The sequence below is a fragment of the Agelaius phoeniceus genome, chromosome 16 (genome assembly GCF_051311805.1).
Source record: "Agelaius phoeniceus isolate bAgePho1 chromosome 16, bAgePho1.hap1, whole genome shotgun sequence".
NCBI lineage: Eukaryota > Metazoa > Chordata > Aves > Passeriformes > Icteridae > Agelaius > Agelaius phoeniceus.
This window is the reverse complement of record NC_135280.1, coordinates 8,993,867-9,282,224: the sequence shown is the minus strand read 5'-3', so window position 1 is coordinate 9,282,224 and position 288,358 is coordinate 8,993,867. Positions and strand designations below refer to the sequence as shown.

The 288,358-nt window shown below is 40.1% G+C and overlaps 10 protein-coding genes across 17 annotated transcripts; 7 read left to right on the top strand and 3 right to left on the bottom strand.

The window, feature by feature from the left end:
* Window positions 1–23,483: 23,483 nt before the first annotated feature.
* Window positions 23,484–122,936, bottom strand: SNX29 (sorting nexin 29). 4 transcript variants are annotated; one of them, XM_077186746.1, is made up of 22 exons: window positions 122,179–122,596; window positions 117,155–117,219; window positions 116,218–116,270; window positions 115,675–115,799; window positions 114,380–114,560; window positions 112,546–112,616; window positions 111,448–111,696; window positions 109,087–109,456; window positions 108,242–108,360; window positions 104,996–105,077; window positions 104,407–104,489; window positions 97,311–97,374; window positions 96,187–96,315; window positions 89,151–89,233; window positions 86,107–86,213; window positions 80,371–80,487; window positions 79,503–79,558; window positions 78,483–78,564; window positions 66,955–67,095; window positions 52,108–52,247; window positions 26,214–26,248; window positions 25,536–25,669 (listed from the first exon to the last, which is right to left on the bottom strand). In XM_077186746.1, exons 1-21 carry the CDS (start codon window positions 122,252–122,254, stop codon window positions 26,230–26,232), a joined length of 2,412 nt encoding a protein of 803 aa, XP_077042861.1. In that variant the 5' UTR covers window positions 122,255–122,596; the 3' UTR covers window positions 25,536–25,669; window positions 26,214–26,229. The 4 variants fall into 4 exon arrangements, with proteins under 4 accessions (XP_054499776.2, XP_077042858.1, XP_077042861.1 ...); XM_054643801.2 differs by lacking the exons at window positions 26,214–26,248; window positions 122,179–122,596 and adding an exon at window positions 122,641–122,936 and having other exon boundaries at window positions 23,484–25,669; XM_077186743.1 differs by lacking the exon at window positions 26,214–26,248 and having other exon boundaries at window positions 23,484–25,669; window positions 122,179–122,592.
* An 862-nt stretch (window positions 122,937–123,798) lies between these two features.
* On the bottom strand, window positions 123,799–125,694 carry TNFRSF17 (TNF receptor superfamily member 17). The gene is made up of 3 exons (XM_077186747.1): window positions 125,406–125,694; window positions 125,132–125,263; window positions 123,799–124,371 (listed from the first exon to the last, which is right to left on the bottom strand). Exons 1-3 carry the CDS (start codon window positions 125,518–125,520, stop codon window positions 124,115–124,117), a joined length of 504 nt encoding a protein of 167 aa, XP_077042862.1. The 5' UTR covers window positions 125,521–125,694; the 3' UTR covers window positions 123,799–124,114.
* Window positions 125,695–138,441: 12,747 nt separating this feature from the next.
* GSPT1 (G1 to S phase transition 1) lies at window positions 138,442–161,598 on the top strand. The gene is made up of 15 exons (XM_054643323.2): window positions 138,442–138,897; window positions 149,075–149,122; window positions 149,492–149,533; window positions 150,265–150,492; window positions 151,516–151,549; window positions 152,021–152,098; window positions 153,305–153,485; window positions 153,857–154,011; window positions 155,003–155,143; window positions 155,877–155,970; window positions 156,389–156,469; window positions 157,045–157,218; window positions 157,651–157,740; window positions 158,079–158,247; window positions 158,954–161,598. The coding sequence occupies exons 1-15, from the start codon at window positions 138,597–138,599 to the stop codon at window positions 159,004–159,006; spliced, it is 1,869 nt and encodes a 622-aa protein (XP_054499298.1). The 5' UTR covers window positions 138,442–138,596; the 3' UTR covers window positions 159,007–161,598.
* Window positions 161,599–166,387: 4,789 nt separating this feature from the next.
* Window positions 166,388–171,268, top strand: RSL1D1 (ribosomal L1 domain containing 1). Its single transcript, XM_054643719.2, has 9 exons — window positions 166,388–166,543; window positions 166,648–166,787; window positions 167,575–167,713; window positions 168,298–168,446; window positions 168,585–168,686; window positions 169,282–169,375; window positions 169,460–169,588; window positions 170,305–170,511; window positions 170,748–171,268. Exons 1-9 carry the CDS (start codon window positions 166,508–166,510, stop codon window positions 171,090–171,092), a joined length of 1,341 nt encoding a protein of 446 aa, XP_054499694.2. The 5' UTR covers window positions 166,388–166,507; the 3' UTR covers window positions 171,093–171,268.
* A 1,750-nt stretch (window positions 171,269–173,018) lies between these two features.
* On the top strand, window positions 173,019–177,817 carry LOC129127372 (transmembrane protein 238-like). The gene is made up of 2 exons (XM_077186944.1): window positions 173,019–173,602; window positions 176,163–177,817. The coding sequence occupies exons 1-2, from the start codon at window positions 173,025–173,027 to the stop codon at window positions 176,170–176,172; spliced, it is 588 nt and encodes a 195-aa protein (XP_077043059.1). The 5' UTR covers window positions 173,019–173,024; the 3' UTR covers window positions 176,173–177,817.
* Window positions 177,818–179,936: 2,119 nt separating this feature from the next.
* On the top strand, window positions 179,937–191,193 carry RRN3 (RNA polymerase I transcription factor RRN3). Its single transcript, XM_054643771.2, has 18 exons — window positions 179,937–180,094; window positions 180,222–180,325; window positions 180,817–180,873; window positions 181,699–181,788; window positions 181,880–182,009; window positions 182,455–182,514; window positions 182,981–183,044; window positions 183,521–183,590; window positions 184,076–184,174; window positions 184,775–184,870; window positions 185,314–185,449; window positions 186,164–186,294; window positions 187,016–187,146; window positions 187,927–188,111; window positions 188,398–188,506; window positions 188,924–189,076; window positions 189,290–189,377; window positions 189,767–191,193. Exons 2-18 carry the CDS (start codon window positions 180,233–180,235, stop codon window positions 189,923–189,925), a joined length of 1,851 nt encoding a protein of 616 aa, XP_054499746.2. The 5' UTR covers window positions 179,937–180,094; window positions 180,222–180,232; the 3' UTR covers window positions 189,926–191,193.
* Window positions 191,194–192,699: 1,506 nt separating this feature from the next.
* Window positions 192,700–199,100, top strand: NTAN1 (N-terminal asparagine amidase). 3 transcript variants are annotated; one of them, XM_054643515.2, is made up of 10 exons: window positions 192,700–192,915; window positions 193,957–194,059; window positions 194,147–194,212; window positions 194,760–194,868; window positions 195,814–195,887; window positions 197,083–197,136; window positions 197,591–197,644; window positions 198,163–198,260; window positions 198,480–198,593; window positions 198,786–199,100. In XM_054643515.2, the coding sequence occupies exons 1-10, from the start codon at window positions 192,835–192,837 to the stop codon at window positions 198,963–198,965; spliced, it is 933 nt and encodes a 310-aa protein (XP_054499490.2). In that variant the 5' UTR covers window positions 192,700–192,834; the 3' UTR covers window positions 198,966–199,100. The 3 variants fall into 3 exon arrangements, with proteins under 3 accessions (XP_054499490.2, XP_077042811.1, XP_077042812.1); XM_077186697.1 differs by lacking the exon at window positions 193,957–194,059 and having other exon boundaries at window positions 192,779–192,915; XM_077186696.1 differs by lacking the exons at window positions 194,760–194,868; window positions 195,814–195,887 and having other exon boundaries at window positions 192,706–192,915.
* Window positions 199,101–199,343: 243 nt separating this feature from the next.
* On the bottom strand, window positions 199,344–224,589 carry PDXDC1 (pyridoxal dependent decarboxylase domain containing 1). 2 transcript variants are annotated; one of them, XM_077186695.1, is made up of 23 exons: window positions 224,437–224,589; window positions 218,536–218,609; window positions 217,959–218,024; window positions 216,695–216,778; window positions 215,620–215,766; window positions 214,894–215,083; window positions 214,264–214,332; window positions 213,690–213,768; window positions 213,090–213,174; window positions 212,202–212,250; window positions 212,004–212,105; window positions 211,716–211,841; window positions 210,965–211,015; window positions 210,016–210,079; window positions 209,099–209,187; window positions 208,347–208,452; window positions 207,166–207,337; window positions 206,398–206,516; window positions 205,446–205,567; window positions 203,435–203,527; window positions 203,255–203,351; window positions 202,063–202,167; window positions 199,344–201,284 (listed from the first exon to the last, which is right to left on the bottom strand). In XM_077186695.1, the coding sequence occupies exons 2-23, from the start codon at window positions 218,607–218,609 to the stop codon at window positions 201,025–201,027; spliced, it is 2,349 nt and encodes a 782-aa protein (XP_077042810.1). In that variant the 5' UTR covers window positions 224,437–224,589; the 3' UTR covers window positions 199,344–201,024. The 2 variants fall into 2 exon arrangements, with proteins under 2 accessions (XP_077042810.1, XP_054499447.2); XM_054643472.2 differs by having other exon boundaries at window positions 224,328–224,554.
* Window positions 224,590–225,975: 1,386 nt separating this feature from the next.
* MPV17L (MPV17 mitochondrial inner membrane protein like) lies at window positions 225,976–233,575 on the top strand. Its single transcript, XM_054643787.2, has 4 exons — window positions 225,976–226,321; window positions 227,716–227,786; window positions 229,012–229,041; window positions 229,440–233,575. Exons 1-4 carry the CDS (start codon window positions 226,021–226,023, stop codon window positions 229,617–229,619), a joined length of 582 nt encoding a protein of 193 aa, XP_054499762.1. The 5' UTR covers window positions 225,976–226,020; the 3' UTR covers window positions 229,620–233,575.
* A 5,886-nt stretch (window positions 233,576–239,461) lies between these two features.
* Window positions 239,462–286,394, top strand: BMERB1 (bMERB domain containing 1). Of its 2 annotated transcripts, XM_077186752.1 has the most exons (7): window positions 239,462–239,710; window positions 253,379–253,534; window positions 262,277–262,400; window positions 277,497–277,570; window positions 280,356–280,470; window positions 281,535–281,617; window positions 282,983–286,394. In XM_077186752.1, the coding sequence occupies exons 1-7, from the start codon at window positions 239,605–239,607 to the stop codon at window positions 283,093–283,095; spliced, it is 771 nt and encodes a 256-aa protein (XP_077042867.1). In that variant the 5' UTR covers window positions 239,462–239,604; the 3' UTR covers window positions 283,096–286,394. The 2 variants fall into 2 exon arrangements, with proteins under 2 accessions (XP_077042867.1, XP_054499761.1); XM_054643786.2 differs by lacking the exon at window positions 253,379–253,534 and having other exon boundaries at window positions 239,475–239,710.
* The last annotated feature ends 1,964 nt before the right edge of the window (window positions 286,395–288,358 follow it).

Here is a 288,358-nt window from a genome sequence, read left to right as displayed (position 1 = left end):
AAGAAAACATTAAGTTTCTTGAGGATAAGAGTCTTAAAAAAAAACCCAGTAATACCCAAGTAAGTCTTATATAATCTTTCAAAACATTCAAAGAATATGGAAATAATGTTAAGAACTCTTCAAGAGTCTCCCAGACCCTACAGCATCCTGAGAACAGGAACTGTGAGACAGTCCATCTTGTAGTGTTAAACATATCAAGACTTCGTTATTACTAATGGCTCTGTGAAATGGATGGAAACACTTCACAGTGTAACTGCCACACAGATGAATAAGCAAATCCAATTTGATATATTAGCAGACGAAAGGGCAGAGCAAGACAATTCACTGTTTTCATAAGGAAAGCTTATGACAAAAGCAGGTGTATTTGTATTCATCCCTAGTATGCAATCCCCAAAATCATCACTCAGATGAAAACAACTTTCAGTGAAGATCTATAATGATAAATAGCTTTTTCATACAGCAAAACCATAAAGCCCTTTTCCACTTTTCTTAAATGTCTTAATGCTAATTATGACATAGATATAATATTTGCATTCCTTTTGGGGCTGTATATTTACTGCTTATAGGCAAACCTGAAATAAAAGATTGGAGAAGTCACTAAGCTTAGTCTAAATTTGAATACAGTAAATGTTATAAAAAGCAAGGCAGTTGGAAAGGCAAAGGAATGTGAGGTAATAGATTTACATTCTACAATACATTCATATGGACAAGAAGGGGATTAAATGAAAATCTAGGAAATCTGGATATTTTATTTCCTTTCCCTTTTGCCTTCTACCTTCCCAGAAGCCAGAGTTTGCATCACATATTCTCCCTTTAGAATTTTTGTTTGCCATTTCCAGTTTATTAGTTAGTTTGCTATTTACTGTTGAAAAACAAGAAAACAGAGCTAATGGCAAGCCCGCTACCCTGTACAGCTCATACTTTAGAAAACCTAATATTTGGAAGTGTGTACACATGGTTTGCAAAAACCCTACAAAGACCAGAGCTTCTTTTAAAAGAAATAATATGTGAATATTTCTGTTCTGCAGCTTTATTATTAAATCATATATCTAAACAAAGTGTCCATTACCAATGGTGTCAGATTTAAATCACTAGCATTAGTTATTCCAGAACTGCTTGGAAGTATTGCCAGTGTAAGGAGAGATCAAAATGACCAAGTAACCACAGCAAGAATGAAAAATCTAAGAAATGTGGTGTCCAGACATACTTGTGAAAACCACCCACATTGACTCCAAATACATTGAAGATAAGCTCTACCAAAGGATGATAATGTAGAGGCTTATTCAGTAAGAATCACCTCAATAAATGTAAAAGCTGAAGAAACTGGAAAACTCACCAAATATCATCACAATTCCTGTTCTCCATGGCCTACTTACACAGTTTTTTCTGATATTAAAGACAAGGGACAGCAGGTCTGCTTCTGTTCATGCCCTATCATTTTAGAATTCATACCAAGTGACTTTAGAACTGATTTCACAAGTCACTCTGAAAGTAGGAAATTGTGCAAACCTTGGGTTAAGGCAATGATCTCAAATAGCGATGTTGACATGGGAAACATCCATCAAGAGGCTATTATGCCATGCCTGAGTGTTTTATAGCACTTCTTCTTTCCTAATGTAGCCAGAAGATCAGGTTGGGTGCTCTTATGTGGAAAAGAAAATGATGCTTCATTTTCAAACACTAAAGAAATCTCCCCAATCTCCCAGAGAAACAGGAAAGTAGATTTGCTATGTATAGAAAGTATGGAAATAAGAGGTGGAGCTGTGTCTTCTAGAGGAGTCATCCCAGCATCTCTACTTTAGTGGTACAGAAGGAAAGCCAGAGGGGAACATTACCCTTTTCATGATCTTCATAGGAAAGGCACAAACTTTCTTTTCACACAGGAGAACAAAACTGGCATCCAGTCCTGGATTGTTGCGAAGGAGGAGAGAAGACACAGCACTTCAAAGGCAGCAGTGATGTACCCAATAATTGCCTATGACAAACATGCACAGAGCCCAGTGATTAATGCTTGAATCCCTGAACTCCTCTACAGTTCACCTTCAAGAAACACACCCTGATCTACCTTCCTTCTTCCATTTAACCTTTACATCCTCTGCTTTCAGCAAGTTCATTCATTACCCGAGAGCTTGGCAGAGACTCCTGGTTCAGCTAAAGAAAGCCCCACACACATACATTCAACACCAGCTCAGAGACTGTTTTTTCCAAGCCCTCGCAGCTCTGTGCGAGTCAGGAATGCAAACACCTACACTTCACAAGAGGCACAGCTATAATGATCCAAAACACTCCCAACCAATGTGTACAAATACATCAATACTCCAGGAGAAAACATGGCCTGTGACTGCCTCTGCTCCTTGAATCGTAATGAATTATCCTCCCACCTCTAAAAGCAGCAGAGACCAATACTGGACTCACTTTATTTTTTTTTTTAATGCAATATTTAGGGGTTTGTGAGGGTTATCATACTATCTAATTTTTCTACATGTTTACCACAATTTTTTCTTAACTAAATCAGCCATTGTTATTTTAGTGGTTTGCAGTGTGCCATACACTAATTAGCACAAGAATCAAGGATTATTTTTTGTTTCTTTGTAGTTTTTTTAATCACCAGTAATAACAAACACCATGAACATGAACCACATGGGATTTTCTTGCTCCACAGTCATTATGCTGCAGATCAAGCTGTGAAAGACTTTCTAGACCACTTTGCTGCAGATGCTGGGGAGTTTTGCTCCATGTTTTAAGAAGTAATTTCTGTTCCATGTTTTGAGAACTAACAAAGTAACTCCTCGTGGTCCAGATATTATTTTTCATTTACTTCACACCTGTCCTTTTTTCAAATGCAGAAGTTGTCCAAACCTCTTCACAATGAAAGAAGGACAGGGTCAGGTTTCTCCTATAGAAATGTACAGACTAAACATGCACTCAGCTGTATCTGATGCACATTTCACTTGCTCCGTAAAGAGAACAACAGGGGCTGCTTCCAGGGCTGCATAAAAAATGCTGTCCTTATGTAGTTATATAATTTCCCTTCATCAGATAGCTATTCCTTGCATATGACTGGCAAGCCAGAGACTTGGTTTATTTGTAGCCTCTTCCGCTCAGAATTTCCAAGAAGTGACAGTATCATCAGTCCACTGAGTCACAGACACTGCAAATACAGCAGCCTTTGCATGACAGCTTGTCATTCCTTTAAGAAATTCCACTTTGTCAACATCTTCCATAACATATTACAATATGTGAGGTAAACCTTGAATAAAAATGCACGATCACAGTTTAGTAATAACAATATTCTCTATTTTTGAATTCTTAATGACAACAGGGTTTAGTGTTTAGACTGAAGGATTAGGAAATGGTATTCATAAATTCTTTTCCTTGCTCTGCCAATGACTTTCTCTTTCTCGACAGTGTTAATGGGCTTATTTTGTAATGCTGATCCATAACATATTAGTGCAACTGAAACATAATGGCCAGACTTGCTGCAGTCCCATCTGTCATTCCAGGAAAGTTACTCATATCTGTGTCTCCTTCTGTAGTCTATCAAAAGCTGAGGACAATTGTATTTACCAATTTGACGGGGTGCTATACAATTAACTGAAACCACATACAATACATAATCTGTGAGCAGTTAGATATAATTGGCTAAAGAATTATGAAGAGCTGCTACTTAAACTTGTATTAAAATTACAACTGAATTAAGTCCTGTCCCATTACACAAATCAAGTTCTTCTGGGGCCTGGAAACTTCAGATACATTGTTGTAAACTTCATTTTAGATTAATTTGTCTGGTGAGTGCTGCTGAAGTAAAGTACCAAGGGAAAAACTTATATACTCAAAGACAAAAGATCATCGAGTCTATAACATGGACTGAACAGAGAAAGGACAAAGGTTTCAAGCTTAATTTTGAAGAGATAAAAGTTTTCTGGTCTCCAAGCTTTTTGAGGTTTTTCATCTATAGCACAAATACCTGTTTAGGAATGACTTGTGATTTTAAGTTTCAAAAACCAATTATGAAGTTAATTAAATTATTTTTGCTATATATTTTGTAAAAATAAGTGAACCGTTTGCTAAATGAGCTAATGACATTAATGGTGAGAGCAGAGGACTCACACCCCTTGGGACAAAGGGTAACTATTGGCCTTCCTGAGGAGGGAGAAAAGGCAGGTTTCCTCCAGAAGCTCCTGCCTTACCAACTCTCACATTAAAAGCCTCCGGATTTCTCTTTTATGAGTAACTATATTACTTCCCTCAGTGACAAGTGTTGCAAATTGAGTAAATAGTAGCAAGAAAAAAAATCATTTAAATTTTGACACCTCCTCCTCTATTAATTCACGAGTTCCTTCCTCGTTTAGCTTGCCAAGGAAGAACAAAAGAAGCGAGGCAGCCATAAGGGAAATAGCGTAAAGGGCTGAGCAGTGAAGAGCCGGGTGGCATTTCGCATTTCACAGACAGACATTAAACATCTGCTGCCTTTCTGCTCAGCCGGCAGCCACCTCGGCCAGCCGCGGCACGCCGGGGACACGGCAGCTCCGGCCTTCCCACAGCGCCTTCTCCCCGCAGAGCTCCGGAACCTTGGCGGGTCACCCGCGGGCAACACAAACGTTAGACCTAAAAGCTCTGTTTTAAAATATTATTCCTATTAAAGTCCTCCATGCCAGGGGAGGGCAGAGGAGGCGGGCAGGGCAGGCAGGGCAGGGTCGGGTCGGGTCGGGTCGGGTCGGATCTGGTCCTCAGGGCAGGGCAGGGCAGGGCAGAGTCCTCAGACGGTTCTAGAAACTGCCCGGCCGATTGCCCCCGGGGTTCGCACCCAGCCGGCCGCCACCGGGGCTGGGAACACCTTCGTGAGGGAAACCCGGGCATCCCGGGACAAACCCGGGCACCTCGGGACAAGGCCGGGCCACCTGTGAGAGAAACCCGGGCACGGCACCCAGCCGGTTTGAGGGAAAGGCGAGCACACTCCCACGACGCCTGTGAGGCGCAGCGAGGAGGGAGCCTGGGGATCTGCTCCAAACTGTGTTTTCTGGAGGTGCTGGCACAGCAGACGCCGCAGTTCCCAGCCCCTGCGGAGGCCGCCGGCTCGCCCAGCTCGCGCTGTGGTGGCTGAGGCGGGGGCTGGCCCGGGACAGCCGCTGCCCTTCACTGTCAACTGCGGCACGGTAAGCCGAGGAAACCATCCAGGTTTTAATTTACAGGAGGTTGCTGGAGGAGGGCACCCCGCGGGAAGAGAGTATGGGAAAACTTTAGATTGATGAATAGGTAAAAGTTTCAGCAGCAGCCCTGATAGGCAGCCAGCAGCGACTGCTGGGAGCTGAGGTGACCTTTCGGAGGAGAAAACCCCTCCGCAGCCAAGAAGGGGGCAGATGCTTTGTGCAGGGAGGAAAGCTTGTGGCAAAGCCTGAAACTTGGATTTCAGCTGGCAAAGAGAGCGGCTGAAGGGCAGATGAGGCTGCTCCAGGCTCCTGAGGGAGGGCTGGGCTCCCTGCGGAGCGGCGCTGGAAGCGCTCATCCGTCTGTGCTCTGTCACTTCACTGCAGCCAAACGCCACCTGTGCCACCGCCTCCGAGCTCATCGAGTGCCTGATAACGGGACTGAGCACACCGTGTGCCCTCCCCGGCCACTGGATTGACTCGTGTCCCTTTTGTTCTGTTCAGGTTTCAGCCCTGTCTCCGTGAGGTGAGGTGGCTGACAGGTATCCAAGAGGAGGTGAAATTTAGGAGGATGACACAAAATGTGTCAGGGAAACTTGCCTTACTCCTTATCAGCCTTTCTTCCTGTGCCACGGAGATAACGCACACACCTGCTGCTCAGAGAGGAGGCCACTCAGGGGCTGTAATATTACCCAGGTAACTGCTCCATAACTGCAGTTAAAAGACTCTTTTCAGGTACCAATATCCTTGCTCCAAAATATCTGTCAAAGAAGATGACAGGAAAAAAAATGTTGCAATCAATAACACTTGAAATTTCTCAACTTGCTGTAATACTGCCTGGCTGCAAATTGGAGGGGAAGAAAAAAAACCCAGACACTTTGCTTTTTTTACTGTTAGACCAGGCAATTTACAAAGTTCATCCTTTAATGCTGACCCCTGAACACTGCAGATATCCAGGACAGTAACATAATTTGAAGATTCATTTTTTGTTTATGAACTCTCAATTTGCTTTTCACAAGTGAAACCGATAATGGATTGGAACAAAACCCAAGGGTATCTGATATGAAAGGATATGATGTGTTGCAGTTGTTTGGCATTCCAGATTGATCTGCAGAAAGAGAAGATGTACATGACATTAAAAAACAAGCAAATATATACATTTTGATAATGTTTTGCCAGTACCTCATCCCACCAGCCTGTTACAACTGGGAAAGTACAATACTCTGTGCTGGCTCTCAACATTGTCTTACATGTACTATGCACAGATTTAACACTGTCAAACTCTTATCAGTGCTTATTTACATGTGGATGTGAAGATGGTTTCAGGAAAACCACCAACCACTCATAAAAATGCAACATTTGGGTGCCAGGTATGGCCACTGGCTCAGGCTATCTACAATGCTGCAGGGCTGTTTTGTCTATTGCATCACACCTATTTGTCTAAATTATGTGACATTTCTGAAACTTTATGTTATCTGGGAATTCTCAGAAGATATTCTAATTCTCAGAATTTGCCCCTTGAAAAGTTGTACTGGCTTCATGAACCTTGACTGCTTGTTAGCAGCAGAATTCATATCCTGGGGTTTTTGTTGCTGTTTCCTAGACAACCACTCCAGGTTCCCCCAGAGCTCTTGCTTTTGTGTTCCCTGATTAAGATGTACATGCTGCCTTTGGCTGATCTTATTTGTGTGAACAGTATTAATTTTCGTAGGTGCAATATTGATTAACATTTTATTTTCTCAAACAATATTAATTCCAGTGTTTTATAAAGGATGATAGGATTACATGAATTTTAACTTTGCTAAATTATAGCTTAAGCTCCCTAATGTGGAAGTTACTCCATTTCTTTTTTTTTTGCTCAAGGCAATTTGTGGTTTACACAACAGACTGATTGAATTCTACAGTGTAGTTTTTTTCAGTTTTTATGCAGACCAGCCATAATTATTACATGCTTCTCTTGCCCTGTGCATTCCTAGTGCTTGCTTTTCAGACTCTCAACCATGGCATTTTCTGAGTTTGTCACTCAAGTTGTAACTCAAATATAAATGGCAGGGATGTAGCTTCTCTACTTTGGCTACTCCTGCTACTCCCAGACCCTTGCAGGAGTTTTTTTGACAGTACAAAAGCCATCAAATCTGGCATCTTGTCTTGGCTCAGTGTCTGGTAGGTGATTAGATTTCAGCTATGACCAACTTTCACTCCACACAGTGTGGGGTGAGGGAAGGAGGGGCAGCACTGCACTAACATGGGTCTGGGTGAACTTGACTCATGAGCCCCTCTCTTCCTGCCTGAAAACAGATCTGTTCCTCCACCAGCCAGATAAGCCCATACTGAAATGACTCAACAATTTTCAAGAGGAACAAACCACAAAAGTGTTATCTCAAAGTTCAGGCTGAGTTTATGTGCCGTGCTCTTTAGGAAAAGTAAAAACCAAGAAAGTGCTTAATGGGCCACAAAATCAGAACCCCAAGGGGAGCTAAGATCTGGCCAGCAAATGTAGTGTCTCCACATCTTTGCCTACCAAAATTTCATTCCTTTGTCTCTCCAAGCCTTTACTATATTAAAATATTAATCTACAGATTATGTTGCTTTACTAAAAATGAATTATAGATGGAGGCTTTATTGGCATGAAGCTAGAGTTCTTAATACAGCTACAAAATCTTGCATACTGGGCAATGTATATCTGATTTGTATTTGATAACACATTAAAAATGCTTTAAGCCATGTTATTTCTAATATTTATCTATTTTGTATTTTTACAATATGGACTTCTATTTTTGTGAAAAGTTTAAATATTACAGAATTTGCAAAATGGTTGAATGCATTTGTTTTACCTGCTGAAAACTTATCTCTAAATGTTTAATATGAAAATGAAAATGCAAGAATCTCAAGCAGAAACATTAGATGTGCTTTTCACCAAATCCTGAAAAGATAAATAATGAGATTTACTTTTATAAATCTCCACCAAGAACTGGTCCTGTGTTATTGTGTTAATAAGGTGACCTGGGGAATACAAAAAATAGATGAAAGGTAGGTGGCACTTCCTGATTTTGTCTCTATGTAGTTCTTGAGGGAAAGCATCCACTTCTCATGCTGAATGAAAGTCTATTTGCTTCACACAGTGAGCAATTGCTTATGAATGCTTTTGAGTATTACTCACTATCTGAATAATATCTGAATTCACTGCCTGAATAAGGTATTTTGAAGGGGTTTAATGTGTCTTAAATTAGAAAAATTACTTCTTTAAGAATAGTGGGAAACAACAAAGTCCTGAAGTTTTACTGCTTGATTAATTCTGGAGCATAAGTCCTTTTGTAAATACTGGCCTAAATACACAAGAGGTTTTCTGTTGGTATGCTGCTTTAATCTACTTTACAATACCCTTTATTGATGCCTTGTTTTCTCACATGGCTCTTTTTGAGGAGCCTTATAGACAATCAGTCAGCTTTATATGTTTCAGAATTGCTCCTGATGCCTTTCTTTCACACTAAAAAGCCTCTGTAGTACATTATACCACTTTACAAATGGGAATTTCACACTATGTTCTTTATGTACATACATAAATCGCTTTCATTTGTTTATGCCAGTGGCTTCCATGCTGGAATTGTATGACTGCTGAATAAACAACTTTTCTCCCTGAATTACTTTTTTTTCATGCCATTCATGTCTGCTGCCAGACAGTAGAGAGTGTATGTACCCACTCAAAGTGAGGTGTGCTTATCCTCAGAGCATGAGCCTATTCTTAAAAACTCCTTGGAAATAGCTTGGAATTCCTTTACACCAGTGACCTAATGAAGGAGAAATATGTTTGCACAAATTTCAGCAGTGGAAGTCAATGCCTTTTTCTCAGGCACAACTTTTTACAAAAAAGAATAGTGAAAGTTGCTTTTTTTCATTTCCATCCTTCTACTAATTGACTGTAATGAGACCTCTGATCTGCAAACAGGGGAACATCACCTAAGCAAAAACTGTGGCTCTTCCCCACTTAACCATTTCCAGTTAAATGTTCCTGCATTGTTCAAGCTTACTCTCACTTCTGTTTCAGAATACATTAGGTCAAAACTAGACTCCTTACCATCCATAAAAATTTGCTGTTTCTGTGACAGTAAGAAGGAAAATTGGCATGTAAGTCCATAATGAACATCCTCCAAGGGATGGAGCTGGAATTACCTTATTTCACAAACTTTGAGCTCTATGTCATCTTTTCCATGACTTCCCCCATCCTTTCCCTCCTTCCAAAACCGTGGCTGCCCAACTGCCTGTGTGCAGCTGTAGCCCATGGCAGTGTCTCTCCTACTCACTGTACAGGTGTAAGTCCATTTTCAAGTTCTTGCACTACCACAAAGAGAGCACCATGCAAACATCTGTCTGCTACCAGCCTTCTTTCCCAATAGAGTACCAACCACCTTTTCTGGTTCCTTGCAGAACAGGTATCCTTGAGATGACTTGCCAGCTGCCAGCCAGCAGCACCGTGTGCCCTGCTCAGCCAGCCAGCAGCCCAGACAAATTGCTTTCCAAGCTGTGAAACACCAGGCTGACACAAAGGAAAAATGTGAGTACAGTACATACAAACCTGACAGCAGAGCAAGAAAAGCATCAGGCAATAGCCAGTTCCAAAATGATCAGTTGGCACCTATGTTTGCCAGACATAGAGAAACACACATGGAAATAGGAAAATAAACTTTGACTCTGGGAAACATTTTGAACATCAGAATAAACCAATTGCACAGCTGCTTTTTTTTTTTTCCCTTTAATTAGATGTCCTTGTAAAACTCTAACCTACAGGCAAAAGGAAGATAACAAATAGGAAACAAGGAGAACTTGGAGCTCAAGAGTCACAGCAGCCAGAGTCACCTTCAGACAAAGCAACTCTGGCTGGTTTCCTTTACCTGTGGGGAGGAGCTGTAGGCTCAGCCCATGGATTGAGTTTCCTGGGTATTTGTCATCAGAATGTGGCATATCTGGAGAAACCAAGTACTGGGAATCCTTCCCATGTCTCTCAGTGGAAGGTACAGTTAATCTGTGGTGGCATTGATTTCAAAACCCCGTGTACTCCATTACAGCCTCAACTAACCCACCTTAATGGGAAAATGATCACGGTTTATCCCTTCCTTGTAGCTAATAGAACATAGTAACTTGAACTGTTCATAGGATTATCCTTTGTTATAATGTCAAACTCAGAACCATTTACTACATCAAAATCTAAAAAAAGATGTACAGCCACAAAGAAGCAATTCTCTGTTCTCCAGTGCACTGGCAAACTTTGTAATTTGGATTTACTAAAACTGCATACGCACACAGATGCACAAATTGTTTCAGTTTAGCAATTTCAGATATTCAGTTCTTTGATATGCATATAGAAAATACATTTATATGTGAAGGAATCTTCTTATCAGTTGAGTATTACACTGACTGTGGGTCAACACTGGATTCGGGTGGCATTTGGTCTGTGCATGCTACCTGCTCTGGGCTTTCCTTTCTTTCCTGCTTTATACTTCACTAAAAATAAACAACACTAACATTCACTGAGGAATGTTTTCATATATCTGCACAAAGGAGTCATCTAAATCTCATACAAAGTAAAAGGAAAGCCTCACAGCCTTCACAGCATCCCTGACCTTTCCCTCACACCTGCTCTCCTCTTCCTACGCATCCATGGATGCAGAGGCAGAAGATTTACAAGGCAGGAAAACAAAGGGAGGCATACGAGTCCTTCATCCTGGGTCACATCCCTGCTCTAACAAGGAACCATTTAACCTCAGCCTGAACCTGATTTCCATGGGCCATGGGAACAGTTACATAACAATGAACAGTCGAAACACAAATAGACAAAGACTTTACAAATCAAAGCAAAGGTAAATTGTCAAGTGTTATTTTTTAAAAATTACTGTTCTCAGTAGCTTATCTTGAACTAAATACTATAAAACTACAAGTTTAGCATTACCATTTGTCCATTAGTTCTGATACTGAGGAGATAACTTCTTTAGTATCCTTTTCCTCTAAATAATTTAAAAAGAATGAGTCTTGAGGAAAAGCTTCAGCCTTAAGAATATATCCCTGTAGTATGGCTTTATACTTTGTAAAACTATCAGTATGTGCCCCTTGCACAGCCAGAGAATTCTCAGGTTTGACAGCTCTCTGCAGGACACTGTTGCTATTTCATTTTCTTAATGCTGCAATTAAAACCTTTTCAAACTATTCCTGATAGCATAGTCAAATATACTGCAAAGGTTTTTTTACCTCTCTGAGTGAAAAACATCAGTATGATAATTGTAGGATGCTATACATTGAAGACAACTTTAAAATCTAAACATGTCAGATGTACTCCCTCCTCTTGTCCTTATACAAATGCTTAAAATTCCCTCACATTCCAGCTCAGTTATATCTAAATGGAACATTGCATTCTGTTTAGCAATATGTAAAATAAGATGATAACTCATAATGCAAAATCCAATCCCAACTTAATGTGGTGGTAATAGAAAACTGCTTTTATTCCCTTCATCACATAAACATGCTATGTGCCTTCACAGTGTTACATGTGATGCAATTTTGCAGCTACAGATGAATCCAAATTCAATAGAAAATGTAAATCAGAAAGAAAACTTTTATGGTCTATTTAGTAATAAAGACTGACCCTGGTTCTTGATGAGGTTTTTTATAGAGCTCCTCCCTGCAGAAGATATCCAATGGCAGGAGAAATGTGAAATTCAGAGCCAATAAAGAGCACAGAGAAGTTGAATAATCCCTCTGTAACTGTGTTGGACCTTACGCAGCTCGAGGACTTTTTTTCCCTATAAATTGACTCTCTTACTCATCTTATTCTATTTCAGTAAATCAAGGGATGACTCATAGAAAATCAGAATCCAGGCACAACAAAGATACCATATAACAAGTCATTTAGTTTATACTAAGAATGTTGGCAAATGTATATGTATAGATGCTGACTGCTCTCCTGAGAAGTCACTGAAGCTTTTACTGCTGGATAATCTCATTTTACCCTAATCAATTGCACTGTGACATTAGATTTTAAAATAGGCAGGTTTTCTTATAGTAAATAATGCTGTACAGCTGACTCAAGAATAATTATTAAGGCTAAAATTGTAATTAAAGATACATGCCGACTGCCTAATTTACTTGTACTTCTTAAGAACTATTTATTACTCATTTAAAGAATGTTTTCAGACAGATTAAATTAAAAACACCATTTCTTTCTATGCCAGGCATGTTCAGAAAAAAATAACTGCATTTTAGTTTTGAATCCAGCATTTGAATAAGCTGGGAGAAGCACTAAATTAAAAAATAAAAGTTGACAGGGCTCAGCTGTCACCTGGCTGACATCTCCTGTCCACATCATGACCACAAAGCTGAAATTGGTTTGGATTTCTCCTGCTATTTTTTTGTCTGGTCCTGCTCAGATGTAACACTGTTATTTCTGAGCAATAATCAAAAAACTGTATTACATGAGAATCTGGAGACATGGTGCAATATATGGCAGAAGATAAGACTGCTTTGGCTTGTGCTCTTCATCATGTTACATATTAGTAAGATCTAACAGAATTTAGATGAGCTTCATAGCACACAGTAAGTGACAATTTCTCCACGTGCCATTGCACTCCAACGTGGCTGATGGGTTTACATAAATGGCAAAGCCTCTCTCATGGTGTCAGGGCCTGCAGCAGGGATCTTTGTGAAAGACAGCAGACAGGGTAACCTTCTGTTTTAAGCTGAATGTTTCATGTTCTTTCTCTGTTCTGTCATATCAAAGTACAGTCCTAAACCCCTTGCAGCCCAAGAACTCCACATTAAAGACTAAAAGCCTGTAGCCCTTGGATGTTGCAACAAGTGGATCAAACATTCAAAACCAGTCTCTGGACTTTGCAATGCATGAGTTCATTCTAGTTTGTCTTCCACTTTTCTATTCTATTCTGCTTAGGAAGCTCTTAAATTGGTTTTATAAATGCACTATCTGAGTACATTTCTGAATCATGTTCTATTTTTGTCCTGTTGCCTCAAAATAACTGATCCATGCTGTAGCTTTTTGTTTGGGGCCTTGGTTTATCTTAGAAAGAGTTGTTTGTGCTTTGAGGTTCTATACTTCCATCAGAAACCACAGAGATTTTGGACACTACAGTTTCGGTCTCCAAGAATTATCAGTCTCTGCTCTCCCCAGGATTACAGGAAGGAGTGTTTAGGATCATACTCTGCTTCTGAGCTTGTGCCCTGAGCATTGGTACGATGCCTGACTTTTAGACTTGCCTTCTTAAAGTGCATGTAAATTATTCTCATTCCTCTTATTTTTGATAAGAGAAGGAATAAATGTCTTACATCTGTCACTAAAACACTCTGTGGTGGTTTTTGTCCACCTTAGGGACAACTTCACACACTAGCAAATACTTATATGGGCAGAGACCCCCTCCTTTTGAAAATGGGATAAAACCAACTTAAGCCTGAATGCAGGTGAAAGGTTTCACAGAGTCCTTCCCTTGAGCAGCAGTCAGAGAGCTGCTTCCACTTTACTGACCATATTATTGCAAGTGTTAGCATGTCCAACATCACTGCCCTCTCTCCTGGTGGCCCACTCCTTATACACAGACTGAAAGTGGGTCAAGGACACAATGAAGATTTACAATTCTAATCAATGTTTGAGTCAAAAATCCAGAGCACTACTGAATATAGATGTCATTTGACACAGTAAATTACAGTCAATGTATAAACAAACAAATAAAATGCCCAAGTGTGTAACTGAATTTCCTGCTTTAGCACAGATAGGCCATGAGCAGAGTGAATTTCTAATTAAGAGAGAATTGCTATGGTAACCAGAGGTGGTCACAGATAATTGGGTGTGAAACCCCATGAGGCTTCATGACAGAGGTGCCTGCATATATTATCCAGCACACTTTCTGTTTCTTAAATAAATAGAACTACATTGTCAGGTCAAACAATATTTTTTGTATTTTAAATGCCTTCTTTTTGAGCAACCAAAGTGCAACTCGTAAGGGGTCTCTGGTCTTTAAATGCTATCAGAACAGTCCATGTGCAAAGAGAAACTGGAGTGAGGATTCTCAGCCTTATCTTACTCTCAGTGGGGGGTTAAGAAGGAGGTGTTTGACTTTGTGTTTGCTATGGGACAGAGAAGGGACATGGCTGCCTGTATTGGCAGGGCAATCAGGGACAGAGGAACACTGCTCCTCACAATGGGACTATGCACACTGGCCAGCCCTATGATTGTCTTGATACTGCATTGTCTTAGTTACAACAATTATGATTTAAAGTTGATATTTTGGTATCACAATTCATGGGAAAGCAAAGGGATAATCACAGAAATTGAATTATCCTGTGCAACCCAGACCAGTCTGATCAGACCAGAGGGGATGCTTAAAACTCACATCGCATCAGCACAGTAACACCTGCATCAGCAACCAATTGTGATTAAACAAATTTACTTAAATTTACCAACTTAAGCACTTTCTTTCAGATAGTTTTGAGTGTTATCTTAGTTAATTAGATATTCATTATCTATGTAATAAATTGTATATTATCTGTGTAATTAGCCTTGATGAAGATTAAAGGAAAATCTCATTATTTCAAATTGTTGTTCTGGCACAAGAATTCTAAGACTTGTATTTAAATCTGTTCTTGAACATGTGGATATGAATGAAAGGTCAGCTCTTTGCTTTGCAAATCCCCATTTCTCTGTACCAGCTCTACTTAAAGGGCACAGAGCTACTTCAGTGCATCCAGTATCCCTCTGGTCTGGAGGAACTGTGTGAATTCTCAGGACAGGATGAATTCAGAAATGGGTAGGATAAATAGATCAACTCCTGCAGATTTCCACTACTGCTGCAACTCAGAGAAGTTTTGAACCTCACTTCTTTTGAGACCTTCAGCATCTTTTAATTTCCTATATATTGATGGTGGTTCTCAAGGTGCATTGGTGCATTGCATTTGACAGTTTCTCTGTAACCAAGGACTCAATTAACAAGACGTAACACATTTTCATGTCCCTGTTATCAGCAAAAACAAGATCATACCTGTTCTGCATCTTTAAATGAGGTAGTGGGTTATTAGTCTCTCTGCATATCTGAAAAGGTTGCTCAGCCACTCTGGAGGTGCAATCTGTAAACACAGTAGGGCATTAAAGCCATCAGGAATTATCTGACAGAAAAATTATCAAAGGTAGTCAGAGCTCTTAGGCTGCACTGATAGTGCCAATCTAGCTGTGTTCTGCTGTTTCTGCATGTCCAGATTCCCCATTAATTACACCTCAGCAGGAGTTCTGCATACAGCAGTGTGGTCAAAGACATTTTCAATCCCTAAGGAGAAGCAGACTATCATAGTGTGCCCTCTGTCACACCGGGAGGAGAGCCCTGCCCATGCTGATTAAGTACAGCAGTTGACAGCAGATGTTATTTGTTAATTACTGACATATCCAAAGGGTCCTATGGCTTGACAGCCTTGGAAACAGATCCATTACCCACTTTGTGTTATCTCATTGTGGAACATATGGTGGCAGTTTGATGTAGTACAATTTTAAACATTTTTTTAATGTATTCCTACCTTGAATTCCTCACTCACTTTTCCAGTTGCTTCTTGATGGGTCAGAACATGTGCTTTCTTTTATTTTCCTTTTCTCTAGTATCCAATTACCTTGTCTTTTCAACTGCTCAGAGGTACTGATGTATCTCATCTGCCAATTCACTTTTTTTTCACCTTTGAAAAATATCAACCAGATGGTTTCCAAAAATGACAATTATATCTAATGCATTGTTTGAAATTAAAGTACCACTGCAAAAATGGCTCTCATGTTTTTAACTGCTTGAAGCCACTCTGGGTGCACTAAGAACTGTGTGTTCCATCACTGCATTAGACAAAAGCCCACTGAGAATTTGAGCTGCTTCAAGATAAAACTGAGTGAGGAGCTAAATTGTATGCTACAAAGTATTAGTGTGTATCTAAAGCTCAGATCTGAAAAGCAGATCCATCAAACTGCTCAGCAGCTCAAATATAAAGGACATAATTTTTTTATTTAGTCTTACAGTTAAGAAATACACTTGCTTGTGTACTCCAGTGGAAACAAGGTGTATTTCCAATGACAGACATCTGAGGTGTTAGTTGCTTTGATTTGTAGCTAGAATTTTACTTAACTATATTAAATTATATTTGATTTTCTACTTCTCTATAAACCTATCTTCTCTCTTTGGAAGGCACCTGAACATTTTCTTGGGAACAGCATGGCCAGCAGGACCAGGGCAGTGACTGTCCCCCTGTCCCAGCACTGCTGAGGCCACACCTCGAGTCCTGGGTCCAGTTCTGGGCCACTCATGACAAGAACTGGACATGGAGGTGCTGGGTCATGTCCAGAGAAAGGAACAGAGCTGGGGAGGAGCTGGAGTGCCAGGGGCAGCTGGGGGAGCTCAGCCTGCAGAAAAGGAGGCTCAGGAGGGACCTTCTCACTCTCCCCAGCTACCTGGGAGGAGGGTGCAGCCAGGGGGGGACTGGCCTCCCCAGGAACAGAAGGAGAGAAATGGCCTCAAGTTGTCCCAAGGAAGATTTAGACTGGATATCAGGAATAATTGCTTCACCAAAAGGGTTGTCAAGTCCTGGCATGGCTGCCCAGGGAAGGGGCAGAGTCACCATCCCTGGAGGGATTTCAAAGCTGTGTGCAGGCAGTGCCATGAGAAGGCTGCCCTAGAACAGAGGCTGGACAGAGTCAAAGAATAAAGTAGGGATTAATTAGGAGGCCTCAATGATACACCTTGGGCAGCACAAGAGCCCAGCCAGAGCTGCACCCAAGGTGAACCCAAAATGGTCACAAAATGGAGGGCCAGTCACGAGGTCTCTCACTTTTATAAGTTCTGCACCGTTTGCATATTGGAATTAATTGTTCAGTTCCAGCTTTAGCCCATGAATTCCCATCCTTGTTTTTCTCTCTTCAGTCCATGTTGTTTATGCTCTTGGGCCTGAAATTTGGATTGGTTGTCCTTGGTCCCAAGCTAGAGAAGGAATTGTTTTGTCTGCCTACTCTGTGAAGAGAGCTCACCAACATTTAATATGAAGCTCAGAACTCCACACTAAAGCAGCACTAAAGAATCTGGAAAATATAATAGCTAAAACTTTAAGGCATCACATATGGCACTTAAGGACATGGGGTAATGAAGGACTTGGCAGTGCTGGGGGGAACAGTTTGATTTGATGATCTTAGAGGTGTTTTTCAACCTGAATGATTCAATGATTCTGTATAAAATTGGGAATGTTAATAAATATAATTTCCAGCTAGCAACTGAAATATAGAAACTGTCAATGTAATTGGCACATGTCGAAGTGTCTTCCTTCATGGATGACTTAGCACTTGAAAAAATAAGAAATAAAATTAAGAAAAAGCAAAATACTTACAAAAATTAGGCATTTGAAAGTAGTATTAACCTGATTAAATCTTTTCTTGCTATATTCACTTAAACCTGTAAATATTTTTCAGAGATTGAAGCTATGTAATAGCAATATGAAATCTATTTTATAATAGCAATAATTCCCAAAGCAAGGGATTGTTTCTGACAGCTCAGCCAGATGTTAGTTGGAATTATTAAAAACAGGCTTTTTTCATGCAAAGTTCCACAGAATCACAGAATATCTGGAGTTGGAAGGAACCCATAGGGATCATGGAGTCTGAAGTGAATGGCCTGTACAGAGATCAAGACCACAAAATGTGTAGAACTCACACTGAGTAAAACAAACCCTTGATGTACCTCAGCTGACTCTGAACACACAGCACCAGGAATAAAATTAATCATGAAAGTATTATTAATAGGAAGATTGACTAGTTAAACTCAGAGCTGAGCCCTATGCAAGGGTGAATTTGTCAGCCATGAATTCGAGAAAATTGAGGAAGGACAGATCTTAGTGATGCAACAGAGAATACAAAAATATCACAAACTCAACACAGGCAGGTGTAAAAAGTGAATCTCCAAGCATACAAAAAGCTTCCCACAGAAAGACCAAGCCTGAGGTGCCACACTCAGTATTTTTAACAAAGTGCAAGTGCAGAGGCTCACCCAGAGCACAACAGTTTGCTCAGCACCGAGCTCTGAAGGTAGGACATCTGTTAATGAGGGCCCACGTGACTCAACCAATTAAAAGCTGCATATGAGTAAGGCTAGAAGGTGACATTAAAAATAAAGACATTTAGCAGTGACAGTGTAGGCATAAGGTATATGCACTTGCTGAGCATCTTTAAAATACCGGGAAATTAGGAAATGTTGGAAATGGCATGGATATTGTTGAATTGGAAATAAAGAAAAGTAAGTTATCACCATGGTTCTTAAAAATCTCCCATAATAAAACCTTGCTGTCCCAGTGCAGGTCAAAAAATGGCAAGAGTAATTCAGAAAATAGGCATCACACACACACAGACACAATCTGCATGATGATTTTCTAGAACAAAATCAAGCACGACTTGCAATATATCAAAATGTCAGCTATCTATTTTAATTTTGGGAATACAGTAAGTTCACTCACAATACTTAAAAGGTCATTCAGAAAGACTGAAGTGCAGTAGCAAAAATCTTACTCTAAACATTATCTTAAAAATATCTTTGCTCTTTCTTCTGACAGATTGTTTGTATGAAGAATTTTCCTTATATCCTTAAAATTTTTAGGGAAATAAAATATAAATAAAAGCAGTAAACCCTCCAGAGGTCCTTTCCTGAAAAGAAAAACTTTAAACTCTGTAGGCCCACGTAGAAATGCCAAGCTGTTACAATTTTCCAAAGACAGCCTGAAGCTTTGCCTGGATGCACAGAAGGATCAGTAGTCCCTCCCAGTGACCTTGTTCTTCCCAGGATTTTAGAGGTGGCAACCAAGCAGCAGCATCCCAGCCCCTGGACAAGGCAGTGGAACCCAGCACATAAAGGGTTACAGCCTCAACCCTGTGCTTTCCAGCCTTCTCCAGCCCAGGCCTTGGAATCTGCTTCTCTCTCCACTACTGATCAGATTTTACCCTTCCCAGGCAGTTGCAAGGCTCAGACTGGGCAGGAAATGAAACTCAAGGGGCCAAGGAACTCCCCCTGGACCAGACACTTCTGCAGGGCTGAACTCCACCCTGCTGGATCTCCAGTCCATACAGCCCCATCAACAGCCTGGGGCTGTTTGTGCTCTAGTGCCTCAAGCAGACAGAAAAGGAGAAAAAAAAACAAACCTTCGCCTGAAACTATTAATTTAAAGTTGATAGCATAATTTTGCTTTATTATCTTAAGTAACTGAGATATGAAAAGCAAAAACAAAATCCTAAGGACTGCCAAGACTAATTAAAAGTTCTGTCATCTAACTTCCATAGTGAAACCTAACCTGCTACAGGTTTTAAAAGATGGAGATAAACATCACTGTGAATTTTACAATAAGTGTCTGTATTTTTAACATGAAGAGTTCAACTAATTAGATCACTCTAGAATGGCAGTGGCTTGAAGAATTGTAATTTAATTAACCAGCAGGCTATTCTGTGGGTATGAGGAATCTAGCAACACTTGATTTTTGTTAAACTACGGTTTTGTCTGCTGGAAATTGATTAAATGCATTTAATGCTTCCTTTCTAAAGGAAGCATTGTATGCATTTAATCTTCCCTTTTCACATGATATGGAAGCATCCAGTTATGAAGTGGATATGAAAGTGCCAGTTATGACACAGTGATGAACTGGATATGAATTGCCAACTGTGTCATGGTGCAATAAAAGGAAATAAAACATTCAGGACTCTGAATGGACTCTGAATGTAAAAATGCCAAACCCCACAAATGTGGTGGCATTGCCTGGCATCGTTTGCCTTCCTGTTTGAGTGATTTATCTAATGTGATCATAAACTGAAATGTTTGAGATGATTTTCAATAAATACCACTTCTCATGTGAAGAAATAAGATTTGAACAAAGTCTGTTATGTACATACATCATTCTAGAAACATATTGAGTAAATGAACATAAAGAAGCAATTTCAAAACAGCTGAATTGGACAAATAGGATGTAGAAACACTACTTCAAAGAAAAGATGTTATTTTTTATTTTCTTCTTGGTAAAGTAGCATATATTTACCTGGTTACAATAAAATTGCCACAGGATATTAAAAAAAAAAAAACCAAGAAAGTATTTAGAAAATTTTATATATATACACATTTGCTTAAAAATACTATATGTAAACATTAGCATAGCAAGTTAAAATAATATTACAGTCTATTAATACTTATGTGAATATTGTACATATATATGCTTAATTAATAATATCTTTTCTACAGTTTAATAGTAACAACAAAAAAAAATACCTCCCCTAGGTCAAGAAGGAAATTCAGCTTCTTCAGTTGCCAACAGGTTTGGTCCCAGCTCCAAGACACTGAGTTCTTCATCTCAGTGTTAACTAAGAAGGTAAAGCACAGCCTTTCAGAACTGTATTTTCAACCACACTTACATTTTTATAATGTTTAGTGTCTTAAATGATTAACACTCAAAAAACCCACTTCTCACAGTTTAACTACTGTCGTGGCATGGAGATGGTTTCTGAAATCTTGTTAAAAGAACTCTTTCCCCTACAGGGAAGTGCAATAAATTCTGTTTTGATGTGATAAAAAACAGGTGGTTTTTTTTAAGTCTGGTTATTTGCAGCAATTTGTAAATTTGGAAAAGTCATTCCTTTCTAAACATTTCAGTGCTGTTGTCTAGAATAAATTCATGCCATTATGAATGAAAAACTAAGCCATCAATATTGATTAGAACTATGCTCTCATAATTTTTGTAGAAGAAATTTATAAATAATCTAAGTTCTCTATAACTGCATCATAAAAATACAGTTAGTGTAGAGTGAGAAATAAATTGAAATGTACAGTGTCACACCACTGTAGAACAAGTGGTTTATCTTCCATTCAAAATGTGAAACACAAGCAGGTGCATCAATATTTTAAAATACATTTTGCATTTCATATAGATATTTTCCTATAGTAAAGTGTTTCTTTGAATACAGAATGCTGTGAAACTACCAAACTTTCAAAATAATAATCAAGTTAATATTCCATGTGATGCAGGGTGCTGACTGAAATACCCTAACCTACAGAAAATGAAGGAGGGAAATCCTTTACTTTCTTGAATTGTTTAATCACTTTTCCAGAAGTGACTCAAGATCCAATTCAGAAGCATTTCTGTTGTTTCCAAGGAGAAAAATGTGTGTGGAACAGGTTTCTTTTCATATATCCTAGAGTTCCAGCTGGAAGAGCCTAAGGCTGGTTCCAAGAGTTGCAAGGGTGAATAGCAGCAGTTTTTGGTCTTTTTGGTCCAAAAGTGGTTTTTTTCCTTTTGAACAGCTGTTCCACAGGTTTCTCACTGTCATTTCAAGCAGGTAACTGTATTTCTCTCCACAGGTATAGATTATCTGTTCCCAGAATTCCAAGACATTGGATGAAAAATATTTTGGGGTGGGGGGTTTGAACCTTTGAAATGGCATGAAACTTCTAGCAGAACTGAGATCCCTGCATTCTTTGAAGGAAAAATAATGACATCAATATCAGGAAGCACCAATTACTGATTCTGGTAACAAAATACCAGGTTCTTAATCTTTAATGTGTCCTGGCAGAAGCATCTTTGGTTCACTGGGGATTCACCAAGTCTCATTTATTATTAGCTTGCTGCTCTGAGTCAGTCAACCCCATTGTTAGAGGGTTTGTATTAATTAATTTGACAGCTACCATGTAGATATTGTTCTGTACAATAAAACATGACTGTTCCAAAGAAACACCCCACCTTAGCAATAGGTCACAATTTTGAGCCAGTAATCTTTAATACCACTCTGTTCTTTCTCTACATGCTTGTATTAATTCAATCACAATGGTTTATGACTTGCAGTAGATTCTGTAAGGTAGCATAATTTGATTACAACTATCACATCAACAATATATTCCATTAAAAAGACTGGCTTTGAAATTATTATCTTCCTAAGAATATGTGACTTAATGGACATATCAATTTAAACCTTTATAGCTACGTCAATATCCTGCCTCATATGAACCTTGCAGATTTATTACTATTATTATTATTATTGAGAACTTTGATTTAATTTGCAAAAGCCAAGTTGACACATTGCCTTCTGTATAATGAATGAGAGAATCTCTAAATAAATGAGATTCTGAAAAACCACAGTCAGTCTGTGAATACTGATGGAGACATCTGCAAAAGCTGGAAGAGCTCTGCCTGCTCTGTGTTTCTTAGGGAAGGGTTCATGGTGGAGGGGACTGGACAGCAGCAGTGCAGTAGAAGTTGTGCCACTTTTTTACAGTTTATTTTGAACAGTCACTAAAGGATGCAGAGGAGAAGCCCTGATCTAAAGACAAAGCAGGAATGAAATCCTAACAAGACCACAAATTGCTCTAGGCTGGCTCTACCAGCCAGGAACAGCTCCAGGAACTGTCCTGAGTCCTCATCCTGGGATTACAGCACTGGCCACTGGTGCCAGCAGGAAGGGTCAGTAATGAATTAATTAATAATTCATGAGTAATGAAGCCAGCAGCTCATTGTGAGCTGCCCACTGAGCACAGACAGGGGTTGAAGAGCTGTGAGTCAGCCAAAGGAAGTTTAGAGCTGTACAAAAATTGTAACTGGATGGAATTGGGTGAAGAGAATAAGCTGATAAAATCATTCCACTGGCAGAATCATTGTTACAGGGATTTCAGATGAATAATGTACTTGGGGGTCTTAATACCAACTGGTCAACTTTCTTCAAGAGGCTTTGCTGGTTCTGGTGAATGAACAGAAGTGGGATTTGTAACAGATATACAGGACTCTAAGCCAGAGCCTTTCACAATGTCTTGAGGTGGTAAAAATTTGGGCATTCCTGGCAGTAGGCACCTCCTGGCACTCATGCAGTACCTCTGTAGTCTTCTACATAAGCAGGGGTATAAAGTGGGAATGCCTTGTGAAGAAAGGCTTTCATTTGATTATTTGCTGGGATTTTAGCAGAGCTTTTGAAAGGATTAATAATGCACCCATGATGGTATCTTGTATCACCAAGTGAACATTGTTTGCAGACTGTCATCTTAGCAGCTGATACATAATTCAGCTAAAGTTAACAAAGAGCAATTTGTACATGGTAAACAAGTTTAGTATCTTTATGTGATCTACATACATACTTTAAAAATTACAAGAAGAAAGATAATCAGGAATGAAATAATTTTAAGAGCCAAATGCAGATACAAAAAAGTCTTTTTAAACAACTAAAAAGAAATTCAGTCTGCAGTAAATGAAATTCCTTACCATTTGCAGTTTGCTGAATAAGTACTTGAATCTGTGAATTATTTCTTGAAAATGAATACAGCTTCATGTAACAGATACATCACAAAGGTTTCCACACAGTGTTTTCTTTCAAATTTACTTGCAATTCAGTGTTAGTATATGTGCCATATTTCTACTAACCAAGTCTCCACTTTCTGAAAAATGAGTTAAAATTGTTTCAAAGTGGGACCATCATTACAGCTTCTCTTTCCAACAAAGACAAGTTAAATCATCAGCAGTACATCAGGCTGAAGAGTTTGGAGAAGATACTTAACTGCCAATCTACTCACTTTCCTTTCTTCTTAAGTGAGTGAGTGTCCCACTATAAGTAACACAAAACACCAACAGTAATTAATTTGTTAATGAACACACAGCAGTGAGCTCCCAGGCCGGCCTTTGGGCTTTTCTCTTTGTCTGTGTGGTACCTGACATCTCTTACTGACTGGGGAATATTGGTTCATTTCTGTGATATGGTTTTACTTAGTGGTATTTCACCTACTGAAATCTCTGACCTGGAGGGTGGATCCCACTCCTCTCTGCTGCCTTTTTCTGTTGAGAGCAGTCTGGAAGTTCCACATTTCAGTGTGGGGAACCCAGCACGTGGGGCCCCTGCTCAGGCAGCGCTGCTGCCGCTCCCTGTGGGTACCAAAGCCTCTCTCACCTGAGAGGTGCCACTGGAAACAACTGAGCACTGACTTCCCTGAACTGCACTCACTGCTCACAGCACTGCAGAACACAAGTTCCAGTTTGCTGGAACTTTATAAAGCACCAAGGTACAAAATCTGTTATTAATCATCAGCTTGGTTTTTTTCCTGGAGAATAATATAAGATGTGAAAATTTAATATAATGAATGGATAGTAAAATGACAAGATACATCAATTTAAGTAATGTTATCCAAAAAAACTTCTGAGAGGAAAAATGTTCTTACATAAAGGAAAACTAGAACACAATTAATAGAAAATTTGAACATACACTGCTTAAACTTAATGAAGAGAAGAAGATAGCTAAAACATAATTAACTGCCTATGGCAGTGCAGCTAATGGGTGCTGAACTGGATTCCAGTTAATCCATGTCAGGACTTCCATCACTTGTAACAATTCTTGTCAATTTTTTAGTTACTCTTACAGTAGTAGCATTACAAATTACTTTTCCATAAGAGGTGATGGGTAACAGGCACTTTCATTACAGGCAATTTTTAAGTATCACCATGTGAAAGGGCATTACAAAATCAGATTAAGAATTCCACCCTACCCTGTTAATGATGGACTGTTCTGTAACATAAGCAACAAATTAATAACAAAATATAATCCAAGACTTAAAAGCACTGTTTTGTACCACACTAATGTTGTGTATCCTTGTGGTGGTTTGTAGAAATGAATAATATTGCACCTGCCTTACAGCAAGACTGAAATTTCACTAAAAATAATTACATTCTCTGATTTTAAAGAATTACTTCCCTCAGATGAATGCTATTGAGACAATCTATCTAGAAATGTACAAAAGCTATTTTTCCACCTGTAATGTTTTTCTCATCATCTACATGGTGAAGTTTTTAAAAAACCTTTGTGTGTCAGAGGTCGACAATAAAAAAAACCAAAACAACCCAGTCTTTCTATTTACAAAAGGTAATAAATTAGTGAGGTTCTTTTAAGTACATCCTTCTGACATATTAAGTAGTGATAATCATGAAGGTTCTTCTAAGGAGAAAAAAAAATTGTCTTGACATGAAGCCCACGTCTCTCTGGAACAGAAAACTGTACATGGAAAAGGGACAACATAATACAAACAAGGAATTCATTGTGACAGAAGGACTTCAGAGGAACAAAGGAGAATTTGTGCAGTGCAGCTTTACAAAACAAAGGAAACGCCGAGCAGTTTGCTGAGCTCTCGTGAAGAGCCCTCGTATTCTTGGAGAAAGTGATTGCTGCCTTCCAAAGTAGTTAATCAGGATATGACCCTTGGTAATGAATGTCTCTTTTCAGGATTTAAGTTGATGCAGCTGTAGTCTCTTCAGGAGCTTAAATTATAAATATAGGCTAGGAAGGAATGACAGAACAACTGCCAGGACGTGCTGCCCGTGGTGCCAAGGGCAGGCAGGGTCAGAGGTCCCCGCTCTGAGGCTCCAGGCTCCGGGGCTCCCGGGGGTGGCCGCGGGACAGTTTGGGGAAGCGCGTGCTCACTCTGGAGCGATTGCTTTTGCTCACTGCTTCTCCAGAGGCTGGGATATCACTAGGGAGACAAAAAACAAACACAGAACAGCTCATTCATGTTCTATGGAAATTGTTGTGGAGTTACTTCCAACATGAAAAAAGCAGATGTTATGAGAGCCTGGCACATGACTGCAAAGTACAGCACACATCTTCAACACCACGGAATTGCATTCCTTCTACTGCTGTCTCAAGTGTGAATTACAGAATGGGCTCTTTCAGAAATGAGAACTAGTAGAACTTTCAATACTTTATGGAAGATTGCAAGTTACAGGATAAAAGCGGATCTCTATGAGTTGCAGATCAGAAATGGTAGGAAAGCATTTTGAAGTGATAAAAGTACAAGCAAAATAGACGAGCTTGGATGATGCTCAATTAACGATCCTCTAATCATGGATGGATGTATCATTACATGATGAAGTACATTGGTAATACATCCCTGAATTCTTCAGTCTCTCCTGACCCACAACAGACTACAGTCTTACATGAATGAGCCTTTTGCAAAAGACTCTGAGAAGAAGTACATTAAGTTCAAAAACAAGCAGTAACAGAAAATTCCAGCTTACCTAGGTGATATTCAGGCTATAGACTCCTCGGAAAACTACAGTATAAAGGGATAGCATTGTACTTTTGCCATTCTTTTACAGGACTCCACATGGTTTTTAATTAAACTACTTACACACAGATCAAGAAATAAAACTAAGTTTTGCATTTAGCAACTCAGCTAAGCAATAAAATTACACAGCATACAAAGCCAAGCTTATTTTCCTAAGTGAAAAACCCCAACTTTATAATATCTATCTTCAGACTGTGATAAGTCCAGAAAGAAGAAATTGCTCCTCTGCACTTCCAGCCATATTAAACAAACACAGACATGTTTTAAAACAATCCCCAAAGTTCTCTGTGCATTTTCTTTGCTGCAGAGTGACCTTTCTCACACACAGGTCAATCCCTCCTGCCAGAGCCACAGCACACTCAGGCCCCACTGAGGCATTTGGAGCACCCACATGGGAGAGATGTCAGCAAAGCAAAAGCCTTTAACCAGTCCTGGGATTGTTCACTTGCAGGCAGCAGAGCACTTCTGCAAGGAAGGGCAGCTGTCCTGGCCGGCCTTTGGCTTCAGAACCACAGTGCACACACAGCTGCCCCCGCAAAGGGAGGAGAAAAAAAACAGTATGGAAAAATTATGTTCAGTTCAGATGCTAAGCAACAGAAAATGAAGTTTTGTGGGTTTTTTTAATGGTATTTAACTGATCTAAATTTCTAAGCAGAAAACTCTGAAATAGCTTTAGTTAAAATAATAAAGGATTTTCCTAAAGCAAGATTCACCATGTCCTATTATAGTATTTAGTTTTCCAAGGTAACTAAGAAGTTCTTTGTGTGAAAAAATGCATAAAATACCTGTGGCATACCTCCTCCTCTTCTTCAATAACCAGATTAATATGTTAGATCTTTAATTCCTTATTTTCCTTGTCACTAAAATAAAGTCTAAAAATTAATTTAGTGTATGTTATTAATTCTTGGTAGCCAAGGATAATTGGACTTCCAACTGTGGCCCCACAATTTCTTACTCTGAAACTCAGCAATGCTATCTAAGTTGCTGTAGAGAATTCTGATCATGTGAATCCAATTTCAGCTGTGCTCATTACCATGGATTTCTTTTAGTAACATGAATATTATTACTCATAATTTTTATACTATTTATAAAATTGAGCAATGCAGTGTTGATACTGTAATTCTTGTAAAAGAGAGCATGTGACATTGACTTCAGAGGGTTGTGATTTTGTTTTAAGATATGTATTTTTCAGAACATGTAAACGTAAAATAATGTAAATATCAAACATACAATGGAATGAAATGAAATGCTCAGCGCCTCACTGGGCTTTGCTGAATCTCAAGTAGGTTAATTCACCAGCACAGTGGCCATGGCTGGCAGAGCTTTGGCTCTCTGAGGCACACGGGGAGCCCTGGCAGGTACAAGGGGAGTTACCTTGCAGAAGAGAGCACGAGTGGAGTGCAATTACTGTCATTTGGTGATTCTTTATGGAAAGCACATTTTAATGCACAAGCTCCTCCTGCTGGCATGTCCCCAAAACGACATCAGTGCCAGCCCAATGGAGCAAAGCTATTCAGAGGGAAAAGGGCAAAAGGGGCAGAAGGAGTTTCCCTAAAATGAAGGGAGATGAAATAATTTCAGTCTGGCAGGGCTGAGGTAATCAGGTCATTTAGGGTAATTACATGAACACCACTGTCTGTGAGCAAAGGACAGAAATTGCAAGTAATTCTGCTAATTTAAATGATGCTACTCCACAACATGATATATCTAATAACTAAATTAGAGATTAATTTATCTTAAATGTCTTAGCTAATTTTTATAATGGCAATCTAAGACACATCATTATCTAATGTAGGTTTACAGAAATCAATGTATAGCTGAGGAATTACAGCTTCATGCATCCAGCATGAAAAGAAAACTGGAGCTGAAATTGAATTGATCAACTTCCATGGAAACAGATGTTCTACAGGGAAAAAGTTCAAAGTATTAAAAGAGACATAAATTTAAGAGCCTTTCAGCCCCCTTTTCATCCTCCCTTTTTCCAAACCTGACAGAGAATCACCCATCTCACTTGCCTGCTTCAGCTCTGGCTTTCTTGCCAAAATGACCAACCCAAAACACAAGGTAAGCAAGGAGGAGGGAAAGAATCATCTCCCCTCTGTTCTGTCTTCTGTTCTGAGATTCAATCATTTAGTTCTGGCCTAGGGGTAGGACAATACCTACACAGTCTCTGGCACTAACCAAGACACTTTCTAAATGTATTGACAGTTCAAGTGGTCAAATATTCCACAAACTCTTGGGCAGAAGCATAAAGACCTTACAATGATTCTGTCTGTCTTTCTGGCAAATGCACATGAAGATGGAATTGAGACAAATCTTTTTGCCACCCAGTGTTTGGGATGAAGAAGGAAGAAGAAGCCATTACCTACAAGGTTTGCAGATCCTCTCGTTTGTCACACTCAGTAAAAATAGTTCCTAGGTTAGTTTAGGGGTGCTGAGTTAGCCTCTAGTTGATTGTTTTACTCAGATCAAAACAGAAATTCAAAATACCTAAATCTAAACCAGGGAGTAGCTGTGCTGCAGTAACTGTCCCAGCCCTGCTCCCCCAGGTCCCTGAGGTAAGTTCACAATTTATCTCAGCCTACACCTGTCCCAGCTACACCTGTTTGGCTTTAATGAAACATCCTGCTCTTCATTCTGTCCCTTCTGAGCCACAGAAGCCTGAGCAGGGTCCAGGCAGAGAGGCTTGCCAGGCACTGCCTGTTCAGCAGTGGAATGTCCACATATTAAAGGCTCAAGTTCTTTTCTACATTCTCACCTTGGCCCATTCTGAAGAAAAAAGCAACCTGCTGAGGCAATCAATTCCTCCTTCCCACAGGGTCATTGTTTAGCTTTTAAGCATTCCTGATTGATCTGCCCAGCGTTTGTTTGGCAAACGATTCAGTTTCATTGATTTTGTCTTGGTGTCAAGTTCTGCCGGAGGTGCATCTATAGAAAATAGCTTAAAATAACCAGTCCTTTTCATCAGCTGCTGGTTTATTCATACCTTTGATTTATTGCTCTCCCTGTAACCAAATGCAAACTGTATTTTCTGGGGTTTCTTTACATACTCAGTACATGGAACTGCAGTGTTCTCTTGGCTGATGTTGTGAGCGTTTACATGAAGAAATTTATTTCCCATCTCAATGCCTATTCTTCAGGATAAAATTAGAGAGAGAAGTTTCTGATAAAAATAGTATAACATATCTGCAATTGGAGAGACTTTAGTATCAGCCAGAGATCAGAGAACAGAATAAGCACATCTTGGGAGTGGAGCAAAGCTCAGGATCAGGCATTTCATGTATCTATCTATAGATCTATCTCACACGTAAATGCCTCTCTGGAGACATTCATAATTCTAGTTTTACTTCAGTTATGTTAAATACCTCATGAAGAAAGGCATTCACTGCCAGGTAAATCTGGTGACTTTTGCCAGCTTCTTGTGTTATTAATTCTTTGTTAGTCATTATAATAATCTAATTCTGGTGTTAACCTCAACACTTAATGTGGTGCTCAGGCAGGCAGCTCCTCAAAAAGGTCCTGCTCAGCAACACCCATTTCAGGAGATCCTTATTAGACAATTGAGAACTAATTCTGGCTTGACAGTGCAACCTATCTAGGCACCTTCTGCCAATTAAAATCAGATAAGACACATGTTTAGTGGCATTATTAACTAAGATTCTGAATTCATCAAATCATTTCACATACTGTATTAACTCCTGCTTTGCAGTCAACTGGGTAAAATCCTAGTTTCAGTTGGTGAAGTGTAAAAATAATTGGAGACACATTTTCTGCCACCGCTCCCAATTTTGTAGAAATTAAATATAATTATTAATGAGAAACTGTGATCTCCATTTATTAATATAAATGTCTGATTTGGATGTTTAAAGAGTCAGTTATTAACAGAAGAGATAGAAAGACAATCCCTCTATAGCATACTTCAACACTGAAAATCCTGAAGACACTATTAGAGCAAAGTTGTCAGGTTACAAACTGAATAATCATTTCCCATCAAGATTAGATCTGAAATGAAATTTCAAGAAATGAAAAGCATTAATTCTAATACTCTGTCCAACCATTTGGTTAATGTACAGCTCCTTTACTTCCACATACACACTTCTATACTCATGACATATTTGATCTCTTCTTGCAGTGAAATAATGACACATAATTGTGTTTCTATTTGTTACAATTCAAATTACCCTTACTTGAACATTCACATGCTACAAAATTCAGTTTCCATAACAGCATGAAGAATTTTTTCATCAACATCTGCACTGTTATTTGAATTTTCCTGTAAACCATGACACTGTACATGACTCTCACAACACAACATTTTTCCCCACTAACTTCATTTTGAAGTTGGCATACTGAGATGGTTACTGGATGTAATAGTTCTATAACTGAATAACATCTGTGTTCTACACTCTTTCACTCAGGAAAGGCTCAGAACCCTGCAAAGGTGACCTTTCATCACTTTCCATCTAAGCAATACTTAATACTCTCGTTCCTGGGCTTTCCACTGCACAGTGGGAATGGTGACTGCCCAGGCTTTGTGATGCTCCAAACAGAGTAAGGGAATGCATGGACACTGTGCTCTGACAAACAACCCCTGCCCAGCTAACCAGGAATTCACAGACCACTACACACATATTTCCATTCATTTATAACTTACAGATTTGGTTTTTGTATTCCTGTGCTTAGCTGAAAGGCAGAAGTTTGGCTGTTCCATCCATTTCCATCTGGAAACCACCAACATTCAGCTCTACTCGTTCTCCTCCTGCCTGTCAGGGCTGCTCTGTGTGAGCAGCACATCCACCACCCCCATTCTGAAATCCTCAGAAGGGGATTTCATGATCAAGTGGTTCAGAAGCAGAACATGATCCAGGGTTGTGTATGTAATAACAAAAGGTGAGATTTGCTTTCAGAACAGTGTCCACTTCCTGGATTTGGGTTTTCCTGCTAATAATTATCTTTAAGGAAAGCACAGACAGCTAGAATACATTTTTATTGAAAATATTGAGGAAACTGAAGACAAAAGACATGCATTAGGATTCACAATGCATCATATACAGGAAAATAAACTAAAACTTCTGTTTGGCAAGTAGCAATTTCCACATGCTGAGGCAGCAGTGCATTACCAGGCAGGCACTTCCTCCCCTCTAGTCACAAACTGTTTGCACACAATGGTTTGACATGGAGGGCAGACAAATTTAATTACCAAATTAGCTTTTAAACAGCATATAATCAATACAATTGGCATTGGGCATAAGAACAAAGTTTACAGCAAATTCCTTCTCAGACACCAGGACACCAGTAAAAGGAGTTAAGTATTAACACCCCTGAGCTCTCCACATCTAGTTTACACAGCACACAAAATGCAAATAATTAATCATGTTCCACGCCAAGCACTGGGGATGAAAAAAAAAGATTTATCATCTCCTCCAGTTTGCTTAATTTTGCCAGTATCACAGAGAGGAAAAATCTGAAAGCTTAAAATATTTCTTCTTATCTGTTCATCCCTATCATTTACCTGATCCTGAGCTCACTAAAGTACTGACACTAATGGCAGTAAAAAACTTGGTGCATATTCCTGCCTTACTTTACCACATCAGACCTTCAGCCTTCACCCCCTAATTTCAGCACCTGGCAAGAGCAGCAGTTCCAGGCTCCTGTTTTTCCACGGGTTCAGGAGCAAACAGCTCCTGGTGCTTGAGCTCTACCTGGGCCATGGCCCTGCTGGAGCCCGCTGGCTGCTGTGTCCCTGCTCAGGGGCCCTGTCCCTCCACTGTCCCCAACTCTTCTTGGATTCAAATTCAGCCAGGCAGGAATATCTGCTCCAAAGCACTGTCAGGTGCAGCTTTCAGTGAGTTTCAACAGTCTCCAAAAGAATAATGTGCTCTTTGCTTGGGTTTTGCCAGTAAACTGCCCATCATAAAAACCTGCACAATTACCATCACTCTTTTATTTTTAAGGACAAGCCCCTTCTTTTAAAATTACCATGGAAGCAAATGGAATGATAGAGAAAAGTTGTGATCAAAACATGTTGTTTTGATCTTCCAAGGAAGTGCTTCAGTTTTAATTGCTCCATCAAGTTAAGAGGTATCAGCTGCTTCTCTGAAGTATCTTCATTTCTCATGAAGATTACACATGATATTAACATGTGCAAAGGCAGGAGAGAGCTGTTGTGACCATTCTCAGAGACAGATCCAGATTTGAATCAATGTCACAATAACAGCTATGAATATAAAAAAAAATGAACAAACTTAGAAACTGCTCCAGGAATCATAATCATAACTTTTCTGGAAAATATGGTGACAACAGTAACATGAAGAACACTGTTCTACAGCAACCACTCTTTCTGGGTTTTATTTTTTAAATACTAAGGGCATGTTATTGCATTCCAGCCATAAGCTTGATACTAATAGTGATCCATGCCCTAAAAACCTCAAAAATATAGGCCATAATCTCAGCCCCTGGGAGCTTTTAAATTATTCTTCATTTTAGCCTATTATTTAGTATTCCTAAGATAAAAAAAGAAATTCCCACTGACTTGGATAAGCCCATAGAAAAAAGTACATCTGCACCTGGCAACATAATCACAGGGTTGAGACTTGGTATAGTGGAATTAGATCTGAGCTCTCTAAATAAACAAAAGTAATCAAGATGGGGAAATATGTAAATAAATGAGTACCATCAACAGAATAACAAGGGAAATGCTGACTTTGTTCTTGGTAATGAAGACAGGAACTAATGTTTACATTTAATCCAAGACAGAAAAGGAAGCTCATGGAAGAATGACACTGACTAGTGAATGACTGCAGGAGCCAGCCTGGGATGCAACAATCCTGATGGATTAGAAAGAAACTAAACAAGCATCAGCCTGGCCAGCAAAAAGGTGACCACAGTCATCAGCAACCAAAATCACATTTTCTGTTCCATCATATTTTAATTATTTTCTCTGTAAAATGAAAATGTCTGTGATAAATGCAGCTCATCCTTTTTTTCATTATGACTCCAAATTAGGTTAACAGGCAGCAAAATTTGCTACTGACTCCAGTGGGAGTTCAATGCACAGTGCATTGCTGGCCAGGAGCTCCTGAAATTTGGGGTCAGCTCTCCAGGTATCATTAGGTTCAGAGCCTTTAAAATGTGTATCATCTTGGTCCTTCTGTAATGCAGAACTTTGCCAGAGTTCAAAATAAAAATAAATCAGATTTGCAATAATATTTGCCAGAATATTAGAGAAGAATCAATTTAGGACAGCAGTGAGCAGCCATGGCTGTGTCACTGCTGGCAGCCACTGCAGTGGAGCTCCAGGGCTGCAGTGACATTGCTGCAGCTGGGAGCTGCTGAACCTCCTCAGTTCCAGCTCCTGGAGAAGTCTGGAAGTGGCTGCTGCTGCCCAAAGAATCTGCTTCTGGAGGCCAGCTGAGTTTTGTCCCAGATGGAAGCTATCAAAGGATCACAGGCACTTCCCTCATTGCCCATGAAATCCCCCTCTTGTTTCTTTGAGTCTGGTGACTTTTGGCCACATGAAGGTTTTGCTGTTGGAAGAACAGCCAGCTTTGACAGAGGACATCTTATGGCTCCAGGTACATCTTGAACTAAGCAGTGACTCCCTTTCCCTGCTTTGGCAGCTCAGTGAAGCCCCTGTGTCCCTGGGCAGTGTCACAGGTGCTCGTGCCCAGTACCAGGCTGTGAGATGGAGCAGGATTTTATCTCTGCTGGGGAAGCTCTGCTCTGCCAGCAGGGAACAGGAGGGGAGGTTTGTGCCTGCAGCTCCCTGTGCTGGCCTGAACAGCAGAGAGGCTCTTGGTGCCCTGCTCAGGTGAACCCCAGTGCAGTGACAGCTCCACAGGCAGACAGGAACCTGCTCACCTTATCCCTGCCCTGTGCTCAGCAATGCTGGGCACTGGATTTTCTTGGAGTCTTTAGGATTTAGGTGCATTTTGACTCAGCTGCAGCACTAACAGTAAAAATATGATAAAATACTCAGTCTGCAAACCAGTGCCATTTTCTTTCCCTTTGGTCATACCTGACTATTCTCAATAGCTGATGCTTTAGGATTTATCTCTTTTATTATGCAGGAGCCTTCTACTGAAAGATTTCTAACAGTCAGACACTTAAAGCTGTTCAGTGTATATATATATGATTTACCAGATTTACTGTATTATAACTAATAAATTAAATCTCTTATAAAGAATTAACTTATGAGTCCTTAAGGATAAGAATAAAATTTGAGAACCAAGATTTCAGAAGTCAGATAGACACAGAACAGTAAGAAATGCACTCTGCTGTTTGCAAGGCCCATATTTCTAACTTTCAGACCCAAAGATTAGCAGGTCACTTTTTAACACATGAGTTTTACTAAACTCTTAAATGCAATTGTGTTACACTTCTGAAATCTTCAACTAAAAATAAACCTTCATACTGCTGTTGGTAATCAAATGTGAAGCACTGTGTAATTAATATGTGAAGATTTGAAGAAAAATTACTTTGGTCTGCTCCTGGAGATGGTGACCCCCCCATCCCAGTACAAATCCTTCCTGGAATTTCTGTTTAAAATCAGGTTCTTTGAGCAAGAGGAAGCTGAAGAAGCCTGTTTAGTGACCCAGCAGATCTGCATTAGGACATGAGCAGCTCCATCCCCCAGAGCAGCAGAGCCTGATGTCAGGCTGAGGCTGTAAACACACCAGGTTCTCCCTGTGCTGTCCCAGGGCTGGGCAGGGCAGGGCAGGGTGGAAGCCCAGGCAGGAAGGATTCCTGAGCCATCCCTGGACCAGCACTGGCTCAGGATGCTGCCACTCTTGTTCTGCACAGACCTCAAGAGTTCAGGTCATTTGGCATTTCTGAACTGACACTTGGCCTCATTTGTACCTACAGAGCATGTATTTGGAGACCTCTGAAGCAGTCTAAAGTAAAAAAAAAAGTCCAAATCACTTTCTTTACCCATTGGTTAATGGTGTGAAGGGCTATGGCAGGGAAGAAGGCTGCATACCATGAATTTTTTGTTATTAATAGACAAGTATCTCTAATTACATCAAGTTATTCTAGGACATTTCAGCTAACTGCTCATGGATTCTGCTTCCACCACACAAGTATATTAAAAATATACCACAAAAATAGGATCTGTAACACAACACAATTGAATGGATTATGTTTACAGCTGGCAGATAAGCAAAACCAGGGAACAAAGCGTCTGTAGGATGTTTTGAATTTCAGTGATAGCCTGTAGCTAATTCCTGCTGTTTTCACAGGAAAAACTGATGGCTGCTGCAATATTTTTCAATACAAGTTCAAATAAGGAAAAGAAATAACCCACCTCCTTTTGAAAAACTGTGCAGTTGGGCATAAACAAGCTTGTTATGGTCTGGATTAAAGCCAAGTACATGCAAAGTACAAAGATACCTCCCTTATGAAGATTATTTGTTTTACTATTTGAAGGGATGCATCCATTTATCCATTACTGTCAGTGGTGCACAGAAAGGAGCATGAATAAGCACTGGAAGACTGCAATATAAGATGTATAAACAGATTGCTCTAAACCACAGTTTCATGAGTATTCCTTACTGCTTCATATGCTAAGAGAAAGGAATAAAGTTTATTTTCCATCCTCTGCATAGTCTCTTTCACTCCTCAAAATCTCTTCCACTGTGGAAAATTAATTAAATTAATTAAACTTAATCTTTGGTTTCATTCCCAGTGAAATAAGCATTACAGAATAATTTTTCTTGCAATACTCCAAATCTAACAGTTACATGAAGAGGAAAAAAAGTCATGTTGTTTCATTAGCAAATTATTTTTTAAAAAATCATTCTACTAATTCTGCCATTCAAGCAATTATGTAAAATTTACATATGGGAATACATTTGCACACACTCGTTCTGATTTAAAGAACAGTCTATTTTCAATAATTATTCCCCTTTTTTCCCCTGCATAACAGTTTTCTCAAGGGCAATTGCTGTGAGATATTGACATTTCAGGGGATCTGGAGCAAACATCATAAACTCATGTCTGAGAGCTCAGCTGGCAACACCTCTGACAATGCATTACAGAAATCCACCATGCCAGAACTGTTTGCAAATGCCATCCTGGGCCAAAAGTGTTTGCAGATGTCACAGAAAACCACCCAGCATGGAAAAGGCCCTTGGCTGAATGCAGAGCAGCTCCTGGTGCCCCAAGGGCTGATGTGCAGGGGACCAACACCAGCAGTGCCCTGGGACAGTCACCAGGCAGGGACTTTCAGGGCCATTCATTTGTTTTCTGCCCAGAAACCTTGGAAATGCCATTTTCCATTTCACAGAGTGTCAGAAAGGCAGTTTGGTGACACAGCAAAGGCTGTTCAGGGCTCTGTGGCCTGACCACAAGGAAACAGAGCCAAGCTGGCAGGTCACAGCACTCAGACCCTGCTTCCCAAACAACAAATCCCCAAACCTGCTCGCCCTGCAGGGGCTGTCTTGGTGCATCCAATGCACAAGTGCTGGTCTGGGAGTTCTTCTACTCTCCCACATTTTAGAAACTCATACAAGAAAAGTGATTTTTCAATGGTCTGTGTTGTTGGCAAGTATCTCTATCAAGCTTCCCCTGTTAATAGAATTCAAGCTGAAAATGTCAAATTAAAGTCTTTCTCTTGAACATACACTCTGAATTTCCACAACTGATTTGTACCAGGAGTCATCTGTTATAAACTGTGTCTATCACTTTCATGACTCCATGTAAGATTTTACTAAGTAGGGAATTAAACTCACAAATCTCCAGACTGGGGTTTGTGCAGGTCACATCCCCCAGCTACACTGCCATAGTTTAAGCAATATATTTTGCCATGCACACTGGTTGAAGAGAGTAAGAAGCCCTTAAGTCCCTTTCAACACATCAGAGAAAACCAGGAGTAGAAATAACCTCACTTTTTGTGAGAATAGCATGGCTTCAAAAACATCTAAGTGCCACAGTTTCATGCTATGCAACTTCTAAATATATTATAAATACAATAGATATGATAAATACAGTATTATTTTCTTTGGTTTCTTTCAGTTCCATTAATCAGTTTCTATTCATTCTGTGAACATATATTTAAGGAAATAATTCCCTCTTCAGCAGTATGTTTCAAATTCTAATTTCAAAAAACAGCACTAGAATAGCAGTGGGCTATGAGAACTTATCAGTAAGGGAAGCTCAGCATCCCATGTGCCCCGAGCCCTCCTGCCATCCCACCTACCTGCACCCTGCTTTCAGCTGCATGAAGAATGAACTTGAGGAATTTCTCCTCCTTCCAGCACTGTGCCATTGCCACAAAGAGCTCAGCTGGGGGATCCAGGCTGGCTGGTGCAGGGGTCAGCACATCCTCCCAGGGAGTCCCCAGGGCCTTGTCCTGAGGAGCAGGAGAGGCAGCTCGGGGTTCTGGATCCCAGATCCATCTGCACTTGCACACAGATTGCTCTGGCTGCCCAGATGGCTCCTTACAAAACAACATGTTCACATCAACAGTGTTCAAAACACTTTCTGCTGGAAACTTGTTTTCTGTCAGGGACCTGCAGATGGTTCCCTTCCCCTACCTGTAAGTTCTCCAAAATACATCTCCTGAACTGGCTGTTATGCAATCTTCATATGCTGAGATTTGACTGTGAATATCTAAAGCTGGCAACTTTCTTAAAATAAGCTCCAGAAAGAGAAACTTAACAAGCAATTATAGATCAGCTAGTTTAAATGCAGCTGTAGAATAAATATTACAAACTGTTTTGCAGGATTTAGTAGGTCAAAAAGTAAGCTTTAAAAAATCACAAATTGATTACAGGGAACTCATGTAGATTTGGGTAAGGCCAGGAAATTGGCTCAAGAAGGGCAAATATTGTGAAAAGAACATTACACAGCTCCATCAGAGGTGTCTGTGGGGTGTGCACGTGACACAGGCACCTGAGCCAGTCCTGAACAACTGTGCAGTAAATGGCTCCTACCCTCCACATGTTCCATTATGCAGTCATACAGAGGCAATTTAGTGCATTCTCACCTGCTCAGCAGCTTAAAAAAATATACTGAGAAAAAATTTATCTTCACACCAAATTAAAATATTTACTTAGATTTTTTTTTTTGGTCAGTCTGGTGCTCTTTGATGCTACATCAAAATGTGCATTATGATGCAACCGAATTCTATATGTTTGTGGGCTTTTCATATTGCAAATTCAGTGCCTATTTTAAAACATTGTATTAATTTTGGGGGCTTTGACTGAAAAGGGACAAAAAGACACAGTTTTGGTAGCTCAAAGTATGAGAGGTCCCATATGCTGGAAGGTAGGCACTGTCATACAGCAAGGACAGCAAGAACACAGGGGCATCTGCACTTGCTTACACTCCCAGCATTTTAGCACATTCTCAGCTATTGATTGACCAAGCTGCAAACTCCTCTGTGCTCTCCTGCTCTGAAAAAGTCAATTCCAGCAGAATAATGGAGAAAATTGTTACAGACAAAGAGGATAACTGGGAAATAAACTGTCCAGACATGTCTAGCCCCATTTACAAGAAAAATAAGGCTAACACATAGAAAATAAAACTCTTTTTCATTAAATTAGGTGTATCATTGAAGCAATTTTTAAAAAAGAACTCTATTCAGACAATCATGCCAGAAACTGGTTTACATAGTAAAAGGAAATAACTAGACAATTGCAAAGATAGTAAAAGCTTACTTTCACTAGCTAGCTTCCTTTAAAAATTATGTATACTTGTTAATGAACAAAACAGAATCTGAATCTTTAATAACTACTATTACTGGAAGGGAAGAAGAAACAAAATGGCCTGTTACATTTCTTAGCTATTCAAGTAGAAATATGTTCTATGTGCTCACCAGGAAAGTTTTATCAATCTTGTAGAGATGTCAAACTCTTTCAAACATGAAAATTTTGATGTCAATGTTGTACAGTTGTCAGTAATCAGGTGCAGACTAGGAGGGTAATGGAGAGCAGGTTTACAGACATTGGTTTGTGTTTCACTGTTTTCATGGTTATGCTTTGTAACTCTTGACTCATTATTTTGCATGAGAACTAAAACATGCATTTGTTTTATCCAAGATTTAGTTACAACACTGTGGCATTGCTTTTGGAGACAAACACAGCACCAAGAGCTCTTTAGCCCAGCACAGAGCAGCAGAACAGACAATCTGGGGAGTGGGGCTGCCACTGAGGCTCTGGGCAGGCCTGGCAGAGCTGGTCTGGCACAGCCTGAGCAGCAGCCACAGCTAAAAGGCAAAAGCACAAAGCCCAAGGTGCCAAAGTGCTCCCAGCCAAGCACAGCCCTGCCCAGGAGGGGCCCTGTCCCCTGGGGATTGGCTCCCAAGGCACAAGGACCTCCTGCCTACATCTTCCCACAGAGCTCAAGCACAGCAACCTGACACACCAATATCACAAATATCACATGGACCTCCTGCCTACATCCTCCCACAGAGCTCAAGCACAGTAACCTGACACACCAATATCACAAATATCACATGGACCTCCTGCCTACATCCTCCCAGAGTTCATGCCTTAGCCCTGGAGAATGAGCACAGTAACCTGACACAGACAGTATCACAAATACCTGCATTGTAAGCATCACTAAAATTGCTACCTGGATTTGATTTTGTGAGTATCTGTGTGTGCCTGACACACTGCCCCACACATGCACATTTCATAATTTCATATATCCTTTAACACTATCCTGATACCAATGAACAGTTGCAGCAGAGTTTTAGAACTGTAGAAAGAAATTGTTTCCTACTGAGGAAATCCAGATTCTAGGGTTTCAGGATGAGTAGAGTACATATACTGCTGGAATGGAGAGGATCAACATATAAATTAACTCAGAATCTACTAAATGTTTGCATAAGCAAAAATTTATTTTAAAGTATGCAGACAATGAAGTTGAAGATAGAAGATCCTGTGCATTTTCCAAGTTTCCAGTACTTAAAAAAATCATCCTGAATTATGCTGAAGGCACTTCACAAGAATATATTCAGGCTATGAAACTGAGAATGGAAGCTTGCAGAGCTGAGGATTAAAGGATGAGAGGCAGTTTTGTCCCAGCACACAGAGAACAGCACTGAATGCCCACCAGGCTGGTCAGATAACCCAAGCAGAGGGATCTCCCCCGCCAGGCACTGACACTGCTCTGTACATGGGCAGCACTGAATGCAGAGTGCTCATTGCACCAGACCTGCCCAGCCCAACAGCCTGCATGGAGCTGCACCTTCAGACACTGTAAGAATATTCTAAAGTACCAGAATCACCCATGTATATTTTTTTCAAGGTTTGTTTTCAGAAGGCAAAATACCTTCCTACAGTAGTGTTTAAATAAAAATTCTGTGCCTGTGGTGAACACCTTTGGTTGCTAGCTCAGCTACCATTGCTATTTCAAAAAAATGAAAAAAATCCTAATACCCTTCTAATGAAATGGCTTCTTCTACGTGTGCATAAAATGCAGTAAAATAAATCCTGTGTAAGTGCTCTTTTTCTACATTCTTTTCCGCCATTTTCCCTTTTCCACCTCATTTTAACATACATTCTCTTCAATCAGTCCAAACTGTCTCACTCAGTCTCTTGCTCCTATTACATTTTACAGCACTCCTCTACTCTTATACAATTTATTCTTGTATTCCCTCCTTTCTCCAGTTTTCTTTCTATAATAGCTCAGACTGCCAGCCACAAGACTGTTACCTACTAAAACCCAGCTATGATTTGCTCCTGGTTATGCCCAATTATTCTCTCAACAAACTCCTGAGCTAAGTTGTTTCTATGTTGGTGAGTCAAATCTCTGTTGTCCAGAAATCATCATTCCCACAGCTCCCCATGGAAACCAATTCCCTCCTTCATTAAGAACATCAAGTCATCCATTTCAAATCAATTCACCTGCTCATGTTTCAGTTTGCCCTTGTTTCACATTCCCTTTATTACAATATAGGCCTCAAGCCCCTGTTGACTCACTCTGGTTTTCAGCCACCCAGACCTCAATCACAGTGTGACACTGCCCAAGCTCAGTAAATCCTGAGCAAATCCTACTCAGTATTTGACAAATCTTTATTCTATTGCTCTACCTTCCCAAATATATTTTGTGAAAAATTCCAGTATTTTCAGTACACTCCCCCAGGCTGAAAACCTCATTTGAAAGTTCCTACTGATCAAGTCACTCCACTTAAAAGAATGAACAACTGCACTGTTGCAGTCTGGACTTCTCCTGTTTTATGCACTGCTGTTAAATTAATTTAAACTAACATCTTGACACTGTGCTGTGCCCTTTAACATGTTATGATAATGACATTTTCTTGGGTTAAATTCTATTCCTGTATGTCATTAATTCAATATATTAACCACTGCTAAAAATCAGAAGGGAATAAAGTGAGAATATTGGTAGAAACCACAGTGCTTACAAGAAAGGTGCAGCAATTCTATATTTGAATGTCAGGTGCAGCTGTCATAAGGCTCATCTGACAAGAGCATCTTTATTCTTTTACTCACGACAACCACACCACACTAAAAGAAAAGGTCTAAAGCTGGCTGTCAACATAACTGAAAGCAAAAAAAAAGTAAACTGTTCCATACTTTATCCCACAGTAAAGTGCTTTCATGCTATCAAAAATGAGGACAGGACTTTGAAGTCCTGCACACTTAACTATATTAGCATTTCCAGCATTCCACTTTTCATAGCCCAGATGCAAAAATTTGTTCCAGATCCAAAAATGGCATAAGGAGATTTAAAAAATATTGGATCCATTGTTTATGAGTTAGGTAGGGACAAAATAGAAGCAGGATTTTTCTGTGTGTTTCAAATTAGAAACAGTTTCTGATTTAGCTCACCAAATCCACCTTGGCAACTCCCTGCCAGACACGAGTGTGCAGTAAATATGCTGACAGGAATGGTGGGCCCAACCTCCAAAGTGAAACTTTCTTTCCTGGCTCCAGAGCCCATTTTTGCTACCAATTTCAGAAACACCTGCTCAGTGCAGAAATGCTTGAATGTATAAAGAATTCACTTTTTAACAAGGGAGTACATGTGACTTGTAACCAAGGAAACAGGATCACTGCTGTAATGACACAAAACTTAACTGGCTCTGTGTTCTTTTATCAGAAAAATCTTACTATCTTCTTGCACTGCTCCAAGTTCACAAACCCCAGAGTTTGGAAACCCTGTCTTTTGCTAAGGACTTGCTGAGTTTGTTGACAAGCAGCAAAGGAGCAAGGAAGAAGGATGTGCTGCTGAGAATCACAACTCATCCCTCAGAATGATCCTTCATTACAAAGCCTGTTGTTAACTCAGAGCAAAAAGGATAGAAAGTGATGATAGAATTCATGGGGCTCAATGAAAAAAAAATAAATAAAAAACATTCTAAAACATCCTGATCCAGCCAGTTCCTTGCAAAAGACAGATGGGAATTGAACGTCACAAAATGCACAGCACAGTTAAAAGCTCCTTTTGTACAGCACTGAAGTTTGCTCTTACATTGACCATGGCTGTTTTCAACATATTCTCTGTTTGTTCCAGAGCTTTATAAATTGTGTGATTATAAAGGAAACCAATATTCACCAGTTAGCAACACACAAAGTGCTTTAGAACTGTTGCTGTTGATCTACTTTCTATTTTTGTCCCATTTTTTCAACTAATGCAATGGAGAGCATTTCCTGCATATTCCCACACATCCAAAAGAAATATCATAGCATAGCCTCTCTGTCATTTGTTTCAGTAATTATAAACATAATTCTTATTTTTCTTAGGCAGCATTAAACAAAAGTTTATTCCAAGGTGATTGCAAAGATCACAAGCCCTCAAATGTTTCCAATGGTGACTGGAGAGTATTCAATCCTTGTACAGTATGCACTAAATTATTCTTCTCATAAGCACCATAAAGGTCACTCAGAATATAAAGAAGCATGATAAAAATCTAATTGATGGAAATATGCTCATAAACTCCTATTTGTGAGGCCTGTTGAACAATTCCTAGCAATTAACTCAGCAAAGCAAGTCTCACTGTCTTTATTAAGATGGTAATTGGTGTAAGTCACACTATTTCAAAGTGAAGTGATTTTTTTTTTATGCTAAGGCTCAACACTGGGGCAATAAATACAATACATAAACCCCTTCAGCATTATGGAGCTGCTGAAGGGCACCCCAGCTTTACTGAGCATCACACCAAGACAGAAGTGACAAACACCTTTCCTTTGAGGTGTCTCAGTCCTGGAACACTGCAACACTGAGGTGTTTCATTAGGGTGAGCTTAGGGGGATGTGTTTCTGCAATACTCTCACTATTACCCAGCCCTGCAGGACTAAGTCCTTGCAATTGTACTTCTGAATACTCAAACACTTCTGACTCAGTGGTGCAAGACTGAGAAAATGCAAGTGAGAGCAAGAAATGGGGAGCAAAAGGAAGAAAACTTCAAGAGACATAAACAGATTCTTTCACCTGAATAAAACTTATTTGCATTGGGCACTGCTGGCAAATTTAATAAGACCACCTGCTAGAAAAGAAACAACCTATAGAAATGCAGCTGAGAGAAATAAAGAACTAAGAAAACCAAACAGATTTTCTAGTCCTTTTTACTTTAACAATTAAGAAGAAAATCAGCAACGACAAAATAGTTTTAAAGATATCAAAACATATATTCTGACTCCAAATTTTGACTTTGTTTAGTTTTTATCTGACATGTAAAGGATTACAATGTTTTGATACAAAAGGCATATCTTGTTGGTTATTCTACATGCCCCATGCAAATCATTAGGGACTATGCAAAATATTCTTCCCGATCAAAAAATGTCATTTAAATTCCAGGGAGCAGTTACTTGACTGCTAACTTCTGTAAAACTACTAACAGCAAAACCAAGTTGAAGTCAGCAAATATCTTAAGTGCTGATGGGTATTTGGAATATATTTCTATCTGCAGGAACTGTCTGAAGACTGTGACTACTATTAATGGTATTGACATGATAACTGCCTTTCCCTAGCTGAGGTGAGAGATTTTAGAACCTGTTCCAACCATTTAAAAAGTCAAACCACTGGTAAGAACAAAATCAGAGGATGTAGGACAGCTCTTAGCCCTGTTCAAAGCAGCAGCAGAGTTGCAGTAAATGCTCCCTGACACACCTGAATAATCAATGGGAATGTGTGCCAGGTTTTTCATGTGTTATACAAAGCTTTAATTATTTCACAAATCACCTGCCAAAGCCCAGACAGATCCATTGTAAAATGAAAACCTACAATCATATCATCTTCATGTCTTTGAATAAAACCAGCTGTATAAAGCCAAATGATTCTAGTAAGCCTGAAGTACCAGTGTTTATCCACAGGTACTTACAGTATTCAATCCCTCTTGCCTTAAACATCAGGCATCCCATGTCTCTTTATTCCTGCATTTTCTTGCCCACTTTATCACTCTTTCTATTCCTCCTGATGTATTTTTTTCTTTCCTCTTTTCACTCTCAACTACCCAGAGCAGGGAAAGGAAAAAATCTAAGACATTTGAGGAATGCCATGTAATACACATCTTCAATATGTGCAAAACCACAGAACACATCATAACAAGCAATTCTTACAGAAGGGAAAGAGATGAAAGTTTGAATTTTCATATACTTTGACCAAACAATTTTTGCCCTACTTCTTCACATTTCACTTAGATCAAAACATGCATGATGCTTTTTTTAAGTCTGATGTCAAGCATCATAGGTTATGAAAGACTAAAACCAAAACTGTCAGTTACAGAGTGAGGAATGCAGAACCCAAGAATAACAGTGAGACAACTCTATGTTTGTTAAAAACAATCCACTCAAATTCAAGTATTTTAATTCTACCACCAACGAAAATCCCACAAAAGAATATCACATTTTTGCACTGAAACTTCTGCATTATCTGAACATGATCGTCAAACTTTAGATATCTAAGATATTTTTACTTCAACAATCAGCAGTGCTTGGCAACACCGTTCAACTGAAAGATAAATATTGTGTAATGTCTCTACATTAGATCAATCAATTAACATAGCAATAAATTAGTTTCATTAGCATGTTTCAGGCATTAGAAGGTGCTTTACTAATTAAAAGTCCCATATTTAAGCAAATGCTATTTCCAGTTTGTTCATGTGCATTTTATTGCAGAGTGCCTATTCCATCAGAGAGGTTATTCCTGTCACACAGCACAGCTGGGGTGTGCTGAGGGGGCACTGGAGCCAGGCAGTGCCCAGCTGGTGGCACAGGCTGTCCCCAGGGCAGCCACCCAGCACCAACCTGGCCCAGCACTGCAGGAGGCTTCAGCTGAGGGCTGCCACTCACTCCAGTAAAGGCACAATGTGCACCCTGATGGTTCATGAGGTTGGAAGAGACCTCTAAGATCACTGAGTCCAACCTGTGCCCTCACACCTCAACCAGACGACAGCACCAAGTGCCATGGCCAGTCTGTCTTTAAACACACCCAGAGATGGTGATTCTACCACCTCCCTGGGAAGAGCATTCCAGTGCTCTTTCAGCAAAAAAATTTTCCTAATATCCAACCTGTACCTTCCCTGATGTAGCTTGAGACTGTGTCCTCTGGTTCTGTTTAAGAAGTGTCATGCCATCACCAACTCAGTTTTTGAGAAATCAACCAATTCAAAATGGTATTTAAAACTTCCTTGCTTTGCTTCAATATTGTTTTACAGAATTTCAGGGACTGCTTATTTGCTTTTCATCTTACTGTTTATCTGAAGATGCAATAATAGCACAACAGTCACACCTCTATCTCCATATGCAAATACATTCATGTCTGTGTATTCAAAAATCTTATTTTAACTAATATTCATCTTTCTGTGAAAAGGTTTAGGTTCATTCTTTACACTAAAAGTGGGCCACATCTGCTGTACATGACCTATCCCTTGTGGGGATGAAGTTATTGAATGAAATATAATTGTTACACTAATCTGTAGTTAACTTTGAGTCTGAGCAAATGTTTTTATCCCTCTAAAATATCTCAAACCTAACTTTAAAAGGGTCACTTGTCAATTTCTTTAAAATGAACCCAGAAATACAACATTTACAGGAGCCTCACAGTAACTTTCCTAGAAGATTTATTTCATTTCTACTTGGCAGCAACATTTTAATACTTGCAATGGTATTGTAGAGAAGTTAATGTTCTTTTTATCTCTCATAATACCTCTAATATATACATTTAAATGTTCTCAATGACACACTGACAGGTGCAACTGAAACAGAGATGAGAAAACTGCCAAATCCAAACCAAACCAAAATTCTTCAATTCTTTCAGAACAAACATCTATTCCTCTACAGTATTTTAACTTCATAGTGTGCAAGACCAATATAGCACATACTTGCCTTTAAACACTGTTCAGTGCTAAATAAATCTGAGAGGAGTATTCCCAGGATGACATTCTTGTTTGAGTTGCTGATTGGCTGGCACTGAAATTTGCCTATCAGTCTCTCTCCATCACATTTCTCATAACTTTACCTTCTAAGAGAGTGGAAACATTTTACAAAATGAGAAAGAGGTAGAAATAGTATTTTTTTCACTACCATTTAACTTGGTGACTCAAAGACAACTGACACAAAACACCTAAGAACACAACTTCTGCTATCAAATATGCTCCTAGTAATGTCACCCAGGGGAAATGGAGACAACATATTTTTTTGAAAATTACAATCCTCTAATCATCACAAAGAACTGATGACTCCTTTGGTGTTCAAATACATCCTGCAGACAACAGAATCTGCTGATGATTTACTGAGCAGATTCCCTGCTTTTGTTAAAGCATCTGTTTGAGCAGCTCCCACAAGGGAATAAATGTCCAGCTTTGCAGCTCAGCAGAACATAAAATTGTTATTTAGAAACCACTGTAGCATGTACCTGTGGCCTACAATATGAGATAAAGTATTTAGCACAGCAATCCAGGAAAACTTTCACAAAATTGTGTTTATACCATTCTTGCATGCATTTTTATCTAAACATTTGCAGTGGCAACGCAAAAGAACCAGCAAAGTGGGATTATTCCCACTGAAGAGCTCTGCACAGCTACCAAGTGGGCTCTGTGTTTAGGAGCTTCCCATGTTCAGACTTTGCTTTGCTCACAGGTAACAAACATTATGAGAGCAGCTGTAATTTAGCCAACACTTCTTTGTGCAAGGTGGATGTAAAACACAACTCAGGCTTACATTCCTGATGTACAGAAGGTTTGAGGTTGGAGGGCACCCATGGCGATCACTGAGCCAATCCCCACAGGGCTGCCCAGGGCTGGGTCCTGCCAAATCCAAGCATGGAGAGTCAGCGGCCTCTGGGCAAACTGCTGGAGGCTTCCATCTCCCTCACAGTGGGGAAAAAAGGGGTTTTATTACTTTCCCTGCATTTCAGTTTGTGCCCATTATGAGGACCTTGGAAAGAAAATCTCTTCTACAAAATTAGGACAATTGATACAGAAACCAGAGAGATAGAAAATTGGACCATCACAGAACTTCAGAATTCTTTTTCCCAACTTTTTAAAGCTTTTAGCTTCTTCCAGACTTGAAATCATACAATCTATATAAAGATTTATATTGAAAGACTCAGTTATATGGTCCAAAGAAATGTGATTCTTGTTGCCAAAGATTCCTCCTGGTTTTATATATATTTACTGAGAGCTAAGTGTGTGTGATAATTTTTCTTATTGATAAAAATGTGATTAAAACAACTGCACTTGTTATAACCAGCTTTGTTTATCCATAGTGAACCAATAAGTGCAAATAAATGTTCATTTAGTAAGTATTAGCAGGAAGGCCTTCACCAGCCAGCAGATGTAGCAATCCAATTCAGCAGTGCCAATTCTTGATTTAGGTACTGCTCTACATGGACTGAAAATTTATCTTTTGATGTCAATTTTATTACTGCAAAGAATTTTTTATTCAGCATGTAAGACAAATTAGCAGAGTCAGAAACTATTTTTTACATTAAGACATGAAAGTGGATTCTAAGGGAAACTCTTTGACCAATCCTGTGACTGAGCTAACACAGAATCAAAACTGAAAAAGATACAAAATGAGATTACAAGTGGTAGAGAAAGACAAAAGAAAAAATACATCAATGACAGTTCACAGCACAAGGATTCAGAACAAGACATTTCCACAAGTCACCACGAGCATTTGATACCACAGTGGGAAGAAACGTAGCAAACCCATCACATCATTGTACTGCAAACTGTTAGCTGTGTTTCAAAATAAAAAAAAAATTCCTTCCTCTGTAAGAGTCCAGGCTGTTTCATACAGATCAATGTAAATGTTCTTCCTTGTCAGATCTATGCCTGATTGTATGGGACCACTGCACTTGAAAGGGAGGAATTCCCAAAGGAACAAACAATTAAAATTTCTGGCAATATTCATTAACAGTGGATTCAGTCTTAGAGATATTAATCTTATGTTCTGCTCACCATAATCATATTTTAAGACCACAATCAGGTCTTAAAAGTGATTAATTAAAACTGACCCTGTAATTTCTATCCATAGGATGCCTAATCAGACATAACCTTAATGGGATTTTTCATCTGCGCACTGAAGCCTGATCATGTAATTCTGCAGTGAGAAGAAACTCTCTAAGATCAAATATTTTTTTTTTTATTTTACATTTCATTGTTTCCTAATGTTGTCATTTTACTGTAAAGCTCCCATACCTTCTTGGTGATTTCTCATGGGCAGCTCCTCACAGCACTGACCCCTTCCTCCTCACAGCACAGCCAACAAACTCCAACTCCCTCCTCACCCAGCCACCCCACTCTTCTATAGCACTCACCCTCACTGGGCACAGCTGTGGCCTGTTAAGGGCAGGCCTGTTCCTAATCTTTAGTCATTAGTACAGCTGCAGCTCCTCAGGGGCCAGATTACCTTCTGCACTATCTTTATTTTCTTACATTCTCTCCCCCCACATCCTAACAGACACATCTAATGCTCTGGAGATCTTTTATTCGTATCAAGACTCTAATTTTTTTCCCCAGACTGAGGTACCACTACTGCCTAAAGCACAGTACTAGGACTAATAACTCAATGTTTTGTAATTACTCCTTCACTGACAAAGATGCAACTAACTGTACATACATTTGTACTACAGAGAAAAATTAAATATATCAGAATTTCTGTATGTATTTACACTGGTTTATAGTAAAATATCATTAAACCTAACAGAATCGAAAAATTGCAAGTACAGTACAAAGGTTACAACTGATTAAAATAATAAACAATTCACAGACTCCAAGATATTTCAGATCTCCTGTTGATGAAGCTCAAAATCCATTATGGAAAGATAGTACTGGAGAAGTTGGCAATCTGAAGTGGAACTGAAATGCATTTTCTTTCAGATGCTTTTTAAACCCCCAGAAGTGCCAGGTCATGACTCCCAGATAATAAAGGCCATGGAGAGTTCAAATAGCCTAGAAATGATGGCACTTTCAGACACTGATAGAAGGAGCACATTTTAGAAAGGTTCTTTTTATTAATTTAATGCTGCTGCTGTAGCTGCAGAAGAGTCTCATATCTCAGTAGTAAAATGCATTAAAAAGCCATTTTGTCTGCTGCTGTAGATGAGGAATGTAGTTATTTTGCTCAACAGCTGAATTTTTCCAGAATCCCACTAGTATTCCCTGAGAAAACTATCTACTTTAGCCAAGAGACAATGCTGATACACTTGTTATATAAGAAAAAGTTCTCAGGAAATAATTCACAGATACATGTAGGAACAGAATCTCTGCCATAATGTTCAGATATCATAGAACGTTCCAGTCCATTGTCTCTTGCAATGTGTTAAGAATTATGAAATTGCCAAATAAAAAAAAAATCTCTAAAAATAAAGAGTTTTTTTGCCACCTGGGGAACACCCACACCAAGGTTAGCAGCAGTGCAGTGCATCACATCACAGAGGTGTTTAGGAATGGGTGATAAATGGTGTTGGCCAATTTCTTTCAGCAAGTCTCTCTCCTCAGAGATAACTGCATTATTTTGTAACACAATGCTTCACTAACTAAATTGTACCCCTAGAATACTGGAACTTAAATGTGCTCTCAATAAATCTTTGCTCTTTCTGTGAAATTGATTGACTCTCTCCCTACATTACATTTACTAGAAGAAATAGAGTTGGAGGGTTTTATAACAGGGACATGGTGCTCACTCAGACTTGTGCAGCAGTGGCAGAACCCATTACAGGAATTGTGATTTTAATCTGGTCCTGTGCAGGTCCCCATACCTGGCACTTCTTTTAATGAACAGCAACATGAGATCTAAATTCTAAGTAGAATTTAGATCTCATGTTGCTGTTCATTAAAAGAAGTTAGAAAAGAGCTAAAACTAAGTACCAGAAAGCAATTGTTTAGGGCTGAGGAGTAAGAGGACACTTTTCTCCCCTCCTGCATTAGACATAAGTGGCCAGGAGATTATAAATATACTGTTCTGGAAATGTCATTTCTCAGAACCAAAAAATAAACAAACTGCTTCTGTAACAATAATGTATTAAGATTTTTAAAAACACAGGAGAAGGAGTATAATGGCATTTACAATTACATTTTACAATTGCAAATGTATTTAGTATTTGCCCCCCTCTTCTTTAAAAAGCAAAACTAAGTATAACATAAAAGATAAATTATTTTAAATTGCTCAAAAAAAAGCTACACATGGGCACCTCAACTGGAACTTTAAACCATTTCCATGTCTCCATTTCTCAGCTCTTAGTCAAATTCTAGACAATAAGTTCTTAGGGAGCAAAAGGCAAGTCTCTTAAGAAGTTTTCCCCACAAACATTCACCATTTATAACATCATCAGCAAGATGTCTCATCAAATTGATTTCAAATCCACAGAAAAATTGGAAACTCATGAATGCCACAAGATGCATCTTGGCATTCTTCTACTCATCTATTACATTTTCTAATAAATAGAGCTTTCTTGAAATGCAATTTCAACTTGAAAATCTGACACACTCTGCAAAAGACCAGGCAATAATACAACTAAATATGTGTGCTGTGATGAAACATATTCATTTGAAATTGGTCTTGAAGCTGCAAATGGATCCACCCATGGGTTCACAGGCATGGATGCACAATCCCTGTGCAGAGGCTCCTGGACAGCAAATTTCACACGAGGACTTACCATAAATGAGTGTTCAACCTACACATAATCTGTACAGGTGTAGGACTGACAAACCATTACACTGAAAAATCACTAGTGAAAGAACAAGACTTTCAAAAACAAATTTCCATCAGTATTTTTTCCTAAATAGTTTTAAATATTTACAGATACATGAAGAAATAAGTTTAAAGGGAAAAGGGACAGCTTTACCAGATTATACCCCTTGTGTGATGGCATATCAAAGGGTTTGAGATTCTTGACAGATAACTGTGAAGTTATTTCTAGACATATTCAACCTGAACATCAGTGAAATCAAACATGCATCATGAGACAGCAAAATCCAGCTAAAAAGAGCTCAACAGCTTGACTTTTTTATTTGGTTAGTAAGGACCCTAATAGTGCTCTACCCCCATCCCCCAAAACAAAGATTAAAAAATAATAGAAATCCCACAGAAGAAAAAAAGTCCCCAAAACTAAGGAAGACCAAAAAAAAAAAAATGAAAATATCTAATGTTTAAAGAGCATGTATGGATGCAGGTTTTAAAGTCATTTAGGTACTTCTGAAAGCTTTACACTGTGATTTTCATTAAAAATCTCATTTAAATAAACAAAAAAATACTCTATTTCTCATATATATCTTTAACTATAATAAAAGCACCTGCAATCTGAACAGGAGCCTTCTATTTTTAAAAAAGCACTGATTTAAAGATTTTGGAGATGCTAGCATTATATTTTAAATTAATCTGTGATGAAAAAAAAATTAATATTTTCTTGAGTACTTGACAGATACTTACAGAAAAAACGGCATCAGCTGAATAAGTGTCTCTTTTTTGGGATTGGCTGTGAATTCTGGCACAGTTTGAATAATTTTGTTCATTACATTCCTTAGGTAATTTTGTAGCTGCTTGCGTCGCTCTTCCACAAACTTTGCATCCTAAAAATAGAGAGGAAAAAATATAAATGGCACAAAGAACATGTTTCTCAACTTCATCATGTAACTAAACAGTCCTGGTAAGCATAAAAATCTATATTTTGAAGATCTCTGTTATTATGGCTATATAAATATGTTGGCAATATGCAAAACCCCCTTGACTCTATCCTTAGAGATAAAGGAAAATCATGAATCCTAATAAAATCTGATTTCACAAAAACATCTACTGACAGGATGTCAGATCCTCTCCCTGGCAGAATCTGTCTTCTCTGGACCATAAACCACTGCAATCTTAGAGAGGCAGAGCAGAACAGCAGCACAGAGGCTGTGGCATAAAAATTTATGCAATTTTTTTTGAGATCCAGAATCACCAGTCTTTGCAGGAGGAAATGCTGACTTACTCCCACAATGTCTCCCCAGTTCACACTTTTCAGATGCTGGGTACACAAACTCCAGAATGGACAAGTATTTGTCCAGCACTTTTATGTTATTTAATAATTATTTTGTGATGATGTCTTCATATAGTAGATTTGTTTTCAATATTGTATCACAACTCTCATTAAAATGTTTACTGAAGTTTCTGTAGCATTTTAGATCCAGGATTTTATACTATGTTGGCCCAAATAAATAGAATAGTTCTATAAACTCCAAGGTCTGCTGATGGACCTAGAAGTGAAAAGTTTATCACAACCAGCAAGATGCCAGGCATCCCATCACTTCCATGTCATTGAAACCTTTTCCCTGTGAGGGATGACAATGACATGGACTAAAATCTAAAGGTGCCACATTTCCCAGGAACAGGGAGCTCTCCCAGGCTCACAGGGCCATCAGGTGCTGGATGCTTTATGCTCTGTCTCGGGCGGGCTGGCACAGCTCACCCGGGTTAAATGGCACAGGATGTTCTTCAGGCACAAAGCCAAAGCTATTATTAGACAGCTACAGCTCCCAAAAACAACCATTATCTAAAAGATGTGTCTATCCAACCTGTTTATTTATGTCTGTAAGAAAAGGCATTGAAATTAATTCTTGTTTCTTGGGGGGGAAAAACCAAGCCGCCAACAAAACACCATAAATACATTTGACAACACTGAATAAATTCATTGTATGGAAAAGGTTCAGCCCATGCTGCCATGCAGGGGATGCAAATCTGAAGGTTATTGCTTCCCTAGATAGAACAGAACAACACCATCAAAGCAGGGATCCTCCTTCAAGTTCAGGAGGAATTTGCTGTAGCATTCCTAGAACCTTCACTGACACTTTGTTCTGTTCCTCCCTCTTATTAGAAGTTACCAGGAACAGGCTTATTTTTAGGAATAACAAATCAGACATAATTGTAGGGACATAATAAAGTAAGATGTAAGAAATTGCTGAAGACATCCATACTTACAGACTTCAAAAACTTAAGCAGTGCTTACATTGTTTAATTAAATTCATGAAATTCCAAAATATATACAGATTAATTTTATTATTGTTTTCTATATTTGAACTTACACAGATGTCCAGTCCTGTTTTAACATTCCAGTTCTACACTAATATATTTCATTCAATGTAGTAATGTGATGAAAAATTAATTAATGTATTCATTAATCAAATAAATTAATTCAGTGGAGATCTAAGTGAAAATAAAAAAAACCCTATCTATTATATACTTTGCTATTTCATTTTTATCAGTCACATATTTTTTCAGCAACATACCAGTTGTGTTGCAGGTGATTTGAAACTCATCCTTTATTAAACCAACAAAGCTGTGGTGTTGGAACTGCCCCCAAGCCCCTCTGCAGGGTCACCTGCCCAGCTCCCAGAGCTGAGAGCAGCTGCTGCTGGGACAGAGCAGAGCAGAGCCTGCCCCCTGCCCTGCTGCAGGAGGGGACAAACTGTTGGGAATATTAAAGCAAACATTTCAATTCATGACAACACATAATATTACCATAAAATAGAACTATAATAATAATAAATAAATGCGGTCTTCAATGTTAATGAAACAATTAGCATTGAATAATTAACATTGAATAATTAAACAATTACCATTGAATAGCACCTGTGTTATTACTTTTTTTCTTTTCACTAAGGCTTTGTTCCCACTGGATTCTTTGGTGAGGCTCAAGGAGCCCTTGTGTTCCCCTCTCTCCTCTCTGAGGATTTAAAGCCCCACATCACCCCATTGAAAGGACACTCCTTTGCTGCCACCAATTGCACGGGCATGAAGACAAGACAGGGACTCGTGGGAGATGTCTGGGAAGAAGAAAAAGTTTGTGGAAGCTTTAACCACATGAGCAGAGGGGGCATTTGGCACCTGAGCCCCTTTCAGTTGGAGTTCCCCATGGCTGTGCCATAGCTGGACAATCCTGCTTTGCTCCAGGAGCCACTCCCAGCTCAGAGCCCTCCCAGAGCTGCCTCGCCCTCACTGCACTTGTTCATTCTATTCCATAGCTTCTGTCAGTTATGTTTTCACAATAAAATCTCCATTGTTAAATACCACATTCAGCAACTTTTTTAGTTCTGAAGTTTTTTTGGTCACAAATCTTCAACAACAGTATTTTCAATTCTGAAATTATTTCAATTATGTTTAAGTTTTCTCTTAAGCAGAAGTTGCATTCCTTTAGTATTACTTCTGTACTGCTAATGTGTTTAACAAAAACCATCTTTCTCAGGAAGGACTTCTGTTATAGACACAGGAGCCAAATGCTGAATGTAGGTACTTTCCATCCCTTATGTTACTCTAAAGAGTCTCCTTGACTACAGAAAACAATGTCACAAAGGACTTTTCTAATTAAGACTGCCAGGACATGCTTAGGGAAGGTACTTTTCGCTGTTTACAGCTGAACAAATTAATGCTCATAACATGACTATTTTTCTGCCATTTGTCCAAGAAAAAGGCACAACACCACAGAAATAAAAACCCAGCCTGGAAACAGTTAAAAATGTTCTTTTACTCTGACATGAATTTGATCTGTAAAACAAACACCAAGCAATCTACCATGAAATATTCCCTACCATGTAGTAAGGCTTGCTATCCTCACCAATGTAAAGCAAGGTCAAAATGATTCAGCTCCAGGTCTGCACTTTATCATTAAACGTGCATTTTGCAACAGCAGGTTGGCTACTCAGAGCAAAGACTGAAGCACAGAGCTGTTACTGCCAAGCTGTTGCAGTAATAAAGAGTTTTTGTCACAATATAGTAAACAGAACAACTGGTAACAGAAAAACACAACTGGCTCAAAGCCTGGCCAATTTTTTCAGTCTTAAATTATAAAAAGGTACCTATAACTTTCTTTTCATTGGGCCCAATTATCCACAGCAGAAATCTAGGTAGTACTTTACATTCCAACTCGTAAACAAACACCTACTTTTATTTACAAGCAAAAAATACAGAGAAATTTTTTGCTGTGGGTTTGTATCAGTGACACCCACCTCCTACTTTTAGTACATGTCTTTGGTGATTGTATGAGTTGATACAAGCCTACATTTGCATTTGTACTCACACAGAAAACAGCAAAGATCTTCCCCTAAGGTTCAATATACACATTTACATACACTTGATGTGAAATGTACTTTGAGGACAAAGCAATTTTGTTAAAATTATCAATATATTTGCAAGAAACCTTTGCATTCTCACATTATTCAAGGTTAGATTTCATTGTTTCATTTTTAGGGAAACAAATACATACACAGAAAGATAAAGCAGCAGTACTTAAATAAAGACACACTTTTTCACTGAAGTTTTTTAGGCATATTTTCTAAAAAATAAAGGTGCTACTGTTTCTGCACTAACTACACTGAAAGTAATTTACTAGCCTACAGTTCAAGAGCACAGAGTTTTGATTAAGAGACCACAAAATTTCAGTTAACAAACAAAAAACTCCTTCAGATTACAGAAGCATCAAAACACATCTGGTAAAATATTCATGTCTCCCAAAATGTTGTATGAGCTTCTTTTTGACTGATAATTTGCCACGTCTCTTCTGCCCATAGCAAAATGCTAGTATGAAATTACAAATATCTAAATATTTTAATAGATAATGGAAAAGTTATAGACTCTCAACATATATTAGAAGGTGATGTTAAGGTGTAAAACCAAGAAGCAGAGTCTTGATGCACCATATTTTCTATCATGTTCTTTTGCAGTTTTTCATTACAAGCCAAGTTCATTCCCACTTGCAGTTTAAATTGTTTCACACAACTGCTGGTCTTTTATACACACTGCTAGTATGGAACAGATGGTGAAACACTGATATTCTTCATTATTAATGGGACAGCTCACTTAAGATGCTTCAAATATTTTCCAGGAGCTTTTGGAAATGCTATGATTGCCATGGTTACCTGCCATGATTTAGGGACAGATAAAACACTTTTAGATTCTGGGCTTGGTGCTGCTGCAATCAACATCAACTCACTGCTCCTAAGGTTCTAACCATTACTTAGCATTTAACCAACCTCCTGCTGGCAGCACAGGGGAACAGATAACCCAAACAAAACCAAACAACAAAACAGCTGAGGCCTCAATCCAACTCAATTAAGATAAAAGGAAATATGAAATAAAAGGAAATATGGCTTTAGGACTTTAATCAGCCTCTGATACCACACAATGCATCCCATCCTAAATTAAGCTGGCAATAATGCCATTCAAAGTTGAACCTGCAAATGCAGAAATTAATTTAGGTTATTCTAATGTAGCCTAATCTTTTCCACCACCTTGGCTAACCAATCTTAGCACAATTATCATATCAGTTTTTATCTATTTATGAGGCACCAAATGCTAACCTCAAAATGAAGCTGGCAATCAGAAGTTGAGATGGGAGCTAATTAAAAATTCAATTGCTGAGTCATTCTCACTAGTTTGTAATTAAAAGTTATATAGCAAATAGTCACTTTACAGACTAACTGACACCTTTACACAGATCACAGTAAAATATAACTTCAGTACATCTGTCCTTAAGTAGCTATTAAGCAGAACATCATAAAACTTTTAGGAAGGTACAGTTTCCAACCCTAAATATACCAGATGCCACAATATTACACAAAAATCATCTCAAAATTATTGAAACTACATAAAGTTAAAATTTCCATCTTACTTATATTGCCAGATTCTGTATGGCAGAACCAGACCAGCATTATACAACATAACAAGGGGATACAATACATGAAATTGTCATTTTCCCCATCCCAGTGTGAGATTTTTTTGTCCATTTACTGTTCAGTGGAACAAACAGCAATTTAAGAGGATGAGATACAAAGAAGAAATCAAGGAACTGTCAGTTTTGAAAAGAAATCTATTTTCCTTTAAACAGAGATTTAGTACATAATTGTAATTATTACTCTGTGTTTCTCTACTAAAATAGCTGATGCATTTCCATCTCCAGCTCTGGGTTCATTTCAGTGGTACCAGAAAAGTGCTTTTAGATAAAGGAGTTTGAAAAAGGCATTGCTGCAAACCCAGCCAGCAGCAGACATGCTGAGTGTGAGCTACAGTCCTGCAATGCCCTCAGTCAAGCACCAATTTATTCAAAGCAGCATTTTAATCAGTAAATATGCCAACAGAAAAAAGAAAGCTTGAGAATAAATCTAAAACTGATCTCTTTTTACTGTTGTGGTTAATGCCACTGTCAGGAAAAGAACTTGGTAATGCTATGCTAATAAAATCCAGAGTCATCTAAATATTTTGTTATTTAAAGACATATGCCAACCATGTGTTAATTTGTCAACTGGTCAGGAATCAACTGTTAATTAAAATGCATCAATAAAAAACTGCAGCAAGACCCCTAGGGCTCATCTCTTGCTCAGCTATTGAATAGGGAAACACTATTTCTGTTTTCTCCTCAGATAAAGTATTAGCAGTCTACCCTATAATTTGATTCAGGAGATTCTGCAAACTACAACACAACAGTTCATGAAATTGAGATCCATTTTTTCACTAGCCTATATTACAGTAATAACTATCAACAATATTAGTTAAAATGTGTCTCAGTTCAGTGCTTCTCTCCAACACTGCAGTTTTCTTTCCTAATTTCATTCTTTGATCTGGTTGAAAATGCCCTGAAGACCAATAAAGACAGACTCTGAATTTAAAATAACAACAAAATAACCCACCTCAAAATCCTTTAGAAACATGGTACATACACTGCTTACAATGTACAAGCTTCTATATACAGTAAGCTTACAGTGATGAAAAAAAAATCAATAAATTGATAAAAAAATCAATAATGAAACAAAAACTTAACTCTCATGTAAAATTCTAGATTCTTCTTTAACAAAACTTTTATTCAGATACATTCTGATGGGATGATTCTGTTTTCTAAAATACAAGTTGAATTAATGAGTAATATTGATATTAAGTGCTCATAATTTATTGTGCCTTCATGCAAAGATATTTTACATGATACAATGAAAAAAGCCAAATTTTTCATGCAGGAAGTGCCTACAGCATTTCACATGATCTGAAGTATTTAATATTTTGTGTTCTTTTTTAAAAATTAACAATAAATATCTTTAGTACTAGCAACTACCCAAAAAGCTGTATAGCAACTAAGATTAAAATTTTCCAGTATTTATAAAACAATATATTTTGGGAAGGAGAAGAGAGGTGAAATCAAGCACAATGATATGTAAGGAAAGGGAAAAATGTGGGTAAAATTTCAAATTCAAAAAAAGAAAGTATTACTTTTATTTTTGTCATTAGGTGTCCCTGTTAAGGTTTCTCTGAAAGGAAGTTTATTAATCCAAGTAACTTGGTAATTTAGCATCACCACCACAATAAGAAATAAATATAGAAAATTTATTTTTATATTTTCATTTTATACCAGGAGGCTACTAGAATATCTAAATGACGCATGAGTTGTTATAAAACTGCCATATTTTTATCTAGCAGTTGTCCAAGCAGCATGTAAATTACTTTCCTTTTTTTCCCCATAATGTCATGATGCAAAGCAACACCATCTGAACTGTTTCTATGGGCTCTATATTCAATAATTTGTTAGAATAAATTGCTTCTCTTGATTATAGCGTTACAAGACAGCAAGAATAAAAACATCTCTTGACAGGCAAAGTTTTGTTTTGTAGACCCTAAATAGTCTGCATTCCTTCTTCCTAAACTTCAACAGCAATTAGCAGGAAATTTTTCTAACTTGAAAAGAAAATGACTCAATTCACTATTTCATTGAAATGGTGCCCTTGAGCACCAAATGAACAGATTAATTCAGCGAGACATTCTGATGGAGATGGAGAAGCACAAGCTGGAGAACTGTTTACCTTTTAAATTAAAGCCCTGAAAATGAAATGTGCTGCTCTGCACTCTGCTCAATTTAACCTTCATGCCGAGTTTCAGGTAACCCAGACATTTCATGCCACACAATGGCAAGCATTTACTATAAACTATTTGTCATATAAAAGCCAACCATTTCCTGCTGACTTATTTCTCTTCTCTTGGATACTGATATGACAAAAAAATGGAAATGAAGAAGAACTGAATGCTCTTTTCTAAGTGCTGTATACATAAAATATCAACTGCAGTCTTATGCAGTAGAAAACCCAGAGGATCTGGATTCAAAATCTGAAATATTCTGTATTCCCCCTCAGTGTGCAGGTGACAGTGTTAGGAAACAGGTGGGCTGTCACTAGAAATCTTAATGACTATACCAAGAGTCATATTATTTTTATTTCTATTTGTTTGGTACCACAATTAAGTTACATATTTGAAAACCAGATTATATTCATTTAGTCCCAATTGCTATTTTAAAGCTTCTTTGAGAATTGAACTTTTCAGCTACAAAGTAACACAGTGAATTTACTGCACAAAGTTTCTTTTGTGGCTTTAGAATGGCACAAAAACTGTGGTAAATTATAGAATTATCACATACAACCATATATGAGATTAATTTGAGTTCCTTTCTGGTCTGAACACAATACAAATTGTATATTGTGTAATATATGTAAATAATACCCACAAATGGGTCCATTTCTCTCTTTTTACCCACACTATACCACAAGCACATCTGTCAAATATATATTAGCTACAGTTTTTCCAATAACCCCCAAGGCAAAAGACTGTATGAAAATAAGTCAATACACTAGTTAAGCCCACTAAGAGGGTTGAAAATTAAAATCTACTTACTTTGAAAGTCAAGAATAATACAGAATTTAAGCTTCTATATTACATCATAGCTAAGCAGCATTAGGGAAAGCAATATTTAATTTCAAATTTTTAACATATAACTTGAGGATTTATATTTTGAAGGCTTTTCTCCTTTAATAAATGTATCCCAATTCTGAAACAGAGAGTCATAATTTTCTACCAATTCTACTACAAGACATTGGATATTAAGCTTAGTACCAAGAAACATTATTTAGCCCCCTGTCCCACGTGCATTAACAAGTTTTGCTTTCTTCTCAGCTCCCCCTGCCAGTCTGACTTTGACAAGCTAATCTGATGAAAGATGGTTCCTGTGAGCTCCTAAATCTCACAGAGGACAAAAGCAGATATATCCGTACTTCTGATTCAATGCAAGCCAAACACACACTTAAATTTTAGGATGCCCTGAATTGTTTTGCTGAATTTTGACAGAAAAACAGCCAAATCTAAAATGAAATTACTTCCTTCTCTAAGATTCTTCCTGCACCATCCTATTTCAAACATTCCATATGTCTTCTGTTGTTGTTTATGTACTAGTTAAACAGGAATTGTTATACTTCCCATTTCAAATACATATTTTATGTGGGAGGGGTGTGTGTGTGTTTCTTAAAAAACCTTGTTCCTATCATGCTGCTTCCCTTTCCAAAGGGACTTCAGTTCCTCCATCATCTGGTCTAAAAGCAGCTTTAAGGGCATGCTGTCTGTGAATAGACAGGGCCTGCTCACCAAAAATGGCAATCAGCTTTTACAGGAGGGAAATGGATGACAGGGGTTACACAGCAATGGCACCATGTGAAACCTTAACAGCAAAAATATAACACTCAAACTCTAATTTGAATGGCTTGAAATTTCTTTTTATATACATAAACTTCATATTTATATATTTCTTCATATATATATACACACACAGAGCCAGACAACTCTACTTGACAAACTTCCTTAAAAATCAATAAACACCGTAAGCACAAGAGCAAGCTCTATTGTTTTCTTTTACTTGCAATAAAATCTTTATCTTCTCTGCTTTTTCATCCTAAAATAGTTATCCTGCAGCCTATCTTAAACTCTTCACTATCTTCAGCAAGAGGCAAACAGACCAAACACTGATAAAAAGCAGCTTTGCTGTTGGGAACAAAAGAAAAGGAATCCATCTGCACTCTGTGAGCAAAGGCAAGTTTCCACTGACATAAGTGGGAGAAAGACAGAGCTCCTGGGAGCAGAACTTGCAGAATCACAACATCCATTTCAGAGGCCAAGTTCTTATAGATCCCAAATGGGGTCTGATCTTGTCATATACATGCTCATGTATGTGTATATACCAATAGAATCTTTTTTAATACATGCACATGGTATTTTTGAACTTTTTAAAATAGAGACATATACAAATTAATCTACAATTTAGGTTAGCCACTGATAGGTCAAAAGTAGGTATTCATTTTATTGAATTAACATTTGAAACACTTAGAGTTCTGTATTGTTCCCCCAATGCAACTGAGAAGTCACAGCAAAGTCACTCTTCTGATCTCAGCCAGGTGCTGTGTATCCTTTCCATGTGAGGGATCCAGCATTTTAAAGGAAAGCAGAGGAAATCGTGCAGTCAAGTCAGCACTCAGGGCAAAGCTACCTGATTCAATTTCTCCTCACTTAGACAATCAGTGAATTCAGGTCTTCAGTGGAACTAAAGAACCATTTCTATTTTGATATGCCCTCTACTGGGACAACAGTCTTGCAAGAGGATTCTTAATTAGATCTTTACTCAATTACTATAATCTGCCCAATGTAGAAGCAGCAACTGGGATTTTAAGGCTGCTGCAATATTTAAAAAATTAGCCTAGTCAGTCCAGTAAATATTCACGTATTAATATTTAATGATTATTTTGAGAGACACCAACTACAACACCAGCAAAGGTTCAGAAGCCAAATGTAAGCTAAACGTTATCTTAAATGAAAAAACTTAAATTGTATTTTAAAAATTTAAATTTGTATGCAAAAACCTACAGGGAACCCTTTCCAATCAAGTGGTGATTGTAGAGCTCCTCCTCCTGAGCTTCCCAGAAGCAGGCACACTGCAGCACTACCCCATGGAACCCAGCCTGTCCTGGCCATTCCTGACAGGAGGGCAGCAGTGACAATCACTGAGAAAGGACACATGAGTTGAAAAGATCCAAAGTACCTGAAGGCTTGGTAAAAGGAAAAAATCTATCTCAGGCAAGAAAAATCAGTTTGAAATTACAAATCTTGGTATATACAGCTACATAGAAAATACTGAGCAAATCACAAACCAGGCTGATACATGGGGAACATGTTTTAAAATTACAAAACCTGAACAGTTCAAATGTTAATAATGCAGCTGAAATTTGTAAGTTTTAAAGAAATTGGTCTGCATGTTAAAAAAATAATTAAAATATACGCTGAATATATGACATTTCTCTTATACACATGACACAAGGGAACAAATGTATTTCTTGTTTTACTCAAACAAGGCAATTAATTGAAAAAAGAACATTTATTCTTGTCAGGATACTCATAAAAATGTTGACAACTATTTGCTACCAGCACTGAAAGATCTTTAGTTGAAGATACACAGCATGGGGACTAGCAGATATGAAAATTAATACACGGACTCTTGCCAGCATTATTATTTTCCTTCAGTAAATATCTAACTTGATTCAAAGCAACATTTATAAAAGAAATTATTCTCTTCCCTGCTTCATTTTAGTTCAAACTTTAGTTCAAACTAAATTCAAATGTTAAACTAATATGCTGAAAATGAGGTTACCAAGCTGAAAGGCAAATACACACTCTTTGTAATTGCAAAAAGGTTACTTGTCCAAAGCAGTATTCTTTTCTCTTTTCAGATATTTTTCAACTAATTGGTTTTCTGTTATTAATGTAGGTTTCCTCAAGCATTAAAGCTAGTTTTTAATATTACACACAATAATTTGTTGAAATACCATGAAAATGAACTTTCAAGATAAATTGTCCCAACTGAAGGAAAACAAATGAAAGGCAAAAATACATTACAAACAATGATCAAGATTGATATTATTATTAATAATGAGTTATAATTGTTAAGTATTTTCAAATTCCACTGCTACTTGATGAAGATATATAATATTTGATTTTCCAACTTTTTATATTACTCATTCAGCCGAAATTCTGCTTTCTTTTTGCATTTTCACAAAGTCAAACTCTGCAACTTCGCATTTGAATCTGACCTCCCTGACTTCTAGTGCAGTAAACAGGGAAAATATGCATGAAAATTAATACTTCCCTGTATTTTATTCTACATTACTCTCTTCTAGAAAAGTTCCCTCCTCTGAGCTCCAATATTTTGCATAGCAAAGCACTGGAGAGCATTGTGTCAGTCTGCAGGAGTGATTCCAGGTTATTCTGCAGAATATGGTGTCCTCTTGTGGTCCTGGAGGTTCCTATATCTGGGGGACGTAACTGAACATGAAATTCAGTGCTGGTTTCAATTACAGCAAGACCTTTGGACGCCTCTGACATCTACAAGAAGCACATCACCTTCATTAACCCCACAGTACAGAGTGCACTGAAGGGATGCAGTGAATAAACTCACCCAGGTACTGACCTGAAGGACATAAAAGCATCAATGCCATTTTCCAAAAGCTGTAAAATGATCATTTTTAGCCATTTACACATGGAGGACTGGTTTTTACCAAGATGTTATTTGGGCATCTAGTAACACTGAGAAGTTGTAATGGATATGAAAACCATAGACTAATGTAAGAGATACTTCTGTTAGCCCAATTCAGCTACTGAACCTCTTCTTTAGGCATTGATTAACAATTGTATTGATTAATCTAGAAATGGAAAGACAGCTCCAATTCTATCAAAATCAGCAAAAGTAATATCAGAGATAAAAAGTACCTATTGAAATCTAACAGCTTATTTAAAGGTAAATGTGCTTGGTAGCCACTACATTTTAAAAGCAGCATTGAAAAAGAAATAGTAATGGCAGTATTCCTTCTAATGTTTATTACCAAACACTTCCACATGTAACATCCTGCACAAATCCTCATCCTAAACTGAAAGTTCTGCAGAATTCCAAGAGAGACATTCCTTGTGTCATTGTATTGCAGGGGTTCCATGCTGTTGTCTCCTTATCACAAAAGTTCCAGACCTTCTTGGTGTTTCTCCTGGGCAGCTCCTCAGAGCACTGACTCTTCCTTCTCCCCAAAGCAGCCACTGACTCCAGTTCCCTTCTCACCCACCCACCCCACCCTTTTATAGCATCTTCTTCTCATTGCTTACACCTGTGGCCTGTTAAAGTCAGGCCTGTTCCTAATCTCTGATAATTGGCCCAGCTGCAGCTCCTTAGGGGTGAGATTGCTTTCTACACTGTCTTTATTTTCTTATATTCTATCCCCCTACACATTCCCACATGAATTAATTAATTTTATACTAAATTTTTAAACCTTCCTTTTAAAGCTTCATTTGGCCATGGAAAGCAGGGCCATCTCAGAGCCTTTAACCCATCTCAGTCAGTCAGCACAGTTATTTTCCAAATGGTACAAACTCCAAAGGGGAACACATTCTGTGACACATAGAAAACAGCCCCACTAAAAGGACAAAAATCTGCCTGCACAATGTGCTGTGCAAAAAAACTCCAGTGTGACAGACTGAGCTTTGCACAGCTGAGGTGACAATGTCACCCTGTGACTTGCCAGGTCACAACCACAGCACTGCCCCACGTGTCATCACAGGAGACTTTCAGGAGTGCGAGGGATGGCACCCACTTCTTACTGTAAAGAAAAAACCTTTTCTCTGAGATCTGATAAGTGGTTGTGGGTTTATGCAAGATCAAGGTAGAATTTTGGCTCAAAGCTAAAGCACCGTAAGAATAAGCAATGCAAATTTTTTAATGAGTTGCTCAACTGATAATTTTGTATGCATCAACTGTGCAACTGAAGTTGTAACTCAATTAGTATTTAAAGTAATTAAAGATGAAAGAGTGTCCAAAAAAGCTTAAAAGGCGTCTTTTGTAATTTACTGAAGTGGCTGATACTCCATCACTTCAAAAAAAGGGAGAATTAGTTATGTAACAAAGAAGCAAATGCCTGGTTTCCATTACAAACCCGTCCAGTAAAAATTAAATGAAAAATGCATGATATTCTAATAGATGAAAAAAAAGCAGGAAAGCTCTCATAAGTACTTCCATTTCCTCAGTCAGTAGGCAAAAAACCACATTTACTGGACCTTATGCCAAGCAAACCAACACATGGATTTTATTGATAGATTTCATATATATCTGGATCACCACCACCCATCCCAGATTATGTGCATCACTGCCATTTCACACATGCCAAATTTACCTACTCATTTTTACAAAATACCTGGGAAATCACTGGGAGTCAAAGTTACTATCTTTAAACAGTCATAATCCACATTCACTGACATCTGAATGCCAGTAAGGAATTTCTAAATTTTTTGTATTTTTTTTTTGAAAATTCATATTACTTCATTCAAATTAGCAAAGATTGTTTTTCTAACACAGTCAAAGGACAATTGTGGCATTTTAATAATATATGTATTACTTTGGTCTTAAACCAAACATAAAGTCACAAAGATCTGATTATTATTATTATTATTATTATTATTATTATTATTATTATTATTATTATTATTTCAGCTGTCTTTTGATGACTACATGGATCACTATGGTTGGAGCTTCTAAAATATTTAATAGAAGAACTCAGTGATACAAAGGCGAAAAAATAGTAAAAAGAGAAAGTCTATGTAAAAGCTAAAAATTTATTAACCTTAAAAACTCTAATTTAAGAACCCAGCAGTTTAGTAAAGATGTTTCAGTCAAACATAATTTAAATCTTCAATATAGTGATAGCTAAATAAAATTTTTAGATAACTCCTACATTGCAAAGGAAGATTACTTCAATTCCTTGTCAATCCTTACTGGACTTGCAGTGTACATTGCAAAGCGTATTTACACTCTTGATCAGTTGAAAGTTTTTATGACTAAAGATTTTCATTACATGGCACTACATATTTACTACATACATACTGGAATATTTACTGTTTCATTTCAAAATCCCTATATGACAGGAGAACACAAATTCCCATTTTAAAATGGCAGGGCTAAGACACAAAGACACAGATTATAGGAATTAAGTACCTAAATGTCTTTTAAAAGCTGGTTTAAGGAACTTGGAAGTGTTGGTGAAGAGTGCAGGAATTCAAGAAATTTAGATTGATACTTTTTGAAATTTAGAGAGAGATTTGATTAATTACTCACCAGTGATAATTGCTGGCGTTTTTTTGGAGAAAAATAGAGAAGGTACTTCATTTTACATACAGGGCTGTCCACTAGAGTTTTTGAGGGTTTGTGCATTTGTGTATGTCACCGATATTTCATTCAATAAAACTTCTCAGTAAATGGAAGAGCCAATGCATTACCTACATCAGTGGATCTCCAGCTGGCAGGGAGAAGGTCTCTAAAAATAGCAGCTACTAGCAGGAGTGAAAACATTCATGTCACCTCATTTTTTGTGTATGGATAAGAGAGGTTTTCCCCCAAACTTTTACTGACACTGTGAGTTCAAATACCTTGTTTCCAATGGCCTTTTTTGGTGGGAAGTTAAAAGTCCTCACTTGCTGGTACTTATTCTGTAATTTCTGATGCAAGCTTCTGAACTCTGCATACCTTCGATAGACATTCCACTCATCATCCTTTATCCTGATATAAACCTGCAAAGCACAGACAAGGAAGGGAATAATGTAAAGACAAGCAGGGCTGGTGTGTGTCCTTCACTCCCCAAAGCCTCCTGGCTCAGCACCTTCATGTGAGACACCACAAGCTCCAGGCCCCCACAGCCCCAGATCCACGTCGGACTGCATTTGCTCTTGTACACATCATTACCTCATTCTCTCCCTTCTCCCTTTTCCTCCTCTCTCTCTTTCTCTTAATCAAGACAAACATAGCTTGCTCATTTTAACATGACTCTGGGGCAACCATGGCAGCACTTCTTGTTACCATGGTTTCCAGCATATTCTACTACCCAGTGACCAAAGGGAAAAAATAATTTAATACCACTATGAAATTGATTTTTATGTCCTCAACACAGTTTTTCAACTTTGTAAATTAGCTTTGTAGCATCAGAATTGCAAAACCTAATTTTATCCGAAGTATGAAACTTAATTTACTTCCTAACAAAATTACATTGAAAACTAAACTAGAAATTTTATTGTTTGGAAAATAAACACAGTTCATTCTTTCTGCTTGTATAGGACATTAAGTATAATTTAACACAGCTGTAGTTTTTGTGATTCTGTTTTTGTTTGCTGCTCATTATTTCATGAGCCTATTACCAATTACATGCTAAATATTCGCTTTCTCTAGGAAAATGTCATGCAGAAGTGAAATACACTTACAGAAAACTGAAATTCCACTCTTTCCTAGGGAATGGCACAGTTTAAAAGAATGCTGAAACAGCACAAGTCAGAAACTCTAACCCAAGCATCAGAACTCATGATCCAGAGTGACCTTTCCCTCTGCTCCTTCAATGCTATCTGCAGTTTATTCATTCATGCATGTGTGTGTGTATGTTAATAATCTCAATATTTTACATCAGGAATTAAACTGGAACAGTACTGATGATGCTGCCTTGCAGCTCCAAAACCCCCCAGTAATTTAGTAGTAAACTGTAAGGCAAATATCAGGAGAACACTTAGGTAAAAAAGCAACAGCAACCATGGTCACACAGAGTGGGCAGTAACAACTGTATTTTTGTGGAAATTAGATAAAAATAAAATTTGGATTTCGATATGGCCAATTTCAACACTGATCACAGCTTTTCCTGGTGACTGAAGCATGGTCCTTCTCTCTGAGATACTGCAAGTCCTTCAGAGAAAAAATTCCATTTTTCTAAGGAGTGGTGGTATTTCAGAGATTAAGTCAATGTCTTCTCCCACAAACACTGCCCATGCTTTGGTCTTTCTGAAGTTCTCTCTTCAGACACTTTGTTTCTCAAATTTATAGGGGGCTTCTTCACAACAAAATACAAGGTATTATGCAGATACCATGCAATTTTTGTCAAATTAGAATATTTCAGTGTAGAAAACACTAATACATTTTCTACATGAAGACTATCATTCCAAAAAAGGAATGCTATAATTCCAAAATTAGCACATCTAAATTTAAAAGATTCAGAGTATTGTGAATTACAAATGCCTATGTAAACAAAAATTCAACTAGTTCTGGTAACAAGAATTCAGATACTGTAATGATGGAACCACAATAGTAAGTCTGCAAGAAGTATTCAGATTTCTTTTTCACTTTAAATATAAAGCCAGGGTAATTAAACACCTACAGGACTATCTGTTTTAACAACTGAGTACATCTTTGAAGGCAAATGAAGGAATATATGAAATGCAACTATTTTGCATAATTCTAATCAAATTTATTTAATGTAGTAAAAATTATAATAAAATTTTTATTCACCCAGCTCTAAGGCCTCTCCCTGCCTATTCTCACTTCAACCTGTATATTGTTTGGAATTCTGTATACATTCCCAAGATTCATGTTTCAATTTCCCTGTGGGGGGCAGGAATGACAAAAAAAAGTTAAATTATTTCAAACTAAGTTATTTAATATGGAAATCCTAATTTAACTAAGCACTTATCTTTGCACATGTGATTTGGTGAATCATGCAGTTTAACATTACCTGCTAAGCTGTAACCCACAGTTAACTAACTAAAGAATCCTGTACACTGTAATTGAAATTTTCAGGACTGCAAAAACATAGATTGATTTCTTAGATAAAACTATTGGAAAATTTCTTACTGTTCTTCTATGTACATAGATATTGATTTCATTTAGACAGCAAGAAATGAAAATACAACATTTGGAGCCCTGTGCCATATTGAATTTATGGACAATCAACTAATAGACTGTGAAAGGTATATTAAAGCTCATGATGCAGCACACATTTAAACTCTTAGTATTCCCATAGTATTCTCAGAGGGGAACTCTATTCCCAAGCCATGGGATTGCTACACACTTAATGCACATTCACTTGGGAAATCAAACTAAGTAAATACTAAATATAGAATTATTTGGATAAACTCATCCTAGTCTAGTCACTGAAGGCATATAGTTATCTTAGGGCCATGTTCCAGAAAGCTGAAATGACTACTTTCGGGTTTATTCTCAGATCAATTTAGAAGTTTAATACTAAATAATTTTATTTCCTTTCTGATTCCCCTGTTTTCCTAATATCATCCAATTTCTAACCTACTTAAATAATTTTCAGGGTAATGAAAATGTACAGACTAAATCAAAATCACCGCTAGAATATTTACTTGTAGACAGAAGATTTCACTTTAATATTGTCTTGAACGTAAAATTTACGTAGTTTCTGTTTGTAATTTAGGAGCACTTTCCACTTGGGTCTCCTGCACAAAGATTGATTGGTAACCTTTCTGCAGCTATGAGCTATGGCAGCTCTAAGAAAAATTTCAGTTAATAAGTATATTTAATGAATTAGTCTGTTGTTTTCTCATCACAAACATGTCTGAAGTCAGAGATTTGGAGAGAAATAGCAATAACAGTAGTAATTTAATAGTGTTTCTCAGTCTACTACCTGCTCACGTAATATTACTGAAATGCCAAAAATCTTCAGAGAATCAATGTGAAAGCACAAGTTTAATGATTGCATACTTAAATGAAAAATCCTACTCCCATGGTACTGGGGTTTGAGCCAGAAGTTTCTTAACAGGTTAAGAATCTTTAAGCAGTTCTGAGTCAAGAATGCTGTTAGCAAGTCCTGGTACCAACTGACACAGCTCATCACCACTTACATACAAAAGCCTGAAGAAATGAAAGGACAAAAGCCAAAATTCTAACTTGCTCCAGCTCCAGTGTACATAGACCAAGTGCCTGTAATCAACACTCATCCTTCTGATCTGCACAAGTCCTGTGTGGGTGCTTCTCTTTTCTGATGCAAATATAGTTTGGTATGTTGAGGATTTATTTCTTTGTCTGTCTCCAGTACAACTGGCAGCAAGTGATCCTGACTGAGATATTACAGACCCTTCTCCTGTCGCAATGACATCCATGCTGTAGAATTCCAGATTAAACATCAGGAAGAATATTCCCTACACAAAGTTACTCCTGAATCTTGCCTGCAAATGTGGCTCCCATTTCCTGGAAGGCTGGACTGAATACGTAATGAAAAATGAATTCTAAGACAGAGAACTCTATTGATGGGAGCTCCACAAATACAAAAGTACTGAAGTCAAAGTCCTTGTGAGTCCTCGTCCCATTCCAGAGGGAAGGGAATAAGGTTAAGGGAAGGTGAGCAGTGAAAACTCTACTAAACCACATATAAAAATGGCACAAGATACAAGAGAACTCAGGACATTTCAGCAGCAGAACACTTCAAAGGATACTGAGAATGTCTGTAAAGAATCAATCCTAGGCTGGACAAGGTCAAAGTTTTGAGCATGGAAAAAAATGATGGAGAGCATAAGGACTGCAAAAGGAAGCTACACTAAGGAAGCTCCTGTGACATTTATCAGCTAAGTAAGCATCACAGGGGGAAAAAAAGGGTGATAGAAAAACGATTACATCTGTATTACTGCAATTCTACTGTATTAATGTATTTCTGACTTCCCTTCCCTCACAAGATGCTCTTGTTTGTTACATACTTTCAAATCAATGCCCAACCATGTGATAACCAAAAGGAAAATTAGCAACTGGTTTGGTAGGGATGAGCCAATCAGCATGAACACAAAACCAGAACATGCTAATTGGCAGCATTATTTTTTGATGTTAATTTTGATGTTTCCCTTACATTTGCTTTTAAATAACACTACAAATCTTGGAGTATCATTAGTCCATAGTCTTACATTTTGTATAATAAAGATTTCTTTTAATTCTTAAAACTCCGGTTCAACTTTAATGCACATCTCAATTATTCAGGAGCATGAAGAGAGATTTTGATCAAACTTTACCATTTAATAAATAATTGTTCTTAGGGGATTGAAATTATCTTTTTTCCTGTTAGAAAAGTACACTATGAAATAGGAATAATGTATTTCCATCTACTTAAGTTTTATCCAAATTATGTATTTCTGCACTCAAAGTATATAGAAGAAGTAAAAAGTATTCATGAAAAAAAGTAAGAACCAGTTTCATTTTACTTCACTTCAGGACAATGGGATTCTGTTAAGAATACAAATTCAAGCTCAATTCTCCAAAGTTACCTCTGAAGTGTGAGAAATGAATACAAATGCAAGTTATATTTTGAGACAGCTGCAGGCCTGCATTTATGGTTAAGTTCCCCCTTTGAAAATGATCCAATTTAAGAATTTTCTGCATAATGAAAAACAAATGGAACAATGAAACTTTTCAGCTGTGATAGGAGCAGCTTTTTGTGTGCTACACAGACATAACAGGAATTAGAGTGAACAAGCCTTTATTTCCGTATGTGCAAGTGGATAAAATGGTCAAAGACTACAAATACTTCAATATAATTCATGTTAAATCTTCAACTTTCTGTTATTCAGTTCATAAGAATGAACAATACAGTGTCAAATATATGACACAACACACATCAAAGCATGGACCTTCAAAACAGCCAATATTGTTCAACTGAAGAGAAAAATGTCACACATTTTGGGCTTATGCACTCAATTACAGACATGCAGAGTAATGATCACTGCTGCTGCAGTCACAGTCCTGCTTTATTCACCACAGCAGCACTGAAGTGACTGGCCACTAGAGGACAAAGGCAACACTGCCTCCACTTTGCTATGTGGAATCAGTATTTTTTGTCTTTTTATATACAAATCAAATCAGCACCACAAAAAAAAAAAATCACTCAATAGATAAGCTCCTTCTGACAGTGAAATATGACTTATAATTACCCAAGATAATTAACGTCGTTTCACAAACATGCACTTTGAACCACACAGTCACTGCAATGCATGACAACCACTGCAGGGAAAGAAGTTTCTGCAGAAGAGAAAATAGGTAAAATGACACCAGTGCTGCCTTTTTCTCCAAATAGAATATTGGGGGTGCTCAGGCAAGGGAAAGGAGGCTATTTCATCCATCAGATTCTAAAATTCATAACATCACTAGTATTTATTTTAGATATTTATTGAATATAAATTACTTGCTTCTTTCTGAAGTAGTTACAAAATAATCTGAAAATAGAAATTCTACTTTTACTTTCCGAGGATTTTTTGCATCCAGCACTTCAATAAACAAATCAATGTAGTAAGCTGTAATTCTGTTTCCTTTAGAAAAAGAAGTAATTACAGAAGTCTCCAAGGACTGATCTCATCTTTGTATACCCCTTCCATATACTTAGTTATTTAAAAGTTTTTTCTGCTTTATGCTTCTTTGATGCATCCTTGGGTCCCACTGCAGAAAAAGTGGGATATTCAACCTTTTTGGCTCACGCACTCTCAAATCACTCTGAGATGCCATGAGCAACATCTTTCTTTCAAATTCTCCCAATCATTCCAGTTCATTTTCTTCTCTACTTGCCCTGAGCTGCACTGAAATGGAATATGATTAGAAGACTATTTATTTCTCCTTTTTGCCAGCTTAGCTCTGCAGCTGCTGAAGTCATCCAATTCATCGTGTATCAGGAATATAAAATGCAACTTTGGGTTGAATTTTTTGTGTTTAGTTTGTTGCTTACCTTTCAACTCTTAATTGCCAGTCTTGTTGCCTTCCATTTTCAGCCTTCGAGGAAATACCCAGGCCGTGCTGCCTTGTGATTAAATTCAAGGTCAACAGGCCCAGCTGGCACATCCTGGACTGTGCTTTCCCTGTTTCACTCTCACTCAAAGTACTTTCTGGGCACTGTCCTCCTCAAACACTTTTGGGTACCAGATACTCCTCCATTTCTTTCATGTTGTGTTTCTGTGAAAATCCTTTCCTCTGAGGTTGTGTTTCTGTGAAAATCCTCTCCTCTGGAGAGTGTCCAGAGCAGGGAAGGGAGCTGGGGAAGGGGCTGGAGCACAACTCCAGTGGGGAGCAGCTGGGGGGCTCACCTGGAGCAAAGGAGGCTCAGGGGAACCTCCCCACTCTGCACAACTCCCTGCCAGGACCTGGAGCAGGGGGGGTCAGGCTCTGCCCCCAGGGAACAGGGACAGGACAAGGAACCAGCCCCAGGCTGTGCCAGGGGAGGTGTCCATGGAATGATGGGGAAACTTCTCCATGGAAAGGGCTGTCCAGCACAGGCTGCCCCACCAGCAGTGGAGTCATCACACCTGCAGGAATTTAAAAGCCATGAGGATGTGGCTTCTGGGGACATGGGTTAGTGGTGGCCTTAGCACTGGTGGGGACAAGTTGGACTCAATGATCTTAGAGGTGTTTTCCAACCTAAATAATCCTGTGATAGAAGCCCTTTCATAGGAAAGTGTACTGCTCTTCCTTCACAGAGGAAGTGCAGAGAAAAATAACAGGTTTTAAAACATCATTTAGAATAAAGTAAAAAGAAATATTATAAGCAAATATGTTAGCCAATACTAAACAGCAAGACTGAAGATAGTCAAAGGAATAAAAAAATTGTAAGAAATGTTTATTGATTATAGTCTTAGGGTTTCCTATTCATATGCAAATAGTAACAGTCTTGTCTGATTAGCATATTAATCTTTGAACTTATTTGGTTTATAATGTAAAGTGTTCACTGCTCTGCAAACAAGGCGGATTTGCAAGAAGCCATTTAAATACTGATATCACTTTAGGAATCATAAAATCTCAGTTTCATTATCTTAAGTGTCAGGCATTGATAATTATAGCAACAAAAGGCATGACTAATGGCATTTGCTGTACACTTCACAGGGAAGTGGAATCCACATGTATATGAAAACAAGATACTCTACAGTTGAGAAATATGACAAAATAATATTACTGCAATAATCAACTTGCTTTACACACTAAAGAAACTGCATCTAACTATCACCATCTAGAGGTAAAATGCCTTTTTTTTTTAATTCTGATCTGGATTCTGTCTGTATGCCCATGAATATATTAGACAAGAAATTATTTTCTAATGGTGAGCAATGTCTGCCACACAAAAGAGATGGGCATCAAACTGCAGAGATCACATATAGCAGTCATTAGAAAGCAGCCTAGAGAAACTAAATTGTTTCTATCTAACTAGAGGTTCTTTGCAAGAGAAGACTTTTGCCACCATGACCCTGGCTTTAAAAAGTCACCTAACATTTAAATTGTCTATTTAACAGACTGGGCTTCCATAAGTGTGACTTGGAACAAAACAAATTAATTTCTCTATATATGGCTGTGTCCTGTAATGTTTATAACTAATCAGTCTGCCACTCAGTAATGGCCATCAGGAACTTTGTAAGAGAATAAACCTCTAAACCTTCTTTTGGATAACTGCCTAATGTTCTTGCTGAAGACATGGTTGTGAGTGTCTAGTCTGAGCTCCTGGCACAGCCTGGATAATTTCATCCACTGAAGTCCAAACAATCCTTCTGATTTGTTGATTGGTTATAAAGACATCAATTGGTCATCTAATTATTTTTCTACTCAGGTGCAAAATTAATTGTACTAGTAATCTGTCAGTGCTAATGAATGGCAAGACAGGAGTCGAGAACTAAACCTGAAGCAAAACAAACTTGAGCAAGTACAAATAGAGAGGATGTGCTCTGAAAACATTTAGAATAAGCTTGCCATGCACAGAAGATAAGCATTAGTTAGAAGGAAAGATATTTTGTCATCATATTTAACATTTCCATTTTAGGATTAAATTAGTCATTATTAGCATAAGATTCCAAAGGCAACTCATGTTTAGTTAAAATCACCTCCAAGTTTCTTGCACCCTGCTCCTACAGCAAGGCACACTGATCCCAACAGTTCAGAAAATTCCTTAGAGAATGATGAAATGTATTTTATCCAGAACACTTTAAATATAAACACAAGGTATAGTGGTATTTATTATTCCAAAGTATCACTATCTGGGGATTTCCTTAGAAAGAAGTAACATCTTCGTGTTTGGATTGATTTTCCTTCAATTTAATTAGCTGAATTATTTTCTAGTATTACCCCACAAACTTTCAGTATTACCCCATATTATACACTGTGGAGAAGACCACTGTCATGCACTTGTTTGGAAATTGCAAGGCAATAGTTTCAATGGATGCTCCAATTTGCATCTTGAAACAGTTAAAATGTCTCCATTTCCTTCATTATTTGAAGGATAGCTATTGCATTCCCCTCTCAGTTGCCTTTCTTGCAGGCTGAGAATTTCTAATATGCTCTGCCAGTGAAAAATCTTTTTTTTTCCACCCATATTATTTGGAGTTGATATATTTCTTTGGAGAGGAGTAGAACTGCACACAGATAAAGCAGAGATTATACACAGCATAATAGCATTTCCTATTTGTCTATCCCTTTCCTAATCATTTGTAACAACTTGGTTTTCAGACCTCTTTAAATCCTATTTAAAATTATGTCAGATTAGCTACTTTAAACTATGTGGTATGCAACCCAGAAGCTATTTATCAGTCACTTTTCAGTTATTTCACCTTTGAATTCCTGGTGCACTGCATGTGGAGATTTATGCCTAATTTATTCAAGAAGATCTGCTACTGGCATTTCATTTAAAACAGACAATCTGCTATTCTCCACAAGGAAAAATCCAGAATGAGAATAACCCATAACAACTCCATGGTGAACAGAGATTATAAAATATGCATTTTTCTGTTACTATTTTATATTCTGAAAAAACAAGTGAAAAAATATTTTTAATTGAACTCAATAACTGCACTGAAGTGCACATCCAATTTTAAATAGCTTTTCCCCTAAAATTTATACACCCTCTAATTGTTCTAACATCCACAGTTGAATGATACAGATCCCCAGCTCTGTTAATTTTTAAGACAGTAACAGACAGTGCTAAACTGGGGCACTGAATTATCTGCTGCTCACAACTGTCCCCTTGAACTCAGCCATTCAAATTGAGCATAAAATTTGGCCACGTTTCCAGAGCTTGTTTTGAAATCCTCAAGATTCATAACCAGTTAATTCTGCCAGTTAAACACTACTGCAAGAGTGCAGTGTAACTCTACAAATACAGAGGTCTGATTGAAATTTCCACATCTAATAGGATTAATTATAAAATGCTGCTTGCTTTCAGAGTCCACAGTTTTATTTCTGAGCTTGTCCAGAATCCTTAATCCTCAGCAGAAATTAAAGAAACTATTTGATGGTTGAAACTATGTGACAAGTATGCTGGTGCTGGAAACTTTTCCTGCTATATTTACTGAAGAGCAACATCTGAGATTTTTTAAGGATGAAAAATGCACTGATTTTGAACATCCAAAACAGATGTTAACATGACACAAAAAGAAATGCTTTGAAATGCCCTTCAGAACAGCACTACAAATCCACATTAAATTTAAAAACATAAAATTAAATTTAAAAAGCAAGCACAATAAGAAAACTCCTGCAGGAATCTATTTTTATCCTGTCTGGGTCAAACCTTCTTGATATACAAATTAACAGGTCATTAATTTCTTTTCCTGATTTAAGAAGCACAAGTGCAAAACTGGCATTGATTTTGAAGAGGCACAGCAACCCATATTTACTTCTCCTAGTTCTTATAATCTTCAGAAGCTTTTTGAAGTCCATGAAAACAGATAACAGACACTGTGGAACTGATAATTTGATAATTTTCCAAACTACTTGAGATGCTCTGGAATTGTATCCACCCTCTTCTTGTATTCACCCACTTGTACAGTCATGTCCAGTCAAACTTCATGACAAATACTGAACTCTTTAGTAACCTATTTTGATACAGAGTTACAAGTAAAATTCAAAAATCATTAAATTCTTCACAGAATGGGTAAGGTTGGAAGGGACCACAGTGCACCATCTGGTCTACCCCACCTGCTCAAGCAGGATGAAAAACAACACAGAGCAACTTAGGAAGGAAGCAGTAGAAACCAGAGCTCTTCTGGTGGACATGGGGCTGCAACATCATTAAAGTAACAGGTGGGGTGAGATCTCGATGCTTTCAAGAATTTCTGTGTTGGCAGACTTGTGCCTGGGTTTGAGAATCTGTAGCCAGTGACAGCAGAGTGGAGAAATATGTGAAAGCCAGAGAGACAAAAATATTACACCTGTCAACAAGTTGGGTTTTCACACACCTGTGCATCTCTATTTGATTGATTATTCAGTGCTTTTGAACAAATTACTAACTGTTCCCATCCTGGTGGCTTTTCTTTCCATTACCTCAAGTCTTATTTTTCATTGTCTTTTACTGGCCAAAGGGTGGGTGTTTTCCTGTATTTTTCAACTACCTGCCAACACTTCATAAATGATTCAAAATTCTACAAAAAAAACATCATTCAGAGTGAGTGAGAGGAATGTTAACAAGCTTCAGCAATCTTGTTCAGAACTAAGTACATGTGGCTGAAACTAAAGTGGAGAAATTTTGCAGCTGCTAACAATCCACAAATAAAGAAATGTAAATAGCCTAGGACAGCACATTAGAGAGTGTCTGAATTAGAGAGTGTCCTGCCATTCTATCCATGGAGGGGTCACTGCTCTGAAACCAAGAATCCAACAATCAAGGAACAGTATAAAATTTCAATGTTTCAGCTACAAGTCAGGCTGGAGCACAAACCCCTAAATTCTGACCTGCCTGAGGCAGAACACAATGTGAACATGTTCAATAACACACAGTGTAGAATTGTTTCATTATTCAAGATGTTTTCAAGTGAGCTGCTACAGTAAACCACATCTGTCTGTCAAGCAATGTTCCTGGTCATTGTTATGTCCAAAACTGAAGTAAAACACATACATGCATACTGAAGAAGGCTTTGCTGATTAATATTGAATTGTTACACTCCCTGACCAACAGTCATCTTATTAGCATGCTTTTAAAGTATTAAACTACTACAAGTCAAGCCTCAAAATATGCTATTTGAATAATCAACACAATCCTATGGATGAATATATATGAAGTTACTGCTGCTGCTCATTAGCTGATCTCTAATGAAATTATACACAGAGCTTTAAATTATAAAAATGTGCTACTTTAGCCAGAAACTTCTACCCAAAATCCCTGCTCAGCTGGCTCACTCACCTGGTAAACATGGAATGCATTGGCAGCTTTGCCACGCAGGAAGACTGAGGGAATCCAAACATTAATGAGAGCACGATTTGATCTGAGGAGGAGAGAGAAAAACTTCAAACAGGGAATCATATTTATGTATAAGAATTGCAAAGCAACTACATGCAATGATTTAAATAATGATCAAAGTAATCAATAAAGCAACTTAAAATTTCAAATGAAGAAACAGAAAAATTGGAGTTCTGCCTGAACTTTTTTTTTATGTTCTGAATCTAAAAACATTCCCTAAAATTAACCCAACTGAAACAATTCTTTCTGCAGGTTTTCTGGGGTTTGGGGTTTTTTTCACAGCATGCATTTGACAACATTTGATTATACACATGAAGCAAAAATTATTCACTTCAACAAATTCAACATTTTCAGCCACAAATCTCAGGTAAAGTTCATTAAATAACAGAAGAGCAGTGCACAATTCTGCAGAAGCCATTTCCATCCACTCGTTGTCATCCATCTCTAAATTTCTATTATTCAAACACATCAGCTACATTTTCAACCCCTCATCCACAAAAGCAAGATTCATTAGTTTGACTACTAAAGGCAAAATTCCAAATCACAACACTCTCAAATGATCTGGGGTGGCTCCTAGTGGGGGTTTTGGGGTTTTCTGAAGCATCAATTAGGAGCTATTCTGTAAATGAGGAAGTCCATCATATGATGAACAGCAACCAACACCCTTCAAACCCAAAGGACTAAAACCAGAAACTTCTTGGTGCTTTGGCAGAATACCAAGACCTAGGGCATTTAAAGAGCACTCCAAGGGAATCTTACTAAATCTAAACTCCTTGAGTTCAGCATTATTAACTACACTGGGGCATGCACTGTGCAGCTCTCCATGCTTTTTAACAATGGAACACCACAGCTAAGAATGCAGTTATTGGAAATAATAAAGGAAAAGCAAATTACTGAATCTCTGCTTATTCTCCTTTCCCAGAGATGGTGTGAAGAGAAAAATTTGTGAATTATGAAACTTACATTTCAAAATCTGATAAACTCTGATCTTCAGATGTTTGACTTAAATCTCCAGGGACCTTTATTTACAAAACAGAAATAATTTCCAAACAGTGGCTATTATGTTTTCAATTAAGAAAGCATAATATTATAAGGAAATTACAATTCAACATTCAATTCTATAAATGCCAATAAAAACTATTCCTGACAAGCAATAAAAGAAAAACAAAATCCTGCAAGAAGATTGTGAACATGTCACCCTTGTGAGTCCTTTATGTTACAATTTGCTACAGTTTTGTAAAGAAACAAATTGGGGTTTGTAAAAGCATGTAGTTTTGAAAGATAGAGAAAATGCAGGCAAGAGTACCATTATTAGGGCTTTATGTGCAAAGGATGCTAAAACAAAGTACTTTGTGGCCATAAGCCATTTATGGGAAAATATGAAGCACATAAAACCTACTGATCACTTCCTTTTACAACCAATATTCTACCAAGGGAAGGACACAAGAGCATTTGAGTTCAGCTGTGCTCCTACAAAACATGACATAAGTACAAAAGTTCATAATGATGCAATGATGGACTAATACCTGCAGAATCAAAGGAAGTAGCAGTTGTTAGAGAACCAGATTGCAAGAGCATTTAGAGCAAAACAGAAATAGCTTTTTACCTAACTTTACAACTAGAATAAACATGAAAGGGTATCTTCTTTCCTTTAAAAGGAAAATGGAAAATGTAAAAAGCATAATCGGGAATAGTTAAGAGGAAAGGAATTGTTCAAAGCCAATTCTTTACAGATCTGTTATTTCTAACAAGCTAATGGATATTTCATCATGAGGAGCATGTTTGAGCTATTCCAGAGGGATATTCTGCAGTGCAATAAACAAATACTCACTGGCCCTCTCAGATCAATGAGTTCTTGTCTCATCTGGAACACCAGAGCTTCCTTGGCCATCAGAGCACGGTGCAGCCTCTCATTGAATTCAATCAGCTCCCCATGCATTTCAGCCACCTGAAAAGCAAAGCCAGGGGATAACTGATCTAAACTGGGCAAAAAAAAATCCCACCATGTAATTTCTTACATGTATATTAATTTCTTTTTACACTCCAAGTACTGCTAATGTGGTAGTCTGAAGTGATCATTAAGAACAGACATTGCTATAATTTTGATTCATACCTTGAAATGCAGTTTTGATATTGAATTGAATAGGACAAAATACAATTTCATGTCAAATTTTGTTCTTATCACTCCAAATCATATGACAACTGATTCTAATAAAACACCCATTGACTTCTGTTCTCAGTTTAATTCTTTGATGAATGCAGCACTCAACAGGTACTAACTAATCACAATATTTTGAACAGGCAGTACTGCAAAATGCCCAAACTGCATTAAACTTTGTCAATAATTCATAAGTGATGTATTCTTCACCCTTAGTTGGAGTTTTAATAAGAATGGACCTAGAAGTCAATCACTCCAGGCAAATCTGGGAGAGGTCAGAGGAGTCTAAATACCAGAGTCAGGCTGTGGCACAGGTTGTTCTCACAGGGAAACAGAGTGGCCTCTTTGGACACTGAGCGTGGCTGGGGCTGTGCTCTGCATTTGAAGTCAAGAGAGCAGCAAGTGCTGCAGGATGCAGTGAGAGTGCCAGGGGCTGGGGCAGGGAGGGGGATGGAAGTCCCAGCAGTCAGATGTGGGCACTGCTGGGCCCCTCCCCTAGGCTGCCCCAGCAGCATGGTTAAACCTGCTCCTGGCCCATGGTTAAACCTGCTCCATGGTTAAACCTGCTCCTGGCCCGTGCTTAAACCTGCCCCTGGCCCGTGCTTAAACCTGCCCCTGGCCCAGCACCTCTTGGAATGCCTCCTCCTCCTCATCCCCCACCCAGAGCTGGAGAACAGCAGGGTGACAGCATGAGAGCACAGCTGAACAACATGAATTTCAATCCAGGCACCTCAACAATAGCACACAGACTTGAACTACTGCCAAATCTCTCAAGAGTTCATAGTTTCCCTCCTGGAAGCAGTTCATTACTATCTGAATTTCACTATTTCCTTTTCTTGAATTACTCTGCATTCTCCCTCTTCCCCAGAGAAGTTCCCCAAAATAAAGTAGTTTAATTTAGTGCCTGTTTTTAATTTCATGCTTTGTTCCACACAAACCTGCACCCTTCACAAAATCAAGGCAAACAAAAAAAGCCTCAATTTGACAAGCCAGACTCTGACATCACTGATTATAAATAAAAAATAAAAAATAATTTTCACAAGGTGAACTTCAAGCATTCTTTTCCAATTTCTTTTTATATTAGAGGGATTCCTTCAAACCCACTAATTCATCACTGAAATATACATGCAAAAAAGAGCTAAACTACATCAACAATATACTAGAGAAAACAATAATATAATACTATTAATTCTAGATAAATCATTTTCCATACTAGCTTAACTAATTCCAATTTAAAGTGGGTGGTGTAACATTTAAGATTACCAGGTTAATATTAACAGGTCACTGTTAATTCCACAGAGCCTGGGCTGTAAGGCAGAACTTCCTTGCATTTCAAGTACAGAGATACAGCAATAACTAGTTGCAAATTCACAGGGAAAAGCTGCAATACTGCTGGTTACCAAAAGCAACATAAAAATTTACAAATGGATCTCAGTAGTTTGCATATTTGAAAACATGTTTGGTTTTTCAGGGCCTGTCTATTAGAAGAACAAAATGCAGAACTGATATGTGACTATTTTGTCTCTCTCTGATTTGGATGCCCTTGAAATAACTTTCTACTTGCAGACTCAATTAACATGTAAATTCAACAACTCTCTCAAAACACTACAAGTAATGCAAAAATTTGTAAGTATACCTAGCAAAGTTAAATAATAAAAAGGAAATTTAACAGCAAATAAAACACCAAATCACTTGTTCTATATTATCAAAAGGACAACTGGCAGGTGTCACTTTCTAGCAATTAACCGACTTCAATACGTTCCCTTGTCAAAGAAAAATGCATTACCATCACAGCAAATCAAAAGGAGCAATGAATAACAACATTAATTTAAGTTCCTTTAATTTTTCCTGCATCAAAGTCTGCTAAAACAACAAAGAGTTCTCCTTATAATTATATCCTTTCAGTTACATTTTCATAGTGTCACATCTTCCTTTACTCAATCCACATTGAAGCTTAAGCAATACATTTCCCTGCTGGGACTTCAATAATCTTCACAGTTGTTTTTCTTCATAACAATATGCTTGAAGCAGAAAAATAAAGTATAAATAAGCTAAGTTTCCCTTGGACAGAGGAGCATTTAGATTTGCTCCTTCCTATATGAGAAAACAGTTTAAAGAACCCAAACCCTTCTCAGGAAGGTGAAGTGAGGCTAAAGTAAACACTTGAAGCTCCACACTAAGAGAACTCTTTAGAGCTGTCAAAAGAAACCCTGAGACTGAGAGCACTGCAGTTACACTGCCCAGCATGGCCACAGTTGAGAGCAGTCTCCAGAGAAAGGACCAAGAAGGTCTCACTCCATGTTGCACAGAAAGGACCAAGAAGGCCTCACTCCATGTTGCACAGAAAGGACCAAGGAGGTCTCACTCCATGTTGCACAAAGGACCAAGGAGGTCTCACTCCATGTTGCACAGAAAGGACCAAGAAGGCCTCACTCCATGTTGCACAGAAAGGACCAAGGAGGTCTCACTCCATGTTGCACAGAAAGGACCAAGGAGGTCTCACTCCATGTTGTATAGAAAGGACCAAGGAGGTCTCACTCCATGTTGCACAGAAAGGACCAAGGAGGTCTCACTCCATGTTGCACAGAGAAAGGACCAAGGAGGTCTCACTTCATGCTGCACAGCAAAGGACCAAGCAGTAAACTAAAAACAGGCCAGGAACGTTTCACTAAGCATCTAACAACACAATCTGTCTTGGAAGGATATGCTTCTAGATAGAGAAAAACACATCTAACATCAATGCAACAATAAAGGTAAAATAAAATAAATTTTAAATTGCAACAATAAAAAACTAGTGATTTTCTTACAGAGTGTTTTAGTGGAAACCAAGGGTTTTTTTAATATTATTTGCAGCAAATACTTCATAGAGGTTTTTGCACAAGCTGCATCTGAATTAATGACTTTTTGTCAGGCACAGGCATTTTTCCCCAATGATCACAAAATACAAAACAAAGTGTTTCCCAAAAAACTCTTGAGAAAACTGGAAGTTGCCTCTTTTTACTCTTAGTGGAAGCATGGGTGTATTCTTCCCGTGAAATTTCCTTTCCAAAAATCAATGTTGTTATACAACTTTTTCTCAAAAAAAACAGGCCAAAGGGCTGCAAAACAGAGCAGGCATCCTATTAGCAACTCAATTTTTCTACAAGTGAAAAACAGTAAAATGCAAAAGGGCAGAGATGGTTCCAAAAAATCTGATACAGGCATTAAAATGCTCAAACTTTGCTTTCTGCTTCAAAACTTCCATTTTCTCATCTCAGAAAGAAGAGAATTTCCTTCTGCAAACAAGTTATTTGGTTCAAGACAGACTGAAAGACTTAGGAATAGGGTTGGCATTGAGCTGCTCTGGTTTGAGCTTGTGTCCTAGGGTAACTTTATGATGCTTGTATCCCCAGTTGTCCTTTCTGTTTATGCTGGATATTGAGTTCTGCACCTTTAGGACTGGTTCAGAGAGCAAAGGGGGAAGAAGAAAAAGTTCTATTGTCTAATATTATTCCTTTTTTTATACTTGCGAATACTTTGCTTGTTAAACAAACATTTTTTTCCACTTTTCTCAAGGAGGTTTACCTCCCAAACTGGTTGGAGGAGGGGCTGCTTGAATTTGCTTTCTCAAAAAGGCCACTTCAGAAGTCTCCTCCGACAATTTGCCCTAAACCAGGACAGCCTGGTTTGGTTTTATTGTGTGGATTTTTGCTTGGTTGGTTTTTCACTCTCACTATACAAGGTAAGCACAGATTGGGTTTCCTCAAAACCAATTAGCAGAAAATAAGCTGAAGCTTTCATCTCAAAATAAACTGGGAACTGTGCACATTTAATGAAATTCTTATTCATGTTTGCATTAATTCCCACTCTTTGTCCTTTGTGCCCAGTCCCACCAGCATTTACTGAGACTGACACTCATGCTCAGAGCAGGGTTATATCTTGTTTGGACTATGTGAGGATCCTGCTGGAGACTAAGAAGTGAAAGAGATGCAGCCCACCTCTTCCCAGTACCACTGGCAAAAAAGCTTTTCTGTGGTTACATCCAGAGCTGTGTCACCACTGCCACAAACTCAGAAGGGCCAGCACCAAGCTCCTGAGCACGCAGAACAAACGTGGAACAACTGATGAGCCTTCCACAGCTCAGGGAGGTTTTACCTGGGTTCTTCATTAAGATATTCTCTTGACAGGTACAGAACAGAGGAAAGGAGTCAGAAGAACTCAAGCAAAGGTAAGCACTAGGGAGAGAATTAGTTTCATGTTGTCATCTTACTGCAGAGGTCCCATGCTGTTGTCTCCTTATCACAATAGTTCCAGACCTTCTTGGTGTTTCTCATGGGCAGCTCCTCACAGCACTGACTCTTTCTTCTTCCCAAAGCAGCCACTGACTCCAGCTCCCTTCTCACCACCCACCTCACCCTTTTATAGCATCTTCTCCTCATTGCTTACACCTGTGGCCTGTTAAAGTCAGGCCTGTTCCTGATCTCTGATAATTGGCCCAGCTGCAGCTCCTTAGGGGTGAGACCACTTTCTACACTGTCTCTATTTTCTTATATTCTATCCCCCTACAGTTTCACATGGTCCTATAAGAAAAGGATAACCAATAACCAAGTATGCATGTCTTAGAAGAACTGTATGAAGCTCTTTGATCTATGACCTGCATTTTTAGTCATCTTCATGTTAATCAGTTAATGTGGATATCCAATTTCAGGGTATTTTGGGAAAGAGAAAGACATAGAGAATTATTTTACTTCTTATAAAAATGTTCTTTTAATATTTAATAGCAGATATGGGTACTAGATACTAAATTTCATTACTTTTTTTTTTCTTAAAAATAATTTGTATTCAAATTTAGGATGAAACCCTAATTATCTTTTTTTTTTCCTTTAATGAATTTTACATTAATCTTAAAAGTAAATCTTGCCTTAGGAACTTTTTCTAACATGGTCATATCAACAGGAGTAGTAGCTTCTATCAGCCATTTCCTTTCTGCAGTATTCAATAAGCAATACAAAAATGAAACATGGTTTGCAATCAGAAACCAGCATGAAAGCACAGAAAAAGCTACAGATTCCACTGTGATCTTAAATAAAGCTCAACTGCCAACACAGCCATGCCTTTAATTATGTACTGTAGCTTACAGAAAACCTCAAATCTATTGTCTGGGATGATTTCAACTTCAACATCATCAGTTAAAACCAGAATGAACTTGCTTATTTTATAAAATCTTCATTTCATTATCAGCATATGAAAATGTACCCCTGTTAGGAAAAGTACTTTTAATTATCTGAGGTTTTTTATTTCTGAAGAAAAAAAATCAGGTCTTTTACATTCCTGAAGAAAAAAGATATCAACTAAATAAAAAACCTATTTAAGCTTCAAACCTTGTTTCACAATTACAAATCCGTAAAATCTGTGCAGTACAAACTTTACCTCAATCAGCTTCCTTTCATAAGAGCTGGCCAGTTCCTCATTATTTTCTGCTTGCTTTTGCTCTGGAATTGTAAATTCACCATCAGTGCTCCAAATGTTTGGCAGAACTATAACAAAGAGATACCTCAAATTAAAAAGAAAAATTCCATAAACATCCAGGACATCCTGTTTAGAAATAACAGCTCTATAAAAAACAAAATAAGCTATTAAAAACATCAGAATAGACCATAGTATTAAACACTATTACAAGTACTAAAATACAGATTCTGCAAGGACCTTTTTTGGTAAGAAATACTTAGACTGGGATCTTAAAAGAATGCAAACCAAAAGCATTTGGCTGTTGTGTGACTAGAGCTGTCTAATATATGTAGTACCTGCAGTTCCTGCCGCAAGCCTTCTAAAACTAACTTTATGTTTCTCTTTTAAGCCTTTTTTTTTAACTGGGCTTCCAAAACATCATTTTCTATTAGTAGCACAGACTGCTTACATATCAGAGAAATTACAGCAAACAGGACTGAGAATGAACGTTCCATACTTCACGATTCCAGCATCCAGTATTTCACCATTTTGCAGCAAGCAGGATCAGCTGGAGTTATTCCATTCCTGATAGTTAATTGTCTAATTTCTTCCTAAAACCTTCCAAGAAGGGAGATATCAGCTTCCTGCATAACCTATTTAAATGTAAGTGTTCTTCTCACAAAGGTTTTCCTGATAGCTAATCAAACTTCCTTCACCTGCCATGGCAGCCCATTACTTCTTTTATCTGTAGTGAATGAAAATTACAGATTATTCTATTCCCGTTCCCAGCTATCATTTCAGTATTTGAAGATCACTTTAAGGCCTATTCTAAGTAAATCTCCTCCAAGTTGCACAGGATCCAATTCCACTTTTCCTCATTGCTCGTGAATTTCTAAGAAAACAAGTTAACACATAAAAGTAAAGCCTAATAGAAGAGGAGTTGAACAAAGGCTTTCAACATTCTTCAAAATCTGAACTATATATACAACCACTATTAGGTAGATAGAAGAGATCATAATTTGTCTGGCTAAATATTTTTGAGCCTGGGAACTGATTTTTGAGGAAGAATTTAGAAGTTTATCATTATTATTTAAGTGAATTTGAAAGCTATTTTAAGATCTTTTTCTTGTAAATGTTGCTTCAAGTTCTTCAGCCAGACTTCTAAGATCAGCATTTTTATATAAATATTCTATCTAAGCAGGTTTAAAAAATGGTACAGAGCCAACTCCTGCTGATGACTGAGAAATGAAGATGCTCATTTATTAAATATTTAAATACCAATATCCAACTGCTCAGGCTACAGCAGTGATCACTCATTTTGAAAGCTGATAGTTCTCACTTTTGGGTAATTTATTTATAATCACATTTGCTGAGTGAGGTTTTTGGCCTTTTTAAGTCTCCACAAGGCAAAATATCAAGCTGAGTTTCATTTATTATTTTAGGAAACTATTTAAAAGCCATACTCAATAGCATTTGATCTGATTATTGTAGAAAACATATAGAGCCTTCATAATTTATAGTGATAAAAATAACAACAGAAGCCAAATTTATTCTGACTCTTTCAAAACCGAGTCACAGAAAATCTGTATTCTAAAATCTACAACACATTTAAGACTTTTGTTTTCATACCATTCAGAAGATTATTTATAATTAAAATTACTCATTACATAAACAAACCATGGGTGCAATGGTTTTATAAATCTGGTAAAAGAAAAAACTCCTTTTGTTTCACTTCTTTTTCGCAGCTAGTTCTCAGGGATTATTTCTCAGGGATTAGTTCTCAGGGATTATTTACATGCTTACGTACTTTGAGTCAGAGACCACAATACTACTAAAATTTCACCTAAATTTTCAATGGCAGCTAAGGAAAAAAAATTTACTTTTATTTCAACATGTGAAATTGCAATGTAGGAAAAATTTATTACAAATATTATATGTAGCTGAAATTTATTCTGGTCACTAGTGATAAATATTATAGAAAATGACAGTGGATTGATTAAGTATCTTTCCAGCATAAAGCACACGTGCATTCATTTTTAGAAATGTTGGTACTGTTCCATCCCCCCTTTTCATCTATAAAATCTGACCATCCTACTCAGTTTCTATTCTTATCACTCACTAATCTGAATAATTTTAACATGGTGGAATATAGCTAGCCTAGGAATAGTTTTTTTTTCTTTTCCTATAATTATACTCATCATGGAAACTGTCACTACCTAATGAAGGATAATTTCTGCTATTATAGGAAGCCTCAGCCATGGTTTTAGTGAATAATTCTTAATATGAATCACTACACTCCAGCAAAGTCGGAAGTAAAAACATGTGTTCTCACTAACAAATCTCCTTTTAGGGATGAATGAAGCTCTGAAACTCCAGATAAGTACAGTGGCTAACCCTGAAGAACAGTAGTATTCTCATTCATACAGCCACTTATATGACCAAAATATTCACAATTTGAAAAAATTAGATGGTGCCAATTTCTGAAAACCCATCTCAGCTCTCTGAACACCTTCTGCAGCCAGTGGAAATCCAGGTTCCACCAGAAGATTCAGAATCGAGACATCAATTCAGCCCCTCATGGATGCTTCTATCACTGACCACAGAAACCAACAGGTAAAACTGCTGATAACTTCACTCATTCTCTTTCAGATATAAAATCTGCCCATTAGCACTCAGTACATTGCCTATTTCAAACAGTCTGCAAATACTCATTTCCAAAACAACAGTATCATCTAGAGATACTACATTTATTTTTATATTCCAATATCACGTTAATTCACAGATTTTTATTTAAGCTAAATCAGCTTTTTCTGGAAAATTTCTTATTGAAAAAAGTAAGACCACCTCATCTACCAGAAAATGCTCTGTAAAAATGAGTACAAAAATCTACATCTGTATTTTTCTCAAAAGGAAAACATATCAAATATGTTATTTTCACTATTGGAAAGTATCACTCCCTGAATGACAGCACACAGAAAAACAAACCCTGTGCATGGATTCCTTCTCCCCCTTCATTTTATTCTTACCTTCCACTGTTTGACCTTCTCTTCTGAGCATCTGGACAGCTCCTACATACTTCTTAAGCTGCACTTTTAGCACCTCATTTTCTCTATTGATAAAGAAAAACAGTAAATAAATATTGTTTTCCCAAAATAGATGAAAAGTCCTTTTCAATGGAAACAAACAGAGTCTCTGTTATAATAACCTTTACCTAAATTGCGTCACCATGATGCAAGGAAAAAATTAAATAATACATCAACAGCAGAGTAGCAGGAAAATTAGTTTTCCAGGACCTCATAAACACATCAGTGAAACAGATTATCTCATAATCAAAACTTTTCCATTAATTGTTTAATTTAGATTTTCTGTACTATGCTATACAGATGGCAAACAAACTACACAGTCTATCTAAATCAACAATCAACTAAAACATAAGGATGGGATGCTACACAAGGAAATGCAGAATGGCCAATGTAAAATGAAATCATTATTTTACTAATTTGCATCTAATTGCAAGCAAATAAAACTTCAGCTGTAGAAGCAGGCTTTATCATTGTAAGAAAATGGCAGCACTTCAGCAAAAAATATTCAAGGCAAAAGTTTCCACAAACCATTCCTAAATGAAAAGCATAAAACAAGAAATTGAGGTAATCCCTTCAGCTGTCAGACCTCAGTGCCTGTGCCTGTCTCATTTCTCTTATTCAAAGCAGGTACTACCATGGCTCCACTTAACAACATTAAGCACCTTAGTTCATATTTGGGGGGAAATAAGAAGGGCTCCAACTGATTGATTTTAAACAAAGCTGACAAATCACATGTCTGAAAATTCAATTATCTGCCTAAGCCCATTCAGTTAAGTGAGTACAACAGAGAAGTTAATACCAAAGAAGCATAACTAAAATGTGTTGCCAGACTGTGAATTCAAACAACTTTTACTTTTCTTTAAGATAATACTGAGGTAGAAGGATGTACATGCCACAAATGCAGCACAACACACAAGAACCCCACCAGTGTTAGGGAGAGGAGGGAATTTGGGCTGGCAAGGCCAAATTGTGCTCCAGGCACAACAAAACCTGGACATGGAACACAGCACAGAAAGCTGCAAATAGATGATACACCAAAAAAAAAAAAAAGGCATTTTATTCATGAAAATTTATTTAAGAATTAGAAATATTCAAGAAAATATGCAAGTATGTTTGATGGTGCCTATCATACTAGATATACACACACATAAAATAACATATTTTATATATATACACACACAAACTGCTGCTGTGAGCAATGCTACACTGCTCCTGTAAGGAGCCTTGACTGGCACAGTATTCCCATTCCTATGGATTTCAAGTCAGCTTGCTGAACTTTGTAACCTCAATTTTATTCAGCATTTTAGTAGGAGACTGCTAAATAATTGAGAAGCTATTGATTGCTTGGCAATCGAATTTTAAGAGTCCTTGATGATTTTATGCATTTGATGCTATTTTCCATTTCTGAGACTAGAAAGAACAAATCATTTTTTTCCACCAGAGATAGACACTGATATTCAGGGTAAGGGTAAAAAGCATAAAAAACACAGTTTAATCCTATATACTGTATTAAAACAAACTTAAATAACTGATTCACAAAAAAATTTCTATGACAACTAAACAAAATGTTTCTCACCAGAACTGTAAGAATGTCTGCATGAAAATAACTGTGTACAGTTACAATATATTAAGGATTCTCATAACTCTATATCACCTCATTTCTACATATGAGAATAGACTCAGTGCCTTCTGTCAGTACTGTGACAGCATTTTAAAAAAATCAATTTTCTACTACTTTGTCTTAAAATTGACTTAAAGTTGATACAGTACAGATGAAGTTGAAAAAGACTTTAATTCATTTAAGGTTTTTGATACAAGACTGAAATTCAAAGCAGGATACTATGGCCCAGTCACAATTTTCTAATATGCTTCTATTATGTTATTACTTATTCTTTGCCATCTCTTACTCATTATTATGATTTAGCTGATTCCAAAGAGGGCCCATCCTGATGTATATGAATTTATATCGTTCTTTTAAACAGAGCATTTTTAAAAAACATTTGGTAAGCACTCATTAAAAAGTCTTTAATGACTTCATGAGGTATTTTATCAGATATATTCCTAACAAGCATTTCACAGGAATACAAATTCCTGTCCAGGAGTTACAGGTCAGATCTGCAGACTGAAGGAAATTAAATATTTCTATATGCAGGCCCTGCTGTACTTCTGCAATGTATCCAAACTACAACACCCAACCTGAAGCAGAACTGTTCGCCTGTTGTGAGCCCAGAGGTCAACACAATATTTTCAGCATCTTTAAAGTGCTCCAAATAGTTCTACATTTAGTGCTGAAGAATGAGCAACAAGACTGTAAGTACAAGTTGAAAGGGATAGAGAAATTTTTTTTTAAAAAAATAAGGCTGAAATAGCCAACAAAACAAAGGCAGAACTGCACCAGTAAAAGCACATCCTTCTCCAAAACCTCAATTGCACCAAACTTCCCTGCCTGATCACTTCTTCCATTTAATAAGCTGAAAGACAGATGGTAATATGTGCTGATATAGGGGAAAATGAAAGTGATAGAAGATGACATTGTAGCATTCCCACCAATTACTCTTTTTGCTCAAATAGCAAAGGTCTAGGGAGTGTTGTTGTTTAGGCTTCATAGCACATACATAGGAATGATCAATTATATCATGAATGTAAGTTGTCAAATATCTTCAATTCCCTGCCTAATTTTAATCAAAAATAATTCCTCTCTATTTTATTATTTTTAAAATAGCATTTAAGGAAACCCTGTCTGAAAGAAAATCAAAACTTCAGCCAGAATGGTAAATTTTTTTAGCAGCAAAAAACAAGCTTGTGTTTAGGAGGCACAGACTTGTCTGTTTTGCATCCAGTGAATGAACATAGAGCATACAGTTTTTGTTGCAGACAAAGAGGCCTTACAGGATTTATTTTCTTATACCTTAGTAGAAAAAAAGAAAGAAACAAACCCAAACAAAACACCACACATCTGCTTCTTGAAAACTATATAAAAATTCTCTAGGGCTTCTGTAAAATGAGCATGGTAAGAAAAGAATTTGAAAAAGAGTAATTTCTCATGTATCTCAAGTATAGTGGCCTGAATGTAAATAATTTTTGGCACAAATATCAGACTCTAGCAAGTGCTTTCTGTGAAGCTTACTCCAGAAAGGTGTCTCATTTCTAAATTCAGCATTGGGAAAAATGAAATAAAACAAAACCAAACAAACTACAAGAATCCAACAGATGTCTACGTTTTGATAAAAAGTTAAGGTTTTTAAGAAAAACAATAAAGGTACCAAATATACAAACAATAAAAAAACCTGCAGGAATTAAGAATGAATTTAAATAAACAATGTCCTGCAACATTATGTAGAATCTGAAGGACTTCCAGAGATGCCTTCTAACCTGAATGATTCTACTATGATGAGATGCAAGATCACAGTTGTCATCAAATACAATTAAACAAGGAAAATGAGATCTGTTACTCATGGAAATAGAAGTTGAACTGTATACAAAATAATGAGATTATATGATAAAACCAATCTCCAGAAAAAACTTTAATGAGGAATAATGTGCTAAACTTCACTGCTTGTCCGGGACTGGGGCTGCAGCAGGAGCAGGGCCATCACTGAAAGCTTCCCCCTGGCTGGGGGCTCCTCAGAGATGGAGGCTGGGAGGTTTTCACCTTTACTTCTTCTCCTTCCTCCTCCTCATGCTGCAGCTGCTTCTCCTCCTCCTGCCCTCACTGATGCCCTGCTGCCAAACATTCTTCCTCCTGCTCCCTCTGGGAAGCTCCTTTGTCCCTCACTAGGGGCTGACTTCCAGTGGGTTTTTTCATGTCTAGGAGCCACTGATGACTCGTGACATGTCACCAACTAACTAAGCAGGAAGAAAAAGTCATTTAATATAGGAATATTCTAATTAGATTTCACAAGCAGGAACAAAAGATATTTTTCCTCTCTCTAACAAGCTGCTAAAGGGAAGTGATGGAAGCATTTCAAGATGTGCCACACATCAGTTCACCCATCACTGAAGGGCTATGGCTGTGAAAGAAGTGCTGCAAAACAGAATAACAGAAAATGCCAAATCCAAAAGCAATGTCGTTTAAGTAACACAGACAGTAGATAGAGAAGACATATTAGGTTAAAGAATCTACAGTAAACAGGAGGTATGTAGAAGTGTAAGATAAAGTAGAGACAAATTCTCATCCCCCATTTCCCCTGTACACAGTGCATTTTCATCTTCTCTATCTGCTTTTCTTCCTACAAAGCCTGTCCTTTGTATTATGCTTTCCTCCAAAATTGCTGAATATAGTCTAAGAATATGCAATCTGAGATTATCCAATTTCAGAGTTAACTTCGAAAAATTCCTTTGCCTTGCAAAGGGATGTAATAGTATTCCACACAGAAAAGAAGAATCTCAATTTAAAAACTTCAGTACTGCCAAGAAGCCACTGGCAGAATATGTCCATGCAATTTGAGAAAGGTTCATTGACAAGAACAAGAAAACCAAAAACAAACAAACAAAAAAAAGGGGGAAAAACCCCAAAAACCAGAAAACATTATACTAGAGAGACTACTGAGTGTATTCTATCAAAAGAGTAGCAAATAGATTGAACCTGAGCCTGCTCCTTTTGGAACAATGTAGCAACTGTTATGAAAGAGTTATTCAAGTATTTCACATGGAACAATGAGATTACCACTGCTTGAAACTAAGCTCACCTAAGACTTCTTCCATTTCTCAAAAAGAAAATGGGAAACTTGGGAAAATGTCTCTGAGTAAACCAGCATTTTGGCCGGGAGGCCAGAGACTCTTGGGAGGGTCCAGGAGAAAGAACAGCTGAATCATTGCAGATTTCCAGAAACCATCATTTCACTGAAATTTGTCACTGAAAATATGTCACTGAAATTTGTGTTCTCAAAGCCTTCAGGAAGCTATTTATGTCAAATTCTTCAAAAGAGCTTTGGGGACACACATAAATATCAGCTCTCATAATCTGAAAAATAGTCATTCATCAAATCACAACAGTCAGATTGTTACTGAATGATTTCCCTTGCCTTAAAATATTCAGAACATCACAACTGAGGAAAATTTTCTACTCTGGTCATGTGATCAATTGTTTTCAAGGGAAACTGAGATTTCACTACTTCAAAATATCTGAAACTTAGTTTCCTATTACTCACCTAACTTATTATGCAGAACTCAAAAAGCAATTCCAAACTTTCTGTTACTTCAAATTCTTTAGATTATTCAGCTTGCTCAGTTTCTTGGTTTAAAGCACTATTTATTTCAAAAATTTACTACTCTTATTATTGCAGCAGCATCACCTACAGCATACAAAGTGAACCAACAAGAATTTAGAAGAAAAACCTATATTCCAAAGAAACTACACACAAAGTCTCTTGTGTTTAGATGTTAGAAAATGAGTTGCAATGAATCATTAAAGAAATGCCTCCAAATCCAAAGTAACTGGTGACACATGAATTTATCATGCCTCAGCAGCTCCCAACACTGTTTTTATCACATGATAAAGCAAACTGACTTTAAGAAGAGCAATCAACACAACACATCCATATAGCAATAAGAGGAATTACACAGACTTATTTAAAAATACCTCATTAGTCTAAGTGAGCATCTCTTCAGGTCTGGTTATAAAAGCTCCTTATCTATTCTTTAAAGAGGTATGTGCATGACAAATATCTGATTCACCCATATGTCACTGCAAATTCTAAAATTGTGGGGGAAGTGAGTCAAAGAAATATGAATATACAACTCCTATAACCTGAAACATGAATATTAAATGATGAAGTATTTGCATTGTCTCTACTGCCTTACAGCACATGAATGTCAAACCCACTTATTCATATCTCTCCCTCCCTCAAAGCAAGTAGTTTGGTTTGATGTGTCATCAAAAGCAAAATTAGTAGTGTCCTAAATACCTTTATTTTTAAGAAAGCTTTATATTTATCATTTTCAGATAGGCAATAAAAATCTTAAAGGAATCTCAGCTGTGGTACTTTGTGATTGACACTAAACACACTCTGCTCGTGCATCAGAAAACAAACACCTCTCTCTGGGTAAGGCAAATTATTTAACTCTTGGATTGTTTGTTGTTTACTATACACATGAATCACCCCCAAGATCTTACACATCATGGTTACTCTAGAGCTTATTTTGAATTGTAAGAAGCAAATCACACTATTACAGCAACATTTACCTTCAAAAGTCTTTCTGAAGCTGAATCCCATTTAGACAAGGAGAGGGCTAAAACTGTTTCTATTTCACTGTAGCACAAAGTCAAGCTGGAGGCAACTCAATACTGGGGCCAATGCTGTTTGACACCTTAACATTACCTGGATGCTGGGCCAGAGCACACCCTCAGCAAGGTCACAGACAACACAAAACTGAGGAGCAGAGACACTGTGTGGCTGTGCTGCCACCCAGGGGGACAGGGACAGGCTGGAGAACTGGACTCAGAAAATGTCTGTGAAGTTCAACAAGAGTAAATGCAAAGTCCTGCATTTGGGGAGAAATAGCTCAGGACAGCCAGGCAATGCTGGAGGGCTGGAAAACAGCTCTGTGGAGGAGGAGAATCTGGGAACCCTGGGGGACAGGAGCTGAGCATGAGCCTGCAACACCCCCTCCATAGTAAAGCAAGCCAAGAGCAGCCTGGGCCCCACGAGGAACAGCACTGCCAACAAGTCACTGCCAACAGTGCTGCCCAAAGGGAGTCAGGAGTCCCCATCTGTGCAGACATTCAAAGCCTGACTGGAAATGGTCCTGAGAAACCTGCTCCAGATGACCTTCCTGGAGCTGTGGGAAAAACACCTGCACCACTTCAGAACTTGGTACTCTCTTGGTGATAATGTCTAGCAGCAGCTATTGCTTACCATAGGACTTGTAGTCCTAAATCGCTTCTGTTCTTCTGCAAACTCAGCCCCTTGAAAATTATTCCCCTTCTATACAGACTGTTATTCCCTCGTTCCCTGCAGTCATTTTCAGCAGTTCTTACCGTGCCAAGGCCTGGACTTTGGTGGCATGTCGCTCCTCCTGCTCTGCCACCTTCCTCCTGCAGTTCTCCACCTCCTGCCTCAGAGCTGCAGAATGCTCCATCTCTGCATCCAGCAGGTTCCTCAGGGATCTGCAAGAGGGCAGCAGCCTCTCTTTAGGACACTGCACACACTACCTGCTAATTAAAGTATACTCCAAGAATCACAGAGGAGTGATACCACTGATGTCATCCAAAAATTTCATTAGTCAATTTAATAAATTCACCTGATTTGATTATACAGAGATATGAAAAGTTACAAGAAAAAAGCAGTTGCAAATGTTTACTATTAATTTGTAGTACTATCCTGTCAACAAGCCCAAAGCACAACTTACTGTGGGATCTACTGTATCAGTATGCAGAAAGAATTTGGTTTTTTAAAAAGCTGGTAAGCTGTTTTCAGTACTTCAGTGCAAGTCCATACATCTTGGGAATAATCTATAAGCAATATATTTATAGCAAGACAGGCAGGGCTCTTGTCTCTGCCAAGTGCACTGCCACAGACCTCTGTGTAAAAACCCTTGATGAGATAGCAAAGGTCAGCATGATGCATAATAGTAAAACCCAAAGCATCCTGGTCCTTCTGCCAAAAAAAGCCCACAAAGCTGAATGAGGCAATAACTTGCAATTATGGGAGTGGGAAGAATAGGAGGAAGGAAAATAGGATCTGTTGGTAAGCTCAGCATTACAAAGCCCAAAATACCCTTACTAAAGCATTGAATGCATTTGTATTTTCATTCATCTAACTATGTGTTTCAATAAACTAAGTAAATATAAAGTATGTTTGATGGCATTTTATATAAGCAACTGATCATTTCTACATTTACATCATCATTGTGCCCCAAGTGAACACAAAGACAGTCAGAAATGAAAGTCACTTTCAGCATTACATTGCCAGCCATCCTACATCACTTCTTCACCAGAAGGGAAAAAACAGAAATTAAGTTAACCTTTCACAGAAAAAATAATATATACATCAAAAAGGTTACAGAAATATTATGCATAGCTTTACAAAAAGGACAGCTTGTATTAGAGAACAGTTTGTTTTTTTTAATTACAGTCCCTCTTGACTAAAAAAAACAAACTACCTATTCTGTTCTTCCAGCTCATCCTTTCTATTCATCATGGCCACGATAGCTTGACGAAGTTCATCTGAGAAGAAGGAACAAAAAGGATTAATGTCTGTGTCCATTTTTGCTCATTTCAGATCTGGAAGTACACAGGCAGCACACTTAAGATGATGCCAACACCATTTGCTATTCAGGAAAGCACAGAAAAATGCTCTTAATCTCATCACTAATTCGAGCAATCTTTCAAAGGCAGAGTTATTTAACACCACATCAGAAGTATTGATCAAATCAAATTAGTCTGCATCTGGCTTTAATACAAATGTTTACAAGTGTGCCTGTGGTTGCAGCTGTTTTGTTTTCACAGATGTAGGGCAGAAAGCACCTTTCCACCACATGCCTATTAATGACATACACTGTTACTTGCTCAGCTTCTCCAAACTGCTGCTTCTCCTGGCTGTAAATCCTGACACAGGAAATAACTGCTACAGGGAGATGGGAGCACAGATAATGTCATTGCTCCCTCATGGCATTGTTTCTCAAGTTTGGGGCTAAAGATGATGAGATTTCTGAATCTCATCATTTCCTATAAAATCCTTTCTATTTTTTTACAAATACCATAAAAATACTTCCTGTCATTAAATCAAGAATAAATTTAAAAAAAAAAAAAAACCAACAGAATTTTAGAATTTTTAAAGATTTCCTTTAGGTTAAGCTTAACATGATACCAGAACAGCCAAATACCATACTGAAAAGTGTCAGCTCCAACAATTTCATTAACAATTTCACATACATTAACCAATAATTTTATAAGTGCTACAAGGACACAATTATATTAGACCATCCCTCCCAAAATTTAAGTGAAATGTTTATATAATAAATCAGCCAATTCTGTTCTGCAAGTACTCAATGCAGATGCCAGTAAATTTCAGTGTGCTTTTACTAAAAACATACCAACAGAACAGGTGTTACTTGATTTCTTCAAGCAAGCAAAGCCATTGGATAACTTTTTTCCCCTTTACATTCAGTACACAGTATCTTTCACCTGTATCTTTCTTAATATTTTCAACAGTTACAGAAGTTTTTGCCCATTAAAAAAAAAAATTAACATTTTCCTATGGGCCAGAAGGAGTCTGACAAACTCTAGTAGTGGATAAAGTGCAAAAGATTTTATTATATCAATCAAATGTTGACAGTCAGTGCTGCAGACATCATGATCCCAGTGTGGCCTTGGTAATCTGCAGATAAATCCCACCCTTGCAGGACTGCAGGGTTCAGCACAGTTCTTGTATTATTTGAAATCAGCCAACCCAAATTTCTTCATGCTAGATTTTTTTCCAAAACATTCCTGAGTTTGTGGCCAGGGAGAAAGCAGATGATCAGTTTTCTGCCCATTCCATAATACCCATATGACACTTTAAGAGGTAAATGACATTAGCAAGACACATTTCAATAGGTCATTAGAGGGAGTTTGCACTTCATTAATTCAGCATAAAAAGGATAATTATATTTCTACAGTAACTTAGCATATTTTATGCAATCCTAAAAAAAAATCAAAATCTTGTAGAAAAACTGAAAGTGAAACAGTGACATTTCTGGGTATTAAATACTAGCACAAGGGACCACAATCCACCAGCCTATCTGTGAAATAAACAATTGCTCTATGGATGAGGAAAATGCAATAATCCAGTGTTAGAGCATCATACAAATAAACAACACAAGCAAAAGGATCCACAGTAAGCTTTCTGTACAGTATCACTCCATAACAAAATTCCAATCTTGAACCATAATGTTGAATTCAGAATCCTCAAGGACACATCAAGCCGATGGCATTTTAAATATTTTAAGTGTGCCATTAAAATATGATAGTGCATGATCAACAAGTAGTTGCTGTTATGTCTCTAACTCTGAATAAATTAAAGCTGTTGCTGCTCAGACACGGCTCTGCACTTGCACAGGGTGCCCACTCTGCAGCAATTGCCTCTGTGTGTACTCAGTCTTTTAATGTGTGCTGATTTATTAACATTTATACAGCTAAACTATTATAAATTGGCTTCATTATTTCAATTTACCAGCCTATTCAAACTGTAACCTTAACTTGCATAATAACTTAATCTTCTTTTCCTTATTCCATCCAGAATCTTCTGCATGAGTTGAGACCTGAAATTCCATCTTTTCTCACTCCCGTCTCCCACACACACACACAAGCAGAGCACAAAAGCAAGATCCTGCTAAAGACCATAGTTTGCACAGAAGAGGAAGAAAAAAAAAGCCTCTTGAAATAGACTTTAAATTGCTTATTTATTTCCATTTGCCTCTATTTTTCTGAAAGTCATGGAATTGACAATACTACAGAGAAACAACAAAGCAGAAATTCCAAATTTCATTATCACATACAGGACAAAAATCGATGCTTAATTTAGGACCACAAATGCAAACACATTTCATAGTCAGTATTTATCTCAATTACAGGTACCAGTGGAGGTGTGCAATGAAAGCATCAACACAAACCACCAGGCTGGGATAAGAGGCCAGAATTCCATTAGGCTGGTCCAGCCCAGCAAGATTGCTCCATGGCTATAGCTCTGCTGTTTCTTCTTGAACTGATGAATATTAAGGAGCCATATTTTCTATAAATCACTCAAAACAAACACAAGAACTACACAGTTTATAATCAACACTCCTTTACCCTCTCTATGCAAAGTAAGCACAAAAAAAAAAAAACATCATTAGTGTAATTAAATGAGCAAAAATTTACCAAGAAAAAAAAAGCAGAAATTTTAATGTCATGATCTTTTGAAGCAAGGAACAGAGCAGAACTAAAAGGAAACCATCCTATTTAATTCAGGTATAATATTTAAAACTTTCAAAAATTCTAATTTCTTACTTTCACTTACGCTTCCTGAAAAATTTCAGCAGCATGTCAGAGCAGTCAGCTGAATGCAAAGGAAATCCAGGATCATACACTGCAGCAGGTTCCCTTCAAACCTGCCAGAACATCCCCAGTTCATGAGCTTTTGTCTGTCTGCTACACTTGCCTCCAAGATGAGTGTATGATCATAACCTATTTTTTCCAGCAGTCTTATGTCTCATACATTGTGTGGGTTAGAAAAGGGAATAAATTTTAAAAAATGTCAGGGTTGTAGCAGCAACCATAAATTTGGCATTTTCTGACTTCTGAACTGTGCAACCTCAATCTTTCTTGCCCCCCTTCTTTTTTTTTTTTCTTTTTTTAATAAAACAGTGGGAGGATGGCCAAGTATTCCTACTTCAGAAAAGTGTTTGATATTAGACTTTATGTCCCACTTCTGAGCTGTTTTGTGCTTGATGACATTTATGTTCTGTAAAGTAACATTAACAAAAGGCAATACACTACTCAATAATTATTAAGGATCAGCATTCAACACCAATATATCTAAAAGTGAAGTGATAACCTGAGTTCCATAAAGACAGGGATAAGATGATAACTAGTGAAGTTTTTCCTAAGAGGTAGTTTTGCAATGACTTCTTAAAAAAAGAATTCCCATGTACAAACATATAATTCCAAACCATTCTTTATCAGCAGAAAAAGAAAACATAATATGAAAAAAAAAAATCAAGGAATGTACTAATTAAATTGTTCATATTAAACCTCACTTTTTTGAACACTAGCAATATTATTTTATTGCTGAAATTAATCTGTGGTGCCTAATTACTCACGAAGTGAGTATTTGCTCTAAAACATTTGTTAATTCCATCCCATACTTCATGCAAAATCTAGCTTCTAGAAAGCTTTCAGAGGGTCACAGAGCATGAAATATATAATGCTTTGAGAAACACCTGCCAGTTTCCAGCAACCTCCAGAAAATTCATAAGTTTCACAACTCTTGTGCTATTTAGCCAAAGATTGGAGCAGTATGATTTGCAATCACCTGTTGTGAAGAATGAGCTGTAAGTGAAATCATCCCTCAGAGTACACAAGGTCATGCAGCCTCCTCTGCAATCCTGCAGATAGAGTATCAGGGTGGGCTGGGAACAGTTTACAGGAAATTTTTATTTTTTTTTATTTTCATGAGTGAAAATTTACACAGATATTTTCAGAGACAAATAAGACTTCCAGCAGACTAGTTACATCTTAAATCAGAAGTGTGACCTTTAAAGCTTGATGCTCCCTAAGCTGCCTACATGAACACTGTGTTTTAAGGCTTAATTTAGTGCTCAAAAACCTTGTAAATATTATCCTGTCATGTCACTATTCACAGGGCAAATTTTAGTAGGAAACAAATTGTGTTGCCCTTCTCCTGCATAGAAGGGTCCTGGTGCAAACCAAGTCTGTAAAGCAGACTGCAGCTTTCTTCTCCCTGATGAAATACAAACACCCCCCCTTCACAGCTGTGCTTCCAAAGAAAACTCAGGAATTTAGTACCTGCCCCTGACTGGGGCAGCTGGGCTACAGAACGGGTCAGCAGCTATTGAGAGGACACAGCAAGTACAAAAACATACACCTTATTCACTTACACAACCAGGATAAAAATGTAACATGGAGGTTTGATTACTCAGTAAAGCTCTTCAGTGATCGTGAAAAGCTCGGGGATTTCTCAAGAATATATGAAAAAGAATGGAATGATGCACAATGTTACAACCTTTCCTAACCTTTGTGGTAAAGCTCAATTTTAAAAACTGAAGAAAATTATAGTGAAAAGACTGAATTACCAATTATTTCCTAAAACTAGCACTATAATAAAAGAACCTCATAAAGAAGAGCACAAGTAGTGTCCTTCTAAAATGAAAGTTTTGCAACTTATTCTTTTTTCTATTGCAAAAACAAAATGGAGAGACTTGTGCTGGTAGAAGAGATTGTTCTGGTGAAAAACAATGCTGAAAATACAATCTTCCAATAGCAACTCCTGAAACAGTGTTGTTTGTGATTCAAGTACAATAAGATAAAAGAAAACTTTTTTAAAAAATGAAATTACACTGTAGAGTAGATGCATAAATAGAAAATTTCTGACCAGCTTAACTCTTTATAAACTTGGTTATGACAAAGCAATCTGCACAGCAGGGCCAGTTCTCAAATTATGCCTGACATAAGCAGCAAAGCTCTGTGGATTTCTCTTGAGTGGTATTAGTATTTTTTGAGATGTATCTGTGGCTAAGTTAACCTATACCTTACAAATGCATGGGGCATAATTCAGGAAAATAATTTGAAATGAAAGAAATTTGAAATGACAGATTCTCCTAACTTACTAGCCTGCATATCAAAAGAAGTAAGAAAAGTTTAGTACTATCCTAATAGGTTGGAAAAAAAGCAAAAAAAAAAGAATATAATTTTTAAAAAATCCATTTCAGGCTTTGTCTTCAAAAGTAAGAAACACAAAAATCCAGTCACTGGAGACCTCACAGCTTTTCTCACTGCACTACTGCATTCCATTTTTCTTGCCTGATGTGTTAGAATCAGTTGCTATGCAACCAAGCTATAAGCCTCAGCATTTAATAATTCTTCTGCTAATTGCAACAGAGAGAAAGAGCTTCAGTTTCTGACTTTGTCATAGCACTGAATTCCTCCTGTAGAGAATCTACGACCAATAACAGCAAACTTGAAAAAAGCATTTTTATTCAACATACCCAGGATCATCTCTTATAAAGGTAATCACTAATTCTATAAATGTATAGTCAGCTGAATTTTAATTATAATTATGATTATTTACTAGGTGTTCCACTGGCTTTATAGATGGGTTTGACATGCTTCCCACCCTTCCTTTCACCAAAGCCTTCTCCGAACTGGGAAACTAATGATAGTGTGCACACTTCTGTTGATCCTGTGTTTTCATTTCATTTACAAACTGCTAAGTATTGAGAATTGAAAACCTCCAGATTTTCTTTCTGTTTTATAGCTCTTACCTACAATGGGAAATAACTGAGCCACTGAAGGAGACCAACTGCGGCCCCTGCTGGTACCTGACTCCCCTACAAACAGCAGAATAACAGAGTGCAGGGCCACCAGAAAATGGCCCTGTGCAATTCTGAGAAATAAATAAGAACAAAAGGATGTGTAGGGATAACATTAACAGACAATACCCAGTGACCAAAGTATCACTGCAGCAAATAACAGTAAGTCCATTCCACACTTCAATTATGGCTCCTAGAAGTCCCAAGCTAGTTTGCCACTTTGTGACACACTTTGTAAGAAAGAATTTTTCAGCTTTGTAAAGCTCAGTGAGCAGACCAGTGTCAGAGCCTGAAACACTGCCCAGTGAAAATGCTTGTTTTATCTCCTTTAGCACAGGTTGATACAGCATTTGAATATAACTTTAGAAAATGAGATTAGAATATCTGAAGATTTCATTCATTTTGATAATTGCATTAATCAATTGCAGAAAAGAATCTTGGCTGCATTGCTTCTAACTTCCCAAATGTCATAATTTAAAACTTGTACATATTGAAATTTCTAAGAAGAAACAAACACATACCCAAGTTCAGTTACAGAACATTCTGTACACTGAGGAACATAAACACATACTGGGTTACAAGCTTAGACATTCAGTTTAAGAACTGAGTCTTTGTTCTACAAGTGTATGCAAAGAAAAAAGATCAAATATGTGATAAACAAACTGCCTGTGCTTCTATTAATCTACCTCTGCAGCAAAGACTACTTCATCCTGTCTAGCTTTGCTCTTAATACCACTGAAACACGACTGTCCTCCCCCTTAATCTTAACTCAAGTTTTTGTGAAAGTCCACGTGTATGTTTGGAGCAGATTTTCATACCAAAACCACAGAAAGAATGGGGTTTGTTTGTTCCTGACTAGCCTTTAATGAAAACAGGCCAAATAAGCAAGACTGCATCAGAACTAAGCCTCAATGTGTTCAGAACTTGTAGAAATTTAAAGATGTTAATCAAATCATTATTTTTCATTTAACTACTGAAGCCACATTTAATATAAGGATATATCAGCTGCAATGAAGCATAACCTGCCAATACAAACATCATTTTAGAGCTGTTATTATAACATGACCAGAACATCAGAAATTAAGCGCTCCAAGACTCTCTAGGCAGATTTATTGAAACAAAAATAGAAAGAGTTACAGGACTTTCAAAGATATTTCTATCAATCTAGATACATCAAGGAAGTACTTACTAATTGTCATGGATTCTGGCACAGTGGCTGAAGGCAACATACTGCTTAAAGTATTCACTTGAGCTGGAGGACTGACTTCCACTCTAGTCATAAAAGCACAGTAAAAACAATATATGAAAAATATGAAAAAATATTTGAAAAATCCTGATTTCAAAACTTAAGAAAAAATATTCCAGAAACTAGAATTGTTATCCTATTCACCCATATTTAATCAAAATATGTTGAACAATTCTTTAATGTATCTCCTAGGAGTCTGATTTAAGCAAGCACACAAAAACTCCAAATCAAAAGTCCATGGAGAATGTAGTAAAAAAATAACATAAAAACCAACATAAAACCTATTTCCAAAACCAGGAAGCCAAGTCTGTTATTTGAAATGAGTGACTTCCTCAAGATAATTAGGAAAGTTCAGTGTAAGAAACTAGGTAAAAAAGGCAATTGTAGGTTTTTTGCATTTTTCTTTCCAAACATATGCACAAGTATCCTGATGAGCAGTTGGTTTTGCAGTACTAAGTGCAATAGTTAACAGTAAGTTGGCAGCTACAGAGTGAAGGTTTTTTCTTTCAGGACAAGCATATTTGGCACATACCTGTAAGGAAGATCAGATCTCCTTGGAACCAGTTCTACTGGATGAACAGCATGTTCATGCCCCTCTCCATTCTCCAAGTTATCTAAAGCAGAATGCACAAGCATTAGTTTCCTTTGGATTACACGACTCAAAAAATAAAATAAAAACATAAATCCAGAAGTTAGATAGTTACTTTTCTAAACAGAAACACTCAACTTACTATAGCTTTTAAACACTTTTAATTCTGTCTCCAAAGCTGGCTTCTGCAAATTGACCCTGAATGCCAACAGGATTGTCAAGACTCTTAGGAAAAAAAAATCTTTAAGTATTGCACAATTCCTAAATTATACTTGATATGTAGAGAGTTGCACAGCCATGAGGAGACTTCTTCCTGAAATTACTTGTGCCAGCCCCCAGAGTTGAAGCACCTCATGACACCTCATGCTTCACTACAAATCTGGTTGTGACTTGCAGGAGAAGAATTTGTGGTTAATCCCCAGCACGTGAAACCTTGCAAAGACATCAGTGCTTTCTGTATTCCCAAGAGAGCACCATGGCTTTTCTCTGGCTCCTTACATCCCTGTACCAACCATCAGGAAGCAGACAGATGAGATATTGTTTAAAAAGCATGAATAATGTGCATCTGTCCACAGATCCACAGCTGTCGGCACCAAAACATCCACATCACTGAGCCTGTCATGGAGGAAGCTCAGGTGGAAACAAACAAAAATCATATTTTATTGGTGTCTTCTGCATCTCACTATGTAAGGGCAATGAAGATACTACAAGGCAATCCTAAATAGAACAGATTCTATTCTAATAGAATAGAAGCAGAAATTCTAGAAAATAAATTAATGGGAAATAAAGTTATGTCAGAAAGTCTATGGAGGAGAAAAATTATTTTTGAAGCTGTAGAGTTTACTGAAGCTTAGTTCCTAAAATACATAATCCATTTTTGTTCCAAGCAACTGCATTTTGATGGAGGCTTTCTCATTTCTAGCTACACAGAGATATGATATGCCCTGACACATCCCTGGAGCACTGCAACAGATTAATACTGAAAACACATATTAACATACAACACTATAGATTATGCTTTCTCAAACATATATATATGTGTGTGTATGTGTTATTTATTGACATTAAAACATATAAACCAAAATATTGGGTTAAACTATGTATTTTACAAGACCTCATTAAGCATATTTTAACAAAAATATCACGATAATAATGAGCTTGGCAGTTAGTGGGCTGGACTGCCCTCAGAATAAGCTAATGCATGTTCCTTCTGCCATCATTCATCCAGCACAAGTGCAACTCCCAGAGTCAAGCAAACAAGTGCCTAAGGCAGCTTTCAATCTCAGCAAATTGTCAGTGTGGCTGAGGAGAGGGTGCCTGGATCCCTGTGTGTCCCTGTCCCTGACTGCTGCCACTTGGGCTGTGCACTTGGGCTGTGCAGTGGGTGCTCGGTGCAGCCCTGCCTGCACCCTCCATCAGCTGCTCCTGCTCAGAGGTGAGGCCAGGAGAGCACACACTGGGGGCTGGGGGGCTTCCCTAGCTCTGATAACTGAGTCCCTTCACCAGCCCAGGGCTGGATCACTCTCACTGCATGACAGACCACAAAGAGGGACAGAAGGACGACTGAAAAGATCTGTCCTGTGCCCAGAAGGGATCTGAATGGGCCTGTTGATCATCACCATTGGCTGAGCATTGCAGTCAAAACAGTTCTGAGATGAAGCAAATGAAACAAGGGACTTTGGTGTCTTCTTAGCAAGGGTAAGCCCCTGGGACAGCTGTGGATAAGATGCATATAGAAATGTACAGATGTGCTCTTTGGTCATCTGCCTCCAGAACTAAGTGTGGGCTTGCACTCCTGATTTTGGATTTCAGATCAGAACCCCAGCCCATGCTCCTGATGCCTCGTGACATCAACTGACACCAACTGTGAGTTCCATTCCACACACACCCCCCACAGACAGGAATGGATTTTGTATCCCAGATTCCAACCTGTGGATGTTCCCCAACAGTTTCTGGTTTGTACTGAAGAGATCACAATGCCACAAACTACTCAATGTTTTCTAAATCCATTCCTTTGTAAATTGAAAAATATGGCAGCACAAGAAATAATTTTAAATGTCCTTTTTTTTAACCACTGGCATTTCTTATGAGGTACATATTTTAAAATACAGCAGAGGGCAGTGCAGCATTATTTTATGATTCACATTTTTGTCACTGAACTTACACAACTGAATTACACTCTTTCACGGCCTTCAACCAACAATCCATTTAAACTCTTGGACATATAATGTGTATGCAAAAATATGAAATGTACTGCAATTAAAACATTATTTGAATAGCACAGACAAGTTTTTAAATGGTCACTGAAATGAGCATACCCAAAGTTCAGTGTTATATGAACAGCTAGACAAATATCAGCAGGGTGAAGGGGAGGGCTGGTGGACTTTTTTGCTTGTTTTTGGTACTAATACAAATATTGTAAAAGCACCAGGCCTTCTTTTCCATTCCTTTAACCATTTTTATTGCTTGTTTCAAATAGTCCACATCATTCTTGAAGTGTCCCTCACTGCCTACAGCTGCAGCTGAGGCCACAGCAGAGCCAATGGAGCTTACATTTACAAATGACACTCATGCACAGCTCTGTTAATTCACTATCAGCTTGTAACCTGCAGAAAACCATTTGAGGATACTGGCATATGAAAAATTAGATGTGAGCTGGCAACTGGTGCTCACAGCTCAGAGAGCCAGTCTTACAATAAATGATCTCTGCAGATCCCTTCCAACCCAAACCATTCTACAATTCCCACATCCTTTTCTGAGCAAGTATTTCCTAGTCAATCATTCCTTATGCTGTGTTTCAACAATTAACAGCTTCCATTGAACTCCTTCCAGCTGCTCTCTAATCTGTCAAGATTAATTTGAATTCAACTTCTCAAACACACTTGGAGCTTCTTGCAGCTTAGAGGTATCTAGAAAACTGATATGGATACTTTTTATAGTTATCCTAAACTTCAATAAAATACAAGACCACAGCTTAATCCCAATGAAACTCTGGGTTATTTTGACATTGATAACTCCCCCTAACTAAGTAACTACTCAAATGGAGAACTCTGATTCAGAACTAGAATAAATTTGAACTTTTTATCCCAGTTGTGTAGTACCTGCTGTGTCTGTACAATCCTGTTATTTCTTACCATTGTCCCATGTTAGAATAAATGGTGCTGGAATTCTGTGGATTCAAATGCCCACCTGTTTGGGAGTAAGAGCCAACAGCACTGACAGGAAATAGAACATCTGAGTCATCATTCAGGACCTGCAGAGGACTCCAGCTGCATATCTGAGAATTGCATGTGACTATTTCCCGAGGCCTATTTAGAACAAACAAACAAACAAACCAATCTATTTATACAGCCACTATTACTGTTCATAATGCTCATATTTCTTTCAGAGAAACCACTGCAAGAAAAATCTTTATTTCAATCTGCCTGCCAATTTCTTGGTCAGCCATACATTAATTCATTAAAGACCAGACATTCCAAAGCAGAGGAGACAAGCAGCACTTGCCTTTTTCTCTAAACAAATTTCTGTCAGAAATAAAGCATATCAGTATCTAAAATTATTCTTTCTCTCTCAGTTTTGTCCTTCCTTGTTGAACTGTCTACACTCTGATGTAACAAGCTTACTCTGTTTAAATACACATTTTTATTGTGAAGCCTAAATAGAATTGCTATCATACTAAGAATAAGGAAACATCAAGTAGGCCAGAACTATATCCTGGTTATATCATGTCACAGTTTTAACAACTGAGAACTCCAAGGAGAACAAGAACTCTGATATCTCAAAATCTGGGGTTTCAGTGAAACTTAGAAGCAAAATATCATCACTGCAGTGGCCCATATTGTTTAAACAGTAAAAAGAAGAAAAAAAAAAAGGGGGGGGTGTGGAAAAGGTGGGGGAGGAGAAATAGGGAGAGAAAAAAAAAGAGAAAATCTACAGTTTAGTTCAACACATGAATTTCCAGTAGCCATAAAAGAAAAGGAGGGGTGGAGGGGAAGCATGGAAAGTTGACCACTACCTCCTGCACCAATACTTACTTCTCAGAAGCTTCAGTTCCACCTTCTGTGCCTTTATTTCCTAATGATTTTCCATACAGCTCATCCTCATCTGCATCTTCATCATCAATGCTCTTCACATCCAGTTTCTGGTACTCATACTCTCCATTCATGAATACTGAATTGTTCTTCCACGAATGGTTACTTTCACTCCCATTCAGATTTTTTCCCAGAGTGCTTTCAGATGAAGACAATGCAAGAACTGAAGATCTGTCTACACTCTCCTCTGAACTTTCTCCTGTCATCAGAGTCTTTGTGCAATCCCCCAAGTTTTGCTCATCTTCCTCTTCATCAAATGAGATAATATTAGTCACCCTCTTCTTCTTTTTTCGATCTTTTTTGTATTTCAAATCTAGTAGTAATACAAAGTTTTTACACAGTTTAGAAAAGAGAAATAATATATGAAACCTTTTCTTTTCTTAAAAGGGCTCATGTACTAACTTACTCTAATCAAGAAAAAACCACTTAGATCTACATGGCATTCATTATCTTTCCATACACATGAGCTTTTAAATCTCTAATTACCAGCTTTATAAGCCTTACATAATTCAGATTTTAAAAGATATTCTGGAGATGCATTCATAACGTGATTCAATTGAAACTGGAAAAAAAGTTCAACAAACCCATGAAATTAAATTTAGAATAGTAAGTTGGCCTTCCTGTCACTTCCTCCTATGGACTACACCCAGTCTATAATGCAGAGCAAGTCTGCACAACAGAGAAAACATGAAGCACTTTCAGAGGAAAAACTGAAAAGAACAAACTCACAACACAAACAAAATCAACAACCTGCAATCAAATAGTTTTGTCTATACTCTAAAATGGAATAGTCAGTTTTCAGCTAATTATCTCTTGGTCTAGAAATACACTGAAATTCTCTCTGATTACACCAGATGTATTCAGTGACAGCATTTATTTTTACACTATTACCTATTCTCACTGAATCTGATGTGCATCTAAGCTAAATGCAAAGCTGAAGCACTCCAAGAAATACCAGAAATCACTCACCAAGACACCTCACAGTGGGACCAAACTGCTTTGTTTAATTCAAGTCCAGCTGTTATATATCCACAAAGCACACTAACATACTTTTAAAAGGATGTTAAACCCATTCTGCTTGCAAACAGAATTACAACAAAGAACACAGACTTCAATGGAAACATCTGACTTGCTCTAATGTTCCACATATAATTGCATTTGAACAAACTCCATTTTTTTTAAGTGGCATTTCACTGGAAGTTGTACCTTTCATGTTGTGCATACACATGTGCTGTACACACCAGGTACATCACGCTGTGCAGTCACATGCACCATATGGTCAATTACTGCCTTTCATCCTGCAAGGCCATTCTGTACTAACAAAGTTATCCCAAGTCAAGAATCACAATTTTAATCTCATTTAAGTGCTATACAACAAAAGCTTTACCACAAGTTTGTTCTAAAAACTGTGTTTTAAGACAAAGTCTATTTTGAATGCCAATAAAGACCAGATTTTATCTCAGCTTCTGTTCCTACCAGATTCTCATGTGGGGTTTGTGCTTTTTTCTCATAACCAAAACAATTTAGTGCCTAAATACAAACTTTGTTTCTTAATTGAAAAGCACATAAATCTTCCTGCTGTTTTATACTTTTACAAAGCAAAACCAACTTTTATCTCAACTTCCAGAAACAGAGATAATAAAATATTACTTTGGTAATTTTGGAGCAAAAAATATATAATGAAAATCACATTTTCCTTGACTGATTTCAAATAATAAGAGATTAAGACTTTGGGTCTTTGTTAGTAACTAACATCATACAAGCTGGTTGTAACACTAAGAACTCTAAAGGTAAAGAGTGTATGAGTAAATCTTCATTTAGGAAATTACCTGCTTTGCATAGGAATTCAGACTGTAAACACAGTCACTACTTGAAGCAGATTATAAGCTAAGATTTGCATCTGATATTTAACAAAATATATAAGTCACTGTATGTCTGACTGGCAAGGTGGCAAAAGACAACATTAAAAATGAAAAGTCATTACATCACAAACTTTAAAGCATAATTTTGAGAACAAGAAACTAAAACTCAGGTCACAAGCAAAGCTCTACCAATAAAACAGTTTAGCTTCCCTCTCACAATGATACAAGAATGCTGAAATACACAGTTACCATCCAGTATCCACACCCAATATTTCCAATTTCATGCTTTTTAATCACCCTCTCAAGTGATTTGAATGCACAGCGCACTTGTTTTAAGACTTCTGCTCTACAATAGTACATTAAGAGTAAATTAAAAAGTTATTTCAATACACTTGAGTATTTCCTAAGTTTCTGAATGGCAGTAGCATTGATAGAGGCTTACCAGCACTGACATTCCTGGGCAGAACAGGCAGAGGGTCAGAGTCCTGCTCGGCTTTGATAAGAATGGAGACGGCAGACGAGGCAGTGATCTCCCGCAGGAGGCTGCTGACGCCCTGAGTGGACTCCTTCAATAAGGAGGTCACATTTTGTGTGGATTCCTTCAACAAATCTGACACAGTGGGTGTGCATTTGCTCTGCCCATTTAAATCCTTATTATCAATGTTGATAGCAAAAAGAATGGAGTTCAGACCTTCAGAAAAAAGGAGAAAAAGAGACCAGAAATGCACCATATACTTCACATACAGGTTATGAACACAGAAGCTAAGGATTAATGAAATTGTGACATGGAAAACATTTTTCCCAAAATTTCCCAAAGTTCCCAATGCATGAATTCTTATTCTTTCATGTACCATTCATTCCTTTCTAGATTATATTCAAGCAATCAGTTCTGAATTCTTCTTGATGGCTGTTCAGCTGCACATTAAATAATCAAAAAGTACTGAGAACTCATTTATTTATAACCTTTTATTTAAACCCATTTCACTGCAACTTTACTATTTGTGGGTTCCTATATTCTATTAGCAAAAATGCACAAGAGCCATGCTTGCAGAATGAAGCATGTGACCATGTATCTGAAAAAAGGGGTATAAAAGGTAATAATACATCACTTCTGTGGATGAACTCTAGAAAAGTAAATTATTTGTTATCATTCCTTACTCTTACTCTCATTATCTGTATTTACCTGCAATTTTGATCTTACTATAAATTCTATCATTACTCTTTTCCAGTCAGGAATAACCCATTTTGCACTGGTTTTAAGTTAGTCTTGACTGCTGAAGAGTTAAAATTTTATGTGGAATTTTTTTTAATTGTAGGAAGACCAGATCCAGGACCCTAATAATCCATCAATTCACAGCATAAATTGGCATAATACCTTGACTGCTCCCCCTGACTGTGCCTCTGACACACATTCTCCACATAAACAGAGTGTATTAGAGAAAATACAGTGTATTAGAGAAATCCTCCCAAGCACAACAGACACATTATCCCAAAATGCAGTAGTTTTCCAAGAGCAGTTATAGTGAAGAGAAAGCCTTACCAGCTGCCATTGTAGGGATCATGCTAGAACGTTCTTCATCCATCATAAAAGACCAGTCTTCATAGAAGACACTGTAATTTAAAGGAGAAAAAAAAGGACATGCAGTGCTATAGTAATATATACTTGACTTCCAAAAGACAAAAGAACTCTGAAGAGTAAGTAGGAGCACCCCAAAGGATGAAATTTTCTGTCACAGTAACTCCTTGTAGGTTCTGAAATTGATACCTGTTCAGATGGTTCTAAAAAGACATGCTAAAGAGTATTTTTTTCCTTTAGTTTTAGCTCTGCACTTTTTTAGGGGAAAAAAAGCCACTCAAGGTTTGGGGGTTTACACTGCATTAGCAATCACAGCACCTCTCTGCACCTATTGCTATACATGTTTTGTATGAGCTTTGAACACATGAACACAAACAAAACAAAAAATGGTCCTTTTATCTTGAGCAAGCTGCTCTGGTGGTAAGGGCCCCTGCCCATGGCAGGAGGGCTGGATTACACAATCTGTGAGGGTCCTTTCTAACCCAGATCCTAATATTCTATGGATCTGTGACCTGTTTCAATGTCCAAACCCACACCAATTACCCTAAATAGTTAGGGTGAGCTATGAATTTGGATGTCAAAAACCACTTTTTTCACTGTGAACACATAAATTTAGTTGTGCTAAGCCTGGTTCTTTCTAGTAGCAGAATGCTGGTTTTTTACTATCAACATTCAGTTGATGAAACAACAAAACAGATAGCAAGAAAACCCTCAATCTATATAGTAAACAACTCTGACAGATTCATTTAAAAGTTTCTAAAACATATAACTGGGGATGTAAACTGATTCTGTAAATTCCATTGGAATTCGGGTAACATTTAAGTCTTAAAAATTCTGGAATGAATCCTTTTAGAAGTAGCATTACAATGCAATGTGATAATAATCCTGATACTGTGCAAGTATTGCTACAAGCATGAGAATAATTAGTGATACAGCAATCCAAGTCACTAATTTCCTAATGGTTTTCAGACCTTTTTCTTTATTTCATTTGCCTTTATTTGATTTCTCCAAAATCTGTTTTGCAAGAAAGCTACAGATGACTGGAACAAACTAGAAATGAAAAGGAGATACTAATGAACTCAGTTCAGGCAATAATCTTATCCACTACATCCATTACTCAATGCAAATGAATAAAATGCCTTTCTGCTGAATCCACTGGACTTGATCAAGTGGTTTGAGCAAGCTCAACAGCTATTGATTAAAAGAGGAAAATGCCTCAAGTTTTCATAAAGAAAAGAAGTTGAAGCCATATGAAGAAAAAGGCAGGAGTCAGTTTATGAACTTAAGTGCATTTTGCACTTCCAAAGTACTTTAGGATTTCACAACGTGTAGTGAGTTATTCTCAGTAACTGTAACAAAAGCTTCACAAACTGCTACCTAACCACTTCTGCAGCTGCAGCTCCCCACTGCTGCACTGCTGGAGCCCTGCAATTACAGGATCTCCAAAAGGCAACAGGCAATTACCACTGATGAATTGAGCTCAGACACGGCTGCAATTGTGTACTAACTATTTTAGTGGAATGAGAGAGGCACCTAAAGTGTGGTCTCTAGGCTGCAGTGAGGAAAATTGCTGGAAGAACAGGGAAGGGATTTAGGGAAGAGCCCACATGTTGATATAGGCACAAGTTACTACTTAATGGCTGACAAAAATTTAAAAAAAAAATGTTAAATTTTAAAAGTGACTTGACAGGCATAGCAATGAATATGGGGTACTTCTACAGCCACATTTGGTTGGTTGCCTGGGGTTTCAGCCATTGTCAGCACATTTCCTGCACTGCAAAGGTGTCAGATCCAGTACCTGAGGCGACTCTTATCTGCCAGCAGCATGTGCACGTATCTCTCCAGGGAATGCTCATTCAAAGCACAGCGCAGCCAAGCCCGGCCTCTGCCAATGTCGGTGGTGATGGCCCTCAGAGAGTAGAAGCGCTGCAGCTCGTGTCTGTTCAGCACCTCTTTCACATAATACCAGAACACTGGCTCTGGAATCAGGGATTAATAACAACAATAATGACACCACCCTACTAAGGAAACCACTAAGCTCATACCTGAATACACTTACATGTAAATTTATAAAACAAACAGGTAACAATATAACTTTGAACAAAGGTGAATCATTTACTCTCCTCGTGCAACCCACCAGTTAAATAAGTTATTTATTCCTACAGAACTCGGGCTATTTAAGCACTTAAAACTTTTCACTTCATTGAAAAAGCCACACAAATTAAAGAATTTGACCTGACACTTTTACACAGAATTCACATTTAAAAGCACATTTAAGACAGTATTTTATCCACAGGTTCATATGTTCAACAAGAAACATATTATGGAAGGGAAAAGATTTCTTTAGAACTCTATGTTACTGCTGACATGAAATGTTGGGAGGCAGGTCCAAAGGAACTGGTAGCTCCAGAATTTGCAGACATGCAAATAAGAAATTCATATTACTTTAGAAAACAGAAGTGTTGCATTCTAATATCTTTTTCCACTAAACACTTTCTGTGCGCTTTTCCCAAATATTGATAAAAACTGATCAGTTTTTAGATCAGATAGTTCTGATTAAAGAAAAGAGAAACATCATGGTGAAGAGAAAAATAAAGGAATCTTTTTTAAATGTGGACAAAGTAATAAAAACCAACCCAACCAATACAAGCAATATAATTTTTCGTTCTAAAATTACATCAATAACTAGAAGTTAAACATACCTGACCTATATAGAATACAGCATTTAAAGAACTGAGTAAGACAATGTCAAGAATGAAAACATTGTTTTAAAAACTTAACACCAAAATTACACAACCCCGATCCCTGCCAGAATTCAAAAGAAATTTGCCACTATACATGATGCAACTGTAGGAAGTGCAGATTTCCTAACAGCAACATTTCTAGAGAAACTTGGAATGTAAATTAAACTAGACTAAGAAGCAACAGTCATTTCACTGCTACTTCTACAACACATCAAGTGTAAAGTATCCTACGAACAATCCTACCAACAATTGCAGTTTGGTGCAATGCTTCCCACTTCTTTTAGAAATGATATCACTTGACTGAACATAAGAACTAATTAAAACAAGATAGCTGCAATTAGCAACTTACCTGTTTCAGTTTTGCTGGAGAAACCTGCTGCCTGTTTGATTGCTGCTGCTGTCAGTGCCAATCCCCGGCTCCTCCTCAGGCCATGCTGGAACACAGCTTCAAACTGAGCACACAAACAGGTCACTCTGCAAGAGAATTTTTAATGAACTCATGAAAAAATCATAGTGAAAATCAACTATGTCTCTATACAGCAACTTTATTGCAGATGTCTGAATAGGAAATGTAAAGTGAACCATTATCTTATAAGCAGTAAAAGATCCCTCCTATGCAGTAATCTCATTATTTGCCAGCAGTGTAAGCTACTTATACCCACAGTCTCATCATAATGATTGAAAGCTGAGGCTCGGGTTACAATCAAAAGAATTGGCAATCAATTGGAGAAATCACCCTCACCTGCTGGAGGGGCTGTTAATCATGTTATTCAGCTTCAGATCACCTACCTTTTATGCAATGTAATTTTTTGAGCATGTCAAATATTTTATGCCATATGTTTTATGTCATTATGATGCAAAATCTAGGCATGTAATTCTTAGACTATTTTACCTGCTATCTGAGTCTGAAGCAATTTCTTTTCTTCCTCCAAATCGTATTTGACACTGCAATAAACAGATTTTAAGAGATTTTAAGAACTTCTAGTTACACTAAATAAATTCAGTTTTCTCAACTATTTCTACATATGAAACAAAGTCATACCAAAAAAAGGAAGCAGCACAAAATAGAGAATTGCAAAATACAGCCTGCAGTGCTCTAGAGCATCGTGCTACACTAATGGGCTGGCCTTGCAGTTCAAATAGATCCTTGCTAGCCAGAGCAACACACCTGCAGCTCCTTCAGTAAACTGAAAACTGAGTGGAAATTGCCACTTTTGAGTTTTGAATGGGCACCCACAAAACCAAACATTGCTCCTACCCAGCTCAGCACTACAACTACAGAACCACTCTTTAAAAAGCTTTTCACTGGCTTACTTGTGAGGAACACTTTTGCCTCTCAAGCTCTTCCAAATTGACTCCAGTCTATGAAATTCTACTTGCTGAACTTCACAATGACACAAATATAGACATATATATAAAAATCACAACTTTATATGTATTTTAACCATTCACTAAAAATCTAGGGCAAAGAAAACAAGCTGCTACTCTAAAATGTTAACTAAGTTAGACTTTGCAGTACATGCAATTTAGCTCAGTCATATCAGGATTACAAGAACATATACTTTTAACATATACTGTATAGTATTACATGTATTTAAAATACATCTATTACAAATATAACCTGTCCAGAACAAGAATTTTAAATAAATACTGCACAGTAGTTCTTTGCTAGCAGACAAAAACTCAGTTGTGCTATGAAAGCCACAATTTCTTCTTTGTATCCTTTTCTTCCTTTTCCTTCTCTTTGTTAAAGGGAAAGCAAAGACAGTCCCTGCTAGTAGTGACATCTCTGAGTAAGCCAGAGCAGAAATGTCTGTTGGACTTCTCACCTGTTTAACTGCATCCAGCAGCCGTTCCAGAAGAAATTGTCTTTTGGTGTCGTTGGTCTGTGAACCTGAAATCCAACAAAATCAAATCATTTTAAAAGAAACTGGTTTTTAAAATATATTTGGGCCAACACAAATGTCTTTCTTTTGGACCCTGAAAACTTGCTTCCCATGCCAATTATTCCACTAAATTAACTAATGTATTTTCTCTAAGTAAAATGATGCAGTATAAACTATGCTTTGAGGGTTCAAGTAGTCTTTCTCTAACAGGCAGCAACACTGTTTCAAATATTATCTTGATTCTTATTTTAGTAACATTTTGAAGATACATTTCACCAGTACCAAATACAGAATAATTATTCAAGCTGATGCAGAGCTTGCCCTGAGCTTCTTAGCACAACTACCAGTGTAGTACAGCATCACACTACTAGAAAAGAATGGAAGACAAGAGTGAGACACCAGGAGTATCTTCTTACTGTCAAACCTTACTGCAGAAAGAGCTTTAAGTCAGATGAACAGAGAGTAACTGTTACAGTAAATCCCTTAAAATTTAACTACCAGCATAATTCTGATTAACACCTATAAAATCTATTTTGTTACTCTATAAGGAACTATGCAAGACAATCTTTAACTTCTCAAACTATTTCAACAATAACAGAATACTTTGCTTTTCGGAATATCCTTTATAAACTGCCATGAATATGGTAAAATTTATTCTTTGAGATAACTGACATTGCCTCTGTAATTTCTTTATTCTCAGTTCAAGTTCAAAGCATCCATCAGAAACCTCTGTGAGCTCTCTTGGGTTTAAGTCATTCAATTCTCCTTTCTCTCTCAAAGAACATACAGCTAATGTACATATGGACTGAAAGCCAATTATCCAAACTCTGCAGGAGCAAATTCCTCCCAACACTGAAAATCAAACAGCACACACTAGCAAAGAGAGATGACATCAAAGATATGTGCTTCCTCTTGCTATCCAGCAGTGTGAGGTCCAAATCCCAGAATTTCCTCTCTTTATAATCCCATTCAAAACAGTTTGCTTTTAAACCAGCAGGACACAACAGAATTTGTTGAAATGATTCTGCCTTTAAATATGTGTACTCATATAAATATACATTATACTGATATAAAGTATTCTATATATTCACATTAATCTATATTAATAGAATTCCTATTCCATATGGTTTCACATAGTCATTAAACAGAAGAAAACCCCCACAGTGTGCCAGAATAATGAAAACAACAGGAAAAACATGCAAGCATAGCTGCTAAGCAAGCTTCTCAATGCTGGTTTTGCTGACTACAGGGCATTTCCAAGAAGTTGCACTTCTCATTTTGAACTCTGACTCAAAGTGTGCAGACATGTGATGTGTGAGGTCTGGGGCTGTTACTCAAGCACACAAACAATGTTCAGTGCCTGACCAGACTCCAGGCTCAAACCTGCACCAAATGGGTTTTAACTTCCTAGCAGCTATGCCAGTCATGGCCGTGTGAAGATAAGGCTAAATTCATATCATCCCTACCATTCCACCTTGTGCTCCTTCAGAGATTACAATTTATTAAACAATATTCAATGTTCTTACCATGCATGCATTGCTAAATGGAGATGTATACGTGCCTGTGTAGCCATTTATAATAAATCACATCACCATAAAATAAGGAAAACAATCTCAACTTTCAGAGCAACCTTCCACATTCAGTAACACTGAATATATACAACTCTGCAGATTTTCTCTGTTGTTTCAAAACTCATTACTCTTAGTCTTACACTACCCACATACCTGCAAGAAGAGGCACAACACAATATTTCTCTTTATATTAATAGCTTGAGACAACATCGGAACAAATGCATGCAATTAATAATTTCATGACCAGAAAAACATCTATCAAATGGAAATATTAGTAGGTGGACCAACTTTGTCTTCCAAATGCAATAAATGTTAGTTTTTAAATTCAGATCTCTTTGGACTCTTTGTGTCTATTTGGTAACAGAAATGCTTTGCAACTAGATTCCAAACCATGATTAATATAAAAAAATGCATAAATACAAAATACCTACTGATGTTCATTATACTAATAAATGTTCTAAACCACTAAAGCATGTGATACCAAATCTCAACTTTACACAGACTGAGTGCAATGAGTATTTTCTCTTTATTTTACTTGTAAATTTGCACTACTAGCAACCATGACTGCAGGAAATTACAACCAATAATTCCTGAAGCAGTTCAGATCACCCTCACCACCAACAGGGCTATAAGGCCATGCAATGTGTCTGCTGAGGGCTTAGCTGAGGTTTCTCTTCAATGCAAATCCGAAATTCTTTTGCTTAACAGAAATTTTACAGGTATAAGGAAAAGAATATTCACTAAGTCTGTTTTTTTAAAAAAAAACCTGAAAGAGTAGGTTGTGTCTCTTTTCATGCTGAGGGTATATTTTTCTTTGTAATAAGCCTAGAAAATATGGTACTATTTAGTGATGGTTTTGTTTCCAGTAGGTGGAAGGTAAAAATACATCTCCACTAACTCTATTGAATATTTAGTTCTTCCACATTTTCATTTTCTAAACTAAGTTTTCAGGAAAAAAAAAGGCCTATTTTCAGACAAAAGCACCAATTAAGTGTGATCAACTCCATTGAGTCTAAGAGTGTATTACAAACTGACTAAAATACCCTTCTCCTTATTCAGAACAGCAGTAAAAACTCCAGCAACACACACACAAATACAAAACATAGAATGCATAAAAACAGCATTACTCAGAAAAAGGCTGTATTTAGACTATTGCAATAAAAGAGGAAGTTCAGACGGAACTCTAAAAATAATTGGGAAAACATAAGTATAAGGTTGAAAAACTCAGAAACTTCAAGAGACTCCTCCCAGCAACATCTACTCAGTCAAAAAGGGTTTAAAATAGGCTCAGGTACTGCACCTGCCTCTGTGACCCTCTTCATTTTCTGCTGTTCAAGGCCATGCTTTCCCATTTTTAAAACAAACTCCTCTCCATGCTCTGACACAAACATCCACACCTACAAACTGGCACCTAAGTAAAAGAAAGCTGGATTTTCATCCAGCTCTTCCCAGGTAAAGCCCTCTTCAGCACCACATGCAGCACATAAGTAAAATAAATAAATCTCACATTGCTCTTCTATAACTTGCATTTATGTCCTGAATGCAACATTTCAGACTGCAATCCCTTTTGCTTGCACTAATGCAGGTTCTGATGGCACAAGTTTAAAATAAAACACAGACCTAATTTAAATGCTACCTTATACTACATTATTATGATTCTACTGCTTACTCCCCCCACCATGAGTTGTAGTTTTAAGTTTTTTGAAACTTTCATTGAACAAATGACAACACCCCCAATTCTTGACAAGCACATAAACCTTGTATCCTTGTATTATTTGCTTTAAAGTTTAGCCTGCTCAGCACTGTAGAATAAAATATGAGTATGTAATTAGTAAGCAGCATTAGTAATATTAAGGTGAGGCTTACATCAACAGGAATTTACCTCCACATCCACTAGAAATACAGAGTAGCTAAAGAAAATAAACATTAACCATAATTATAGTCACTAAGAAGTTCTTCCATCTATATTTTAGGAACACCTCTGTTAGTTAAAAGGGCTAAAACTGGGCATAGAAGTAAATACAGGCAGTGCTGTTACAGGCACTAAAAGAAGGATATGGTTAAAATTGATGAGAGGTTAACATCAGCCATCTCCCTTATCTGAAACAAGCATGATACTGATATCTCAGATATTTCTCTCTTTTGATCAGTTTGACTAATATTATTCTAGAAAAATACTGTATAGCATTGTGTAACAGTAATGTTTGTCAAAGTGCAACGTTAGGGGGTTTTTTGTTACCTTGCTAATTGAAATTGTTGGAAAACCCCTATAATTCTTGGCAGGGGCTACCACATGAGTGGTTACTATGCAATTGAACCACTGCTGTTAATGTCACCCTAGGCATTACTCTATTTTAAGTAATGAAATGTTTCTTTTCTCATAAACATGTATCTCTTTGTTGTCTTAAAAAATATTAAAGGTAACAAAAATAACTACACGATGAAGCTTTAGGCCACATGAGGTGTTACCTTGCCTTATGAGTCACAGAATCCAAATAGAGCTCTCAAAGATTAGTCTCCTAGGAAGATTTAGGCTCTAATTTGCATAAATTTGCACAAGGCTATTCCCAGTTTGAATTTGAAGGGCTGAGGTTTTCCATATGAAAATGGTGACTCTTACAAATTTTGCAATTAGGATTTAGTCTATATTGTGCCAAGATCTGAAACATTTGAGAAACTTTCTTTTCCCATGCTTTGAGATTTCACTGTTACTTGCATTTTTCACAAGCAGTTTCCCTATTTTAATCTCTTTTTTTTGCCTCATCTCTTCCACAAAAATCTTCTATTTTCTTCCTACCATAAAGGTGAGAACAAAACAGAGAAAAATACAAGTGAAGTGGTTTTAATTTTCAGTTCACTTTCAGAAATGTCTGCTCCCCATAAAACATGTAGCATTACTCCAGTTAACTCTCAGTTTTTTTCTTACTGCCTTTGGCAACAAAGATCACCATGTATTAGATCAGGGTGGGAGATCAGTGTGTGATCCAGTCCTGAGGTGCAGAGTGTTGTCTGCAACTTCCATTGCTGAAGATGTACAAACAAACCCATCAAAGTTTTTACTGAAGCACCTCCCTTCTCAAAAAGCCCCAAACAAATCCTTGTCAATGTGTTTTAATATGTATTAAATAAATACCACTTATCCTTTACATCAAGAAAAGTCTATTAGAATTTTCATCTCTATCCTAACAAATATCTCCGTGCTTGCCCATTCAAGTGGATCTGCTTCCTCCAGTCCTGTAGTTTATGGGTCATAATTCTCATGCAAAGCTTCAAGTATTTCCTTGACAAACACGTCAAAAAGCTCAGGATTTAGCACACATTTACCCTCAAGATTCAGCACACCCCCCGCACCACCCCCTCTACCACAGAAATTACCGCATCCAGAGCCATCCTCACCGGGACTCAGACAGGGACACAGCAACAGGGCCCTTTCTCCACAAGCCGTGGTTCTCACCTCTCCCACCGACAGCATGCTCCTGAGCTCATATTTTTCATTTTTTTAAACTCCTATTTTCTCTTGGTCATTTATTTCCTCAGGAGTATTTCCTCTGAGTTTGCAGAGCTGAGGCAACACAGATGCCCGAGCCCAGCATCACTTGTGCTGTGAGCCAGTGTCACGCTCAAGGGCAGGACTTAGGATTTAAAACGGGGTAAAACACCACTTTGGGGAGCCGGAACGAGGAACGGGGTGTGGAGATAAGAGACCCAAGTGTCCCGTGCCTCAGCACGGCACCAGGGAGCACCGGGGGGAACGAGGGCAGGGCCACTCCCGCCCGGGCCCCCCGGGCACCTCTGCCCGCGCCAGCCCCCACAGCGCCCGGCGGGCCCGGGCGGAGGGGCCGGCCCGGCCGCACTCACCGCTCATGGTGCCCGCGGGGCTCCGTCCACCGGAGCCGCCGCTCTCCCGCACAGCCACGGCCGGGCCGGCAGCCACCGCCCGCCCCGGAACCCGCCCGGCGCCCCGGAAGGTAAACACGGCCCCGGGAGCGCCGCGGAGCGCGTCCCGGCCCGGGGCTCCTCAGCGCAGCCCCGCGCCCTCAGCGCGCCCCGGCCACGGAGCCGCCCGGCCCCAGGTGGGCAGAGCCGTCCTGAGGGGCAGGAACGCGGCACCGCGAAAGGAACGGTGAGAAAAGCGGAGATAAAGTGTCCTCTGCTGCCGCATGTGCTGTGCAGGGTAGAAGCTCGGAAAGGCTTGTTAAATAAAAACAAAAATACCATAATAACAAATTTCTTACGTCTCCAGGCCTGTTTGAGAGGTGTTGGCCCTCTGTGGCCAAAACCACACAGAGCACCTAACTTCCAATTCGCTCCAAACCTTGTGTCAGCCTCCTAATGATGCTGTAACCGATCATTCGTGAATTTCATGCAGTGAAATACTTCAATTCGCCATTCATGCAGGAACCTGAAGTAGAATGTTAGCTACAAATAAAAACAATTGTTGTTGTGGTTGTTGCTTCTGTTGTTGCAGTTTTCCAGGAATAAAATTGTGGCCTAATATTAGGAAAGTAACATTAATGCTTGCAAAGCAACGTGACAGAAATATATTCCTAATTTTAGGCCACATAGTAATCTAGCATGACTAATCACCTATCCTTGTAAATGTAACAAGGGTAAGTAAAAAAAATGAATAAAAGAGAAATAAATCTCAGTCTGAAAACACTTGGCTCTGAAAGGAAAGCCTGTACCACCAGGAAATACATGGGATTGCAGGGACTGCAGTGAAGGCCAGGAGCTGGACTTCAGTGACCCTTGTGGGTTCCTTCTGACTCTGGACATTCTGTGATCTGTGCTCCCCAGCACCACAGCCTCCCTTAGGGTGACCCAGTGACATCTTCTGAACCCAGGGGCCTCCATTCTCTACAGGGTATCCATCTTTAGAACATTCCTATTTCAAGTGCTGAAATTACTCAAGACTGGGGATGTACAGTTGGTCTTCGTTTCTGCCTCTTGGGACAGTCCTTGTGTACCATCAAGTAATTTTTGGCACAAGATCTGAGTCTAACATGAACATACATATTTGCAAACTTGTTTATTTTGTATATATCTGCTGTAAGTAGGTATAATCTCTAAAGGCAGAAAAAGCTGTCCTATGTAAGGACTTTCTGAAATTAAAAATTCCAATAACTAGTGAGTTGAGTGCCTGAGAATAATGTAGAAATACTTGACTAACGAAGTACTATAATTAGAAATAATGACAATGTTAATGCAAGCACAATGGGAGATCTCCAAGGATGATGTACTACCTTCTCCACTGACTGCAAGTATTAAGGTTTACAGCTATACTGGAATAACTCATTTATTATTACTCAGTACAAAAACACTTCCCTCCCAGTCACCCAACACCCAGAACATAGTTGCAATAATCAAAAGATTTGGTGGTAACTAGAACAGTAGCTCGTTCTTCAGTAGCTGGTAATGGAAATGAAGTTTCACAGCCAGTCTGAGGTTTCACCAAGCCACAGTCACTGCAAGTGCATTCTTCCACTGAATACATTAATGTTTCACTTGGAAGTGTGTGTCTAATTTCTTCTGTGTTCACTCTGCTTTCAGTATTAGCCTTGAGAATATTGTTCAGCTCCACAGAGGAGTCTGTAAATATACAGAAGTTAATTTAGTACATACATCATGCTATACTGAACAAAGAGCTGTTAAAGATCCAAATTTCATTATGGTCCAACTATGTTCTAACCTCAGTGAAAATTTTAAGGTATAGTAAAAATTTTAAGATGTAGCTACATATGATAATCTTTTATTCTATGACAATACAACCTTCTACTTCAGAATAAGCATTGAAGTAATTCAACATGTTTTCTAATCAGTTATTATTTAGTGTCTGAAAACTCACAAATATAGTATTTGTAAAATGGAAAAAACCTTTTTTCACCTTCACAAAATATACCACATATGCTTCTCAGAGACTACAATATTAAATAAAATTATTTAAAGTCTTATAAAATGAAAAGCTAATATAGAATGTGTATCCTCTGCCTGGGAACAATTCCTTTTGCATTCAGTGAGGGTGAAACCCTTATGAAGTTTTTTGCTTTTAAGTTTTCATAAATTATTTCTCAAAGAGCAGCAAGTAAGCCAGGTATGAATATACAACAACACAATCCTCATGGGACCCAGAACCAACAAAGAGAAATTGCTGCTTTTGCAATTCAACATCTGGATATTTATTCCCTAATAACTATGATAATTTCATGGAGAATATTTGAGGAATACCAAACAATCCAACAAAGACCAAACAATCCAACAAAGACAGTCATGAGAATCTGGAATATGTACAATGTTTTTACATGTTAAAATGTACAATGATCTAAAATTATTTGATGAAGAATTTATTCACCTGTGTTTTCCAGTTTTTCTTTTTGTTGCTTTAGGTGCTTCCATTTAAACAAGACCATTAAGGTAAACAGAGTGAATATTAAAATCAACCCTATGCCCAAACAAATCCAAAGGATTTCACTTGAATCGGTACCTTGTGAAACAAAAGAGATGCATGACATTAATCATAAACAATAATCATATACAGTAAACATGTCCAACCCATCAAAGCTGAGTACACAATCCAAGATGAAGATGGCCAGCACAGGCACAGATAATGGCAGAATTGTACTTACTCTTCTCACAGGAGTTTTCACAGGAGGGCGGTGGTGCACTGGAGCACCGCAGGTGACAAGGAGTACAAGAGAGCAGCAAATTATCAAAGTATTCATTTTTGGGGCACTGTGCCATCAGGAGCAGTAATTATGGAACTACAAAGCCACAGAAATAGTAAAAGAGTGAGGATCATCTACAGAAGGCTCCTCAGTTCTCAGTTTGAGCAACTCTAAGAACAGCTAGCAGTAATAATGGACTTCCATCATAGCTCCACTACATGGGATCATGTTACAGAAAAAAGGATTTAACTCTGAAGACCCCAAGGAATTACTGTTCCTTTCCTGACAATTCACAATCTTAGAAAAACTGAGCAGCTGCACCAAGATAGTTTTCAATGTAAATTTTGTCTGAAACAGAAAATGGTTATTTATAGAAGATGTTTCTAGAGCAGGTGCTAAGGACTACAAACTGTAGAGAAGAAAGATCTCCAAGCAGGAGTTCATAATAATTGTTCTTGTCTCTAAAACTGGGCATTTTTTTCGTGGTGACTGCTTCTCAATTCTGAATTAGCCTCATTTATCACCTATTAGGGCTTGGTTGGCATTTTTACCTAGTTCATTTTGGGGGTTTTAGCTATTTTTTTTGCTTATAACCATATTTCTATGAAAAAATTAATAAGAATACATTCTAATCATGAAGAAGTGCTACATTAATATTTTACAATTTTGATTCAAAACATTATCTGCATTTTTCACTTATTTTTCCATAATACAGAACTGTCATTGGGCTAAAACTGGAGTACCCAGCATGGAAAAGTAAGTTTTATAGGATGTCTTCTTCCCAGCCAGGCAGAGGTATACACAGTGAATGTAACATTTCTGAATATGTATTTGGTCTTCTCACAGAAAAAATAAAAAGCTTTGACTACAGACTGTCACAATGAAAGTAGTTTACAAAGCTAACTTGTATCTTGATGTTTTATTCTAATAGAAATTATTTTAAATACAAAGTTAACTAATTTCTAGCAATTAGCAGTGTTAGAAATTACTTAATTTCTAGCAAGTAGCAATAACTGCCTCTATCCAGTATCACTGCCACAAACAGATCAGAATTACAGGCTCTCTTTATCATATTTAAGCTAATTTCTTTTTTGACTACAAATATATAAAAGGAAAACATTGTATAAGGAGTTATCATTTCAAACCACGTTAATATGAGACTTATTTTCCCACAAAATGCACCATGTGGGAATACACAAACTGTTTTTAGTGGAGCAGTCTAACAGATCTGTGTTCTAGTCTCTAGCAGATGGAAATGCTTATTGTGGCTTCTGCACTTGTTTCTGTGGGCCAGGTGCACAGCTCAAGGCTTTCTACCACAGGCTTTTCCCCCTCTTCAAGATTAGTGGATAAAGAGGAATTGATGAAATCTGATTTAGGTGTGACAGAAGAAAATAAGGGTAGAGACTGGGGGTTATGCTAAAACTTTCTCTATGAAGTCAGTGCTGGTGCTGAAGTCATAAAACTGGTTCTCCCCTTCCTCCATAATCACACTCTGGAGGAAGAAACCTCAGTTATGGCTGCAATATCATCCTTGGTTCTGATGAGCACCATTTATGCACAGAGTAATTTTAGGTTTTGCTTTTAAGATGCTCTTTAGCCTTTTCAGCCATGGAGAGGACAAGCACATTCTCAACAGTGATCTCAAGATACTCCTGAAAGCACTTCATGATGTTCATGATACCACTTCATGGTACCCTGAGGTACAGTAAGTGAATTTCAGGACAGACAAGCTGATCCAATTCTTTAAGCTTTCATCCACTGACTTCTGTGAAAGATCCCAGCCTTTGCTGCACTCCTGGGTTGCTGTTTCAGGGGTGCAACCCCTTACATTTGTCTTTGTTGACTTTGTTATGCACTCCTGCTCCACGTGTTGCTGTGATGTATCCTACAACTGATACCTACTCAATTTGATATTGGTACTATTCATAAAAACTGTAAAGGGACTTTGCAAGAGAAATGTTGATCTAAAAGCAAGGAAAGAAATAACAAAATGTGCCTGTGTCTGGAGGCCACCAAAGATGTGGTTAGATTATATACAGATAAGATGATTAAATGTCTTGGTGTTAGTGAAAGGCATAGTCCTGCTCTTCACTCTGTGTACTCTGAAACGTGAGGAAGGGCTGGAGGGCTCACCTCACCACATGCAAACAGCTTTAATTCATTAATCCAGTCAGTTCATGGAGTTTTACATCCTAGGCCCTGGAAAAAAGACCAGAAACAAACATAGAAAAAAAAATATATATAAACAGCTGATCACCTACTGGCAACATGCAACTAAGTCCACCAGAGAAATCCACATTTGGTGAACTAATGCACCAATGTCTTAATTTGAAAACTCTAAGTACAGTAGAAATTAATTTATGCCTAATTATTTGAGATTGTATATATAGAATATTAAGATAGTGTGGCAGAAATGCTTTCTCTCACAGTTGGCCAGAAAGTTTTCCTATATGGCTGGTTAGAGTTCAAACATATTTCTTGTAAGACACAAAGTAATTACAAAGTAGTCTCATGTTTTCAGTCAAACTCTAGGAAACTTCCCCCCAAGTGAAAGGCACAGTACAGCTCATTTCATCAGAGCTCTGGAGAATGATGCTGTCTCTTACAGCAATACTTCTCCATCTACAGTTGGACACCACTATTTCCCAAAGCTTGCAGCCTTTAAGGATAAACTAATTTTTTTGACAGATGTGCCCCAAACCACAAATCCTTGCTAATTAAGCAATACATTTTTCACACATTGGAAACTGGGCAGCAATGACAGTAAAGGGTCTCTACTGTGTCATTCCTCTAAGCAGCCACCATTCAGGTCCCAGCCTTTTTCCCTTAGCTGTACACAGTGCCAGTGATGCATGCAATGAAAAAACACAGGCAACAAATGGTTCAAAAAACTATGAGGAATTATGGTTGTCATGGCCTGCTGCCTTTGTTTTCTGCACATCCTAACATTCAGAAGTTCCTCTCCTCAAGGGCATGAAAGCAAGCATGTAATCAATCGATCTTGATAAGCAATAGATCCCACTGACAGATCCCACTACACATCTAAAGCACACATTATTTCCAAATCTATGTCCAGGAGTAAGAAAGACATTTTCTAGCTGAACAGGGTTTTTGTGCAACCTTCAGTTTTGAGTAATTTTGATAGCAAGGGGCTAATATTAAAAAATAAAACCCCAAACAAACAACGCTTAAAGCACTTTTTTGGGAGAAGTGTGCTTTAATATGAGATGCTTTATACCTGAATGGAGAAGCTGTTTATAAAGTAAAATATTGGATTCAGCCAACAAATGAAACAAAAACCAGAAGCATTAAGAATAAATTCATTAAGTGACATTAAGAATATTGTTACTTAGAAACTGTAGTTATGTTATGTTAAGATTTGTTCCATTGCCTTGAATAATACACATTAAATCCTCTGAGCAGAACACCAATTTGTTATATGTAGACTATGCAAACACACAAAAAAATGAGATGATGGTATGGAATGATGGTTCTCCCACAGTGATATTTACCTTTAGGGAATAACAAATATATGCCTCACTTACCAGTAAAGTTACATTTCAGCTCTTGTTCAGTTATAGGATTTACAGAGCTTGCACTGGCTTCCCAAACAATTACACATTGATGCTAATAAATGCTCTCTTCTTTTAATATGACTTTGCTTCAAAAGGATGGCAGAAATTTGCAGAGTTGGACAAAATAAGAAAGGATTTATCAACTACAATAATCATTTAACCATAAATCACAAAGTATTGCCAGGGAAGTATTTCTGCAGTTACATTACTGTAACTGAAATTCAAAAACTCCCCACAATATCCTCTAAGAATGATTCAGACAAGTTAAGTTGGCCTGATGAGGTTGGCATCCTTACAGAGAGCAATGGGAAAAAATGCAAGAAGAGAAGTATCAACTGCAGAAACAACAGGAAGAAAAAAGAGAAAATGAAAACCAATTCTCAGATTTGTTTCTAAAATGTTTGTTCTGTCTGACTCAGGAGTGACATCTGGGGACAATTTCTAAAGACCAGTATAAATGATAATTTCTGATCGTTATTTAGAAGAATGGTTTGAGTACTGACAGTTCTAGTAGAGTATCAAATTGCTGAACAGGATTTCAAGAAATCAAATCATTTTTACTGGTGAGGAGAGTACAGGTGAAGGGAGCCCAGCAGAGCAGGAGCTTTGGAGCTGTACACAGACACACACAAATTCACTTTGGAGCTGTACACAGACACACACAAATTCACTTTGGAGTTGTACACAGACACACACAAATTCACATTGGAGCTGTACACAGACACACACAAATTCACTTTGGAGCTGTACACAGACACACACACACAAAATCACATTGGAGCTGTACACAAACACACACAAATTCACTTTGGAGCTGTACACAAACACACACAAATTCACATTGGAGCTGTACACAGACACACACAAATTCACTTTGGAACTGTACACAGACACACACAAATTCACATTGCAGTTGTACACAGACACACACACAAATTCACATTGGAGCTGTACAGACATGCACAAATTCACATTGGAGCTGTACACAGACACACACAAATTCACCTTGGAGCTGTACACAGACACACACAAATTCACATTGGAGCTGTACAGACATGCACAAATTCACATTGCAGTTGTACACAGACACACACAAATTCATATTGGAGCTGTACACAGACATGCACAAATTCACATTGCAGTTGTACACAGACACACACAAATTCATATTGGAGCTGTACACACACACAAATTCATATTGGAGCTGTACACAGACACGCACAAATTCACATTGGAGCTGTACACAGACACACAAATTCACCTTGGAGCTGTACACAGACACACACAAATTCACATTGGAGCTGTACACAGACACACACAAATTCACATTGCAGTTGTACACAGACACACACACAAATTCACATTGGAGCTGTACAGACATGCACAAATTCACTTTGGAGCTGTACACAAACACACACAAATTCACATTGGAGTTGTACACAGACACACACACAAATTCACATTGGAGCTGTACACAGACATGCACAAATTCACATTGCAGCTGTACACAGACACATACAAATGTTTCAGACCTACAGCCTTCTCCCAAGGGAGCAGAACACCTCTAGTTCCATGTTGCTCTGGCAGAAAATGGGCACACCAAGCACTGAACAGAGCATTTCCTGCCATGAACCCAAACTTGACTGTTAGTTTTGTTAAACATCTGGAGAAACTCAAGAGTTCCAGAAATCCTTGTCAGTTCTCATTTGTGACATGTTAAATTGATATTACATTAGAGAAATAGGTCAAGAAAAATTTTATCTTTCACTGTTTAATTTGAGAAAAGCTATTGTGTCTAAGCCAAAATAATAAAATGAGAACTCTGGATGGAAAATCAAAGTAAGTAATATCATCCTGTCAATGATTAAAGATTGAAATTCATCTGTCACAGAACAATAACTTGAGATCTGTTTACCACACATAACTTAAACAACAAAGTTTTGTTCTGGCACTGCTTCAGGGTTTCTCTGTTGAAGCTTGTGCCAACTTTTTTGCCTGACTGTACTTCAGAAATTCTGCTGGCACAATTACATAGCACTTACCAAGAGAAAGAGGGTTTTCTGCTAGGACTATAACATTCCCTTCACAAACAACATTAGCTAGGCTGACAAAGGAATTCTTCTGGTTGTATAGTTGCTTCTACATTGATGGCTTTGTGCTGGCACAGCTCTTTTTTTCCCACTCACTAAGGCAACTGACCTACACTGTCAAATCTTATACTACAGGCTTGCTCTGATCCTCTCCAATTCTCTAAAGCTATTTACAGAATAAATCCCCCCCAAAAAAAGTCTCTTATAAATCACCTCACCTCAACAATTCTAAAAATCTGTAAGACCAATGTACATACCAAAAAACACCACATTTTCTTCTCAAAAGTTATTGCACTTCAAGGAACAGCAGTATAACAGACAGTCATCTCCTAAAACAGTGTTAAAACTTTCTGAAATGGTTCTTTTCAGAAATCCATCTTTGTGAAGTGCATGCTTTGACTGTATGGCTGGGAGGAGATAAGCTGTTCTAGGAATGGGGTACACACTGCTGGTAAATAAAAGAATGGAGCTATTAAAGGGTTCATCATGTTCATTAACTTTTACAAGCTGCACAGAACAATGCTGCTCTTAGACAAAATATTGTTTAATGTCATTTGCACACAGAGCAAAAACAAGAACAATGTGGATTTTGCCTGTTTGGTTCAGCACATTTTAATTAGACCACAGCTTTGAAAAGAGTGATGTTGCTGGTGCTACATTGAGTATTTCCAAAATGGATTAAAGAGCAAAATAACAGAAGAGAAAATGTTCCTTTAAAATAGTGATTAAAATAACAATAGTATAAACACAGTCAATTAAATCACAGACAGCTTCTGTATCCCCCACTGTGTTCAAAGCTGACTTAGCTAGGAACCAGCTCATGGAACAGAGGAAGTGCACAGCCCAGGAAAGCAGTCCTAATAGACTGCAAACCCTTGGGGCAAAGAAGATACCTTTTCATTTTTCTGACATCCCACATGTGCCAGAATAGTTATGTAACCACTAAGGACAATGCATAGAAAAGGAATTGTGCAAGCAAGTTTGGATTAAGCCAATGCTTGTAAGAATGCCAGTGACATTTTTGTGTTGGTATAATAGCTTTTACAGAATGTAAATATAATTTATTTCTTAATGTGAACACATTTTGTGTTGCAAAAATAATCTCTTACATGCTACTATTTTAGTGATTTTGCAGGTGGACAAAATAAACTGAAAATCCTCAGTGACATAATGCCAACAGGAGTATTGGAGTTACAAAAAAGTAAATGTGCAGGAACAATTATGAATTATGTGAAGTGTTTGGCATACACTAAAGTCTAACATAAAACTTTGTTCTGGTAATTTTAGCCAAATTCTGTAGCTGTTCAGAGGTTTGAATAACACACATTCACTTTTTTCAAATTCTCATGTACAGCATCACAGTGTCAATGTGTGCTCTCTCTCAAGACAGGAGGGAAATTGTAATTGATTCTGCCACCACTACTCCAGAATAATTCCCCATGCAAATTGCTGTCTCTGGAATAAGAATACTGGCACAGAATACTTCTAGAGTAATTAAGCCTATTTAGAAACAAGCTCACTATTTCATTCTCACAATTCCATAATGAAGTAATTATTTTCTGCAACAATGTTAACATGTTAACTAGCCATAGAAGAGCAGCTTTAAAAATCCCATGATGCTGTTATTCTTCCTTCATAACAATAATGCCATTCTGCTTTAGTCATTACTGAAACTAAAATCTTAAGGGATCTCTAATGGACAACATGCTCCCTCAACTGGAATTCCAGAGAATTAGGAAGGTGAAAAGAAAGTACATGAAAATCCCACATGGAACCAGTTCTCTATTTCCCCCTCCCTTGAGACAGACAGCATGGAAAACTGTCCATGTAAAACTTAAGTGTTCCAAAACTCTTGCCATATTTATAAAGCAGGAGATCTGGCCTGGAGTTATTACAGCATCCAGCAGCTCCTCCGTGTCAGGGAGACCCTGCAGTCAGAAAGGCTGGGAATAAACAGTGTGTTAATACCCAGCCACTCTTCATCATCTGTGCTCCAGCCCCTTCCCCAGCTCTGTTCCTTCCTCTGGACATGACCCAGCACCTCCATGTCCAGTTCTTGTCCTGAGGGGCCCAGAGCTGGACACAGCACTCGAGGTGTGGCCTCAGCAGTGACTGTGACTGTGCTGGTCCTGCTGGCCATGCTGCTTCTAAGGAAGCAAAAGGTTAATTTTCTAATCAAAATATTGCTGATCTAAAAGAAAGCATAAAAACAGAAAAACAGAGGTCTGGATTGTGCTTCACAAGATCTCTTTTCAGCTGCTTCAGTATGATGCCTCCTCCCACCAACCCTACACCTGGCTTTCACATCTCTGAAACCACAATCTCTTTTTCCAAAATAGATTCCCTCCTGTCTCTAACCTTCCTAGCCCCAGCTCAGTCACTGTTTACATCATTTAAGTGATCTCACTCTTCCCTTCCTTGGATGTGCGTTCTTTGCTCAGCACATTCTTTCCACATTAAGCAATCCCTCTGCTATTTACAACATTTTAACTGTCACAGGTTTATAAACTACACACAGGTTCTTCACAATGTGCACGCCTAAATCCCCATCTTTGTTTCTTTTGAGCTTTCATAGCAAGAAACCCACACACACAACAGTTTTGACAGAAAAACTACTTACCTAAACTACTCTCCCACTCCTATTTTTCAGTCTGGAGTCTCAGGGTAACAAAACCACAGAAGAAATTCTGTCTAAGGAGGAGCTGCACTGCCTGTGCATTCAAAGAGAGGCATTGTGAGCAAAGATCCAACAAGAACCCACCTTACACATCTCTGAGACCTAAACAATACAGGGTAACTAAGCAATAGATGACACAGCTGAGAACTCTGAGCCTCCAGTTAGAGACACTTGAAAAAAGGTGACTGCACTTGCAAAAAAAGACCTTTCAGTCTTTCTTTTTAGAGATACACAATCAAGGAGAATAAAGGTTGTGTATACATATAGAAGTGAGAGACACACATGACTATTTTTAAAAATAATGAGCTGGGCATGTGAGGTGTTTGAGAGCTGAGAAGATGGACACAAAATTACAAATTGGCATTTTGGTGTAGCAATTCAAGTATTTCTTTTGCTATCTAAAAGAAAACCAATTAACTTTATGCCATTTTTGAAGCCTGCAGTATGTGTTTAATTGCTCCAAAAGGAGCCATCAAAAAAGGCTTTAACTAGATTGGAGCCCTCAAAAAGAAGAATCCAGCTCCAAAGTACTCATTGCCAACCCACAATGAAATGTGAGACAAATTCTAAATTCCTTTGCAGATGTGGACTAATTCTATGATTGGACTGTGAAACAGAGCTTATGCTCTGGTGCCACATTTAGAAAACCAAAGAAGACTTTTATTTGAAATTCTTCCAATGAAATAGCTTCAAATACATTTCCATGAGGGAATTCATGGACTGCAGTTCTGCCAATGGCCAGCACAGGGAGAGGAGCAGGCCAGAAAGAGCATTTGTTAAATAGCAGTATTGGAACAACAAATCAGTAAAAAGATGTTTCCAGGGCAAGATGTCTTAGTTTGGATTAGACATGGTCTTGTGTAAATATAAAAGCCTCTTTATTCACTGACACTTCCATGAGCACCAGTAAAGCTTAGGAGAGACTTGGCTCTTAATGAAGCCATCATGGTGAAACAGTTGTGTTTTCTATTCTCTAGTTCTCAGCTACACCTCACAGACTACCTGGAGAAAGAATTTGCCAGGCTTTAAGAACATTAGTTTATACATTTCTGGCACCTAGGCAACCTTCTAATAATTTACCTCTTTCCTCCTGTCCTTTCTTTCTCCTAAGTAAATAACTTGTTCCTTTGGCTTTGTTTTTAAAGGCTCTTTCTGACTTCAAAGCAATTCTAAATATCAGGCTGCTCATTTAGGTGCATAGCTACTGTACATATTTGAATACCTTTAAATATCAGGGTATGGCTCACACTGTGTCACTCCAATCCCAGCTTGCTGCCACACCAGAAAGGGAAGTTATATTCCTTTCCTGCTCCTCCCAGTCTCAGCCAAAATGTTTCTTGCCATGTTGCAGTAGCTCAGGAAGTTACTTGATGTCAAGGTAAACTGAGTCAATTCAGTCGTAACTCAGCACCCTAAAACAACTCTCTTTCCATTTTATGGCTGTTGGTAGTTCATGGAATTTTAAAAACTTACCTGTTGGTGGGGACCAAGTAACTTCTTGAAGGGGTTAACCTGTTTGGAGCTTTCTAGTGAAATCCATCTTTCTCTTCTGCTTCACATGGCTCTTTAGCACATTGGTACTTCATAGGTGTCCCTGCCAGGCTGCAAAGTGCTTGTGGGAGCTTGGGTGGAAGTTACTACCAAAGTACAGCCCACAGTTTCTAATATCATATGAACAGAGCCCTCCACTTCACTGCTGCAGGACTGACTCACCACAGACTGCAGATTAGAGGTGAAGCTGCCTTGGGATAGTTTATTGTATTAATAACTTGCTCTCACCAAAAAATAAGTCCCGTTCCCCATTCTTACTTTATACCAGCCCTGGCATTTGTCAAATGCATCTTATTTGATTCAGCTGAGTAGCCCAGGAGGAAAAAGAAATGGATTATTCTGGCACTAAATGTAATGAGCTGGACAGACTCAGCACAGGGTCTGGCAGCTCAGAGGCAGCACAAGGATGGAAGAACTGCAGTTGTGGGGGGACAGTTTCTTTGCCCCTCAGTCATCATAGGTTACCCCTAAGCTGGGCCAGACTCCTCTTTTCTAAGCAGTCTTGATCACTTAAGTAATTCATGACATGAAAATGGATTTATATGGGTGATTCTCAATAAGAAAAGCATTTTAGCATTTATTAAATGAAGAGCTGGTATATTTATTCCAAACATTTTGATGCAGAAGAGATTTAAACAAGAAAAGCTTTAATAATGCTTTAAAACCTCAAGCAAACAGGACCATTTACACTCCAGTGGATATTTTGCCAGTAAAATTATCATAATTCTGCTTTTGTTTTGAGTACCAGCTGTTCCAAAGTGGAAAAACAAACTACTAGCCCTGTTAAAAATGTAGTGTTTGAGTTTACACAATTCCATGTGTGACAGCCTGCAAAACAGGTTTGTACACTCTGAAGGACATCTGGCACCTTTTGAAATTCTATGGACTAATTGTTTATATCCTAGCAAGTACCTAGGGAAAAAGTACCTAGGAAGGAAGGAAGAAAGGTTTTTCTTTCCCTGAAATCAGTGGTAATATGCACTTCAGCATCTCTGATCAAACACATATTTGGCCCTACTCCCTCTACACAAACACAAAAAATTATCACAACTCAGTGCTTTAGGAGCCATTGGAAAGAAGGCCCATTTCAAAAACCTTCAAGAAGTTTTTTTAAGGAATGCCAAAACATGTGCAAGAATTGCTTTCTCTGTGTTCCTTGTGTTGATCATCTTAAGGTATATCTAAACTGCTCAGAGAAGGCAGCTCCTGCCTCCAGTTGAGGCTTTCCTGACCTGGAGGCTGTGTCAGGGCTCAAACCAAACACCAGCTTGCTGTACAGCATTGTTGTACTCATTATAAACCTGTTCCATGCTCACAGTGACAGTAAAAAGTGTTCAGGAACAAGTCACTCTGTCAGCAGAATGCATGCAGCTTGCTCTCCAGTGCAGTTCTAGCTATTATTCAACACCAGTAATCCCTGAGTGCTGAAATGCTGCTACCTTGTTTCTGTACTATATGAAATGTATCAGACACCTCTTGGCTAATAAAAGTCACCTAACAAGCAAAGGTTAGAGAAAACAAACCCTAACAATGCACTGTGTACTACTTTTCCTTTTGTTAAACAGAAAAGTGATTGCCATGCACAGCTGGGACTTACTTGCAGCTTGACAAAATTCCAAATATTACAACAGTAGCACAGGTGAGACTCTTCCTTAATTACACTCGATTTGAAAAATAGACTCTGACAATGTCTGAAAACTGGAGAGTAACTCTGTGCCAGAGAATAGGGTTAGGGTTAACCTCTTGGTGGTGCTTGAAGGAAGGGCTTCCACTTAGGCACAGGTTTTTAGTCTCTCATTATAAGTGATACTTTTTCTTCCAAAATGAACTTTCTGTGGTGTTAGTAGGGCTTTGGGGTTGGTGTTTTTTTTGGATTTATGGGGTTTTCTGTTTTTTGCTTTTGTAAGTGCTACCTTGCACACTAATGTTTTCCCTGGTTATGATCTGTTGGAAGTCCATATTTCCATTAACATCTGTAGAAGCTTTTGTTTGTCCATGCTCCACATGTTGCTGCTGGTGTGCAGCCAGAAACCCTCTGGTTCTCATGTCAGGATTACATTACACAAATGCCTCTTCAGGAGAGCTTTTGTTCTCCAACCAAAACTGTCCAGGACTCTGTACCAAAGGGAGATCTTTCATTTTTAGTTCTAAGACCACCTGCTTTAAAACAACCCTGTAATCTGTCCTAGTGTTCTGATATGAATAATGCTGCAGATGACTCACTCCTCACATGTCAGCACTCCAAGAAACTCCCAAATATTTGTTTTGTTTAGTTATAAACACACTGTACCCTACAAGACAAAATGCTGCCACAGCCTCGTGCAGCCCCATAACCAAAATCTACTTGTTTCCCCTCTGTTTCCTCCAAATATACTTAACTTCAAGCGATGTTTTTCGGGTTTGCTTGTTGAGATTTTGTCTTAAAAACTTCTAAGAGTCATACCAGTGGAGGGAGGGCCTCAGTATTTGCAGAGTCCTACTGACTCTGGCTTAACTGGATGGGTTTTTACATGATAACAATCAAGTCAAAGTGTCCTATAGAATGACCAAAATTGGAACTTTCCCTACATCCTGTCCCTGTTTGGCTGGACAGGTACAGCAGCGTTCCTTTTGCATCCCGAGGGAGGCCGTGTGCTCCCCCAGCTTCCCCGGGAGCTCTGCAGCCGCCTCTGCTCTCCGGGACGGGTTCGGTGGGAAGCGATGGGAGCTGACCCGGGCGGTTCCTGTCCCGCCTGTCCTGTCCCCGTGCACCTCAGCTCCCCAGGACGGGTTCGGTGTGTTCTGGCACCGCTGGGCGCTGACCCGGGCGGTTCCGGTCCCGCCTGAGGCGCCAACTCCGCGTTCCGCATCCCCTTGGAAAAGGGGGCGGAGCCGGCAGGGACGCACGGCGCGCGCGGGGGCCGCCGGGAGTTGCAGTTCCTGAGCGCGCAAGTAACGCAGGCAACTCCATTTCCCGTCTGTCCTCAGGAGGCGGGGCGCGGGTGCGCGCGCGTGGTATGACGGGTATTGTAGTTCTTGCGCCGAGCCTCGGACGTGCGGCAGGAGGAGGGCCGGGGGAGATAAAAACTACTACGATGGCGGTAGGAGAGGCTGCCGGGAGGGGGTACGGCGGCCCGAGAGGCCACACTGCGCTCGCGTCGGGGCGGCGGAGCACACGCGGAATCCGCGGAGCGAGTGCTGAGTCGGTGCCGCCGCCGGCTCCCCCCTCACCCGGGAGACGCTTCGGGGCCGCGGAGCCTTGTGGGGCCGCCACAAAATGGAGGCGAACGGGAGCGGCAGCGGGAGCAGCAGCGACTCGGCTCCCGACTGCTGGGACCAGGCGGACATCGAGCCGGGCAGCGGCGCCGGCCCGGGCTGCGCCCCGCCGGCCGCGGAGGCCGAGGCGCAGCAGGAGCTGCTCGGGGCGGCCTTCAGCCGGCAGCTGAACGTCAACGCCAAGCCCTTCGTGCCCAACGTCCACGCCGCCGAGTTCGTGCCGTCCTTCCTGCGGAGCGGCCCGGCGCCCGGCCTGCCGCCGCCCTCGCCCCCGCCCGGCCTCCCGCCGCCGCCGCCGCTCGGTAACCGCGGGGCCGGCACCGCGGAGGGCGAGGGAGGCAGGGAGGGATGGGGGCCATGTTGGGAGGGCGCGGGGCGAGCGGGGCGGGGGTGCCGGGCCCGCGGCGGCCGGGAAAGGGCCACGCGGGGCGGGCGAGGAGCCGGGCCGGGCCGGGGGGCGGCGCGGGGTCCGGCCGCAGGAGGGTCCCCGGGCGGGAGGAGCACGGCCGGGGCAGCGGACAGGGGCTGGGCAGGGGGCGGCGGCAGCACCGCGGGGGAGCCGCTCCGGCCCCGAGGCAGCCCCGGGGTCGGGGGGGCCCGGCGGGGGGAGGCCGCGGAGCTCTGCCCGGGGAGCAGCAGGAACCGGGGGCTCTGGCTCCCTGCAGGTCCCGTGTGCGTTTCGCGGGGACCTTTGCTCGCAAAGGGTCACCCATGATGGGACAAAACCACATAGCTCTGCTCTTCCTATAATACATAAAACCAATATAATATATGTCATATATATAATATATAACATGTAACACTCTAGGAGTTGTTGAAGATTTTGGAGGTTATAAATTTAGTGTTGCTGGGGAGAAAAGCACTTCTTCAGCCACCAGGGCCTCAGATGTATCTTAAATGTCTTTTTGAAGATTATATCAAGTAATTTATTTTTTTTCTTAACATAATGCCGATAAAGGATTAGTAGGGAAGGGAGTTTTGTCCAGCTGGCCTCAGCTAATGGAATAACCTGAAATTTACCCTGCTTTTAATTTCAAAGGATCTTTGTGTGCGCAACCAATGTTTATACTAGATTTACTTTGCATATGGGAAATTAAAGGAGACCTACTTTTTCATTTTCAGCTCCAAACTGAAGGTTCTTCCAAACATTGGACATGCTGCTTAACTTTGTGTTAGGATTTTAATGTCACTCCTGCAGCTAAGGAGTTTGAAATCTTCCTAATTTTTCTTATAATTTTCGGTATCCCTATTGGTATAATATGAAACAAGCTAGTGTTTCAGGTATTTATCTAGTAATTTAATTTCACTAAAGACACTAGTTGTTACATTATGTTGGCTTGATTTCCTGTTGGTTGTGGCATATTATTTATTGTGTTTTTCCTTAGTATATTAATTGGTCTTGATCTCCATAGTATCTAAAGTTAATAGTTGTTAACAACTAAAATATGACACTTTAATATTTTTCTAAGAGAATATTAACCTGTTCCTTATGTTAGATTATATGTTCTCTACAGCTGTTCAGCACTCCTGATTTTTAGCAGAAGTTGTAGCTCATTTACTGTGCAGGCAAGTAGTGTCTAAGTGCATTAATGTAACCTTCAGAGAAGCCATGGGCAGGCTCTTGAATTCCATTTAGAATAAAGGTATCTGTTAAAGCTCACAGATTAGAGGTAGACTGGGTACCTTGGGGCACACGTGGTGCACCTTTGATTTATCTTCAAAATCCATTCCTGTATTTTTCAGATATTGCAATCTGAATCAAAAGTTTGGGTTTTTTAGCTATGTAATCAATACTGAAAGATTTTTTTTAGTGTTTTGAATATTATTAGAATAATTTTGATTTTTTTTTTTCCTGGCTGCTTTTTTAAGGTTTCATCTAAGGTGTTCTATAGTTAATTTTTTTTTTTTAGGAATTCAAACTACATCTCCTCACCTACTAATTTTTTCTTCACTTTCCTTTTCTCCACTCTTTTGCTACTTCAACAACCTGTGATGAGCTTCTTTCCAGAAATTAGGGATGGCTTGAAAACTGTCTGATGATCTGGAGTGATCAGGATAGCTTTGCTTTGTGTCTTCGTTGCTGAGTTACATTTCCTACATAGTGCTAGAATCCACCTGGCTTGAATTTACCTTGATTGCTATATCTTCTTTAAGGTTCAGAATTTTCACTTTCTCTAGAGTAGCTTCAATATCCCTAAGATTAGGCAGAAAAAACCCTTAAGTTAAAAAATTCTATTTCTTTCTTAACTTGAATACTGTACTTGCTAGGTACTGCTCCAGGTCTGCTTGCTTGGTTGCAGAAGATAATTGACATCTTCTCCTTGCAGGTGTTTGTATAAGGTGACAACTACTTTCCTGGCTGGAAGAACTAGGTGGAGCTTGCTCTGGAAAGAAGTCAGAACAACATGTGATTAGACAGTGGTGCTGAATAGGTTACTTTGCAGCAGCCCAGTTTGCTTTTGTTCCCGTAGGGAATGAGGTGCTCTGTGACACTCATTCTTCATTACGTAGTTTGTAGTAGGGAAGAACCTAAATTAGTCTTGATACATCTAAACCTTAAGAAATCTAAAAAGTTGGGTGTCACTTGAGGAATTTCAGTGGCCTAAAGTTAAGTTCTAGTAGTGCTTTCTTCTTGGAACTTTCTCTTGGTGAGGTTTTGCTCAAGTCATAATTCCTTAGTAATTCAAAGGCCATTAGAGATCAGGATAAATGTGTAGTAGCAGCGTGGCATATAAAAATTCCACAGGACTGATTCCATTGTGTGGCTGCAGTGTGTAAGAGTGTTTCCTTTCATGCACACTAACTTAATGTTTCTAGTAATTTGAATAAAATTCCTGTCATTTATGTTTAGAGCACAGAAGGAGCACTCTCAGAAGTCATTTATGGAATAAGATGTTAACTTTCTAAAACTGGGAAACTCCTGAGACCTGCATTCCTAAATCTTGGTTTCAAACTGGTTTACACATGCTTTCTTTTGATTGGAAATTGTATATTAGGAAGAAAGCTGACTGATTTTACCACCCATATAACTTATGCTCCCAGTTAATTTAATTCCAAAATAATTCTGAAACTATCATTTGATTATATGGGAAAAGCATACTATTTACATTTTTGAACCTAAGGAATATACTAAAACCAGTATGTTCTAAAGCTTGTAGCTATGAGGATTTACATTTATCAAATTGTGTCCAAGTCAAACTCATTTGTAGAAAATCTCTTTGCTGAATTCTGTTGGAAATGTGAAATAAGACTTTGGTTTTCTGTCTGTGACAGCCATGGCTGCAGCACAGTTCTGTGCCAGGTGAGCTGGGAGGGTGTCACAGACACTTTGTACTTCTGGGGAGACTCTGGCAGTTGCTGGACTAGCAAACTAAACTCAACTGAGGCCATGTGTGATAATGAAATGACAGTGGATTGTGTTAGGGCCTCTAAATGTTCATAGTCACACCTGTGCCTTGCAACTTCACTCTTTAGCTTCTATGACTTCTTTCTGTACTATGTTTCATTAATTTTGTAGATGTATGTAGCAGAAAATTACATTTTTTCTTTGTTTCTATATCAAGGCATGGTTCAGAGGGAATAGCTAACACCAACGTCTGATTAATAAGATTTCTATTTTTTTTTAATTGGGTATGAGAGAATCAAAATGTTTTTGAAAATGCAGCATCAATCTGCATTTTTGTGGTTCAGTTTTGAATAGTAGTTCTTGAATACTCACAGGATTCTTGGTAAAATTTATCACAGCTTCCTTGTATGGTCTTTATGGTATTTTGTGTTAGTTCTTCTTTTCAGAAATAATTTTTAAGTATTCACTGTTGACTCTGTTTGGAGCAGGAGACTAAACTAGCTAACTCCTGGGATATTTCCAACCTGAATTGTTCACTGATTTGAAGTATGCAGTGGTAGTAGCAAGAGAAAAAAAGCATCCTTAGTATGTAAGTAATAAGAATAAAAAGTGTGACATGCAGCAGTGGGTGTAAGGAAAGCATTTGTCATTTTGGTGGTATTAGGGCTACTGTTTAGTTTGGTAGTTCTCTTGACCACTTCAAATTAATTTCTGGAGATCTTTGCTAATGACTCCAGTTTAAACAACTTGCCCCTACAGTTCTGAGCCAAGCAAACATCTGGCTTAAGATTCAGTGCCCCTGTTTGCTTCACTCCCTAAATATCCTCACTTGCCTGCAGTAGTCACTCCTGAAGCAGTTGAATTCAAGCAGCTGGACATCCTCAGCCTTCAAGTGCTGTGAATAAATGGGTATAACATTTTTCTTCCTGCTTTTCCCTGCCCTCATTTTTTCTGACCTTGTAGCAGCTGGGACATCCATATGTCAGTCAGACACAAGAGGTGGAGTTTCAGTATCATCTACTTCAGTTCTGAAACCTGTAGTTTGCAGAGCAGGATGAGTTATCTGTGCCACTGTGTTCTCCAAAGCCTGGTATCTCATTTTACACTGTAAGACTCTTCAGTGTCTCAGTCCTCAAGAACTTCACTTTGCATATGAACTTGCTGAGAAAGGCTTGTCTAAGACAGTAGCCTACAGTTCAAGAAGCTGTTATGTTTAAGGGCTACATGGTTTTTCATGTCAGCCTTGGAACAGCCCTGTGCTGATGATTTCCTCAGCAGTGCTGGTGTGTTACTGTTAATGCTTCAGAACTGCAAACTGGAACTGCTCAATGGCAGCAAATCGGGGTTGTATTGTCAGTGCCAGTATATGGGATAAATTCTTATCTGAAAATCTTGATTTGAGTTGTCACTTGTCTATCTAGAGCAGTCTTTGTATCAGCTTCTCTAGACAGGTGAGCTGTGCAGCCACTTGTGAAACTGAGTGCAGAGAAAGGCTGGATGTCTTGGCACTGCTGGGTGATCAGATAGAAGATACCTGTGTGGTGCACTCAGGGTGCCAATGTGCTACACTGATGTCCTTTGTCTACACCTAAAGTGTCCCCAGGAAGGTGGCCAGGATTGTGTTGCTCCTGTTAGAATAATTCATCACCCTCGTGGCCTTGCATGACTCCAGTAAAAGACACACAAACCTCTGGGGTCAGCTGTGCACTGCAGGGGCTGTCCTGGGGGCTGAGGCAGCCTGCTGGCTGTGTGTGTGTGTGTGTGTGTGGCACTCTGCTTTGGGCTACTGCTTGAATGTGTTTGAAAGCATGGTGTTATCTTAAAACTTGATTGCTCTATCAAAATGAACACAAAAATAAATTGGGATAATTCTTGGATTCTATTTATAATCTGGTTTTACAGTTCCACTTAAGGAATTTTGGCATTTTTCTCCTGTTTTATGCTGACAGATATGCAAGGAAAAGAAGCAGCTGATTGTATGAAGCCAAGATAGAAAGATGGTTTTAGTTTGTGTTTTTTATTATGAAGGAATAAAGCAGTCATAATTTAATCCATTAAATTAATGACTATGTTTTGAAGAGGTCTGTGGGAAAATGACAGTGATTGTATTCATTACAAAAGTTAGTTTAGGACAGGAGATGCAATACTAAATATATGAGTCAAAGATACCGAGTTACGAGATTTTTGTCAGAGTGGAATCCTGAACTGTTGAAATACTGAGCTTGGTTTCCTGATTATCTGTCTTAAAAATCAAGTTATCAGCTGAGCACAAATACTTGGCCTTAAGCAGAAGAGGACTTCACTATATTCCCTGAAAATCCCCATAAGCTTTTTTAAACTTAGTTGTTAAGGAGCATGTCAAGTTTAGATAAGATAAGCTTAAGGTGTGTCCTCACTGGGGAAGGAAGAAGGTGGGTCTTTTACTAAGCTAACACGTAATAAAAGCCTATGAATATGAAACAAGTGCTAATTATTTTTTGTGAATTTTACAGAGTCAGGTTAAACTATTAAAGCTGCTTTTGCATTGGTGCATTTTAAAAACTGGTGTGTCCAGTGGTGAAGCTGGGGCATAGGCTATAGAGCAGAGAGAATAAGTTAATTTTGGGTTTAACTTTCAAAACAACTGCCTTACAGTGAACTCCTGAAAACCTTTTCTTTCTGTACAATTTTAAGTATTGAGTATAAAGCACTTTGTTTAGCTGTAGTTGTGCTTGACATAATTTTTGTGTGTTTTTGTTATCTAAGAATCTCTTGGGGCTTTTTTTGTTCTGCTTTTCACGCTGTGTGTGTTGGATGTGGACTTTTATTTTTTTACTCTGCTGTAATTCCCTTTATGCTTTCATTTAAAAAAAGGGGGGCAAACATCTGTTATGTAATGCATGAAAACTGGTGAGTCTGTATGACTATTGTGTAAAGATGTGCTGAACTCAGGTATTGGAATTACACATTCAAAAAGGTGATGGGAATCCTAAGGTGGGTGTCATGTGTTTCTTCACCCTTCAGGAATTCCTGTGAAGGAACTTGATGCCTGTATTAGAGAAGCAGTAACAAATTCACTCTACAGGCATCTAAGTTTTGTAGATAAGATGTTTATTTCAGGCTGAATTTGTCTTTTTAATTTTTTTACTTTTTTTTAATCTCTCTGCTGTATGGTGCAGAGTTTCTCTAACTCTGTAGTCTATCCCAGTTGTCAGGTTCCAGTCCTGTCTGGGTTCTTATCACTCCAGCAGCAGAGCAGGCTGGGAGCTGAGTGCTGCTGTGTATTGTGCCAAATTTATGCCTCTCATCAATTCTGTGAATTCATTTGCATTGTGCTTCAGGTAACTGATGTTCAGGAATTACCAGTCAACCACTGGGCAGTTCTTACTTGTGTGGAGACCTTTATCAGCTTTTTCTGGGAATCTGGTAAACACTGAGGTTTGTGTAAAGATGGAGGTTGTCACTACTGCTTAGCAACTGAGTTTGACTTTAATGCTGTGTTTTAACCACTGTTCTAATATTGATTCTTACCAGCTGTACCTGTTCTAGGTATGAAAAACTTGCTACATTCTAATAGAAATTTAAAGAGCAATTTTCTATTGTTTATCTGCAAGCATTCTAATATGTTAGTGCTGCAAAGTTCCTAGCTTATAGTCTTTTAAAACAATATTTTCAGAGGTTGGATGATAACTTCAAATTTGTTGTCCTTGTGCAGCTTTGGTTATTGTACAACAGAAATGCAAACAAGTACAAAACTTGATGTGATATGCTACAAACTTATCAGTAGTAGAATACTGTGTGAATGAAGTAGGCAGAGTGGATTCTTTGGGACATGAGATCTGTTTTAAAGAGATCAGTCACTGGGTTTTACAAGTTGTGCAGTTTTGGACTCTGTATTGGTAGTGCACATACTCTTCCAGTGAATTTTGCATTTAAAAAATCCCCACAATTACCTTTTTTAGACAAGACTCTGAATTACATAATGTCATTGTCTGATAGCACCAGTAGATAAATGCAGCATCTGTATCCATTTTTGCCCTTGGCATTGACAACAGAGATATTCCAAAAAATGTCCTAAGGCTCTGATGTTGAGCAGGACTAAAGATAAGCCACTCAGTCCATGTAATACCATGGATAAGATTGCAACAGCAGTTCTTGACTTAGGGCTTGAAGGAGGGATGGAGATGGTTAGGTGTAAAATCCTCAAGCTGCTTGTCATGCATAAATCCAGTCATTTGAGGCATTTAAGAATTGGCATCACTTAAGGCATGTCCTGACTTTAAAACCAGATTTCCTACAAAGTACGTTTTGAGTCCCTCTCTATGAAAGATTCCTGTCTGGATGATCTTCACAGATGAGAAGAGGTGGCAGACCAAAATGCACCAGCCCTGTGCTCTAGGGAAGCAGTAGGATTGCACCCTTCTTTTCAGATGATGGTCTTAAGGCACTTTTCAGGCAATCTGTTCACTTCCACATGGAGTATGGTAAATCTGAGCCTTTGTCTGAAATAACCTGACATTACCTGAAATTGTTTATCAGAAGTAAACAGTTACTGTGGAGAGTGAGTTTTTTTGTCACTTAGAGCATGTTAGTTTTGAAATTAAGTTTCTTTATTTATTTGGTTTCTTAACAATAATTTTTTAGTGAGTGGTTTATGTTTCTTTCTGCTTTGAAGAAACAGTATATGTTTGATACAATTCAGTGTCTTCTTCCAAAGGATGTCTGCCACTTGTGTACCAAAGTGCCCAGAGTTTAATAAAAGGCTGTGGTTGTAGCTGACTGTCTGTTCCCCCCTGGTTGTGTGGCACTGCTGCTCTTTAGCATCCATGCACAAACTGTCTTACTGACTCTTGTGTGCTAGGCCTGTACAAAATTTACAGACGAAATTTTTATTCTTCTTCTTCTGTTAGTTGTGAAGAAACTTTTTTCCTGTCTGCATACCTGCTGTATTGCAGACCAGAAAGTAAAACCTGAGTTTATATGAATGGTTTTGACTGACAGTATATTTCTCAGAAATTAACTAGCTCTCCAACCACTCGTAGAACGTCTGTTCCAAGGCAAGTGCATTAATATTGCCATTTGATACATTTTTCATTACAGACAAACTTCTGGAGTGAAATCAAAAGCTTGTTGAAATGATCTTGTAATTAAAATATTTATGCATCCCAACCACAGTATGTGTGAAATCGCCAACAATCTTTGATGTGCTACAAAATGGAGGCTTTAGGTTCATACCTGGATTTTGTGCCACCTGCTTACCACACTCAAAAATGGGCTGCTTGGAGTCTTTTCCAGCAGCCAAAGGGGAGTGATAGATCATTTCTTTAAAAAGATCTAGGGTATTCTATTCTTATGCTTTTACTGACTGTATGAATTCATTCTCTTCAAGCCTGGTTGGTTTGGTTTTGGGAGTGTAGTTCATGTGTGATCCAAGGCAGGGCTGCAGGCAGTGCTTCCATTTGGGCATTGCTGCTCGTGTGTGATCCAAGGCAGGGCTGCAGGCAGTGCTTCCATTTGGGCATTGCTGCTCACGTGTGACCCAAGGCAGGAGTGCAGGCAGTGCTTTCACTTGGGCATTGCTGCTCATGTGTGACCCAAGGCAGGGCTGCAGGCAGTGCTTCCATTTGGGCATTGCTGCTCATGTGTGATCCAAGGCAGGGGTGCAGGCAGTGCTTCCATTTGGGCATTGCTGCTCACGTGTGATCCAAGGCAGGAGTGCAGGCAGTGCTTCCATTTGGGCATTGCTGCTCATGTGTGACCCAAGGCAGGGCTGCAGGCAGTGCTTCCGTTTGGGCATTGCTGCTCATGTGTGATCCAAGGCAGGGGTGCAGGCAGTGCTTCCATTTGGGCATTGCTGCTCATGTGTGACCCAAGGCAGGGGTGCAGGCAGTGCTTCCATTTGGGCATTGCTGTGCCCCCTCCCTGGTTTGCTGCTGGCCACTGGCTGTTGTGCTGTGACCCACATTCACCCTGCCTGCAAAGCCCTGTCCTCTGGCCCCCTGCCAGCTCTCCAGGCGCTGCTCCACTTTAGAGGAGTCTGCAGCAAATACGCAAACAGTGCGAAAGCAAAGAGGCTTAGAAGCAGGTCCTTCTCTGGGTGCCTTTGTTCTTTTGAGGGGATTTGTTTCATCTTTAGGTCCCATCATGCGTATAGAGCAAGTGATGCTCTAAGATCTGGGTTCAGAATTCAGTTGAAGGAGAGCTGGAGTACAGCTAAACAGAGGCTATGAATTTTGTATGTGGTTGAAAAACAAGAGAACGTGTTTCAAAGCATTATGTTCTCTTGGTATAAGTTCAACTTAGAACAAGAGAAAACTACGTAGGTTAAGGTTTTAGGTATAGTTATAGAAGGCCCCTTGATCATGTGAAATAACATCCCAAAACATTGAGTGGTGTGTTAATTGCAATGTATCACTTCTAGTGGGTTTAATAATTGTTACACCTCAGCATAAAATGTAGTGGCATGGTTTAGTGTATGAGAGGGTTGAGGAATTTATCCACAAAGCCATACTTGTGGCTTTGGTAGATGCACATGGCCAGTGGGATTGCCCTCCATGTAATGGGACTGTGCTCTGGTGTTTGAGAGGACTGGCAAACTTACCAGACATCTGAATGAATTTATCATCTCTTGACCTTAATAACTACAGAAGATGTTAAGAATTTGTTTTTAATAGCTTGTTTCTGTTTCCTATTCAACATTTAACAGAAATGAGGCATAAGAGCAGTGTAGACATGGCTGTAAGACCCTTTCCCTGCAGTTGTGACACCACATTGTGTCTTTGGATACAATGAAACTGCTTGGCTATTTTTGAACACCAGTTAGACACTAACACTTACCAACAGCCAGCATGCTCAAAGAGGATGGGCAAGTAAAATACTGTGTATAGAAAATTGCTTGCTTTAAGTGTATCTTTCCATTCAGGTGGAGAAATGGCTTGTTTTTAGAAGTGGTATATTATTTTCACCATGTCCAGGCAGTGTTCTTTAGCAGTACTTGTGCTTAGAGGCTGTGTTTAGTACCACTTGGCAGGGAGGGGAGTCGTTATTCTTCCCATACAATTCTTGCAATAAAATTGGGAGATGGTCTCTTATGGCAAAGTTTGGAAATTGGTAACATCATTGTACTTTAAAAGATAAACTTTTTTTCTCTGCAGGTGCACCTGTAGAGCCTTCTCCAGAGGAGCAGACAGCCTCTTGTGAAGGTAGTCATTTCTCTTCATTCCATGATTTTTTAAAAAATTATTGCAAATAATCTCTTTTAAATCTCTATGAACCTTTTCCAATCTTCATTATCCTCATACTACTCTTGTAAGGCAATGTGATTATCTGTATTTATGTACAGTTTCATGGGCAGTTGGGGAAAGGCTCATAAAGTGGCTTATGGAAGATCATGAAACTAGTACGAAGCAGAATTTTTGAAATGAACCTGTATATTAAAAAACTTTGGCAAGTGCCAAAACATCTGAACTATCCTTTTATTCATTTAGTCACTCATTTTTCTTTGTTCTTGATTACTGTCATGCTAAGTATATGTCTAATGATTCATTTCCCTCCCTTTTTTTTCCTTCTAGGTTCAAATGCTGCTGTTAACATGGAAATTTCAGAATCTGTTGGTAAGATGAGAATTGTTCCTTTTTACTATGATAGTACTACCATGTACTACTGCAGTGCTTTTGCTGAATCACTGCAAACAAAATAGTAGAGCCTTTACACTTACAAATAGTCCTTAGTGTACTTTGTTGTATCTTTATACTTGGGTGAGGAAAGAGGTAATGGAACACTAGTGTGCATTGAGAGCTGCAGCTGGATTGCTTGGACACTGTAAAATGATGAGTGCTTTATTAAAAAATAATTTCATATTACCAAATAGCCCCATAAACATGTGTGGAATGGTGATTAGCAAAAAACTTTAAAATGGTCAGCAATGTGAACAATCAGAACATAGAAATTGTATCTTTCTTATTGTTTTTATAAGGCTTATGAGTGAACTTAAACTATAATCCCTCTCCTTTGCTTTCTAAACATATGGTAGTGTGTGTCTGTGGATTCAGACTACTGTGCTGGTCTGAGTGGATCTTCAGATTTGCTTTTTCTTTGTAAAATTGTTGCCTTGTTAAAACAGAAGTTTCTATATCCTAGATTTCTTATGTCAGCACACAAGCTAGCTTGAAAGCTCCTGGTCTAAATCATTTCAGAAACAAGCAGCAGTTGTCCCTTTTTCTATAGGAAAATGTTAACAGACCTGGTAGCTTTGTGATGGTGCCTTTGGGGCAGGGGCTTTTCCCCTTGTAATTCTTTTTAATTTCTTTATCTATTTGAATATATCTAATTGGTTCATTTTTAGTGGAAAATGGAGAGACAGAAATGTCCCCAGAAGAGTCATGGGACCACAAAGAAGAGCCCAGTGAAGCAGAGCTAGGAGGGGGTCCTGCAGGGGATGCGGGGCCCTCTGAGGAGAGCGCTCAGGAAATGATGGAAGAGGAGGAGGAAATACCAAAACCGAAATCTGTTGTAGCACCTCCAGGTGCTCCTAAAAAAGAGCACGTCAATGTAGTGTTCATCGGACACGTAGGTGAGTTCTGAGGAGGGGAAGTGTAAGAATCCGTGGATCCAAGTACTTGGATGTGTCTGTTGTGTGTTCATTACCTCTAACTCAGAGGATTAGAAATTAATGCTGCTCCTTGTATTCATGTCTTGAGGCTCACAGGAGCATTCATTCTAATGAAGCTGCTCTGGAAAAGGAAACATTTAAAGGTCTGTCAGGGGTAGAGGGCCAGGAGTAGAGTGTGTTGTCTTGGACACAACAGTGCCTGTGTTCATGATTTCTCAAGCAGCTGCTCCTGTTGAGTGCTCAAGTGATATATCTGTATTTATGACCTGAAGAACAAAATCAGAAAATGGTGCTTCTTTTCTACTTATTTTAGGGTTCTTGCTATTAGATTAAAAAATATTATTCTGAATATTCAAATTAGTAGTGTTACAGCAATATATTAACGTAATTAATGGTCAAAAGAAGCATTTATAGCAAAATATTTTCATTTAATAGTTTCAACAAGCTTCATAAAAACTTGGGTGGTGTCAGAAGTAGAGCAGAATTACTGAATCACAAGTTATACAGTAAATTCTGTCTTTTCATTTCTGTAGTTATTTACCACCTTAAAGGTACTGTAATTGAGTCCTTGGGTAAATTCAGAATAGAGTCACATGAAGTAAAGGGGCTGTGGGCAGAGGTACAGCCCAGTATTGAAGACCAGCCCACACAGGTTAGGGACAGGGATCAAGGAAGCAGGGAAAGGGGTTTTGGAAGAGCTTCCCACTCTTGACCCTGGCTTTAGCTGGATCACTGCTTGGTGAGGGGGTTTTGTTATGGATAATGCTGAATTTATATATATGAAAACAGCATGTTCAAAATTTGGTGTAATGTAATTGACAGCAAATTATAATAGGAACAAGGGAAAGTGAAAGATGCTTCCAAAAACTTAGATTGTGGTTCAAAAAATAAATCCTTTGGAAACAAACTAGATTACTTAGTTCATAATGGTCTGCTGTTTCTAGAATTTTACATTGTTGATGACTTGAATTAATTTTATTTTAGATGCTGGCAAGTCAACTATTGGAGGACAAATAATGTAAGGAAACTTAAATTTTTAGATTTCTTGTTCTTCTGAATTAAAAAACATCAATTAAAATGAGTAATATTTTCTTTATGGCTTTAATCAGCATATGTTAATACTTTTATAACAATGTTTCTGTCCCTGTCAATTGAGGTACTTACTGTCTTTGGAATTTTTTAATTCCAGCACATTAATGTTATTGCTATAGGATTTTCACTTAATAGAAGCAACTATGCAAAAGCAAAAATTATCAAATTTTTTAAATTAATCACTTTCTTAGAGCATGGCTGTTTTTCTTTGTATTTTAAAATGAAATTTGAAACAGCTTTATACCATTGGTTAAACTTTGTCCTTTCTGTGAAGATTAAAAAAAAATTAGTATCTTCATTTCCCAATCATAATAATCTGTGGGGATTGTATAAGTAACTATTTGGAAATACCTTTCTGCTTTCTCTAAAGTTGCACTTTTATTTTCCCTCTCCTTAGGTATTTGACAGGAATGGTTGACAAAAGAACACTTGAAAAATATGAAAGAGAAGCTAAAGAAAAAAACAGAGAAACATGGTATGAACTTCATGAAGATAGCAGCACCCTTTGCCCTTTACTGCACTGCAACTGGTTTTAGTCTCTGTCCCAGAGACGATGGTGCTCTTGTCCTGGGTGGATTTTTTGTGGCCTCTTGTTTGGGTTGGGTTTTGTTGTTGTTTTTTGGTTGGTTGGGTTTTGTGGGGGCAGTGAGTGTATACAGCACATGTAGCAGCCTCATTTCTGCTTCAAACAACTGCAAAATGGATTTCCCTTTTGAAAGCTTTCTCCTTTTGGCTGGAGGATAAAAGGGGTTCAAAGGGCTCTGGAAAAAGAGCAGTTAAAGACTTCCTTAGGGTAGAGCATCCTCAGGGGATGGGCATTGACCTGAACTCACTGAATCCTGTGTGAAGGGGAATAGAAAGGGTGACATGGGTTTTTTCACCAAGCAACTGTTGTCCAAGCAGCATCTCCTCAGACACCCCCCAGTCACTACAAAACAAAAGCTAAGGATGGCTACAGGCTGCTGTTAATGGCAAAAACCATTACTGTGTTAAACCAGTTCAATTGAGTTCTTACCACTTTTTATCACTAGTAAGAGCATTTTTTTCTTTATAGTCACCAGTTTTCACAAAACCAGAAGGATCTAAGTAGCTTTTTTTTTTAATTTCAGTTTACCTAACTGAAAGCTAACTTCTTGTTGGCCAGTGGGAAAAATTATTAGGAGGGGACAAGAGTCTGTATAATGAAAATTGATTGAAGATATTGTGAATAAAGATGGTGTCTATTTCATAGCCAACTTCTGCTTAATATGTGCAAATAAATGAGAACTAGTAATTATAATTCTCAATAATGATATGTGCAAGTCAGAACTAATGTTTTAGTTAATTATGCTGAGAAGGAAAAATTGTTTTGTATTTGATCCTGAGGTGTTTCTGAGACTGAGGCAAAGTTTAAATTATATGAGGTTAGATCACAGCTGAAGAACTTAGAAAATGAAACATGTTTATTAGAATTTTTAGAATCCTTATAGTTGTGTGAAGGAGAGCTGGCAGTGGGCTCTGCAGCTCATTGTACACACAAATCAGTCAGTTCAGTATTTCCAAGACCAGTAGTGACTTTACATTTAGCAATGCTGAGGTGGTTAAAATAAGTAAGAGAAAATATCCCTTATGACTAACAAATTCTATATAAATGTAATAAAAATTGATACAACAATAGAGTGTTTGGGTTGGAATTTTTTAGGTACCTTTCTTGGGCCTTAGACACAAACCAAGAAGAACGAGACAAAGGTAAAACAGTAGAAGTGGGTCGTGCCTATTTTGAAACGGAGAAGAAACACTTCACTATTTTAGATGCTCCTGGACACAAGAGCTTTGTTCCAAATATGATTGGTGGGGCTTCTCAAGCTGATCTTGCTGTGCTGGTAAGGAGAAATCTGATACTTTTATTTTGCATGTGCTATGCAATTAAGTTTCTGGGGGTTTTTTGTTTGTTTGTTTTGTTTACTTCTTTATTCTTTTAGTTACTTTCAGCAGGCAGAATTTTCAAATGTTACATTTACTGAGATGAGTGAGTTTTGGAGTAATTTAACAGCTTCTTAAAGCTGTCCACAGGTGTCATGTGAATTTTTTACATGTCAATGCAGAAACTAATGGGTAATACTGAGAATATACCAGTGCATTTTGGAAGCTTTTACTAGTCTGACTACCCAGAGTTTTTTGAATAAGGCAGTATTATTGATTGTTCTGTTGAGAGAATTGTAGAACCTTTATTAAAATATGTATCTTTAATTAGGTTATTTCTGCAAGAAAAGGAGAGTTTGAAACTGGATTTGAGAAAGGTGGACAAACAAGAGAACATGCCATGTTAGCAAAAACAGCAGGTGTAAAGCATTTAATAGTTCTTATTAATAAAATGGATGATCCAACTGTAAACTGGAGTAATGAAAGGTGAGTTAATATTAAAAAACTAATCTTAACTGACAGATACTCCAATAGAATAATTCCTAGGTAAAGTAATTTTTGTATCCCATTATTGCTGAAAGGATGGTTGAGTGGTGGACTAAAGGCAGGGGTTATAAAACTGGCAGGAAAACCAGAAGCTCAGTGCCCAGGACAGTGCTTCTCAATTAAGCTGGAAGCTCTGCACTCCAACATTCTCTATCAACTGCTTGGATCCATGCAGATATATCTAACAAACCCCCATGCATTCTAGTTTAATTACTGACTTGGAAACTTTATACTGAGTCTAAAAAAGGAAGGGTTTGTTTGAGTTTGCCAGAGCTGTGGGACAACCTGCTGTGTGTTCTACCTGTGAGTTTGCCAGAGTTTTCAGAGAAGCTGCTGTGTGTTCTGCCCAGAATTGTGGAAGTTTAGTGGGAAGCCATGAGGGCCTGTGCAACCTTGGAATGTCAACCTGCTTCACTAAGAGACAAAGGCACACCCCATTCTCTGTCTTGGTCCTGCCCCAGCCTTCTGACATTACTGAATTCACCCCAAACTGAGAGGAGGCAGTGTGAGAGAAATAAATAGATTAAACCTAGTTGTAGGAGACTGAGGCAGCACTGCAGTGCCAGCCTGGAGCCTGACCTCAGGAGGTGTCTGTGGTCTGTCCTGGTCTGTCCTGGCCTGGATCTCTTGCTTTAAGCAGTTGCAGCTGGTGCTGCTGCTCCCCAGCCCTGTCACTGCAGCGTGGGCAGAGCACTGATGATGCTTTATGGGGCAGAGGAATGAGGGGGAATAGGGGAACACACAATACTGAGCTGTGCTGGAAGGCTGGGGAGAAGATGCAGATAGGCCTCCAGACCTTAACTAGGCTTGCTTGCTGCTCACACAGTAACTTAACTGATGGAACTGAAATGTCTGCGTGTTTTTTAAAGCACAGGATTATGTTATGCTGGAATAAGTGGAATTTACCTTGATCTGCTTGTTATTTTAATAGATATGAGGAATGTAAAGAGAAACTGGTGCCATTTTTGAAGAAAGTTGGCTTCAATCCCAAAAAGGACATTCATTTCATGCCCTGCTCAGGACTGACTGGAGCAAACCTTAAAGAACAGTCAGAATTCTGTCCTTGGTATATGTATGTATCTTAAATTGAGCAACTTGAATATTTGCTATATTTCAATAAAAGTAAATGCTTCAGTGAAGCTGGGAGGTAGCAGAGTGTGGTTTGTTGTAGTTGTGTGCCAAAGTGCTTGAGGAAGTACAGCCAGAGCAACAAGAACACAGCCATGCAAGGTGCCAGTGAAAAGCACTGGAAGCTGCAGAAGATTATCAGTAAAATATTAGCAGTGTTTGGCTGTGTGAGTTCAGTGCCTCACGAGCACTGGAATTTGCCAGTGATGCTGCAGCTGACGTTGCTGCAATGAGTAATTGTTTGATGTGAGCACTTTGCTTGAAGTTGTATTTTAATTAGGGACAAGCCATGCCTCTCAGTGGATGTCAAGTTTTTCAATATTGTTCAGTGTACTTTAAAAAGAATTAATGGAAATCACATTTAAACCTAGCTTATGGTTTTGTATTTCTGAAATATATTACAGATCTGTCATGAGTTTCAAAGGCATAACTAATTTGTGTAAAATATGCCTGTAATGTAACTTAAAAACATGCATTTCCTGAGTATTATTATGTTGGTTGAAGTAAAGGGGACTGCTGATGGGATATTATAATAAATTTAGCTATCTTAGAGGTCATTTTTCTAAATGATAAGATGAATATGATTGTTTTTGTTGGACTGCATTTATCCATTTTGAATAATTTTTTTAAATGGAAGGGTGCTCATGAAATTGAAACAATGCCTTCTGCTTTTTTAGTGGATTACCATTTATTCCATACCTGGATAATTTGCCAAACTTCAACCGTTCAGTTGATGGACCAATCAGGCTGCCAATTGTGGATAAATATAAGGTACAGATTAAAATAATAATATAGGAAGTATCAAGAGGCTGTTTTCAGATAGCAGTAAATTACTATTTCCTGTACTTTTAGAGGGTATCTTTTTTCTTTGCTAATGTTACATTTCCAACTGTAGAATAGAGGAGGGAAGGGAAGTAAATAATTTAGGCATTATATGAAACTCCTAAAATCTGTAATCTTTCATGACGATTTCCAAAATACTACTAATAATAATAATAATATCTAATTATTATTATATTATATATATATATATCTAGATATATTATATATATATCTAGATATTACTAATAATATCTAGCAGTGCTAGATATTCACAGAGTTGAGTAATCAAACTCAGAGGTAAATCATAAATAGAGGACTCTTCAGGAAAATGTTTTCAGTTGCTATGTAATGATTTCTCTTTGTGAAGGACATGGGCACTGTGGTCCTTGGGAAGCTGGAGTCAGGCTCTATTTGCAAAGGACAACAGCTTGTGATGATGCCAAACAAGGTATGGGAAGGTTTAGATATTTTAAAAATTTATTACCATAAAAAAAGAGCTTTGTTCTTAAAGATACTGATTGCTTTAAATCAGAAACTGTTCTGTTGCCCTGTTGAGCACAGCTAAGCTCTCCCATTTTACATGGGTGATGTTTCTGGGCACAGGGGGTGTTGTGTAGCTCCTTAGCAGAACTTGGATTCTCCTGCCTTAGTAAACTCATTGCTGGACTACAAATTATCACACTTCAATTGGATTTTATTTCCTGTTTGTTGTCCACTTTTACCTGCTGTGGGTTAATGTTGCTCAAGAGTTTCTTCTTTCTTTCCCTCTTTCCTTTTTTTTTTCTTTCCCCCAAAGGGAAACAGGACAAAAAAAAAAACTTGAAAAAGAATAATCTTCTTTTAAAAAATTTAGTTATTAGTAATTCATCATTCAATTTTTTAAATGTTCTGAAGCTTGACAGAACCAAATATAATTAACCTAAACTGTAATAGAATTATTTATTGAAATACTGTTATATTACAATGATTTTGTACCTGACTAAAATATTCACAATGAAAAACTATGTTTTTGTTTTCTTTAAGCACAATGTGGAAGTTCTTGGAATTCTTTCTGATGATGTAGAAACTGACTCAGTAGCCCCAGGTGAAAATCTAAAGATCAGACTGAAGGGAATTGAAGAGGAAGAGATCCTTCCAGGATTTATTCTCTGTGATCTCAACAACCTTTGTCATTCTGGACGCACATTTGATGCCCAGGTAAAATAACAACTTTTAATTGCTGTATAGAGGGGTAAAAAACATGGAAATATTTTTTGTTTTGCCAAATCTAAAACTTCAGTAGTTTGAAGTTTCAGTTCAGATTTCTTATTCACTGCCATATCTCTAAATGGGCAATAACATATATACTTAACACTGACATCATTAATTAGAGGTTTTAAAATATAAGTTGTTTTGAATGTAACTTCTCAATGAAGTTTTAGATACTTAAAATGGTGACAGCAAGACCTCATGAAGCTAGTTCTTCAGTTTTCTACTTTCATATTATAAAGTTAAAAATTTGGCTCTGATAAAAATTTATGTGTATATTGTTCAATAGACTTTTTAATATACTTCTGTATTGATTATTCTCTGTTCTTTTATAATTGAAATCAGGAAAAATGCACTTTTTTATTTTGAATTGTTTTACAGATAGTGATAATTGAGCACAAATCCATTATCTGCCCAGGTTATAATGCAGTGCTGCACATCCACACCTGTATTGAAGAAGTTGAGATAACAGTAAGTGTCATTTTAAGTTGTGATGTGAATATAAACAATCCAGTTGTTGGGATGAAGGGTTGTGTCAGTCATACATCTCTAGAGGAGCTAAAGCAACAAAGCTCCAGCCTTGAATGGAATTTTTGGTTGTGCCCTAACACAAACAAAAAGTGGCTGTAAGTGTTCCTGTTGGCATAAGCCTTCTGCAAAGTGGTGTATGTCGTGACTGAATAAACCATGCAAACTTTTTCATGTATTTGTTTGTAAGTATATTCTTTCTTAGACCGATTCTGTTTGTAAAAAACAGAAAAATTACCCTTATTTTAGCACTTACAACTATAATTTTTTTTCTTACCCAGGCCTTAATCTGCTTGGTAGACAAAAAAACAGGAGAAAAAAGTAAGACACGGCCCCGTTTTGTGAAACAAGATCAAGTCTGCATTGCCCGTTTAAGGACAGCAGGAACGATCTGCCTTGAGACATTCAAAGATTTCCCTCAGATGGGTCGCTTCACCTTAAGGGATGAGGGTAAGGCTGCTTCAGCAGCAGGTACTGACTGCTGCCAAAGCTTGCTTGGACTCAGAGCCACAGGCAGTGAGGTATTAAAATGCTGTTATCTAGGGGAAATCACTCTCTGGGTAACAATGGAAAAGTTAATCTAAGCAAATTGTTGTCATTGTGCAGAGTCCTTGCTAGTAACAGAGAGTGTTTTATTTGAGTAATGTACAGAAATATGCATTGTGAAACAAAAGACTGGATTTGAAAAATAACCAGCAGTGCTTTTTTAATGTGTCCTGAAATGTCCACCTACAATGTGAATACCAGAGTTTCACTTTTTAAAGTTGAAAAATATGAGGGGGGTTGTATGTTAGGCTTTCACATGCACACCCTGGTAAAACTCACAGATTTGTGGGATATGTTTAAAATAAAGTATTTGAAGAATAGTAAACAGCTCTGGTAGTGATTGTGCCTTGCTTCCTCCTGAGATGAGTGTAGAAGCAGGCTCTCCACAATCCACATTGTGTTCTCTGCTGTCTGAATAGCAGGCTTACTACTTCTAAATTTTTATTGTGCTTTTAAAATACACTGATGCTACAACATAATAATTTATTCTTATTCTCTGTGATTTCTAATACTTAAGAGCCTGTGTTTTGGGGCAGGTTTTCATGTTCTTGGAGATGTCTGCATTCCTTTCACAGTAAATATAACTCTGCTGTTTGTCTCCTTGGTTTAGGTAAGACCATTGCAATTGGAAAAGTTCTGAAACTGGTTCCAGAGAAGGACTAAGCGTTTTTCTCAATGACCCCGCACAATACTGTGAGGAAAATCGACTCAGCAAAAGCCTACTTCACACCGCCGTCTTATTTTCTGCCCATTGATAAACTTCTCCCCATATTTTGCAAAGACAAATTTCACAGCAAAGGTCCACATTATGTCAGCTTTCTCATATTGAGAGCTCTGCTATGCCACTGTTGAATTTTCCCAAAAACAATTTTTTTTTTCTCCCAAATTCTGCTTCCTTGGAAAGATTCGGCAATAGCTTTGTAAGTGATGTGGACATAATTGCCTATAATTATGAAAATCTAAAGGATTTTTAATGTTTAATTTCCCCCAGCATCTCTATTAAGACCTCTTTTTTCCAGGCAGATCATTCAGAGTGTGCGAGTGTGTGTGCACATGTTACAAAGATGACTACCATGTTAATAAACTATTCAATTTGAAATCTTTTTCGGTATTGGAATTGCTTTTGAATAATGTTTTTTATCCGGATGTAACGCAGTTGCATTAGCTTTTTAACTTCCCAGTAACCCAGATATTTGGTTACTTGGACTTTTCTAAACTCCTCAGCCTCCCCACACACACAGTTTTAAATGAGGCAATTGGGCACTCAACCAAGTTTGTATTAAAATAATTAGGTTTGCCCCTTCCCTTTCTTGAATGCATTCTGAAAATTAAAAAACATTCATGCAAATGTGGCACCTTCATTAGCTTTACATTTGTTAATATCTTCAGCAAATTTAGGTTGACCTAACATCATTACTAGACACAGGAAGTCAATTTTGAAGGCTAGAACTACATATGTGTCTTTATACAAATTCAGCATTATTAAATTCTTAACTGCAGAAAATGCTAACAACCAGTAAATCAGCGAAACTTGCAAAAATAGGAGAATCTGTGGCAATAGTGCCTATTAGTATTTATAAGAGCTACATTTTGTGGGAGAACTGGGCCAATTAAAAAGTGCCAGTTACATAAATTACTCAGTTCACCCTGTCTTTAATTTAGAGGGCTGGATAATCCTTGCTGTTTTAAAGATCAGTCTGAACTGAGAGGGAGAAAGACTATTTAAATCCCTAAGAGTTTGCACATACCGAAATATGGGAGGGTCAGAATCAAGCACAGTCTATAAATTTTTGCATATCAAAAAGCAATGTAAGCTTATGAGGACCAGTGAAGTTTTTCTTGAGAAATTAAAGCAAAACTGGTTCAAAGTGAAGCTTACTCAGTACAACTTGAAGGAGCTGCATAATAAAACCCTATTTAGCTGCACTTTGAAAATGGACTGTCTGCAATTGCTGTCCTGATTCTAACAATTAGGATGAAGGCTAAGGGATTTTTTTCATTTTCCAGAGTATTAGTAGTAATTATTAAAAGGTATCTTCTGAGCTTCTTCAGAATATCTTAAACTAAACATTCTCAGCTGTAAAATCGGTGAGCCCCTCTTCTCCCCCAAAGATTTACAGTCTAGTGACTGTATCTGAATTGAAACTCAAAACTGAAACAGATTTACCTTTTTTGGGATTTTTTTTTGTTTTGTTTGTTTCTTTGTAACTGTGGAACTCCCATTCATTTCACTTACAGCTACATTGTATGGACAGAAGAAGTTATTGTCCTTCAGTTTCATATGACTACACTTGTAGCTACCGTAATGCATGGAATTTAAATAAATTTTATTATGTCTGCAAATCTCTGGGTTTTATTTTTTTGGTAAATCAGGGTTTAAAAAGTAACTTTTTTTTTTTTATTGTTTCTACCAAGTGAACAAAACCCACAGTTCCTTGGATCTTAAACTAATGAAGAAATTAAAAGCCAGGGAACCTTACTGTCTTGTTCATATTCTGGACTGACAAGATTTCCAGATAGCCAACTGACTTGAAGTAAGCTCATGGATTTGAAATTTGCAGTGACCATTATTGGAGAATACTTACAGTTAAATTCCTAAATTGCTAGGTCCTTTAAAACTTTTTTTCTTAAGGCATTGAAGTGTATCTGAAAACTGCATGATGCTCCAGCATCAGTTTTCCACTGTTGAGGAAACTTAACGTGGGATTTTAAAACTTCATTATTTTGAGGCTGGACTGAGTATTTAATATTAAACTGAATAATCACCTGGTGGGTTGGAGTATCAGTAGATAGAAAGTCAGTATTTCCATTATTCATCCCATCTAGTACATTTGATTACCATTTCCATAATTCCAGTTAATGTCACCTGGTCTGTAAACTGAGAGGTTGTATGATTATAAATTCATTAACAGAATCCACATTATGCAATTAAAGATACTCCTATCCTTTAGGAAGTTTTTATTTGGGTATAAAATATTTGCATTCTATAGCAAATATATGAAAATGTAAGGCATAAATGTACACAAATTGGCTGCATTTTGGGGAGAAGAGCTGGAATTACACTGTATTTGAGTAGTCCTCAGATTACATCTCAACTTTTTCATTTCATCTCCATTCTACATTTTATAGTCCCATTTTTGCTACTATTAAATACAGCTAAATCTAGATGAAAGAAGACAAAAAGATAATGTGGCTTTGTTGGAAATAAACACTATTTGCTGATTCACTGATGTAATAAACTTTTTTAAATTACCATTTTGAATATTTCCTTTTGTGAAAATGTGATATGCTGCTTTGAAGATGATACAAAAACAAAGGAGCTGTGCAACCACAACAGTTGAAAGGATGGAGGGGAAAAAAAGAGGAAATAAAAGTTGGATTGAAGATACAGCACCCCTAGGAGCACTGCCAGGGTAACTGGGCTTGCATGGGGTACTGGCAGGGTGTTCCCATGGTGTAGCTTTAATTCATACCAGCAAAACTCTGAGTGTATTTCTGCAGAAAGGAGAGTTTGGGGTTTTTCCCCTCAGTATAATGGCATTTGCAGTGTGGTACTGATGTGGATCACACCTTTCTCTCTGACTGTTGGCCAAAGTGTGCAGTGTAGATATGGCTTGAGTGCTTAGCCATGATGTAACTTATAAAAACATAAGTAGTTATTCTAGAAGTTAAGACCTTGTATGTCCTTGAACTAAAGACCTTGGTATATGTAACAAATACTAAATGCAAAAAAAAAATCTGAATGTGCAGCAGTACTAATTATTTGGCAACAGGAAAATAATTCCTTGTTTCTGCAAGCTCCAGGAAGTAAAAACACAGCAGCTGGAGGAATGGGTGCAGTGATCAGTTGAGTAACATTGCCATCAACTGTGAACATGAAGCCATTCCAGCTACCTTGGTCATCTTTGCAGACAGTCAGGAACTGATCCACAAACATGGTGACACCAGTTCCTGAAACACTTACTCTGGCAGTAAATTATAATCCTGAGCAGCAGCTATTGATGATGGTGTAATAGTGTAACAAAAATAGCTGTTTGAAGGAGATTTATCCATGGGGATATTTGCTGGTCACAATTTTTATGCCCCTCTACGGATTTTCTTCAGTGGCATAAAAAGCCCAGTGAAAATTACTCAATGAAGAACCTTTATTTTAGACTACTTATGGCACCAGTCTATATACTAAAAATCATGTTAATGATGAGAAATGTGTTTTTATAAGTGTTTATTACTGACTGTTACGTAAGAAGAAAAGATTGTTTCAGTGTCCCAGGTATTTGATCTGTATTACTCTGGCTGTTTGGTTCGTACTGCAGACTGTTGGAATGATGCTGTTAAAGCAGATGACCTGTACTCCAGACAAGACTGTTTTCTTCCTGAACTGCTACTTAAAGGCTCTTACTTATTCTGCTCTTTTTGTATACTCTATAGAGGATTTGGTACAAAAAAATATACCAACAAAACTGGAGTTACTACTGAAGATTTTATATTGTGAAGATGTTTATTTCCTTGTGTTTATTTTATCACACTATAAACCTGACAAGATACTACTTTTCCTCTGAAGAAATACTAGAAAGGATTCTAATCTTAATATAAAATAGAAATTTATGCTAACAAACCCAAAATCTGTTGTCTGTGTATAACTTAATAATCCACATGCTTTCATTGGCTTTCCTTCTAATGTAAATTTTTCTACATCTCCTGTCAGTTCCATACACCTAAAATGTTCACCTATTTCTCAGTAAGAGTAATAAGAGACATGACAGATTCACTGCTGGGTGACAAAAAGGTACCTGAGGCAGTGTTCCTGTCAGCTGTCAGGCCCTAGAAGGGATGTGAGGCACAGCATGGTACCAAGGAAGCTCTGCAGCTTTGGCCAGTGCCCGTGCCCTGGCGGCTGGGGATGCACTAAACTCACACGTCTGAGTCAGGCGCAGCTGAGGCTGACTCCAGCACTGCAAAGGAGACGGGCAAAAGCAAACAGAGCTTGAACTCTGCTCTAGTGGGGAGATCCTTTCTGAGCTCTCTGTAAGGCACTTCTTACTCCTGTCTAAATCCCTGCATATTCTCTGTGCTGGTTTTGTTGCAAGAACCATACTCACAGAGATCTGGGATGGTGGCATTGCCATCAAATGGTCTGGAGGAACATAAGCTGGGAACTGAAACTCAAGTAACCTTAAACCTAAAAGACTTCTTTCCAGCAGAAACAATTGCACCTTTTGCTGTGTGAAAGTTAAAATTAGGCATATGAAAAAACATCCTAAAGAAGTAATGAGGTAGAACGTCTTGAAATTATTTTCCATCTTACCATTTAAATAAGATATACAAATTTTTTAAAAGGAAAATACATACTTTCATGGTCCAAAAAGTTAAATTGAGAGCTACAGCAGGACTGTGTACAGCAATAACACCAATAAAAGTAACAAACCTGATTTCCTTGTAGGAGTAACTGTAAACTTATGACATTGCTAAATAAAAAGTGTGCTCTTTTGTAGTTTATATTCATTGCATGCTGTATTAAGCTGAAATATTTCTTATTCACAGATTAACTTAATTTTTCCAAGACAGCTCTATTAGCTATGCCAAGTACCTTTCAAGAGAAAATTATTAGCCTAAGTCAGTAAAACCACATCTGGTAAAATTTAGTCATGTCAGACCAAAACTTTTTCAGAAAAATATACTTGGATGAGACTGATATGTGAAAAATTCAAATTTGAGTCACTAATAATAGTCCCTGCAGTTTTATCCTATTAATGCTACAATGACCCAGTAAAGTCAGTCTTCAAACATGCTGTTCAATCATATCTTACAGGTCTAGCCTGGCTCATTTTCAGAGAGATGTTCCAGTCATCTGACTTTTTCTATTTTGTTTTAACATGTCACATGTGATTTAAAACATCACATTAATATGTTGATGTTTTATTGAAATATGGCTACCCTAAAATGTGGAAAGATAGAAGCAAGGCTACTAGACAGAATATACAGCACCACAGCCAGTATCACATGCAGAAATTCCAGCAGTACTGAAAACATTTTAATGAGTCTGACCTCCTTGGCTACCCTGTGTGTTCCTCACCTTCAGTAATTTCTCTAATCAGTACTTCATATGACATGGCAACAAAGGACAGATCTTCTTTTTCTTAGCCAGCTTCTTTTCTGTTTTGATTTGGTTTTGGTTTTGTTCAAATAACAGAATGGAAAGGAAAACTTCCATTTTCCAGGATGCTTTTTTCCCTCTTTAAAATCAGTGTATGTCTGTATAGTTCTTTCCTGTCTGGATAAGTCTTGATGCCATCAACTATTCTACTATTGCTCCAAGAACACTAACAGCAGAAAGAAAATATAAGCCACTACATAAAGCAACTTGCCAAAAAACGAGGGTATTTTTGTTTCTCTTTGCACTGGCCACACTGATGGAGCAACAAATTTTGTTGGAAGACATCTGATGAGAAGGAATAAAACCATACATAGAAAGGCAAAGAGCAGGGAAAAAAATCTAGAGAAGAGTGAATGACTAAGAGTCCTAATTTCATACATATTTAAGCCCTGGTTATGCATAGCTGTGTTATCCAGAGAGCAGCTTACCTGTGTGATGAATGCAGACAACCCAAAGCTGCCAGGGCACACACAGCACTGTGGGAATGAGACCAAAACAATTCCAGGTGAAATTTTATCTCAGAACAATGTACTTATCCAGCATGGAAATCAATGGAATAAGCATTCTGCAATTAAGCCATTTCCATGTAGTCAGTCAATGCATTTCTAAACTGACCAGGAGATGCAGCCTTTATTAGTCACACGTGAGAAAGAAGTGGTTTGACGTGATAATCAGTGGTTGCTCCAATGGTAGGGACCTGGAAATAGCCATGTTCAAGACAGAGTGTATGAGGAAAATGAGCAGCAGAATTCAGTCCCTGGACTCCATGAGACAGACTCTGATTTATTCAGAGAACCAGTGGGCAGGATCCCATGGGAGGCAGCTCTGAAGGGCAAAGGAGCTCAGGAAATCTGGCAGCAGGTGTGTAAGGACAACCTCCTCCAATCATACAAACAGCTCCTCCTGAATACTCAGTAAAACAAGTAGATCTATCAGGAGACTGGCCTGGCTAAACAGGGAACTTATGACAGCACTCCAGTGCAAAAGGACAGAAATATGGGAAGTAAAATCAGGGATAGTCTTCAAAGAAGGAATCTGAAGAATACACTCAATTTTTCATAAACACGATGGTGTGCTGGGGGGCCAACTAGATGGGTAACCACTGTTCAGATAACAGGACTTGGAGGGCAGAGATAATGGCTTGTACTCCACCTGAAGGCCAGTAACAAATGGGGTACTGCTGGGATTTATGCTGGGCTACGGTTTAGTATCTCTAACAGTGACCTGAAGTATGGTCATATCAAGTTTGCAGGGGGAATCAAACTTGGGACCAATCATTACCCTCACGAACAGAGAGATCTAGATAGGCTGGAAAGACTCGGCAACACAAACCCGCCAATACTGAAAAAAGGCAAATACAAATCTGCATTTGGGCAGGAGCAGCCCCTTGCGGCAACACAGGTTGGGAAATGACTGGCTGGGGAACAGCTCTCTGGAAAGCGCCAGGAGCACAGCAGGCTAAACACGAGCCACCCCTAGAAGCAAAGGGGGGCAGCAGCACCCGGGTTGGACTAGGAGAGCACCATCAATAAAACAAGGCGAGTCCGACTAAAGGTTTTTCACCGTGAGGACACGGTGGCTACAACGCCGAGCAATCCGGTTTGACCTCCGGCTGGCCGTGGTGCCGAAGCGAGATGGACCGACGGCCTCCGGCACTCTGCTCCTAACCCGGTTAGCCGGTGACCCTGCCGGCCAAAGCTGCCTGCAAGCTGAGGACGGGCCCGCCGCACCCCGAGTCCGCAGCTGCTGCCGTGCACAGGGGAGGAAAGCACGGAGCGCACGGCCAGCCCCAGCCCCGCTCGCCCTGCCCCGGGTCCGCAGCTGTTGCCGTGCGCAGGAGAGGAGCGCACGGAGCGCACGGCCAGCCCCAGCCCCAGCCTCAGCCCCGCTCGCCCCGCCCCGGCCCGGAAGCAGAGCGTTCGAGCGCGCTGCCCCGGAAAGCGGCGCACACGCAGGCGCGGAGGCCGCACGTGGCGGGAGCGGTGTCCCGGTGCTCGGAGCGGTAACGCCATGGTGAGCGGGAGGAACCCACTGGACCGCGCCCAGGTATGTGGGACCGGCTCGCCCAGGGGCTGCGGGGAGCAGGGCAGGCGGGAGCGCGGCCGGACCGGGCTTGACCCGCGGCTGCCGCCGCTGTGGTGCCGTTGCAGGTGAAGAAGGCGGTGGAGGCTCTCTTGGCTTTCTCCAGAAGCAAGGCAAAGGGAGACGCGCTGCTCCTCAACGAGAGCGAGAGCGTTCATCTCCTGGTGACGGTGTGGAAGGTCCCGCAGGTGCCGAAGCTCATCAGAATGTAAGACACTGATATGCGGCCTCATGCTTACAGGGCTTGGAAGAGAACACTTTGCAGATTCTGAGCTCAAGGGGTTTCACTGCCACGGCCTTGTCCTGGGAGCTTCTATGCCGTGACTAAGAACTGCCGGGTCAGAAGCTGCTTTACTCCTGTTTTTGGTATAACTGGAAGCTGGGCTGTGCCAGCTTTTTGCACGCAGGATGCTGGTTCTGTGGGTTGCCAGTAACAGGGTATGTGCCTTTCAGTCCTGAAGCTTTAGAAAATATCTAGATATTACCCATTTCTCTATCTAGAAAATATCTAGAATCACCTTCTTTGTCTTGACCCACCACCACCAAATCATTAGTAATACTTCTTTCTTTTGATAACCAAACCTGAATATGAATTAGAAGTCTCTTTTTAGAGTGTAGCTGCACTACACTGAGAAAGTTTACATCCGTTTATCAGGGGCACGGTGTTCTAAGGTTTTTTCCTAATGCCTGGATGCAGCCATGGCATGAAGGGAGGAGCATGGAGGGTCCTCCTCCTAGGACCCGTGTGGTAAGGGCTGCTGGCAGGATAGAGGATTCCACTTTGTATCTGACTGGAGCCGCGGTGTGTTATGGTTTCACTTTTAGAGTTCTGTATGCTTATCAACTCTAGGTTCCACTGAGAATATTTAGTAGTTAACAGAGTGTAAATACAGGCAGGTTGTTAAAGGGGACTGATCTCCAGTGTAGTCCTAGTTCTGGGGAAAACATCTTTCTCTTATTAGACATTTTTTATACAACTCATATTCTCATTGTAGACCACTGCCCCATGGCATTCGACCAGAAACAGCTGATGTTTGCCTGTTCACAAAGGATGAACCAAATTTATCAGCAGAACAGACCGAAAATCTGTACAAGAAACTTTTACTCCGAAATGGGATCAGAAGTGTTAGCCGGGTAAGGGTGGTCCTTGTTGGTATAATACAGTATTGCCATTTCTTTCCTTTTGTACCACCAAAAAGAATACAAGTAGTTGTTCTTTTCTGCTGTTTAATATTCTAATTCTCATTCATATACTCTAGTAAGATTTTTTCTGACTGCTCAAACTGTGGTGTTTCTAAAATGCAAAGTTTACTCAGAATAATTTCTTCAGTTTGAAACAGGATTTTTAGTAATCAGATACAATTTCTAGATAAACGTTCAATATTTAGTTTGAGTAACCAACCAGGAAAACTCACAACATTTGATTGTTTATGCCACCAGCAATAAAACTGTATAACAACATGTTATATTTAACCTTCATTTGGATGCTATTCATGTATGCAAGTTCTGGTTTTGTGGTGTGCAGTTACTATGCAAGAGATCAATGTATTTTGATACTTTAAAACAATAGGAAATGGATACTTTTTTATCATCTTCAGCGTTCTAAAAGAATGCACTGTGATGGAGTATCAGTTATGTAGCTTTAATCTGTGCAGTTCTGAGAAGCATTTCAGGTTGCATTTTGGGCAGCAGGGACTAAACTGGTGCTTGTGTTGCAGATCATCTCATACAAAACCCTCAAAAAGGAGTATAAAATGTTTGAAGCCAAGCGGCGCCTCCTGAACAGCTTTGATCTCTTTCTGTCTGATGACCGAATTAGAAGGCTTTTGCCCTCACATCTGGGAAAACACTTCTATGAAAAGAAAAAGTAGGTCTTTAAACTTTGGAAATCCATTCTTGCATTATCTTTTTTAAGATCAGATTCTTCTTAGTAATGGAGGAATTGGTTTTCTTTTGGGTTTTCTAATTGTTTCCTTTTTTTTACCCCTCTCCCTTTCTGTTTTAGGGCACCTTTATCTGTAAACCTGAAAGCCAAAGATCTTGCCAAGGAACTAGAAAAACACATCCAAGGGACTACACTCCCAGTTAACAACAAAGGCTGCTGTTAGTAAGTACAAATGGATTAATACATCACTTGAAGGATGGCTCTATCTTAACTGTAGGAATTTTAAGTGAGTTATTTTTATTCCTTTAATATGTGAAAAAAAGATGTTAAGGGTCACCATTGCAAATGGAGGGCATTTTGAACCTTTACCTGTATAGTTAAATTGTTCTATTTAAGTTTTACTGTGGAGTTGAGGGTTTTTTTTTCTTTTTCCTTTTCACTAAGGAATTTCTAGGCACCTGGCACTGTCAAAGCACATGTACAATCTTAGTTTTAATCTAATTTAATAATATTTTTATATTTCCAAAATATTCTAATCTAATAAGATTTTTTTCATGTATTGTGTATCTGAAAGGATCCAAATTGGTAGTAATGCTTTGTAATGCAAGGCAGAAGTTGCATATCCAAATATGGAAAGATGAATACAGGTGAACCCCTTCTAACTATTATCACAAAAGGTTTCTGCAATATCCATCCCTCCTTTATGATAATTGCAGATAAGTGGGCTTTTTGCATTTCTGGGTATGCCTAAACTAAACAAGTGGCTTGAAATAAGTTTGTTTGCCCATATTTAATTATCATTTGTTTTTTCTTCCAGTACAATGCGCATAGGTCACACTGGGATGAAAGTGGACGAGATACTTGAGAATATCATTGCAGCAGCAAAAGTGATTGGTGAAAAGTTACCAAAGGTACTGCTGATCGACTGCATTACAGACAAATAGGTTCATACTTCAGCCTTATTTTTACATAATATACTGGTTTTGTTTTTGCAGAAATGGAAAAATGTAAAAATTCTTCACCTCAAAACACTTAAATCGGTTGCACTCCCAATATTCACTGCGGATATCTCCAACTTGGATGAGCTTGACAAACAACCATCTCTCAAGAAAAATGAAGTAAAGGTAACCAAAATTTCTTCAAACCTTGCATAAATTAAATCTGCACATTTAGTTGTAGTTCTTTGTTTTCCTTCCATGCATTGTTATTTTGTGTTTAAACATTAGCAGCTGATCCCCGTCTTTTATGGCTAAAACAGGTCAGACACTCCTACCTCAGTGCTTCAAATACTCAGCAATAATAATGAATTTATGGCAACTCCCTTACAGGTTTTTAAGCAAACTGGAAATAAGTAAAGTATTTCTAGACCTAAACTCAAGGGACCTGAGATTCATTCTTAAAGCTTTGCTTCCATTGTTTATCCATATTTGCCTTCTGAAAATACACTCATTAATGTATATGTGGATTCAGAGTAGGCATCTGCTTTTTGTTGGTTAATCAGTGGCATCTGAATAATTCTCAATCTCATATTTCTGTATATAGGGGGACCTCATACTTGTTAAAAAATAATAATTAGCTATGCCTTTGTACTGACTTCTGTTTATGTTCATTTGTCTGAAATTAAATGGGACTGTGAATATTCAACTTAGAGACTGTAAGGTTGACATTACTGTAGTTGTGAGCTACTTATTATAAACTTCTGCATGTAATGCATTTTTTCATATTTTACATATGGCTAAATTAGTCCAGGTCTATTGAATAAAAGTCTTTAATGTTGCTACACCATCTATTTAGAAATGGCATGGGTATTTGTCTGAGATGCACTTCTGATTAATTCTAGAAGGTAAAACCCAAGAAAGTGAAGAAGACAGCTAAAAAACTGAAGTCAAGTCAAGTCACTGTGACAACAGAAAGTAAAGCTGCTGCTGGTACCCAGGAGCCTGTGATAAAAGAAAAGATAGAAATGGTCCAAGAACCAGGTGATGGTGATGACGAAGAAATTCCACAACTGGTGCCTATACAAACAACGAGCTCAGCTGACCTGAAGGTAATTGTTGAATAATATTAAGAAACTTGCATTTCAGTAAAAACTAAAGATTTTGAACTGTTTAAATTGTTCATTGCTCCTTAGGGAACAGTATGTGTTAGCACACTTCAAGACTAGGGCGCAGTTCAGTTGAAAGTATTTGTCATTTGTAATGGTTTTCACTGATCCTTCTTTCTTAAAAACAGGGAATATGTTTCTTGGGTGGAATGGTAATTTTTTGTTTATGTTAAATACAGAAAATGGGACCAAATTCAGAAAAAGGTGGCAATTTGGGCAAGAATACCAAAACACCTCTTGGTAAGAGAAAGAAAACATCTCTAGTGGTGGATACGCCAAAATCAAAACCTGAAGTTACACAAGAGTGTGCAAACTTGGAGACGCCATCGAAAAAGAAAAAAGCCAAGCAGGTCAGTAAGCCAAAGGAAGCAATAAAAGAAAAAGACATGAAAAAGGCTCCAAAAAAACCTGAAGCCAAGTCTTTTGCAACACCCAAAGCTGGCAAGTCACGACAGTCGGCCAGGAAATCTTCCAAACCACAGAAGCAGGCACCCAGAAAGACGCGCGTGCCGCAGTCAGCATGAACCTTGTCTGTTGTAACATATTTTGTATCATCGTTTTCAGTAAACAAATTTATTGATGAAGTAAAATACCTTTGTAGGAAATCTGATCCCAAGAGCTTTTTTTCACCAAGGTCTGTAATGATTCATTGGTTTCCTTCTAATTTACAAGCTGGTACAAATAAACTCCACTGTCTTAATGGTCCCATCACTTTTTATCTTTTTCTGGCCCAAACCAGAAACACTCAAAATTTTCAAGTGTCAGAGGGAAGAGAGGGGTTTATCCCAGGGAAAGAATGCTGAGAAATATTTTAACAAATGCTGTCTTTCCATTTCCATGCAAGAAGCATGCGTGCCAAGAGCAGCAATCTGCATGTGCTTTTAAAGGTGAAAATACTGCTACAGTTTTTAAAAAACTGTTCAATATAATAAAGACAGGTTGACAGTGATTGGTGTTACTGCAGATATCTAAGTTAGCAGCCTGATACCAAGCCCCACATTGTACTTTTTAGCTGTTTTTACCAAGGGTATTTGTGAGTTAAAAAGGCCCAAAGAATATTGCTTTAACCATATATATATTTTACAACATCAAGCAAAATCTTACCTTCAGTTTTGGGCTTTATTTCTGCTACCAGAACAGTTGAGAGTATTCTTGCATGATGGTCACAGAACTCTTGTTCTTCCATCTGAAAGCCAAAGGCTGTGTAAATTTCCAGTTGTGCCAGCCAAGTGAACTTGTTCTGTTGGCATGAAGAATACATACTTCAGGACTGAAAAGTGATATATTTGACATTTTATATAACTGCCCAGTTGTTCTCTGTATGATAATTTGTCTGTCCTTTGCAGAGTGAGAATATGAGGCAGATTTGTGTTGAAAAGTCCTAGTGGTAAAAAATCCAAATAGAAAAAAGGTGGTAAGAGACAAGATTAATCAGGAAGTAACCAGCCTACTTTGTCTTTGAAAAAACTCTACCACATCTTCTTTTTATGGCATCCTTATTTCAAGGTTTTGGCTACCTAGAAAGAAGGTGGGTGCTAAATGAGAGTATGAAAATATTCTGCTTGATCTGTGATGTCCACTTTTTTTGACCCTTTTGCAACCCTTTTTGTAACTTTTCAACTATTTTGTGAACCAAAAGCTATGACAGTAATCCCAGTAAACCAATAGCACTCACTGTCACTGGAAGAGTAGCAGCAGTATCATTTAATGCACACTATTTCCACTAAAATGTTGAAGGTACCCATTCTGTTAGGCCTGGTCATAGTTCCTGTTGGCTTGATATTTCTAGTTACTAGAACAGTGGCTTATCCATCATTAAATAAGGTGTTAGATATAAGGCCCTTGTGAGAGCAGGCACAGGAGATGCTACATCTAAATACAGTTCTTGTGCTTGAGGACTTAGGAGTGCAGAAAGATTATGTATCAGGTCATTAACACAAGGGTGAACTGAAATGGGTGTTTTGCCTTTTACATAATTCTTTTACTTACTGAATTTTACATCCTGCATTGACAACTTGCTTCCTGTTTGTCAACCTGAACTTGTATTCCAGCTGCTCTTTTTAAGCCTCCTTAAGCACAGTTAAAGCAGTCTATGTGCATTTGCAGATGCACATTTTAACTGTCTTGCAAATCTCTGCTGTCTGTGACCAGCTTGCCTCCCTTGCAAGTGCAGAGATCAATGAACTGGATGTTCATCCGCGTACCTCCCTTCTGGGGTGCCTGAGGCGGCACTGCCTCAGGCGGGCCCAGCCGTGTCCGGCTCACCTGGGAACGGTAGCGAGCACTACTCTCAGAGAGGCCTCAGCTCCCGAATGCCATCGGTCACTACGGCTCAGCCTTCGAGCCCACCGCGGCGGGCTGGGGGCTCGGGGGGCCGCTGAGGGCGGCGTGTGCCCGCCTTCGCCTTCCCTGAGCGCAGCTGCGGGGGCGGAGGCGCGGCCCGGCCGAGCCCTCAGATGTGTGGGGGGCGCGGCCCGGCCGAGCCCTCAGGTGTGTGGGAGGCGCGGCCTGGGCGTCCCCTCAGCGCGGGGGGCGTGTCCCGCACCTGCCCGGGTGGGAGGGCGCGGCCCGGCCCTGCCCTCAGGTGGGCGCCGCCCTCGCCTCCCCTCAGGTGCGCGCGGCCCGAGGCGGCGGTGGCGCCGCTCCCGATGGCGGCCCCGGGCGGGCTGGGCCGCTGCGTGGCCGCCTTCTGGCTGGCGCTGGCCTTCGACGCGGTGGGGCTGGCGGTGCTGCTGGCGGGTGTGTTCGCCGACGTGTTCTTCTCCGACCTGCTCATCTACGCGGGCGGCATCGGCATCTTCCTCAGCCTGGTCTGGTGGGTGTTCTGGTACGCGGGCAACCTGGAGGTGCCGCCCGAGGAGCTGCGGGACGACGTGGGGCTGCCGGCGCCCAAGGGCCGCGGGGACACGCTGCTGCGGCGGCTGGTGAACGGCCTCAGCCTCCGCCTCACGGCCGCGCTCGCCCCCGCCCGCCCCGCCGAGCTGGAGCTGCAGCGCGCCCGGGGCCCCCGCGGCCGCCACGCCGAGCCCGGCAGGTGAGGGAGAGCGGGACGGGACAGCGAGGGGAGAACGGCTGCGGGCTCTGACTTCGGCCAGAGCTGTCCTGCCCGAGATTCGGTGTAACACCTGCCAGGTTAAACCACCTGCACGCAGCTCACGCTTCTTAAAATAAAAGTAGTGATAAAAGTAGTGGGGAATGTTTCTCAGCTCGGGTGGTAAAAAAACTAGTGGGAAAGATTGCACAAGTGGGATTAGGCAGGGAAGACACTTCCTGTCGCCCTCTAAGAACGGAACGGGCGAGCAGGAGCGAAGCCCGGGGACGGTGGTGAGGCTGGCATGCGGCTCTGCTGCCAGAGAGCAGCACGGGAGCCCTGGGGCTCCGAACTGCTCCTCACAGCAGCCAAATGCTGCCAGAAATGGCCATTAACCACTACCCCACACGAGCTCTTGGGAGGGGAAGTCCCCTCGTTAGCACCATGAAATGTTGCTTTTATTGGAGAGCAAGAAAGGTGAAATGCTGACTTGGATTTAATATGGTGGCAGAGCTGTAGGTAAGAGGTTGAAACTCATAAATGCAATCAGTTAAACTGTTTGTCTTGAACCTCAGTCATCTAGAAAAGATGTGATAATACCTGATGTGTAAAGGAAGCGTCTAGGTCCTATTTCAAAGCATGGTTGAAGAACATGAAGCTTTTCAATACACCCTAGTATATTCATTTAGGAAGAAGGCATGCTTAATGCCTTGAAAATGTGTGTGGGGAAAAAAGTCAAGCCTTCACTTCACTATGTAAAATCCTCTGTTGAAGGAACTGTAAACAGTTTTGTACTGTTTGAACTGTTCAAGGATTCTAAACATCTCGCTGTTCCAATTCACTATGTACAAGATCAGCTTTTCCTGCTTCTCCTTGAAAGTAAATTCTGTTGATTTACAGTAAAGTTCATGTGAAAATCGTTTTCTTTCATGAAAGCTATGAAATTTTTCTTGAGAGAAAGTTTTAACAGTAGGGAGATTGAGTATAGATAATTATTCCTTAATAGAAAACTTGTAGGAGGCAGGAAAGAATAGCAGCAACACCACTTTCAAAGATTGTTACTGCTCTTTAGTTGATTATTAACCACACCTGCAATTTAGAAAACAGGCAGTTGAAAATGAGCCATTCTATTTTCAGAGCTCTTTTTTTTTTCTGAAATGGGTCTAAAATTGGCAGGTCCCTATTTGCAGGGAATGATTTGCATTTATAAATGGCTATGCAGAACCATTCCATGGCAATTGCAGGTATTGAGCTCAGTGGATAATCTGCTATCTCTGTAGATGCAATGTGTATACATGGATATGTATTCTGTTTTCATGAACTCCTAGTAGTGAAAGTTATCCACTATTTTGAAATATTTCAAGTCTTATTCCCGATTGTAATTAGATTTATATGTCCTATAGGGATGTATAAATAAATAAATAAATAGTGATTTAATACAAAATATCCCAGCAGCTTCTGTTGCTACAATAAACAAACTTCAGTAATGGTAATTCAGAAGGAACCAAAACAGGGGGTGTACAGCAGTTATGTTACATATTAGAACATAAACTCTTTGATTTTACTTGCAAGGTGAAACAAAGGATAACAAATGGTTTCACCTTGAAAGATAATTTAGAGTTCCTTTTTGAAATAAGCTCACCTAAAGTATCTTAGAACTTCTCGTAAACAACTGAATCAGATCATTCCTTGCTGATAGACCAAATCCTCTCCCCATCAGGAGATATTTATGAACTTAACCAAACGGGTTAAACATGTTTGGGCAGATATTGTCTGCACAAGGAGGAAAAAAACCACCACCATACACACACACATTCAGAAAGGAAAAAACAACCAAAAAGCCCAAACAAACAAAAACAACCAAAAACCAAACCACCAAAAAACAAAACAAACCCCAAATGTCCTCACTTTACTGGCCATTTGGAAACCTTGAGCAGTAATTTTTTGAAGTTAGGTTGTTCTGATTTCCTATCTTAAAAATTATATAGTAGAGAAAGGTGAGAATTTTTATGATATGGAATGCTTCTATTAAAGGAATAACAAGTAGATTAGGATCCTCAAGCCTGAAAAGAGATGCAGACTATAAAGTGCTCCAGAAGCCTATGTAGTCACTATGGGGAAGGTATGAAGTGCTTGCCTGCCAAGGCAAGCAGGAACAAACTGTCCTGTGCTATGTGACTGAAGTGTGGGATTACTTGGTGTGGGACAGTGGGACAGATGAAAGTTTACTGATTCAAAAATCCAAAGGACAAAGCAGAAGATATATGATAATATAAAGAGAATATGTTTGGCTCAGGAAGACCTGGGGCAGTCAGAGGCAGTTGATACCCTGAGGAAATATTACCTGTGTGCCATATTCTTATGCCTTCAGTGAGACACCACACTTGGCCACTATTGGAGATGGGCTGGTGACTTGATGGATCTTTTCTTTGGGTCCCAATTGGCTGTTAAACATGAGGAAAAGTACTTTTAAAATGGACTTTAAGTAACAGTTTAGAGTTATATGGCCACTTGTTCTAAGCCTATTTTGGAGTAACCTTTTCTTCATGTATTTTATCTTCAGGATCTGTTGAAGACATGACCAATGAAGTTACTGCCCCAAAAAGTGGGGGAAATGCTGCAAATTATGGAAGGAGCTTCCCTACTCAAAACAATAGGATTCTCTCGTTGTGGAATAACCTCTGCAAGCATTGTGGACTCTCTATGAAATGGACATGTGGAGCCATATCTCTGCCAAAAGCACCTGTTTCAGTGTTGGACTGGATATGCTTTGAAATTATGAAAGAAGATCCCACAAAATCACTTTAAGAAGTGAGAGCTAAAAGAGAATTGAACCTGATTCACTGAAATATCAGTGCAGCTTGTCATATAGTTGGTTTTATTGTTTTAATTATTATTATTATTTTTAATAACCTGAAAGGTTTGGATAAAAAAACTCTTGCACAATGAAAAGCTCTTGCACTGTTTTTTACCAAGGTCTGGAAGTTAAACTTACTGTGAATTTTTATAAAGCCAGTGCAATACTTTTGTTTGTAAGGGTGCTTTTAAAATGTCTATATTAAACTGTTGATGCAAGGCTGCAAATGTAGTAGAAGTTGTTTATAGTGTAAATACACAATTTACAGTGTCTCTTGTAAAAGTTTCACTGTTATTCTGAAATAACCTGGAATCTGAGATTTTATAAGTAGACAAATAACACCAGTGGTGTTGGCATACAAGTACATTCTTTGTAGTTACAAATGATGTAATACAATGACTCTTGCAAGAGGCATTTTTAGTCCAGTGATGTTGGAAATTATTTTCCTAATGCTGAAGCATTTGAGAGAGGGAACATGACCAAAGGAAACCCTCTTGATTAACAAGAACTCCAAGGCATTATAAAACATTAACAAACAGTACCTGGAAAATTATTTATATTAATGTTAGTGATAGCTAAAATTGTGCTAATGATAAAATTGTGTGGAGAATTTCCTCAGGAGTTCTTCTGGTTTTGAACTAACACTAAGAGTTTGGTGCCACCATCAGCAAATACTGGTAGGTCTTAAAATTTCAATGCACAATTGTTCTATGCCACACCTCACTGAATACTAGAGGTGGAATTAAGGAAAATATTTACTAAGAACACTGTGGCTGTACTTCCTTATAAACTCTTGAAATGTCTTTCAGTGTTTTCTTGTAAAATTACTGGAGTAACTTCTTTTTTTTTGCATATTCTCATTTTTAAATGTTTTCCAAATGCTACCTTTTAACAAATTCAGAAGAACACTAAACTTTAAGGTCTGCAGTGTGATTTCTCCTTTACTATCTGCAGTTTTTAGGAGATGTATGCAATTTGTTTCCTCCTTTTAATGGAACTGCAACGTGACACCACTGCCGTGTTACAATGGCCTGATTAAGAAAACCAAACAGGCTCCTCCCTTAAAACCTGTAGATCAGTTTTCATTTGCAATAATTGTTTCATTTCATTTTTTCTGAACAGAAAGAAAAGCTTTTGCTGATTCCCCATAGTTTCACTTATAAAGTGAATTATGAAATATGGTGTTTAATAAGAGGAATGATTACCAGTAGCTATACATTAAGCCAATACTCATATATGTACTTCACATACTTAGTCTGTGAAAATCAAAAATTTCTATTCAAGTGTTACAATAATAATTACTAGACTGAACTGAGCAGGCCTTTGCATTCCTTGGATATTACCATGTAATTAATCTTAAATCCAATATCAATACTTAATGATTGTTGCATAAGATGGTAGCTAGAGTGTAACTTCACTCAAAAGTTATGTAGAATTCCAGCTAGTTTACTAGTATGAATAGTATAAGTTTTAAAAATGAAATCTAGGAGCTGATCCATCAGTTAAGGAGGATGTTAAGCACACAAAAGCACTAAAGCAGTAGAAGGTTGCTGAGATGGTGAGCCCAAGCAATGAGTCAGACAGTACTTGCTGTGGAGCAGTGATATCTGTTGTAAGTATTGTAACTATTGTCTTTTTGAAAATGCATCCAGTTACTGTTTCATGCAATCAGTTTGCCTTCTAAACCAGGAAGGCTAATACTAAACACAAACTGAGCATCATCTGCAGTTACACATTAACAAATATTTAACACTATTTTAGTTTCATGATATCCTTATCAGCTCTGCTCAATGCAGCACAAAGTCCATTCAAAGAACTTTACATTGTTGATTGGAAGGAAGCCCTTGGACATGTTTAGGACTGCTTGTTGTTATGTGAACAGAGTTGTACAGCTAAAAGAATTCTTCTAACCATTGAGGAGAGTGCCATGCATGCTGTTTAAAATCTTAGCCAAAATCACAAAGAACCAAACTAGTTCCAGAAGTGGGGCTACAGGAGTCTTTTCCATCTAGTTAAGTCTTAAAACTAGCTCAAAATGTCATCCTACATTCCACTAATGGAAAAATGCCAACCCCCAGCTTCCAACTATGTTGATGGATTAAATTGTTAGACTTAAAACATGGACTGCATCTGATGGAAGTTTTCTTGTGGTATATAGTGTCTGCTTAAATGGGAACATCATTAGGGATTAAATTATTAGTAACGCCTACAAAAATCTGTTTGGTGTGACTTGTGAGAGTCGCTGGGAGCAACGTAATTATTACAGTAGGAGTTTGTGTAGAAAAGAAGCATAAGTGTATACCAAGTTGAAAGGGCTAAGGTCAAATCCTGGCACGGGTTGCTGTAGCTAGTTTGTGTGAGTGGGTGAAGTAAATTTTACATATTCAGTCAAAGTAAGCTTTGAATGGATGTTACTGAAGAACTACACAGGAAATGCAAGTCTCTGTTCATACTTACCTGGGTTGCTCTAGCAGTAGAATTTGCCCCCAATCTTTGGGAGCAAAACCAGTTACTAGCTCGAGACAGAAAAGTCTGTAACACATTTTGTTTAATGACTGGTGCTTCAAGATAGACCTAGCCTCCATAGGGATGATGAAGACATCCAGAAATCTCACTTGAAGTTCCTGTGCCTCTGTTCTAGCAAATCCATTATTACTTCCCAAGGTCAAACTCCGCTTTGTTTAGAGCAGGTTCTTGGCCCTCTTTAATCTCTATTAAGTTGTTCGGACCATTTAGTTTACCCCTTCGGATTGCAATTTTTAGTTGATAACGTAGGCTAGCCATGCCCTTGGCGTCACCTGTGCTGTGAGGGGCTGCGGGCGACTCCCACCGCTCACGGCGAACTGCCCAAGGGGTCGGGGAGCGCTCGCTTGTGAACCATCCCGGGATGGGATCCCTCCACCATGGCCTGGGGATAAATCTGGACTTCTGCTCACGCACCCCGGCACGCTGGGAGCGCTACCGGGAGTCAGTGTTAAAACCAGAACGGTGACGAGTAGAGCGCTTCTCTTGCCCGGCTTCATCCCCGCGTACGGGGAGAGAAACGCCCTCTCCGTGCCCCTGCCCGGCTCCTTCGGTCCGCCCGCACCACGGCGGGCGGGGGCAGCGCTGCGGCTGCTCCCTCCTGGCGCTCCCTGCCCGTTCAGAGGAGCCGCGCGGCGGTGCTGCCCCGTGCCTGCTCAGTGGAGCCGCTCCGTGCCCGCTCAGCGCCGCCGCCCGGCGGTGCCGCTCCCTGCCCGTTCAGAGGAGCCGCCCGGCGGTGCTGCCCCGTGCCTGCTCAGTGGAGCCGCTCCGTGCCCGCTCAGTGCTGCCGCCCGGCGGTGCCGCTCCGAGCCTGCTCAGTGGAGCTGCCCGGCTCTGTGCCCGCTCCGTGCCCGCTCAGTGGAGCCGCTCCGAGCCCGCTCAGTGGAGTCGCCCGGCTCTGTGCCCGCTCAGTGGAGCCGCCCGGCGGTGCGGCGCGGCCGTGCGAGGGGCGGTGCGGCCCGGCGGTGCGAGGGGCGGTGCCGCCCGGCGCGGTTTCCGCCCGGCCGCGCAGTTTCCGCCGGAGCGACATGTGGCGGCGCGGGCAGCCGGGACGCGCAGGGCGCGGGGCGAGGCGCCGCTGGCCCCGGTAGCGGGGGCGCGGCCGCCACCGCAAGGCAAGGGGGCAGCGGGGGGAACCCTCGGGAGAGGAGCCGCGGCTCTCGCGGCTCTCCCTGCCGAGGAAGGGCCCGAGAGGTGCCCCGGGCCTCCGAGCGGTGCTCACGCGGCTTCCCCTCCCCGCAGGCGCCGTGACCATGCTGGGAGCGGACGAGTTCATCAGCTCCCCGCCCAGGAAGACGGTGCGGTTCGGGGGGACCCTGACCGAGATCCTGCTTAAGTACGAAAAGGTGACTGCGGCTTGTCGGGGGCCTGCGCCGCGTCCGGGCTGCTGTTCCTGGGGTCATTCCGTGAGAAGCCTCGTTTTGCCTTACGCAAGACCGTGCCTGAAGGCTTAGGGGAAAAAATTGAAGGTGCTGAGCGTTGTAGGCTTGTGCCAGGCGGTATTGCTGTGCGAGCGAAAAGATTTCCCCTGTGAGTCAACCTGAGTGGCCGGGTGAATGTAAAGCCTGGCTTATGCTAAAGTGTGCACGGGAATCCAGCTGTGTCTGCAGGGAGAGCAGCTGAAAATGAGCCAGCAGCCTCGGTTGTCTTCTGGACAACACCCTGTTACTGCTGCTTCAGCTTTGCTGAGCTGGCTGTCTTGTATTCTTGATGTACCTGCTCAATACAATAGTTGGTTGTTCAGATACATTGATTTGGTAGTTTGGAAATTGGTAGTTTTTACTGAAGAAAAGAAAAAAAAGAAAGTAATTTATTTATTTTTTGTTTCCCCTGCTAGGGTGACACCACAGATTTTGAGTTGTTAAAACATCAGCTGTCAGATCCAGACATAAAGGTAAGACTTTGATAGTCAGGGGTCTGATGATTTAAAGTTCGTCTGTCTGAGTGTAATCACCAGACAAGTCATTCTGGTGCTTACACTAATCCTTTGCTTTAAATTGTATTTAAGAGCTTTTTTTCTTTGCAGAAACCATCAGAATTAAAACCCTAAATGGGAAAAAAAAGTCTGTTTATACATATATATATGCAGGATCTTTATAAATGGTATCTCATGCTTACTGACTCTGCTCTACCCTTTGAGTCTGTCTTTGTTCCAGATACCATCTTTTTAGGTCACTGATGCTTGATTATAGAGACACTTCTGTAGATCTGTGGTTTCTGACTTTCACAGCATTAAAGTTGCATTGAATTTTACCTTCTGTTCTCACTAAATCCGGTTTCATTAGGCAGTAACATACATATGCATTTAGTAGTTATACCCAGAAGTATTGTTTCACAGCTCTTCTGTGTAGCTACAAGTACCTGCCACATTTGCTGTTTCAAGACTTGAATGTCCCTTCTGCTTAAACTACAACAAAAGAGAAAAGAAAATGATGATGGAATACCATTTCTTTTAAGTTCTGTGTGAGGGAGGTTTCATGCCTTGCTCAGTCTGATTGAAGTCTTCATGGCAGGCTGTTGGCTTAGGACTTGGCATGAATGTATTCTGCATTCAAGAACTTCCATTGGTGAGGGCACAAACTGAAATTCCTTTCATGTTAGTATGAAAACAATTTCTATTTACAGTCTTAATCTTTGACTTCGAAGGATTTTGCTATTTTCTGCTACTAGGTAGTACTGTTTATTGAAATAGTTACCTATTTTTTCTGCTTATTTTAAGGATGCCCAGATCATTAATTGGCTGCATGAATTTCGAGCTTCTGTTGCATATTTGACCAAAGAGCTTGGACAACTGGTCAACATTTTGCTGGTAAGTATCTGTTGGTTTGCTATATGGGAAGATTAAGAGTTTAGTACTCAAAACGTCCTTCTCTGACATCTTGATCTTTGTTTACTTCTAGAAGCTGCCATGGTTGAGGAGGAGCCGAGAGGTAGTGGAAGAATATCTGGGTTTTCTTGGCAATCTTGTGTCAGCACAAACTGTCCATCTCAGGCCCTGCCTCCGGATGATCGTGGCGCAGTTTGTGCCCCGTAAGTTACTGCTCTCCTACTCGTCTTTGTTTGCTCATCAAAATCCCTAGATAGAGAACTTCTGTATAAATACAGTCCATAACACAATTAGTTATTGGGTTATTGAGTTTTTTCATGTTGATTGTCATACAGACAGTTTTCTCTACCTAGATTTTAGAAGACATATTCTAGGTGCTAATACAGATCCTGTTCTGGAGATGTCTTGGAAATGAATGAACTGTATAATATTTTTACTGCTAAAAAACCAAAAGCTGAAGTATGAGGATCATGTCGGATGTTCTCAAGAACTTCCTGGTTCTGTAAATAAAACAGTCTTTAAGAAAGTCTTGTGGCTAATTTCGATGTTTTAGTCCCTGTGGAGACTGTTGTTCAGTGTGTTTGCTATTGAATTTGTCACCTGTAAGATTTATACAATTTTGATATAATAATCTCATTTTTTTGCTAGCTCGAATAACCATCAGAGAAGATGATGTGGATATTTCAGATTCTGATGATGATGATGAAAGTGAGTATAAAGGATATAGATATATATGCTGCTGTAGTGCCTTTACTAAAAAAGAATCCAGTGCATGTTGCTCCTTTTTTACAAAATTAATTGAGCTGAGTTCAAGGAAAACATCAAGAACCATCCTTAAATTCCCAAGGAATTAAAGACTGTCTTGTACTCAAATCAATGGTGTGCTGACCCACTCCTTTTTGCTTTGAAACGATTCCTGTTGGTGCAGTATCTGTAGGAATAAGACACATAGGGAAACATTCCTAGCCCTAGATTGTTTCAAAGCCACGGAAAAGTTAGGAGTTGTTTGGTTTCTATTTTATTTACCTCAAGGTACACCCCTGCAAAAGAACATTTTGGCAAATGCAGTTTCCTTGGGAATCTTTCCATTGTGTAGTTGAGATGAACTGTTTTTACTGGTTCCTGATTTAGTTTTCTGTAACCAAGTGCGTAAGAATTCTTTTTCTTTCTCTAGACATTTCTGCAAACTTCGACACGTGCCACAGAGCGTTGCAAACTGTTGCAAGATACGTTCCTTCGTAAGTACAGAATCCCTTGGGCTTGTGTGCCCTTTCCTTGCAGATTTCAAGCTTGGGAACTGATGGGTTTTTTCCTCTTAATTGGAAGTATAACGCTTCATTTCATTGCATGATTTTTCCCAGTATTCAGTAACTGGTAGAATGCTTTACACAAACATGAAGTTTCTGTCAGGCATCAGCAGCTGAAAATCCTGTTAACAGAAATGGGAAGTAGGAAAAGTGTTGGTAGTGGCTTCTGTATTCTATATTCCATAGTGATATTTGAAGTGGCTTCTAACAAGTGCATTTTGAAAGTTTGCCATTTATTGTCTGTCCAGTGATCCTTGCCAAACCACATTTTATACAATTGCTTACCTTAAAATAAAGTTCCTGTGAAATAAGATGTACTTGTTCCAGTACATCTTTAGAGTGCTGGAGTTCAATATTTGCAAACCTATCACTTTTAGGTCTGATTTTTGGTTTTTAATTAATTATAGGACACCACAGTTTCTCATGCCGATACTTGTGGAATTCTTTCCTTTCATTAATAAATCAGAAAGAACTCTGGTAAGAGCTGTGATTATTTTTGTTGATTTGTTCATCTGTTTATCTAAATGTATAAATGTTCTGTATAGTAATACAACTGATTTGATGGCAGTCCATGCAGATTTTTTGAAGAATTTGTTATATATATGATAATTACATATATAATAACCATGTACAGGGTCATGTCTGTTTAGTGTAAGGCTGTCCAAGCATTCTGAGTTACTTATGCACAAGCATTGTGCTCATCTTTAATAACATCACCACATATTTTTTCCACTGGATTGCTTTCTTAATCAGTGCACACCATGGACCTCCTTGATGAGGAGTCTCAGGTTGTCTTGTTTGTTAGTTTATACATTTACTTACTCCTCATTGAACGCAATCTGTTTAAACCTATTTCTGTGTCTTTAGCTAATAAATTAAGAAACTTGTTTTCTAGAAGTCCTTTGCAGAAATTTGACTTTCTGTTAACACTATTATTGATACCAATTAATTTTGTGTTATAGGAATGTTATGTCCATAACCTGCTGCGAGTTACTGTGTATCTCCCAACTTTGAGGCTTCAGATTCTGGAGCTTATTATTGAAAAGCTGCTGAAGTTGGATGTAAGTTTATTGTGTGTTATCTTTTATGGAAGGTTGGCATTAAAATACACAGAGTAGGAAATGAAATATGCTTCATTTTTAGACTCTACAAAAAATGCCCTTCTGATCGTGGGTATAAACCCAGCCAAATTTATACTTCATTCCCAGGATAAAGATGTTCCCACACCTGAGGGTAACTGTATGGTGTGTGCTGTTACACCCTGCCTGGAGTCTCTGCCAGAGTCCAAATAACTGTCTTGTGGTGATCAGCACTAATGTGAATGGGCTTTTCTTTGTGTGCTTGATTGGTTGTGTCATCTCTTTGAAGTAAAATCCTAAAAAAAGGCAGGAGAGCTAGCACTGTAAATGATGGTGGCTTTTTGCCTCACTGTGTAATAGTCTGGGCAGAGCAGATGCTGGGGAGGTAAAAGTTTCAGAAAGTTTGGAATGTTCATTCGTGTATGGCACATCATTCCTTTTTAAAATGTTTATTTAGTTCAGGACAGAATCTAGTGAAGAACTTACTCATGTGGTCATGCCTTTTATATAAATAATAAAATACCCGATTTTCGTATTATTGTCATGGTTTTATAGACATTAATTTCTTGTTTGCAACTGTAGGTTAGCACTCCACAGCAAGATATTGAAGATGCTGAAGAAACTGCTAATAACTGTGCTAGCGAGGAAAAATCTACAGAGGAGGGACTTTTTGACATGGTTGGTTATCTTGTTCTATTAAATTTTTTTAGTAAAATTATCACTTCTGAAGTGGCAATGAACTAAGTGTGGAAATTCATTATTAGTTTGTTGTTACTGCACTGCACGCTGCTCTTGAAACCTGAACAGCTGACAAATGATTAATGTGTTCTCATGTATTGACTTATTCATGTAAACACCCAGTGCTACATTCACCAAATCAATTTCATTATGTAAAAACACAAGCAGCTGTGCAATAAAGCTAGTTAAAGAATTCATGATACTTGGCTTAGTGTGCAAAAATTTCCTTATACTGTATAATGAGATACTGCTTGTTAAAAAAAAAAAAAAAAAGATGAAACTTTAGCATATTGCTGAAAGATAAATTTAGCTTGACTTTTCCTGTAATTGCTGTCTCTGGGATTTGTGTATTTAAAAGCTGCATGTGCCATTTTATCTACCAGGAGGAAGATGAAGACAGAAAAGGCAGCAAAGTTGTCTCTCCCAATATTGAGAGAATGGCCCATCCTCTTGCAGAGCGTCTGGACATCCTGATGACCATCCTGTTCTCATACATTAGAGATGTTTGCCATGTGGATGGTGAGAACTCTTGCTCTATAAACAAATTTGTTGTTTTGCTAACAAGTAAGAAACACTTAAGAGGAGCTCTCTCTCTCTGTATTGTGAGATAAAGCAGAATTCTGCCATTAGCAGGCTATAGTTCACATTCCTGCCACTGCCCAGGTGCTGGGAGAGGTACCTACTGTAATAGGGTATAAATGTTTTTATCATTTGCTCTACTTGAGTGTTAGAATTATGGATCCTTTCAACATCATGAAGACTGGAAGTAGATCAAAACAACCAGACACATCAATCAATTGCCTTTGTTACAGGAGAAAAAAGAATAAAGAAATATCTTTCACTGTTAGGCACTAAGGGTTTGAATTCTTCAGATTTATATATTTAAAACAATATTTAGAAACCATTATGCTGTATCTTCTCCACATAAGTCAGGTGATTTATTTGTGTTTTTTCTTGCTCTTTTAAGCTAACACATTATTGCAAAGTTTGCATGTCTAGCAGCTTTATATATGTGCACACTCACACAGAGAGATTCTTCATTTACACCACCTTAGAAAGCAGTAGAATTGTACACCTGGATTTTTGGATGTCAGATAAACTGAGAAGTCAGGTTGACAGTTTTCCTTTACATATTCTTACTGGTGTAGAAAGATATAAATACCATTTCTGCAGCATGAGGGCAGGGAAAAACCCCTGAAATGTTTCATTTTGTTCTGTTGCTTTGTTGTGTAGGCAAGCTTGACATCAGCAACACGAAGGATTTGTATCGGGATCTGGTTTCTGTTTTTGACAAGCTCATTTTACCAACCCATGCTTCGTGTCATGTACAGTATTTCATGTTTTACATCTGTAGCTTTAAATTGGTGAGTAAAAACTGGTTTTAAAATGCAGTGTCCTCTGTCATTTCTGCATCTTTGTTTTGGTTTTTTTTTACAAAACAGTTTTCTTTGCTGTAATTCTACTCTGAAGATAGCAAGTACATTCAGGATTCATTAATATCTTCACTTTCTTTTTCTTCTCTGTTACTCCTTTCTTTTTCTTTATGAGATACTGCTTCTTAAAAAAAAAAAAAAGATGAAACTTTAGCATATTGCTGAAAGATAAATTTAGCTTGACTTTTCCTTTAAGAGCTTTATGGCTCTTCCCATGTTGTTCATAAACCACTTACAGATGGACTCTTAGCAAGTGTGAAGGAACAAACATGGTTAAAACTGATCTCTTTGACAACAATCAGTTGGACTCTTGCACCCAGGACATGGGATGCAAATTTCTTCAGCATCCCAAAACTATTGCAGAGATGCTGTCTCTTAGGTCTTTGATTTGAAAATTGTGTCTGCTGTTAGTTGTTCCCCCAACCTTCATTGTCCCATCTCTCTCAACAAACTGTTCTTTCTTTTATAACTGAGTATAGAAAAAGACACAGAAATTAGTGCTCTTCCATCATGTGTAGGTGTGGTTATTTACTGCAGTTATGGGTAGATTTTTGTAATGGTTTAGTTATGGAAATAATGGGAATTGAGAAATAATGGGAATGTCTTGCTTAAACAGTGTCATCTCACAATGTCTGTGTATCTTTTTTTCCAGGGGTTGGCTGAAGCGTTTTTAGACCATCTTTGGAAGAAACTGCAGGATCCAAACAATCCTTCAGTAATCAGGCAGACTGCTGGGAGTTATATTGGCAGCTTCTTGGCAAGAGCTAAATTTATTCCCATTGTGTAAGTTGTTTTCACACATGAACAGAACCAAACGATTCATGCTATTGTGGAGCTCAAGTAGAGAATTGGTCTTCTATTCCCACTGCTTTGTCAGTAATCCTGAATCAAGGGTCTTGTTTGTCCTTTCAACAATATTGGTTCAGTATTGTCTTGAAGCTTGAAAACACATACAGCATGCAGGCTGATGATTTCTGAGGTTCATGACTTGCTGTTTTGGGCTTCACTAACCAAGAAGTGCTGAGCAGGGGTAGGTTGTGCTGACTTCAGGCAGTCATAGATTCCCAGTGTATCTGATGTTTTCAGTACCCAGTGTTAGGCACTTTCTGCAGGCTCTGGAACAGGGAGATCATTTGTTCTACTATTTTGATAGAGAATGGTTTAAATGTCTTCCTTTTTATGTACACATTCTATATTTTTGTGCTGTTCAGGGAGGGTGTGGTGACTTCAACATTGGAGTTAGTTGGATATTGGAATTACCTGCTGGACATGGGAGGCATTGCTCTGTATTACCTGTAACCAAAAATTCTGGTTGATTACTGTGTGTTCATGGATTCATCTCTTCTGGCATCCTGTCCTTTCACTGTTTGGGGTTTTCAGTGCTGATTGATTCATTTTATGCTGAGATAAAGGAGAAAGCTTGTAACAGAATCATTCCTTTACAAAGAGATTTTCTTACTGATGTTCTTATAATCACTGAGATTCTTGAATATTTGTTGAACATCTTTTCTACACCATTTCAGGTGTTATTTTTTACACTTCTTTTTTCTCCCTGCACTACAGTACAGTAAAAGCATGTCTGGATCTTCTGGTGAACTGGCTGCATAAATACATTGATAATCAGGATAAAGGAGCTAATGCCTACTGTGATGTAGCTCTCCATGGGCCGTTCTATTCCACGTGTCAGGCAGTGTTCTATACGCTTATTTTCCGTCATAAACAACTTCTGGATGGAAATTTAAGGAAAGGTGAGCATCTTAGGTTTGAAAGGATTCATTAGAAGTTTTACTGTTACTGTGTTTTATAGTGGTCAATTCAGTCAAGTATCTGATGGCAAATTTATCTTGTTGTGCTCTAAATAGAATGAGGTGGCTTGTACACATGTTGGGGCCAGACCTCCACTGTGAGAGTGCCCCAGGATGTGCTTCTCTGGTGGTGTTGCAGAGTGAGGCATGTCACACTGGAAATTCTTAGCAACTGACTTCAGTTTATATGATACCTAATTTATATTTGCTAATTGTTTTTATTTTGAAGGTCTGTCGTATCTGCAGAGTTTAAATTTTGAGCGCATTGTCATGTGTCAGCTAAACCCCCTGAAGATTTGTATCCCTTCTGTTGTCAACTTGTTTGCTGCCATTACCAGGTACCTGCTCATTTACTTCAGTAAAGCTTGGTACAGGTGTTGTGTGTATCTAAAACCAGCACAGGGTTTTGTTAGGCAGAGTCTTGAATATTACCTGAGACATAATACTGCCCATATTGATTAGGGATAAGTTTATTGATAGGTGAATTTCAATGGAATCCTGCAGTCCTATGAAATGGATTGCTCTGTGTTGGAGCCAGTGTGTTTGTACTTGGAATAAAGTTTATAGGGGCTTAGAGGAAGAAAACAGACTCCTTACCTTGTGACTATCCTGCAAACTCTTAATAACAGCTGGAAAATGGAAGATAGAAGTGATACTTGTTCAAAAATAACTTTGTGTTTTCATACCATCCATCTGAAAATCTTGCTTTGGGTGTGCTGGAAGCGCTTATCTTTTCTTTATTCCCTTTTTTAAAGGAAATACCAGTTGGTGTTCTGCTACACAATTATAGAGAGGAACAACAGGCAGTTCATCCCCGTTGTGCGGAGCGGCACCGGGGGCGACCTTGTGCAGACCTGCACCAACCCCCTCGACAGCTTCTTCCCCTTTGACCCCTACATACTCAAAAGGTAGACTTGAAAAGTGAACAACTCCTTTGTGCCTTCTAGAAAATAATGAATACAACCTGTAGCAAACTGTCAGTCTTTCTGCTGTTCACTTTCCTCCCTGATCCTTTGTACCTTTCATATTCTGCATTTTAACCAGATTGTCAAAGATTTAAATTAAAATGTACCCCTACTGTGAATACAATAACTCATTCTGTGCTTTGCTTCCTCTCTCAGATCAAAGAAGACCATTGATCCTATGTATCAGTTCTGGGAAGAGCTGAGTGCTGAAGATCTTGAGGATCTGAAGAAACCCATTAAAAAGGTAATCTTCCCTGATCCAAACACAGTTCAGCTATCAGCTGCTTTTATTGCAGAATATTTTTTTAAGTAGATAAGAGTACACTATACATTTAGGGGAAACTGAGACTGAAATTTGGAAGCTTTAGGAATTGATCCATTCTTGCCTTGGGAGCACTTTTCCCTCTCCTGCAGCACAGGAGCCATCTGAAAGCTTTTTGAATGTGCTCAGAAAATGGACATGATGATGTTACTGGGAAATCCACCCTGTAGATGTCATTCAGTTCCCATATTTCATAATCAGAGTACATCAAATTCTCTTACCATTCCAGGTGGTTGTAGCAATCACAGTGGAAATCCAGGAAGATTTGACAGTATCTTCCCATTCTCACTGATCCTTTTAAATTTTTGCAGGGTACTTCTGAAGATGAAGACGATGACTTTTTAAAAGGAGAAACTCCTCAAAATGATGGTGTGGTTGAAATTGCACCAAATTCTTACGAGTCCAACACGCGGAGCCCTGTGAGCAGCATTGGCTCCCCTGCAGACTGTTACGTGCCATACCCACTGTGACATGGGCAACCAGAAGGGAAAATGTGGAATAGGTTGAAAATTGTGTGCAATGTTTTGCTCTGGAAAGAGACTTGAGCTCAACTTTCCAAACTGGCAAATGTTTTAAGTAACTACATTTAAGAAAAATTACTGTTTCTTAGTCATCAGATTTCTACAGATATGTTAAAGTTATATGTTGCTAGAAAAGCTTAGAGAATAAATAGGGTGATATTTTACAAATTTCACATTGAAATGGTTTTTATGACTTAGAAGGATTTTTTAATAGTTTTTTCCAGCTCTTCAAAACTTAATTTACTAATGTTTCTCTACAAGGTTTTATATATCAGGGGTGAAATTCTGGTGTTTCTTCCTGCAGATTTGTGTGGGGACCAGAATTCCACTGTCAGTGTTCCAACTCTGATGACTCTTCTTGAGCTGGTTTCACAGTAATGGTGTAATCTCTTGTCCTTGGTTGCCATTTTTTGGCACCCAGTGTGAGGCTTGAGAAATCTGAAACAATCTGTACTGATTGCATTTGGATTTCACTTACTCTGTACTGGGACAAAGCAGTCAGTAGCCACGTTGCTTGAAGCTGCTTTCTAGAGGGACCCCTTTGGAAGTTTCCTCCTAAATTTGCCCTAAAGCAGGAGATCTCTCAATAGGCAGGGCATGAATCCAGTCTGGCAGTGGTTCTTCCACACACATCTCTTCAGCTTTTCCTGTCTGTAGAGCCATGCTTGGTGAAGCCACTTGCTAGTGGGAAGTGTGCTCAGACAGAAAGCATTATCCTGAAATCTGTAGCTGACACACACCTTTCCCAGCTAGGAAAGTTCAGACATGTGAAAGTGATGGTTGTTGGAGGTGTTGAAAATGAGGGAGTAGCTGAATGTATTATTTGTAGATAGTTTTCTTGGGATGCTTGTGAAGCACTCCAAGACAGATATTTATTTGCCAGGTTTGAAGTTTATATGTGAATGCTTAAAATAGAAAAAAAAAAGTCTTCCCTTGTGGTAAGGACGTGATGGTGTCAGTGGTGTCCTTGTGTTGTCCGTGTGTCTGTCAGTCAGTGTAGAGTTTCTCTACAGAGGTTTCTTGTCTTCTTTCCATGGTTGCTGGCTTTTAGATTGGAGTAAGAATATAAACAATGGGAAAAAAATAAATGTTATTCGTGTAACATTTAGTTGAAAATTTTATGTATTTAAGACTAAACTCCAGTTGCCCTTCTTTAGAACTTGGAGGCTTTTAAGACAGCATTTTTATTTGGAGCCAATAAAGTTTGATGCAAAGAGTGCAATTCTTAACATCCTTTAGAAAACCACATGTCTGTATGTAACTGAGGTGCCCTCTCTGGAGCCTGACTTCTCAAAGTTGGGGTGTTCATTCTGACAGATTGCAGAAATGAGTTTGGGAATGACACTGCAAAATTGTATAAACTGAGAAGTTTTGGTTTTAATTGTAGTCCTCTTTATTTTCAGTCCTGAGTAATAAACAATAGATTTCCTTCTAAAACAATTGCATTTTCTCCTGGCACAAAAGAACCCTCACGTCAACAGCAGGGAACATATCCTTTAAAAGATGCCCTTCAGACACTACTTTCAAAATGAGGGTGTGTAAAACTTGCCCAGTTGTAGTACTAGGTATGTGATTCAGGAACTTCCACATATCATGAAAAACAAAAAAAAAAACCCGTAAGTGTAATGTGCAGACATTGAACTGTCTGTACTGAAGTTACACAGTTTTGTTTAAGTGTTTCTGGAACCTTTGCTCTGACAGCTCTGGTTTTCTCCATGTAATGGCAGGCAGGTGTGCTGGCAGGTGCTGGTGCTTTGCTAAAGAGACTTTGTAAATACCAACAGCTGTGAGAAGAGTGTTCATCCTGAGGTGCAATTTTGTCTCACATGAGAAATGCAATGTATCTTTTGAAGAAAGCATTTATTCTACTATAGAATCATAAAGTCATAGAATGGCCTGGGTTGGTAGGGACCTTAAAGATCACCTAGTTCCAACCAGCCTGTCACTGGCAGGATCACCTTCTACCAGGCCAGTTTGCTCAGCCCAATGCAGCTGGGCCTGGAACACTTCTAGGGACAGTTTATTTCTGTGAAATTGGATGGAAAGGCTGAGCTGGGGTCGTGGGCAGTTGGTGTCTCTGGGCTGTGGGCAGGCTGGGTGCCTGGCTGTCCACATTCCCTGCAGGGTGAATTAACTCTGCTGCTACCATCGTTATTCCCCGTAGTATATTCCACAGACAACTGGAGGAAAAAAAACCCTGATCTTTGAGGAAAAACGGTTTTCTTTGGGATTGTCTGAAAATCCAACTTGTGGTTGCTGGGGCAGAGGATGGTGGTGTGGGGATCAGCCTCTTCTCCCAAGCACCCAGTGGTAGAACGAGGGTATATAACCTTAAACTGTGCCGGGGGAGGTTTGTGTTGGACGTTGGGAATGATTTCTTCATTCTTCCATTGGATGGTGGAGTCACCGTCCCTGGAGGAATTTAATTCCAGGCTGGATGTGGTCCTCAGTGCCATGGTACAGTGACACAGTGGCGTTCAGATAGAGGTTGGATTCTATGATCTCAGAGGTGTTTTCCAGCCTCAATAATTCAGTGATTTGTAAATTTGTGGCTTTATAACTGTTATAATTTCATACCACAACTTAAGGATGCCCCGCAGCGGCCGGGGAATCGCTGCAAGGTTACCGAGTTAAAGTCGTCAGGCGGGGCCGCCGAGGCCGGGCGCGTTTCCCTCAGCCCTGGGGCGGTTCCGCGGTGCCCGGGCCTGGGCCCAGCCCCGGGGCGGTTCCGCGGTGCCGCGGGCGGAGCGGCGGCCGCGCTTTCCCAGCGCCCTGCGCGGCGCCGCCCGGCCCGGCCCGGCGCGGCCTGCGGAGGGAGCGCGGAGCCGCCTCCGGGCCCGGGCCCGCCGCTCGTCGAGATGCCGCTGCTGGTTAACGGAGCGCGGGTGGACTTGGCCCGGCCCACGGGGGACATGATCCGCGCCCACCCGCACCTCGAGGTGAGGGAAGCGGGAAGGGGCCCCCGTGGGGAGCCGCGGTCGCGGCCGGCGGGGCGGGTGGCGGAGCGGGGCGGCCTCGGGGTGAAGCGGCCCGGGGTAGGGGGTCCCGACCCCGACCCCGACCCCGACCCTGCGCGTTCCCAGCACTCTGGCAGCGGAGAGCCGCGGGGCGATGCAAAATAAATAAACCGGTGTCGGCGGAGGGGCTCAGCCGTACCGGTGCGGGTGCCCCGCGGGGCTGGGCGGGCGCTTTCTGTGTGACAAAATGACAAAAACTGGCGATAAAAAGGAAGGTGGGCACTCCGAGGAAGGTGCTGACCTTGCTGCCAGGGTGTAAATGTTATAATCCTAGCGGTGAGTGCGAGCCAGGACTGTGAGCAGAGCTGTTTCCCGTCAGAAGGTGTTTCTTTACAGACCCTGAGATTATGCAGAAAACCAGGGCAAATTTGATAAAGCTGTGAAGTGTTTTTTGAGCCCAGAATGGGAATTGACTTTGTCCCCAGCAGGTCTGTGAGGAAGCACTGCAGTAGTCATAGCCCAGGAATCCGGGTTTTCCACACACCAATCGAGCTAATAAACAACAGTATTTTGATAAGTGCAAAATAAATGTTCTGAAATGTGGCAGCAGAAGACTGAAACTTCTGTATTTCAAGTTTCCTGTTCTGATTAAACTTCCAAGATCAGTTCTGGTATTATCTAATGTAATGTTTTCCCAGTTCAAAAGCTGTTTATTGTGCCTCCATTTTATGGTCCATATAACAGGGTAAAGGTGTTTTGTAACTCTCTGGAATTATGAGATTTAACTATTAACTTGGTCACTGTTAGGAAAGCATAAAATTTTCAAAATTCAGAATACGCTGTAATACAAAACACAGAAAATTCAGACTACTCTGTAATAATCCAAAACACAAGTATTTCTCTCTGAGCTGGGTCCCTTTGCTTTTCAGAGGTGATGTTTCTGTGAAGTAATGGATACACCTGAGAATTCAGCCACTGTAATATCTGTTATAATTTGTAGTATTTGTTACCATTTATCTTTAGGAAAAGGCAAAACTTCTGAGAAGTCAGCCAGCTCAGATCGTGGAACCCAAAGGCCTTCTCTATGTCCAGCAGAGAGAGTTTGCAGTGACTACCCCTAAAGATGGTGTGTAGGAACAGACACATTTCTTCTTGTACTGAAGCAGTGGTTGTGAGAGCTGAGTTCTTACAGTGTTTTCCTCCTTTAAAATAGGTTCTGTTTCCATTCTTGGATCAGATGACGCCACTACCTGCCACATAGTTGTGCTCCGACACACAGGTATCTCTAGAGGACCTCCAGAGCAAAGCCTGTACCCCTGAAATAAGGAATTAGTGCTGGTTTATGTGGCATTAATAAATTAAACTACAGTTACATCAATACAAACCCAATTCCCCAAAAGTCACGTAATGTGTTAACTAAAGACTCGCTCAGAGTTGTGTGTTCAGTGTGAGATTCTGTGCTCTCCTCACTCTGTGAGCAGATTTTAACTTGCTCTGCTCCTGTGGCCAGGGGCACTGCAGCCCTGGGCTGTGTCTAGCAGTGTGGCAGAGCAGGGTTTGGATGTTTCAGGGGTAGAATTTGTGTGTGCATGTGGATTTGTGACATTAGAGATGTTGCCTGCTAAGGTGTTCCCTCCTGTTAAGAGGGCACTTGTACCCTCACAGGAGCTGTGCTGGTTTATACTGGCCCGTGCAGACGGTGGTGCCTCGCCCCAGTCACATCCCCTGCGGAGGGGGGCGAGGCCGTGTGGGGCAGCCCTCCCTGCACAGTGGGACTGCCCCGCTCGGTGGCACTGTCACCCAGTCCCTGTCGTGTGCCCTCCCAGGCAGCGGAGCCACGTGCCTGACCCACTGCGACGGCTCGGACACCGAGGCCGAGGTGTCGCTCATCATGAGCTCAGTGAAGTCCTTCTCCAGCTCCACGGGCTGTGGCAGGTCAGCTCTGCTCCCTTCCTCTTCTGCTTCTCTCCAAGGTTCCTGCAGCTGCTGTGGAGGGGAGTTGGGAGGGGTTTGTGCTGGGTTCAGACGAGGGAACTGTGCAGGAAGCACCTCTTGATCAGCAGCCGCATGCAAAGTGAAAATCACTTGGTGATGATTTTGGGGGTGTTTTTAGCAGTCATTCAAAGCACGGTTCTGTTCTGAAGAGTGTCTCTGTAAAATGCCACCATGAGGGTTGTGTTTACTGTTTCCCATTTAACTTTGTTCCAGATTTGCAAAATTTTCCATATAACTGGTTTTTGGTTCATATTATATTTTTCCCTTCAGAGTATTTGTAAATTCTTTTCAGCATCTGCCAATCTATCAGGGAATTTTGTAAGTCCACATTAAAAAAAAATGGTGTGAAGGATAGGACAGTGGGTGAAAAGCTCTGAAACAGAATTTAGTAGACAAGTTTATTTCTGGATGTGGAGGGTTTTGCCCCTGTGGTTTGGTAAGAACAAAAACTAGCTCGTGAACTTAGATTTGTGATTTGTAAGGACTTTACATAGACACTGCTTAGAGAAGAACCCTGCTGCATGGTCCAGAATAGTCATGAGGAGTTCATGGGAACAAAAATCTTCAAGTTTAATTAACTGAAAGGTGGTTACAAAGTTCAGTCCAAACCAGAGGTGCCAGAGATACCCTTGGGATAGCATTGCATGTATTTAATGCCTCTTCAAGCTTGTTCCTGTGCCACTTCCTGGGTGATGATCCTTGAAGTTTTCAAAATGGAATTATTGTAACTTGCTCTGTAATGCAAACCAGCTTGGTGCATGTGATTGCAATAAGTGAGGCTTCTGTAATGATTGCTTTGCAGTTTGGGCTGGGGATTATTTTGTAAAGATACTCATTTTGAGATGTCTTTTTAATTGCTGTTTCCTGTTATTCCATCTCTGTTAGGCTGGAAGTGCACCTAGTTGGAGGTTTCAATGATGATAGGCAGTTATCACAAAAACTTACTAATCAGCTTCTTAGTAAGTTCACGTTTTTTGCACTCTCATGTCCAAAAAAAAAAGTTTTGGGTGGAGTTTGTTTGTAGTCCGAGTCCACAGTCATTTACTGGAAAGAAGTGTGGATTCACATGAAGGGTCTTTTTCTGTGCCTGAGAATTGGTGTGGAGAGGGGCTGGACTGCTGGGGCTTGCCCGTGCTCAGTGCCTGGGCCACAGGGTCTGATCCTGTCACTGCTCCCTGGCTCACACTTGGCTCTGGAGAGTTGGGTGCAGTTCAGCTGGGCTTTGATTCCTGCTCATCTTCTTGGGATCATGGGCAGGTGGTGTCACTCTCCCAGTCTGTACATGTGGATGATTCATCAGTTACCATTTAGTTCATACCTTAATGTGATGAGGTAAAATTTAATTATTGTTTGGAATTGTCTGATGAAAAATGTCAGGTCTTTTATAAAATCCATATTCCAGAGGAGTGATGACAGTGCTTCACTCACAATTGGAAGTGTAAAGTACCTGCTTGCCTGGGAGTGCTCTGGGTTGTGCTTTTGTCACTTTGTCACTTCTGGAGAGGCCTCTGCCCCACTGCAGTGGGGATGGGGCAGGGATGGGGCAGGTGTCAGGATTGGAGGGAGGTGTTTGAGGGGGTAAACAAAAAAGGAAAACCAAAGACCCTGGCATGCAGCCTTGTGGCTATGACACCTGATGGGTGTTTTGTGTAATGTGAGAGTTCTGTGCAGAACAAAGTATTTTGGTTAACTGACTTTAACCTTCTGATTTTCATGCATCAAGGTACAATTTGAATCAGTAATGCTGTATTGCTATCAGAACTTAAAAGAGGGGTTTTTTTTCTGGTGTTTGGGATGGTGAAATGCAGAACTAATTTACAGTTGATGAAAGACTGGGTTTGTTCACTATCTATTTAACATTTTAGGAAAAAAACATTTAAATATAACCTGCTAAATGTAGAGCAGACCAGAGCAGAGCTGATGTGATGCCAAAGCTAAACCAGTGTCAGTAGAAGGAGTAAGTGGCAGAGCACTTTCTTAGCAGATTTTTGCTGTTACAAACGGCCTGTCTCTGTAAATTCCTGATAGTTTGAAGCAAATGTGCAGAAGCCTGTTTGCAGTGTTCTGGGGCAGGGGTTCAGTGTGTGCCCTCAGCCCCAGACAGCAGTGCCCTGCCCCCCCTCACTGACATTTTTGCTCTCCTTGTCATCACAGGAGCGTTTGACCTCCAGCCAGAGGATGTTCATTTAGTAACTTTCTGTGTAACAGGTAAGAAAATGTTCCCTTGGGTTTGGAAGTACCTTTCCTGAAATAAAAGGGTAGGGAACTTCTCAGACATGGCTTTTTCTCTGTCCTGTCACAAAGAACAGCACAAATCCTCCATACTGATGTGTAATTTTCAGTTTTGCTGCTGCACTGCAACCAGCTCATAATCATGGCCAGGTTATTTTGGCACATATATCCCAAGAAACAGGGGTTTTTCCCTGTAAATTGTCCTGGCAGAAGCAGCTGGCTGGAGCTGCTGTTCTGTTAGGAGACAGCTCCAAGTCCCACGTGTGTTGTTACTGACCTCTGCCTTCTTTTCCATATTTCATTTCATTTTCCTTGGCTTTTTCTATCTTATGCAACATCAGATCTCTTGCTATCCAATAACATACAATTAAATAAATGCTGCTCAGGCTAAAATCCAAAGCCAAGTTTTACTTCTTTTTCTTGATTACAGAACTAAATGACAGAGAAGAACAAGATATTCACTTTCCAATAATTTATGGAATAGGTGAGTCAGTTAAATTACAATTGAATTTTCTTTTGGTCCCTGGATTACTTTTCAGATTCCAGTAGTAAATGGACTGCTTTTAATGGGTGAGAAAAGTCCACCCTAAAAGTTGCACACTACTGTCAGAGGCATAGGCAAAAATGCTTTTCTTGTGGTGCCACAGCTGGGAGATGCACACATGAAGAGGCTGTGTACAAATGCAAACAGATTTTTTCCTTTTACTGCTCTTAAAAGCTTATCAGCATTGAGCTACTGGAGTAAATTTATGCTTAGAATTTAATCTTCTTCTCTTTGATTACTCAGTGTTTTTTTCTAATTAGTTCACTCATCTCTGGAATATTGTAATGCTGCCAAAGGAAATTAAGTAGAAATGTACTGTCACAGGCTTGGGGTCTGAGAAATAAAAATGTGTGATGGGTTCTGCAGTTCCGCAACAGTTTTGTTAGGTACATGGTCATTGTAAAGAAGTGCCTCAAAACAATTATTTCTTACTATATTTAATCTCTATTTCCTGCCAGCTGTGAATGTTAAAACAGCAGAGATCTTCCCTGCAACCTTCCCAGTAAAAGGGCCGGATGAGGATCTGCGTTCAGCCCACACTTTAACAGGAGCACCAGTGAGTAAAAAGGGTGGTGAAAATGGGGAGTCCAGGCAGGGGCAATGAGACATCCAAAGTCTGAGGAGAAGATCCTTGGGTGGCTCTGGGTTCGTGGTCACCATTTCACTCTGTGTGTGTTGGAGTAGCAGTGTCAGGGCTGAGCTGGGCCAGGCTGAGGGGAGCTCTCCCTGTGTGGGGCAGCCCTGGCTGCCTCTGCAGCCTCCTCTGTTCTTGCAGCTCACCAACATCTACGATGCCAAGACAGAACAGCTCCGGATTGGGCCTTATTTCTGGGGGCCTTTCCCACATGTGGATTTCTGGCTGGAACAAGATGATGCACAGATTTTACAGGTACATGAAATGAACTGGTTGGGGCTTTTTTGTCTTCTAGCTGAGTAGAGAGAGGGGTGTTACACTTTGTCAAAACTTTTCCCAGTGCACTGCTGTACCTGGGAGGGTGGGGAGTATCCTTCTAGAGGGGAGGATAATGAGAACATTGTATCCTGAATGTCAAGCAGCTCTTGCTCCCATCTTCTTTTTCAGAATCTTTCCACGTCACCCCTGGCTGAGCCCCCCCACTTTGTTTCCCACATTAGATCTACATTAACATTTCTAAAAGAACATCCATTTCCATCCCAGTCCCTGTTTCCTGACAGGAAGCCTCGAATCTACAAAAAAAATGAAGAAGGGTTGTGGGAACAGGTTTGTTCTGACAAAATCTAACCTGGAACTCACTCCCACAATTGCTTTAAGGAAATACAACTTGCAGGAAGAGCAATTTGTTGCAAATAGCATATTGCTGGTCACAAATACCAATGTTCCTGTGCTTTTCAAAATAAAATATTTTGATAGAAGTAACTTGCTTTTTCTGCATTACTTATGTAGAAATCTGGGTTTCTTTGAAGTAAGAATTTGGCTTTGTTTAGGTTCTGTTGCTCCAGAGTAGTAATTTGATGGGCAGGTAGAGGTGGCAATGCTGGAGACTGACAAGGTGAGTCACTGCACTGCTATGCACTTCGTTAAATAATCTGGCACACACAAGGAAAGAAAGAGTTTGCTGGAATCTAGCAAGTGTCCTTCAACAATAACTTAATTCCAGAGTAATAATTTGAAGTATCTTTATTGAAACATTCAGGTAATTATTTAAAGAATGAAGCTCATTCCAACAAAACTACCGATTTAACATTTCCAAGTATAAAAACATTAAAAATTAATCTCTGTGGGGATAACTTTTATCCCGAACAAATTACTGTTATTAACATACTTCATTGCACTAAAGAAACCATGGAGGAAGACTAGTCAATTTAATTGCTTTTGCACTTTAGAAAAAATTGCACTGATTTACATAAATTACCCCAAAATTACCCAAGCAAAGTTAACCTTGTTCATGGCATCCCAGCACTGCAGGCTTCAGAAGCTGAGAGTCAAATCAGGTGCCAGTACAATTCAAAAGCCTCAGATTTGCAGATTATCAAAGTAAGTCCCACTACCACTATTGTCATTATGGTATTAAGGGATACCTGTGGGGGGGAAAAAGGGAGGGAGGAAAAATCCCAAATGGAGCAAACTGCAGTACTTGTATCCATCCAGTTCTAGAGGGAGGGGAGGGTTTGTATCACCATCAGGTTACTTGGGGAAAGCAAGTATTGCCAAAGATGGCTTTTCCACAAGAGACTCTGAAAATTTGCAGTGAAGTGATTAAGAGGATTTGGGGGAAGAGTTTTACACTTTGGATTTTGATTTATTCAAAGCTTTGCTTGTGCATTAAGTAGTCCCAAACACTCTGAAGTTGTGCTGTATGTAAATAACCTAAATAATTTCTTTTGACTCTGTACAATTCCTACTATAAGTAAGTTACTGTTATTCAAAAAATAAGTGTCAAAACCATCACAAATGTATTGGTTTTCCAAGCTTTACTACAGCTATCTTTAAAAATACACAACAGAAAGAACTCCAGTTACACTGCATGAACATGTTCAGTATTTGGTGTATAAATGGCGTGCAAAGGAAAGTAACAGTGCCTTGTGCTCCTTCCCAGGGCAGGGGTAGGAAGCTGGCCAGGCATGCAGAGGCACTATTGCTTTCTAGAAGGCTGAAAATTCACTCACTCAGTCCCATGTGATCAGGGCCGTGGCTGGGGGTGCAGTGGGACAGGAGCAGGAACAAAGGGTGATGGCCCAGTGCTCCTCAGTGACTCCATCCTCAGGGCCCCTGTCCCTCCCCAGGGCCCCCCACCCACCCCACAGCTCTGGGGCAGGCTGTGGGTAAGGGAACAGACGAGAAGCAACACAGAACCTGGGTGACTTCAGGAGAAGTTCTGCAGGAAAGCCTAAACTGAATTTTAAATAGTAAAAAGGTGAACAACTGGCAATTGTTTTTTATAAAGTAGAGTAACATAAGATAATTTTATAATTATTGGGTGCAACTGTATTTTTCATCATGTGCATGGCTGAGTGGTTAGTTAGCAATTTGTCATGCCTGGACTCCTGCAGGAAGGATAACTGCCAAGTGTTTTTACAAACGTTCATGAGCACTCAATAAACTTCACTACAGCTTTGGTGACACCAACATGGAGAGGATTAAAGCAACTGTAACAAGTGTACAATAAGACAAATCTCTGTCCCGGGGGAGGGAATGTATATTTGTGCAAAATCCCAGTGACTAAGTTACAGTAGTTATTACTGTACTGTGTGTGGCACTGCTCACATCTTCAATGCACCGGTACCGGCTGCTCCCTGGGCAGGGGCCTCCTCAGCACAGTCTGAAATCCACACTCTGGATTTTATCTTTGACTTGCTTGCTCCTCTGCCTTGGTGCAGTCTGGTGGTGATTGGTCACTGTGAATGTCCTCAGTGTCTGTCTTTGCCTGCACCACCTCCTTCTGCTCCTCTGCTCTTTCCATCTCCAAAGGTCCTTGCTCTTGGCCGGGGGAGAGATTTGGGGGTCTCTGGTCCAGCTTGTCCAGGTCATCACAGTGGCTGAGGGAACTCGTCTCACTGAACCCATCAGAGCTTCTCAGAGACCTTTTGAAAGCTTTCTGACCTGTGAGGTGTTTGAAGCATTCAGTACCCATGGAGGCAGCAAATACAAACAGTGGTGTGCACAAGTTCAGTTTCCAAAGGAAGTATTGGAATTTTGTAACAGCAGAGAAGTAGGTTTTGTTTGCCTGCTACTTTGGACCCTGAACACAGACCCAGACAGGTCTGCAAAGTAAGAGCCCCTGTTACTGTATCCTGTGTATGCAGAGACAGAGAAACTGAGCTGAAGCCAAGATGCCTGCTTACAAACAAACTGAAATCATTCCAGGTTAAACAACTGAACTCAAAGTCATAGGCTGGAAGCAACCAGCCCAGAAGGTGAGTTAAAACTGGGTTTCCAGCCAGGCAAATCAGCATTAATTACTAATACAACTATGCAGAGGGTGCCACAGATTGAACAGATCACCTCAGAATGCTTTAGGCCACAAAATGTTTGGTAGCAACAGAAATGCAGCTGCTGAAGTACATGACTACATGTTATTATGCTTTTATTCCAAATAAACTTTTGGCTGGTTTACCTGTTCATTTTTAAAGCTCAATAACCTCATAATATTCTACAGGAAGATTCTAGACTTCCTGGGCAGTTGTCAGTTAATTGGACAACTTCCTATAGTCCCAGGAAGAATATGTGAAGAGAGCTTGGAGCAATGTTCTGTGCCATGGTACATTAAGGTTTTTAAGGTGGTAGAAGATGAGCTCTAGTTCCAGATGTTACAAAAGATGGAAAGTCATGTGGGTCTTCTGTGTCAGGGAAGTTTTAGAAATTAGACACAGAAACTTACCAGGAAGTCTTTGTTTTGCAAGGCTGGAAGTGGGAGTTGGTGGTGGAGTGCTGCCTGTTCCTTGGGCCTTTGATACATACATAGATTCTGTGGATTCTAGAGAGCCTGCAGGTTAAAAACAGTAAGTTGACTAAAACTTTTGAAATGGCAGTATTTGAGTTCAGACTGTCACATGAGGGTGATGCATTTCTGAGAACCCAGGGCTGTGAGTGCTGACCCTTCAGAAGTGAATTGTTTCCCCCACCCTCATTGCACAGCACTGCTACACTCTGTGACATCTGCCCAGCTGCCAGGAAGGGTATCCAGCCATGCAGGGCCAGCATTCCCAGGGAAGGGGCTGTTCTCTGCTCCAAGAACCTGTCACTTGCTGCATCCAGAGTCACAGAGGCCCTGAGCACAGGAGGAAGCTTTCCCTGCAGGGTACAGACACACGGACAGTTCTGGGTGTGCCAGATACTCTGCTGAGCCCAGCAATATTCATTTCTGTGACTACCACAGTACTACTACAGTGAAAATTTATAATTTCAGGAAGTATTATGTTGGTACATCAGTCTCACTGATGTAAAAGCTTATAGGCAGCTCTTTCTACATCCCCAGACACAAATTACAAATCAGAGTCTTCCACATCACACCATTCCTTTTGCTACAGTTTCCCACACAGCCCAGCTGATGCCAGGCCCCAGCTGGCTTTAACCTGTTCTCCAATTGCTGCATATGCAGTTTAGCACACAGAGCAGCACAGAGCAGGATGGCAGCAGCCAGGGGCCATCCCAGAGCAGGACTCAGGCAGAGACCCTGTTCAGGGGCACAGTGGAACGGGAGAGGCTGCACGTGCACTCACGTGAGGAGCAAGGTGCTAAGGCTGAGCTACCCCCAGCTCATGTATTGATCCCCCCAGATTCCTCCAGGATATGAAGCAGAGGTCACAGGAATGATTCCTTTCATAACTGCCAGTGTCTATCATGGCTTTTTAAACATGATTCAACATGCAACAACAAAATGTGAACTGTACAAGAGAGCAGAAGACTCTTACTGGGTGTTACAGAAATAGTGCAAAGCATGTTCTTGTACATCCTGAGGGTGGATGATGCCCCTCATGATCAAACAGCACAGGAACTGTGCTGCAGGCTCAGCACAGAACTGAACAGCCCCAGAGCCAGCACGACACAGCTGCAGGTGCCCCGAGCCCTACCTGCTGTCAAATTGAACGTCCTTCCCTTGGGTGAGGCTTGGAAGGGAGAGAACCAGTTGAGCACAGAGCCCACCACAGGGATCTGTCGCAGCAGCCCCTGCAAAGCACAACCCAAGATGGTGAAAGAGCCCTCGGGGATGAGTTACCCCAGGGTCCCACAGGGCTGCTGGGGGGCCTCACCTCTTCCAGCAGTCGTTCTTCATTTGCTTTCTGAAGCTGAAGCTGTGCTTCCTGTATCCCTTTTCTAACAACTTCAGTCATGTTTTCCAAGAGCTAATAAAACCCAGAAATAAGGATATGTATTATTTAGATTCAAAACTGTCTTTTTAGTTCAGGTTTTCAGGATGAAGACGGGGTAGTCAGATATTTTTCTAATTTAAGACAGTATGTGACAATCTCTATTTCATTATGACTATAAATTAAAGAATGTACATGCTGACTGCAGGATTTTTTAACACATAAACCCAGAGAAAAAAATGTAATTTTAAACAGGAATGGTACTTTTTTTTTTCCACTTAGAAATGAGCCTATGACCCAAATTCTTTGAAAACCTGCTTAGCATACAAATGTTCCTCAGATGAATGTCTGGGAAGAATGTTTATGTCTATAGAGTACATTTTGGTTCCTAGAAACACCCAGGACTTTAATCAGCCTCACAGTAACAAGCTATGTGTCAGCCTAGAGGTTCATGTTGTTTTCCTTCTCTCATGAAGAGCTGCCACTGATCCCTGTGGCAGCCCAGGCTAGCAGCAGCAGGGTTTTATACTGCCAAGGGCAGGCAGCTTACTGGGACAGCTGCAGGGACAAGGAATGAACAAACCCAAGAAGCTCCATCTTTGTTTGTGTGAGACAAATGCCAATTTCCATATATTGATGTTGGTTTTAACATTGCACAAGGACAGGCACTTCCTCCAACATGCCAAAAATGTGTGTCCCTGTCAGCTAATAAAAGGAAAAAGAGGAAGCTGCTCCTTTTCCCTCAGAGAGAGGCCAGCCAGGAACTGACCCCCCATGGCAGCTCAGGACCCCTGGTAGTCCCTGGCTACAGCAGGGAGAGCAGTGGGGTGGAGTTCAGAATACCAGGAAGAACCTCTGAGTTTCTGGCCCACTCATCCTCAGCTTTGGTCCTGCCTTTCAGTGCCTTTGCTGCATGTCCCACAGCAGCTGGACTGATGTGGGCTTTTTGTAAAATCCCCCTTCCTGTACCAACCCTCCTCATCTGAGCAGGGCAAGGGCATTCACAAATGGGTTCTGCTTCCCAGCTTTGGATCAAATGGTGAAGATCCACAGATTTACTGCAGCTGGGCCCAAGGACTGCACCCTTCTGACTCTTCCACTACACTTTATTCCTCTCTGGAACCTTCAGAACCCGAGAGGCCCCTTCAGTTCCAACCTCTCCACTACAACAGTTAAAAAACTGAAGGTACTCTACAGACAGAACTTTCCTCATGTCACCCTCCAAGCAGCACAGGGAGTCAAGAGTGGGCAGGAAGTCACTGCTAGAAAAAAAGTCATTGCCATAATCAACACATTCCCATGAGCAGAAATAGGCAAAGGATTTCTGAAGTTCTATTTATTTTTGAGGTGAGAAAATTAAATGCCCAACACTAGCAGAATGAAGAGACAGATTAATGCAGCTCACTTAGGAATTCTATTTTAGAGAACATTTGGAGAACTCCATTCAGGTAAATGCTTTGACAAATAGAAATTGCATCATCAGCTTTATTACTTCAATAGGTAACTTGTAATTTCTGGGTTTAAGACACCAATTTAAAGTTTTTCACATATTTTAGAGCATAGTCTTATCTTAAAACCAGTAGATAAAGAATTGCAATCCCACCACATCCAGCAGTGAAGAGAAACACCAGCTCACAATCAACTTACACCTTCACTTTTGTTTTTTGACAGCTTAAAATCTGAATGATAAAATGAGGCTACTTCAGTACTACTGAATGAAGGTTTTCATTAGAACTACTGCACACAGGACCATGAACACAAATCCAGACATCCTCACAATATCATAATCCATAACTCTCTCTACATAGACACTGATTATTCTTTCCACAGTCATTAAAACTCTTGTGGGCAAGCACAACCTTTACTTTCACAATGAACAAAACCATGTCCTGAAGCCAATATGAAAGGGGAGGAAAAAAGGTGTTTCAAAATGTTTTGAGTTATTAATACATACTCTTGAATTTTCTTCAATTTCTCTGCCTGTTGCTGCGATAGTTTCAACCAGCTCTGACACATCCAGATCCTCTGTGACCATGCCAATGTAAACACAATTCTTCTGCCCTCCGAATTCTGGACCTGGGGGCACAGGGAGAGTCAGGGCTTTGTGCTGAACACATCTGCAATCCTGCAAGGGCTGCAGCACTCATGCTTGTAAATCTGGAAATGCCAGTACACACCCCCCTCCAGTACCTAAGGGCAGCATCTGTGTGGGTACAAACTATGCAGGGCAAGAAAGTTCAGCCCTGGGGGTTTTCAAAGACAGAAAACATCACCTGAGCTAGAAAAGCAGTGGATATTTTATACAGTCAAGGAGTTGTGTGGTAAATACCAGTGTTGAATATGCTTTAGGCTCCTTAACTTTCAGCCATTTACAGATGACTTCGTTCCACAACCGTAGGGCACATAATTTTTGACAGCTGATTAGAAAAAGATCAGAGTTCTGAATAAGCAAATTAATACTTTCAGCTATCATGTGGCACTGTGTAAATGTGAAAGTGTTGCTAATTATCACAAAAGTCATCTAAAGCTTTTAATTGAGCCACAGAGAGCAGTGAAGCCATCAGTGCCAGTTTGGAATGAGATCTGCTTTCCACTAGATCAGCAGATTTGAGAAGGCTCCATCTCCACCCAGAAATGCTGCAGCTTTTGTTCTTTCTGGCAAGGAACCCTTCTTGGTCTAGTTGCCCACACATCAGTTTTCACAAGGATTTCTGAGAGCAGCTCACCTGGTGAGCATTCCTGAACTGAAACACGGGGGAGGAGGGAACAGTTCCAGGTGTTCCTTCTGCAATAATCACATGGGTAGCAGCTCATTCTGCATTACAATGACCTAGCGAATCATTCTAGCACAGCTAGGAGACAATGACTACGATCTTGAAAAGAAGTTCTTTAAATAGTGCAGTTACCCAAAGAAAAGGTGAGATCTGACTCCAGCTCATTTAACTTTTTCAGAAGCTCTGTATTGATTTTTTCTAGTTCTTTTTCTTGTTTGTCATCATTCTTCTCATCACTGTGATAGTTGTACCTTCAAACCAAGCCAAGAGACAGCAATTTCACTTTACAGCACATACAGAAGGACCTACACATTTAGTACATTTCCACAAATTCCTGTATTTTACAGACAAAAACCTTAGAACATTACATCTCCTACCAGCAAGTTTAGTGGCATTTGTCATCAGGGACTGGGGGTGGGCTGAGCTTGCTGCTGCAAACTCAACACAACAGATTTCTGGTTGCTGTATTGATTACAGCTGAACTGATTTGACTACACAGAATCCTTCCCAGAGGGCTGCATCAAATGATCAGAACAGACACCTGGAGGGTTTTTTAAGTCTATTCAGCATATCAATGAGTGCCATTATAGATAAAAATAGAAGTTATGCTTGGCTAAAGACAGTGGAATGCACTTGCTCATTCCATATCCCACACACACACACACAGCTTCCAGTGTTACAACTGGTGCCCAAAGCAGCTCTTCGGCTTTTCTTTAAGAAACAATCAAAGAAAATTACTTTATAAGGGCAATTTCCTAAAAAGCACTCGAAAGCTTCAACTGGGTGCAAAGCCAGATAACAATCAGCAAACAAAACATCCAAATGACCACTGAGGAGACCACGTGGTCCTGCCTGCTCAAGCACAGACTTTGCAAATACAGCATGAAGAAAATAATTTACCTCACAACACCTAACCCTGGCCAGCCAAGATCTTCAATATACAACAGGCTAACTGTTCTTCTCACTTCTTGCTCAAACTCCTCTCTCAGCTGCAGTGTGCTTGTCAACACTGGAATCTTCATTTTCAAGCAGTCTACCAAGTGATCAATGTCTTGTATTTCAGTTCCTAAAACTGCAGAGCAGAAGTGTTAGTGTCTGGTAAGTGTGAGGGACGTGACACAGATGTCTGAATTAAGGATTTGTAAAGGAGCTGCTCTGCAAGTTAATCACAAATATAATTTACAGATAGTATTGAATATCTTGGTCTATGTAAGTGGGTTTTTGGTTCAGTTATCTATGCACTAAGACATCAAAATGAAAGGAAGTAAAGATTTCATAAAAACTAATAAAAAGGATTTTTTCATGTTACAAACTGATAAGGATATGTTACAATACCCTTTTACATTACATCAGTAGCTAGCATTAAAAAAACCCCTCAAACATCCTCTTCCTGTAGCCCAGCTGGACACAAATTAGCTTCCATGGTGGTTAAAACAAAACATCACAGCATCACCAAGTAATTTTACTCTACAATCTGCTGTTCTGTGTACACCAGGGCCTTCTCTCACGAGTGTCAGCTGTTCTACAGCCTAAGCCCCTCACCTCACACAAGCCAGCAGGAGATACTGTGCACCCCCTGAGCCCTGCACACTGCTCTGTGCTTCTGCTTTCCAAAACACAGATTTTTTTTTTTTTTAATATCCTCCCTCCATCACTAGTTATAGAAAACCCTGGAGGCTTAGTAAATAATTATTCCAGCTAAGGAGCTGTGTTTTGAACACAAGCACCATTGCAGTGTTGAAACACCTGTGTAGAAAGGTCAGGCATCTGGTGTTAAGCAGCTGAGAGAAGGAATTTAACTGCTTTTCCTAATGAGTTTAAAAAGTAACCAGGAAGTGTTTCTGTGCAGAGATAGTGAGGAAACGTGGCCCACAACAGCTGGGCTTCCATTAATGCACCCAGTGCTGGGATGCAGCAAAATGATAAAGCTGAGGTGGTTTGGTTTGTTTGTAAGAAAATCCTCCCCACAGGAGAATATCCTGAGAAGCTTTTGAGCACATCTGCTTTTACCTCAGGAGATTGTTGTACCATTGCACAGCAAAGGGCAGCATTTACAAGGGGCTGGCTGGAGTGAACATTACCTGCAGAGGTCATGAGCGGGCTGAAGCGCACACAGGTGCCCTCATCCTCCAGTTCCACCACATCCACCCCGCTGGCAGGAACCAGCTGTGCCAGCTGCTCTCCCAGCTGCAGGGACAAGGCACAGTCAGGGAACGGGGCAGGGATGGCTCCTGCAGGCCCTGCCTCAGCTCAGGAACAACATGGACACAGTTTGCTCTCAAAATCAGTTCTTGCACCAAAATACTTCACCCTGCGGTGAGATAACTGAGTTCAACAGATCCTTAAAATCATGGAAATTTGGGATAAAATTCTGACTTGTAACACTTGCAGCTTCTGCAAAATTGCCATGGCCATTAGGTGTGCCATGATTACTGCACAAGGGATCCAAACCAGCCACATGCTCAGCTCTGCCAGCACAGGCTTCTAGAATTAACTACAGAGCTGGAAAAGGCAGCTGTCTGTTCAACAATACACAGACACTGGCAATACAGCATTTGGTTAATTTAAAAGAATTCTGAAGTTTACACATATTCCACAAGATCAAGGGAACAACCAAGAGCTTAAGATTCAGGAATGATTTCACTACTAATTATGTGCAAAATGATCAGAAATGTGAAAGCAACATTGCTTCAGAGCAAATTAATCTTTTAACCAGCCACAAGTTTTGCAAAGGAAATCAGATCAAGAGCATCTTTCAAAGTATTCTAAGAATGGGTTTATGGCTCCTGATGACCCCCTGAACTACTCCCCTGCCACTCCCCTCCATTCTTACCCACTGATTGAAGGTGTCAAAAATGTGCCCTTCATTGCTTATTATGGGGTGTTGAATAGTTGAGGCCTGTGCAGCATGTGAGGTCTGATCTGAATCCAAAGACACAAGAATCACAGAAGTGGATTTTTATTTACTTAAATAAAAGACAACCTAAAATTTAGATAAAAGACAGTTACATTTCCTAGCTAATGTAACACATCTACACCATGTACTGGGCCTGGAGCAGATGAACATGGATGTTTTTGTAAAAATATGTTGAACACAATAAATACTGGAAGTAAACCAGAGTTGAATGTAATAGTTAAAAAAAAAACAAAGCAGTAAAATACTTCTGAGTTTTGAGGTTAAAATGCCCCAATGGAAATACAACCAGTGTTTTCACAAAGCAAAGTCCTGTCACAGGAGGCTGCAAATATTTAATACCTGTGACAGCATTTCCAGAGCTGTTCCCAATGTGTTCTGCTGCTTTTAAAATTGCAACAGGAACTGTAATCAGTAAACCACAGCAATGTAGTGCTTGCCACAAGCTCTGAAATGTTTGAAAGGAACAAAAGACCTGAACAAACCAAAATCTCTCCCCACCAGTATACTCATACTCAGCCTTGCAACTTGTAAGAGACTTCCATCATCTGCTCCCAAGATCAAAATCATATGCAAATCTTCTTACTCAAGAAGGCAGAAAATTACTTGTTATGAAAATTTAAAACACTGCAGCTTGTCTAAAAAAAGAAGCTATCATGTGTATGATTTGTCACAGATTATGACCAGCATTCACAACCTCTTTAAAAGCACATTGCATGAGAGAACTGCACTACATCTTATTTATCTCAAATTCATTTGATGAATTTGTAGTTTAAAGTACTGTAGAGAGAGGGGTGTTTTTTTGGTTGTTGTTTGGTTTTAAATAAATCACCTACCTCTATTTGAATATTCCTGGAAAAACTTGAAAACCACCACAGGTGAACTCAGTTCATCTTCAACCTTAAAAGAAAAAAAATATTTTCCCCTGCTTTTTTGAAGATTTAACACCATGTACAATTCCTTACACTGCTGAGCAAAGCTTGAGCTCTCTTGAAAATCACCCCAGAATCACTGGGAAACATTCAAGAAAGTTCCAGCAGGAAAAGTAAGATTGTAATTGCTCCTGCTTTGGAGAGATGGACTGTGCCACTTCTGGAGACAGTCTGAGGCTATTTCATACTCCTAAAAATGCCAAGATTTATTTGAGTAGGAGGGTAAGTGATACAGTAACTTGAACTCCCAGGGCCATTAATACTCTACAGCTTACTCAATAAGCTGACTAAATTTTCTATCCATCAAATATCAACTAAAATTCAGGGGTGAGGGTCAGAGTAAAATAACCAAACCCTGTTGGACAGGACATCTCACAGAAACTGAATTGGAATGAATACATTAGCTGTGATTTCTAAACCTGTTTCTGGTGTAGAAACCTCAACTGGGATAATTTTTGTGTACAGTATCAGAGGGTTCACAATATGATTTCAACAGCAGGGTAAGATGCAGCCAGAATAGATTAGAGACACTTAGGGACACTGCTTTCATAGATGTATTACTGAGCAAAGCCATGTTCTAAATGGAATTAAATCAAGCTTTGAACACTTCTGGATGCTCTTCTGCACTCCCATGGGTGCACCAGTACAGAGCAACACGATCCAGAGGTCACGCACAGCCAAACCATGAGCTTTCACTGAACACCAGAACTTAATCAGAAAGATCCCAAGCATCTTCAAAACAATGGTTATGATTAACATAATATTTTTTAATAATTTATTCTAGTCAAAGTTATTCTTATCATAACAGGCAGAAACTAAGATATACAACCAAAGTATTAAAAACAGACTGTACCGAAGTTTTAATGAAATCCAGATTTTTCAAGTTTTCCAGCAGCCTTTGACTCTAGAAGACCGGAGCAGAAGGAGAACAAATGGAGGGGAGAAATACAGTTTTAGAAGTTAAAAGTTATTCTGAAAAACATTAAACAGTTGCAATTTTTGAGCAAACCCCTCCCAACAAGTCAGACTCAACCAGTTTTCATTTGTCAATTTGGAATGCAACAGAAAAGTATTTTCTGGGTTTAGTTAAACACTGACTACAATGTGACCTTTAAGAAATAATATTTTGCATATAAGCACTGCATTTTGTACCTAACATGTTATATTGGACCTTAACTTTTACTAAAGTAAGGATTCCAAACATAGTGCACTTGTACCTCAAGAAATGTTTTGAAGTTGTTTTTACTAAAAGTAATTTACCAGTATTTAAATCAACACAATGCCAAGTAGGTAAATAAAGTCTCTCTGAAGAGCTTTCAAGCAAAAATAGTTAAGAGAAGTGACAAAAAAGGAAATTATTATCTTACTCCACTGTCTAGGAAAAACAAAGACTTGTTTTTTCTCATTTATAAAAATATACATACAATCTAATAGTAAAAACACAAAACCTGCCTCAAGCATTATCCTGTGCTTTCATCATGGGTGAAACCCAATGTTACACTACCAACAACTGCAGTATTTTAGTTGAGTCTTCTACAACACATCACAAGAACCAGAAAGATCTGTCAAGAGCTGCCATAAATCCCTGCTGGGCTGTTGCTCACCAGTTGTGAGGCATGTTTTATCCTCTCCACAATGCCATCATGGCCCAGGTACTGCAAGGAGAGCCACAGGGGCAGGGCACGGAGCTTCTCCACGGGCTGGCTCGATGTCAGCCCCGCTGCCAAGGACTGAGGAGGAAAACAAACAAAGCACTGTTAACCTCTCCTCAATGCTGCCACTTTGCCAGCTTTGGAAATTATCATTTAGATGCCTATGAAGAACATGGCAGCACACTGCTCAGAATCAGAATCCCAGCATCTGGAGGATGGCGAGTGAGAATCTGAACATACCAAGGATGGATCCTCGTGTCTGTAGAGGGTCACTGCAGGCACTGCAGGGAGCCCCAGCCAGGAACCCAGAGTCAGAGTCATGCTGTCACATTTTGTAGCAGCCTGAAGTTTATTACAATAAACACAATATAAGCCATATATATTTTGATTAACCTTATATAAGCACATTTTAAAGCTTCTAGATACAGTGAAACATACCAGTACAGAAGAGGAGACATAACCCAAGGCCAAAGTTGCCAGATTCACGCTGGAAAAAAAAAGTGGGTTTAGCATAAATTAAATATGTATTAAGAGACAGCATTTTAATCTGCAGTTTAAATATTTCATATTGATGTGTAAAGAGAGGTAATTTTTGTTCATATATATTTCATTAACAATGCAGGAGATGTTGCTGCTTGGTATTCCAAGATTGAAAACTCAAAAGTAAAAACCTACTTCATTCTAAAAATTTTCAGTCCAACATTTGGTGAAATCATCACCCAAGGTCATATCCATAATTTAGCATCAATTTGGTATCAGAAATAAATAGTATGCAAATACAGCTATTCTAAAAAATACCAGGAGAAACTGTCCTTATTTCAGCTTCAAAAAATATAATCTTAGAGCACTGGAGTCTTCATTGACATTGTCCATGTTCTTGGAATTTATTTTTCTTTTGGTTTAATCCCCCTCCCAGTTCTCCTGGCTCTTGCTGAAGCCTTCTTGACCACCTTCACTGAAGTGCCATTTCATTCTCAAAAACCATTGTGTAATGTCCTCCCTGACTTATAAGGTCTTTTTAGGCCTCCCTGGCCTAGAAGATCTTTGTATTAATATTTCAAGCTCTTCAAAGCAAGGGCAGATAAGATTACCATCTGAATAAAAGTGATCACTAATCTGTGCTGAAATTACCTCTCCAATTAATTCCTCCTGTGTATGTAAATCAATTTCTATCTCACAATAACAAATTATAACCATATAAAATGCTTACTATGACCAACTCAAGTTGGCCCTATGGCTCTGTGTGAGCTGTTAAATTAGATGGTGTCTATGAGTGAGACTTTCCATTGAACACAGTTCCAGAGCAGTAAGTCTGCAGTTCCATACCCTTCCACATGGAGCCACATCTTGTGCTGCTCACAGAGCTCCTTCAGCCGGCCCAGCTTGTCCGTGTGTCCAGCTCCTGGAGTCCCTGGTTGAACAGGGAGAAGGCAGTGACAGAGGATCAGCCTGCACTGAGGCTCTGCCAAATCAGGACTCATCTCAGATCACCTTCCAGCTCCCAAGCAAGTAACAGTCACCTCCCTCATTCATACTTAAAGCAAATTTTGTACATGTGTTTAATTAACTAGACAAAAAATATATTTTTCAAGCTAAAGTTGATAGCACATCCATCAAAAAATTCTGAAGTGTTAATGTAAAACTGATTTTTAACAAGAGATCTGCACTCACTAAAGGAAGTTACAGTCATATTAATACATCAGCTGGCATATGCAGAACTGTAACAGCACAATCCAAATTTGAATTAGTTAAATAAAATCCCCTTTGGACAGATAATTATTATTGGACAGATATTTCTTGATATGCAACCACTGAGCTGTTTAGGAAAATTTTTGGGTTTTTAATTTTATACGTTTTTTTGTTTTTTTATTGTATATGTATTCATGAGGTAGCCATGGGCATTTTGTGATTGTCCACAGCACTTACCAGCATTGGCCACAAGCAACAAAGGCAGTTTTCCAAACTCAACATCATCTTTAATCAGTCTGTCCAACAAAGCAACATCCTGGTATCAGTAAGAAAACAATGTTTGTCAGACACTGAATTGTTTCTGCTGAACTGGGAAAATGCATTAAGATTGAAAATGAACAGCAATCTGAAGTTCTGAAAGGAAACATTCTCAATGTCTTTGGTTTTGGCTTGCATTTTCTTCCTCTCAAAGGCAAAATAATCTGAATAAAGCATTTGTGAAAAATAAAACACAAATACATCGTGTAGTGTGTACTTGTGAAAGTACTCCATCTACTCCTATTCTAGAAATCTTGCATTAAAAAGCACTTAACTTAAAAGACATTAAAATTTTTGCAAATGACAAGACCAAGATACAAACTCCTTTTAGAAAATTTCCATCTATGATTCACACAGCTTTAACACAGAAGACTTAGAAGTTGAAAAAGTAAATGTCTTAACAGCTTTTCCTAACAGCATACTTGATATTCATTTAGTGAGGCTTAAAAACCAACTAAAGCACAGAAAGAGTTCTTAGGGAAGACAAACTTACCATTTGGTGCTGAGATCCAAACATAGTGTTACAAGGCACACGGCACATGCAGGAAAGGGGCAGCCCTAACTGCAACAGAAATGATGGAATTTCAGCTGAGAAATAAATACTCTTTTCATGTGCTCACTAATACAGAGAGACACAAAAACCAGTGTGACAATAGAAACCTTAATATTACATTATCAAGTAAGTTTTCTGCTAAAACTTATAACAAAATTAATAAGGAAAAGCACAGAATAAATTATGTATGTTTGAGCTCAGGTCTATCTCTCATGACCAACAGCTTATGTAAATCACAATGCAACCTAGAAACAATCACTCATTTTTTACAAAGTTAGCAGGCAGGGTGCTTTCAGTGGAAATATTCAGAAAAGTTTTCTTCCTCCCACTGCATCACTGCTGCAAAACACAGGCTGTAAATAAAAACTCAAAGTGTTTTTCCCAGACAAATGGTTTTATTTTAAATGCATGGTCTACTAGAGCTGAGGTTATGCCCAGTTATGGACTCTGCTTCTTTTGCTGTTCTTTCCACCATGAGGAAAAATAAGTTGCCAAAATACACAAAGCTCTTCAGGCAATATGAAGGCAGGTAGGTTGTAATTGCAGCTAAAGCCCCCAGACTGAGTTTACCTGGTTGCAGAGAGCTTGGCCCAGGCCTGCTCTGGCTGCAGAACTGATGTATATGACAGGCTGCTTAGTGTAGAGCACGTTAAAGCCCTCCAGTGTGTAATCTTCATAGCGGGTGTGAATTACCAGTCGACAGATTTTTAGGAGACCTTCACGATCATCTTCATGATAATAAGCTGATCCATTTTCATACCTGCCAATAAAGCCAAGTAAATACGAGAGACATAACCAACAGTCAGTTTAAGGACTAAAATAACACTGATCAACAAAAAAGCTTGCCACAGGACAGAGAAGATAATAAAAAACCTTCTATTTTCCCAGGTTAAAGTAGATTAAAAGAAAACTTTTACAAGACAGGCTGAGATTAACAATGAGAGAAGCCTAGTATATATTTTCATTTAGACTCAGAGTAAGAAAGAAAGAAACATCTGTGTTCCTTTAAGATTGCCTTTAGAGAGTTCAAAACCTTGCTTACTAAAAGTGGAGTGTGGGAGGAAACACACACAAAAGGCTTAATTTTGGTTTTAATATAGATTTAAATTATGGACTGCTAATTTTAAAGATAATGCAACCTATATTCTTTAGGCTAGGTGAAGGTTGTGTTGAGACCTTCCAAGGATTTCTAAGTATGTGACACAGTGGTTTCTTTAGTTGACATCCTCAGTCAAGTCACATCCATTTTTAAACACTATCACTAGCTTGTCACAGCAGTGATTCCCAGGGACTCACCTGAAAAGCCTGCAGAGCCAGAGGGTAGTGTCAGAAAGGATCCTGGTTGTGAGTTTTCTCAGCCTTTCCCTGTCCAGCACAGATATATAAGCAGCCAAACTATGTCCCAGTAGAGCCATGTGACCCTGCTCACCAACGTTCTGAAGTCTGCAAGCCAGAACAGAGGAACTGCCAATCAAACCCAAGTCATGGGCATTACAGCAATATGGGCTTTAGGGATTTCTAATGCAGCCTGGCAGAATTGGTTGACTTGCAATTTAAATATTTAGCAGAGAGAGTGCAGTAAATCACAGCCACCCTCCTGTACAACACACTAAGCTGCCAGTGCACACAGAGCACCTCACCTGGCCCAGCTGCTGTGTGAAACAGCCAACATGAGCTGGAACTAAGCACCTCATCTGCACTGGGACTGGAGAGTGCATTCATACCCTTCTCTCCCATGCACAGAAAACTCAGGATGCTGACATTACTATTTTTAGAGGCACAGCTTTTCTTTATTAGGGCTTTTTTTTGTTTGGTGGGTTTTTTTTATTGGTTTTGGGGTTTTTTTTTTAATCTTGAACATATTTTTTGAATGTTAGTTTTCAATAATCCTCTGCAGATCAGTTAGTACTATTTCCATTTAACTGAAAAATGGAAACAAATTTTATTTCCTTTCATTTTAAAATCTACAGAGATACATGATAAAAATCTATTGGTATTCAAATCTTTAAGACTTCAAACAACTTTCAGGAAGTGGAAGAAATGAGCTGTCACATGAGAAACATTTCCCTTGTATAGCTCCATTTAGCAATTAGTAATGGAAGCTTTGTAATTTTAAGAAAGCCAAGCTTCATGCATTATTCTGCTTCACTATACGATGTAAGGTGCCTTTAAAAAGTTACCTGGTTGCACAATATTTTACACTTTAAAATACATAATATATATACTTATGCATACAAATATATATACTAAAATATATAGAGAAATTATATATACTGAAACACATATAGAACTTAAGTGGATAAGTTCTATAGTGATCAGAATATTAAAAAATCAGGTGTCTTCCACATCCAGTAACTGATATTGGCCTCACCTGTAGGACTGTGAAGTTTCCTCTTCCTCCTCTCCATGCATTAGGTTCTGAACTAACTGGAGTATGCTCACCATATCCTGGCCACTGGGAGGGGAAACAAAACCACATTAAAGAGACACAGACAGGAAAATTCCAGCATGTAAAAGAGGCCATCTGGGACACTCCACTTTTACTGAATGCTGAGTACAGCAACAGAAATGGTTCATTGGTCTCAGGAAAACTGATCACAAAGATGAGGATGCTGAATCAATTCAAAACCCTACTTGCTTATAGTAGGAGACTCAGAAAAACAATCTACTGATACCTGAAAATTTGGTCTGAGAAACCTGACTTGCCAACATTGAATTCTTACTACTACACAGCCAAGCAAGGCAGTAGCTAAGGATGCACATTTCACTTCACCTGAACCAGCCTCAGCTCACAACTCAGCACATCTCTTAAACAATTCCCTACAAATCTCAGGTTGTGGCAGACACAGGCTATGTTAGACTTCTTACATGACATGGTAAAACTGGAAAAGATCCACCCCAACTTTTCTAACTCCAACTAAAATTAACAGTAGTGCAAGAACTTACACTGATAGCTGAAATTGCTTTTTATTCATAGAAAAGATAACTCAGTGTCTCCACTCAAAACCAGGGTTAGTTCCTGCACAGCAGATTCTTAAATAGCTCTTGCAATATTTTCTGAAGTGCTAGCCTGAGCTCCTGCAGGATCATCTCCCACAGAGGACACAACCAATTCAAATCTTTATTTTCAGGTGAATTGGTCTTACCTGCCTTATGGACAAGAGCTCTGTTTAATTTCTAAAGTCAGCTGTGCTGAAAAGGTGGGAGGTTCCTCGGGTTTGGTTCTTTTTTTCTTTTGTTTTGAGTTTTTTGTTGGTTTTGGTTTTAGGGTTTTTTTACTGTTTTCTACCTTATCAGTCTCAGTTATTTTTTTAATCTGGGTGCTTTAATTCAATAGAAGTTTATGTTTACTTTGAGTCTCAATCACAGCTGTAGGCACCACTGCTTCATCAGATTCCAAGAGTTCAAAATTTCAGTAACTGAGGACAAGTAATCTTTTTTTCTCTTTTCTACATGAGAATGAAAATAGTTGATTATAGTATTCCTTTTTTTCCCCATGGGAGTATGGGAAAAAGTTTATGATGATGCTGAAAAATGTTAAGTTTTCCATTAATGCAAGTTGCTTGGAAGACAAACATGCTATGTGCAGTTTAAGATTTTGAAAAGAGTATATTCTAAAAATTGCTGCTGCTTACCTGCCTTGGAGTGGCCCAGGAATATCCTTCCGTGCATACTTCTTTTCATTTTCCTCCTCCACTTTCCTAAGTTAAAGACACAGAATAAACTCTGTATTTAGCTTGTGTTTGATAACATCAAATATGTAATTGACTTTGACTTGTAGAAATGCATACTGACACATATCTATTTCACTGACAATAGTTCAGAAATAAGCCAGAAGAGATTGACACAAAAGTTTCATTCAGACTGAATTAAAGAGTTCCCAAGTTGTTGGGGTTTCCAGCTCTTTAACAGAAAGCTTAGAGAAGAATCTCATAGATGCAGGAATCAAAAGTTGCTGGCACTGCAATAATAAAAAAATAAATCCTAACTTTGAAAAACAGACTTGTTTTGGGTATTAGAGAACATGCATATGTATACATTTGCTTTAAAAATCCCAGCATTTGAGAAACAAAGATGATTTGTATCAGTGTAGGCTTCAGAATGACAATGTGACCTTAAACTATAGGAAAATGAGGGGTTTCTCTGCTTAATGCCAGTGACACAAATAATCCTCCCCTTAGCACAAAGGGGAGTTGTTGTTTCTTACTGTACCTCTGATTGTCCTCCAGCATCTTCATTGCTTCGTTCAGATTCTTCCCCATTTCTGCTAGAGTAGGGTCCACCATCTTTTAGGAAAAAGAAAGCAACTTTCAAGAAAAGATCAAAACCCATTTGTCTTACTACAGTCTCTACATTCTAATAAATCCCAGGAGGGGTTAAAACTTCAACATTTGGATCTACAAAGACAAGAAAGTATCCTTTGAGACTGCCCTAGATGAGAAATAAAATAGCATTGTTCCCTAGCAGACTTTTACAGCGGTAGTTTTCAAAACAGATGAGAAAACACCCAACCCAGATACCCTTGGCAATCTATTTTTTCCTATTTCTTGTACCTTTAAACCGGTTTTTAATCTTAACTAATTGGAGAAATTCCCTTCATGTAGACAGAAGAGTGAAACTAACCTGCAGCAGGCAGCTAAGACAGGCTGACATGCAGCAATTATCCTCCAGCTGCACAGAACAGGCCAAAAATCCTCATCTCACTGCTGAAATCAGGTAACCCCAGGTATTGCCAGGATGGAAGAGTTTAAAAATCATGGAATTTATTTGCCCTGAACCAATGACAAGCTCAAAGTATTTTCCAAAGAACTGCTCTGGCTGTGATGAAGTCTCTTTCATAAACTTTAACCCAAGAGCCTGACAGAAGCTTGTGACACTGACACCAGACACCTGGACAGGAGCATTTATCCATTGAAGGATTTGATGCCATTTGAAGCTTCCAGAGAATGTGGAAGGTGTCATCTGGCAGAGCCTGATTTACCTATATTTGAAAAATAAATATACCCCAGTGTGAGGGGAGAAGGAAACACCACTGCTAAGCCCCAGCACAAAATTTAGATGGCAAAATCCCTTGACATACTCAGGTGACCCCATTACAGAGTCCCTGCCTCCCATAACCTCCATGAATTCAACACCAAGCCAGCACCCACATAGCAAAGACTCTGGGGGTTACCCCTGCAGGCTGCTGCTAAGTCTGGGGGGACAGGGGAAGGGACAGGGGCTTAAAGAAAAAAATCCCACAGGCAAATGCATTCACTCAGGCAGATGCACACACAAAAACAAATTTAATCACAGAAGGTAGTGGGATTCATTTACATGAGGATTTTACACTATTTTCATCCAGAGGACTGATCAAGAAAGGAAAAAACATTAAGTTGAGAGTTACCATATGTTCAAAGACTATTTTTAACCCAATATTTTGAGATTTAACTCACATTACAGTAAGTGGTAGGTGGCTGAAAGAATCAGTAGCTGGGCATGGGCACAGTGATCAGACCAAGACTGACAATTCTCTATTCTGTGGCTTTGGAAGCAGCCAGTAACAAATGTTTGGGGGAAGAACAAAATAATAGAGCAAGAACTGAGTAATATTTTACCATCAGAAATCCCAGCATTCAGCAATAAATAGGATTTTACACCTCTACACTGACTTGCACAACAACCACCGGGTATGAGGACCACAACCTAATTAAGCACTGAGTGACAAAGCAGTACAAATACAAAAAGTTCCAGACCTCATCACAGATTTAAAAAACCCAACACACACTGCAACCATTCAATACTCAGAAGAAAACAGACATAATCAAAGAAAATATATAAATTTGATCTTTGGCAATATGTTCGTACATTTTGAGTGATTTCCAGAGTTGCACCATGTCAAAGAAACTCTGGAAAGAAGTTCAGGAAAAAAAACAAAAACAGTTTGGTTCTTGCAAGCCATTAAAAGAGTAAATTATCACAATCTACTGATTATGATTATCTCATATAATTTAATTCAGGCTGCCATAAAACATCATCAATGGCTGGAAGGCAGTTACTTGTTTGAGCCTTCCTTAGCATCACATGCAAACATTCATATCTGTTGTAAATGAGGACTCGAGATGTAGAGACATCATAAAAAGGGCTCTGAGCTGCTTTTGTTTGCAGGTAACAAAATTCACCAGCTGAAATGACATCAGATGTTTAAAACTGCACATCCCTACCCTTGTGACTCATCCTGTCTCACTCACTAATTACACACACATGAAACCCTTCTGCCAATAAGCTGCCAGAATAACGACAGAAAATACACCTTTAAAACTCCTAAGGTACACTAAGCTCCAAAAAATGCTATGGAATCCACAAAGTCTTTGAATTCTGATATGGGCTGAATTAGAAAATTAATCCCTTCTGATTTTTTCCAGTTGCTAAGTGGATATGCAGCAGCTTATTTTCTCCTCTGAATTCTGGAAGGAGAAGAAGCCCACCTTCACCTGCTGAACGTTCTGGATGTTCCTCCTCTGCTCACATTAGCAAGGCCATGGAGCTGGGAAGCAGGAGACTTTCTGCTTCTTTTAGGCAGCAAGAAAAATAGGTGTGGCAAAGTTGCAGCAACAAATCATTAAGTTAAGAAAGGTTTCTGAACACACTTGAATAACAAGAGCAGTAATAAACAGTATTTTTTTCATGGTCTTGAACAGGTTTTGAAAACGACTGAGGGAGGAGTTCTTGAACACTCCCTCCTGAAGCACAGGACAGCAGAGGTGTTGAGGGGTTAAAGGAGCTGCAGGCAGTTTCTGCACCCAGTCCTTCCCCTGGATCACAGGCAGCCTTTGGCCAGGGCAGTTACAAGACACACAAATCCCTCCAAGCTCCAAGAGGCACCAGCCATGACTTTTTCCTGCCAGGGGTCCATTCACCTCCCAGCACCTCCTGCCTCCTTCAGCCCCTGACACACCTCACTCTGCCTGCTTCAACTTTTATCATTCACAGCCTTCCAATGTGTTCATCCAACTCCCTCAGGTTATCCTGCAACAGCTTTGATTTTAGCCACTTCCCTATTCTGTAACTAATCTGTTACCATTTTATTAAGTACTTTGAACTGTGAACTGTTTATGATTTTACAGGCAGAATGTCACACCTTGGAGTCACTTGGCAACTGGGGAGAGAGGATAAGGGGCCATTCTCCAACTGTGATAAGACTGAAAATTAATTGCAAATTCAAAAGGGAGAATGCTGCTTCTATACCAATGTTTTCCAGTCTTGGTTTTGCATTTCTGGAGGCTGTACTCCTAATGAAATAAAGGGATGAATTTTAAGCAGTTTACATAAACTCATGTTGTGAGAAGCAACTCACAGGTGTAGCTCATTCCCTGTTTCATGGGAGCTCATTTTCCCACTACATTACTGTAACACCTTAAAAGAAGGTTTTACCTTTTACCATAAATAAATAAAACCTCTTCTCAATGGTAAATTAATCTCAAACAATGTCAGTATTCTTCAGCCAAAAGAATATTGTTTTTATTCTCCAGGGTAAGAAAAGTTTAAGATAACAAAAAAAAGCAGACACTTCATGACTGTTTGGCTTGAATGAAAATGGCACTGTGTCATCACAAGGCTTCTGCTTACAGATATTCACTCTTTTAATCTTGATTTATTCCCCTGACATGTGCCAGGACCTTAATGCAGCTCAGCTGCCTGAGTTTTCTGTAAACTTACCAGGATGTTGTGGTAAATAGCACAGTAACAAAAGGCAGGAGCCACAGGCTGAGCAAGAAACCAAAACTGGTTTTTTCATGTTTAGGGAAAATACTGCTGTAGAGATAGCAAGAAGTTACCAGGAATGAATTTGCACTGTTTTACCATTGACAAAGTCACCTAACTTGACATTTAAAATCCTTCAGAAGATTGGTCACTTCTATCAAAATCCAAATGGGGAAAAAAATAGAATAGTTCTGTTAAGGCAAACTTCTGAAATCTAACACAGGCTTCCAGAATTATTTTAACAAGTTCAGCCCAACAAAGGATTACTGAATTTCAGATAAAATTAATCATATGATACACAATACCTTAAAAAATAATGCAAAAAAAAAAAAAAAAAGCTGCTGAAACAAAGTTAATTTGCAAAATCAAACCAAGAGATGTGTGGTGTGCACACCTGTGAGTCAGATTCTGCAATGATTTTCACTGCAGTCCTACTGTGCAATGTTTTCAATTCTCAGGAAGTTTCTCATCTGCTAAAAAAATCTTTTTCCATTTGCAAGACCCTAAAGACTGCAGTCACCCAACGTCACTGCATTACAGCTCATTAGGTGATTGTACCAAAATGATTATGAAAAGTACAAAGTTGCAACAAATGTTAATACAAGTTAAAAAGTACTTATCACACCACTGAGCCTGCAAAAATACACAGCAAGGAGAGAAACCATGGTTCAAATTAAAGTCTCAATTCTACTATGATAATGCTTAAATAATGTCCATGAGATAAGTGGGCAAACATTCTCTGCAGAAAAATATATCCCAGCTTGGAGGAATTTTAAATATATTTGGGGAGAAGAATTCTGACATGTCATGCTCAAGACTTGATAAACTGCAAATTGTACAGATTTACCACAATCTTAACCAAAGACTATTCCAGGAGGGCACTTACTGCTAAATATCTAGAAGGCCATAATTGTATTATGGCATTTTATTATACAGAGAACTACAGCTTTTATCACATATGTGCAAAAAAGCTGTGATAAACAAGAGAGGAAGTAAATCAAATGACAACTCTTGACACATATCTATCTGCATATATGGAAAAATCAGGCAATTTTTACAGACTATTACAGACTATTCCTCATGTCAAGAATAATCAAAACATGGACATCTTTTAGGTATTTCATTCTTACAGTGTGTTTATTGCTTTTTATTATGAACTGGTCAAGCAAAGACCTTGGTCAGTACTACACTTGCCCTGTACTATTGCACCTTTTTTAATAATCCTGTATCACACCAGGGTTCTCTTTGAGTCCAGTTGATAGACAGCATACTCCAAACTAATCCAATGAAATTTAACTTAATTAAAATTTTTCAGAACAAGCAGGAGTCGCTTCTGCCAGCACTAGTAAAGAACCTAAGCTTTTAAATACTAACAAATACTCTGTAACACTGTATTCTTCAGAAAGCTTGTATTATACCAAACTTTTTTTGCCACGTCAGAAAGATATTGCTGAATCTCCCGACCATTTCACTGGAGCACATCCCATTCAAATTTCTCCGGACCACCCCAAGGATGGCATAAGCCCGAGCATGCAGCATAGAGTAATGACGCCAGGAGGGGCGTGTGCACCCAAAGCCTCAAGCACACCAAGCACAGGTTACTGCCGGGGCTCGGTGTCCCCACGGCCACCGAGGGCCGGGACAGCTCCGGGAGGGGCAGGAGGACCCCGGGCCCAGCAGGTGCCTCCGGAGCAGCCGCGGGCGCAGGGGCCGAGCGAACGGGCTCGGTCCGGGCACGGCAGAGCCAATATTTGCTTTGTGCACTGCACGGGCAGAAGAGCAAACACAGGGCAGCGAACGCCTCCATGTCAATTCAAAAAAATGGGTAAAATAATAATTTATTTAGTAATATTTCCTCTCCTCTCCTGCTGAAAGCTAACACTGACAGGAAATAAGCTCCATCTTTTTTTTTTTTTAAAGAAAGCAGAAAACCCGCTCCTGAAGCATTTCCTGGTAGTTATCCTGCCTAGGTCCGGATCCGGGACACGGATGCCGGTCACACCGGCGGCTGTGGGGGCCGAGGAGGACACGCCCGGGGGCTCCTCTGCTGCCCCAAAGCTCTGGCAGGCAAAGGCGCCTCAGCCCGGGGTAGCGCCGCGCACCGAGACCCGGCCGCCGCCGGCCCGCGCCCCTCCCCGCGGCCCCGGCCCCACCGCACCCGCTGCTCGCGGCGCGGCCCCATCCGCGTCCCTGTCCCTGTCCCTGTCCCCGTTCCCGGCCCGGCCCAGCCCGGCCCGGCCCGACGGCGCTGCCCCGCAGACCTTCTCGAGCGAGCCGTCCATGGCCACGGGCCCGGCGCTGCCGCCCCGGCCGCTCCACGCTGGCAGCGCTGACGGGGCCGCGCGGGGCGGGCCGCGCTCGCGCGCTCACCTGGGCAACGGGCCCGCCCCCCGCCGCACGCACCACCGCGCCGCAGCGGCGGGGGGATGCGCGGCGGGCACACTGCGCACGGCGCGGTAGGGCCGGGGCCGGTCCTTCGCGCCTGAGGTCGTTCTCCCCCCACGCCAGCTGGTGGAACAGTCCCGGAGAGAGCCAGGGTCAGTGACAGATCTTGGCGCATGCGCAGGGAGCGCGGTCCGAGGGGCGATGGACGCCGGTTCTGGAGCGGAGCTGCGAATACCCGGGTTCGAGTCTCCGGGTTCGAGTCCCGGCCGCGGCGGGTTGTGTCAGGCCGGACCCCGGCAGGGCGCTGCATGGCTCCAGACTGAACGAACCTCTCGGCTGCCACACCGCTATCGCCTACGGGTGCACCAAAGCCTTTCCTCTATGTACGGATCCCGCGCCAGAGCGCTGCACAACCGCGGCAGACAGCACGCACCTGCCCCGTCCGACAAGCAGCCCCCGGAGACCCAAACCCTGGGCTTTTCCTGAGCTTTATTTCTGTTCTCCCAAGCTGGAGTTACTTTTCGATACATATTCCCGCTCCTATTAGTGCCACTGCTGTTATTCAATAGCACTGTTTGCAGTTGTTTGCGCAGGGATGTGTTGGGATGAGGGCTGGAAAGGGCCGCCCCGGGCCCTGACACAGCGTGTCCGCCGAGCGCTGGGCAGCGCGCTCTAACGCTTATTAAATTTTACTTAGATCTACCAGCCATCCATGCCTATTTTTAGTTGTTCATGGAAGAATTCATGATAGTTTCAAAGGGACTAATCCACGTCACAGAGCGAACTACCACCTTCTGCCTGGAGATGGTTCCCTCAGCCAAGCCTGAGCCCATTGCCAGGAGCAGGGGGAGCTCCCGGCTCTCCCGGACGCGCTCCTTTCCTTCCGTGGGTGAGGTCTTGCAGGACACCTCACTACGTGGTGTCACTACTCAGTGTCACCTCACTAGGTGGACTTCAGATCCGCTTTGTGGCACTGGTTCTGTGTGCACAAAGCTGTGTACACGAGTCTCTTCAATAACCTCACACCATTTGCCTTTCTCCTCAAGTTGTCTCAGCAGCAGAGGGCAAAGCAAAGGAACCCCACGAGGTGCTGCTGCTCAGCAGGTGTGCATCGGCCCTGCTCAGACTGCAAAACAAGGGCAAAACTGAAAAGAAAAGGCCCTAACCTACTCATGTAAGCACATAACGAGGAAATAATTACAAAAAAAGATCATAAGGAAACAGTGCCTAGTGTTCATTTGTCACTCAATAGTTGAGGCACTAATGCACAGTGACCCCGTAGTGCTACTTTGACCGAACACAGGCGACACGGTCACCTACATCCTGAACTGAGTGCACAGGCACTTGGGAAGGGAGCCCAGGAGCCGACACCCGGCTGCCCTGCATCACCCGCGGGTCACCCACCCCGCTCCGGGGCCCGCCGTGCGGAGCCGGCCCTCCCCGGCACAGGGAGCGCTCCGGGGCCGCGGGGATGGCGGGGCCGGGGCGGCGGCGGGCGGGCCCGTGGGAAGGAGGAGGAGGAGGAGGAGGAGAGGGAGGAGGAAGGCGAGGCGGAAGCGGCGGCGGGCGATGGCCGGGGCGCTGCTGCGCGGGGTGCGGCGCTTCCCGTGGCTGTGCAACGTGCTGCTCTACGGGGGGCTGTTCGCGGCGGGGGACGCGGCGCAGCAGCTGCTGCGGGGACAGCCGCCCGACTGGGCGCAGACGCGCCGCGTGGCGCTGGTGGCCCTGGCCTTCCACGGCAACTTCAGCTACGTGTGGCTGCGGGCGCTGGAGCGGGCGCTGCCCGGCCGCCGCCCGCCCGCCGTGCTGGGCAAGGTGCTCTGCGATCAGCTGCTGGGCGCGCCCGTCGCCGTCCTCGCCTTCTACACGGGTGAGTGCCGGGGGCCGCCCCGCAGAGCCCCGCGCGTCCGCCGGCCCCGCATCCCCCGGCAGCGGCCCCGCATCCCCCGGCAGCGGCCCCGCATCCCCCGGCAGCGGCCCCGCACCGCGACCCGCGCACCGCGGGACCGGCATCCACCCCAAGGGGCCGGGGGAGGTGGGGACCCCCTGCCCGCCCCGCGCCGCTCCCGCACCCCAAAGCGCCGCTCGGGGAGCGGGGCCGCGGCCGGGGGGCTCTGCAGAGCCCGGCAGCTCCCCCCGAGGATGCCCGCGGGCGCTGAGCCGCCTGTGGCACTGCAGAGCTTTCCAGGACAGGTGCTGGACCAAAGGAGGCCTGCCCTGAGCTCGGTTGGGCGCGGAGCTTTTAATTAGCAGCAAAGAATGCAGAGCACCTCGCACGGATTGCAGCATCCACGTCTGTTTGAATTGCTGTGCTCAGTTCTCAGCATCTGCTGTCTCATTTTCCAAAACACAGGTGTAGATGTCAGGAAATGCCATCGCTCAGCGAACCAGCTTCTGCTGTGAGAGTCTATAGAAATAAAGCGTGCTACTAATGGCAAATCTCAAAAGCTAACAAGTAACAAGATACTCTAAAGAAGACTGGTATCTATTTCAGAAATAAACATGAGGGAACAAGAAAATTAATAGGTGAAACTAATGTAATTAAATGCTCTCATTTAACTTAATGTGTTAGCCAGTAAGACAGGTCCTTTTTTGTCTGGGGTTGGGAGATCTGCATTCTATCACTCCAAGAGAAAAATTATTCAATTTGTGATTGAAGAGAAATGAAGTAAAAAAAGAAGTCAAACACCAGATACTTCTGCTCAAGATCTTAACTATGTCACAACTGAGGCTGAGAATTACCCAAGGACCAGAATGATCTGAAGGACCAGAAAAGGGCTAGTAGAAGTCCCTGAATGGGGTAGCAATAAAACAATGTATCCATTGAGAGATACTGATAACCCCAAGGCATGGGAATACCTAGAAAGATCGCAGAGTTGGACTAAGGAGCCTCTGCTTATGTGCAAAACGCCTTATTCTCCTCTCATGGGTGCAAAAGGTGCTTTTATCCTCTCTGTTCCACCACTACACCAGTGGTGTGTGGTATGGCAGAGAAATAGATGCCACAACAGCTGCACACCCCATAAATCCCAGGTGATCCCGGGTGTCAGTGCTGGGAGTCACTGATGAGGAAATTTGACATCAATAGATGAGGAAATTTGATGTACCACTATTAGGTAGTCAGAAAGGTATTTGTGTAACAATATCAGCTTTTCTTTCAAAGGTATTATAATGTTATTTGAAAAGGGTCTGGGATATCACTGGAAAATGTGAACATTTCATTTTTTGCATTTTTTCTGATTGTTGCAAATATTTTACCACTAGGTATGAGCATCCTTCAGAGGAAAGAGGACGTCTTTTCAGACTGTAAAAAGAAATTTTGGAATACATATAAGGTGAGGCAAGCAATTTGCTTATCTCACAGGTAAACAACAACAAAAAAGGACTCTTTTTTTACTCTTTCTTTCTTTCACTCCATTATTTGATTATGTGTAGGAAGCTTTAAGTACCAGCAGTCACGTGAAGTGAAGGCAGTTTGGGTCAGGCAGTGCTGCCAGATGGGTGAAATTATGCCTTTAAAAAAATGGGTGCAATTATGCCATTTAAAAAAATGAAATGCACAGTGTTTATATACATAATGCTTGCACCCAGCTCTGTTTGAATGACAGCCCTACAATACAACATTGATTCAGGGCTTTTTTATCTTTTGTCTTAAGAACTACCCACGCACCAGTGTTTAGTTAGTGATACTATTGACAACACTTGTACACCTATTAAAATAATTAATTAGAGAGACACTTTCTTTGAGAATCATTTTTAGCCTGTACTTTTCAGTGACAATCTTCTCACTTTCAGAAACAAGCCCCCTTGTTTTAAGAAGGCTTTGCTATAAGCAGCTGGCTTTGATTTGCATTTCTGCATACACAAGACAAAATTATCTGTGCTACCTCAGAGCTGAGCAAGCTGAGAATGTTAAAGGCTTCTCAGATGCAAGAAGAATGATGGATGGATTAGCAGGGAAAAAAAAGTAACAGGAGAAGATGTGATTGCAATGTGAATTTCTCTTCATATTGTAGAACTATATAGGTAGGATGGGAAAGGATTATTTTTATTCCTATGGAAGATGATTCTAAAAGCAGTGCCCACTATAGCCTATCAAAACATAAGGTTTCTATCAGCCTTATGTTCGATGAGTAAATTATCCATTGATTTTTCTAAATATGCCTTACGTGTATGAGTAAGTAGAAGGAGCATTGCAAGTGTGAAATAAATAGTGTTCAGTGGTATTTTTCATTAATGGCTGAAACAAATGTTCACATGTTTAAACATTTGTTCACCCATCTGGTAAATGCATTTATTGTGTCTGGTGTCAGATGCCTGTGAAGAATTAACTGTGCTTAGGGTTTTGTATTTAAAATGAGTTAAAATGATGTGTTTGAAAAACTCAGAGCATAGAGGCTCATGAAGATGATTAGAAGTTTAATATGGTGACCTCTAGGTTAAGCAACTCCATTTATAATTGAACAGCTTTTATTAACTTTACTCAAATACATTTCAGTCATCACTGAATCTTGGTAGTTGAAATCCATAGGAATAACAAATGATTCATTTTCCTTTCAGACAGGACTGATGTACTGGCCATTCGTGCAGGTGAGTTCTCAGGGTGGCTCTGTGAGCCTTTCCCTGCCCTAGAACCCAGGATCCTCTCCCATCCCCGCTGTGTCTGGCCCCAGGAGGAGCAGTGGGGCTGTTGGGTGGGTCACAGTGCCTGGAGATCCTATCCTATCCTATCCTATCCTATCCTATCCTATCCTATCCTGTCCTGTCCTGTCCTGTCCTGTCCTGTCCTCATCCTTGTCCCATCCCCGCTGTGTCTGGCCCCAGGAGGAGCAGTGGGGTTGTTGGGTGGATCACAGTGCCTGGAGATCCTATCTTGTCCTTGTCCTTGTCCTATCCCCACTGTGTCTGGCCCCAGGAGGAGCAATGGGGTTGTTGGGTGGGTCACAGTGCCTGGAGCACTAACTGAGCTCTCTCTCCTTCCCACACAGCTGTCAAACTTCATTCTGATCCCAGTTCACCTGAGAACAGCTTACACTGGCCTCTGTGGCTTTGTCTGGGCTTCCTTCATTTGCTTTTCCCAGCAGAGTGGAGATGGCACAGCAAAGTCAGCATTCATGTGGCTCCAAGGAGAGAAGGTCAATGCAGATGAAGAATCATCAGACAAATAAGAACTTTAGTTCTGAACACATTCTAAATTGCTAAACTGGGTTTGTGGAAGTCAGTAAATTACACTGCAGCCTCATGTTGTGTTTAAAATAAGCAGTTATTTCAACATTTGGTGGTTAGTATAAGCAGTGGAACAGTTTGTCTTTGTGCCTGTTTATTTTTCATAAAAGAGGCCAGTTGTATATTGACATTTAATTATTTTCATGCTGTCAGCTCATCTCATCTGGAAACAACTGACTTACAGGGCAATGCAAGCATTTGTACATCCTGTCAGACTGCCTCACTGGGGGGAAATATTAACTGTAATTTAATTTTCAAACAACTTGTAATTGCTAGAAAAAGGAGCATAGAACATTAAATCATCAGTTGTCAGACTTGACAATTGTTATCAATGCAAGATTGCTTTGCAGAACAAAATTTAATGGATTCCACATCTAAAAAGTGGCATTGAATTTGTTTCATTGAGAGGAAACAAAAGTGCTGTGTTTGTAAAGCCCACATTTCTATGGGGCCAACTTGTTTTATTCTACATGAAAATTTATATAGGAAATTAATTATTTCATAGAATATACAAACCTGGACTATATTTGTACATGTTTTATCTTAACTGGGAGCATAAAGATTACTTTGGTCAGAGCCCTTTGGGGTGGCTGCTGCCCATTGACCCTTGGGGTCAGTCAAGCAGCCCCTGCATGGTGGAACCCCCCAAGCACTGCAGGGAGCTTTGGTTCTGTGTGCAGCCACTGCTTCCTCTGCTCCTCAAGGGCCATGGGAGTCTTGACTCCTTACTCTTTTTAGCTGTTTCATCATTCTAAAGATATAATCAAAATTTTGATGAAAAAGAACATAGGAAGGAAGGTAGCATGAATGGCAGAATCCAGCTGTATATATCAGGAACTTCCATTTTTTCCTCAAATGGCTTTTAAACATTCCTATTCATAGAAGACACTGGGTGCTTATACATAGGAGACTAGGAGAAGGTGAAAAATTAATTATGGATTTGCTTTGTCAGCTTGAGGATCAGGTCTGGATACGGGTATTTTTTTAAATGGGCATTTGTACCTCAAAATAGGAACTGTGCAAATTTCTATGGTTGCAGTGAGTTGAAATCAGACCAGTAAAGGAGCCCTTGCTATATTAGAATGGGATTTTATGCCTTGAAGTTACTAAATTGTAAGCTTGAAAGGTATCTGATTTAATGGGTCTGATTCTAAAGAGAAGACTCATCCCTCTGTTACAACAATAATAAACCCCTTTGAGGAATGTCTGAATTCCTCAGCCTTGTCTAAATAGTGTACCAAAGCCTGCTTAGGCTATAAATATCCATTCTTTTGGCCTGCAGCTGTACTACTTAATATATTGCTAACAATTATTTGTCACTGTAGGAGCCCAGTGCTGCTTAGCTGAGAAAGGAAAAGGCATCCTGAAAGCACTGCCCAATCTATTTCAGGTAAAATCAACTTGTTTAGCATTGTTTAGCACTCTTTAGCACTAACCCAGCACTCAAGAGTGATGCAAAGTGCCCACATGGCTTTGAGCACAGTGAGAGGAGGGCAGAAGGCAGGGGGCTGCTTGCACAGCCTGCTCTGCTGGCAGGCAGGGGAGGAGGTGCCTTCCCTCTCAGCATGGACAAGTCACTGCAATTCCATCTGCAGCTGCACAGGCAGATGGGGAAGAGCACACCTGCCTTCAGCCTCAAGGTGGAATTAATTTTAATTGACTTTTGACAGCTCTGGCATGGACATGTCCAGCTTGGCTGGTTGGTTTAACTGTGGATGTTGAAGTGTGCACTGAAGGGCCATTTCTGTCCCCCTGGGACATGGAGGCTCAGAGGAGTGGCTGCTGTGTCAGTAGCTTCCTTGTAGATATTTGGTGAGTTGTATTCCCCTGCTGCATGAATCACCACGAGTGAATTGAGCATCCTGATGCTGGACATCCCAGCAGGAGTAGGAATGCACAGAGGAGCTAACTGAATTTTGTCTGTCTGTTTAAAAAATGAGTGAAAAGATGTTTCAGACAGCTATAGCTGTTCAACTCTTCTTGTGTGTATAAAGTCCTCAGGATAAAGAAGCAATTTCCATAGTGTTTTGGTTTTTTTTTTTTGTTTTTTTTGTTTTTTTGTTTTTTTTTTTTTTCCTGTTGATATTTTTGGGATCAGACTGGTATTCTAAAGTCTGTTCTATTTAGTAAGAGCTAAAAGTTTCAGGTAAGGTGTGCTAATTAAGTATTTAACTTTTTTTTTACAGATGCTATTTATTTTATTTCTGCTTGTGCCTTAAGTGTTTAATGATTAATAGCATTCACTTGGAGAAGGGAACTGGAAAATAATGTCATTACAAGGAGTGAAATGCTGTTGGTTTGTTGTAAGCAGTATGTGATATTTTGCTGTAACTCAGAGCAAAAAATATTCCTTCAGGGGTATGGTAGGTGAAACTGAATTTCCAGATGAATCAAGAATTTATAACTCATAATCTGTATAATGCTGATGCCTTTCTTCATCAGGAAAAACTAATAAATGAAAGATCTATCTTTTTTTTTAAATGGCTTAGAAGCTTATACAAGCTGTGCTTTATTGCTCTTGCTTTTGTGCTACCAGATTTTGCTTGGGAATTTGAGCTAAATCCTGTTTTGTCTTCAAGTTTCTGTGGCTGGGCAGTTCAGGATTTCTCTCCATCTTTTATTACTTGAAGTACAGTTCCTTCATGTAATGTAAGCCTGTGGCTCTTATATTTCAGTAGACTTTAGATCCTGCATAATTCTTTCACTTTCTCCATTTCTCTTTAGGCATTTGACAGCTAAGTAACACAAATCCCTTTTCACATAAAAAATTTTGTGTTTTTTCCCTTTTAATTGTGAGCACTGATTGGTCTGACAAACATTTCAGACCCACAAAATGCAAAATAATGAAGCTGCATTGGGACAATTTCTCAGTGTGCATAAATTAATGGACCTTCTAAAGATTTTCTTCCTCTGACAGTTTAGTCTGAGGACTTAACCCCTTAGTAGTTAGAGCCTTCATTACTCCTTGATACCTTTTTGGCTTAGAAGATTAATTTCACAGGATAACAGAATGGCTGAGGTTGGAAAGGACATCTGTATGTCCATCCCAGGCCATCTAGTCCAACCCTATTAGACACATATGTAAAGTTTTGTTTGCTTCTTCTAACAACTCAGTAATTTCCTGGGGGAATAGAAAAAGAAATAAGAAAAAGATGGGCAAGATTTATCCTAATATCTCTCTGCTACCCTTTCAAAAACAGTCATGAGGGCTTTATGACTATTTCCAGGAATTGCACTGATCTTACTGCCAGCTGAACATCCACAACCAGCAGGATGAACAGAATTTTACATCACAGAGGTGCTCAGGAAGGAGCAACACACTGCCAGTAGCTATTAGGCCTGCAGTCAGGTGATATTTTTATGTCATGGATCCTCTCTAAGAGCAAATGGGATGAGCAGACATTTATATCAGTTCCAGCTCCATGTTATTCCGGATGGCTGTGGAGATTTGAATTTGATAAAATAAGAATTTCAAAATTTATTTTTCTACTGCAAATCTTTTATGTAAATGAACCTTCTGTGCTTACTAGTATGCTAAATACATCCTTCTTGGAAAATTCACCAGAAGGCCTCTGTCTTTTCACACCAGAAGCACCCACCCAGTAACACAGCATAAAATAACCAGTTCCTGCTGCAGCAAAGGTGAAACTGCCTCTAGTCTGTTACCATATCTGATGTGTTGAGTTCTCTTTATAGAGCAACCTTTGAAATCTATGCAGCTTCAGCCTTCCAATTCTCTGCTGTAAGTGCCAGTGCTTCCTGCTTTGCTGCTGCCTCTACTGCTAGTGCCAATCCAGTGAGATGTGCAAGAAATACTTGAATTTTACTAAAATAATGAATTTCGAGTTGACTGAAATTGTCTATGTTTTTGCAATGGCTTAATAAACATTAAATGCTGTTCTTTGGCTCTGTCTGTCTTTAACTCATATGTGTATAAACAAAGTCAGATAATTTGTAAAGTTCTTATGGGATCTTCATGGACCACATGCAGCAAAAAGCTCAATTTGATGTCACAGACTTTAACACAGCAGCAGAGTAAAAACTAAGCAGGTATTATTCACTGCCTTTAGAGTTTAGTTACATACATTAAGTCATCTGCCATTTCTGAATAAATTCAGAACAGAACTCCCATCTTCAAAGTCTTATGCTGAAGCCAGTGGACTTTTATTAAAAAGATGCAAAATTTTGATACAAGTATTTCTTTAGATAATTAATATATTTGCAGGAGGAATGGAAGATTTCAGGTAGGAAAAAGATATAAAAAACTTTTCTAAAGAACAGAGGTTAGAAACGGGGTCCTTACTGAAGGACTTAACTCAGTCAGGTTAGTGTGGGATACTCTTGGGAAGGAAATGGTTCAGAAGATTTGAGGCTGAAGGGAGCAATATATTCCACAACTGGAAGAGAGACACCACCTCCATTCCCTGCTGTAACTTCTTGTATATTTAGAATGAGGAGGAAGCTCTATGGAAAGAGTTCAAGTTGAAAAAATTCTGTTTCACAGACTTCAAGGCCAACAGAGAGAAAAAACATCACTCAGTCTGAATCCTTGGGCAATGCAAAGCAAAGAGTTCTTCCTGAATCAAACCAGTGATGCTGACTCCAATGCCATCATCTAGGAACTAATCCAAACACTTCAAGTGACAGAGGATTCTGTGCCTCAAAGAAATTATTTATGTGTTCTTATGAAATTTTATTACCTACCCACATCAATCTAGCCTTAACATTCTAATAAAATGTTACTTCCTTTCTGACAAGATTTAGGCAAAGCCTTCTGTGTGCATGTAGTGGTAAGCAGAGTTTTTGTTTGCTCCTTGGGTAAACTGGAATAGCTTTAGCTCTGTTAGCCCTTTGCTATATCATTCTTGAATCTCATTTGCAGACCCTTTTTTTGCAACCTCTAATTTGAAATGTAGACAGTAATGCTGTATTCATCCCAGTGACTTTCACATATGCCTCAGATAATATTTTTTCTATCTCTGCCTAACATTCCTGTTCTAAACCAGCCAAGGACTGTCTGTCCTCTCTTAATGTCCAAGTTGCATTAAGAACTCACATGCACTTGCTAAGCCCACCATGTTTGAAGTTACTGTAATCCATGTCAAACAAGAACAAAGAATGCAGATTACATGTCTGGATGTGTTGCATATACTCATCAACATCATCCACCCTAACAATATCCACCCTGTCTTCCTTTTTTTTCAGTTTATTAATTTTTTGTGGTCATGCCTAAAAATCTTGCACCTTGTATCCAGGTAGAAGAACAGTTTAGTGCAAAGAATAGAGCAGAATATATCATTCCCTGCTATGCAGCACCAGTAGCAATTACACCTTTTTGTGCTGAAAGAAATCTTGGCCCTGGAAAAGTCTAATGAGGTGTGTAAGGTCAGAAAAGACATTTTCAAGGACAGCTGTGCTGTAGCAGCAGGTACAGGAGAGCTTCAGGAGCTGAAGAATGGGTGGTTTTGTTTGCTGTGTTCAGGAAAAGCCAGTCTTGAAGTGGGGCTGTAAAACAACAGGGAAAAATGACAGCAGGTGAGTGTGCACACACTTGGGGGTTGTGTAAGAGATGCAACAGGCACACCTGTGCCTATGCTCCCCTCTGCCAGAAGACATTAAAAATGGGATATTGATAAGTCCCTTTCCATTTTACACCCTCAAGACTGACAGAATCAGAGGGACCAAGAGGGAGCATGGGTATGTAGCCTGGCAGGTAGTTCAGTCACCAGAGATATTGGGACAATGGGAACTGGCTGGGAATGAGAACTGTTCCCCATTTCTGTCACTGTGCTTTATCCACATCTACAGAACCAAAATGCACAAGCACCCAGATGGCTGTGATAAATACAGGGTTTGGCCCATATGGACTCAAACCATGCACACAAAGTTCTGCAGCACATGAGATCCTTTGCTGTGGAGGAAGTGTCAGCTTCATTCTGAATTGTGTGTCCTTTTACAGGGTGTAACTTGGTGGCAGAGAAATTTAAGTTACAACTCTTCCCTGGAATTAGTATCTTGCTGTAGCTAACATGCACTTAGTGTGTGCATACATAAGAACAAACTCTCATTATTCTTTTTTTTTATTTGCCAGGATAACAGCTTTCCTCTCATTGCTGAAATATTTGGGAAAGAAAATATGAATTTTGATGATTCCTTTTTCCACCTCTAGATGTTTGTTTTCTCCTGTTCTATGATGGCCTGGAGAAATCTACCTCTGAGGGACTGGTGCCCTGTGGTATTTTTGTTTTGCCATTGCTTACACCTCTCTGGGAATTAAAACCCACCTTTACTCACCTACTAAGGGTGTCCAGCTGCTTCAATTTCATGCATCACATACTTTTACATCCAAAATTAACAAGACTGTTAACTGCAGCTGATTAGCCATGACATGCCAATGACACTGAAGGATTTTGAATTAGTTCTATATCTAGTTCAGAATGGTTATCAGACAGTAATGAATTATGTGTTCATAACTACACCTGATACATCACAGCAATTACCCATACAGTGTTTTGCTTACTGTTTTAGGGCAGAAATTGGCAAAAAAATCCAATGGAACACAGGTACGAATATAGAGAGAAATTAAAATTGTAAAGAAACCCTTTCAGAAGTCAGGGCAGTGACTTTATAGCTTCCAGCTCCAGTGAGGGGAGTAGTGAAATGGCCCACAGAAGTGAACTTGCCTTTTAGGGGGAATGGAGCATGGACACTGCACAGGGACATGGCTCAGTCTCTTTGGGTGCCTCACAGCCTGCAGGCAGTTTGAGTTTTCTCTGTAAGATACCAACTTGTGTAGGTAAAATGGGAGCATACAGAAAGTCACCTTTACATTTTGGACCATGTGAAATGAGAAAAGGTTTAGGCCCCAGCTGTGCCTGGAGCTGTGTGCTGCTGTATTTGCAAAATTTACACAGGATGTTTATTACTTCAAAATGGACATGCCCACATACAGGCTGAAATATTACTTGTTGCCTGCTGTGTTTGCAAGTCTAAAATAGCCCAGACCAATTTATGTCAACATCTATATTTACTGAACTCAAACATCTGTTTTTCCTTTGTAGCTATGGACACCCAGCACTGATGCAAAAGCCACCTGCACAGTGACTCACCTGCACAGCAGTCACTTCAGTCATACCACTGGACTTGGCTCCAAATGCCAAAAATAAGACTCTTACATAGGCAGCTTCACTACCCATGGTATTAGTAATGCATCTGACAAATGCTATAGCAGCTTTTCCTGTGAAATTTGTACCTTAATAAGACAGTGAACGTAGAAAGAATTCACTAAGACAAAAGTAAAATGGGAAAGAAAAGAGTTTAGTGACATATGTTTCTGAAATCTCTGTTTTGGTCAGAACTGCAGCTTTTGAAGTGCACAGATTGTTTCCATTCTTTCTACCAGACATTTATGCCCTGACTCTTTGCTGCTGCATCTCCCAAATTTGTGCTGTGTATTCTGACCTTCTATACAAAAAAAAAAAAAAAATAGCTGAGATAAATCTAAGTAAGTCATGTCTACCATGGGGAATCTGTGATGCCTGAGAGAGGCCAGAGAGCAAGAGATAGGAGAGTGGATTTGCCAACTGTTCCTGCCCAGCTCTAGCTCCTGGTGGCAGGATTTAGTGAGAAATGGGAACTGAAACTGCCAGGGAAAATGACTGCAAGAGCAAAGTGCACCTCTGTTTCTCTACCAGACATTATGCTATCAGCAGTGAGAAAAGACACAAATGTTTGTATTTTCTGCATTAACAGTGCTTTCAGCAGAAGAAAACCAGCCTTCATGAGTAAATAAATGCATTTATAATTTATATTGCTAGGTCCACTGAAAAACATCATCTTAGGAGAGAAATTTAATTCCACTGGCAAATGCAGCAGCAGCAGCAATGCTCCAGAGTCACACTAACAAAAATGCTGATATTACATTAGCAAATAATTGATACATACTTAGGCCCTACTCTTGCAAAAATCTTTGTGCAGAACCTCTGTAGAACTGGACTGTTACTGGATTTTGGAACTTCTCAAAATGGGCAGGTGAAAACTTCCTAATTACAATAAATCACCTTATATATTCTTTGCTTTATGTAAGTAAATTCTTTGCACACGAGTTTCTGCCTAGTGGGTGTTTTTCAGCCATACTAACAAAAGCAGAGCTTTAAATATTCAACTATTTCTAGGATAACTCCCCCATCTCCTAAACAATGCAGTTGGGTTGTAATTACCTAAAAACCTTGAAAAGATAGTTTGAAATTAAATAGCCCAAAAATTGCCCTTTCTCCTTGATCAGCCTGTTTCCCTTAATCCCACTCTCATCCAGATCCCAGATGGACTCTTATTCCTCCCACACTTGTGTTCCTCACTTCTACCAGTGAGTCAGTCCAGCCCACCCCAGCAGGCAGCTGCACTGTCACCCAGAATCAGCTGTGCAGAGTCCTGCCACCAGCTTTTCTGCTTGACTCACAGCTCTGTTTGGGCTCTGTCTCTAAAGGCCAAACCAGTGAGGATGAGGCACTGCACAGACAACAAGAGCTGTTCCAGCACGTCTGGTGCTCAATTCACAGCACATCTCTGGGGAGCACAGCTGACAGAGAAAAAACAGAGTGCCCTGAAGATGTCCTAAAACTGTCTAGCTCATCTTGTTGGCTAATTCCAATTCTCGGGAAGACAAGTAGAGAAATTTTCAGTTACAATTTTAAAAGCAGTGTGGAGGTGTTCTTGCCTCTGGCATGTGAAGCACTCCTCAAACAAAATTGCTCACACAATAGCATCAGTGTGTGCCAGTCCAATTAGTAAGTGTATCACTGAATCCAGAGGTATTTCTGAAGTATTGATGATTAAGGACAAGACTTTGCAGACAAAAGTAGGTGACAAACAAGTGAGCTTTCCCAGTATTCACCCAGACTACCCCATGATTCTTTATAGGTGAGGCAAAAAGTGTTAAACCCCTGATTTGCGGTGGGGCACTGGACAGCCTGCCTAAATCCTGCTTCATTGTCTTTATGTGAGAAGTTGTGCCACTCACAGTAAACTGCAATGTGATCTCACTAGGAAAGGTAGGCTCCAACTGTAAAATGCTGTTCAGGGATTTCATCCATATAACCTCCCCTACAACAAAAGAAAAAACTTAGTAATAATCACCACACTTGTGCTTCCTGCAAAGTCATTTCCTTTATTCCCAGCAGGCTGCATAAACAGCAAAGCTGCATGCTGATGAAAAATGAGAGACACAAAATTGCATCACTTGTTTGAGCGCTGTTCTCTGCCTTCTGGCAACGTGATGCTGGAATGAGTGTCATTCCAGACAGTGCAGGACTTTTAGGAAAGCCAAAGGCTGCATGCACAGGAGCGTGAGATGTGTTAGACTGCAAAAGCCACGAGTGGCTGTGGATGTCACCATTATAACCCAGCTGCTCAGGTCAGAAATGTGCTCAGCGCTGCACCGGCCACAAGATGGACAGTGGGACAGTTCCATCGTGCCCTGGCAGCGAGAGGGTTTGCGAACTTGGCCGCGCAAGGGGAGCAGGGCAGGGCAGGGCTGGGCTGGGCTGGGCAGGGCTGGGCTGAGCAGGGCTGGGCTCAGGTGTGCAGAGCTGGGCTGGGCTCAGGTGTGCAGAGCTGGGCAGGGCTGGGCAGAGCTGGGCAGGGCAGAGCTGGGCAGGGCTGGGCACCAGCAGCGAGGCGCGGGGCTCCGGGCAGCACCCGGGGCGGGCCGTGCCCACCGAGCGGAGGCAGGGCCGGCCGGGCGGGGCGTGTGTGCAGCATGTGCGAGGTGTGTCACGGCTTTGTGCGGCGGCTCCCCCGCCCCGGCCCCGCACTGAGCATGTGCCGGAGCCCCTGCCCGCCCCCCGCCCGCGGGCCCCGCGCCGCGCACCGAGCGCCGAGCCCCGCGCAGCAGCGCCCGCGCCGCCGCATGGGCTGAGGGTGCCGGCCATGGAGCTCCGCAGGTCCATCTCGGCCAGCGCCGAGGCCGAGAGACCCACGCGGCGCTACGGGGCGGTGGAGGAGACGGAGTGGAAGGCGGAGGCGCTGGGCAGAAGTGAGTGGGGGCCGCGGGTGCGGGTCCGGCCGGCCGGGGAGCCCCGGGTGCGGCGGGGCCGGGCGGTCCCGGGGGCTGTTGGCGGGGCGAGGCCAGCCCGGGCCGCTCGGGGAGCGCGGTCCGTGTGACCGCTTTGCCCTCTGAGCCGGGGCTTGGCCCGGGGCTGTGTGGGGGCTCAGCTCGGCTGTGCCGGGCGCTCCAGCCTTCCCTCCCTGCGGCACGGGCAGCGCAGAGCCCCGCGGGGAGCGGGTGCCCGGGCCAGGACCGCCGGGACGTTTGCTTAGCAGGTGGGATTTAACATAGAGATTTTCATAAATGTTGGTAGTCTTTAACGTGTTTCACGTCTGGAAAGCGCAGATGACGATCACTTTATTCCCTCGTTATCTCAGGGAGAGGGTGCAGCAATACAGCACTTAATTCACACCTTCAGTGGTTGTACTGTATTGATGAGCTCAACAAATGTTCTGTGCTGGGAGAGCTTTCTTGAAATCGTAATTTACCGGAAAGCAGCAATTGACATAACCTGTACAAAGTGCTGATGGAAAGAGTAGTTGAAAGATACATCACTGCCAATTCACATTATCCATGGGACCTTGTTGTCTGTAAGGTACCAGCTATTATTCTTCTACTGGCACAACTGTCTTCTTTACAACCTAATAAGCTTGCAAACCCTGTATAATTTTCCAGGTAATCACTGAGACAAGAGATCTTGAAAAGCTAGTCTCAAAAACTGTACTAGACCGTATCAAGAAAAATATTTTCTAAGTTTCATCAAGTGTTTGGTTTGGCCACAGGAATGTTAGCTTTGTGTACTGTCTGTTGTGACACCTTCAACTTGGCTGGTACTGGGTTTGCTGCTATCTTTGGTTCCCCACCCATCTTGTGATGTGAATTGTGAAGTCTCACCTGGATGCTCTTAAACATGGCATGGCTTTGCAACACCTTGGTAGCAGATTTTAGCCAGTGCATCTGCTATGTTTACTTTTGAGAGAGTGCTGTGTTCTGGAATGATACTTCACCTCTAGCTTCAGTTTTCCATGGCTATGTTATTGTCTACCATATGCTGATGACAGGGTGTAATTCTCCAACTGATGCTTCAGTTGCAGTGTTGGTTTTGTTGCAGTGCCTGGCACAGATTCAGCAGTGAGAAACTCCACACTTTCTAAAATGGACCTAAAGACTGAAATCTCTGTTGACTGAGTTGGTTGAGTCAGACACATGCAACAGTTTTGCAGGTTCCCTGGCAGGATACAGACGTGCTTTTCTTGTTCTCATAACTGGGTCTGGTTTTGTTCCAGCACTCAGGAGCTGAGTGCACTGCAGCACTTGTAATAACAATAATAAAAAACTGCTATCCTGAGGTGCCTGGAAAGGTTATGTCTTGTAAGTTTTGAACAAAAGGTGGTATGTTTGGAAGAGAGCAATGTGCAGGCTGAGAGGGAGATCTGATCTGCTCAAAAATATGTGCTCAACATTGAGGTGCCACCCAAATCACAGCTTGGTACCCAGCACCAGAGTGGGCTGTTGGCAGGAGTAGGACCCAGTGTCCAGGTGTGCACCCTGGCTCTGCTCTAAGCTGCCGTTCTGCACACTACTTTCTGTTTAATGAGAATATTTCTCTGTGTATAATAATTTAGATAGGAATAGGAATTAATCTAGAGACCATGATCTGTTCTTTGAAAAGCAGAAAATTATTATATTATATATTTGAATAATTGATTTCTTTTGTTTGCTCTTAGGCTTCAGCTTTTTTAAAATCCTGTGGAAAATGCTATTTATAGTAACTGGTTTAGATGATTCCTGCCTATCTTTCCTATTTAAATACTAACACTGTCTTCTGGTCACACTTTTGCATTGATTTAAAATAGATAGATCTTACTATTTACTGTAATGCTTCCTTACAGTCATCCTAAATTGCATGGCATGATGACAGTAGTCGCCAGACTGTCTGTGAAGGAGCTGAAAAACTGTCATCCCGTTTTTTACTGATGTTAACAATTAGCCTTTGGCATTTGCATATTGTTTGAAATATGAAATGCTCGTTAAGAGTATTAACAAAAGCAGAAGTTTATTACAGCATATGAATTTGCCCTTTTTACTCTGAGGATTTGTGGTATTAAATCAGGATGTCTTTGGAGGCAGAACAGACTGCTGCTCCCTGTGAGTGCCTGTGATGGGAGGGCAGTCTTATCACAAGGGAATGCACATCCTGATTATGTCCATTGCAGGGAGAATGAACGTCATGGGAGTCAGGCAGCTGCTCCTCAATTTGTCAGATGGAAAGGAAGCTCTGTGCTGGCTTCTCTGTCCGTGGTACTGAAAGCATTGCTGGGGGTTGGTCATAAACGAGGATGAGTTTCTTCTCAGCAATGGAACGCACATAATGTATATTTGTACCCTGCCATGGCCTCTTTCAGCCAGGTCATCTGTGGAGTTAAGATGGTTCAGAGTAGCTGAGGATGTGATGCCCTGTGACCTGACTGTGTCAGGATCTGTGCAAGCCAAATATGAAGCAAATTGCTTAAAGGTGTCTCTTTAACAAGTCCCTGAAGCTTTCTCTTTGCATACCAGAGGAAATTTCCAAGGACTAGAGAACACTAAAAATGGTGGTTTACTATGTACAGGGCAACTCATCTGTTTTCTAGTGCATGCATAGAAAAGACAAGCTTAGGAATTGTCAGTCTTGTGTAATAATAACATGGTTACAGCCTTCCCAGTAAATGATCTTTACAACATAGTCTTGGGGAGCCTGCTCTGAGGCAGAGCACTGGAGCACTTTGGTCAGTCCTTATTACTGAGTGCACAGCTTCATTTAGAATCATCTGTCTTGCTGCTGGCAGAGGCTCATAAAGCCCTGATTAAATAACTGCATGCACACCAGGCAAAGAGCCACAGAGAAACAAAGCAGTTTTTCACCATCCTTCTGGACACTGCACTTCTCAGATACATTTCTGCTGAGCTTTTCTGTCCTTTTGCAGTTTGTATGAGGGCTGGAGCTAAATGCAAAATTCGCCAGGAATCCTCCAGCTAAATCAGCGTAAGGAAGCAGAAATGCAAAAAAACTGCAAAGGTTATGTTTGGATGCAGTTTATTAAACATGAAACTTGTTTATTGTTTTCATTTGAAAGGTAACTCAGCACTGGAGGTGAGCTGCCACGCTCCTGTATTGCAGACATCCACCTTTTTGACTGTTCTGGGATATGATGTGCAGAATAGGGGAAAGGGACCCTGTTACAGCTCAGTACTACAGGAGCTGGAGATTCCCATCATGAGATTCAGCAGTAGCATGAAACCTTCACAGGTGGCTTTTCTTGCTCTCCTTTCTTGCTGTGAGTGTTGTAGCACAGGTTCTGTCCAGGCAAGGAGCTGTGAGAGCACTCCAGAACAGCACCAGTGGGGTGAATCTAGTTCTGAGATCACTCTGATTTGTTCCAACAGCAGGAAGACAGAACAGGCTCCAGGTTCACTGAGATTCTGGGCTGACATATGTGAAAACCTATTTCACCATATTCACTTAGTTTGTCTTCAAAATCTTTCTAAACTTGTTAGCCAGAAAGATCCTTGTCTGTATTTACATGTTCTGCTGCTGAGCACTGAAAACACTGGCTATTTAATATTTTGTTTGTGTCATCTGATAGTTAAATATTCAAACAAATACCTTTGGGCCTTCTTTCATAACACCCCATATATTGCACAGACATCCACAAACCGATGTTGGTGCTTTGCATAAAAACTTCCTGTGACTTCACCCCCTCCCCAGTCAGTCAGGGATGCAGTATGACCCTGCCCATCATTACTCTCATAGCACTGCTCCCCAAGCTCATCAGGTTTCCACTCTGATTTAAAATAGAAAAAAAAAAAAAAAGAAAGAAAAATAAAGCTTCAGAGGCACAAAAAGAATTTATATGACCCAACCATTGCTGCTGTTCCTTCACAGTCATGCCCTTGTGTCACTGTAAATTCCCCATAATTGTTAATTGTATCTATTACAGGCAATAAAAGACACAAAACAAATTAGGCTTATTCAGGCCATCTATTAAATAGGTGGGAAAGAGGCTAACTGAAGGATACACACAGTTATGCTGCTTTTTATAGAAACAGCAAGAATGCTGGCTTTGTGAAGGTCTGAACATGGGCTTCCAACAGAGAATGTAATTAATATTCTTTCCATGTCTCCATTTAAAAAAACCCTTAACCCACAACTGTGCAAAATTTTTTAAGAGAGTGACCAAAAAATGGAAAGTGACAATAAAATATTCATAGTGAACCTAGACCTTTTTAGAAAATATCAGGCAAAACATTGTCATCAACAAAGACAACTGATTGGAAGGATGCTGCCAGTTCTAGATTTTTACCTTATTCATTATTTTTAATGTTAACATATTTGTATTGTACTTCAAGAGGAAAAGCAGCCGTGTCTGATCTGTGGAACCAAGACAGAACTCCCACACTGAAAATCAGAAAGGGTTTTCTAGAAAGGATTGAGGCTGTTTTCTATAGAACAGCTGTAAAACTCACCTGCTTTGATGGCAGTCAGATGGCTCTAAACCTCCCCTACACAGCTTAGTGTTTTTCTAAATCAGTGGTGATTTTGGCTAGCAGTGTCTACCTAAAATGTTCCATTTAATAACCTCCACCAGGTCATTGCTGCATCCCCTGTAGCTCATGAAAGAAAGCTGTAACTTGGATTTTCATTTACTTCACAAAGAGCCCAGAGAATGATTGACAGAGTGAGACTAATCCAGTTTATACTATTATACACATTGTCTCATTTTTCTAATTCCCCCTCCCACAGCTGGTTGCTCCAGGCAGCTACTGAGAGAGAGAAGGAAGGAAAAGGGAGAACTGGAACTATTTCAGTGCCTCAGAGTGCATTCTTACTAAAATATTGGTCAACAGTAGGGGGAACTGGGACTCTTAAAGCAGCTTTTTCCAGGTGATACTTTATGTGAGTGTCTCAGGGCCACAGAACTGAAATATATCAGTTAATGGGCCACCCTTGCTCCCATAGTCTCCCTAACACATTTCATGAGTTTTGCCCTTCCTTCACTTTTTTTGTCTGGCTATGTGTGTCCAGGGTATCTCAACAAAAAATGCAGCTTATTTACTGCCTAACTTGTCCCAAGGTTCTGCACAACCAAATCCATCCTGATTTAATCAAAGCCAGAGGGGCTGAGAGGAGCAAGAAGAGGCTGAAGGAGCTGGGGCTGTTGAGCCTCCAGAGGAGATGGCTGAGAGGAGCCCTCAGCAGTGCCTGTCAGTGTGAGCAGGGAGGGCTCAGAGCAGGGACCGGGCTCTGCTCCCTGGCCCAGCAGTGGCACAGGAGGAACGGGCAGGAACTGATGCCCAGGAAGTTCCACCTGAGCACGAGGAAGAACTTCTTCCCTGAGAGTGCCCGAGCCCTGGGACTGATTGTCCAGACAGGCTGTGGAGTCTCCCTCTCTGCAGATATTCCAGAACCATCTGGACACAATCCTGTGCTGTGTGCTCTGGAATGACCCTGCTGAGCAGGGAAGGAGAGCTGAGCACTGTGCTCCCTACCAGCCTGACCTGTTCTGTGTAATTCTGGATAGGGGCTACTTCACAAAAACATGGTGGTTATTATGGATCTAGATCTTACTGCTGCACATCCACTCACATGTCTCAGCAAAGACATTTCTCTCACCTGAGACACTTGTAAATCTGAGGGTTAATGGCTTCCAAAACTCTGTGCCCAACTCTGCCAAGCAGGAAATGAGCACTTAACATGTAATGCAGTGTTTATAGGCAAACCAGTGTCAACAATAATTGCTGAAAAAGTCATAGATGAACATTAAGTGTCATATTTGAGACTGTTGCTCATGAATTTTCTCATTTCCTTTAAACATATTTTACAGAAAAAATGCGTTCGGTTTGGAAAGTAGGACACTTTGAACTACACAAATCATCCTTGCTGTTGGTAGCCTGTGGGATTATGGACTCAGTCTGTGTAATTTTTTTTTTTTTACTGTGTTTGATAACTGATGTCTTAGTTGCATGGCATGTTTTCATCAGAGAAACCACTTGTGAGAATGTGTGTATGTCTGCCTCAAGGGTGGTTATAAAACAGGAATCAAAACTTACATTTGGGATTGGGCATGCACTGCAAAGTACTGTGTATCCTGGTGAGGTTTCTTGAGTTTTCTTGTAGTCACTGAGCACAAGAAAGTTTGTAACTCAGCACTCTTTATTTTCTTGTAGTTACTGAGCGCAAGAAAGTTTGAAACTCAGCACTCTTTAATCCTTATTCCCAGAGGGCTTTTCTTCTGTAGCCAAATATGTTCCATTTTCATAAAAATCTTACTTAATAAAATAGACCCAGAGACAATAAATAATGCTGATTTATTTCCATGAAACATGTTCTGCTGTCTGCCTACTTAAAAGGCACAGTATAAATGGATTCAAAACTCAGAGATGAAAAATGTATGCTTGGAGGGCAAACTATGAGAAATCAGGAGGAGCACCCTTGGATAAATTATGTTAGTTGCCCTTCAGGACCAGAAATGAAACATGAATTATCAACATTCTGTCAGCTCATAAAGGGCAAAATATCTGAGAAAATAATTTTAAGAGAGTATGTTACTGAATGAGGATGAATGATTTCCAGTGACACAAGCTGCTCATTGCAAAAACCTAATGACTGCAAACACTACCAAAATGCAAGAGGGAATTTGTCATTGTAAGAATATCAGCAGTGTTTAAGGATCTTTTTAGTGCCCTGAATCCTTCCACCACCCAAACCTTCATTGATTAGGGCTTTTAGGAGGTTTTTTACACCCACATTTCCGTTTTCTCATATACCAGTAAAATTAGAACAAAAGATCTCACTATGAAGTGATTTAACAGATTACTTAATCTTTTGTAGAAAACAACTCAAACCAAGAAAGGAATCAACAGTCATTTCTACCACTTCTGTCCTTGCAGTCCAGGAGGCCAAAGTGAATTTTAGAATAATGGAGTTGAAGCCAAAAGAGCAGGACAGTGACCTGACCTCCCTGGGAAAGGATGGAGGAGCCTCATTGACACTTTCTTGGTTGAAAATAGGAAACACAGTGCTGACTCCATTGGCAGGAATGGAAATTTCCTCACTGATTTCAGTAAAAGCAAAACTGGACCAGGCTCTGTGCCTTCATCTCCTAGAGCCCTGCTCACCTTGATGTTCTTCAGAAAACTGGAGAGGGAATCTGGGGCTGTGTCACTGCCAGGAGGGCTCTCCTGGGAATCTGTGTCAGGCTGCCCCATGGGGTTGGTCTCTCTGCCCTCACTTGTCCCTGGGGCAAGCAGGGATGAGCATTTTCTCCCTGGAGAACCATTTGCACTGGCAAGGTAGTGGCACTTCAATCTCCCTGTCTGAGCAGTGAATCATTAGGAAACACATTGGAGCCCCTACAGCGAGTGCTGCTCCTCAAATTATCCTTTTTCACACCAGAGAAAGTCACAGAAATTCAGTTATGCATTTGTGTCCCCACCTTCCTTATCCAATCTGTAGTTTCTCTCCTCATCCTCTACCATGGATTCCCAAACAGCTTCCTCTGGGCATGGTGCCTGGGAGGGGATTGAAGTTCCTGCAGTTTGGCAGGTTCTGAGCACACATTTTCCTTCAGGCTGATGTTGTCTGTGGCACAGAGAGTGTGTGGGATGTGATAGTGAAGGGCAAGCCATGGTGATTTGAAAGCCAGTAAAATCAGGATCCATTTGTCTCTGCCTTGGCAAGGGGTGAAACATCCTGTGATTATGAAATTTCTTTCTTTCTGGTATGCAAAAAGAAGGTGACGGCCAGCTATCGATTTGTTTCAGGTGTAGATAAGCTCTGCTTGAATTCCTTCATTTTTTTGCCTCTGAGACCTCAATCAGCTCAAACTCATAGCTGCCCAGTGCCAGTTGTGAGGAAGAAAGTATTAGTGTATAAGAAAAGTGAATCAAAAGTCAGTATGCAAAAGCAATTTACTTGGTGCAGACAGAGCTTGCTAGAGGATGACTCCACATCCACAGATGAAAGGCAAGTACAAAACATTTTTTTGCCAGCTGTCATCATTTGTGTGAGTTGAAGAGCCCTGTGCTGTTTCACCTCAGAATTCAGTGGGAAAGAACCAGATGGTTTTGGCTTTTCTGGCTCTGGCTATTTGATCTTTAAGAAAGGACACAGCTTTTGCCTGTGGCTCCCTGCAGATATTGTGTGCCTCATACACTGAAGAACAAGATCCCAGTATGATTCTCTGCTGCCTGACCTCCCACTCTGCTGTCAGACTGTACACATTGTATGCCCATGGCCTTAAGAATAGCAACATTCATTCCCCTGAGAAATTACTTGTCCCATCAAATGAGAAACACCTTTTTTCCTTGGCTCCTGAGCAGCATTTTCCCAATATTTATTTACTTGCTGGAGTGGGAATCTGTTATGTGAACCAGTTTCTTTGCTGTCTGAAGCAGCTCTCTACATCAGAAACAGTTTTGGTCTTTACTGGATTGGACTTGTATGTCTATAATAATTACCCAGTGGTTTTGTAGTTACCCAAAATTACCTACCGGCTAAGATGTTTAGATCACTGTTAGAAAACTGTGTTAGAGAGTCACATCACAGGGTGGGGAGAGAGACAGAAAAGCAAACTCTCTGGTATGCAGTCAAATAAGGTCCTGAAGGTGTGAAATCTTAAAATGCCTGTGGCCATTTTACTATTATTTCACTTGCACATATGCTGCTCTTTATCGACTGATGCTCATATATTTATTCCTAAAGAGGTTTTACAAGACTCTTTGAGAGTGAACATTTTATTGACTTTGTGTTTTGGAGTTAAAAATAATTAATAAGGATAGAAAAAAGTCTTTAAAAAATACCAAACTAAATAAGTTTTGAATCCCTCAACATTAGCTGTAGCTGGCACTGTCACAGCATTTGAAACATAAGTGCTGAAGCTTTTTGTTAGTATTACAGGATCAGAATCTGACTCTGGTGAGGAATAAAATGGAAATCCACAGGCTGTTTCCTTTGACCACTGAGCAAAATGACAGAAGTAAATGAACAAGTAATCTGTGTTTCTTAATACTGCTTTTTAAATCTCCATGAGATAAAATGAAGTGATGTAGCATGAATTGCTTTCCTTGGAGTGTGGCTTCAACTCAGCCTTGCTGCAGATGGGAATGTGCAATGATTTCAGTGAAGATCCACACGAGGGAAGGTACCTGCCACAGCAAGGAACTGTTCCAGTTTCTATTTCCAGCCTCCTGGTAGTGCTCAGCCTCCTGCAGGGCTGGGCACAGAAACCCCTTCCAGAGCCTTCCTGGCTCCTGGCAGCTCTCCTGAGCCACACTGAAATAGCTCCTCACAGATGAAGCTCTAACCCAGTGCCACTGAATAAAACTGACAATGAGGGCTCCTGGCTCGACCTTCAAAGGCAATTTTCCCTCATTTTTTGTGTCCTGCTTTGGATCCATTTTTTCATAGAAAGAGCTGTCAGATCACATCCACTGTGCAAAGCTCCCCACCAGGCTGCACACAGCTGTATGTTCTCCTCGTTCTCTGAAGGACAAACTGCTGTTTAAAGTGCACAAGGTTGTATTTTCAATTCATAGCATCATGGGAAAAGGTGAAAGGAGTATGGAAATCCAATAACAGCTGCATTGTCAGCATCATGGTTTATTTAAATGTCAAGCAAGTTTTCGTCCCACACAGGTTTATTTTGAAAAATAAAATATTCTTTTGAGCCCTTGGTCTGTTCCTCTGTCCTGCACACCCCCACCTGTGTGAAGGTATTAGTGAGCAGATACCACGAGCTGGCTACTCTGGGACTTGCAGCTCCTGACTCTTTTGCATTCTTTTTAAATAATTGGAGAGCTACTAGGAAAGCTAGTGCCTGTTTTCACAAATCAGACCTCTAGAAAGAGGTAACTAATGCAGTTTGATTTCTGGCTGTTATTTTCTCTGCCTCTGAGGCACTGGAGGTCACTGGAGCGAGGACAAGTGAGTGGTGCTTGTGTGTGAGAAACACTGAGGTATCTGCAGGTGGCCAGTGACCAGTGTGGTCCTTTATTTATTTGCTGATAAACTGAAGAAAGTATTCAAGAGGGATGTAACAGTGGTACTAGGACCATCACTTGGGGAAGAGGGGAATATTAAGGCCTGTTTCAAGGTTTACATGTTATGGAACTGTTTCCATATACTCCCTGATCAGGATGGGTGCCAGTTCCTGCCCTGGCTCCAGCAGCATTTTCCACTGTGTTCAGCCTTGTCTTTGACACAGGCACAGTGTGCTGGAATGAATGACTGAGCTTAATTCATCTCACCTTGATTCCTCCTGGCTTTACTGCAGCTTTCTGCCTCATCTCCCATGTTTATTCAGAGAAAGAAGGACAGGGTTCAAACCCTGCTCCAGGGCTGTGCATGCAGAGCTGCAGGATCTGAGGCTGGACACACCACACCTAATGCACAAAAAACATTCTGAGCTTGTGTGGTCCAAGTTGTGTCTGTTCAGCAGAGATATCCTGCAAGGGAGCTGAAATTTCAGGGTAATTCCCTATCAGAAACAAAGAACACGTACAAGAACTCTTCCAGCATCACTCTTACCCAGGCAAAGCATTTTTTTCAAGCATTCAATCTTTCTAGTTTTATTTAGTTGCAGTCATTACATAGTAGCTGATGTGAGCTTTTTTATGTAGAATAGTCTGGATATAAAATATCTTTGTAAAAGTATTCTTGTAGTGGAGAAAATCACAGCACTTAATTTTATTGTTTTGAAATTATGTGGTTAGCCACAACAGAGTAAATCTGATGTAACTGTTCTCATGCTGGGAAAGTGTTACATCACTGTGTGGCAAGCAAGAAAAAACAGTCTCCTGTGAATCCTCCACATATGTAGGTATTTACAGCAAGGAAATATTGTCCTTGTGGCATGTTTGCATTCACTCTGCACAAGGGAGCAGAGACACTTCTGTGTGTGTTTATAAGGAGGTCATCCAGTGCCCTTTGCAGTGGAGTAAAATATACAAGGAGCAGGAAACAGGATCCCATCTCATGGAATATCCTTTTAATGATTTTCCCAGGTTTCCTCTTTCTGCAGTGGTAGAAAGACAAAATATCCAAGCTAGAAACCATTTTCTGCCTGCTAGGACAAATGATCAGGATTCTTATCAGTTTCCAGGTCCTGTGGAACGTCCTCCCCTAATAACAGTGGGGAGGTTTTTGTGTGCTGTCCCAGAAGAATGGATAACAATGACATTTTTGTGGGCTAACCCAGGGCATTATCAGATGCTGGTTAGGATAAATGGGTGTTTGCTGGTGAGTCAAATAAAGAAACAGGCAGCATGGGAGATGGCTGTTTTGAGATGTGTATCTTTCTAAATGAATCAATATTGCAAACAAACTGAAAAATGTGCAAACAGCTGCAAATAAAATAGCATGAACTGTTTATAGCAGTACTTGAGCATTGTTTTATACCCCAGTCTGCACCAACACAAATTAGGTCAAAGATAATCAATTCAGATAAATGTTTGTAAAAATGAGATTCATCACAAAAGGCTTACTTAATCCAGAAGGTCATTAACTTTGAATAATGAGTTCTGAGGAAATAATTAAATGGAGCTTATATTTTCCTTTTTATAAATAATTTCCCATTAAATGTAAGAATTAGTACACAGAGCTTAAAACTGCAAGAAAAAGGTGAATTCATGATTTAATCCTGTGGAATTTACTGTATGAACAGTGGTCTGAGGCAGGTTATAGTGAGTGTGTTTTGTCTATTCATCCTGTCTGATAGCACTTCCTGAAAAGAGCCAATATTATTTTCTTTGCTGGTTGCAAGTTTTCATATAGCAACAGGGAGATAAACGCCTAATGAAATAGGAAAATCTCATTGTAAAGCCAGAAAATCAAATAGGAAAGGTTACCTGAGGGGGGAAGAAGAAGGAAAAAGGAAGCAATTTAGCTTAATTCATTTTAAAAACCAACAGATTTTATGCTGGTGGCATCCCAATATTTCACTGAAAGACAAATTTGTTTCTAGCTCTTCTTAGGCTTATATTTAATTCATAAACAGAGGATTTCAACTTAAGAAACACAGGATTGTAATTTGTTGGGTTTGTGGTGGCTAATTCTTGGTGAAGTGTATGTTCAGCATATGTCAAAAATCTTGATCTCACCCTTTAATGTAATGTGGAGGTGCACTGAGATGAAATTTGTGGCTCAGATGAAAAAAAAGTCCTTTTTCTAACACCTGCCTCATTAGAAAGGTGACTTCTCATAGAGGAGACCTCAAACTTTGCACCAAGTATTTGTGTTTGTAATGATTTTTTTAGAACAGAGTGAGTTCATACATGAGTTATGAGGTCACATATTGCCTTGGTACTGAGAATTTCTCTGGGCAGCATTTTAAATGGAACACATTCCAGACTGGGTGTGTAATTAAGAAAATCTCTAAGTCTGTGATATGTGGTATATGAAACAGTATCTTGAGAAATCAGCTGGTTTGTCTCACATGCAGAGATTTATTTATTTGTTTATCTGTGTATAGGGGCAGAGAGAAGAGTGAGGAACCAGAAGAACAGAACATTAGGGGAAGTTTCTGGGTTTAGTCCTGCTGGGGTAATGAGGGCACCCTTCCCTGTGGTTAGGTCAGTAGGACAATCCTGATGAAACACACAGTGGTACATCTCCTAGAAGGAGGTGGGAAAATGCCACTCTGTTATTTCAGTTACAGCAAGACAAATTAGGTTGCTTAGTTCCAGACTGACATTTAATGTGGTCTGGGGGAAATTGCTTTCACACCTCACCTGAACTCACCAGCCAAATGTGTAAAAAGTCCTGTTGTCAGAGCATCTGGCAACAAGGAATGTGGTACTGGTACCCAAACTAGAGTTTATTTAGAATGGGGAACAACAGTAGGAAGTCTGGAAAATGTCCTTGCACAATTCAATTATAGTACTTTGTGAAGTCTGTCATAAATCTCTGCAGACCTAATTATGTGGACAGCTTTTCTTTAAATCCCACTCAAACCCACTTAATCCTTCTTTATGCCCAACAAAAATGGTTGGATGAGATACCACAGGCTATTTTGCAAATGGACTGAAGTTGTCTTGGAGAGAGTTTGTGGCTCAGTTCAGGCACTGAAAGCTGGGCTCTGCAATGGTGGCATCAATCAAGGGTGACAATGCCCTTCCAGTGTGGAAGGAATTGGAATTGCTCTGAAACATTTCTGTGTGTGAGCAAATCCTTTTTGCACTCTGTCAGGATTTCTGAGGCTCCAGCACAGACTCACTGTGCTGCTCAGTATTTATGTTGAATGTGTGAAAGGACTGTGCTGAGATGATCCTGAGCTGGCTACTGAGCAGACATTTGCAGGCCAGCTTGCATCTGAAGGCATGAGCTGCTGTGACCTTATCACAGCCACCAGAAGGAAGAAAAAGTTAAATCTGCCTAATTTAGAATCTGGATATTTGAAAACTGCCTCAACTCAGAGATGCAGCTGATACTAATACAGAGGATTTGGTTTCAGCTGAGTGGAGAATTGTGTGTGAATCCATGAATAATGTGTCTGGGGATTGTTAATTCGATAGGACTTGAGTTTAAAAAGGGTTTTATAAAGAGATATTAGTTCCAACTCCCTTTGCTGTTTGCATGGTTATGTTTTCCTCATTTCTATGCATTTGCCCTCTAACCAGCTGGAGATGTGTGTGCACCCTTGTTATCACTGAGTGAATGGAAATTGGCTGGGGCATGCAAATTGCCCAGACAGTCCTGGAATCGACTTCAAAGGAGCAAAGTTGAGCCCTGTAATTGGAGTGTCAAGGCCCCTAAGGATTTTCAAGATCCAACCTGTAAGTGCCATTAGGTAATTTATCTCAGTGGACATCCTTCTGCATATCCTGAATTTATTTACATCCTGCAAATTTCTATCACACAAATAAAATCTGTATTTATGACAATATTATGGCATAATCAAATCAGGCCTGGGGCTTTTATTCATTGTTTATGCAAAGATTTTAATAAGAAGCTGCTTTTTCCTTATCTTTTCAAAGAAACTTTAGTTCAATATTAAGTTCTGACTTCCTGGTTATTTATTGCTGTGAGTAGTGAAATCCTGTTTCCTGGTCTGTAAATGTGGTTTTGTATGATCTCTTAAACTACTGGAAGAGAGGGTACTACTGAGGAAAAGTCCTCCCAGAGTATCCAAAGTACTGTGAGTCACAAATCAAAGACTATAAAAATAGAGAAAGCTAGCAGAACTCCCAGGGGTAGAAAACACAGCCATGAAAATCATACTGATACTGCTACAAACCAGCACCAAATCAAGCACAGATTTACAGCTACAACTGACTCTAGTTACAGATAATTAAGGAGCAAATTGTCCCCCTGTACTGAGTCAGTTCCTTGCACACACAAGCACCCTTAGGAGGGAGGAACATAAAAGCAGAGATGGAGCACTCTGGTGAAGGGAGGGTTTAATTTGACAGGATGGATCCTTTTGGTTTCCTGCATGGAGAGGGTCTGCAATCTTTGTAGGGGCAGTGTCTGACTGCAGTGGACACTGGACCTCAGACAGCTAAATCCTACCTTCATGAGTAAAGCCCCAGATAATAGTCAAATTAACCTTCTCTGATTCCTGAGCCTGCCCTGCTGTGCCTGCAGGTACCTGAGCTTGTCCACAGGACCCGTCCCCATCACCACGAGCAGGTGACACCACAAGGCTGACAGCATCAGAATCAAGAGTGCTGAAATCTGAAAGCTGAAGTGCAAGATAGAACAAATGGAATTTATAGTCCAAACATAGGACAGCAGTACAGATTTTGAGGTTCATTAAGTCTGAATGTCACATTGAGACCTATGCCTGCCATTAAATTTCTACAAGAACTCCAGCCTGGTGATGATTCACAGGATCCCATTGTCAGGGCAGGATGAACAACTATTGCAAATGAGCTATTTTTTCAGGATATCATTACAACCAAGATGAAGCTTTCTATGCACAGAGCAGTTCCTTAAGACTAGAGATATCTTTTTCCTGGGGGAAGTGTAAGATTAAAGGGTTGCATAATTACCCACTTAGGAAACTGAAACTGTCATAAACTGACAAAAAACAAAGCCAAGAATAATTACTGCTTATAAATTTTACAGGATAACAAACAAGACTTTAATTGATGCTTTTTTTAAGAGGCAAGATCTTTATAGATCTTATCATTATGGATTTGGGCTGATATATATATTTTAATAGGGAGCAAGGGCAGAAAATTGTCCCTGAATTAGAAAGTTGGAACCATCATTTAACTGTAAAACTTCCAGTTAGCAAGTACTAAAGACCATCCTTAATTATCAATCACTTTTACCACTGACTGTCTATTTCTGCTGGGGGATTTGTAGTTCAGTGAGAAAACTCAGAGCAGGAGCTCTTTCAGGTTCAGTTTTTAAACCAGCTGTATTCAGTGCAATGCAACTTGTTCTACAGAAGTACAGCCTAAAAGATGGAAAGCAGCTGAGAATCTTATTTGGGCAGGGGGAAACTGCAGGCACTTCCATCAGATGTGACAGGAGATATTGTGTGCAGGTCTTTGAGTATAATACCACAGGAAAGGAACCAAAAGGGCTTTCAGAGTTAGAGGAAGGAGTTAACATTCAACACTGTGAATCTGGCATTTGTATTTCAAGAGAAATCTCAGTGAGACCAAGTATACAAAAGGCTGAAATGGGAAAGAATAGACTGCTGCCAACAGGCTTTCTAGCAAAGGTAAATAATAAAAAATAAAAGGTCAAAGCTTGGAGATAAGAACAAGAACATACAGGATAAGCAACTAAAAGAATCTTTTTCTAACCAGAGGCTCTTAGATGTGGAACAGACAGGGCAGTGATTCTGGAAGTGCAGTGGGCAATTGCACACAGTGCTTTTTCTATTCTCTGCTCACCTAATTTTAAAATGGGGTCATATGGTAGAGTGTGAGTGAAATGCTTTGGAAGTAGAAAATTATGTTTGAAGATGTCTAGGCTGTAAATCTGTGATAATTAAAGAATAAAAAAGTATTCATGATCTGGACAAAATAAATCCCAATGTTATAATTTTGCTATTACGCCCAGACCACAGCTGGCCCATGGACAGAGCCATCACCAGTTACAGCAGATGATTTAATAGTTCTTGGGGAAGAGATTATATGGCAAACAGAATGATCTGTGCTGGGTTTTGAATGAGCAGAGATGGATGAATAGAGAAAAAAAATAATCATATGTGTCTCTCTACAGACATGAAATTCTGATCTCTTGTCTGAGGAGCTGCAGATGCAAAGAACTGCCTGAGTCCAGCAGTTTGTCCCAGTACATAAATGATCTTTACACAGCACAGCACAGGGCTGAGCTGGCCAGTGCTTTGTGCTTCAGGTCTGCTGGAAGCAAAGATGCACCACAATTCCCCACAAATCAGATAAATCTCCCACTTCTTTTCCCCTTCTCCAAATGACAGCTGTGAAGCAGGGATGTTGGATGACCATGACACTCCCAGAGATCCTGGTGTTTAATCAGCTTTCAGGAGGCATCTCTGGACCCTTCCTGCCAAAGAGGATCCCTGGAGCTGCCAGCTTTCACAGCTGCCTGTGGCAAAGCCAAGCTCTAAGGGGACTCAGCCAGCCCAGAGGTTTCTGCTGAGACATGGAGCATGTGAAAAAACCACCTTTGGGATTTCTGGGTGCCCTGCTGTCTGGCAAAAGTATTTGAAGCCTTGATGCCTGGTTTAAGCCAACATCTCAGGGCTCTAAGGTTACCCCCTGTGCATCTGGGAGCTGCATTGCAGTTGAAACTTCTGATGTTTTTTTTTTTTAATTTAACATTTCCAGAAGTGCAAGGCTGTTCTGGATCCTCAAGCACTGAAAGGAAACAAGGGTCTTTGCACAGAATTCTTTCTGACTTTATAGTAAATGTACTGAATCCAACGTGTTATCTCCCAAATACTCTGAATGCCACTTCTCTGGCATTTTCCAGCAGACACAGTTTTGTCAGAAAGTTTGCATTACCACTGCTTGCAGGGACAAAGCACATCTGGCCAGCTGTGAAGGAGCTGTGCTCTTTTGTCAACCCAAAATGCAGTTCATGGCTCTACATGCTAAAGACCCAAAATTTAAATGTGTTTCTCCATTCATGGAAAAGTATCAATAAGGACTCAAAAATTATAACAGGCACAATAATAAGAAAAAACAAATCAGCTTCCTGGTAGAAGCAAAATCCAGCTGTGTTATCTCCAGCATTCAGTGCCATTGACAGCAGTGCAAGCAAAGGGATTCTGAGAACTTTTGCCAGCTGACTGTGACTGGAGCAGCACATCAGCTTTTTGCTCCTCCAGTAACAGCCTCTGCACACTCCTATTGCCTTCAGAGACTGCTTTTCCACAGTGGTAAAACTCACCAGGTATTTGTGCTGCTCACTGAGGCCTGATGAACTGGCAGCACCATCCCAAATTTACTGAATTTGTGCCATCACCAACCTGTTCTTAGTGCTAGAGAAGAAACAGGAGAATGAATTGACAAGCAGGGGGAAGAGATTGCCTTGAGGGGAAAGAGGAGATGCAGCATTTCTGAAAGAACCCCTGAAATGGCCTGTGAGCTGTACTCTGCAGCAGGATGAGGACATTTCTGGGATGTGTCCCAAAGCCAGGCTGCTGCCAGTGTCCAAACCAAGAGAGGCAGGCAGTGAAAGGGTTGTGGGATGTGCCCACTGCCACTGCAACCAGCTCACTGCTCCTTTTTTCCTTTTCCCCCAGGCTACCCATTTGAAATTGCACAAGGCTGCAGCCTCTCAGGCAATCCAGGAACAAAACACATTGCAGCTGTTTGTATTGTATTTATATGGTAATTCCATCATAAAGCATTGAATAAATACAATGTGCCACACATATGCCAAATTCAGTAATTGTTAGGATTCACAGTAATAGAATGCTGCAGCAGGCTAGATTAGAAATAAGGAATTAAATGTAGTTTTTCCTGTCCAGGTTAGTTATTGGCCACTGCATCCTGCACCAGAAGGATTAAATCAAACAGAAAAAAAATCAATTCTGAGGCAACAACAGAAGGTACAGTAAAAGGGCTGGCTGCAAGGCTGGCCTCCATTCATGCCTCCAGATGACATGTTAGTGACCAACTACAGGAATAATCTGATTCTTTTCACATGAACATATTTTTATCTGGAATATTTTGAACTATAAGAAATTAATTTTTCTGCATTATGCAACTATTTCAATTTCCACAAAGCATGTTTTTAAGTTGCACTAGCTGGTTCTCTGTTCATCCATTTCTGACCTGTGCCTCCTGCTTACTTCTGCTTTGTCTCATCAACTAATAGTGGTCTTGAGAGTCTTGATTTTGATATGTGAAGTAGCATTAAGAGTTTACTTGCTGTACTCTGCTCTATTAGCACTTAATATACTTCAGTGAAACAGGATTAACTTGAGAATTTCACTGAATTCTTTGAAAAAGCCCCAAAAGTTCTGACCCAGATTTGGAGCAAAACTTATCTATTAACATTTTCTTACCAAGGATTAGCTTATTATTGGACAATTTAAGGGAGTAGAAGTAGGCTTCAAAGTGCTCAATATAAGTCCAGTCCAGAAAAATGACTTAAAATAATTTTTAACTGGAGCACCATCATTGGGTGGGCTGGGTTTGCTGCTGGGTGGTTTCCATATCAGAGAAGTCTCACAGCTGGTCTGTGCCACCATCCTTTGAGGAGCTTCAGCAGCCATGGGTTGGACAGTCTCATTTAGGATGGCTCAGCCATGGCAAGGATGGAGAAGAGCAGTGCTAGAGGGCTGGGCCATTGCCCTGTGCTGGAGCTCTCCTCCTGCTGAGTGACTGGGGTGGCTCTGGAAGGTGAGGCTGGGCTCCAGCAGCAGCAGGGCCATGAAGAAGAGGCTCTGGAAGGTGTGGCTGGGCTCCAGCAGCAGCAGGGCCATAAAGAAGAGGCTCTGGAAGGTGTGAGTGGGATCCAGCAGCAGCAGGGCCATAAAGAAGAGGCTCTGGAAGGTGTGGCTAGGCTCCAGCAGCAGCAGGGCCATAAAGAAGAGGCTCTGGAAGGTGAGGCTGGGTTCCAGCAGCAGCAGGGCCGTAAAGAAGAGGCTCTGGAAGGTGAGACTGGGCTCCAGCAGCAGCAGGGCCATGAAGAAGAGGCTCTGGAAGGTGTGAGTGGGTTCCAGCAGCAGCAGAGCCATGAAGGAGAGGCTCTGGAAGGTGAGGCTGGGCTCCAGCAGCAGCAGGGCCATGAAGAAGGGGATCCAGAGGGCCCTGCTGGAGCAGACCCCACACTTGCTGTGGGTCCCACCCTTGCAGCTCCTCCCTGCGTGTCCCCTGCCAGTGCCTGAGCTGTTCTGGAGCCCAGCAGTGACAGTGACATTGTTTGGTTCCACAGCAGAGATTTGGGGCCCTCTGTGTCACTGCCAGACCTCACCCTCTCTGGTGTACAGTGACAATGACAGCCCCAAGTGACAATTAAAGCACTAATGGCTGCAGAGCACAGGGAGCCTGTCCCTTGGGGCCACCACCAGTGACAGCAGCAGGATCTTGGCTGGTAATTAATCACAGCATCCCTTCCCAATGGATCTAAACTATTGACACCAGGTGTGAGGTGTTCTCCCATTTCTCATTGTGTCAATTCAGGCTTCTTTTAACGTTTTCTTTGCACTTATTGACTTAATAGGCAATTTGGTTTTTTGTTGCTTTTAAACACAGCTGGCTACTGTTCTATTTCTGGCTGCCACACTGAGGATGAAGTGTGATCATTAAGTTAATACCCAGTTTAACTATACCAGTCTGTGTCTAAATTGAACCAAAGTTATGCATTAATAACTTCAGGCTTACCTCTTCTGTGCCTCTCCCTATGTGTAATTGCTTGATAATTTTATTTCCCTATAGTAATTATTTTCATGCTATCTTTTTGTGCATACAGTAATATCATTTTACTTGTTTCTTTGTCACTGAAAATTATCCTGGAGATTGCAGAACAGACAAAATAGTTTAATCCTGTCACTGGCTGTGACTAATCTCAGTGTTGTCTCCACTTTTGCTTTATGAATTTTGTCTCATTACCAGGAAAAAACTCAATATATGCTAAAAAAATAGTTGACTACTACATACCTGCTTTAAATAAAATGAAATGTTCATTCTTTCTTTTTTGAAAATGTAAGAGACTTCTGTGTGAAGCTGTTCTGAATCATGTCTCAGAGGTGTCATTGCTCACTGGGACAGAGTTAGAGCTTTACTTAAAGGCTCAGTAATGTTAACATAATCTTCCCCAGTGGTTCACATCCCAGGAGCTCAAACCATTTTATGAAAAATAATTAATTATCCTTCAGCACAGCTGCTCCCAGGTGAGCCAGTTTTCCATGATGTCAGGAGAGGAGCTGAGAGCCAGAGGTTGGTGTCTGTGGGGAGGGCTGGGGGGACAATCCTGCCCTGGCCTCTCCAGGTGTCCTCACACCTGTGCTCTATTCCAGGGCTCCAGCCACATCTCCCAGCTTGCAGACAAGCTGTGAACTGATATCTGATGATTTCTGTGTTTATTTCTCCCCACTTTCAAACTTCTGCTGCCTTGCTTGCATTTTTGAGTCTTTTGGAAAACACTGCATAATTTTGGGTCGCGTTCAAAAATATTTTCTCTGGTTCAAGGACACGTTGAGTGGGATGTGAAGGAGAATCTCTGTTCTGCAAGGGGTCAGAGCAGACCTTGCCTGTCACACTAATTCCTGTGCTGCTTTAAGCACATCACTGGGGCATAAAGCTTGTTTGTTCCTGAATTGTTGAAATCAGTGGGTGGAGGCTGACCTCACACAAGGAGTGACACCAGGGCACTTACAGCTAGAGCTGCAGAGTGCAAGTAAATTAGTAACCTTTTTTTTCTGTTTTCTGAGCTCTTGAGAGCTAATTTTATAACATGTATGTGTAATTTATTTATGGTTTATATTCCTGTTTTCCAGTATTATTGGCTTTAATTAATGGTAGCTTCCATGAATTAACTTCCCATCTCCTGCTTTATATTTCTGGCAAGCAGTGAAAATGAGAGGTGGGCCTGTGAGAACCTCATGATATTTAGGCTACACATCAACTAAATATACTCCAACAAACACAATGATTTCTAATAGGGAAATCCATCTTGGACAGGCAGCATTTGTGTGTTCAGACACACAAGACAGCTTACTTTCCAGACCAGTTTTGCAATTTGAGTTTAAAAAACAACTACTGAAACATGGCTGTTCTCTCATGACAGATATTTCAAAATCTGTCTCACTTTTTTTAATCTGTCTCACCTTTTTTTCTCAAGATTCTGTTATCTTGGAAAAAAAAGTGATGTTTTATATTTGTTTTCTCACTTTCTTAATTAAGAAAGGAAGTCAAAACTTGCAGATAATAATAGCAGGATAACTTTAAAAAATATTTAATCTATTTTTAAATACAAAGGAAATAGATTTTATTTATACAGTGTAGAATGTTTTTCCTTTGCCTCCATTTTGGGAGAGCCATGAACTAAGTTCATACAGGGGCTGTTTTCTGAGATTTTGTACTTTCATTCCTACTCCAAGTTTTTGTCAGAAATTCTCAGCTGTGCTTAGTCTGTCATGAGGGACTTCAGAGTTTGTCTCCTCCTTATTAATAGAACAGTTTATTTTCTGATGCTTTTTGTCTGCTGTTTTCTGCATAATTATGCTGAGTATATTTTGACCTCTCTATTTTCCCCTTTTCAAATCAATACAGCTGAAACAGGCCTTTTTTCAGGACTATCTCTCCATTTGGGTACCAAGATATTCAGCCAACCTATTTTTCAGTGTCTAAATTCTTGTTTAATGTGAAGGCCAAGTATGATGAACTCTTGGAATGGGGTTTTCCAGAGGCCAAGCAGTTTCTTTTCCAAACCCATCTCACATAAATTGGTTGCTTTCCATCCAGGGAGCACAGTCCGTAGCCCTGTTTCTCTCTGGGTTACAGAGGTAACACATCAATTATGGAGAAATAATCACAGAAGCACCCTGGCCTTACCAGCTGCCAAGTTATTACTGCAAAGTGCTTTTTCCCATTTTAATGCCCTTGCAGGATGAGCTCCTGCATCATTTCTGAGCCCATCCTTGGTTCCTCTTGGTGGGGCTGGGCTTTAGCTCCAGGGTGGAGCAGCAGGGAGGGTTAGAGGGGTTAAAGGTGGGGAACATTCATGGGTTTATGTTGCCTGCACCAAGGGAGGACTCTGCAGAGCTGCAGGTAATTGCTCTGAGAGGGTTTTGTGGCAGTCAGTTTGTGGTGATGTCAGTTCAGGAATGGTGGCTCTGGCTGTGGATGGGGTTGGGATTCCTCAGAGGGATGGTTGAGCCTGACTAACAAAATGATTGTCACTTTGGCTTAGGGAGTATTTCACTTCTAAACTGTTACATTGCAGGTAATAAGAAAAAACAATAGAGAAAGCAGTCAGCACAGCATTCAGCTAGAGTATTTTTTACTGCTTGAATTAATTACTCCATAGTTAGGTAGCTCTGTGATTTAATTTACATTCCTGAAAAACACCATTAAGACAGTCTGACTGGCTTAATTCATTTTCCCTGCTTCCACACACAGATCAACTTGACATCATTTCAATGGCTGAAACAACAATGATGCCTGAGGAAATTGAGCTTGAGATGGCAAAGATCCAGAGACTTCGGGAAGTCTTAGTCAGAAGAGAATCAGAACTCAGGTTTATGTAAGTATCAATCCCTCTGGGAAAACACTATGCAAAATTAATCAAAATAGGAAAGAATGGTATTTAGAAGACTTTTATCTGCTTGACATTTTAAAAGGGAGAAAGATAAAGAGCATCCCAGTTAGGTGAGCACTTACAAAATGCCGTTGGGAAATGATTTTTGTAGTTGCAAAGGAAATTACTGCTTTTTTATTCAGCACCTTTTTTTAATTCAGCCCGCTTTGCAGAATACATAAAATGGATCTCTTACTTACAAAGGGAAGCTTTAGCAAAGTACCTGTCTATGCAGCATCTTTTCCTACCTGATTTCAGTCCTTTGTGGCAAGAATATTTGTCTGAACAAAATATCAACAGGTAGGGGATTTGAAGCTTCCACAGTCTAACCTAGTTCAGGCTTTATTCCTGCTTCATTAGTGGTCTTAGACAGCTCATGTCACAAGAGAGCACATTGTGCTCTGCACTAATAGCAACCAAGATTTGACATTTATTAAATGGAAGCCATTAAGTTATGAACACAAAGCACTTTCTGATATATCAAATTAAATATTCCAAGAGGGATTTTTAAAATTGCCAAAAAGGTCAGGCATAGGAGCCTCACTGAAGGTTCGTGAATATTAATCAATTTCTGATGGTGAAGGCAATAGGGTTAATATTCCTAAATCATCAAATGTAGAAGTGTATTATTTTGAAGTGTCCTCAGTCTGTGAGTATCTGAGGTCAGAAACAAATGCCTTTGCTGACTGGCCAAGAACTTCAGGAGCTCTAAAACCTGCTGAGCTCAGACCCTTGGCATTAATGAAGCTTCTGAAAAAACTCACTGACTTTCTGCTCATGTTCAAGTACAGGGGGCTGGTACTTTGACCCTTACACTGGAGGTTAATTTTGGTGCCCTGACTTGCATTGCCAGAAGCTGGAAGCCTCACCCCTCTGCAAACAGCACAGACTTTGAGGATTATCCCAGAGACTTCTGCCAGAATCACTGCTTAGGCACCTTTGGAGTAAGGGCTGGTTATAGTGGCACTGACCTTTAGTAATGCCTTTGTGGTACAAATAAAGTGAACAGGAAAGGTTTTGTCACTCCTGCTCCTGGTAGTCAAGTCACTACTTGGTTATTGGTTTGTACATAAATTTAATCTGGAAGAAGCCTCATCATTGAACCCTGCACTTCTCTTGACATTTTCTATATCAAACAAAGCACTGAAATAAACTGCCCCAGTGAATGAGAGCAATTGTTCTGTTTGTTCTGGTATCCAGTCTGTTCTTTTCATTTCCCCCATGCTCACACTCTTTGCTCTGTATTGCCTGGCAGGTGTTTGAGTAAGGGATTTAACACAGGAGAGCTTGCTTATTGAAAAGGGACCAGAGCTGGTGTTCACACTGTGCAGCTGTTCTCCTCCTGGGCCAGATCTCATCCTCACAGTGCCTGGAGCTGCCCAGAGCACTCCAGCCTCTCCCTGGCACAGGCAGGAAAGCTCCTCTGAGCTTCAGCCTCCAGGAGGTTGGCCCAAGGTCCTGGCAGAGCAGGCAGGGGACAGAGGGGCCCCAGTTTCTGTCTTTTCTAAGCCATGGAGAGCCACAGACCCTCTCATTCCTTCAGCTGCAGCAGACCTAATGACCACTTTTCCCAGGATATTCACACAGCTTCTGGCCCAGCTGCTCCCTGCAGTGTGGCAGAGTGTTCTGACTCTGCTCATTAATCCTTGAGGCAGTTAAATTCAGTTTGTGAATGGCACTGAATGAAATGGCCAGAGAAAAGAGTGATACCCAAGTAATACAGCAGCACCTGTTCTTTACTGCCTCTCGTGCTGGGGAGTTTATACTCACAGAAGGGCTTGGCTACATTTGTCTTCAATGACAAACATCTTTTAATGACAAATGTATTTTAATTACCTGTTGCTGAGATTAACAGCACATGTCATGGTTACCTCAGTGGTCCAAGTTTTGTATCTGCTTCACTAAGCAAATGACATAAACTCTAATTCAGAGACATATTGTGGAAGACTTTATATGTAGCCATATTCTTTTTTTCATTTGATTTCTGAAGCAATGAATTGCCAATATCCAAAGACCAGAAGTCTGTATGTAGGTCATGAATTTTAGTAACTGATTTCTTCTGACAGGACTAGATTCCCCTGGGAATGACCTGTCCAACCAACCACATGCAGCTGAACCTCCTCAGCCAGGTTCAAGCAGGCTCAGCTTTGAACACTGCTAACGAGCAGCTCTACACCTACACTCAGAGCACAGAGTGCCAGAGCAGCTTTAATGAGAGCCACAGCTCTTTAGCTCTTGCATCTGCTTTAGCCTTTCCTTTAATTAGAGCAAAAGGATAAAACACACACTTAGTATTAGAGAAACTGTGTGGTATGTTTGTATTCCCTTCTTTGCCTTTCATGCTGTTAGCAACAGAATAGAAATTCTCTTGGGTTAAATTGGTATTTTTTTAATAGTTCTTATGAAAGCATGAACACGGTGAAAGGATTCTGTAGCACTTGCACATCCAGGCACAGCTCACATTTCCAGCTACATTTTTTAAAGTAATGGTTCTTTCTTCTCACTGTCTGTCTGATCTTTTTATTCACATGTAGCCAGATCCTAGAGCAGGAAAAGTAGACTGTAGCTGTGCTTAAAGAAAGCAGGGCTCTGGAGCTGTGCTCAGAGTGTCCCCAGCCCTCAGGGTCACAGCACACACAGCCTGTCAGCTCTGCTTGCACACACCAGCAGGTGCCACAGCTCTTCCCTGCGTTTAAAAATACTCAAGAATAAGACAACAAAACACTGCTAAAAAATACCCCACCCTGTGTTTAAAAATACTCACTCAAGAATAAGAAAACAACACACTGCAAGCTAGGCCTGCTGCTGGTGGAAACCACAGCAAGCTCTTCCTCTGTCAGGTTTAACCCATGGAGGGAATATGCTCTAAGGCTGCTAATTGAATTTGCTATTTGCCTTGAAGAAGATGCAAATGTGGCCATGAAATAAGGACATTAGGCAGAGAACTGCTCTAGTTTGTCAGCCATTAAAAACCCCCTACAAACACAACTGAAAAAGAACCCAGCAAGGTCTAGATGCTCATGGCCATGGAGTTGGGTTGCATGTTTCACACTTCTGTGTGTGACCAAGGGAAAATGTTCCTGTGTGAGGTCATCAGGAAGGTGAGGCTGTTTCTGGCAGCTGTGGTTTGTACAGCAAATGTCTCCTCACACAACACAAACTCTGCAAGAGAGAGTCCTTGGCTGTACATGGAATCACAGAGCAGCTTGGCTTGGAGGGGACCCACAGACTGGATATGTACTAGTACCCATCAAAATTACTTTAAAATTCAGAAGATACATTTATGAACGTGCTGCAATTTCACTGCCTCTCTATGCCAGGCCCACAAATGATGTCCCCAGTCCCACAGAGCAGCACATACTGGTTTTTAGTGACAGACCAAGGATTCACTCTCAGACAAGCACAGATATTTCTGTAGCCTGCCTATCACTGCATTAAAAAAACTTCCCCAAAACAGAGGAAAAAACCATCTGTGAGAGCAGTGGAAACAGGTTTTACCCTGTTTAAAAATGAAACAGCAAACAATTTTAAGTGAAGACCATAAATATCTGTACAGTTTCAATACATGTGATTTTTCACTCTTTTGTGCTACTTGGCAGTCTTTGTACACTCTTTTTCCTCTGCCTTGCAGAGAGAAGTGGAAGTTCCTTATTGGTGCACTAAACATAATGTAAGCCCTCATTTCAGTAATTAAAAACGAAAGCATTTAAAGATGAAGTGTTGCCACACAAAGATACAAGATTTAAACAGTGTGACTTTCTGGAACTCTGAAGTGAAGCAAAAATATACACTACAGAAACTCTAACTGACATCTCTGATTTTCAAATTTGTAATAATTTTTATTGCAAAACACAGCTTTTTAAATTCTGCTGCATGAAACTCAATAAAATTAAATATGTGACAGTTTATTCTTAGCCTGAGCCCAGAATTTTTTTTATTTGAAAAGCAAGGAAAGCAGATGAACTCTTATCTATTTGCTATATACTACAGTGAAATAGTTCATCCTGTAGTGTATACTTTATAAAAGGCCAGTTTTCTAATAATTCTTGTTTTTCTTTTTATCAATACAAAGAAACAAAGAAAGCAAAATGAGCTGAAGCAATGGACTAACAGGTCACGATGTTTCCCAAACCATTGTGCCAAATGCAAGTCAGGTATTAACCTTTGTAAATGTGTCCTTTGCTTTGCTTCTTATTTTTGTTTCCCCCTTGAAAACAAAAAAAGGAGAGCAGCTGAAAGCAGCTGTGCTCTTCAAACCCAGGAAATCCACATCACTTCTAGCTGAATACCTACTTGCTATGAAGAATTACCTGAAGTTTATAAGGAGACAATTTTCAGATTATGAAATCAAGCCTTCCTCAATTAGGTGATGCCACAATTTATATTGTACAATCATATTTTAGCTCAGGCAACCTCAGTCACAGCAGAGCAGATGCACTGTGGTTTGCTCTGTAATTACATTTTCAAATGCTATTTTTGTCTCAGGACCCTGCCTTGCTTGGTGCCCAGCATGGACCTCCTCAGGATATGTCCAGGTTATGTAGGAATTGTGGCTGTTTGTAGCATCTCTCCTTCAATGGTACTGATCCTATGAAATTTCATAAAATTATGCCAGGAGCTGTTGTGACTGTCTCCAGCCAGCCCAGGAAATGAAAATATACCTTGAAGCCATCAGATGCTATCTCCAGCTCTTCCTGGTTTGTTTTTGGAATAGCTGAGAGCTCAGCATATATAGATCTGAAGGAGACAATATGTACAGACAAGCATCAGTTTACAGCCTGCCAGCATCCCCCTCCTTCTCTTCTCAGGCTTCTCTCAGCTCCTTCCTGAAAACATTCTGAATAAAAAGAGTTTTGGGTCAAGCTGTGAACGTTCAATCTGTCTGTGCTGTTGAGGAAAGCAAACACACCACGTCAGAACATGCACACTCTCTCTTCCTTTCCAATGCTCCTGTCCCACTTCCTTTATTTTCTTCTTTCCTGGTGAGATGACAGACCCAGAAGCTGAGGGAGCTGCTGGGGCAGCATCCCATGTGTCACACATTTAATGTGTTGCTGCTGTGGATGTGCTTGGCTTCAGAGGCAGTTTAGGACTGCTGGGGGCATGGAAATCTGCTGTGCTGAAAGACATGGTTGTAAAAATGGATGATACATGTATTAGCTCAGTTTGGCTGACAGGGACAGGCAGCAAACCCCCAGACCTCTATGTGATACAGAGCAGATCAAAACTGAACTTCAAAATCATTTGTAGTGCAAAGCTCATGCATTTTAAAACACATTAACATGTTGGGACCCAGTAAATATTATTAGTAAAGGTGAGATCATCTCACCAACAGGTACTGCCTGTTCCTGTGGAAAGGGATGGAATTCTTATAAAACAGCATCCACTGTCATCATGAAACACAGTCTGTGGGAAATCTGCCAGTGCCTGCCACTGCTGGCTTTCCAGATGGAAAGCAAAGCCTGAAGCCAGCTTTATTGGATGACCTTGAACTAAAACTGTGGAAGTTGCTCCCACCTGTGATAGCTGTCTTGGGATGGTTATTTCTGCCATGTAGGTGGTTCTGAATGGAAGTTTTTTAATGTGGAGGGAATAGAAGATATTAAACATAAAGCCCTATTCGGTTGCTTTAGGCAATTACTGAAGACATTTTACTCATTAAACTTTTCTTTAAAATCTGTAAAAATGCTATAAATACAGTGGTGTATTTTCTTAATGTCTGTGTGGTTATTACATCTCTAAACTAATGCTGTGAAGAGGCCAAATTCACCTCCACACTGGCACAGAACTAAAGTTGGTCATTGTACACTCTGACTACTCATTAGGAGATGAGTCCCTCCTCTCCAGAGTACTCATAACATCTACATCATCCAAATCCTGCATAGTTCTATTCAGGATTTTAGACCATTTTACATTATTATGTTTGTTTACTTGAAATCCCAGACCTTTTATATAGAAAAGTTTGCTTTAACTTGACTTTGCAGTCCCACAGCTTCATTAGCTGTCCAGAGTACATCATTTATCCCTAGTTTGGTTTTTTTTTTTTTTCTTGTTTCAAATCAGGCTTACTTTTTTTTTACTTGTCTTTTTTAACCTTTATCCTTCTCCCAGGTTGCAAACCCCATGAATCTCAGTAGTCCTGCTGTGGTATTGATGTATCCATTGCTGGGAGCAGCTGAGGTGGGACAGTCAGTGATGAGCATTCTGGAGGGTATTGGGTAGAATCTTAGAATCTCAAACTTAGGGCAAATTCATGGGAAAATTAAAGTCCATATTCCTTCTAAGAACAACAGGACATCCACAGAGGTCAGACAGGAGTCACACCTTTGTGTCACTTGCAGTATGCACAGCACATTTTATTTTAAATACAGAATTATTTTATACATGTATATTATTTAAATATGCAGGTGGTATATACAGGTATATTATTTATACAGGTATATTATTTAAATATACCAGTATTTTAAATACAGAAAGGCCTCTCTGCTGATTGCCTGCCTTCATGCAACCCCTGCAAAGGGAAACAACACCAAACAACACAAGAACTGCTGAAGTGAGGGCTTAATTCCCTTGGTGATGACAACTTTGAATAAACCAACTGAGAAATCCCATGTTTTAATTAAAATGAGTGCAGTAAATCTAGTAGGCACAAAGTGGTAATATGAAACAAGGTCTTATAACTGGCTGAACTCAGACAGTAATTCTGAAAAGTAACAGAAAAATGTGTTCTTGGGGGTTCCATTCTCAGGTGAGAAAAGGCAGCGGTAATTGCTGTATGAACAAAGTTCATTTCAAATTTTAATTCTTTTTTGAACCAAATACTTTAACACTCCTAAAAGTGTCTCCCTAATGTGACATCAACTGATTTCTCAGTGGCTTCATGCCTTGTGTGGCACCAGAGCCCCACACTGAGCATCACCCTGGGGAAGGTGGGAGGGAGGGATAGTGAGAGGAAGGAGATGAACCAGGCTGTCAGAGGTGTGAGGAGCAGTGGTAACTCACTGGTTATATAATTGCTAAGCAGGCATTCTGACTTTTGCTTTCTTGGGTACTTTTGATTCTTTTCTTGCTCCTTTTTTCCTTTGTACTGGATGTTATCTGTTTTCTGTCATCTCAGCCTAAGCAGGAATTCCCTTAGGATTGTTTACTTCTGTGTTCACATCTGGTACTTTTCTCTGAGTTTTGCACCTTGCTGTTACTGCAGTGTAAATAAGTAACACCAGCAAAACCAGGTTTTTGCTCATGAATAGAGCTGTTGTTGTCAGTGTTTTCTGATAAGATCTGTCTTTTCATAGAAAGGAGCAATAAATCTTTTCTCCTTCACAGTTCTGAAATCTTAGCAATACAGCATCACTTATTTTGATTTCCTACCTTTTTTTTTTCTTCCTGATTGCATCTTGCTCTCAGAACATTGGATGGACTTGGGGAGGCTGTAGAGGAGGAGGCAGCTGTGTGATGATACATATTGTTCAATAAATAGAAATGTCAGGTTGTCAGCTTCAGAAGATAAGGCACCAGGAGCAAAACCACCCAGCCCAGCTGTAAGACACTGGTGCAGCTTGGTGTGGCCCAGGCTCTCCTGCAGGACAGGGTGAAGCTGTGGCTGTGTCACACTGAGCTTTGCCTCCCAAGCACATTGCCAATAACCAGAGCCCTTGAGGAAATCACCAGGGAACTGCAAGCTATGAAATGTAATGTCAGATGGTTTTGTAATGTCAGATGGGCAAAGCTCGAGGTCTCTGAGATTAGGAGCAGCATTTCCAGGGGACTGCCAAGGGTCTGGGGGCCCCAAGGGTGTCAGTGTGCCTGCTAAGGTCCAGCTCTGCCAAGCCTCCCAGCTCCTCACACGCCTGCAAGCCTCAAGAAAAAGAGTTCAGGACAGAAATGCAAAGTTCTGCACTGTGCAGTTGAAGCTAAAAGTACAGGGAGCAGCTCTGCCAGAGGAAGGAAAATGCCTTAGTTCAGCTGGGTCTCTCTACAGACCCATCTCCTTTGCCCTGTTTGACACCAAACCATCAACCCCAGAGGAAAACACAACATTATACTTTCAATGTATGGTTGTAAAAATGGTGCATTAAAATACTCTAAAAGGAAAAGCAATTTTTAGTGGTGTATAATGATAAACTTACCATTTGGAAAGTATTTAATTAATTGTAAACTTGGTGGTTGAGATGTTTTTTGTCTTAGAAAAGATTTTCATTATTGTCTCTGTTGGATAGCTAGAAAAATAGTTCTTTAATAGAGAACTTTCTTTAAAAAGCATTTTCTGCATTGAATAAGTGTTGTGGCTGTCACAAAATGCTGTTAATAGAAGCAGCAGCAGCAGCTTTGATCTTTGACCTTGTCATTGTTAATGCAGAAATTCAGCACTGTGTTTCCAGATGGAACCTTTTATCCCAAACTGTTCTTCACTTCCCAGATCTTGGCTACCTGTGCTCTGGTTTGCACAGTGGCACTCACAGACCCTGGCCCCCCTTTTGGGCAGCTGGGCTTCCTCCAGGCAAGGATGTTCTGCAGTAAAATGTCCCCTTGCCCTGTGGTATTTCACTGGTCCTTCTCACTTGTCTTCTGCTATAAATAGGAGAGCAACCAGTGAATTGAAAAGCCCTGGAAGGAACTGTCAGTGTTTAATTTTATACCAGAAACCTTTATATTCTTTTCAGCTGGGATAACAAATAGTTGCTTTTCTGGTTTTAAAAATAAGAAAAGGTCAAACATGAAGGCAAATGAAGAAGGAAATGTATCATTGATTCTGCTGGAGACAATGACAGTGCACAGCCAGACCTAGAGTTTCCTCCTTCCACTGCCTAATATCCAAAAATAGAACTACCAGAGCAGGACAAATGAACCAGGCTCTCTGCTTTTGTATAGAATCTTCTGTATGCTGCTGCAAAGGGCTGATACTTGTGAATTTAAATCTGACTTCTCTACTGTCTATATCTTTTTAGACAAATTAACTTAGTCAATTTTAGCCACATGGAGAAATAGTCCCCTCCACAGTGGGGCAATTTCAGGAAAACTCCTCTTGTTACCATTGATTCATAGCAGAACGTTGTAACTGGCAGAGGAGATGGCCAAACTCAAGAGAACTGAGCAGTGTCAGTGAAAATGAAAAACAGCCTCTTTAGAGACTGTTCTGAATTTATGTGAAATATATCTTAAATGTGACCCTTCTGGGACTGGGACTTTCAAATGCCATCTTCAATTTTCTGAAACAATAGCTGAATTATATCACTGTGCAAGTTGTGGTTCAGCAGTTTCTATGCAGTGTTCCTCCAGCAGAGAGCACTTTCAACAAGGAAAGTCAGACCCATTTCCTTTAGTAGAGCAAGTGAACCCCAGGAGCTGTGGCTTGGGAGCTGCCCTGCCAAGGCTGGCCAGAAATCTGCTCCCTTCACTGCCAGCCCTGTGTCCTGCAGCCCCAGCAGCACCAGGTGCTGAGCTGAACATCAGTGACAAACACACCAAAATGACTCAAACAACCTGTTCAGGATTCATTAAATGTTGCCTGTGATCTCACAGATTTATAATTAGCAGATTTAAGTAACTAAGCCAAGCTGACAGGGACAAAAAGGAGCCAAATGTGGAAGAGGAGCATCAGGTGGAGGTTGTCTCCTCCCACGTAACAAGCAACAAGGCAAGAGGAAATGGACTCAAATTGCACAGGGAAGGATTAGATTGGATATAAGGAGAAGTGTTTTGACTGGAAGGGTGATCAGGCATTGAAACAGGCTGCCCAGGGCAGTGGTGGAGTCACCATCCCTGAAGTGTTCAAAAAGCATCTGCATGTGGCACCTGGGGACGTGGTGCTGTGCTGAGGCAACTGCTGAACTCCATTGTCTTAGAGGCATCTTCCAACCTTAGCAGTTCAGTGATTCTTTACATTTATAGTGCTCTGGTAGTCCCAAGAACACTTTCACCATTGCAGATTCCCCACAGCTTTGGCAAAGCCATGAACACCTGCAGTACCCAAAGGCAGCCTCCACTCAAGTCCCTCCAGTCTGCAGCTTGACATCATCCCCATCTCTGGAGCAATTCTCTTTATTTCTACACATCTCTTTCCTTCAATCCCCCACATTTCTCCATCACTACTGGTTGCTCTTGGCTGGTTTCAGCCTGCTCACTGGAGACACCACCAAGGAGATGATCTTTTTATCACTACATGGAGACCTTTGGTTACATAATCATGTCAGCTGTGACTTAGCGTGACACCTGATTCTCTGGCCAGCTCCTGGACTGGCACTATCAAAGTCTTCAGAAACTCCAACAATTACAAGCATTTTACTCCTGGGGCAGGAATGTATTAAAACAGAACTAAAAATAATCTGAGTGCCTGCAAACCCTCCTGGAAGAGAGGGAAGGAAACCAGCAAACCTGGTCTACATTCCATTTTTAACTTCAAGCACTTTAATCCAATAACAGAAAACAAAGGAAATCTCAGACCTCCTCTTATAGACATGCTGGAGGGGGCACAGATCTATTTCTAGCTTTGAAAGTCATTCAGCAAAGGCAGAAGGTCTCTAGACACACTGAACTGCTCTGCTCATCCTGAAATCAATGAAAATGATATTTGATGCTTATGTTGGTGTTACTAATAGTTCTTACACTCAAGTATGAAGTATTTGTCAGTTTTGTTGGCCATGTCTTTTTTTTTGGCTGACCATTAAGGGGGGTGTTATGTGATTTTTCTCTGAGCTTCCACTATAATTTTTCCTTTTTCCCTGTGCATGTCTCTAGATGGCACCTAGGCCTTACACTGGGGAATTCAGATTTCTTCCTTGGCTGAGAAGAAGACACAAAAATTCAGCTGTTGAAGAATAATTTCTACTGAAACAAAACAAAACAATTCTTTTGTGTCTGGTACAGAATATGGGTTTTTTTAAAAGTCCTGCCTCCCATTTCCTTGCAGAGCCTCAGGGGCTTGCCAGGCCCAGCTGGATGGGAGGGCTGTGCTTGCCCTGCTGCCCTGGTGCAGATGGTGCCAGCAGAGGTGACTCATGCTGTCACCTCCCTGGAGCATGGCAATGACAGTGCTCAGGGCACTCTCCCCTGCAGGCTGGACACAGAAACATGGCATGGGGCTGAGTCACTGTGCCAGGGCTCTGCAGGCTCCCCAACCCACTCATTTTCCTGTCATTTGGTGCCATGTTTAGAAAATCTTCTGCTCCCGCTGTTTATTCATTATGAGGTTTGGGTTTTTGTTGTTTCTTTCTGGCAAACAGAGAGTCTGCTTGTAAGTCGTGATGATGTAGCTTGAAATACCATGAGAGAAAAGACTTGTGTGCTCGTGTGCTATCTCCAAGCATGCAGAGGGGGCTCTGCAATGAGCCATCAAGAAAGAGAGGAGCAGAAGTGCAGGCAGCGTGTCAGGAATCCACAAAAGCACACTGAGAATCCATCCCTACTTCAATACTGTTGCAATTACTCCAGGAATGGAGTTGGGCTCCTAACCAGAGAAATGTTTTATCATTCTCATAACTCATGTGTTTAGGGTTCCTGGGCAGACATTTAAAGCTCAGCTCTGGAGGAAAAACTGCCATATGGTCACTGCTGTTTGCTTCACTGGTGTTTTTTCTACAATGAGAAAAGTGTCTTCACAGGGACTGAAGAGAATGTACCAACTCTTCCAGAGGACAGAGAGAAGTTTCCTCTGTAGGTTAGGGGACCCAAAGAATTTTTTCTCCTCTACTCTGCAGATTGCTGCTTTCCTTAAGATTTCCAAAAGCACTTTTTACTTCCTAAAGAGGTCTGACAGTAATAGCAAGATGCTCTCAGTCAAACCCTGCTGACCATCCAGCTTCCAAATGAGAAATACACTGGGATTTTTTATTTTTTTTTTCAGAAGCAGCATTAACTTCCTCTGGGACCCTTGTAACTACTCACATCCAACATCCAGAGCATAAGGGGGAAAAGGAAGGTTCATAGTGCCAGTACAGATTGAATGGCCTTCCAAGAGATTTCCTTTCCAGGAGTTCCTCTTCTTGCCTTTCCTTCAAGGGCAACAAGGCAGCTCTTGCCCAGGGCAGCACCTGTTGCCTGCATTCAGTATTATTTGCCCTGCATTCAGTATTATTTGCCCTGCATTCAGTATTATTGGCTGGCAGATGTGGGATGTGCCTTACAGTTACAAGGAACCATAGATCCTGCTTTCATTAAATCAGATGGATGAAGCTTTGGCATGGTCCCATATGTCCTTCAGCCCTCCCTTTCATCATTTAACCTCTTTTTTTATTACTTTTTTCCTAATCAGCACCGTGGAGTGGATGAAACACAAAGGCTGTTTGACACAGATGGGAGGAAAGCTGTTCCATGTGCTTGAGGGGATTGGTGCAGATGGTAGGTTCAGATTTTGCCCATCAGCACAATGCACCAGCCTGCAGAACTGGGACTCTGGAGAGGTCATCTGACTTCTGATTTTTGGAATTCATGTGGTCACAGAGCTGTTACAGACCTAAAGTGCTTTGGCCACAGATTTACTTCTCTGCTGTGTGTTACAAGGCAGGAACAAAGTTTAGGTCTCAGGAAAAAGAGATGCTGAGAATATACATGGAGTACCAGCTACATGCTCTGCAGTCAGACTGAAAACCAGCCAAAATAATGGGGAGAGTGCAACTAAAGTTGCTCCATGTGGCCAGCACCTTAGCCACAAGTCAGGCACAGGGACTGTAGGGAGTGCTGAACATGAATGATCTTTCTCACTCGGAATATACTGCTGGTGGTACTTTAAATTCCTGAAAATCCTCAGAGAAGAGCATGCCATTAGCTTTTTGGAGTTCCTTAGTGAGGGCAGGGAGCCAAAGTGATATAGTAAAGTATTTAATTAGTGTATTTCAGAGCTTCTCAGAATGAAGCCAAATCTTCTGAATCAGAAAAAAAAATCCTCTCTGTCTATCACAGAGATCTCTTTTGTAGAAACTCACTGTTCTCTTTACTAGTTGGAGTGTGGCCTGATATAACTTGAATTCAGCAGTTCAATATTGAACATTTCTTGCCAAGAAAATGTCATCTTTGTTAGGCATGGTCATCTTAGTCAAATGTACCAACTTGCCACCCAAAGTGCATGAACACTGAATAGATAAGGAGCTGTGAGCCTTGCTCATATCCCAGCACATTTTGAATACTCACTCTCCTGGGAGGACAGTTTAAGATTAATTGATAAAAGTAATTCCAGCACCATTTAGTGTGATGGATCTCAAAAGTAAAGCAGGCTTTGCTTGGGATGAGAGTGATGGGGAGCCTAAGTCAGAATATTCATCAGTAAAAACATCTCTGCCTCCAAGTGTCCTAAACACACAGAGCAAAGGACCTTGCTCCAGTCCTGAGGCAAACATGCTGCTCTTCCCAACAAAACCAAGCCTGACAAGACAGATGGGCAGTGGAAGAGCAGATCCCAGTGGAAGTGACAGGGGTACACAAGGAAGGAAAAGAGGTCAGCAGTAAAGATTATTAGGAGAGGTATTTCACAGCTGTATTTTGGGAGGAGAGGGGTGAAAAGGCAGCAGGAATAGCTGTCATAGCACAGTGGAAGTATCAGAACAGGCGAGATGGAGTTAACCCAAGCAGCAAATAACAGAGGGATCAACATGTTTTACTAACAAGAGCAAAGCAGCTGAAGGACAGCTCCCTGCAGAGACCTGCAATCCTGGCAGAGGCAGCAAGGAGAATAAAAGCTCTTGGGGTGTGATTAAAGTCTTATTTGTGCCAGAAACACCTACTTTCCCCACTCCTCACTTAATTCAATGATTTGGCTGCATCGTCCTTTGGGGGCTCCCTCTCACACACACACACAGTGCCAGCCCCTGCTCTGATGGCACCTCAGCTGCTCCAGGGGCTCAGGCAGCAGCACATCCCCCCCTCAGGCACAGGATTGTGAAAAACAGAGCCCAGAGATCCGTGGGCAGAGACAGTGTGGGTGAGATCCAAGCTGAGAATGCACAATTAATCACACAGGCTGGGTTTGTGCTCCTCAGGGGTGATCTCCAAATGAAAGCCCCAGATGCTGCTCTTGGAGCCAGCACCTGAGCCCTGGCTGCCCCTGTGGCCCTGGATAAAACCTGTGCCAGGGAGCTGATGCTGGAGGCTGCTGCCTTCCAGGGCAGAGATTCAATGGCAGCTCTCAGGAGAAGCAGCAGTTTCAATGAGAGCTGAAGGTGCAGTTTCTGCTAATGTTACTTTTCTTTTTACTTAAGCTGTCTTCTTTGTCTTAACATTAATGGACTTTCTGCACATATCAAGGATTTGAAGCATTTAACATCAACCATGGAGGACATTCACCCAAGGCACAAAACCTCAGAAACAGATAAATGCCAAATTATGTCAGTTTCCAGATCTCTGGTGTTAGAGCTGAATTATTAGTAGGGTCACAAAGAAATCTGGTGGTAGAATATGAACCTTGCCCTGGCTGTGCCAAATAATCTGTCACCCTCTGCTGCCCCTTCCCAGGCTCTGCTGTTCTTGCTCTGGTGAAAACTCTTGCTGCAGTAAGTGCAAAAAGGCTCCCCTGTCTTTTCCCAGGACCATTTTGGATACAAGTGCCCCCTCCAGAATGTTCTCTGATGATCAAGAAAGTAAAATCTGAAATTATCCACAGTGACGGGTATGAACCTACACACAAATCAGTGAGCAAGACAAGTAACCAAGGGCTCAATGGGCATTTAGTATTAAATACCCTTTGCTTTCTGTGAAACTTGGTGAGCTCAATGGGCATTTAGTATTAAATACCCTTTGCTTTTTGTGAAACTTGGTGAGCTCAATGGGCATTTAGTATTAAATACCCTTTGCTTTTTGTGAAACTTGGTGAGCTCAATGGGCATTTAGTATTAAATACCCTTTGCTTTTTGTGAAACTTGGTGAGCTCAATGGGCATTTAGTATTAAATACCCTTTGCTTTTTGTGAAACTTGGTGAGCCAAGAGTGTCAGGATCCCTTTCAGGCTGGCAGCTCCCAGCAAGGCCAGGGCCAGGTTCTCAGATCAGATCTGGCCAATCCCATCAGCAGAGAGTGGGGTTTGCATGTCTGACCATGCTTTTTCTGTTTCTGCAGGATGGATGACATCCAGCTGTGCAAAGACATTATGAACCTTAAGCAGGAGCTGCAGACTTTGGTAGCAATCCCAGGTAATGTCTGTCTCCACCCAGTGTTAGGGTAACACCTGTGCTCCTGGCACCATCCCCACCCCTGCCCCAACAACCAGAATCTCCTCCCCACAAGGTGCAGTTTCATATCTCTCTCCTCAAGTCCTCATCTTTAATTCCCATTTTCCTGCCCATCTCTAATCTCTGTCTCTGAATTTCTTTTCATGCTGTATTTCCCTGCTCCCATGGCAGCAACCCTGCAAATATCACTCAAACAAGGAGCACATTCCTTATTTCTTGTACTCCCTTGGCAATCTCAAGGGAACCAAGTGCCACAGAGATTGTCAGGTAAAAAAGACAAGTGCTGAGATACCAGAGATAAAAGAGGGAGAGGAGAAGGATTTATAACCATCACTGTGAATGTGATTGATTTTTTCCTTGCTACACCAATCCATTATCACACCTGTAGTTAAATCTACCTTCTAGGATCAAGAAGAACAGGTTACTATGAAAAGCAAGGCCCAGAACTTTGCCATAAATCTCTGCAAATTCAGTGTTTGAAGGAGGGACAGAGCTGTGGGCAGTTCTGCAGTCCTTGGCTCAGAACTCCAGCTGCCATCAGTGAGGAATTCCACTTCTCTACAGCTTTGCCATTTTAGATGATCCACAGCCCCACTCTGTTCAAGAAAAAAATAAATCCTGCAAAACACTCAGCAACTGCAGCAGGCCAGTTACATCACATATTACTGCACAGCCTCCAGCACCCTGCAGAAATAATTTGCTTAACTGCTCCTGCTTACCTATTAAGTCCAAGTTTTGTCTGTCCTTTGGTTATCCTCATTTTTCCTCCTCACATTTTATTGTGCAACTTTGGAAGGACAGCTTTGTCCTCAGAAAGGAGAGACCAGGGCATTTGTGACATAGGAAAGAGATCTATGCTGAAACCACTCACTTTTAGCTGTGTAAAAACTTTGCCACATTTTGCACCTAACAGAAACAGATTAATAATATTTCTTACTTTTTCTTTCCTTATACTTCTTATAGAGGTCACATTTCAAATTTTTAATAATAACACTGTTGGTTCTTTATTCATTCAAATGGAGAGGATTACAAATCCTAGAAAGTATCTGTGAATGCTGCTCCTTGCCTCACTTTCCTGATCTGCAAGCTTTGCTGTCCAGACTTTGAACTAACAGATAGGGTTAATCAGCTTTCATTCTTGTGGTGTTCCTGCTGTTTGGGTTTTTTTTTTATCTTTTAGAAGTGATTTTCCAGTCTCAAGGCCTCAAGCAGAGACCCACAGACAGCAGTTTCTCCTTAGAACTTCACAAATCTCAGCTAATTTAAGAACCCAAGAGGTGCAGTTCCAGCAGCAGCATCTGCAGGCAGGGTCACAGAGAGCTTGGTCCTAACAAAGACAAAGCAGCTGCTGGCACTGACTCTGTGCTGACACAGCATGAGCCTAACCTAGAAAAACACTTTCCAGAAGTGGATTCATTCACAGGATCTCCACCATAATTTTCCTGAAAGAATACAGATTTGTATGGAGAGCTGCTCTTTGGTTTCAGTGGACACAGTTTAGCCAATTTCAGTAAGTCTGGAATCAGTCCTTTAGTACACAGAATATGCAATATTTTGCCACATATATTAATATTCTCAGTAGACAGTTTCCTGAAGGGTATAATGGGAGAGCACATCTCAATTTAGGAAAAGGATTGAAAGGAAGTAGAAAGTAGCTTCTATCTTCAGAAGTGAGGAGAGTCCTTGCTCCTTAGCCATTACAAACAAAGCAGGAAAAAGCAGCCACTTCTAAGCATTCTTTTTTTTTAATCTGTACTAAAAACAATTGTTTTCAAGTGTCTAATTAGTTGAGCCATTTAAAGTGTCTTATAACTTAAATCAGCAGACACAACACAGGTCAGATGATCAGACTGCAGAGCTCACTCTGCCTCCCCCAGCTCCCACTGCTCCGAACTGGGCAGTTCTGCTGCCCAAAGCCCAAAATCTTGATTTAATACAAGGTGTCTTCATAGCTGCTCAAAATGTTCAGCTTCTCAGAGAAATACATGAGCTTGGATTTGCCTCTGGCTTTCTCATCTCTGCTGCACTTGCCAGGTTTGAAGAGTTCTGTCTTAAATACGTTTGCTTTATAGCCTGAAACGACAGCTCTGTAATCCCTAACATTTATGACTTTTAGTTTGTAACAGGCACCTCTTTCATGCCACAAAAATTGTTGTTTACAGACAACCTAGCCATTCCAGGCTGGCCAATTCACAAGGAGATATATTAATTACTCAGATTTTTGAAGTACAGGGAAAATAAACTTGCGTTTATTTTTCCACATTTTACAATTGATGCTGTTGGTGGGGATTTGCAGCTCACCTGCCTTGTCAGAATAGAAAAAAAGGTGTTATTTTCAACAGCCAAAGCTGTCTTGAAACACAGAGAAATAGTTCATTTTGGTGTGATCTCCTTTCCCCTGAGGTCAAATGGAGTTTGTACATTGGATTTTAACAAAGCATCTGGAACTATTTTCTTGCCAAAGCTCTTAAAAATTTTCCAAGCAATGTCTTGAAGAGTCATTGCAAATTAAAACCAGGCTTAGCAAACCCCACAGAGCCTTCAGCCCATTAAGCTGATCAGAGCCAAGAGCAGCAAGTGAGGAGAGCAGAGGCAGTGACCCAGCTTGCTGGGGTTTGGTGACTCAGTCTGGAAAACCATTGACTTCAATCAGCAGCTGATCCTCAGACATCTGCAACATCCTACACCACCCCCTCACACTCCCCAGAGTCCAAAGTAACACACTCTTTTCTCTCCTTTTGACCAGAAAAAGAAAAAACCAAGATGGAGAAGCAAAGAGAGGATGAACTGATTCAGAAGATTCATCGATTGGTACAAAAAAGAGATTTTCTTGTAGATGATGCAGAGGTGGAGAGATTAAGGTAAGAACCAAGAGCAACTGAACTTATTTAGTGGCATTCCACAAACTTAATAATACAATAGATTAAGTGACAAAATTTAAATCAACATTAATGGGAGAGAATTGGTCCTTCAAAACAACTTACCAAGTTAAAAGCCTCCTCTCCATTCCATAGGAAAACCATTAAAATTAGATTACTCTAATTCTGTGGCTCTTTATCCCATTAATGATCCAGACATCTCATGAATAACAGTGAGCTTTGGTCTCTTATTTTCCTACCAGAAACAGTCTGGGCATTTACCATTGAAAAGAACAGGATTTATGCTGCTACCAGGGAATTCTCTTGGGATAAGAGGTAGACATGAAATGGAATTTTATAAGGGACATATTTGTAGACATCTAAAATCCTCCTTTTTTAATTATTCATGTTGTCAGGTTGATTACTACTATTCTCATCTTGTCATAGCAAAACAACTCAAACAACAACAAAAAACCCCAAACCAACTAAAAAGCCCTCAGCAGTACAGCCCTACCTAAGACATGGGCAGGTTCTGAAGGGTTTCATCTCCACAGTTTAGCCCAAAGCTGCCAAGAAAGTTGTAGGCTTCCTCAAAAGTTCACTTCCAGCACTCAAATCCAATCTTTGGTTTGAGGTCAGCACTCTACAGAGTCAGTTTTGCTCTTCCTTCCCCCTCATTCAGCAGTAAAGACTCCATCCATTTATCCAAAAGGACAATATCTCCTCCAACACATTGAAATCCTGAGCCAGCAAGGAGAGGATTTGGCAAAGCTTCTGCCAGTCCTGCAGCTGATCAAAGAGAGCTGGCCAGGGGCAGCAGCTGACAAGGAGCCTGAGCTAGAACTGAACCCAGAGCTCTCACTGAACCCTGTGTGCAAATCACAAAAGCCTCAGCAGCAGTTTTCATTTAGGCAAATATTTTGCTTTTTAATAAGTGGCAAAATTAAATGTTTCTAAAAATAGCAAAGAAATTAATTGTTTACTAGTGACTTGATCCTAGCTGCTCTAGCTTTTTCTGTCCCATTTACAAAGAAAACTCCTTCCTCTGTTTTCCTTCCTTCCACCAGGGAAAAAGAAGAAGACAGAGAGATGGCTGAGTTCCTTCGCACCAAGTTAAAACCCATCGACAAAGCAACACAGTCTCCTACCAGTGAGTTCCTAATCATTAAGAAAAAACAAGAGCAAAAGGAAAAACTCCAAAGACAACTGATTATAAGAACATTTTCACAGGGCAGCCTCTGGCAAAAGCTAGGAGGAGCTAGCTAGATCACCTAGAAACAGCTCAGGGTGTCAGCAACTGCTGGCCACTTATACTTCAGATACCCAATTACCCCTTAAAACTGAATTTCAGTCACCTATGGCCACTTCAGAATTGCTCTGCATGTTTTAAATATGCAAAGTATATTTGTATACACAGAGCCACAAGCTGCTTTTCTAAGCAGTTCGATTTTTATTAATAATTTTCCTAACTGTTTCTGCAAAAATAATGAAAAAAAAAAACCTCTTCAGGTCCATGCTGGAATATCTGAAACAAAGTTCACCTGTTTTACTGCAGTCAAGATGGAAACTAGAGAAAAAAACTGCAAACTTCCACAGCTAACCCAAATTTCTTACACATTACCATCAGAAATAGGCTTTTGAGCCACCCCAATCCAAATCACTTGTAGGCAGAATGGAAACACTCTGGTTTCTGAGAGACAAAGTGGATTTCCTGATGCCTCAGAAGCTTTTAGCTGCAACTTTCAAACAGAACAGTCACAGCCACAGCAGGAGCTGTAGCAGTTCACAGGTTGATTTTGCCCTGTCTCAGGATGAGCTCTCAGGCAGAGTCAAGTGAGAGCAGTGCCCTTCTTAGAGAGGTCCAGCAGCTGAAGAGGTTTGTATCAAACATTCTGCCATTTTGCACAGATCAAGATCTTGCTCAAGAGTTCCCAGAGGGACTGGAATGACCTTGAAGTTGAGAAGAGACATTTTAAGATGCATCACTAATTATTTATACCCCCTTAGTCACAGGGAGCATGACTCATCTCCCTTGTTTATTTACATTCTCATTGCTTTTAAATGCAGTTTTAAAGATAAAAAGATTCTTTTCACCCTGAAAAATGAAAACCTGCCTTTATCTTGTTCCCTTAATTACAACATCCAAGCCAATGAGAGAATAAATTCTAGCAATACTTTTGTCCTTCAGCTCCTTTCCTTGCTGGGAATTGAACAGTGTAATGACTTTGTGAAAGGACCCATGGCTATGAAAAGGGACACCTGCCTTGAACCAGATACAATTTTACCCTCCCTTTGAGATGTATGGATCCTTCAGCTCCTCTTAACACCCTTCCCTGAAGAGATGAGACTTTCTGAGCAGTTTCAAACCAGCAAAGTGTATTGTTCAAACAGCACCTAAAAAATTCAGGGTGGGTGGAGAGAGGGCAGGAAAGGTTTGCACCCTTTAGGGCAGAAGTAGGAAGGAAGAGTTTGAGCAGCTCTTGGTTCTAATGGTGTCCTGTTTTGAACATTGCAGGCAGCCCAGCAGAAAAGAAGGCAGAACCTCCTCCAAGCAAGCCCACCATTGCCAAGGCTGGGCTGGCAATTATTAAAGATTGTTGTGGGGCCACACAGTGCAACATCATGTAGAGAGAGCCCTGGGCTTCCCAGCCTGCTTGTCTTTTCAGTGTTTCCATTGAGTGGAAGTGGATGGTGAGGGGAACCAGCAGCATCCTGCTGAGGGAGCCAGAGCAGCTGCACAGGTGTCATCCATGGACTGCACCAGGTTCCTCACTGTTGCATGGATCACTCTACACGCATGCCTAAAAACAAAAGAAATCTATTTAGTGGCTGTCCAGGGACCAGAAGAGATCAGCAGGAGAGTCAACAAAAACCACCCCTGTGATACAGGTGAATGAAAAGGGGCTGTATTTAATCCAGTATGGTGTAAAACAGCAATTTTTATGGGCTATAACTTTAGAAGAATATGTTGTACACTTTCCCCCCCATGACAAACTGCACTCAAAAATTGCCAAATTCTCCTATTTTGGCTACTTTTCAGAACAAAAGCCACAAGTAGCAATGCTATATATAGCACAAGTGATAGAGGAAGCAACTGTAGGATAACTGATGTTGCATACAAAATACCAAACTTGTGTGATGTTCAAGTACTTTGCCGTGGAGTTTCATTTCAAATTCTTTCTAAAGAATGAGATCAGTGACAAGGATGCTGCAGGTAGCTACAGATTTTTATATCCCATATGATATCTGAATTACTCAAGTCAAATTAATATTGCTTGCACCAGGGGAAATAAATCCCTGGCAAAGCTTTAGCAAAGCACAGCCACAGTAATCTGCAAGTTGATGATGCAGTCCAAGGTTGTGTCACTTCTGTTTTAGATCTCCAACTCCCATGAAGTAAGAGAAACATTCACCCAGGATTTTGTCCATTTTTACAAGCTACATGCAGCAGGAGATTACACATCACTGAGAGATTGCTGGGAGAAGAACTGAAGACAAAATTTAACTAATATTGAAACCATGCTTAAAATGAGTTTTAATTGTATATTTTGTGACCACAAGAAATAGAAACTATCCATAAAAAAGCATAGGAAGACACAAGACACCCAAGACAATTTGGCCACAAGACAAATATACAAATACAGAAGTGGGTATTTGTGGCAGGAAGATCACATTCTATATAAAATGGGTTTAAAATTAAGGGAAATACAGAAATACTTGTCTGTGTTTCACCATTAAGTGTGTTTCTGGTCTCTATGCAGATTAAGCTTGTGGAATCTAATATCTTTATATTAGCTGTCAGTAGCTGGTTTGTCTGTGTGATGGTATTCCATATAAATGTACTGTGATAGGTGTAAATAGTAAAATAAACGTACATGGATCTAGTGTGACAATCTCAGGCTTAGAAATAACAAAAGATAGCAACAAGTTCCTAAAATAACATTTTGCAAAAGGAACTTCCATTTTGTGAAGCCAGCTAAGTGAAGTGTGTGCTTATATACCAAGGAACTACAGTATAGGGAAGGAGAAAAAATTAACAGCAGTTACCCCAAAAGGATAAACAGTTATTTTTTTAGGGAGAAAAAGTATCTAATTAAGGTTGAAGGCAATAGACACCATCTAAAGAAACTCAGAATATCCTTATACAAATAAAACCCAATCCCTAGCACTGACTGATTTGATGAAAACCACTTGCATTTCCAGAATAATTTCAGGATTGCAGACTCACTTGAGACAAAGAACCAACATCACTAAGTACCTTCAGTTTTAAGGATCAAAGAGGAAAAAAACCAAAAGGTTTCCACTGAGACATAGAAGCACTTTAATTATTTTGACCAAAGATGCAGGAAAGAGAACAAAGGCTGACTCTCATGTATGATAATTGTGTCCTTGTTGAGACATAAAACACCACACTGAGCTCTGTAGCTTCACAGTCTGTACCTGGTGTGGGCTGGACTCTGCAGGCACCTGTGTGCATTTACACAGTTATGGGGAGAACTGCTTTTAGGGGAGAAAATACACACTGGAGGGAAAGAAACACCCATTGGCCTCTGTAAAATTCCCCAGGCTCTTGCTGGTACCCAGTTAAGACATCAGGAATTGTCAGTATCTAAAGGCAAGAGGCAGATGTTCAGTGTCACTAATAAAGGCAAATGGGAATCAGGGAAAAAGCTCTAGTGAAGCACCAACTTTAAACCTCAGGGGGATCAGCTGTGAATGCCACTAATAAAGGCTCCAGAAGGACTTTGCACATGGTTTTTAAGGCCTGAGGTGACTCCTGCACATGAGTGTTTAAGCCAGGCTGTGCTGATGAGAGGGGTGATCCCTACAGGCTGCACAGAATCCACCTGGGAATGAAGTGAAGTGAGTGCAATGTTGGTTTCTATGAAAAAACTTCATTAGCAAGAAACAGACATTCCTGGGAAGCAACACTCATGACCAGGCTACAGAGCAATCTCCTTTAATTAAAACCAAGGAGAAACACAGCAAGTAGGAATGTGCAATATTCTTACAGCTGAGCACTGGCAGCCAGTGCCCCAGAGGGACTGGAACTCCAGCAGTGTTAATGAGAGTGAACTTCATTTTCAGAAGTTCTAGCTTGGCTCAGCTGGAAGGTTTTCTGTGTGCCAGTTTTTGTTTTTAATTAGCAAATTTCTCTGTTTATTTGGGTGGGTTTGAAGAGCTTGCCTGCAGTGCACAAGTGGTTCCTTCAGAAGTGGATCAGTGATGCTGCTTAGCAATAAAGTCCTGGATTTTTAAGACTGTAAGGTCCCATTCTCAACTGTGTTCAACACTGGTTTAGTGTTGCCTATCCAGAACACAGCAGAGCCCTTATGGCTGATGTCAAAGTTAATGGCTGCAATTAAACAAATTAAACTTAGGAAGGAATTAAGTGTCCCTTATTGACCCTTATTTTTAAAAACCAGACTAAATCACTGAATATCCCAAGAACAACTAGGGGCTTTGTAACTTCCTTGATCCTGTGAGCACAACACATTATACAATCCCCATCTATAAAATCAGCAGAGTATCAGACAAGTATCTTTGGGTGACTATATGGAGTAACTGGCATTATTTCAGAGTTGATTTTCAGCTATCAGTCACTGTCAGCAGAGAGGGACATTGATGAAAGCACCCAGTATCTCTTCTGGAAATCCTGGCTATTTATCACTTCAGAAAGAAGGCAAGGCAGTGGAAAAGGAAGAGTGTGTGGAAGAATGTGTAAGGTGGATTTCACACACTGGTAAACATGACTGTGTTCAGGAAAGGATCTCAGTCTACTGAGAAAAACAAAAGTGCTGAAGTGCTGTTTGTACAAATCACCAATTCCACCAGCAAATGGTTCTCTTGTACCTTCCCCTAGGCCTACTGAATCTCTTCCAAGTTAAACATATTTCCAAATAAACTAAGCTGCTGTGTTATACTAAGCCTTTGTTTCTTCCTGTTACTGAGGGAAAAGTTGGTGGTGGAGTGGAATGGGATGCAGTTCCTGTGCTGCTACACTTCTCAAAAAGAATAAGGTTACTATTCTGCACAAAAGGAGTAATGCTGAGGGGTAAGTTTGGGCTGCTACTGAAAGAAAGGATTTTCTCATTGAATAAAGAAAGCCCATCAAAAAAGCCAATCTCATAATGCTCTAAGATGACTTTGGAACCTCACTACGGCCCAGAGCCTGCTCAGATTAGAGACAGTTCCCAGCCCTGCACTGAGAATAAGGGCCCTGACTCACCTGAGTATCAGAACTGCCATGCCAAGAGGGCCCTGGTGTTATTGAAATGAACAAAAAGTCCTCCCTGACCCCAGCACAAATGCTACCATTGTTACCAAAGTGCACCTTGTTTCACATGACCCCCTCCAGCCCACAAACAGCCAGGCAAGCAGGCTGCTTTCAAACAGGATCACACCAAAAACATTGCCTAAAAGCCAAAACTCCCTCTCCCTCCCATGTGCACACAAGACTTGACACGGGATGCTGAGAACAGCTCAGCAGCTGAGCCTGGATCCCAACAGCCTCAGCAGCAACCCTGGCTCAGGGATGAGTAAGGAGGGGTCTCACAGGAGATCTCCCCTCACATGGAATTTTGCTTTCCTGTTTCTTAATGAGAGGCAGTTTTCTGTATCAACACTTCATGGGAGAGTGAAAGAATTGTGGTAAGACACCAAGAGATGTTTAAACTGATACCTAAACAGTGAATCTCATCAGTTACAGAGAGCAGTGGACTTTAACAGGCTTGATCACAAAACCAGAGATGACTGCAGCTACTATCAAGTTTCTTGCAGCCAATTACCTCATCCCAGCATAAGAGTGTGTTGTTTTTCTCCTTCATGACACAGGCAGGATGCAATTCCTCACTTTTGAATTCAGTAACTGAAAGACTGATGTGAAACTTGAGCCATGGCATGACATACAATAGAGCTTTGACTGCCATGCCAAAACACGCTCACATAACATCCTGAAGTGGCATTTCAGGGATTTCTTGTGAAATGGCATTCTCTATTTAGATCAATCTGCATTCTATAGCACACATCTAGCACTACAAGCCATTTTGATAATCACTTGAATTAGGATTTGTTTCTGTCTTTATCCACCTAAGTAATACTCAACAAAAATAGTCATACAGGAAGGAATTCAGCATTTAAAGTGATGCTTGCTGGGAAAATGCTATTAATAGGAGTTAAACCATAGCTCACCATGCAACTAGTCTGTCCTGTTACATTATGGCAAGCAAAATCAGCCATATTAATTTTAGAAAAAAAATGGAACCTATTTCCATCACCACTTTTTTACTAACTTAAAACAGATGGCTTAACATAAAATGAGTGAGAGTAAAAGAAGTGGGAATGTTTGCAGCACAGAACCAAAGCAGCATTTAAAATCAAACTCAGCTTTTGGAGGTAATCACAAACCAGGTGCTATGAGGGATTTTACTCATTCATTTACTTAAAAACATTCACAACTACTGAAAAATGAAATTACAGAGTGGTGATTATAGGGTTTGTGGTGCTGCTCTAGGAAGGTTTTATAAACCACCTGTTCCTCCTTTCAGAGAGGAATATTCATTATTTCCAAGAGGAATACTTATTATATTGTTTATGAAGAATTTCCCAGTAAGTTTTTTAGTTACTTTAAAATTGTTTAGTGAACAAGTACTCTGTAAGGTCAAGTGATTGCTTATCTGCAACAGGCCTGACATTTATTCCAGCAGACTCCCCTTAACAGTTCTATTGAGTGAGAATATGTCACAAAACAAAAACCAAAAAGCCCCCAAAAAAGAGAAAGGAACAGCTCATCTAGGTCTTTACTTTTGTCCATGAAGCTGTGAGATGAGAAAACAGTTCAGTTTAGTTGAATTTTTGTTTTGTTAAGATTCTAAATTTCAAAACACTCCAG

Excerpts from the sequence above, each read along its gene's own strand:
- PDXDC1 (XM_054643472.2), bottom strand. The coding sequence starts at position 224,348 with ATGGACGGCTCGCTCGAGAAG. Across the intron at positions 214,333-214,893 it reads GCCAAGCTCTCTGCAACCAG|TTAGGGCTGCCCCTTTCCTG; the intron begins GTAAACTCAGTC and ends TTTCTGTTGCAG. Across the intron at positions 205,568-206,397 it reads AGATCTCACCTTTTCTTTGG|GTCCAGAATTCGGAGGGCAG; the intron begins GTAACTGCACTA and ends CTGTGCCCCCAG.
- NTAN1 (XM_054643515.2), top strand. The coding sequence starts at position 192,835 with ATGCCGCTGCTGGTTAACGGAGCGCGGGTGGACTTGGCCCGGCCCACG. Across the intron at positions 195,888-197,082 it reads ACTTACTAATCAGCTTCTTA|GAGCGTTTGACCTCCAGCCA; the intron begins GTAAGTTCACGT and ends TTGTCATCACAG. Across the intron at positions 197,137-197,590 it reads AGTAACTTTCTGTGTAACAG|AACTAAATGACAGAGAAGAA; the intron begins GTAAGAAAATGT and ends TCTTGATTACAG.
- RRN3 (XM_054643771.2), top strand. The coding sequence starts at position 180,233 with ATGCTGGGAGCGGACGAGTTCATCAGCTCCCCGCCCAGGAAGACGGTG. Across the intron at positions 188,507-188,923 it reads TTGTTTGCTGCCATTACCAG|GAAATACCAGTTGGTGTTCT; the intron begins GTACCTGCTCAT and ends CCTTTTTTAAAG. Across the intron at positions 189,077-189,289 it reads GACCCCTACATACTCAAAAG|ATCAAAGAAGACCATTGATC; the intron begins GTAGACTTGAAA and ends TTCCTCTCTCAG.
- LOC129127372 (XM_077186944.1), top strand. The coding sequence starts at position 173,025 with ATGTGTGGGGGGCGCGGCCCGGCCGAGCCCTCAGGTGTGTGGGAGGCG.
- BMERB1 (XM_077186752.1), top strand. The coding sequence starts at position 239,605 with ATGGAGCTCCGCAGGTCCATCTCGGCCAGCGCCGAGGCCGAGAGACCC. Across the intron at positions 239,711-253,378 it reads GGCGGAGGCGCTGGGCAGAA|CTGGAGATGTGTGTGCACCC; the intron begins GTGAGTGGGGGC and ends CCCTCTAACCAG. Across the intron at positions 277,571-280,355 it reads GACTTTGGTAGCAATCCCAG|AAAAAGAAAAAACCAAGATG; the intron begins GTAATGTCTGTC and ends CCTTTTGACCAG.
- TNFRSF17 (XM_077186747.1), bottom strand. The coding sequence starts at position 125,520 with ATGGCACAGTGCCCCAAAAATGAATACTTTGATAATTTGCTGCTCTCT. Across the intron at positions 125,264-125,405 it reads TGAAAACTCCTGTGAGAAGA|GTACCGATTCAAGTGAAATC; the intron begins GTAAGTACAATT and ends TTGTTTCACAAG. Across the intron at positions 124,372-125,131 it reads AGAAAAACTGGAAAACACAG|ACTCCTCTGTGGAGCTGAAC; the intron begins GTGAATAAATTC and ends GTATATTTACAG.
- SNX29 (XM_077186743.1), bottom strand. The coding sequence starts at position 122,254 with ATGCTGTCGGTGGGAGAGGTGAGAACCACGGCTTGTGGAGAAAGGGCC. Across the intron at positions 114,561-115,674 it reads CTCCAGCAAAACTGAAACAG|AGCCAGTGTTCTGGTATTAT; the intron begins GTAAGTTGCTAA and ends CCCTGATTCCAG. Across the intron at positions 78,565-79,502 it reads AGTTTATCAGATTTTGAAAT|ATCAAATCGTGCTCTCATTA; the intron begins GTAAGTTTCATA and ends TCTCCTCCTCAG.
- MPV17L (XM_054643787.2), top strand. The coding sequence starts at position 226,021 with ATGGCCGGGGCGCTGCTGCGCGGGGTGCGGCGCTTCCCGTGGCTGTGC. Across the intron at positions 226,322-227,715 it reads CGTCCTCGCCTTCTACACGG|GTATGAGCATCCTTCAGAGG; the intron begins GTGAGTGCCGGG and ends TTTTACCACTAG. Across the intron at positions 227,787-229,011 it reads AATTTTGGAATACATATAAG|ACAGGACTGATGTACTGGCC; the intron begins GTGAGGCAAGCA and ends TTTTCCTTTCAG.
- RSL1D1 (XM_054643719.2), top strand. The coding sequence starts at position 166,508 with ATGGTGAGCGGGAGGAACCCACTGGACCGCGCCCAG. Across the intron at positions 169,376-169,459 it reads TTGGTGAAAAGTTACCAAAG|AAATGGAAAAATGTAAAAAT; the intron begins GTACTGCTGATC and ends TTGTTTTTGCAG. Across the intron at positions 169,589-170,304 it reads TCAAGAAAAATGAAGTAAAG|AAGGTAAAACCCAAGAAAGT; the intron begins GTAACCAAAATT and ends GATTAATTCTAG.
- GSPT1 (XM_054643323.2), top strand. The coding sequence starts at position 138,597 with ATGGAGGCGAACGGGAGCGGCAGCGGGAGCAGCAGCGACTCGGCTCCC. Across the intron at positions 152,099-153,304 it reads GAAAAAAACAGAGAAACATG|GTACCTTTCTTGGGCCTTAG; the intron begins GTATGAACTTCA and ends GGAATTTTTTAG. Across the intron at positions 158,248-158,953 it reads CTTCACCTTAAGGGATGAGG|GTAAGACCATTGCAATTGGA; the intron begins GTAAGGCTGCTT and ends TCCTTGGTTTAG.